This window comes from Fundulus heteroclitus, chromosome 21, assembly GCF_011125445.2.
Source record: "Fundulus heteroclitus isolate FHET01 chromosome 21, MU-UCD_Fhet_4.1, whole genome shotgun sequence".
In the NCBI taxonomy this organism is placed as follows: Eukaryota; Metazoa; Chordata; class Actinopteri; order Cyprinodontiformes; family Fundulidae; genus Fundulus; species Fundulus heteroclitus.
In genome coordinates, this window is record NC_046381.1 from 34,520,595 (window position 1) to 34,770,399 (window position 249,805).

The following is a 249,805-nucleotide window of genomic DNA, read 5'->3' on the forward strand; positions in this document are numbered from 1 at the left end:
TATATTATTAAAAATCCTCCCACTAACAGAGGTCTTGACATCTTCCTGGCCTCCTTGTGGCTCATGATGCTTTAGTCCCCGTCACAGTGTTGACATACGTTGGCTCTTCTGTTTCCTGTGGACATGAAACAAAAAACTGTATTTGTGTTTCTTAGCAGTGAATTTACTCAGGCTCAAACTGTTTTAGAGACAAACGAGAAACTCTCCCTTTAAAAATTTGGTCTTGGTCCCCAAACTACAACTACCAAATACCACGTTTATCCCTTTATGAGGTGGACAGCTGTAGCTCAGCAGGGAAAGGTAGCCATCTGACAATTAGGTTGTGAGTTAGATTTCAGCTTCTTTGCACCATGTGTCAAACTGTCCTTGGGCAAGACTGAACAATAAATGACACTGTGTATTGATGTATGGATGTTGGTGAGTGGATGTCAGGGTTCCTATCAGGATTATTTTTCAGCGTAAAGGTGGGCAGCTGTAGGGGGTGCGAACACGTGTGTTGGGAGGCTGGTGCATTGGTGCGTGCGTGCGTTGGTGATTTGGGAGGCTGGTGTTCCGTTCCCTGGATGCATTCCCAAAGCGGAGCGTTGCGTAGTGCAGCTTGAAGGGAGCTGTTCATCAAGCTAATAAAAGCTAGCATAGCTAATGTGGTTTGGAGGTTTATGGCTGCACTGATGCGCGTTCAAGTGCTTTACTGACTTTTCTTTGTTGCTCTATGTCATGATTTGTCTTCGTGAACCCGGATCGAGCACACACACACACACACACACACACACACACACACAGAGCTCGTCTTGACAGTTTATTGAAAGTAATGAATAAGTCATGAAAAGTAATGAATGGCCGGAGCGGAGGCATGAATTGGCTAGCTGGACCACCAGCACAGCAGAGTGAATACTTGCAGGTCAGAGTCACAGCAGGATCAGTAGCTTCACAAGAAGTACAGAGGTGAGACAGGTAACATCCAGCAGCAGGCAGAGACTAAACAAGGGTAAACCAAGGCAGGATACAAACAGCTAGCAGGAGCAAACCAGGTAGACAGGCGAGGAGTGAGTGGAGTCTGACGACAGACTGGCAAGGAAGTGAAGATAGAGGGAGGCTTAAGTAGGGAGGCTGGCAGGGGGAGTGAGTTTGACTAATTAATGACAAACAGGTGTGACTGACTGCGGAGGGGGTGAAGGGTAAGGTGAGTGAAAGAGGGAGGAGAAACTGAAAACTAACAGTAAATAAAACCAGATCACAACTAAACCCTGACACTCTCAAACATTCGTGTCGTACTGACCGTAGACGTTATATACGTAGACGCCCCATTGGGGGCAGGTTTGCACGTGTCGTACTGACCATCACACTCATAAAAGAAAATAGCGTACCGATCTAATTTCAGCGTAACTTTGACAAATTTCAGCATAATGGTACATTACGCTGAAAAAAGGAGAGAACCTTGGATGTAACTTTTTAATTGGATTTAATAAATGTTAAATGTTGTTAAATGTCTCTAAATGTTATATAAATGCAGACCATTTATTATTTATGGAAAACAACTGCATTACCATCTGGTATTTTTCCCCTGTGCTGTAAATGAAGACACTGGATTTTGAACTAATTTTTGTTTAGATCTTTTAACGTAAAATCCAACTGCAGCAGAAAATTGGACGTTTCAAATAAAAACTTGCAAACCTTGTTTTAAATGTTGCCTCAAAAGTTTTGCTTTTCTTCTAAGATAGTCCGACTGTGTTAGGTTGCAAACAATGGGCTCTGTCAGCTTACCTTCTTTGGTTTCTTGAAGAATCTGAACCAGCTGAAAGTAAAAAAAAAAAAATTAAACACAAGTATGTAACTGCAGCTACAAAGTATGAAAACATAGAAGAGCTTCTCACCACTCAAAGATCACGTTTGTAACGCACATCATTATGATTCCCAGGATCGTCAGTATAATAAGGACCCTGAATCTAAACACTTGATCATCTGCAACCAGACAGACTGTTAAGTAATTCTTTATAAAGAAATGAAAATCCAAACCTGAAACATGAATAAACAGATGTGACCCAACAAGTGCCAGTAAGTAATTTACCTTTAGTACTAACAGAGATCACAGGTGATGTTCCTTGACCCAGATCATTTGTAGCCTCACAGTAATACTCTCCTCCCTCAGTAGCATTGAAGCTGTAAACCTGCCCCACAGAGACATTAATGGCTCCATGTTTGCTGTTCCTGAACCAGGTGAAGCTGGCAGGAGGCTTGGCTCTGCTGGAGCAGCTCAGCTCCACCCAGCTACCTGCTGACACCAAACCTGATGGACTGATGGATGCTGAGGTGTTTCTAGGAGCATCTGAGGAAAATGGGACACACATTAAGTTTACTGATCAGAAACAGCTGAACCATGACGTGCTGACAGGATCACTTACATGAAACACTGAGAGTCACTTCTGTCTCTGCTGTCTTGTTTCCTCCATTCACAGGATATGTGGCAGAACAGCTGATGTTGTATCCATCATGTGTGTCTGACAGAGTGATGGTCTCCTGGATTTTAGTTGTAAAGGTTCCCTCTGTGTTTTTCTCTGTTTGTCTGTGAGAGTCTTGTTGGAGACTCCAGGTGAGTTCAGGAGGTGAGTGTGGACAGGGAGTCAAAGCTGAGCAGCTGATAGTGACAGACTGATGCTCCTTCAGATCAGCAGGGATGTTAATGCTGGGACTCCAAGGAGAATCTGGGAGTTTCACACAAGACATGATTTAGGTAGTATTTTTTCCCCCCCGTAATTATTTATCTGTAATAATTTTTAGAGGCAACCAAATGTTTGACACACAAACAAAATTACACAATAATATGCACAATAAATACTATTTGAAGTTATTTTACAATAAAAACTGCAAAACTTCATATTCTGAATGAAGTAATGAACATTTGATGAAATACTTTAGCTTTTACCACTTTAGTTTTTACCACTTTAATTTTTACCACTCTGAGCTTCCTTGTGGTTCATCAGTTCATGTTATTTTACTACTAACAGTTTTCTGAGGAATATTTAGTAGCAAGGACATTTAATGACTGAGTTTATGGCACAGGTGGCATCCTATCATGGTACAACTCTGGAGTTCACTGAGCTCCTGAGAGCGACCCATTCTTTAACAGCTGTTTTGTAGAAGCAGTCTGCATATTTAGCTGCTGGATTATATGCACCTGTGGCCAGGAATGAAACATCTAAAATCAATTATTTGATGGCTAAGTGAATATTTATGGTAATATGGTTAAAAAAAATAAAGTGCTCATAATGAAGTAAAATACCTTGTTGCCTGTAAAAACAGCTGCTAATAATCCTTTAATGTTGGTGTCAGGGAATGAAGTCTTACCTTGAACTGTTATATGAAGAGGAGTAGAACAAGCTGTTCCCTTATGGCCCCCGTTCTCAATTCTGAGGAAGTATTTGTCTTCTTGACTCTTGTTTATGTCAGAAAACACAGTGGTGCAATTTTTTTGTGTCAGGTTTCCAGTTATTTTTGCTAGATCTGTGTTAACCCCTTGATTGATGTCATAAATATTATTTTTACTTTGAATCCATGCTCCACGGGTTTCTTTTCCACTGTTAAATTCAGTATATCCTGTTTCAGCTCTAAAGCTACATGGAACTAGCAAACATGATCCACTCAGTGCTTCATTCTTATTTGGTATGGTGAGGAAGAGGAGTGGGGTACTGCTACCACAATCACCCATAACGCCTGTAAAAAAAAAAAAAAAAAGAAAAACATTGAACATAATATGAAGGAAAATCTGAGGAGAAACTTCATGATCCTCAAACTTCAGTTCAGCTACAGCTTGTTACATATGGAGCCTTTAAACAATATCAGAAATAATTATCTCAACTTAGAAATGATTCACATTTCGCCTCCAAATGAAAGGAGATCAACAACCAGCTCACCTGGAAGGAAGAAGACGCTCAGTAACATGTTGACTGCCAGCATGTTCTCAGACAGAGCTGCCACCACACTCTGATAGTTAAAAGATTTCAGTATATTTCAGTTTTTTAAAATCCGCGCTAGTTTTGGATAAAACCTCTATCGTCTTTGACAGGAAATTGAAACAGACATTTTAAGATAGGAAATTAATGGAAATTTAGAAACATTTCTCTGTTAGAACTAGGAATCAAAGTCAGTTTTGATCTTTTCAATGAGTGGTAAAGTAAAAAAAAATAAAAAGAACAAGTTTCAGTACAATTGCTGACACCTAAATTAACTACAAATAATAACTTTGCTTTTTTACCATGAAAGTTACAATAAATGTATAAATGATAAAACATTTTCTTACCCAAGAAATATGCAGCAAAAACAAAACAAAAAAAAAAAACGGTTTTAAATCCAGGAATGTGTAGATTTCTGTTGGTGAGCAAAAGATCAAAAGAGCAACTTCTCTGTTTTAAAGCTGATGTTGTGTGAAAGTCTGCAGCCGTATTTATTCTTCCTCTTCTGAAAAGGAGGATGTCGGGAACAGCATTTGCTTTCCAGAATGTGTTTGATTACATCCGTATATTATCTCACAGTTTGAATATTTAGACAAGGAACAGGTGATTTTATACAAAAGAGCAGATTTGTTTGTTTTCTCATTTTTAGTTATTTGTGGTTTTCTCAGGTTTAGTTAATCTAAGTGTTCATTATTTAAGAAGTATCTTTTTTGCAGTTACCCAAAACAATGGTATTTAATATATGGGGATATTCATATGGACTGTCAATATTTTAAAAGTCTGCTGAAGTGATGATGATTAATAACTAGAGGTTATGGGTGGTCTGTAGCTGTTTAAGATTAATATGGTTGTGGCACAAACCAGCTTTATTAACAGCTGTGCAATAACAATGATAGTCATTCCTATTGTTGCATTGGAGTTAAATATGTCATATTTGTCAAGGACAACCTTTACACAAATGAAACCAGTATGAAGTTGAGCAAATAAAAACAAAAAAAAAGCTATTCAGCATATCAGTAATATTCGGGAAAGGTTGCAGTGGGAAATTAGATTAACCAATAACAATAACATAAATTTAAAGTATTTAAACCATTTTTTCAAGCAAAACTATACTTGGAAGTTGAATCCAAGTAAAATGTTTTACTTGATATGACATTACACTTTCCAAATAATAAATACACTTTTGTAAAGGGTGTTTGTCTTTTATCTTTGTTAGACCTTAATTAGAAATTGTACACTCATGACATAACATGTAGAAAACCAGTGCACTTTTTTATCACATAATTAAAGAGAGATTAAACATATTTAGCATTATACATTGTCAAGAAGTGCCATTGCAGTGTCTTTAATACATACCTGTAAAATTTTCATCTATTAGATGATTTCTCTTATTTAGATATTTATTTGTGTAAAGCAACTATAGGTTTTATGTGTATTTTCTTGTTGTAATATGTCCTACAATCATATCTGGATAATGGCTGTGAACATATTCACATCAGCCTGCCTGAATTCAAGAAAAACTACATGACTTGTTGCTCTTTGTGCTACAAAACAAGTTTTTTGTTCGTTTTTGATGACAATAAGGATAAGCTTAGGTGAATCATGGAAGAATTTGGTTGTTATTTTATAGAGAAGAAGAAGCATGACCCAGATCTGATCTTTTCAAGTCCCATTTAAGCCACTTCCATATGTGGATGCATATCTGACATTTTTGAATGTGACTCCAGTGGGATCCACCAAGGCGGATTTGATAAGTCACTTTTAATTGATACTTGTCACAACTTTGCGCAGGTGGCGACTGAAAGTGATATCAGCATTAGCAAGACAGACAGCGGTGAAGCAGGCCAAAACTGTACCCTGGCAGTTAGACTTCATTAATATATGGAGCGAAACCTCTATTCGAGCCCACTTGGATGGCTTGTACAGGAACCGTTTGTAAGAGGGTCGTAAGACATGGCTGTGTAAAATTCATGCACAGTCCGGTAAATGGAGAACTTTACGATGCTGAGGAGGTTTTCACTAAAAGTTACCCTCAACTTCCTAAAGTTATAAATCAATTTTGTCTCTGTGAAGTTGCTGACATCCCTGCCCCACCATCCATGGCCGTGTCCCCTCATCCAAATAGACCTCTGTGCAGCCAACGCTTTCGAAAATGCAAGTTTTCCTAAGCATTAAGACCTGCAGTGAGATCGTAGCTAGATACGATAATTTACATCTTTTACACTTACAAGTAAGACATTAACGTGTTGTTTGTTACTGGTTCCATCTAGTGGTGCTGGAAGCAAACAACTTTGCATCCTTGGATTCTATTTTACCAAAAATTAAAGCTGTTCCATGTTTTGAGGTCTCATATTTATAAATTGTTGTGCAAATTATCAGTTAACATTTCAACACTTCTGTCCTGGAAACTCACTATGACTAATATATATAGTTGTATATCTTTTAAAAGTCACGAGATTTGTCTTAAGGCAAATTTTAAAAATGGACAATAAAGGGGCACTTCTAATATGGAACATCAACATGTTCCATAACTTGGGAGCAGCAACACTAAAAGCTCTGTCTCCTCTTTAATGTGTAATAAAATGCAATGCTGAACAAACTAGAAAATATGCCTCTGGCATCCAGTTCATCTTTTTACTCTTAATAAGTAAATAAGTGAAAATTTTTAGGTTCAACAGTTGGTGTATCAACTTTCATAAAGGTTGATTTTTTTTTTATTTTCATAGGTTTGGTTGAAGCTGTATGAAATACTATTGGGTAACTTCTCCTTTTTCAACTGTCAACTTAGAACATGGCACCAAAAGCAGAAGAAAGGCATTATGTGATAGCACATCTAAACAACAGCTGTTATTTTTTATTGTCCTTGCTAGCATTTCAGACATACCACAAACGGAAGCTGGTTAACCTTTACAAAAAAAATATCCCAAGACGGAATCTGGGTTGCATGACCAACATTATTGAATCAAAACTAGATCCAGCATCAAAGTAGGAAGGCCACAGTGATATAATAGTAACATCTGTCTATATGTCCGTCAATCATTTTGGTTTTGTGTGTAAGTGAGAGAGAGTGGGTGGCTGAGCGTTTGTGTAGAAACACACACACACACAAACACACCTGTTTCCATGTTTAGCAGTTGTGATGAATGCAGACGTGTATATCTAATATGCATTAACCTTGGGATTCTGGTGGGACCCAGCTGATTGCTGAAAGTAGAGTATCCCTAACCCCAATGCCATAACTGTCTTCTAATGCAGGGGTATTCAACCCTGGATCTCAGGATCAACAGTCCTGCATGTTTTAGATGTGCCTCTGCTTCAAGGCACCTGAATCAAATGATTGCGTGAGCTCTTTAGCAGCCATCAAGGGCTGCAGAGGCCTGCTGATCACCCATTTCTTTTGGTCAGGAGTGTGGAGGCAGGGAAGCTGCTGCTGAAGCACAGCTGGTGCAGCACCCTAGCCAACCAGCCAACCAGATCCCTGCTGCTAGGTCACCACAGCAGCCACCACAGATAACCACTGTGGCCACCATGACTGACCGCAACACATCAGGTTGGACACCAGAGGGCAGTGCAACCCCACAGCAGGATAAAGAGTCCGAGTCTGCTGAATCCCCCCTGCCCCTCCTTCATGCTCCTGTTCCTGTTACAGCCCCTGGGGAGCAGCACACAAGGCACCTCCATGGTCTGCAGCCTATCACAAATCAAAAAGAGGCCATCTTCAGCCTGGTCCAGGAGGAATTATTTGACCCAGATAATGATCATGACACACCAGACTCCTTTCCTCCCATCCCAGAGCTGTTAATGTCAGGTTGGTTGGAGCGCTTGCTTCAACTACTCCCCCACCTACCTCCATGCTGCGGAAGAAGGTCATCTCGCCCATCTTGGATATGACCACCAGCAGCTGCAGGAGATCTTTGAAGGTCCTGATTTAACTCCACCAGCTGATTCTGCATCCTGTGCCGTCAACACTCCTGACTTTCACAGCCCTGCAACAGGAGCTCCAGCCAGGGGCCTTCCACTTGGTTTCCCCACAGACCCCCACCGCCATCCACACTCAGGAGGCCCACCAAGTGTGATGACGCCGAATAACATGGCTGATTGGAGCCTAGTCATTAGGAAAAGGTGACTCATCCTAGGGGATTCCAATGTAAACAGGATCCCCCAGTTTGATGCAGAGGACCTGCAGATTGACAGCTTCCCTGGGGCCAAGTGGAAGCACACCGAGGCTCATCTGAGGAACACTGTTGTTGAACATCCGCTGCCAGCACCAGAAGAACATAGCCATCAAGAGGTTGCAGCATCTATGTTTCCTCAGGCTCAGGTCTTCGTGACTGAGATATATTTTTCTTTACTGCTTCCTCACCGGGAGCAGGGTATGTTACGGCATATCAATTGCTGCCATGTCCATCTGCAAGGGAGGCATTCCTGCCCTCCTGAGGGCTTTCACGCAGAGGGGTGCCATCTACTGGACCAGTTTCACAGCGTCTCCGATGCTGGCTCACTGATACAGCCAGGTAAAATAAATGTCCCCATCTGACTTTTATCCCAACCAGGGGTTGTTACAACAAAATTTAGTTCCAAAGCAGATATGATCCTCTACATTAGGGAGGGTGAAATTAGTTTTGTTTTATAATAAAGTCCCAAACAGGAAACCTCAGCACTTCAAAAACAAATCTGTCTGGTCCTATGAGGAGTTTCCCTTCCGAAATCAGAATTCTGAATAGCAAAGATCTAGAATTTTTCCAGACCAATTTTAAAATGAATAAATTGAAACCAGTTTTGACAGAGGCTAAACTTTCAGCATTAGAGGAACTAATTAACTAACCAAAATTATTATTATAAATTAGGTAATCCCTTCCACCTGGACACAGTTTCAATTATAACCAAAAATATTAATAGTAAATTAAAAATTTGCCCAAGAAAGAAATTAATTTCAGTCAAGCAAAATGAGTATTTAACAGCAGAACTCAGACCCAGATCATTTTATATCCTTTCCTAAACACATAAAGACCCAGTTAAATGGAGGAAACCTTTTAAAATCCCCCCGGGTAGATCCATTGTCTCAGACTGCAACAGCAAGACAACCATCAAAGTTATATTAAGGACATTTATCCTTTCATTGACATCATCAAAAATATTCAAATTCCAGAACATAATATGATGTTTACAATCGATATTGACAACTTATACATAAATATTGTTAACAAACAGGGTATAAATGCGGTCTGGAATGTTTTTAAGAAATATCTTGATAGTGGAAAATCAGATAAAGAAATATTGCAAATATTAATTTGACTAGAAATGATTTTGATTTCAATATGGATTTTTTCCTACAGATAATGGGAACTACCCCAAAAAATTTACTTTTTAGAAGCAGGTAAGGTGTTGTTCCGGGCCTTGGTTACTATGAGGTACCAAAGATCCTTCTTGAGAAGGTGCTTGAGGTCCCTTTCCAACTCAATCCGAATACCCTGGTAGAGTAAGGAACCTCCGAAGTTCCTTTCCTCCCCACTATAAAGTTCTTACTATTGAACAGATGAAAGATCAAGGTGCAGGAGCTAGGAGTTGGAGCCCCTGAATCCAAACCATCAGATGATACTGAGGCAGTTCGTTTTGTCATCACCTATTCACCAGCAAATCCAAATTTGGTTAAAGGCATAAGAAAGCATTTCAAAGAGTTTAAATTGGTTAGTGAACATCTAAAAGACAGGGAGATCATGTCATGTTCATGTCAGGCTGCATCTATTTGGTCTGCATGGCTGTCGTCCCAGGGGGAAGCCTCTTCTAAAGATGATGCACAAGAATGTCACAGTTTTCTGAAGGCATGCAGACTAAGGACATTAATTACTAAAACCAAGTCCTTCTTGTTCAGGTTAACCAAAACAATGTTACAAAACAACCACCATGGGGAGCTTTAGGACTGTTTCTAAACTGTTAATACAGTGTAATTTACATAATGCAGAACAATGAATATTTACCATTAATATAGATATAACAATCAGAATCAGAATTAGAAATACTTTAATAATACCAGAGGGAAATTAAAGTTCCAGTACAACCATCCATCACATACATCAGAAACATTTCGGGGGAATGATTGACTGAGGCCTTGCTGCCGAGGACCCCGCCTGACGCGGTTTCCATAGGGCGCTGCCTTTAACTCTTTGGAAAGATAGGAGCCACATTTGGGGAGGGAGAGGAAAAAAAGACATATTTCACACTTTATCCTATTCCAGGATACAGTTTGAAATATAAAAAAAAAAAAACTCTGCACGAGAAAAGCACATATGACGAGACAACATTTATGCATGGAGTTAACCTTGGAGACTAGTCGCATGAAGTTCGTATGTTGTTGTGGGCATCAGTTATGTGTGTGTGTGTTTGTGTGAAAGTTGTTATATTTCCATGAACACTCTCCAGAGGGCAATTGTCCTTGATGTTATCAACCGGCGCACAGTTCAGAAGCAGTTCTGAGCTCTCTCACCATAACATCCAGGAGAGTTTTATTGATAAGGGGAAGCCTAATCCAAATACACAATTTTGTTATGAGAAGAAGCTGCACAAATTTTTCGGTCAGCTTTAAAGTACTTTCATCGCTGGCTCCACGTGGCAAATCCAAAATTCCAAATTTGTTGGGCTTTTTCCGCGTTTCACATCCAGATTTTATCCCATCTCCCCTTTGAGTTAAGCCACCGTAGCCAGTCTGCGTTCCAGCGCGTCCAGCTTACGGCTCTGCTCCTCCAATTTACGGTTCTGCTTGTTCACACCCTTAGTGATCGCGTCATATGCAGCCGGTAGCCTGATCAAGGCCATAATTGCTACCGACATCACATCACGTGGTACGCAGTGGGGCAAACTCCGGAAACCCGCCGCTGTTTTGCTGTAAAAGAGACGTGCGTTACCCTTGGTTTTACTCGGTAAACGCTTTTTCCAAATCTAAGACCATGGTTTTTAAACATTGTTGCTATGGAACGTGCAACAGCGACTCGAGTTACGCTGATCGGCCGCATATGAAGGATGTTTTCTTCAAGACTGCCAAGGAGAAATGTGTGCGCTGGGACCGGGGCAGTCGGCCTACACAACAGTTCAACCCGGAAAAAGTTACCAAATTCACGTACATATGTAGCAAGCATTTTGTCGGAGGAAAGGGCCCAACCGAAGAACATCCTGACCCAATTCCAGCGACATCAAGTCAAGTTAAGAGTATTTTGGTGGCCGACATGTTAATAAAGTAGCGCCTGCTACCATGATAGCATATAGGATATCATGGTAGCAGGCGCTAACATGACAGCCTGCTACCAGGATAGCTTACTCAAAAACATTTCAAATGAGACAAACATTAAACATATACCCATTCCTGGACGGTGATTGCAAACAACAACAACAAAAAAAACGGCCGACGCTGCCATGATCGCCGCGCAGGAAAAAAAAACAAAGCTTACCGTTCATCAACTCGGCCAGTTTTCCAGTCTTTTTAAGCCCTCGAACCTCAAGCCATCGTTTGAGCTGAAGGTTGGTGTGTTCTTCGACAGTGCGACCAGTAATCCGTGTGCCTGGGACATCGTCTTGGGAAAGTTTAACGGCTGTAAAGTCGGTCATATCGCTGGTTCTGTTGCGCTTGTAATAGCTGGGTTATCCGTGCGTTCTCTCCTGTATGCCCTACCTAAGCGGCAAAAGGGGCGTTGCTCTTGAGACGGTGACGTCACGTGCGCGGTACCCCATTGAAGAAACTCTATTGCCTACCTTCATCCAATCAGAGGCTCATCACCTCCGACGCAAGCCAATCAGCTTTGAACTGCTCCTTCACAAAGCCATTCAGCATCCTGGGTTCATCTTAAAAGAACTTCAAATCCACGTCTCAGCCTTCTACCCGGCAAAGCGCAAGCAGTGGTCACGCAATGTCTGATTGGACTCAGATGACCCTTCCGGGTCCCTGTTCCTTCCTCAAGACGATACCAACTTATCCTCAAATCCTCCTGCTCGTAGGAATGCCCATCACACCAAACTCAGCTCTTTTCCCGTCAGCTCCGATTCCTGCTGCAAACGAACCAGCAAATCCTCCGCTTCCTCGCCAAGCGATGCTGACGCGTCCTAACTCCGCCAGCTCTAGTTCCTGCTTCGCTTCGTAGTGCCGGGGTCTTCTTCAGCTGATCCCTTGGGGCTGACTCTCGGCCCGTGGATCAGCCGTCCCTCAGGTAGCATGTATCCACTCATGTTTTCATTCATACATTTTCCATTGCATCTATTTCGCATATCATGCTTCTGTTCTGTCCGTCCCCTGTTCAGGCAGAACGTATATTCCTATCCATGCTAATGTTGTTGTTGTTCTTCTTCTGTTATTGACGGTTGGCAACAAGCTTGTAGTAGCATTACTACCACCTACCGGTCGGAGTATGGTTTGTGGTCTATTTATATGTCTTTGTATCCTACCCATCTATTTCATTCATTCATTCTTTAATTCATTAATTCATTAAACATTTTCTTAATTCTTTCAAACTCTCCTTATATATCTTCTCTTTCTTTCATACTTATATCATTCTAATTTAACTCATGCTATGGTTCATATTTTCTACAGTAATCACTTTTGCCAGTAGTATGCTTTGATTTTTGTTTAAATGTGTAAAATTATGTTCTGTAGGTTAAAATCTTAACTTTGTTATCACTTTCTTTTCTATTTTGCCTTCAATTTCTGTTTTCTCCTACTATCTTCTGATACGCTCACGTTTCTTCACGTCTTTCTTCATCGACTTGCAGGTTGTATTAGCAAATGACGTCACAGCATTTTCAAATCTCTGATCCTCGTTCATCCAAAGACCTAACTATTGGCAATTCCTTCCCGCATTCAGCCTCTACGACAGGGGTGTCAAACATACGGCCCGCGGGCCGGTTCAGGCCCGCCGAACAATTTAGTCTGGCCCGGTGGCTAAATGCATTATCATTATTCAACAATTTTATTTATTTTTTTCTTAATGCCAAAAAGAGCTCGACAGATTTGACTTTCACAAGTGGAGCAGTACTGCTTTTGCCATAGTGCTCCGCTTGATTTATGAATGTGAATAGTTTTATTATGATTCACGCGGGGAATATCTCAAATGATATGGACACTACAATGGGAAAGTAGGAGAGGAAACAAAGAACAAGAAGAAAAAAGAAGAGGTGAAAAAGAAGAGATAAAAGGAATCGAATGATAAAACAATTATGGAAAGAAACATGTACTTCGTTTAATTGGAAATCTGCAGTTCCTATATTGTCCACGAGGGGCGCTGTGATTTAATCAGCAGATGGTAGCACTGAGCTTCAGATGTGGAAAATTGATTTTAAATAATGTCTTAATTTTTATCTGTTTGATGTATTTTGTCATGCAGGACAGTGTTTTTAAGTTCCAAAAAATTTGAATAAATGTTTTTCAACATTGTACAATCAATGTGATCAGTTCTTATGCATAATGCACAAGTAAATGCTTAACTGAGTAAAAGTATTGTTGAAATTGCACATACTTTTCTTAAAAATGCTGAGGTTATTCATAATATATTGTGTAAAAGTGAAATTCATTTAATATAAAAACCAACAACAAGTCCACTTTTTTAGTTCTATTTAATCTTGCAATCAGTTTACTCGTGTGGCCCTCTTGAGATCAGATTAAGCTGTATGCGGCCCCTAAACCAAAATGAGTTTGACACCCCTGCTCTACGATGACATTTACGTTCAGTTTACCCAGACTGAAGGGTTGAATCGATACTTACCCCCTTTTATTTTAGAAGTTCATATAAATCTAGCAATAAATACCACAAATCGTTCGCTATTAAAGCTGCAACCATGGTGCAATACGGCATCCGCTTGGACTGGTCTGTATTGGATTCAGTCCTCTTAATCATGCTGACCAGGCTACTCTTTGTCACTTTTGTCATTCCATCGGTCATCTCAATGCTTTTGCCCAATCGATTACTTCAGGTGTTGTGCAATTATTTATGTTTAGTTACTTAATGTTTAATAGTTAACTCTTGCTTTTAGGTACTGTCGATGAATGTCAGCTGGGAGCTGATGTCGGGATGGTAGTTGAGGGGGATGATTCGAGTACTGGCAATCTTTAGCAGCAAACTCTGCACATGTAGTATCCAGGACTACAACTTCTCTTTGGGTTCAAGAATTCATTGACAGAAACAAGATGAACACCCGGAGAGCATCACTGTGGGTGCTGTTGTCTGGTTGATACTGTTTTCAATTAAGGATCCTCTCAGCAGGCTAGTGAGGCTAAACTAAAACTGCTAAGTAAATGAAGATAAAAGAAGCAAGCTAAGGACCTATGTACACACAGATAAAAGTGGCCGATCATCAACATCAGTTTTATTAGAATTCAGTGCAGATCTGAGTTAAAGAATTAAATTCATTTTGGAGAAAATGGAATGAACTACATAAGCTTAATCGATTCGGTATGTGTTCGGCCATTCTATGCAAATCACAAGTTAAGCAAACATAATTTGATAAATAATATCTTAAGAAGTGTTACCCGTCTTGCATTCGTTCTTCATCCTCTGGTCATTTCTTCTTATGAATCTTCCCTTCACTATTCCCAGTTTGTCCTTCACAAACTGAACAAGTGAGCCATGCAACTAAAATTGAGTTTTAGGTATTGATCTCACCCAGTTGCCATGATGGCTTTCCTGCCTGCATTCAAACTCCCAAATTCACGAGGTATCACAGTCTTATTTCCCGTATCAGTTATTTCCAAGCGTCAGCTGCTCTCCTCGCTTGGTCACCTTCATCTCACATGTGCATCATTGCCCAGAGTCATGCTTTTATTTTCCGTTCCCTCCCTCCTTGAACAGGATACTCTGGTTGAGGGCTGCCGTTCTGACCTTTCCTTTTGGTCTGGTCTGCTTCTCGACTGGATCGGAAAATATATTTTCTATAATGACGTCTTTCTGTCTGTAGATATGTTTAAATTTTACGGATGCTGCCATCTGTAGGTTTTGTGGGGTTCTTCAAAAAATAGTTGGTTCGCAGATTCGTGGCCTTCTCCCCTCATCGATTTATATTTTTTCCTCTCTGCGAGATCTATCCTATAGCGTAGCTTGCCGTCTATGGGGCCCGCTTTGAAGAAAGAAGCACATATCTGCTTACTGTGATTTAATTTCAGTGTTAAGCATAAAGATCGCTCCTCCTCTCAATTTCTCATGCTATTCATTTAGCAAGCAGTCACAATAATATTATACTCTCAGTTCGTCATGTTTCCGGCATTCTAATTCTGCTGCTCATGCTCTTTCTCATTCCAGTTCCAGACTTCTGCCCTTTCTCACTATGTTGAATTTGTTCTAAACGTACAAATGTCTTCGCTTTCCAAAGTGCTTTTCATTACATCGGAGGGTGCCATGCCAGCACACTATTTTCAAAACATCTAAGAGAACCGTTAGAATCATGTGGCCTTCCATCTAGCGTTATTCCAGCCATTTATTCAGGATGGGAGCTGAGCAACAGCAGACGTTCGTGGAGCCCCGATAGCTTCTCTCCAACAACTGGGCCGATGGTCTTCATCAGCATGCCTCACATATCTGTTCTGAGCATTCATTCATCTTAGCTGCTCAATGCTCTCTCAGCTTTTAAGGTAATCTAACTGTGAATACTGGTGGAGGATTTGAAACTCATTCACATGTCTCGCCAGACTTCGTCTGTTCACTCTTTCAAATTTGTGATTTATAATTCATCCTCACATCATTCAGCACACCCCAGTAACTCCTCTCTATATGGTTGATATCCCATGTTCCGCTCATCTCGTCATTTATCTCATCATTGATATTGTCATTCATCCCTGGTCATTCATCCTGCCATGCGTCCTGTCATGCGTCCTGTCATTTGTTCATCTATGTGCATCATCCCTCAGCATCATCCCTGACCACCTCACCTTTCATCTCACTGAACTTTTGGCAAGCCTTCGCGGCACTTCTCCTCTATTACTCATCCTGCTGTTCTCTGTTTTCTAGTTTTCGATTCAAGTCTCTCTGCCTTCTGAGTATGCAGACGCACTGGGCTCGGCCTCTGCAATTTTTCGGGGGAAACATCCCTATTCTCATACACCTGCTTATGCATATTAAATTGTAATTCAGCGTTAATGTTTCCTGCCGAGGTCTGAGCGCCAAAGTCTTAAAATATTGCATCAATAATATTCTTCTAATTGTCTTTTCTTTCCGTGTGAGTTTTTCAGATTGAAATGGCTTTTTTTTTTACCTGCTGTATATTAGCCAGTCCCTAACAATTTTTTCCCTTCCATTGGAGGAGGTAGAATATGGCAGATACTTTGGGAATTCTCTGCCCTCTGAATCTACTGGAGGTTCATTTACCATCTCTAAGGAAAGGCTTCCTTTTTGCCATTAAACGCACAACATTCATTCGATCAGAATCAGTCAGTTTTGTTGGCCATAACACAGGATCATTAAAATTAATGCTGTGTTCTGTCTCTGAGCGACTATGCTCAGACTATCTGATTGGGCAGTAAGCCCCTCCACCTGCACTGTCTCTGTTATCGCTAGAGATGGCTCTCTTACTCTGGCTCGCTCTCTCTCACTTTTTTTGTAACAAGTAACTGAACCAAACATTGAAAATGTATCGGAGTAAAAGTATGCAATTAAGTTCGGAAATATAATGAAGTAAAAGTTATCAAAAATTTTAGACTCGAGAAAAGTATGAAGTACTCCAAAATATACTTAAGTACAGTAGTGAAGTATTTTTACTTCATTACTATACAACACCGATCACAATATTATCATAATCAACATCTAAGATTACATCTAGTCTTAAATCACAATGTCAAGATGTAATGATCTCATTTGTATCATCATTCACATCAATATAAAAATGCCCATTTATTTCAGTTTCTTACAGTCGGTCCTCAAACTCGATTATTTCTTTTTGCATCCCATATGTTGCCTTCTTTTACCCAGCACTCTTCTCCTCTCCTACAGTTCCTTACCAACATTTACTGCCTTAAAGGAAACGTCCTCAGCTATCTCTTCACAGCAGGCACGGAGGTTAAAAGCTCTGATTGGTGAAGGCTGAAACTAATCCAGTTTTAACAGGGATAGTTGTATACAGATCTGTCTCTTTAAACCAAGTTATGTTGTGGCATTAATGTTAAAACAATGTCAGGACAGGCTTTCTGTGATATTCAAGCAGTGGCTCTATTCTTTTCAAGAGCCCTTTAGGAGTTTTAGACTATTTTACCACCAGTCTGTTGGAGGCTGGGTGATGATTTTGCCACATTTAGCCATAAAAGTGTCTCAAATCTACTTGATGTGAATGAAGCTCCACTGATTGACACAACCTCTTTAAATGAGCAAGTTACTCAACACCCCAGTTGTTCAGGCAACACAGGAAGGATTTCAAGCTTGGGTGTATTAATGAAACCGAAATACAACTGATTACAGTTTTCATGATATAACATTTGTTTATTTAAACATTTGGAAAATAAAATATGCAAGGCTGGTAACGTTTTATGCTTTAAATATTAAGCCTTTTGCTGTAAGCTAAAACATCCAGAGTAAAGGTGAAAAATAACACACATTTCTATTGGTAGCAATATTAAACAGCAAGAGAACTCCTAAAAAATCATGTACTACTGTTTAAACATTTTACACTTGGCTGCTTCAATTCAAAAACATTTTTATTTATGCATTTAGAACTAATTAATAATTCAGTGGTCCACCAAAGCATTTCTATTTAATTATTAAATAACACATGTAAATGCAGAAATGAGAATGTAAAATTTCTAAGGCACAATGTATGGCGAGGTGATGGAAGGGTGACCTGTCCAGGGGGGGTATCCAGCCTTTCGCTCGTTGGCCTTTGCAAAAAGAAACCAGACTTTTGAGACGCTGAACTTGAACAGTTTGAAAGAGAAAATAGATGACTAGATATATATTATAAAAAACCCTTCCTCTAACAGAGGTCTTGACATCTTCCTGGCCTCCTTGTGGCTCATGATGCTTTAGTCCCCGTCACAGTGTTGACATACGTTGGCTCTTCTGTTTCCTGTGGACATGAAACAAAAAACTGTATTTGTGTTTCTTAGCAGTGAATTTACTCAGGTTCAAACTGTTTTAGAGACAAATGAGAAACTCTCCCTTTAAAAAATTGGTCTTGGTCCCCAAACTACAACTACCAAATACCACGTTTATCCCTTTATGAGGTGGACGGCTGTAGCTCAGCAGGGAAAGGTAGCCATCTGACAGTTAGGTTGTGAGTTAGATTTCAGCTTCTTTGCACCATGTATCAAACTGTCCTTGGGCAAGACTGAACAATAAATGACACTGTGTATTGGTGTATGGATGTTGGTGAGTGGATGTCAGGGTTCCCATCAGGATTATTTTTCAGCGTGGGCAGCTGTAGGGCGTGTGAACACGTGTGTTGGGAGGCTGGTGCGCGTTAGTGTGTTGGTGATTTGGGAGGCTGGTGTTTTGTTCCGTTCCCTGGATGCATTCCTAAAGCGGAGCGTTGCGTAGTGCAGCTTGAAGGGGGCTGTTCGTCAAGCTGATAAAAGCTAGCATAGCTAATGTGCTTTGGAGGTTTATGGCTGCGCTGATGCGCGTTCAACAGCTTTACTGACTTTTCTTTTCTATGCGACTCTTTAATTGAATTTAATAGTCTGTCACTGTTATATAAATGCAGACCATTTATTATTTATGGAAAACAACTGCATTACCATCTGGTATTTTTCCCCTAAACTGTAAATGAAGACCTCATTTTTGTTTAGATTGTTTAACATAAAATCAAACTGCAGCAAAAAATTGGACGTTTCAAATAAAAACTTCCAAACGTTGTTTTAAATGTTGCCTGAACAGTTTTGCTTTTCCTCTTAGATAGTCTGACTGTTAGGTTGCAAACAATGGGCTCTGTCAGCTTACCTTCTTTGGTTTCTTGAAGAATCTGATCCAGCTGAAAAAAAAAAGGTTAAATACAAGTATGTAACTGCAGCTGCAAAGTATCAAAACATAGAAGAGATTCTCACCACTCAAAGATCACGATTGTAGCGCACATCATTATGATTCCCAGGATTGTGAGTGTAATAAGAACCCTGAATCTAAACACTTGATCATCTGCAACCAGACAGCCTGTTAAGTCATTATTTATAAAGAAATTAAAATCTAAACCTGAAACATGAAGAAACAAATGTGACCCAACAAGTGTCAGTAAGTAATTTACCTTTAGTACTAACAGAGATCACAGGTGATGTTTCTTGACCCAAATAATTTGTAGCCACACAGTAATACTCTCCTCCTTCAGTCACACTGAAGCTGTAAAAATCCCCTGAAGCAACTTTTCTGGCTCCATGTTTGCTGTTCCTGAACCAGGTGAAGTTGGCAGGAGGCTTGGCTCTGCTGGAGCAGCTCAGCTCCACCCAGCTACCTGCTGACACCAAACCTGATGGACTGATGGATGCTGAGGTGTTTCTAGGAGCATCTGAGGAAAATGGGACACACATTAACTTTACTGATCAGAAACAGCTGAACCATGACGTGCTGACAGGATCACTTACATGAAACACTGAGAGTCACTTCTGTCTCTGCTGTCTTGCTTCCTCCATTCACAGGATATGTGGCAGAACAGCTGATGTTGTATCCATCATGTGTGTCTGACAGAGTGATGGTCTCCTGGATTTTAGTTGTAAAGGTTCCCTCTGTGTTGTTCTCTGTTTGTCTGTGAGAGTCTTGTTGGAGATTCCAGGTGAGTTCAGGAGGTGAGTGTGGACAGGGAGTCAAAGCTGAGCAGCTGATAGTGACAGACTGATGCTCCTTCAGATCAGCAGGGATGTTAATGCTGGGACTCCAAGGAGAAGCTGGGAGTTCACATAAGACACAATTTAATAACAGAAATATTTTGTGCAGATTAATATATAAAGAATAGATTTCAGATAAAAATTAAGCTCTTTTACCTTTAACTGTTATGCTGACAGGATCAGCACAAGCTGTTGCTCTGCATTTCCCATTCTCAACTCTGAAGAAGTATATGTCTGTAAAACTTGAGTTTAAATCAGGAAACAGAGTGGTGCAGTTTTTCTCTCTCAGGTTTCCAATATTCATTGAAAAGGTGTTAACTGACCCACTGCTGTTGAAAATAACAACTTTTGGATTAGGGCCAAAATATGGTTCATTTTTCATCCAGATTCCATAGATAGTTTTGCTGCTGTCAAATGTTTTGTCGTTTGTATTAAAGCTACATGGGATTTGCAGACAAGATCCATTCAGAGCTTCAATCTTCTTTGGTGCAGTGATTCTGAGGCCTGGTGTTCTACCATGGCAATCAGCCAAAGCACCTGTTAAAACAAACAAATGATGAACATAATGTGGAGCAAATCTGCCTGCAGAGAAACTTCATGATCCACAAACTAGTTCAGCTGCAGCATGTTACACATGGAGCCTTTGAACAATATCAGGATCTAATTATTCAGACTAGAAATGATTCATGGGACGTCTCTGAATGAAAGGAAGTGAACAAACAGCTCACCTGGAAGAAAGAAGACACTCAGTAACATGTTGACTGCCAACACGCTCTCACACAGAGCTGCCATCAGATTCAGGCGGTCCTTCTTCATCTCAGACTGGAAACCAAACATTTAGGTAATTTATTAAAGTAGGTCTGAAATTAGAGGTATAGCTCATAGCAAAGCAGCTTTAAATGCACTCTACACATTTCACCCATAAGCTTAACATGCAGAGCAAGAATTGATGAGTTTAGGAAGGAGAAATGAGGAATAACTCCAAGGTTGCTCTTCAAAAGTTTTCCCAGCACTCAAATCATGAGAAACTTAAAAAAGTACTCATGAATATTTATTAATAATAGAAAGCAAAAACACTTAAATTATATTGAATCTTTTTGACAAATTGTACAGATGAATAAGCATGCTGAGATATTTGGTTAATTTATCAATAATGTAAACTTACCAGGATTTCTGCAGCTGAAACTAAAACACTTTAGTCTTAAAACCAGTTGATGTGTTAAGATGAGTTGATCAGCAGCAGAATAAACAGCCACCTTCTCTGTGAACAGACGTGTTAATTAGAGAAGTCTCCGTCATTCCTGCTCTGTGAAAGAGGAAGTCAGCTTTTTCTCTTAATTTTAACACGTTATCATATGAGGTATGGTAACACACAGCTCAGAGCCATTTACTGAATATAATTATCACAGATTTTTTCTCATTTCTCAGTTAAATTTAGCTTTGATAGTTATTCAGCTTCATCACAGAAGAGGAACATACCAAACAAAATATTGAAAATACACACAGCAGTCATTTATCGTATGTGGTCGTGTTTTATTTTAAAAACTTGTCGCGGTGAGCTTAATGCAGAACTGATAAACCCGCTTTTTATTTTACTGCAACTTCTCAATTTTCCTTCAGCACTTTGTTTAGCTATCAGTTCACAAAGACAGAATAACACATTGAAGACACCCCTTGATGCACTTTGAGTCGGTGACCTCCCAAATGTGCTCACATCGATTGGATTATTATTATTAGGACGATCCTACTCAACCGTGTTGTTTAACTGAATTATTCATGCAAGCTACCTTTCCATAGTTTTGGGTAGAACCATTTGAGCATCACCTGCAGTCATGGTCGTAGATTGAATAAAAATACTTTCTGTTCACAAAATCTTCCTGAAAGCCCCATTTGCATCTGAAAACTGACTATTGCTGCAAAAGGGACTTTAATGTTGGTCCGTTCAGCTGCATAGTTTGATTAATATTCAACCTGGCTGACAGTACTCAGACCTCCTTAGCTGGTTACTGGTAGGCTTGGTTCAGGGTTGCTGGTCTGGTCAGGATTTCTCTGTCAGCCCTCTCAGAAAAGTCTCCGCTGTCAGGGACCCCAGTGTGGCCCAGTGTGGTCCAGTGTGGTCCAGTGTGGTCCAGCAGCAGCATGGATACGTGAAGCGACCGGTTCCTCATGGTGGCGCTCTCCAAGGCAACAGAGACTCTGAGTGCAATTCTGGTAGGACTGTCCTTAAAGCAGCTGATGGGACTGACTTCATCTGAGTCAAGAAAGATATGTGCACTATTCCTCGCTAATAACAATAATAATAATGATAAAAGTATTATTAATAATATTATTGCTGTTCTTAATAACTGTTAGAGGTACATTTTACAGACAGAGCTGCCATCAGATTCAGGCGGTCCTTCTTCATCTCAGACTGGAAACCAAACTTTTGGTGATTTATTAAAGTAGGTCTGAAATTAGAGGTTTAGCTCATAGCAAAGCAGCTTTAAATGCACTCTACACATTTCACCCATAAGCTTAACTCACAGAGCAAGAATTGGTAAGTTTAACTCAAAGGTTTCTCTTCAAAGGTTTTCCCAGCACTCAAATCAGGACAGATTAAAAATGTCCTTATGAATATTTGTTGATAACAGAAAACCAAAACACTTGATTATATACTGTATCTTTGTGACAAAATGTATAAATGAACACAGATGATGAAATGTTTGATTAATTGATCAGAATTAACAATGTAAACTTACCAGGATTTCTGCAGCTGAAACTAAAACACTTTAGTCTTAAAACCAGTTGATGTGTTAAGATGAGTTGATCAGCAGCAGAATAAACAGCCACCTTCTCTGTGAACACCTTCTCTGTGAACCTTCCTGATCTGTGAAAGAGGAAGTCAGCTCTTTCTCTTAATTTTAACATCATGTTGTCATCATATGAGTTATGGTTTAACATACAGCTTAATATACAGGGGTTGGACAATGAAACTGAAACACCTCTCATTTTAGAGTGGGAGGTTTCATGGCAAAATTGGACCAGCCTGGTGGGCAATCTTCATTAATTGCACGTTGAACCAATAAGAGCAGAGTGTGAAGGTCCAATTGGCAGGGTAAGAGCACAGTTTTGCTTAAAATATTGCAATTCACACAACATTATGGGTGATATACCAGAGTTCAAAAGAGGACAAATTGTTGTTGCACATCTTGCTGGCGCATCTGTGACCAAGACAGTAAGTCTTTGTGATGATTCAAGAGCCACGGTACCCAGGGTAATGTCAGCATACCACCAAGAAGGACGAACCACATCCAACAGGATTAACTGTGGACGCAAGAGGAAGCTGTCTGTAAGGGATGTTCGGATGCTTACCCGGATTGTATCCAAAAAACATAAAACCACGGCTCCCCAAATCACGGCAGAATTAAATGTGCACCTCAACTCTCCTGTTTTCACCAAAACTGTCCGTCGGGAGCTCCACAGGGTCAATATCCACGGCCGGGCTGCTATAGCCAAACCTTTGGTCACTCGTGCCAATGCCAAACGTCGGTTTCAATGGTGCAAGGAGTGAAAATCTTGTATTGTTCTCTGATGAGTCCACCTTTACTGTTTTCCCCACATCCGGGAGAGTTACGGTGTGGAGAAGCCCCAAAGAAGCGTACCACCCAGACTGTTGCATGCCCAGAGTGAAGCATGGGGGTGGATCAGTGATGGTTTGGGCTGCCATATCATGGCATTCCCTTGGCCCCATACTTGTGCTAGATGTGCGCGTCACTGCCAAGGACTACCGAACCATTCTGGAGGACCATGTGCATCCAATGGTTCAAACATTGTATCCTGAAGGAGGTGCCGTGTATCAGGATGACAATGCACCAATACACACAGCAAGACTGGTGAAAGATTGGTTTGATGAACATGAAAGTGAAGCTGAACATCTCCTAAGGCCTGCACAGTCACCAGATCTAAATATTATTGAGCCACTTTGGGGTGTTTTGGAGGAGCGAGTCAGGAAACATTTTCCTCCACCAGCATCACGTTGTGACCTGGCCACTATCCTGGGAGAAGAATGGCTTAAAATCCCTCTGACCACTGTGCAGGACTTGTATATGTCATTCCCAAGACAAATTGACGCTGTATTGGCCGCAAAAGGAGGCCCTACACCATACTAATAAATTATTGTGGTCTAAAACCAGGTGTTTCAGTTTCATTGTCCAACCCCTGTAGTTATAACTAATTATTTTTCATTTCACAGTTATATTTATCCATGATAGTTAATAAGCTTCATCAATGAAGAGGAAAATACCAAACAAAATATTAAAAATAAAGACAGTTTTTATTCATATAATGAGGATATGTTTTATTTAAATTTATGAGGAAAAGAAATCTTGGCCAAAGCAACTTGTCAGGAGCGTTGCTGTTAGTTGCTGAGTCTCCTGCAGAACTGATAAACCTGCTTCCTTCCTTACTTCAACTTCTCAGTTTTTTTTCCAACATTTTGTGCAGCCATCAGTTCACAAAACCAAATTGGGTAAAAAGGTTTTTAAACTTCCTGTTTTCTGCTCCTGATATCTGGAATATAATTTAAAGTGACTTAAAACTGTCATATTTTGACAAGATTGATAAAATAACTATGCAGAATGAAAGCAATAATTTATTCTGTGTCAAATTTTGGCACTTCCAGCTCTAATTTTCCACTCCACATAGCCTATGGCTTAACTTCACCATACATGTTCATTGGTTTAACCATTTAACCTTGTGCATGCCGTAAAAACCAAGAGATTTTGGCTTAAAAATCCTTTTTCAATTACAATAATGTAATCATGCTAATTCCACTTATGTTCATCCATTAAAATAATTATCAATTCAAAAACCTTTAGATGAATAATTAGGGTAGTGTGAAAGAGTAAAGATGGCATTCTTTGGTCATTTAGCCTCACATTGTCTTGACATGACTCTTAGGTGTGCACCTCCTTTTGAAAAATCCTGGATCCGCCCCTGTAGATCACACCCTGATGAAGCCAATAGGACCACGTAATCCGCAAAAAGCAGAGACGCGATCTTAAGACCACCAAAACGGATCCCCTCAACACCTTGGCTGCGCCTAGAAATTCTGTCCATAAAAGTTATTAACAGAATCGGCAACAAAGGGCAACCTTGGCAGAGTCCAACTTTCACAGAAAACAACTCCAACTTACTGCCGGCAATGTTGACCAGACTCTGACATCGATCATACAGGGACTTAACAGCCCTTATTAAGAGGCCCGGTACTCCATACTCCTAGAGAACCCACCACAGGACCCTCGAGGGACACGGTCGAATGCCTTCTCCAGATCCACAAAGCACATGTAGACTGGTTGGGCAAACTCCCATGCCCCCTCCAGGATCCTGCTGAGGGCGTAGAGCTGATCCATTGTTCCACAGCCAGGACAAAAACCACACTGCTCTTCCTCAATCCGAGGTTCAACTATCCGACTGACCCTCCTTTCCAGAACCCCGCGTTAACCAACACAGCCCCACAACATCCAGAGCCTTTAGGTACCCAGGGTGAATCTCATCCACCCCTGGGGCCTTTCTACCTTGCTAGCTTTTTAACCACCTCGGTGACCTCAGCACCAGGCTCTGCTTCCTCAATGGAATACGTGTTGTGGGATTGAGGAGGTATTCAAAGTATTCTGCATACCGACACACGACGTCCCGAGTCGAAGTAAGCAGCACACCACCCCCACTCCCCCTCCTGAGACGCCGGATGGCGGACCAGAATCGAAGCTGTATGGAAGTCTTTCTTCGTGGTCTCTCCAAACTCTACCCACACCCGAGTTTTTACCTCAGCGACCAGCCGAGCCGCCTGCTGCTTGGACTGCCGGTACCTATCAGCTGCTTGGACTGCCGGTACCTATCAACTGCTTCTGCCTTGGCTTGTGTCCCACAGGCCAAGGCAGCCCGATAGGACTCCTTCTTCAGCTTCACAGCTTTCCGTGTTCGAGGGTTGCCACCGCGACATGCACAGACACCTTTCAGCCAGAGCTCTGACTAGCCGCCTTGACAATAGAGGGACGGAACATGGTCCACTCAGACTCGATATCCCCCACCTCCCTCGGAACGTGTTCAAAGTTCTCCCGGAGGTGGGAGTTAAAGCTCCATCTCAAGGGGGACTCTTCCAGACATTGCCACCACAATACGTTGCCTCACGATACGTTTGGGCCAACCAGGTCTGATTGGCGTCCTCCCCCACCATCGGAGCCAACTCACGACCAGGTAGTGGTTTGTGGAGAGCTCCGCCCCTCTCTTCACCTGAGTGTCCAAGACATACAGCCGCAGGTCAGATGAAAAATAAGCCAAAACACCTAAAGAAGGAGGAGTTTACCTGAGCTCTGACCGACCGTCTGTTAATGGATCATCTGCAACACATTCATTATGGGCTTTATTTTTCTGCGTGAGGAATGCAAGGGCTGTCCATGTGAAGTCAGGGAAATACTTGTGTCTCACGGTCATTGTGTGAGAGTTGAGAGCCCTTGGATGAGGCAGACATGCTCCCTTACAGCTTTTTAACTATGTATTAGTTTCTTCCTGTGTCATTTCCTACATTTTCTGATACTGAGAGGAAGTGCTTGGATAAAACAGGAGTAGCGCTGTTGAAATAGTAGGTGGGGCTTTTTCGTCCCTGTTCAGGAGGTAATGAAATAAGGCTAACATTTCTCATGAGCAGAATGCTTTTCACAGATTGGCCAAGGGACGAGGAAAAAGGAGAAGGATCTGATGAAAAGCAGGGTAAAGACGCCTGAAGGAAGAGAATGTTGAGCATTCTCATGCTACTGTGATCTCTTTGTTGACCGAGCTGCAGTGCAAAACAGAGAAGCTGCGAGGTCAGTCAGCTGCTGAAGCACAGCAGGAGCCGTACCCGGGCCTGGCAACCAGGTCCCTGCTGCTAGGTCACCACAGCAGCCACCACACATAGCCACTGTGGCCATCATGACTGACCGCAACACAACAGGCTGGACACCAGAGGGCAGTGCAACCCCACAAAAGGATAAAAAGTCTGAGTCTGTTGAATCCCCCCTGCTCCTCCTTCATGCCCCTGTTCGTGCTCCAGCCCCTGGGAAGCAGCACACAAGACACCACCATGGTCTGCTGCCTATCACAAGTCAAAAAGAGACCAGCTTTAGCCTGGTTCAGAAGGAATTGTTTGACCCAGATAATGATGATGGAACACAGACTCCCTTCCTCCCATCCCAGAGCTGCCAATATCAGGTTGGTTGGAGCGTCTGCTCCAACTGCTACCCCACCTATCTCCATGCTGCGGAAGAAGGTCATCTCACCCATCTTGGAAATGACCACAAGCAGCTGCAGGAGATCTTTGAAGGTCCTGATCTGACTCCACCAGCTGATTCAGTGCATCCAGCGCTGTCAACACTCCTGACCTTCAATCCCCTGGAGGGGGTCAGACTATTATTAACCTGTCTGAACATTTTAGATTTTCTGTCTTTTATCCCAACCAGGGGTTGTTACAATATTTTTAAGTTCCAATGTGGATATGATCCTCAACAGTAAGGAAGGTGAAATTAGTTTTGTTTTTTAATAAAGTGCCAAACAGGAAACCTCAGCACTTCCAAAACAACTCTATCTAGTGCTATGAGTAGTTTGCCTCCCAAAATCAAGATTCTGATTAGCAAAGATCTAGAATTTGTCCAGACTAATTATAAAAAGGAAACATTGAACCCATATTTGACAGAGGCTAAAACTTCAGCATTAGAGCAACTAACTGAGAATGACCAAAAAGTCAGACTTTTTAGAAGCAGTTAAGGTGTTTTTCCAGGCCTCGGGTACAATGGGGTACCAAAGATCCTTCTTGAGGTCCCTCTCAGGCTCAATCCGAATACCCTGATAGAGTAAGGACTCTTTAAGTGCACCAGCGGTCACCATGATAAAATTGGTTCAACCATTTAAAACTAACCTACTGCTAAAAAATTATTTGTCTCGTTTTCAGGGCATGTAGCTGATGTATTTTAAACCAGGGACTTAGAATTAACATTTAAAGACTGGTGTGGTTCAAAGGTAAATGCTAAAAATACGTGTCGCTTTACATTTTCAGAATCATTAACATCTAAAATTGGGTCAAGTAAAGTATTTTAACTATGTAGACATTTACTTACCAAATGATAATATTAAAAACAAGAAAATAAAACAGCTTTGCATCAGGTTGTCATGGTTTAAATAAACTGACTCAGGAATGAGCACAAATACGGAGGCAGAAAAAACTGTTTAAGGGGTTTTATTGAAAAAAAATAATAAAGAGCGGTGATGTCCGCTGGCTGGGTCTCTGGGTACGTGGGCTGAGGAAGGGAAGGAGAGAAGTGAGCAGCAGGCCGGAGATGGTTTGAGAAATGATTGTTGTTGTGATGATTGTCAGAGAAAAACTTACTGGAATGACGGTGAGGCTTGAGCTTCAGCGGGTGTTGTCCAGTGATGTAGATAGGAGGTGCAGAGCCGGTCGTTTCTCTCCAGAGGTGGTGGTGTGAGGGGGGACAGGCAGGCGAGCGCAGGAAGGAGGGCTCCTGTAGGGTGTGGGTCTGAGGTTTACTCTAGTGTCCAGAACAGGAACTCTGAGAGGTCTCAGAAGTGGTTTCCGGAGCTTGAACTGTGGAGACGTGGTTTTGAGCTGGGTATCCAAGTTTCTAGGAGGAAGGAGCAGAACAGGATTAGACTTGGGTACGCACAAGGTATCAAGGCTTGAAACTGGGAACAAGGCTTGCGGTCTGTACCAACGCATGAGTGTTGACGAACTGACGCCCCCCCTCCTGGCTCCAGCTCCTTAAGAAGGTTGGCAATTAACTCCGATGAGGAGCACCTTTCCGTCCAACCCTGCAGAGAAGGAGAGAGAGAGAGAGAGAAAACCCGGCTTGCACCTCGGCCTGGACTATGACAACGGTAACATGCGAACCTCGTCAGTTGAGCTGAAGATACATCAAGCCACTCCATCCATCCATCCATTTTCCAACCCGCTTACTCCCTCATGGGGTCGCGGGGGTTGCTGGTGCCTATCTCCAGCATCCACTGGGCGAGAGGCGGGGTACACCCTGGACAGGTCGCCAGTCTGTCGCAGTACATCAAGCCACTTTTTTCTTAAGAAACAGTGTTGTCAGCAGGTATATTTATCTTTTCTTCCTCTTTTGAAAAGTATCTCCGCCTTCTAATACCACATTTGTTTGTGGGGATGTACAGTAGCGGAGAATGGCCTTTAGTGAAATTATGAAATAGTTACATTTATGCAGAAAAGAACACACCCAAACCACTCCGTCCTCCTGCCACCCACCCCTCCTGCATTCCTCCTATTTCAATTGACCATTGAGATAGGATCTGAACTGGCAAAATAGTGTTTGCTAGTACTGATACAAAATACACACACCTAAGATATTTACTTAAACTGGATGCAACAGTAAACCATGCACTTAATATACCATTTGTCGTGATTTGTCGAGATGAGCCGAACACACACACCACACACGGAGCTTCGTTTTGCGAGTTTATTGAAGGACGGATGGTTTGTGGAGGGAGGAGGTGATACCAGAGTCTATACCAGGATGGAGCAGGTGAGTGATGAATGCAGGAGCCGGGGGACTGGAGAGAGCTCGGGTGCTGCGCTGCAGGAACCAGTAAAGCCTCCAGAGTGGGTGAGAGAACGCAGGGGTTGCCGGAGAATCAGCAGCACAGCAGGGAGAACCCATGTCGGTGCAGGAGAGTTGATGCTCAGACAGACGTGGGAGAATCTCTGACTAAGATGCATCAGATGATTGAAGACGGACCGACGGTCAGGAGCTGACTGGAGAGAGTTTATATAGGGAGGCTTGCAGGTGGAATGAGTCCAGGATGATTGAAGGTTGAACAGGTGTGGATGATTAGGCAAAGTGGAGATGGAGCTGGGAGGGAGAAGGAAGGTACTGAAAAGGCTCAGGGTGCAGCAGGCAGAATTGCAGAATCGTCATTCTGGATAAGCATCAGTATTTGTGGGAATGTTATAGACAATTATCATATCAAAATTATTGTTTAAAATTAGCTAATCCCTTCTACCCGGACAGTTTCAATTATAACCAAAAATATTAACAATTTACCCAAGAAAAAAATGTATTTCGGTCAAGCAAAAAGAGTATTTAACAGCAGAACTCAAGACCCAGATCATTTTATATCCTTTCCTAAACACATAAAGACCCAGTTAAATGGAGGAAAGCTTTTAAGCTTTTAAAATCACCCTGGGTAGACATCATCAAAAATATTTAAATTCCAGAACATAATATGATGTTTACAATCAATATTGACAACTTATACACAAATATTGGTAATGAACAGGGTATAAATGCAGTCTGGAATGTTTTTAAGAAATATCTTGATAGTGGGAGACCAGATAAAGAAATATTGCAATTATTTTACATTAATTTGACTAGAAATGATTTTGAATTCAATATGGATTTTTTTCTTGCAGATAATGGGAACTACCCCAAAAATCAGACTTTTTGGAAGAAGGTGTTGTTCCGGGCCTTGGTTACTATGAGGTACCAAAAATCCTTCTTGAGAAGGTGCTTGAGGTCCCTTTCCAACTCAATCCGAATACCCTGGTAGGGTAAAGACTCTTTAAGAAGGAGATAGGATCATTTCTTTGGGAAAAGCAGCCTGTATGCTTCCTCTCTGCAACGTCCCTTACCGGCACTAAGAACCCTTAAGGTATCCCACAATCCTTTGCGTGACATGAAGTATGAGCACAGCCCCCTCATGGAAATCAATGAAGATATCCAGAGAGAAGAGAGCGTGGACTTTGTAGTTCATTTTCGGAGGGCTGTAGGCCCGGATTTGGCTCGCATCACCCATGACCGTTTCCCTCACGTAATGACGTCGGAGATACAGGCTTTCGAATTCGGCACAGCTAGTCCGAAGTTCCTTTCCTCCCCACTATAGAGTTCTTACTGTTGACCCCATTTAAGGTTAAGGAGCAGGAGCTAGGAGCTTTAATTAAAGGTATTGAGATGGAGTCTCTGAATCCAAATCATCTGATGATACTGTGATAGTTCATTTTGTCATCACCTATTCACCTGCAAATCCAAATTTAAAGGCATACGAAAGCATTTCAAAGAGTTTTTAATTGGTTAGTGAACATCTGAAAGACAGGGAGATCTTGTCATTTTCATGTTATGCTGCATCAAATTGGTCTAAATGGCTGTCGTCCCAAAGGGGAAGCCTCTTCTAAAGATGATGCACAAGAAAGCCAAGCAGACTAAGGACATTAATTACCAAAACCAAGTCCTTCTAGTTCAGGTTAACCAAAACAATATTACAAAACAACCACCAGGGGGAGGTCTAGGACAGTTTCTAAACTATTAATCCAGTGTAATTTACGATGCAGAACAATGAATATTTACCAGTAATGTTGATATAATAGTGGATCTGGAGAGTTCACTAAATGACACCATGTCACTGTAGTCTAGTGGAGCTTTTAAAACCAGGAAAAGACCACACTTAGGCCTATGCCATATCACAATATTATCATTATCAACATTTAAGGCTACATCTAGTCTTAAATCACCATATCAAGACAATATGGTCTCATTTGTATAGTCATTCACATAATTTTAAAAATGCCCATTTGTTTCAGAGTCAGGTTCACAGTCAGTTCTCAAACTTGATTCAACCAGAGGCTCTATTCTTTACCAGAGCCCTTTAGCAGTTCCAGACGATATTTTCAGCCAGTCTGTTGGAGGCCGGGTGATGTGCCGTAGCTCATTTTACCACATTTAGCCATAAAAGTGTCTCAAATCCACTTGATGTGAATGAAGCTCCACTGATTGTCACAACCTCTTTAAATGAGCAAGTTACTCAACACCCCAGTTGTTCAGGCTACACAGGAAGGATTTCATGCTTGGATGTATTAATGAAACCGAAATACAACTGATTACAGTTTTCATGATATAAAATGTTTTCATTTAAACATTTGAAAAATAAAATATGCAAAGCTGGTAACGTTTTACGCTTTAAATATTAAATATCCAGTGTGAGGGTGAAAAATAACACACATTTCCATTTGTAGCAATAATAAACAGCAAGCGAACTCCTAAATAATCTCGTACTATTGTTTAGATAGAAACATTTTACAGGGGGGAAAAATTCTGCTTCAATTCAAAAACCTTTTTATTTTTGCATGTATAGACCTCATTAATAATTTAGTGGTCACTGAGGCACAATGTATGGCGAGGTGATGGAAGGGTGACCTGTCCAGGGTGTATCAAGCCTTTAGCTCGTTGGCCTTTGCAAATAGAAACCACACTTTTGAGATGCTGAACTTGCAGAGTTTGAAAGAGAAAATAGATGACTAGATATCTGTTATAAAAAATCCTCCCACTAACAGAGGTCTTGACATCTTCCTGGCCTCCTTGTGGCTCATGATGCTTTTGTCCCCGTTACAGTGTTGACATACGTTGGCTCTTCTGTTTCCTGTCGAAATGAAACAAAAACTGTATTTGTGTTTCTTAGCAGTGAATTTACTCGGGTTCAAACTGTTTTAGAGACAAACGAGAAACTCTCCCTTTAAAAAATTGGTTTTGGTCCTCAAACTACAACTACCAAATACCACGTTTATCCCTTTATGAGGTGGACAGCTGTAGCTCAGCAGTGAAAGGTAGCCATCTGACAATTAGGTTGTGAGTTAGATTTCAGCTTCTTTGCACCATGTATCAAATTTTCTTTGGGCAAGACTGAACAATAAGTTACCTAATGATGCTGTGTATTGGTGTATGGATGTTGGTAAGTGATGTGACTCTTTAATAGGTTTTAGAAGTCTGTAAGTCTTATAAAAATGCAGAACATTTATCATTTGTGAGAAAGAACTGCGTTTTCATCTGGTGTTTTTCTTTTAACATAAAATCAAATTGAAACACATAATTGAATATGTTTGCAATAAAAACTTGCAAACGTTGTTTTAAATGTTGCCTGAACAGTTTTGCTTTTCCTCTTAGACAGTCTGACTGTGTTAGGTTGCAAACAATGGGCTCTGTCAGCTTACCTTCTTTGGTTTCTTGACGAATCTGAACCGGCTGAATGAAAAATATATTACTTTAAACACAAGTATGTAACTGCAGCTGCAAAGTATCAAAACATAGAAGAGCTTCTCACCACTCAAAGATTGTAATCGTACCGCACATCATTATAATTCCCAGGATCGTCAGTATAATAAGGACCCGGAATACAAACACTTGATCATCTGCAATTAGACAGCCTGTTAAGCTTCTCAGGTATAACAGTGAATTACGAGAAATCTGTATTCACGCTCATTAGAGATGAGTCAAATCTAAAACAATGGTTCATTGCTTTTATTTTTCTTAGGAACCAAATTCTACTGAATTACTTTTTTAATTTTATTAAACAAAAATCTAAACCTTAAACATGAAGAAGCCAATATAAACAACTGAACAGAAGAACATGACCCTACGTGTCACTTAGCAATTTACCTTTACTAATAACAAGGATCACAGATGATGTTCCTTGACCCAGATCATTTGTAGCCACACAGTAATACTCTTCTCCCTCAGTAGCATAGAAGCTGTAAACCTGCCCCACAGATACATTCATGGCTCCATGTTTGCTGTTCCAGAACCAGGTGAAGCTGGCAGGAGGCTTGGCTCTGCTGGAGCAGCTCAGCTCCACCCAGCTACCTGCTGACACCAAACCTGATGGACTGATGGATGCTGAGGTGTCTTTAGGAGCATCTGAGGAAAATGGGACACACATTAACTTTACTGATCAGAAACAGCTGAACCATGACGTGCTGACAGGATCACTTACATGAAACACTGAGAGTCACTTCTGTCTCTGCTGTCTTGCTTCCTCCATTCACAGGATATGTGGCAGAACAGCTGATGTTGTATCCATCATGTGTGTCTGACAGAGTGATGGTCTCCTGGATTTTAGTTGTAAAGGTTCCCTCTGTGTTTTTCTCTGTTTGTCTGTGAGAGTCTTGTTGGAGACTCCAGGTGAGTTCAGGAGGTGAGTGTGGACAGGGAGTCAAAGCTGAGCAGCTGATAGTGACAGACTGATGCTCCTTCAGATCACCAACAGAGATGTTAATGCTGGGACTCCAAGGAGTATCTGGAAAATAATATTAGAGCTACAATTTTAAAGGCAAATCAGATATTCAGTGTATACACTAAAGACTAAACAGTTCTTTAAAATAGCTTAATTGATCCAAGCAAAACCAAAACATAAGCATTATTTCCATTAAATTTACATCAGAGAGGATAGGTGATCTGGTGAATATCAATGCATCACCGTAGATAATTATGCAATAGATGTGATATTTAATTTCCCGATTCAGTCAGATTTCTTTTTTTTTTTTCAATTATTATTTATCAAGCAGCCGGATATTAGATTTTTGGGGATTTTTATATGAAATGTGATCTTTGAAATAACATTAAGCTAATGTTTCAAACATAACATTCAAACATTGTATTTTGCATAGACTGAAAAATGATGTTTTAAAAACTTTTGATCCTTCTAATATCCAATAGAAAAACAACCATTTGTACGTATTCAGCTTATTAATATGTTAATGCAAATGTCCTTACCTTCAACTGTTATTTGAATAGGACCACAATAGGCTATCAATCTCCCATTTCGAATATAAAAGTAGTATCTGTCTGAATAACTTGTGTTTAAACCAGGAAAAAGAGTGGTGCAGTTTTGCTCTGTCATGTTTCCAATCATTTCTAATGGATAGCGGTTCTCTGACCTACTGGGGTCCAAAGAAACTCTGTCTCGATTAGACCCCAAACCCATTTTTACCCAATATCCATTGATAGTACTGTTGCTGTCTAATCTGGACTGATTTATATCATAGGTGCATGGGATTTGCAAACAAGATCCACTCAGAGCTTCAATCTTCATAGGTGTAGTGATGTTGAAGATTCGGTTCATACAACCCTCCAAAGCACCTGTAAAACAGATAAATTATGAACATAATTGGGAGTAAAATGTACCTAGAGAGAAATTTCATTATCCACAAACTCCAGTTCAGCTGCAGCATGTTACACATGGAGGCTTTAAACAATATCAGGATCTAATGTTTCAGACTAGAAATGATTCATGGGACATCTCTGAATGAAAGGAAGTGAACAAACAGCTCACCTGGAAGAAAGAAGACACTCAGTAACATGTTGACTGCCAACACGCTCCAGATTCTGTCCTCCTTCATCTCTCTGACTAGGAGACAGAATCTGGAAGAGAAAACATTGGTTCAACTATTTAAAACTAATCCACTGCTAAAAAATTATTTGTCTCATTTTCAGTGCATATAGCTAATATATTTTAAACCAGGGACTTAGAATTAACATTTAAAACTGGTGTGGTTCAAAGGTAAATGTTAAAAATATGTGTTGCTTTACATGTTCAGAATAATTAACGTTTTAAATTTAGAATTTAAGAGGGTCAAGTAAAGTATTTTAACTATATAAAGTGCAATAAATTAATCATTTGAAAACATTTACTTACCAAATGATTATAATATTAAAACAAGAAAATAAAACAGCTTTGCATCCGGTAACATGTGAACCTGATTAGTTGAGCTGAAGATCCATTGAGCCACATTTCTCTTTAAAAAACAATGCTGACAGCAGGTGTATTTATATTTTCTTCCTCTCTGGAAAAGTATCTCCGCCTTCTAATACCACATTTGTTTGTGGGGATGTACAGTAGCTGAGAATGAAAATGATGAAATAGTTACATCTATGCAGAAAAGAACACGCCCAAACAACTCCGTCCTCCTGCCACCCACCCCTTCTGCATTCCTCCTATTTTAATTGACTATTGAGATAGGATCTGAACTGGCAAAATAGTGTTTGCTAGTACTGATACAAAATACACACACCTAAGCTATTTATTTAAGCTGGATACAACAGTAAACCATGCACTTAATATACCATTGTGGTCAATATTTGTGTATAGCCACAGAAAGCTGTGGAAATTTTTTTAAACAATGATCATCCTGTGTGGTCAAATACAGAGCCTGTCTTTCCCAGATAAATATCTTTCTATATAAATTGTAAATGGCTTGTACTTGTACAACTCTTTATAAAGTCCTACATCCTGTAATGTTCTGGTTTTATTTTTGAGTCATATTCCTCTCCTGCTTTAGGTTCTCTGCTTGCTTTGAGTTTGTGTCCTGTCTGGGGTTTTATTTACTGTTTAGTTTATCTTGTTTTGTCATCTGTCTTAGTCTTAGCTTTATTTTCTGTTTTAGGTTTTTACTTTAGAGTGATTTTGTTTCTCAGTAAGTTTGGTGTGGTTTCTGTCCACTTGTCCTGTTAGCTTTGGTTTCTGGTTTATTTCTTGTTTTGATCTTCTGCACTGATGTCTGGTCTAATTACCCACTCTGCACACCTGCATTACTCCACCCCTGTTGCAATCATCTCTGACTGGTTCCACCTGCTTCCTCCTCCATATAAACAGTTGAGACCAGACATCAGTGCCAGGTCGTCTTGTTGAGTTTATGGGTGAGTCGTCTCCTGCAACATTCTTTGTATGTTTTGCTTTTGGATTTTTGACCCTGTTTTCTCCAGTAACCTGAGCCATCCTGTTCTGCCTGTCCGTCCATATTTTTACCTGTCCTGCTGGAAGGTTTGTTTTTCTGCCATCTTTTGGGTTTGACGGTGTTTGTTTGGCTTTTTCCCTGTTTTTGATTTTTGTTAATAAAAATACTCATCTGAACCTCTGCTGGTCTGGTGGAATTCTGGGTCCCCTAATTCTGATCATTACACATCCCCAAAGCACTTTACACCACAGTCAGTTATTCACACACACATTCACACTCTGACGGTGGTGAGCTACGTTAGCAGCCACAGCTGCCCTGAGACAGACTGATAGAAGTGAGGCCGCCATACATCGGCGTCATCGGGCGACTCTGACCACCACCAGCAGGCAATGCAGGTGAAGTGTCTTGCCCAAGGACACAACGACTGAGACGGTTGGAATGGGGAATCAAACCGGAAACCAGCCGGTTACTGACTTAGACTTAGACTTAGACTTAGACAACTTTAGTTGTCATATTGTATGCACAGAGTGCGTACAGAACGAAATTTCGTTGCATACAGCTTGTAAATTGCAGTAAAAATTAAATTGCAGTATAAGGTGCAGCAGTGATTTAAAAGTAAACAATTTGAATGTAGACAATGCAGGAGAAGTCACAGCGTACAGGTGAGTATTTTTAAAACCATTTGTATGTGCAGAATTGATTGTGCAAGGGCATTTGTGCAAGAATACAGCTTGTAATTTACAGTAGATTAAAAATACAGTATAAGGTGCAGCACTGAAAAACAAATGAAATGTAAACAATGCATTTGTTTATGGACGACCTCCCTCCGTCTTGCACCACCATCGGCCAATAGTAGCTTGTAAAAACAAATTAGTCTTGAAACTACACGTTCACACTTAGTTGGTAAAAAAGCACAACCTTTTTTTCATTGTCTGGCATTAAATCAGACTAAATGTTTCATCTTACATGTATCTATGTGCTAACTGTAAGATAAATGAGAGAGAGTTTTTTTTATTTCCAATGACTTTCAGTCTAATGAATAAAGACACAAACATTTATTTGAATTTCATTTCAAATGTATCAACTCTGCAATATGTCAGGACTTTTGATTGTCTTCACATCCATGCGTTGAGTTGTGTCTTGTATTTGACTCTTCTGTTGACATTACGGTGTTCATAAATATATATTTTGTTGCAAAATACTGTTTTTCTATGTTTTGTTCTGCCTAATTAGCTGTTTTGGATTTTATACTAATTGTTTAAATGATTTTTTTATTCATGTTTAAATACTAAACATAAATACAGTTCTGGTATAAACCACAACTAAATTTCCAGAGAAGAAAACGCAACAGCTGTAACCACTGTCAGGACCCAGCAGATTTCACAAAATACCTTTCTGTTTATTTATTTATTAATAATAATAATAATAATAATAATAATACATTTTATTTCAAGCGCCTTTCAAAACACTCAAGGTCACTGTACATGTAAAAACAATAAATGGTAAAAGCAGTCGTCATTAGTTAAACTGTACAATGGAAAGGCTTTGTCAAAGTAAATTTAAACATCCATCCATCCACTTTAAACATCCTTAGTTGCTTTATCATTAAAACAAAGTAATTGGCATTTCATTTTTCATTTTCATCTGTAATCTATCTGAGCTAAAGCCACGACCATAACAGGATTAGTTAAACCTTGCTTAAGCCAGGTGCTCTACTTAAACACGGCATTGTTATATCTGAGCTCAGCTGAATAACTGTGACAAACAAATGGAGACAAAATGAGGTGGCAGCATTTTCAGAAAGTGGTTTTCCTTTACTGAATAAAAATAGTAATATGTTTTATCAGTTTCCAGTAATGGTTTATTGCATAGGTGTGTGGAAACATATAGGGTGCAAAAACCCAGACAAAGGCAAAACCGAAAATCAGAGGTGGCCATCAAACATAGGAGCCAGCCAGAAGAGAAGACAGGGGACACCTTTGTAGAGCAGGAGAACACTGGCCCACGTCCATCTAGTGTCACTAACAGTACAATGAAAAAGAAAACTAAACAGATCCCCTTGTGGTGGGGTTGTTACAGTATTCTTAAAACCAATTAAAACTCTGATCATGCCTGGTCAAGCTCTGCATTCTTTTATCCATAATTAGTAATAATTGGGTTACAAAGCTGACTGGTCGTGGTTTCCTACTGTCACACAATAGTCATCTTTTGGCTCTTGTCTCTCATAGTAAACAGAATCCTTAATTTCAATTGTTCATTGTGTGACTCTTTTGTTCCTACTTTGTTGTATGGTTCCTGAGTTTCCGATTTTCGGGAAAGTACCTATACATGTACTTTTAGGTCAGTCTCCTTTATGTTTGCATTTAGGCTCTATTTCACGATTGACTAAGATCCTTTATTTTATTCATAAATGAATAAAAATGTTTGTACAAAAAATGTATTACAATTGTTGACGTCTCCCCAGAGCACCATTGAATCCATCACTTGTGCCAGATGATGTCCCAAATGCAACAAATCAGCCCAACAACATAACCAAGCCTCCTCCGTGTTTCACAGTAGTGACCAATATTCTTTTCTTGGTATGCTTCAGTTTTTTCATCTGTGAACATAGAGCTGATATCCCTTGCCAAAAAGCTCTGGTTTAGTCTTAATATCTTCAAAGGAATTTCTCCAAAGAGCTTTGTGGCTTTAAAATATCCATTGTGGCAAATGTTAATTATAGGACACACCATTTTCAATGTTTTGTTTTTTTTAGGTATACCACCCTTCTTGTCCAGGCCTGTGTTGTGAAATCAGCTAAGAGGGACCGTGGATGTCGGACTGGTGGCTGAGAAGCTGCGGGCTCGCTCTCTGGGGAACTGCCCCATCACAGCGGTGGGCCCACTGTGTAAAGTCTGCCCGGAATAATCGTTCTCTTTTTGCCCGCTGCTAGCAGCAGCACAGGCGAGACCAGCCAAATGGGCGCAGGCTAGAATTGACACTAAGTACAACCTGCCTTCTTCAACATCTTAACCTAAGCAGCCAAATGCCATGGAAGCGTTGGTAACCTTTCCTTCGGATCTCTATGTCGCCCATCTGCAAACTGCGCTGAGGCCCTCCCAGGAAACCTAAGAACACATCTCTGCCACGCAGACATCCACATGCTACGGCCTCCACAGCCCAAGTGCACCATCGGACCCTGTGTCGAACTCATCCCAGGCCAGGATTCACATGACTGAAACAAGCCACTTGCTCATCGCCCCGAACTAGCTTCCCCCTGGAGCAACTTCTTGGTCACCATATGGCTTTCTGATAGTTCTGCGGTCCTGGCGGTAGATGCCGCCACATCTGTTCATATCTCCTCATCACGCCCGGTGCTGGGGTTCTATTTAGGCTCAAAAAGGACTCCCAAAACACTCTCTGGATGGACGCTTGGAGAATATAGCCTTATTTTATCATGTTTAACTGGATTTTGGTCTTTTTGGTAGGCATATAACGTGGCTATATACCTTTAACTGAGAGCACAGTGTCAGCTCTCTCTCCACTTGTAAATAATAAGAAAAAAAACAGAAGAAGAACAGAAAGAAGAGGAAGAGTTTTCTTTGTCAATGTTTGTATTTAAAACAGGTTGATGTACATGTGGTCAAATCCTTACTGGCTTCGCTGAGAACAATGTACCCTATGTTTGACAGTGAAGAGCAGAAACGTGCATCACTTCCCTTCGCAGTTGAACAGAATGTTTCAACAACAGTAAACCAGGGCTTTCCTCACATTTGAGGCAAATGCGTCGCACCAAAGCAGACGCTTTCCACAGTGGGGACCTGGCCCTGTGTAAGCAGACTCAAAACTAGCTGACAATGGAAATCAAGCTAGCAAAAACACATTTTAGTGAGAGAATAAAAAAATAGTGTCTCCACAAATTACACTTCTTTAGCATGGTGGAGCCTGAAATCCATAAAAACTACAGAAGCCCTTCTCCACATACTGTGATGACATCCTGGCTAACTAAGGATCTTTTTTTGTAGGTTTTATCGTCAAACTTTCACACTTCACTCCCGTATAAAGGCCCCCCCAAACCCCCAACAACAACTATTCAATCCCTTCCTCTCCACCTCTGCCTGTACCTAAGATCAAAGTAGAGGATGTCAACAGGGCCTTCAATTCAACTCCAAATTCATATTCATTAATACTTTATTAATACCACAGGGAAATAAAGCGCGAGAGTGGGAAGAAAGCTGTGGGTCATGACAGAGTCTTCCCCCCTCTGTCAAAAACTTGCGCCGATCAACTGAGCCATATTTTCGTGAACATATTTAACAAGTCTCTAAAACTCGGCGAAGTTTCCACCAACTTAAAACGCTCTACTGTCAGAAAGAGCAATAAAAATCACAGGAAACAGACAATCACAGGAATAAATTACTATAGAACTATTGCTTTGATGTCTATAGTCATGAAATCCATTGAGTGCCTGGTGCTGAGATCATCTGAAAGACATAACAGGCCCCCTGCTGGACCCCCAGCAGTTTGCTTACAGGACAAACTGGTCAGCAAAGGATTCTCTCAACCTGGGTCTACATTTCATGGCGTATGACTGCTCTTCTCCTGCTCAAGAACAATAAACACCGGCGCACCCCAGGAATGTGTCCTCTCCACTATCCTCTTCTCTCTGTACACAAATTACTGCACATCTGCTGACCCATCTGTGAAACTCCTGACGTTTGCAGACAACACCACAGTCACTGGGCCAGTCCAGGGCGAAGATTAGTCTGGACTTCAGGAGAACCCGCCACGCTCTACCCTCCTCACTGTCCTCAACAACACCGGGACTACTGTGGATCCTTTCTGGTTCCTAGGAACCACCCTTTCTCGGGACCTGACATGGTCCTCACACACTGACACTATCCGAAAGAAGGCCCAGCAGAGTCTGTCTTCCTGCTGTGCCTTCTTTTTAAATATCTTTTCTATTAAGCATTTGCTTAATTTTTATTTATTTTTTTATTAAAACAATGACCTGTTATGTGTCTTCCTGTTGGAAATTCCCTCAAACGTCTGTTATTCATAGTCACAAAGATGTTCCTCACTGTTATCAATTACTTCCTTAGAATACATAATTTTGGTTGTCCGCTTTCCTGTGTCACATTTTTGCCTTGTCATCATTTCTCCTTTGTCTCTTTAAATTGCTTTTTAACCAAGTTCTTGCTTGGTTTAGTTAACGATGGGTCTGTTTGCACACAGAAATAAGGCTGTTGTTTAAAAAACTTTGTTGGAGAATAATATTTGTTGCTCTCAAGAGAAACAAGTAGGACAGACCGCAGCGTCCGTCAACCATTGTTGTCTGAGTTAAGGGGGACATAATCATGCACTAATAAAAACTTTCAAATACTTGTTAAATGTATTTTGTCGTACTACTGTGATTTACTGATTTTCAGGCATATACATAATCTCATCCCATTTGATTACACTTTATTTGAAGGGGTGTACATAAGACTGACATTACACTGTCATAAACTTGACATAACACCTGTTATGAACATAAATGACTCTTTATGAATGTTTAGGACTGTTGTCATTAATTGCCACTCGGTAAATTATGATACTATTAAAGCAAAGTTGATATTGTTTAAAATGTCTTTGTTATGACAACTTGACATTAACAGAGACAAGGTTAAGTTTAGGGCTTGACTTTTGATTAGGTTAAATTAAGGGCTTGATTTGGGATTAGGTTAAATTAAGGGCTTGGTTTGGGATTTGGTTAAATTAAGGGCTTGTCATAACAAAGACATTTTAAACAATGTGAACTTTGCTTTAATAGTGTCATAATTTACCGACTGACAATTAATGACAACAGTCCTAAACATTCATAAAGAGTTATTTATGTTCATAACAGGTGTTGTCATGTTTATGACGGTGTAATGTCAGTCTTATGTACACCCCTTCAAATAAAGTGTTACCTTTTATTGTAATTAGGTAGCAGGACACTTTTCAATGAATAGTTAAAATAGCATTAAAAAACAGCAGTAAAGCTGAATTTAAGGAGAATGCCATAAAGAATAGATGTTGAACACCTAGAGAAGCTGATTAAAGATAAAACTATATATTTTATTGTAGTATATGAAAAATATCAACATTTTTACAAATCTTTCTTAGAAATACAAACTCAAGTTTTAACATGAAAGTTTTAGTTTTAAATAGGGATGTGACAGACATTATATTTACTGGAATATGTGGTTCTGTGCGCACATGTATCAAACAAGTACAATGTTGTTTTAAAGCATAATACATGCAAAATAGTTGTGTGCAGAACTAAGTGTATAGAGCTACGGCCCATTGCTCATTATTAAACTGCAACACCAAAACAATTCTTATTCAGCTACAGTGATGATGGTGAAAGAAAACAGGACCGAACCAAAAATTTCTCTGCATTTTTCAACACTGAATGTAGGTTTCAAGATTCACCGTAAATAGAACAAGCAAGGCAATGTTATTTATGTAGTACTTTCAGTAACAACACGATTCAAAGTGCTGTACATGAACAGAAAAACATTACCGAGGGAAATATTATATGGGAAAGGAAAAACAAAGGAATAAGCTAAACAAACACGGAGAAAGCATAAAATCACAGTACTTGATAGTTTAGATTCAGAATAAAAAATAAGATCAACATATCCTTGGGGGTTTCTGATATAAAGTAATTGTGTCCAACTTTTCTAAAACTACAACTAGAATAACCTTTTTTGTTTCATTGTTTCACTGGAATGAGCTTCATCACTAACATTTTAAAGCTTAATTACTTCTAGTCATATATTACTAAAAGAAAAACATTACATTAGGCTAAGTAAATCCTTGACTAGACTTCTTTAGTATCACTGGAACCAGCTTCATCACAAAAAAATTCAAAGCATAATTGTTTCTATTCATACATTAACAAAATCCTTAGACACATAAAGCTACAACTTAATGTGTCTAATCTGACCTTTATAAAGTACATCTAAAATGGGAGAAAAGCAGAGTAAAGGAAAAAGTAGTATTAACAGAAATAAGGGCCAATCCACTAAGTTAACTATCTACGGATGAAAGTGAGGCATGAAACTGATGCTCCATCGTCCTGTCACTACTTAACGAGATTAAAGCAATTCCTTATGTGTACTGGGACTGAGCAGAGTGGAATGATCCGGAACTGTCCATGGTGAAGCCGGAGGAACTGATCCCTGACAATGTGTAGTAGATGCAAGTCTAAAACACAGACAGTGTCCATTTATTCTGCCAGCACGGGCACGGTCTGTGCCAAGGTAAATTAACATTAAGCAATCTGGGATTTATACATGTTTTTTACAAATACCAGGCAGCAACAACAGCTGACATTCATGAAACGATGTGTAAATAAATAATCTGTTAAAACTCTGAAATATTTGCTGCTAAACAAATAATCAAAGCTAAATCTGATAATAATTCAAGGTGAGGAACAACAATGGGAAGCACAATCTTGAAAATCTTACAGGAGGGAGTTTGCGTATGAAAAATACAGAGAATGATAAACATGAAGAGGAAGTTATCCATCATCCAAACGCAGAGAAACGTTCTCTCATGATATATACGATATCATAGGCAGAAAGCACATGTGCACCAGATGAAATGTAACTTTATCCGTTTCCTCTGCTTGTTGTCTGGTGTCTCTGGACCCACGTCGGCTTGTTTTCTGTCTCCTGTGTCTATCTGAAAGCAGCCCGCTCTTCCTGTTTTGCTGGCAGTGCAGCGCTCCCTGGCCAGAGAGCGCTCCCGTCAAGTGTGCCAATAAAAATGCTGAAGGAAACAGCGGCACCCAGCTGGAGCTCCGCAAGGCGAGGAATGCAGATAAAAGGGGCAATGGTTAATGTGGTCAGATACGGAGAGCTTTCCTGTCCCTGCAGACTGATGATGTGAAGAAAATATTTCCCTGTCACTGACATTCCCGACCGGTCATTTCTTTCTATACAGATACTCAGTAAAAAAGGAATGTGGGCATGTTACCACTTTGCTTAAGCAACACTAATGTCATTTAGTTGTTGTTGTTGTTGTTGTTGTCTTCAACTGATGATAATAGCAGGGTAAAGAACCTCTGCAGCTTTTAATGAGGCAGGCTAAATCTGAACTGGTCACAGTTTTCCAAGAGCATTTACATCAAATTAAGAACTAAAATCTGTTTGAGAACACTGAATAATTGCATCACGCCTTGTTTACATTTGACCCGTCCAGTCAATAAGAATACCTGAGAAAATTTTAGTGTTGGTCTGAAAGCAGGTAACTCTGGGCAAACCGATAGACAAGATGGCTCTTGGGTGTCCCCACCTGGGGATGCAGGGATGGCAAAAGTAGCACCAGAAAACAATTAATATTTCATGACAAATGAATACTCTGTAGTGCCAAAGGCAATATTATCATCATAAATATGCCTGAAGTTGACCTTGGAAGACTTAAAAAAGCATGATATAGAACCTTTAAGCTTGCACTCTCTGAAACCAACAGTGGAACTTCAGCTTCCACAAAAAAAGAAAAAGAAACATATTGCACATGAATTTAACAGAGACTGACAATAGTTAGTCACAAGCAACCGTTTTGTTCCACATTTAAGGATTCATTTCAATCTCATTCCAGAGCACAGAGAAAAGTTTTGAGCATTTTCAGTTGAAACAATAGAAAGAAAAGAGGCAGTTTATCTTCTTTCTTCTGATGGCCTGTGAGTATTTTCAGCCTCTGCATCGTCACTTTTTTTCTCTCGTGCATCATGAGAGGCCCCTGTTTCTAAATTACAAAGGGCTGCAAAATAAAATAAAAAAATGCCGGTAAAAAAGGGCTGTACTTCCAAGTTAATAACCCAACATAACAACACCTCAGGGAGGCGGTGATGGGTCCTGGGCGAGTAGTTATAGCTTGTGGTAATATGAATTCTTTGGCAATAGCTAAGAGTCACCCATAGAGAGAGCTCTCAAAGCTGTGGTATGAAATTGATATTTCTCTAGGGGAAGTTTGCAATCGATGTTGAAAAGTTTATAACCGTGACAGGTTTTAAAAAAATGAGCGCTGGGTGGCATATAAAAGCAACAGATGGAATGAAAAGCGGTGAATATTAAATATCCCACCTCTCACCATAAATGCCAGCCTCTTCTTATTAGCGAGCGCTGGTTTTCTCCCTGCTGAAGGCTGACAGTTTAATCTGTCAGGTTATACTTTTTACAACAAAACAAAGCCTAAGTCTCTTATCTCGTTGTTAAAGCTACCTCAAACGAGAATGGGCCCATTATGAGATTGCTCCTTCTTCACTTTGCCATCTTTAAGCCTAAAAGGGTTGGAAAAGCTGTACAGCGCATGACGTTTTGCGCCTGCTATGCTTCAACAGGCAGCTTTGCTAATATAATACACCAGCGCCGTGTCCCTGCACCGTCCAAGAAACACAGATAAGAGTCCAGCAACAACAAACACCTTCCTCAGTCAATCACAGACTAAACAATGGCCAGAGACGATGCAGAGCACAGGTTGTCATCAGCCGGTGGCTACCAGCAGCAGCAGAGCTTGTTGTCGTCTAGATTCCTGAAGCTCTGAGGAATGTCTGGCTCCACTGCCAGCCGCATACCTCCTCCGTGCCGTTGATTTTTCCTTGTTTTCATTATCAGGCAGGTATTTTTCTGATTGTATCTCTTCTTGCCCCCCAAAAAAAAAAAAAAACGTTGCATAGAAGGCAACTGTTGTCACAAGAGATTACACTTTAAATGTTGCACAGATGTCTTCTGCTGTGACAAGCAGTTACAACACAATATCATCCAGGATGGGTAAGTTCGTTCAACATTCGCTTCTTTACAGCCTCCTGAAACGTTTTCAGTCGGCAGCGAGCCTACTTGTCAGCTCGTGTTCTCTTTGTTGGCATATAAGCTAATTTAGACCAATCAAATTTAAAACTAACACATGACTGTTGAGAAAAGTACATTTGGTGGACAATTTGTCCACCAAAGGACAATATGATGACCAAATGAAAAGAAAAGTCAAGTGTGAACAAACCATGGGTTTATGTAACACTAGTTAATAGTGACCTTTCCTATTAACTAGACTCTGCTTTTCAACATACTTTAACTGATTTACCACGATTTCATGATTTAGGTTCTCCCTCAGATTAGTTGTTAGAGCAGTTTACTGGAATAATGAGATAATCTGAATGGTTCTTTGACTTTCTAAACAATTTGTGGACCTTCTTGCTAAGAAAAGAATTATCAGTTCACCCCAGTTTATTTATGTAGCATTATTTCACATCACGTCATCTCAAGACCCTTCATAAAATCAGTTCTATCAAATCATCCAGACAGATTGGTTAAAAGGTGTTGTTTCTAAGTAAATCCAGCAGATTGTATTGCGTCCTTGACTTGCAGCATTGCCTACTCCAGGATAAACATGTAGCCACAGTAGACAGGTGCCTTCATTGTGTCACTGACTTTGCAGCAATCCCTCATACCGAACATGCATGCAGCGGCAGTGGAAAGGAAAACTCCCCTTTAGCAGGAAGAAACATCCAGCAGAACCAGAACCAGCCATCTGCAAGGACCAGCTGGGGGGTTTGAGAAGACAGAACATGCAGGCAAAAGGAACAAAGAAGCACTGATCCAGGAGTACTTTCTATGAGCTCCTTCAGTGGCTTCATCTAAGAGAGAAACGGGTGATTGGCAGATAAGCTCTGAGCCGGTTTTCAAGTCAATAGGATGAAAATGAGCACAGTAATTTGCACTAAAAGCTCAGCCAATAGCTATGTGTGGAAGAGTGACAGGATTAAACAACTCAGGGCCAGACATATCATCTGTAGATGGAGAACATGAAGCTGTTGGCAGCAGTAACCCAGTCGGTGCACCTCCTCCAGGACCAAGTCACAGCTACACAGAATGCCAGGCCAGATGTAGCTACTATGAGGAGAAAAGACAGAGAGAAGATAGAGTTAAAAGCTGAAAGCACATCACTGACAAAAGTAAAGCTGTAAAGCTGCACGAGCATTGTCTTTTAGATGCTGTAAAACAAGTCCACGTCAGGTGATTTCCTTATTTATGTCTTAATTTTGCATGAAGCTTTGCACATTTTTTGCTTTTCACATCTCAGAAGTGTATTTGAACCTTGAGTAATTTTTCTCAAATGTGCCACCTGGTCTTAAATCCAAAGTGAGGGACATCCAGGACATATCAATCACCTTGCTGAAGAGAGCTGACCCTTCCTCAAGGTGACCAGCTAGCCAGTCTGCTCCAAAAGAGATTTTACTGTCATTTTGAGTTCAAACCATGTAGCTGGGGGAAAATGAACCTGGTTTGGGAAGAAGAGGTGAACAACATCACTTTTTTGATCAAAAGTACGCTTTGATCACTTTCAATATCCATTTAATACTGAAAGCTTACAAATCTGTCGTGGCCAAGCCTTGGGGTTTCCTTGTTTTTCCTTACCTCTTAAAATCTCCTCTCTTAGATTAAAATAGGTCATATAAGTTTGAAAAAGAGAATTAGAATAACTTTCCTCTTGGCATATTGGTGAAACAGGTTCTTGATTACTTTAGGTGTTCAATTTGCATAATTCTTATAAAAAGAGTTGTTTGATTGATGCTTAGTAATAGACTGTTTTTGTGGTAGATTAGTAGTTTATGTCCATATTTTAAGTTTGTCTATTTGTTTTTTGTCCATCAGTAGTTAGTAGTAATAATAAATGATTAGGATTCTGTGATATTTATACCCTTCTTAAACCTTTAGTGAACTGTTAAATTCCCCTATTGATTCTTTGATAAATTTTAACCATGAACAAATCTCCCTTTCCTTTTAGATGTAGTTGTTAACTTTCAGGTAAAGTAAAAACCCTGTCTTGGGTGATTTATCAAGTTGTGAGGTTGATTTAAATTTTGATTGTCAATGAAACTGGCTGAAGTATGAGCACTATTATCTTGTAAAGTAGCTAATATTTGCCACCAACGCATTTGTTTGTTTGACAACACTTTTTTTCTATGCAAACTTAGAAGTGGGAATTTATTTAATTTATTAAAATTATCATGTAGACAAAATCGATCAGAAATTACAGGTTTTACTAAATGACCGCCAACATTTGACTTGTGATGAATTTTGATTTGCAAATCTTACAAGGTTCTTGACGATCTGCATTTGATGGAACTGCTAACTAGCACTTTGTTTCAGCTGTCTGGAAACTAACCAAAACTCCAAGGATGAAGGCAATATCAGGAAAGTCCAGTTCACTCCACAAAAGCTTTGTTCTTTTCGATCCAAATTTTGTTTGTCATCAGTCCAAGCATCATGATATAAGCCTGCAGATGTTCTCTGTTTCATCAGTCTGTTACTTATTGTAATGTTCCTAATGGCAATTTGCCATTTTGATTCCGATTGATGTAAGATATAAATCTTTTGCTTTATTTAAGTTTAATGGGGGGGGGGGGTTGTTTTGATTTTTTGCTCATGTGTTTTGAATTTATGCAAGAGTAACCGAGTCAGTGGACTGATGTGAATGTCTCTAACAAATTTCCTGAATGACGATTTAGAGTGAACAAACTGAGAGGAAGCTCATCTGGGTGAATTTTATTGATAGATTCAAAGAAACTTCCTGCCCACCTTTCCAGTTCTAGGTTAACCTCTACTTGTCCTTAAAACGTCTGTACAGTCTGAAGAAAATTGTGTGATTTAGATCCAATCCGCTGTTTTTTTGTGAAGACCATGTTTTTTTAGATCAGATATTTATAACTCATTGTCTGGGGATTGCTTTAAGGGAAGAAGTCATGGAAGAGGAATGAGAAGGTTACAGTATAAAGGATGATTCAAAGCCTCAATGCTGTGGGTGTTGACCTACTCACTGATTGAACCAGCAGATATTTTACAGTACAAATTCTCAAAAAAAAAAAAAAACACAGAAACTCTCAAAGCATTCTTTGTATGCATTAATATTCAATGAGCTACACGTTAGAGTTTAGTTGCACAAACAGATGTTTTCAAATGCATATTTTTAGTTTTAGTACTGTAAAAGTTCTATAAAATAAAGCTGTAAAAGCTTGGATAGTCTATCCATTCTGTTTGTGCTACGGCACAACATGTGGCCTCCAGATTTGGATATGATGTTTGCGGCCAAACTTTTTTTTTTTTTTTTTACAAATTGGCCCCACAGCACTGTCACCTTAAATCCGTTTGGGTGACGAGAAAATCCATCTTCAGGCATGTGCTTTTGTGTATTGTTCTAACGCAAACCTCTCAGCAAGAGCCATGAGTTTGCAGGCAGCGATTGTCTACAGAAATCCAAGTAACGTGGTCAAATCGAAATAAACGCAAAGCAGCTCAAAAAAATACAACTAACTTCTCAACGAGCTCTAAATACCAGAGTAAAACCCTTGTTCTTTAAATGTTACTCAGAAGCTCAACTGAAATAGGATGGAAAAGTAGAGAACGTTTCACAAAGCGAGATATTGGTGCCCCTTTTTGTGCCTTTTTGAGGAGTTCTGGACCTGAAGTATTGGAATTTCACAATGAGATCTCCAAGGAGTACCTAATATCCCACCTACCTCTGCCCCTCAGACCTAATAAATCAATCAGCTATACTTTTACAAGCCTGCGACCATTCCTGAAACAGAAATTCCCTGCTGTGGAATGCATTGAAGAAAACTATCCTGACTGACAGAACAATGCGAGGCAAAGAGGTGGGTGAAAAAAGGTGTGGGCATCAGTGTGTATGTGACTGCACGCTTCAATTTTTATTATTAGTTTTTTTGGCCTCAGACTTTGTGTCTATGTGTGTCTTTGGAGCCTCTCCAGTCCATGAACCCCGCTCTGAGTGTCAGTTCAGCCTCTCATCCTGGCTTTCTCCAGGGAGGCCTGCTTCTTGGCAAAGGAATGCATGGGAGAGGGCTCCTTAAATAAAAGGCAACTCTCCTTGTGGGCTGGGGACGGTGCTTGGCTTTTCTTTTCATGGTTTACCTCCCCTGTGTCTCTGAACCCAAGCGGGATTCTGCCTTTGCTGCTCCATCGTTTCAGGCATAATGGCTTTACCTTGAGGCTGAGGGGGAAGGATGCAGAGGAAGGGGGGGGGCACACAGAACGCTCATCAGTAAGATGCCCGCGTTGAGCAGCGAAAGTGATGGCATTTAATTAAACATATTTATCTCGCTTGTTTTGAGCTGATTTAGAGGATTCTACTATATAAAAGAGTTGAAATGCTGCAAAACATTTAAATCCTTGAGGCTAATGTGAAAGTCGCCACGACCCCATAAAACCACAAATTAAGTGATTAACTTAATTTTCAACCCCAACTAGGCCTGATTACTGATTGACTTGTAGAATTTAAAAAAAAGTCACTCATGTAAAATACGCTGAAAGATTTTAAAAAGTAACATATGCCTTTGTCAACCGAAATCCACAGTGGAACTTTTTAAGCCAGTGCATTGCATATTTTACAATTTGCTAACTCAGGTTCCTAAAAAAAAAAAATTATACAAGTGTTATTGTGACTATTTATGGGTGGCTTTGATTCTTCTGGACTTGGATGACTTGTCATGATTAATGGAACCATTTATTTTGTTCTTTAGCATTAAATTAAGGCCAATGCCCTGTGTAACCAGTAACATCTCATTATTCCAATGATTTGGAATAACAAGCTGTACAAAAAAACTTTTGTGGTACCCAAATATATACAAGAAATACAAAGATACCAAATGAACTGGGCAATTTGATATACCAAAAAAAAAACAATAAACTTAGACCCAGGTATTTAAAAATCGCTGCCTTCTCCAATTGCATCTCAGTCTGTGAACAGCAGTTATGTGAAAAACCTTGGTTGTGCTTTTAAAATGCAGTGCAGCTTGCCCTACTGCCCCATGGGTAACCAGAATAGGTCCTGTTCAATTGGGCCATAGCTTACCGTTCATTATCGTTGGACAATCCTCTAAGGTCTTCATGCTTGTGGATCCAGACTCTCTTCTCAACTCTCTGGCAATACCAAACAGGAAAAAAACCTGACCATTGAATTACAGTCAGGATAGGATGGAAAATGTCTCCAATCCTCTGCTCAGGCTGTTACACCAAATAGCTTTTAGGTTTTATGGGTTCTTACCGGAGTTTTTTATTGCACATTATTATGAAAATAATAGTTTTAATAGATGTTAATCCATTTTATGATTAATTTTCTAATGAGGGTTACATCAGTCATCAGTCTGAGGCCTTAAACCCAAGCACACCTGTGTTCGACAGCAGAACACCATCACTCCATCTCTCAAAAACATTAAAGCTCTGGAGTGGCCAGGTCAAAGTCTAGTATTAAATCCCATTGAGATGTTTTAGCATGCCCTTAAAGATTCTGTTCATGCTTGAAAATCTTAGAGTGTGGCTGAACTAAAGCAAACGTGCAAAAAAAGGAGTGTGCAGTTATCACAAACAAGTGACAGCAGCTGTTCCCACCAAGCGTAGCACAAGCATTTATTAGGTTTAGGAGAAAATACTTTTCAAATAAGACTAAATTTGCCAGGAGGCATTTTTAGTTTAAACATAAAAACATTAGAAAACTGCATGGTTTGTTTGCTCAAGCTATCTGTCTGATATTAGAATTGATTTGAGATCAAAGTCAGTCGAAAACCTTATAGGGGCAAATACTGTTCCCCAGAAATGTGTTCTCTTATTTAGGAATCATTCCCCACTGAATTACTGTATTCGAGTGAAGGGTATAAATGTAGCAAAAATATTTAGTATGAGAATTTGCTTCTGCAAAAAAAGCTGATCTATATATACATAAGTAGGGTACTAAGCACAATCACATATGAACAAAGTTCAATACAGGTTTTCTGCTTTCAGTCTCAGATTGATTGGATGAACAGGAAATCCCATTTTCATTTCTCAGTCTGCTGATCACTGTTCAGAATCTTCACAGACTCATAGCACTTGTTGATTGATAGATGCGGTTCTAATTTTTTATATTTTGTTTTTCTATTAAAAGCAAATGTTATGAAATCTATTCTAGACGGCAAACAAGTCAGTGTCAATCGTGCCAAATCAGTCCATTCTTACCCCAACAGCAATATTCCTTACAGAGGCAATTTGTTTACTCTGCAAAATACATTTAAAGAAATAAAAACATGTATGTCGAGATCTTCTGGTTACTTTTCCTCCAGAGATCATTTTAATCCAATAATTCAAAGGTTGCTCTGCACACCGAAGGGCCCTGGATGTCTAGCAGCTGTGTGGCTGTGGTACAAGCAAGCTTTTTCCCCAGTATAGATGTAGAAAAGGAGCAGAAACATTGATTAGAGAGACATGTGGAACTTGGAAAAATCACGAAAGGGTGAAAGTCAACTGAAGGAACGTCGGGAAAAAAAAGCTAAGCCTTATGGCGGCATATAAAACGTAGCTAAGTGAGAGGGAGGAACAAAGTTATGGAAAAAGGATCACAAAGAAGAGATGGAAGTATAAGACAAAAAGAGGAAGACTGGTTCCTGGGCTGCAGATCAAAGCCGGCCAGGAGCGGCGGTTCCAAGCTGGTCCTCCCAGCACCTGCTGCTGCCCCGCAGCCAAGGAAAACACATCATTCTAACAGACGCTGGGCTTAATGGCTTCTGTGGAGCGACCTTTACCGGCTCCGTGACTGTCTCTCCAGACTCTGCAGGCTGCTGCCTACACACCGAAATACACACAAAAAAACCTCCTTCACAACCCATTCACTGCTCCCGCAGGGTGACACATTTAGGCCAGATCGCACACAGCCTCGGTTTTCCGACGTGTGATCCATCTGATCGCTTTATCACACCTGAATTATGGATGAACCCAAGCACCTGTCAGAGTCATAAACTCTCCCACGTCAGAAACATGCAGTCAGTCAGTCCCACGTTTACAGTAAAACATTATCACCTGGTTTGAGCATCGCGACCCCGTCTGTCCCCTCACACACACACACACACACAGCGCTCTCTTAAAAGCCGCTCGGGCCCCGAGTCAGTGGAGAGGAGAGGAGAGAGAAAATCCTGCTCGCAAAAAACAGTAAACATCTGTTTTGTGACTTGGCCACAACACAGCGGTAATGTCAGCCTGAGCTCAACAAGGCTGGGCCCCCTTTTACATTTTCCATGAGAGTCGGCAGGAACACAGTAAGTGGGTGACAGCATCTGTAATTACTTTTTTTTTTTTAAAAAGAGGGCAAAATAAAAACAAAACTTCGTGCGGCGACAGCAGGTACCCTGAAAGCGTTGTGCTCTGAATCCAAATTGAATAAAATGGCAGCTCTCACGCGGGACTTTGACTCTTGCGATTATGTAGCCTCGCTGGTTATTGATGACATTTATGGTCGGCCTCATGTGAAATACTGTCTTCTTAAATTTCACTTCAGAGCGCCGTAACTTCAGGCCTACAGGGCAGCTGTTTGATTTGTGGGCTGTCAGTGATATTTGGATGCATCGCAGTTGTAAGAGAAGTCCTTGAATTTTTTTTTTTTCCTAGAACAAAACAGTATGTTTCCCATTTATCCTCATAAGGAAGCTCTGTTCTCTGCTGTCGTATTTGCAAAAATCGCCTTGCACTAAGATATTACAGATGGTGTGCTACAAATTTTGCCACCAATAATTTTTTATTAGTCATTTTTATCTCAAAAAGCAATTTTCCGTCCTAAATACACGTGCTTAAATTACAAGTGGGACATTATTTTTTATTTTGTTTTCAGTTATGCTACTGTAATAATTAATTTACTTACATTAATGCACAGCTTTTTTTGCATAACTTTGCCAGTTTTGCAAATAAATATGAAGATTGGAGTTGTGACATCAGATAGTCTGGGTACATGAGGATTTCTTTTTTTTTTTACACATTTCCACACATTTGATTTCAATATACTCATAAAAGTACACCTATTTTTTTTCTCTTCTCATTCTCACTTCTCCACCCTTTTCCTTCTGTTTTTTCTGCCTCATCAAAACCTCCTCACATTTTGGTAAGTTCGCCCTGATGATTTTCCCAGCAGGAAGCGGGTCTCTGACAAAGAAAGCTCTAAACCGAGAAGCTTCTGTGAGCTGCAGTCTGCCGGCAGAGGCCGGTTCTGTCGCCGCCTGCGACGTCTCGCCTCCAGTGGCGTGTATGAATATGTATCAAAAGAGGATGCTGCGTCTGTTCTTTCATGGCATAGACAGGAAGGAGTGAGAGTCCAAATTACAGTCTGGACAACTACAATGAGCAAAGGCGTAAGCTGGGCTGCCATCAACCTGGAATTTCCGACGATTAAAAGGCAACTAACGCTTAAGGAATGTACCGTTTGGAAAAGTAACGGCATTCCACACTTTATTTTAAAAGCGGAGTGGGAGACGGTAACCCCCACCCTCACCCCGGGGAGAGGAGGGGAGTTCTTGTGGGAATTGTGAGCACCCTCGTTAGCATCTCAAGTCCTTTCCTGTGTTCTTTTTTTTTTCAGCTTAGCTGCTTCCCCACCTCATTTTTTAAATTGTTTTCATTAAGTTTGACTTTCTTTCACTTTACATTTTCTTTATTCTACTTTGTCCACTTGTCACTTTCCTACACCCACCGTCTGCTTCATAGCCACCCAGATGAGGACACAAGGTTTTCTCTGTTTTCCATGCTTTCATGTTTGATTTTTTTATTTTTTTTTATTGGAGTGATTCAGTCTTGTGGAAAAGCCCTTTCCCATTTTTTTGTGTAGCACAGGTGCTTGTTGCAGTGGTTTCTCCTGCCTGGAAAAGAGATTGATTCACCTCTGTTTGTCACATCCTGAGTCCTGGTTATGATACGGCTATGATTACTGTGTTGCTACTGGAAACACTGCTGCCTTGGGATTGTGTGATCTGGGTGGGATCGCATGTTACTCTTGAACTTCCTGCCGGTGGCTTCCATTGACACATGCAAGTTTTAAAAAGTGTTTGACATGGCCAGGAATAATCTAATTATTTGAAAATTGTAGGAAAATTGGTCTAGCAGTGAGGGAATCTGCAGAATTACTATCACCCCTAAAGGCTGTGAGCACCGTTAATGTCTCAAAAAACAACAGTCTTACATTTAGCCCCATTTACTCGCACACCCCTAAATGAAATCCGGTATAACCAGTTGCCTTTAGAGGTCAAGAATCAAGAAGCTTTTTTGTTATTGTGTGTTACCATAATGAAATTCTTTGGTGAGGCAGACACGGGGTCAGAATGGCCATAGTTGCATATAACACACATATAACAAGAGATAATATTGATTATTTTATTTTTTGTAACGTGTTAATTGCAGTGGCCAACCACATTACTCAGAGGCTTTAGCGTGCATATAGTCTTCACCAGCTACTGCACTCATTTTTGAGTCAAACAAATTGGGCAGCAGACTGCAGTTCTGTGCAATGAATTTAGTTGCAGGTTTAGTTGTCTAAACTGACAGTCCCTGAGAGATTGACTGTGCTAATATACATTTGCAAGTAAAGGCAGTACAAATGATTTGCTCTACAGCAGATCAGAAACCTGTGAAACAAGTAGTATGATTATAACATGTAATAGATTGTAAACTGGACGGATGGTTTGTTGATATTCAGCGGGGGCAATAGCCCTTACAGCTTTGGGAAATAATCTATTTTTAAGTCTGTTAGTTTTTGATTTAATGTTCAGAATTGTTTCCCTGATTGAAGTGAGACAAACGGTGGTGGATGGGATCTGTGGCAATACGTCTGTCCCTTTTATGGACTAGTGCACAATAGACCATGTCTAGGTACTGTAGATGGCATCCCACAATTCCCTGTGCTGTCCACACAACCCGTGTTAAATCCTTCCTCTTCTGCAGTGTGCAGCTCCCATACCACACTGTCATGCTGAGACAAAATGCTTTCTATGGTAGCTCTGTAAGGGTCTTTTAACACCTTAGTGGAAAGTCCAGTCCATTTCAGTTTCCTGAGAAAGAAGAGCTGCTGTTGGGCCTTCTTCACCAGGTGGGAGGTGTTCACAGTCCAGGAGAGGTCGGGAGAGATGTGAATGTCCAGGAACTTTATGCTGTCCACACGCTCCACGTGTGTTCAGTCTTCCTGGACCTCCTGTAGTCCACTATTACATCACTGGTTCTGCTGGTGTTTAGGATGAGGTTGTTCCTGTTGCACCACTGTGTCAGACTGCAGACCTCCTCTCTGCAATGGGTCTCATTAATATTGGAAATGAGGTCCACCACAGTGGTGTCATCTGTAAACTTCACCACAGTGTTCATGGGGTGGATGACAAAGGACTCATGGGTAAAGCAGGTGAAAAGATACTAACCTTCCTGAAGACACATCCCTGCGGCATGCCAATGTTGCGGATCAGTGGGACATATGTGCGTTTCCCTTTCCTCACCACCTGGGGCCTGTTGGTGAGGAAGTCGCTGATCCAGGAGCAGAGGGGTGGAGATAATCCCAGGTTGTGGAGCTTCAGAACCAGCATGTCTGGTCGCACGGTGTTGAATACTGAGCTGAACTCCATGAATAGCATCCATCATAGGTGTTTGGATGCTGCAGATGTTGCAGAGTCCTGTGAAGTGTCAGTGAGACAGCATCCTCTGTAGAGAGATTCTCTCTGTAGGGGAACTGCAGGCTGTCCAGGCCAGCGGGGATGGCGTCCTTTATGTAATTCAGGAGGATCCTCTCAAAGCCTGATGATGACTGGGATCAAAAGGCTATAGCTGGCAGGTAACTAGTAGTGCAGATCACACTGAATACCAACACCAACACCATGGTAGCACATGGTGGTAGCAGCACCATGCTGGGGGATGTTGTCTTTTCTTTAGTAACAGGGAAGTGGGTTGAAGTTGATGGGAAGATTGACTCTTAGCTAAATACAGAACAAGAAAACCTGTTAAGAAGACCTGAGATTGGGGTGGCTAATTGGTGGTAAAAGTATCTAATTTGTTGCACTTCTTCTAACAATACAATCTCAATCAAATTGAAGTTAATGTAACATGATGAAATGTAAAAAGAGAGCGGTCTAGGAGTCTAAAGGCATTTATATGGTGTACAGTATGATCAATACACGGATGGTTCTTCAGATGCTTTATTTTGCAGATCAAAATTTTCTGAGACTATAAAGCTTTTATGGGAATAATATTGTTTTAACCAAGTCAAGAAAAATATGGAATCACTCAGTGAGGGTGAAGAAAATGATGGTGGAATCACGATTTAATGAAATGACATGTTAGCACTTTGTTGGGCCCAGTCATGTTTTTAAATAAACATGGAGTCTTTAAGGCCTGGACTGCAACAATGAGAAACAGGAATTACCATATTTTTCTTACAAGATGAAGCCCGTCTCTGCATTTTGGCTTGATTTGCTGACATGTTGTAATCAGCTGCGCAGTTGTTGAACTGCAATCCAAGAACCAAATCATTGTTTTTGGGTCAAATTCTTACATCCTTAGAACTGTGGACATGGAACGAGGGATATTTGCCTTTTCCAAGACTATATGTAGCATCACTTATCTTTTTCGACTCACTTATACAGTCAGCAACTTGTGGAAAATCTACCTGGGTAAGAATAGTGGGGGGCTATACGTTGTCTGAAAGCTTTCCATTCAATAAATAAAAGAAAGTAAAGTTTATTATCCAATTCAGTATCTTGAACTGCATGAATAATGCTTCAAAGGTTGTTAAATTCATTGCCATGGATGTCTTTCATACTCAAGGCATTGCCCATCAGTCACGGGAATGTTCTTCATTTGGCTGCACCACACCAACCAGAAAATGCCATCAAAATACCTTTCAAAATGAAGCATTGAGAACATTTCCATAGTGAACACTCCATCGCCTCAGATACTTAAAACCAAATTATGCTGCTCCTCATGTCAGTTGCTCTCTTTCAGTTCTCACTTTCACCCCGTTGACCACCTGCCGGCTCCTGCACCTTCGGCTGCAAAAGTTCAGGCGATGAAGAAAACAAACATAAAGCCCTCGGTTCCCTGGGCTCCATCCGTCTTTCCCTTTCCCACTGCACCAAGCTATGGCAGGCCTGGCATGGTGCCTTGCTATCAACAATGGGTAACCAGTAGACACCCGCAACTATGTGACCTCCTCCGTTGCAGGTCAAATGTAAAATATGTCGGTGACACTTTGGCCATACTTACCACAGCCATAAGACATGCTTAGACTAAATAGTGGGGTGTGAATGTGGGCTTGCCATGGGAACAATAGAGGCACTTGGGTTGACTTTGGTTATTTATTATGTAAAAAAAGAAATACGAGGGTATAATCTCACATGTTTTCCTCCTCCAATTAAGAGTGAATGCGATATATTTATTTTTACTGTGCAGATTCTGATTGATATTTAAGGATTGGTCTGTCACAAACGGGAGACAAGGTGATATTATTTTATGTAACAGCACAAATAAACTTTAAGTGAGCAAGAGCTCCCATTGGGCCAGTGCGACTAAATCAGGGCAGGAATAAAATGACAGTCAAACAGTCAAAAACATTTTTCCCTCTCCATCTAAAAAAAAAAAATGTAAAAATCCAGGCAGCTCTCAGTTTATATTCTCACTTAATGACACAAGCAGGTGTTGAAACATTTCGAAGGAGTACGACACTTAATGAATTACAGCGTGCTCTTTTCCCAAAGCTAGATTGAGCGTCAGCGTTTACTGTATTAAAAAGCATTTGGTGCATTAAAACAAAGCTTCAGCCAGCATTCACTTAGTTAGGCATGGCTGTAATATGAAAATGTGTTTTCTCTTTATTATATGCTGTGCAAACTTGGTTTTTACCGTAGCCTGCAGCCCTGAGGATTCATCTTTCTAACATTAGGTAGAGAAAGTCTGCAAAGTGTGAAGAAGATGGTTGAGATCTTGGCTGAAATGTTTCCAGTAAAACAATTGTTCAAAATTTTTCAGTGTTTCCATGGTGTAACGAGGAACAGCAGTAGTAGAGGGCTGCACGGTGGTGCAGTTGCCTTGCAGCAAGAAGGTCTTGGGTTCAAATCTGCATGGATTTTGCACGTGCTCCCTGTGCCTACCTGGGTTCTCTCTGGGTACTCCAGCTTCCTCCCACAGTCCAACAACACCACTGTTGTGTTATTTGCTCTCCCTGCCTGAGGCATGAGTGTGTGGGTGTGCATGGTTGTTTGTCTTGAGGCTAGCAGAGACTGTACTTCCTGCGACAACTGAAGAAGAGCAACCTTCAACGGGAGCTGCTGGTCTTCTTTTACACTGCCGTTATTCAGTTTGTCCTGTATACATTTATCAATGTGTGGTTTGGCTCATCCACAAAACAAGACAGGTCCAAACTACAACAAACCATTAGGTCAGCAGAAAGGATCATCAGAGCTGATCATCCCTCCATCCAGGACATTTAAAGGTCTAGGATTCAGGAACAGGGCAGCTAATATCTCCGCAGACCTCACACATCCTGCACACAAACTGTTTAACCCTAACACAATCTTTTAGACAGAGCTGTTTGCTAAAACCAGACGCCGCACAGACTGTTTTTTTCCCCCAGACTGTCAATCTGATGAACATTTGCCAGAGTATCCAGACCATGCTTATTTGCCCCAGTCTGATTGTCCTTTGCATATATTCATATTCACAAGAAAAAAAATGGGATTACTATTTACATTTTTTTGTATATTGCATTTAAAATGTTTTCACTGAGAGCAAAAAGGAACCAAAGTCAAATTTCTTGAATTATGTTTCTTGGTGAACCGTCTGGTTTGCTGCCTATCTTGTCAAAACAATGTTGACGAAAAGTCTTTTTAAAGCTCCCCTGCACATGTAGATGCTCTCACATATACCAGCCAGGCCCGTATTATGACAATGTGGTGCCCCTGGGCACTATACCTCAAAGCCCCCCCCCCACCACCACCACCACCCCTGTTACCCGTGCTGTCCTCCGGTCAAAACATCAGACATAATCAAGGGGATTTCTGTAATGTAATCTACTATTTACTAACTTACACAATTACATGTAGGCGTATGAGCAGTGAGCAATATTCAAATATCTCATTTTAAAATGTTGAAATCAAAAAAATCTTGATTTATTTATCATTTATTATTATTGTGACATCAGTGTTCACAAAACGAATAATGCATGGTCTTTCAACAATTTCAAGTAAATAATATAACAATTTATGAAAAATATGTTTTTAAAGCAAGTGTCATGTGGTGCCCCCCTATGGTTGGTGCCCCTGGGCACTGGCCCACTGGCCCTTATGGATAATCCGGCCCTGATACCAGCTGCCAATGTTGAGCAGGTTCTGCAGTTGTGGTAACAATGATTCAGTAAAGAACTTCTCAAGAGGGGGCAGCCCCAGAGCCTGCTGGACACACTTGGACATTCACTCTGTTGCAGTACTGTAAAGCAATAGTTCACCTACTGTAAAAGCAGTTTGATCCTACGTAATGCACACTTTTCTATAGGGGCAAAAACTGCTAATAAAAGAAGGCAGTAACTTCAAGATTACCAGACTAATGAGACTGATAAAATAGTTTCAGCTGAACTCTTTCACCGCTCCACCTCCAGGTATGAAACGACTAGTGAAATGATGCTAGCTGAAGATTTTGGGACAGAGTAAAAATACAATACGTATTTTGTCTTTCTGTAGTTTTTTTAATCGAATAAAGCTGACTGCAGAATCATCTAAAACAGTGTGAACTGTGCATGCATAAACTGAAGCCACTAAATCTGTACCACACATCTGTGTCACTTCAAAAACTGTTGCCTTTATCTGTCGAACTCACATCACAGTTGGTATTTATATTATTTTCTGATCACCTGGATGTTTTTTTCCAAAATGCCAGCATCGTGAATACATACAAATGCATGTAGCACTGTTACCAACACAAGAGCCTTATTGATAGTGTTAAAATACAGATTAGACCTGTATTGCTCCCTACCTCCTGCACCATACTGTATGGTGGCGTTCTGAGGTATTTCAGACTTGTAAAGCTCCATCTTGAGTTCTCCTGCAGTCTGGAACATGTGCGAAAGAGGGGCTAACATGTGGATCTGATTTTTTATGTGTGGGGGAAAAAGCCAACATCAGCACCTCTGAGGTTGATTAGTATAAATATGCATGTTCTTGTGAATTTGTGCGTGTAATAAATGAAGGCTTGTGATTTTGTGCAGGTTTATGTGCCATTTGTTACTTATGATGGGATATAACCTCTTTAGAACGGCAACTGCTTTTTACAGCCTGATCGTATTTGTCTGTATTAGCCAACTGCAGATTAGTTTAAACAAAGGCTTCGTACCTGAACAGAGAACCAAAGCTTCCCAGATCTCTCTTGTTGGTCCAGGACCCCAAAAGTTAATGAACGACAGGCGGCCGTGCAAAAGAGAAGCGCTTTCAGTTTGAAGGCCCTCCCCCCCCCCCGTTTGTTTTTTAATGAAATCATGACTACATTAAAAGCGGTGTGGACTTTCCAAGGAGCTGTCGGTCCAACGGGCCAGCAGGTACTTTGCTCAGACACACACAAACACACTTCCCTGTGGGAAAAGGTGCATGATTTATAAGCACTGTCGCCACTCCGCGAGGCTCCAGCTGCCATGAGTCGCACCATAATTTTAAAGCATCATTTGTAGCGATGATGAGGAGGCAACTCTGACTCATACGTGACCGGCTGGTGTAGAAAACGAAAACGGCCCATCTGTCATTCTAACCAGCAGTGATGTTCCACCTGAGCTGGGGAGCCACATTTTCACAGGTACGACCAAATGTTAACATTGCTCCATTAAACCGTTGCTTATTTTCATAATATACCATCTGTTTATTGGTGCCCTAATAGAATTACCCCCAGTTACATCACTTGTTAGATGTGTTGACAATTTGCTTTTTGAAAGATGGGGTGAGAAGGAAAAACTCTAAGCCTGCCAAGGTGGCGCAGTCAACCAGAATTTATTGGACTATTTGCAAGTAACCACTTTTGACATTTCTACCCACTACCCTATAGGGGGGGGGAGCTTTTAAATGCATCTTAATAAGCTAATTTATTGGTTCTGATTATGTTCTCTGGGTGCAACCAAGTGAAAAATCAAATTATGTGTACAGAAGGATTTCGTAAGACTTTAGAAACCCCTGGATACATTTTTAAAGCTCAGTCTGGCCCTGGAAGCTGAATATACGAGAAAGACGAAGTGGCTAAACACATTTGCACCGCATTGTCCTTATATTTTTACAGACAATTTCTCTCACATACAATATTCTTTAGAACTGAGTTTGAATTCTGAACCTTTGTGCTTCAACTGCACCACCGTGGAGCTCAGGACTTTTGACGTTAGATTATTACTTCTGTCTTTAGCTTTTCGGCAAAAAATAATCTCCCAAAATCAAAATATCAGGAGGTTGGCACTAGCTGTGACGTTTCAGAGACTGAATCTTTCTGGCTTGTTGGGAACTGGTGACGGCCAAGTGTTACTGATGCACTTTGGGGTGGGGTGGGGGGTTAACCTAACAGTTTTCTTGCAAAAGGCGATCTGCTGCAGTTTAAATCGCTGATGAAGTTAATGCTAGTTCTAATCGAAAGGCTTCAAACTAAACATCTCATCACATTTTGCTGTGTATGGGGCCGCACAGCAACACATCAGGCAAGGTGAGCATGCTGAACGACAGCACCAACAATGGGCATGTGAGCCTCTGAACTGGTAGATTGCTTTCCCCTCCATTTCATCACGTTTGCTTAAGGACCATAAAGCACCAGGATGCACTAAATAACACCGACGCCCTGTACAAGAAGGGCCAGAGCCGCTTCCACCTCCGCTCTGTGCCACAGGCAGCGCAGAGCGGGACAGGAAGAGGCTGAATAAGCTGGTGAGGAAGGCCACTTCTGTCCTGGGCTGCTCCCTGGACTCTGTGGAGGAAGTAGCTGAGAGGAGGGTGTTGTCCAAGTTCACATCCATCATGGACAACACCTTCCACCCCCTGCACCAGACTATAGAGGAGCTGAGCAGCTCCTTTAGTGACAGACTTAGACAATTACTATTTAATACCCTGTGCAATAATACTGTTAAATAAGCGACTTCAGCTGTATAGTTATCTCACTACCTCACTGTTGTTCTTTACCTGGTACCACATAATGTACAACGTCGATCCATAAATCACCTTAAATGTACATAAGTCATCTTAAATCTCTGCTTTATTTCTTCTTCTTCTTTCCCGATGGACGCACTGCATATACCCCATGCACCTTTTCCTCCTTTTGGCACCTTCTTTTGAATATTGAGCTGATGTGACAATTGAATTTCTCCACTGTGAGACCAACAACATCTTATCTTATCTTATCTTATCTTATCTTAAAGAAAGTAGCAAAACCTGATGTCATACTATTCATCTGGGTGTTATTTTGACAGCAGCACCATCCCAGGCATTATTACACACATTGTTACACACCTTCACCCAGATCATGTTTGCCTCTTTCTGCGGGATTATGTGCCCTGCATTCAATTTTCCAGATCTCATTAACATCGGGTATCTTCTTTTTGTTGTTATTTTATTGATTGTTTTCTGTAAAAATGTTGGAACACCTTAAGAGAACTCCATTTTTGAGTCCAGCTGTTCGAAGTACCGTTTTTTTTTTCCTGCAGATATTTAATACGATCTGAAAACATATGCACAATTGTGTTTCCTGTCCTCAATAATCGAAATACCCTGTATCCTTTTTTCTGTCAAGCATTTATGGAATGTCCTGGAGAAAAAATGCTGAACCATGGAAAGCCAACCATGAAAAAAATAAATAAACCCTAATGATGTTGGTACCACTCAAAAAAACTAAAAAAACAAAGCTACCACCATCTTTCCAGGTGTCTAGTGGTGCCAGTGCCTCCATGGGTTCACGCTCTTTTGGCAACCAAAATGGGGCCCACCATGCTTTTGATGGATTTAATATTAAAATACTCCTGGCTGTTGTCTTGAGATGTTATTTCATTATTTCCACAAGATGTCCTTTCGTCATGATGCCATGTATTTTGTAAGTTGTATCTCCTCCTACATCATGATGGTGCCCCGGCTCTACTTCCCAGGTAACAGGATGTTTCTAGGCTTGCACATGATGGGCACGGTCAGGGGTCAGGGGTCAGGGAGTCAGGACAATTCCAAGGGCCCCAAAAAAGAAGCTTTTGGGATGATTTAAAATTTTTCTCCAAATCACAGAATGAGTCTCCTAAAAACGAAGGTCATTGTGCCTGGGTGCATTTGCAAACCAATCTTGCTTTTAATGTTGCTTTTGGAGTATTAGTTTCTTGCTTGCTGCCATGTTTCGCTGTAGACGAGTCTCCTACAAATCCTATTCTAATTTTGCCACGGCATCTAGGCAAATTTGGACTCCAAACTTCTGTTCCTTCAAGTGGGACTTGTTTGAACTTGCCACGTACTGTAAGAGATGCAAACAAGCGTTTGCATGCTGCCTGTCACAGACAAAGTGAGCTCAAGGCACGCACACGTAGACGGCTTCCCATCCAGGCTCCTGTCCCGGTGCCTTTAAAGTGAGCCTGTAAAGGGGGCGTGTTTGTCGAAAGTCGGTTCTTTCGTACCAGCAGGGACACACCGCTCCCTCCTGCCGAGATTCACCATGGCCTCTGCACTGACTTGCACACCTCTCACTTCGTGTTTACTGTTGTTTACGTTACTGTTCGCCGGCGCGTTTTGCGACGATGCTGAAGAAGATGAGCACGCCAAGCACACGTACACCGTGGAGATGTTTAACGAGGCGGTGCCCACTGCACCCCACTTTGTCATGTTTTACGCCCCGTGGTAAGTGGAGGGAAAAAAAACGACGTGTTTTTTCTTTTAGGTTGGTCGGTTATGACGTTTGTCTGTCTTCGGCAGCCGGCGTAAGGCCAGCAAATGTCCCCTGTTGCTGTGGTAACCGTTTACCGGTAAACCGGCTAGCAAGCTAGTTCGATGGTTAGCCGCAAGGCTAGCTAGCCCATCTGCTAAAGAGACCGTTGACTCGGTTAGCTTAGATGCTACGTTAGCATAGCCAAGTAGCAGCTTATCGGATTTAAACATTTGCTTTTTGGGGTCTTAAAGCGTATTGTTACGCAGATTTCTGGTTGTATGAGATATTGTTAAAAAAAAACATTTCGGGTAATAAAAAGCTGGAGCAGTTTGGCCGTCGCTGTTTTTGCACCACAAAGTTTTCAAAGTTACACGGGAGTAGCTGCGCTTACGTGGCACGCAGTGATTCCCTGTTATTGTCAGTGGCTGCAGAACCGGGGGTCCGCGGACCCACCGAGGTCCCGGAGACGGGGAGCGGAAGTTTTTACAAGCTAAAGATGTTTTAGCTTTTTCGTGTCTGAGGCTGATGACTGAAATCAAATGCCACGGTGTCTTGAACTTAGTGTTTTCTGGCATAGAAACATGTTTTTATAAGTCATCTGATCAGGACCCAGGGCTCTGCATTTAAATACAGAGCACTGATCACGTCCTCGGCTTGTCATCTGGTTCAGTACATTTCTGTTGATCAACCATCAGTTGTATTGTGTATGAACAGGAACAAGTGTTAAAACATGCAAGGCTGTATGTTCAATTGCCAGAATTAAAAGTTGGTCCATTTCAGCGACTAGTAAACCTCTCACAGTGCCTTTCTGTTTTTTGTAGTTATGGACGATGGCATGAGTTGGCATTGCTTAGCTGGTCTTAGGTTGGATGTTAACCTTTCAGAGTATAATTCTGTAATAAACCCTCGTGAAAGCTGTCCAAATGCATTCAGTGCTTCAAGTCCAAGTTTACGGCTGATGGGCTCCTTCCTCAACTTATCTGGGTCAGATTGTGCCGGTAGACTTATTTCTCACATTAGAAAACTAGAACAGCTCCAGTTTTTATAAGAGCTACCATCCGACAACCTCGATAACGATAAGTGGACGTTAACATTAGCAAAACATGCCAGGCTCCAGATTCTGATTTCGCATGCTCTCAACCAGTAGCCGGTTTTGTCAGGTCTCCATCTTTACAACAAAACTAGAAGGCATGATTACCCTGCAAGTTGGATCGACTTTTGGGTCCTCCCTCCGCATTGACATGAGCTGTAAACATGCCGTTAGCGTTTAAAAGCTTGTGCAATAACCCGGTTTATCACTTTCGCCTGCAGGTGTGGCCACTGCCAGAGACTGCAGCCCGCATGGAACGAACTGGCGGACAAGTACAACGGCATGGACGAGCCGCCGGTCTACGTGGTGAAAGTAGACTGCGTCCAGAACACCAAGTTCTGCTCCAGCGAGCACGGCGTTAGAGGATACCCAACGTAAGCGAGAGCTGCACCACCACTGAGTAAAACACACGTGCATGGAGACAGCCGTGTTGGTCTGAATCATGTATACGCTGTTTTTTTTTTTTTGTTTTTTGTTAGTTAAACAGGAGTGAAAGCTTTAAAGATTACCGGCACAGTATTTAAAATCAGAATGTATTTTTGTTTGCTTTATTGTCAACATTTTAAAAGATTATATCCAAAATATTAAACCTTTAGACATACACACTCACTGGCCACTTTATTAGGTACCCCATGCTAGTACTGAGTTGGACCCCCTTTTGCCTTCAGAACTGCCTTAATCCTTCATGGCATACATTCAACTAGGTACTGGAAACATTCCTCAGAGAGTTTGGTCCGGATTGACATGAAGGCGTCACATAGATGCTCCAGATTTGTCGTCTTCACATCCATGATGCGAATTCTCCCATTGCGCGATCTGGTGACTGTGGAGGCCGTTTGAGTACAGTGGACTCATCGTCATGTTCAAGAAACCAGTCTGACACGATATGTGCTTTATGACATGGTGCGTTATCCTGCTGGAAGTAGCCATCAGGAAATGGGTACACTGTGCCGACGTGTTGTGCGTTCAGAGATGCTCTTCTGCGTACCTTGGTTGTAATGAGAGGTTATTTGAGTTACTGTTCCCTTTCTATCAGCTCCAACCACCAAAGTCACCTGAATCACCTTTCTTCCCTATGGACCTTACCAAGCTCCGCCCACAACTGACCTAAAAAATCTGAAGTCTCATAAACAAAGCCTTGCGGCGCTTTAATTCTATGGAAGTTTCTATGTAAACATGGCGTCTTCCACTTGGACTGATTCTTTGCGGAGTATTCCCGACTCGATTAGTGCGTCATTCTGCCTGATTTTGAACAAATATCATCTACAACAATGGACAGAGGAACTAACAAGTTCATGTCATCATTTTTGGATGAGTTAAAGGTATTTGAGCCATGCGATGCCTCCAAAGTTGTGCACGTCACAGCAAAATGCTTTCGGTCGATGAGGAAAACGGCAGACCCTCACACCCTCAGCATTAATATAGACGTGGACAAGATAACTGATGCCTATTGTTCTTGCAAGGCTGGGTAAGTTGCTCCGATGCTCTTTTTCATGCGCGCCTAGCTGTATGCACTCGCGCTCCGTCTGCTGGTGTCGGATAAGGATGGGACGCTGTTGGCCCATCCCCGCCAACAAAATGCTAATAAATAAAAAAATAAAAAGCAATAAGTATTATTGCTTTGCTTTAAGTATTAAAGCAAATTTATAATACTTACACCAGCACACACTCCCTTGTTCTTGTTGATCCTACGAAGGTTGAACTGCTCATGTGGTCGTGCACAAGCTTTGATCCAAGCCCGGCATTCTGCTCCTGATTTTGGAAATCTGTGAATTTTCCTACCACAAATACGATCAGGATATCTGACATCACCAGTACAGATACCCCACTGGCAATGGAGAACCATTATTTTTCGATTGTTGATTCGAAAACTTTATGCCGGTATGCTAGTACAGTAGTAGTCTAGCACTACATTAGCTTGTGTTTGTGAGACTTCTTCGCACGTTGTAGCCACTCTATGACGTAGAATGGGCATCAGCCAATGAAAAGCGTCCCCTCTGGTAAGGTCCATTCTGATGCCCGGTTTGAGCTGCAGCAGGTCGTCTTGGCCATGCCTTCATCCCTAAAATGCATTGAGTTGCTGCCATGTGATTGGCTGATTTAGAAATGTGCGTTAACGAGCAGTTGGACAGGTGTACCTAATAAAGTGGCCTGTGATTGTGTGTCTCCTCAAAGTGAATGTTGATCTGCCAGGTTTTAGACCTTTTTTCATTTCATAAGTGAACCGTGGGCATGTTTTTCTTCATGGCTAAAAATGTGAAACAGACTGGATCTGACGATAAAACAGTAAAGCCACTGCAGCGCACGACTCCATGAATCATTATGAGAGGTGACACATTGACCCACGTTTAGTGAAATATTCTGCGTTCCTCGTCACGAGTAAACCCTAATCTGACGTCCCTCTACGCCTGCAAACCCAGCAGAAACACAACGTGCAATAGATGATTGACGAGAGCTTCGGGGCTGTTTTAGTTATATTATTGTCCTGGAATGTTTGCAGGTTTTTAATTTGAATTGCTTGCTGTTTAAAACATTTCTTTTTCCAGACTGAAGTTGTTTAAGCCGGACCAAGAAGCAGTAAAGTACCAGGGGCCCAGAGATCTGCAGTCTTTGGAGACGTGGATGCTGAAGACACTCCAGGAAGAGCCTTCAGTGAGTCTCATTCGCTCAGTAATCAACATAAAGCCTGCTTCTTGAGAAAAGGGCAAAAAAAAAAACTTTCTATCCATTTGTGTGATCCAGGAACCAGAGAGCGAACAGGAACCTCCTAAAGCCCCGGAGCCTAAACAGGGCATGTATGAGCTCACTGCAGCAAACTTCAAGGAACACATATCCAAAGGTAAACGTGACGCTTCAGGCCCACGTTGCTCACAGTGAAGATATTTTAGGTACAATACACAGAGGCTAAATAGAAATATCTGGACCGGTCCTGTTTTGTGGGCGAGCCGAACCACACGGTGATGGGAGAACTCAGGACGGACTGAATGACGGCAGCATAGAAGATGACCAGCAGCTCCTGTGGAAGGTTTTACCATTTCTCTGCTTCTGCTGCGCTCAGTCAGGAAGCCGGTGATCCACTGACAGGTGGAGGCCTTTCTTCAGGACGGGGATGACGGTGGAGCGCCTGAACCTCAAATGAACCTCCCGCAGCTCCAGGGACTAGTTGGAAGATCCGAGAGAGGATGGGAGCCATTTGCCCAGCGCAGGTTCTCAGGAATAAGGGGGAGATGTCATTGGGTTCTGGAGCTTTCCTGGTTTTCAGACACTGAAAGAAGTTATTAACATCTTCCTCAGTGGTTTTAGATCCAGAAAGGGGGTCTGTGGGGGGGTTGCTTGGTGTACGCAGCAGCAAAGGTTGTCACACTAGTTAATAGTCAAGGCAGTTTTTGTAAAGCTGCAGCTGTATCCGGCCGTAATGAGTAGCGGTTTCACTTTAGCGCCACACTTGGCTGCTTTTTCAGTTTTCATCCCCACCATGCGGTGCCTCTGCCCCATCACCATGGAAACGGCTCATCGCTCTGATTTGAATATCTGGAAGAACACGACCTATAACAGATTGGGGCCAGTAAACATAAACCGTTAAACCTGTTCTGTGGCTTTTTACACTCCACTGAAGCTCAATGTTTAAGCTGTAAAAATGAAACGATTGGTTGTTTAGTGTTGGAAAAGGCAGGATGTGACACGGGAGACACCTGGTTCTATGAAACCCGTTACATGTTTCTGTTTATTATAACACATAATGCTGGGTTCATAAATAAGTGGTTCACAGTATTAAAAGAACAAATCTTGAATACATTGCAACTTTATTTGATTTTTGAATGAAATGTTGATTGCGTTAATTTTTTTTAATGGGTTCTCTGTTCCCTATCCAGGTGTCCATTTCATAAAGTTCTTTGCACCGTGGTGCGGCCACTGTAAAGCCATGGCGCCGACCTGGGAGCAGCTGGCCTCCACCTTTGAGTACGCTGACGATGTGAAGATAGGAAAGGTGAGTTTCTCCCTCCCATCAATGTTGAGGACAACAGTCTCACAACGCATCCATACTCCATATTTTCCTTTACATTTTGAACGTAAACGTCCAGGACTGTTTCGCTGCATGCAGATAATCTGACACACTGATGTTGCAGGGATGGAGTTGTGCTTTATCAGCTCTCTTTAGTGCCAGCTAACTTTGTACTGTCAGGTTACTTGTGTGCCAGAACAGCTTGGTGTGAAGGTGATAAACAATGCTCGGTCTGTTTTTGGTCTGACGTCATCCCTGTGTGACCCAGGTGGACTGTACGCAGCACTACGAGGTGTGCTCTGAGAACGGAGTCAGAGGATACCCAACACTGCTGTTCTTCCACAACGGACAAAAGGTTGGGAAGGAGGCTCCTGTTGTCGCTTTTGTGCGCGCGGGATCAGCTCGAGTGGTAATAATGCCTCTGCTTTTTAATTTTTCTTTTTCCAAGACAGAGCAGTACAAAGGGAAGAGAGACCTGGACTCTTTCAAAGAGTTCGTGGACAACCAGCTGAAAGCTGCGCTCAACGCCGAGGTCAAGGAGGAGCCAGCTGATGAGCAAGATTCAAACGAGATTCCCACCGACGAGGCAGCGAACGAGGAAGTGAAGGTGGGTGTGGACAGCACAAGTGTAGAAGGAGACACGAAAGTGTTTGGTTAGGAAAACCTTTGGGTGTAACCAAACCTTGTCAGAAAACTCTGATATTATTAAAACTCTGTAAAATTCTTAGGAAATAAACTCTCTCAGAAAGCAGGATCCTGTTGTTGGACCTGATCCTGTTGGTTAAAGTAAGTGTGAGCTGTTAGTATAGTATAGCGCTTTAAGCTTATTTATTATCAGAGACGCTACATAAAGGAGGTGGTGCTGGAGTCGCCCTGTTGCGTTGACAGTAGCCTGATAAAGACCGCTCATCAGGCTGCCTGCCAACACTTAAAGGGCCAGTTTGCTCTAATTTATGACATCGATAAGTAAATGAGGAAGCAATGAAGCGATAGTTTTTCTGCTCACAATGATGGTGCACCATTAACGTCGGAAACCCGGTGAAAGCCTAAGAGGTTCTCTTGTGTAGAAGTCGTCGTCTTGATATTGCAGTAGAACATTTCCCTGTTTCTGCAGGAAGCTTCAGACGGTCAGGAGCAGCGTCTTAAGGACTGAATGAAGGCTGCAGTCTGTTTTTATGAAATGCACCAAACACCCCCTTGTTTTATCGCCTTTTTAGTGAGGTTAGTTATCTCTAGCTGATGTTACCAGAAGTTCTCTTGTTTGTGTAGGAGCTGTCAGCCGGTGCCTAGCTTCTTGTTCCTGGCTGGTTTCCAGTCGCTTCTCCAGATGAAGCCAAATAAGGTTCATGTTTCCCTCAATTTTGTCCCTAAGACTACAAAGATTTTTTATTTTATTTTTTTTTAACTCTACCAGTTGCCAGGGCCGACTTTATCATGTGATTGTGATTCTTTAGTTTTCTTTAGATCCGTAAGGTTTATCTAAGCCGTTGCTGTCATGTGTTTTCTGCAGTCCGACGTTTTGGTCCTGACTGAGAGCAACTTTGACGAGACGGTAGAAAAGGGCTTCACCTTCGTCAAGTTCTACGCCCCATGGTAAGATCGGCACTGCTGGGACACATGAGGAAGTAAACGGAACAAGGCAATATTTCAATAGTTGAGCTCCAACAGTTGTGTTCGGTCCAGAAATAAGTAAGAGACACTGACGTACCTGAAGTATTTATGCTTAAGAAAAGGCTTTATCTCAGTTTAGTCTTACAGTTTGATAAACCCGACCACTGGTGTTAACATTGGCACAACATGTTCCTGTGTAGTGCTGCAACAAAGCCTTCTTGCCCTTCAAACATTTATATATTCAGTTACGTAACAAACAATCGCTTTTCTGGTGGGGAGTGGGGTGTTGTACTATGATACGTCTGTCAATTTCTAATTACATCAGGATCAAATCGTAAAGCATCTAAATATTCCCACTGCTACTTTGTAGGTCAGAAAGTTCAGTTTTGGTCCTGTCTGACAACCTATTGCTTCAGCACCTGCACTGCGTGTCGCCTGGTGGCACAACCTGAGCTCTGCAGCTCCTCCAAAGAGATCACGGGCCTTTCAGCGGCTTCTTGGACGCTCTCTTTGCCCAGCCCGTCGGGTTAGATCTGCCTCGTCTAGGTCGGTCTCCTGGTCTAAACTCTTTCCACAACTTTGTCCCTGACCTGCTGTAGAAAGTTCTAATTAAGTTAACAGGTCAACTCTTATTTACCGCTCTGGTGACGTCTCCAGGCCATTAGTTGTAATGGCTTCAATGCAGGGCTATTGGGAGTGCAGTGCAGTGATTACATATGTGGTGGCCAAGTAGTGTTATGGTTATTTTAAGTAACAGAAGACTAATGCGTCCAGCAACAGCACCTAGTTAAACTAGGAATAAGAAACAGGTTGAATATAGCAGGGGTGAGCAGTGTATTTAAAACCAACAAGATTAGAAGTTTAACAACTTTACTACCATAAAAAATAATCCCTAAGAAGTATACAGTGCATGATGCCTAAAATCTTTACTAAAAGCTCAACCGCACGTTAAAATGGCTAAAAGGTCCAACACCAGAACTAAAACCTCCAGCAGCCTCAGCAGTCAGAGGGTAGTGAGGATCCGCCGCTCCAGCCTGCCGTCCTCCTGCAGTCCACCGCCGAGCTCTGGGTCCAGCGGCGCTGCCCTGATGACACCTCGGCTGGTTGCTCCCAGTCGCATCTCGCCAGCTGGGAGCCGGCGACTCCTTCATGGCGCTCTCCGTCTCGCTCTCTTCTTTTTGTCACTGGGTGTGGCCGCGCCTTTTCTTCCTGTCTCCCATCACTCATGATGGAAGACACCTGTGTAATTAGTCACTGGCCAGAGGGAGGGAGTGGCAACCGGTGGCTCCTTCAGTAAGCATGCACAAAAATATATACCCACCATGCAACAAACCCAAAACATGCACACAAAACAGCCACCTTCCTACAAAAACGCACAAAACACTTATTCTATGTATACCTATATTTTCTACAATTATGTGCTATTTGGTGTTGCTCTATTTAAAAAAAAAAAAAAAAAACAATAAAATACTCTGAAGTTTGCTATAACTTAAAATGTGGAAATGATTAAGGGGTGTGAATACTTTTGAAAGGCACTGTACTTTCTCTTTTAACATTCACGGATTCCCTTCTGCTGCCACGACTTTAGCAGAAATTTAATTTCTCTCACCGGTTTGTAAAAATTCAGCAGACTGACTCTTACCTTTATTTCCTGTTGGTAAATATTTAAAATATAAAGAAGTTGATTTATTTATTTTTAACAAAGGATTTTAAGTTGCCCAGTTTCTTTTTTCCACACCCTGATGAGCCCTCTGTGCTACTGGTCAGTAAAACTTGTTTTCCTGCGCCGCAGGTGTGGCCACTGCAAGAACCTCGCTCCAACCTGGGACGACCTTTCCAAGAAGGATTTCCCCGGCCTCACTGACGTCAAGATTGCCAAAGTGGACTGCACCGTCGAGCGCACCGTCTGCAACAAGTACTCTGTAGGTGCCCCCGGAAAGAGCCACGCAGCCCAAACCTGTACATGTACTGTGAATTTACTTAAGCTAAATAAAGGTGATGATGATGATGTGTGGATTTGTCTCTCAGGTGCGAGGTTACCCCACGCTGATAATCTTCAGAGCTGGGGTGCAGGGTGACGAGCACCACGGGGGCCGGGACCTGGAGAGTCTGCACAGCTTCGTGATGAGGCAGGCCAGAGACGAGCTGTAGGAACGGACCCGACGCCTCGCTACCTGGAACCTCCTTTCATTTTGGCCAGCAGGGCAACAATCTGCCCTGCAGCTGCCAAGCTTGATTCCCTTCAGCTAGGAGTTAAGCCACTGACGGACCGACGTCCTCATCTGGGTCTCTTGTTTTTCCAGACAGAATAATTGTGTTTGAATGTATTTTGTTTTTTTACCAATCTCCCAAGCTCAAATCTTAATCTGGTGAAGATTAAGATGCTGGTTGGACCCGTAAATGAAAGCCTGATGATCTCTGCTCCACTGAAAACCAAAAAAGCCCAACCACAGTTGTACCAACATGTTCATTAAAAACATGTTTTTTTTGCCCACTAAGTTTTAACTGTAAGACGTCATTGTTGTGAAACCGACTCAAGGTTGTAAAAGTTGTCCCACGATGGTGTTGAGGGTTATTTTAAAGATGCTTCTCATACATCTGCTGACGGCCTATCTGACTCATCGCTCAGGGAAACAACCAACTAGGCCGTAATAACAGTCCCCAATCCAAGATTGTAGTTGATGTAGTGATCCGACACATGGATGAAGACCAGAATCTTTTCACTTCATTTATCTGGTGATACGTTGTTTCACGTTGTAGGAAATATATCCTCTTTAAATCATGGACCATGCAGCTCTATTTGTAGTTTTTCCTTTTTTTTTTTTTTAAATAAAAAGCAAATCCAAATGCAGTTTTTAGAAGTGGCCCATGATTTAAAGCAATGCACATGTTTTTTTATCAAGAGGGATCACTGACAGCTACTCAGGGCCAGGATGACCGTCTACATTCACATCCTTATGTCTAGTTGTTTTTGATAGAAGCACCTACATCTGTCTTTGAATTTCCCTGGTACCAATATGAATTACTGTCCAGCAGCTGAATCTGTTTTCCACAGTAACTTCTAGAAGCACTTGACTCGTGGTCCGGTTGAACAGTACAGCTAAACTTGCATCGTCAATCTTTTTCCAATAAATAAAACGGTCCTGTCTGGAGAAATTAGCTTCACCGACATTGTTTTTTCTTTTTTAATGGATCAGAGACGAACCACAGTGTAGAAAACAAACCCGCCTGTGTCGGCGTTTCTGCTCCTAACCCTGGTTATGTGAGAAATGTGACGCAGGACACATTTTATTGTCCATCCCAGGTTCACAAACGGACAAACACAGCAGTTTTTTTTTTTTGTTGTTTTATGTCAGTAATCTTTTTATGAATAGCACATGGGTCTAAAAAAAAAAAAAGTCCGGTGACAGAAGTATATATTTTGTCTTTTCATGGGCCATGGGTTGTGCTCTACCCACAAGGTTTTGTAAAAAAAAAAAAAAAAAAAAGCAAATTGTAACAAGATTTCATAATAAAATTTGCAAAAATAATTTTGTATATATATTTTTGTTCAATTTCTGGCTTTAATGTGGAGTTTTCTCAATAAAAGGTGCAATAAATAAGCTGAAAATGTACACGTATTTACAGAAAACAGTCTTAACATGATCACAAATGTAAACAGCAGCTTTCCAGAGGTATATAAGATTTAAGATCGGTTAGGCACAAAGGGTACTTTTAACTGGTTTGGATACAAGGTTTGCTTTTCTTTGTTCAAATATGTTCTCTTAAATATTCCACGTTAATTAAGGCTCAGATGGGAAGGCACTGCAGCTAAATCTGAGCATAGTGTCGCTCTCAGGGTCACAGAAGCAAAGCCCTCGTGTACGGTCTGTTTTAGTCTCTGTAAATGTTTTCCCCCACAATCCCTTGTCGGGGTTAGACGTGTTTGTGAGCTTTGCAGGTGTAGCAAAACAGAAACGACGGTTTGTGGCGTGTAGGCGGCTAAAAGGGCTGAATTTCTCTCCTCTTTTTTTTATAATTTTTTTTATTTTTTTTGCAGAAAAACAGAGGAGTTTGGCAACAACACGGACCGTGTTTGAACCAGCCTGGAGAATCGCATCTCGGCCCGCGCCTGGCAAATATTGACACAGAGAGCATTATTTGGAGGAGTCCGCTGCTAAAACAGAACGCGGTCGTTTTGGTTGAGTCCAAATTATATTTTTGGGGAAAGTAAATATGGCTTGCGAGGAAAATACAGTAGGAAGGAGGATAAATATGAGTGTACTGACTGACGCGTCAGCTAACATTTGCTGCAAAGTTACCACTGGCCTAGTTGACTCTCTGAAACGTAGATTTTCTATGGGCAGAGCGGGCGATCGGGCTGGCCTCACAGCGAAACTGATCTTCTGCGTCTCCTCGGGGACTTGATCCGCCGCGTTTTCCATCAGAGAGGAGATGAGGAAAGAAAGCAGCACTCCGGTCCCGCAACAGATCCGCCTGTCAGGCTTCCACTCTTACAGTTCAATAAACACACGATACACAAGCTAAACACTCTTCTCAGACACACAAAGTCCACGAGGTGAAGTCTGAAGTGTGCGGCTAACAAAGAGGCCGGCTCAACGCTGGAATGGAGAGAAGTCGCCTGTTAGATGCAGTCACTTCTCGGGCTGGTATTGATCTCCTCCTCGTCCCCATGTTACTGGGTGGATTGATTATTGAAATCGACCCCGCTAACCTCCAGGCTGGGGTGGGAGTGGGGTTGGGGGGGGGGGGGCAGAAATGAAAAGGGAGTCCGACTGTGGTGAGTCTTGCCCAACAGGGAGCGACCGGTCCCGGCTGGTGTCAGTGGCAGCCACAGGCGCGTACCACCATGTTCTTGTACTTCTTCAGGATGACGTTGGAGTTGTCGTCAAAGAAGAGCACCGAGATGGCGTGGAGTTTGGTGGGGGCGCAACACGGCTTGGGTACATTCTCAGGGTTCATCAGGTGCACCTGGAAAATATGGGGAATGCTTTATTTACAGCTCTGTATGCAGCATACAGAGGCTTCTTTGTCATAAGGCACATCATAAATAGCAAGCTCCCCTACGTTTGTTTTTTCAGTTTTTTTGGTTTTCTGTCACACTAATCTGTCAAACTAATTTTAATATCAGACAAAAAAACTCATTAAATCCAAAAATAGTTTTTTTAAATAATGATTTACTTTATTAAGAGAACCAATCCAAACCAACCTGAGCTGCAGTACACATGGGCGGTGCAGCAGGACAACAATTCAAAGCATACAAGCAAATCCACCTCAGAGTGATGAAGGTTTTGGAGGGGCCTAGTCAAAGGCTGGACTTACATCTGATTCAATTTCTGTTGCATGATCTTAAACTGCTCTTTTATACTTGAAAAAACACTCCAATCAGGCTGCATGAAAACACTTCTGCAAAGTGGAGTGGGCCAAAACCCAGACGTATAGCCAGACATTAAAACAACCTGATGGTGGTCGGTGACCCCAGTGTGGAATGACCGGTAATTAGGTTCATGAGGCAATTGCTTTCTCACACGGGGTAGGGCTCTACTCACTGAATAAATGAAATCATAATTTGATCATTTGTCTGATATAAAAATTTGTTTGAAGATCTAAAAGCTTTCCGTGTGATAAAAAAGCCAAAACAGAAGAAATCTGTAAGTGGTGAATACTTCTTTCACAGCCCAGTAAACCTTGCCAAATTTCAAACTTCATGCTTCGAGTAAATAAAGGATTTTCTCTTTGCCCATCGTATATGTTTTCACATACTTTTTCACCCACTGAAAAGTTTTCAATTCCGTCACCTTTCAGCAGAAAGGACTAACCTGACTCTTGCCAGATGGATTTCGTTCCGAAGAGCTCAGCCGCGTGGAGCTCAGCAGAACGACATCCATCTGGCGAGAGTCAGGTTAGCGCAGGACTGAAGGGAATACATGGTTTGCAAAATGTCCTGAGAGATAAACTCCTAGAAAGTCAGTATGTTCAGTTTGTTAATTAATTCCAGTTTGGACACAGCTGCTCTGTGAGGCTGAAACGTGGTGGTGGCAGCATCATGCTGCGGGGACGCTTTTCTTCAGCTAAATCTTTTTCTTGAGCTAAATGCCGGCCAATCCTGCAAGAAAACCAGCTAAAGACTAAACATGCAGCCACCGCTACAGTGGGATGCTTTACAGCAAAGAACGGTTGTGTGTAAGAACGGCCTAGTCAAAGTCCAGGTCTAAATCCAATGGCTAATCTGTGGCAGGAGTTAAAAGTCCCAGATCACAGACTCTCTCCGTCCAGTCTGACTGAGACTGAGCTGTTGTGCAAAGTGGAATGGGCAGAAATCATTTAATGTGCAACGTTGTTAAGAGTCGAACCACAACATACTCGCAGATCCAGTGAGAGACGGTTGACCCATGGATACTAAACACAAATGCACAACTCAACTATTAAGTAAAAACTTCATAGATGAAATAGGTGATACATTTGGAAACCATGTTCACTACTTTGTGTTGGTCTACGCACATGAAATCTAGGTAAAATACGTGGAAGTTAGTTCTGAATAGTATTGTGTACTGTATATCCGGAGTTATATGAGCACAACAACAAAGTGTGTATTTCAGACGAAACACACACATGTGCACATGTGGATTTAGCGGATCGAGGTAGTCCTACCAGGGTTTGCACGATGGCGTGGTTGGTGGCGTTCATGTGGCCATTCAGGGGGAAGGAGCACTCTCCATCACAGTAGTTGGCAGCGTAGCCTTCTGGGGCAATGATCCAGTCCTGCAGAGACACGTACCAACTTAGTTTGCATGTGGCACCGCCGTCTCGCTTTGCAGTTGTGGTTATTTCTATTTCTGAGCAGCAACTGGAATACCTAGAGTTTGTTTTATAGCTATTTGGTCAGTGAGAATGCTCTGGCTTTACAAAAGTAAAGTTTCGGCGTTAATGTTCTACGCCTTAGTTTACGACGTTTCGGAGGACGAAGTCCTGGACGTGTTCTACCGCGTCGCTCAAGGGAGCAACATTTCTCTTCCTTCCTGTCTGAGTTTGAGTTATCAGCACGTTTTAGCTACTGATTCTGACTTGCTTTGATTGTTTGTTTTAGCTACTGACCCTTGTGTCACCACATCGTTTCTCACATCCCTCTTTGCGTGCCTATCCTGTGGGGACATGAATCTGTTTCTGAAGCTGGATTGAGTGATTAGGTATAATTCAAGGTTTGGTTCGTTTTGAAATGGCAGTTCATTGTTGAAGCAGTGTGTGTGTGTGTGTGTGTGTGTGTGTGTGTGTGTGTGTGTGTGTGTGTGTGTGTGTGTGTGTGTGTGTGTGTGTGTAGACCCAGGTAAGTAATTGCTTGCATTATTCCTCTAGATGTCAGTGGTGTGTCAACGGCGATCGGCAGGTTAGACAAGATGAATGGATCTCTGCCCTTTTCCTCAACCGTTCCCCTGCAAACACACACTCACACACCTGCAGGCTGACATTTGGGTCTGCGCCCACTCGCCGCTGTATATCTGACTCTCGCGCTATTTTAATCTGGCTTGTTAGGAGCAGTTTCGTATAACCTTGTGTGAGCGCTCTGCGGCGCTTAATGAGAGCTGATATAAGGCCCTCCTACACCAGCTGCACCATGTTTCCCAGCTGGTTTTGGTCTGACTGTCTTGAGGGACCTTGTCTGTCTTAATTATATGGATTCCTATTTAGTGCAGTGATTAATAAATAAAGACTTTTCCAGAGCTTAGTTTTTTATTTGTATACATTTTTGTCCCATGTCAGTGGTATTTCTTCATCACGCTGCACATAATTCTCCAATAAATACAGAGACGAACCTCGTTTATTGTCTTAGAAGGCAAGAAGAGACCAAAACATGCTTATTAGCACCAGTATTATGACTAATTGGTTTTAGCTTGTTTGAAATACATTTTAATGATTTAACTGGACTGTTTATTGAGTATTGTGAAAATACAGCCTCAGACAAAAGGATGATTCCCAAAGTTTTGGCTTAAGTTACAGCGTTACGTTTGTATTAGGAATTTCTTCTTCTTTCTTTCTACTACAAAATTCAACGTGCTGACCTAAGGAAAGGAAAATAGCTATCCAAACACACCTGGCCCAATGTGGAAGAAGTTACCCCTAAGCCCAACAACTGGTTGTGCCCCCTTTGGGAGCAACGACTGACATCAATCCTTTGTAATACCTGCCAATAAACCTTGAATTGTGGTCCACAGTTTTTGTTTTGCTTTTTATTGTTTTATTTCAGCCACATCGGAGGGTCCAGATTTTGACCAGACCACTCCAAAACCTCGATTTACTTTTTCTGAAACACTCAACTGTGGCTGGAGTCATTGTTCTCTCCATAATCCATGTGAGCTTGAGTTTACAGTTGGAACGAGGAAGTAAAACTGTTAATCATCCATTTACATCAATTATGGCGAGCTAACCAGTTCATGCAAACAGCCATGACCATCACATTAACACCACGGTGTTTATGTATGATGGTCTTCTTCTGAAATTCTGGGCTAATTTTACGGCAGATGTGCAGACAGCTGCAGGTTTTGCTTTTTGGAGTTGAAGAGGTCATCACAAGCAGTGATCACCACACCGTAATTAGCATAAGTCCCAAAACCTTAGAAATTGCTTTGTAACCATATCCAGACTGATATATCTGGATCTGGTTACAATATACGTAGATAAGGTCGATTTCTAAACTAAATCTTTTAGCAACTACAGTTGAATTAATTTCTTGATAAGGGCCAGGTTAGTTTGGATGGCTTTTTTTTTTCTTGATAGACCACTCAAATAAGCATATTTACATTTATATTATAAGTGCTTCAAATAACAGGTATATAAAAACCTCAGATATCCTCATTGTGATTGCTTGATACCCATGAAGCTAAACAAGTGAGCAAGTGTAGTTTGACTGAGTTGCAGTTTTAGATAATCGTATAAAACAATGTCTTTTTGACAAAAAACTTACGTGTTGCTTCGCATTCAACACCATAATTCAACAGTAGTTTACAAAACTCTAATTCTGGAAATTGCTAGCCTGGCCAGCCAGACTGATTTACGGTGTAAGCACGGCATACCAGTGTGGAAAGCAACAAGTAGAGCCCCATTTTAAAGGCGGGACCAGGGCGGGGCTAACAGGGTCAGCGGAAACAGGTTAGAACCAATCAGATAACGACGGATCTGAGGCAAAACTACAAGCGACACGTTCTGTTTTAGTCGTCCTTTTGCAGTCAGCGAAACATTAGGCATCATGAAATACTGTAAATATCCAGCTAATTCAGGACATAATAAAGGCCATCATTAAGACATCGCTCTGTTGCGGCTGCCATCTTTAGGGTTACAGAAAAGCGCTGCTGCATTATGGCGCTAAGAGCAACACATTGCAAACTCCCGCCTCCCGCGCTGTGATTGGTCCGGTAAGTTTAAGCCAGGAAGTCTAAGCCTGCCCAGTAGTTTTAGTCAGTTTGGCTGTGCCAGAAATTCTGAAATAAAAATAAATTACTATTTATTTGATGCTTCTAACAAAAAAAGTCATACTCTACCAAATTATCTAATTTTTAGGTATCATAACCAAAAATAATCATTTTCCATGCCTTTTTCATTTTATACAAAAATGTGCATGAAGCAACAAGATTTTCGATACAGATAATTTTTCTATGATTAGGGTCCACCTAAAAATGCACTCATTGAGTTTTTTTAAAAAAAAAAAAAAAAGGTTTAAGGTAATTCATTTTCTCTGCTAAACCACATTTTAGTGTACTTAACTAGCCGGTAAAAATTAAAGAATACCACAGCAACATTGTCAGCAAACGGCAGAACTTCATTAAAGTGTTTAAAAGATGAGAATACCTGCCAGCCCAGCTCTCTGAAGCTCACGTACAGCTCATGTCTTTTGCACGCCGTCTTCTGATTGCTGCTGTTGTAATCTGCAAAACGAAAAGAACAGAAATCCTCAGGAAACTTCACAAAGATCAAACCTAATGCGATTGAAGCACGCGTGGATTTTGCATGACAGGATTTTGACATCTTTGGCTCAGCAATCTCAGCGCAACAACAACAAAAAAAAAAACTCCTCCCTCCATGAATGATGACGTAAAACACAATTAAACAGAGTGAAAACAAACATTACGCTCTGGGTCTGAGCGCAGAAGAAAAACACAAGTGGACTCGTGTCATGCTCTGGGTGGAGGAGCCGGCGAGGGCGTGAACCAGAGCGCAGGCACCAGGACTCATTACATGCGTTTGTGCGCGCTACGTGCTTCACATCCGTCCGCTGGATGAGGCATTTTGAACGCGGGCCTAATTGGATTTTCCACTGTCAGCTAATATTTGGCCTAAGCGCAAGTGGTGAGACAGTGACAACTGTGTTTATGGACTCTCCTGCCATGCAGCTCGTTGCTAATTATCTCTGTTCCATCCTGCAGGCGCCGGGGCAGACAGGTACAGGTTTTTTGGTTTTTGGGAGTTGAAGAGGTCATTGCTGGCAGTGATCACCACGCTGAAGTCAAGATGGTGACACAGACTTTCCAAAGGAGGATTCAGCGGCTGCCTCTCCAGCCTTCTCTGTCCTGTTTTTCTTATTGATTTGATTGTTGGGTTTAGGATTTCATCATGCAACTCCAAAGGGAGGACACGGAGTAGAAAAAGATGCCTTCTGTGATGAAGGTCAGGGTCCTGGTTCTCATCCCGGATGCAGATGTTGCATCTTCTTGGTTCTTTATGCCATTTTTGTTTTCACCGATAATTTGGGCTTTTTTGCTTTGCTTAATTGCTTAGTTATATTACATTAATTACAATCAAATATTTAGTTACCATGTTATTTAATTATGCTAATATTGCTGAAATTGCTGAACCTTCTAACCTGCTATACCTGCGTGACCTTGCAGGGTCTCCGGTGCGAGGCTGGGTTATGGACGGGTCCCATCACAGGGAAACACAGAAACATACAGACTCACACCTAAAGGAAATTTGAAGACACTGGCTAACCCTGGCGGCCACGTTTCAGGACTGTGGGAGGATGTCAGAGCGCCCTGAGAGAACACAAACATCCACGGGGAGAGCATGCAGAAAGACCCCAGGCCAGGATTCAAACGCAGGTCCTTCTTGCTGCCTGGCAACAGCGTTAGCAACCATGCAACCTTACTGAAACTGTTTCTATTCGATAAAAAATAAAAAAAAACGTGTGTGTGCATAATCCAACAGGTGAATGTAACTTGTTTTTTTATATATATATATAAAATAAGAACAAATTAGCTGTCCATGTTTGGAAGTGGATGTTTTATATCTTTATCCTCCAAAGTTTCCCCCTGAGTGTGTCTGTCAGAGGAGGCATGAGTCAGAGCCCAGTCTGAGATTTGTCACTCAGTCACAGCCACCCACTCACTTCACCAACTCGCCTGCCTTGTTTGGTCAGCTGGAGTGGCAAGGAGACACACACACACACACACACACACACACACACACACACACACACACACACACACACACACACACACGGACAGACAGTGTAAACAAACACGCTTCAGTTATGGACGGGTCATTGATTCTGGTGCCTTATGTCTCAGTGTCCATCATTCATGAGCAGTGACATGTGGATAACAAACAGTGACACACACACATGCACACAAACGGCCCCGTGTTTATGTGTCTGAGGGCCAAGGCCACACCAGCTACTCATTAAAGATTTGTAATTTAAATTCCCCCAGAGCCGGCTGCCTTCAGATTTCATCAGCCGCGTTAATTTCGCTCCTGACGGCGTTGTGTGTTTGCTGGACTTGTGTCACGTGAAGTTGGATTCATCACTCTTCATCTGAGACTGAAGAGCCTGAAACAGGCGGTGAGGAGGACCCTGCGGGGTGCTTGGATGGTAAAACAAGGGTGATCCAGATGACTTTTTTCCTTCCTCCTTTCAAACAGCAGCTGAATCTGGGTGTGCTCTGTGTGGTTGAGTTAACGCTACAGGAGGCAGGAAGCTAAAGGTGAGACAAAGTACAGCAGGGAGCGCTGCGGTGGGGTCAAAGGGCCGGCTGTAAGCGTCGGCCACAGTCAGGTGTTTCCCCGGTTTATGGCTCCTTCCTTTCCGATAGGAAGGGCCGTTCACTGGCTGTCGGCTGATGTGGAAACACGCAGCTTGCCGTATAGGAGTGCGTCCGTGTCGTCGCTCATGTTTCTGCATGCGTGGCTCCATGTTCACCGGCAATAAACGCGGGGTCAAGTGTTGGTTCCTGCCTCCCTGCGGACCGAGTGACCTTCCAGCATCCTCCGCGGCAGACAGCACATGGCTTTAACAGCTTTACTGCAGGAAAAGCTCCCCACTGCAGGCCACAGCCTGGTCCTGGACCAGCAGCTGCACAATATGACCGTTTTTCCCTATAAATATTCAAACCAACAGTCCACTTGGCTTTGCATTGTTAGGAGCAGCTATGCCGCGTACAGTGTTTATATACAGGAAACATCCAAGGACAGAGGAAAAGGCTCCGCCGAAGGGACAGAACCGACCGGCTGAGAAACTTGGCTGACCTGATTAGAAGTTGAGGTGGCATTTATAGAGACCGGAATAATACACGGCTGGACTGAAATACCCACGATCAGGACTAAGGTACTACGGAAAAAGTTGATCTATTGAGGCAGTGCATTGAAAAGGTTTCTTTTAAACTTTCCCCTTCCTTTCACATTACAGCCACTAAGTAGTGCATAATTGCGAAAAAGGAAAATTTTGTTTTCTTGTGTCTTGTCCGTACAAAGCTGAAAGATTGTGTTGAGCATTTATATACAGCCTCCTTTACTCTAATACCCCTAAACAGAAACAAGAGAAACTGCCTTCAGATGTCCGTTAATGCGTACATAGAGTCCAGCTGTTTGCTTTTTGTTCTCAGCAGCTGCTCTGTGAAGGCCTCAGAGGTTTGTTAGAGAACGTTAGAGAACAAACAGTATCATGAAGGCTGAGGAACACAGCAGACAAGTCCAGAATAAAGTATTAATGAGAAGAAGCAGTCAAGAAAACCATGCTGACTCTGGGGGAACTGCAGAGATCCATAGCTCAGGTAGGAAAATCTCTAGACGGGAAAATTATGACCAACATGCGGGATCAAGAAATCTGACCTTCATCTGACGGTGGCAGCATGGGTGGACTATTGAAAGACCTCCACTCTCCGGTTCACCCACAAGCGAACGTGGGAAAAAAAGCTCATCCGGTTAGGCGAGACTGAAAGTGAACGAGCATCGCTGCGTGGTGTAAAAACAAAGCCTCAACGCACATTGGTCTGAAAACACACCATCCCTACTAGGAAACACAGTGGTGGCAGCATCATGCTGTGGAGAGTTGATGTGAAGATGGATGAAGCTGAATAAAGGGGGATCCCCGACGCAAACCTGTAAGAGGCCCTGAAAGCCTTCAGACTGTGAAGGATTTTCACTTTCCAGCAGGACGACCCTAAGCAAACAGCCAGAACGCAACCACAAAAATGACTTCTTTGGTTTGACTTTGTAACAGGTCTGCTCAAAACAAATCAATCACACAGATCCAGAATGCTGCTGCTCACCAAAACCAGGGAGATGGAGCACATCAGCCCAGTTCTGAAGTCCTTAAACTGGCTCCCTGTAGCCCAGAGAATAGACTTTAAAATACTTCTGTTAGCTTATAAATCGCTGCACTGCTTAGCACCATAATACATTGAAGACCTGTTGTTGCTGTATCAACCCTCCAGACCACTCAGGTCTTCTGGTTCTAGTCTACTCTGCATATCCAGAACCAGAACCAAACATGGAGAAGCAGCATTTAGTTCCTACGCTCCACAAATCTGGAACAAACTTCCAGAAAACCGCAAAACAGACGAAACACTGAGTTCCTTTAAATCAAGCCCATAATAACAGGAACAATGATTGATGTTTTCACTTGATAAAATGTAAGGTTTGTTACTGCTCTCACAACCGGTGATTGTTTTAATGTGTTTAGGATGTGTTCATGATGTAAAGCACTTTGAACCGCCTTGCTGCTGAAATGTGCTATACAAACCAGCTTGACTTAACAGAGTTATAAGGATGGTACATTTGCAGGACATTGTACGGTCCAACGTAGCATCATCCATGCGGACTTTGGCAATGAAACGTCTGCGCAGGTCCCTCGGCTTCTGCAGGTAATGTGCAATACGTGGTGCTTTAAAATCTTGTAAAATATTCACTACCTTAAAGCGCTCACAGCCATGTTATACACACACTTTCACACCGACCCCCTGCTCCTTCATCCAGGTCTGCTTTATGACGCGTGACTTTCAGCTCCGGGTCAAATCACAGCCAAGGGTGGAGGGTGGAGGAAGCCGCGGTGCTGCCTGCACGCCCATCAGACTTCAGCAGCAGAGGCTCCCTAATAAGATCAATCACAAGGCTGATACGGAAGCCAGTGATGTGGCAAGGTCAGGAAATATGTTGTGGCCTCCAGTTTGTGCTAAGAGACCTAAATTGATGTCTCATTGTGTCTTGATTATGAATATAAGCATGTACTCTCAAACAAATTAAAGCAATTTGTTTTTGTTGTTGCTAAAATCCTTAATTACTTAAATGAAGAAAGATCAGCTAATCAGGGTCCAAACCCCAAAGAATAACATTTGTTTTCATGCAAAAAGCAGTATACATTTAAATGACAAGCTCAGATTACCCCTTACCCCCCGACCCATAAATAATCTTAATCCTAAATTCCTTTAGTCCCAAATAAACACGCTTTAGCATCCGAAAACGCCTGCAGAGGTGATCAGGCTTCGCAGCAAGCAGCCCGCTCATTTTTTTCTTACACATCCACACGTTTTCCTTGCACCTCCTGGCCTTCAAAGCAATCAGCATTTACAGTCTGTGGGGCTCTTTAAGAGGAATAAAGCTGATATTTACTGTGGGCTTTTCATTGAGTGTAAAAGCCCAGATTTGTGGTGCCCATAAACCACATCTCCCCTTCCTGCTTGTAAAAATTTAATGCCACACAGCTACTGCCGAGCTCTGGCTCCCATGAGGCCGCCATTCATTTCTTTTCCCTTTCCTTGACAGAGGAGAGGTGGCGAGGAACAGGAAAAAGGGGCTACACGTATGATGCTATATCACATCAGCGTTGGCCATGCACAAACTCGGTATTTGTGCTTAACAAAAATGACTGGTTATCTTTAAATAATCACTTGAAAATCAAGACTTAATCATCTGATATTTGCCGTTTGAATGTTTTGCCTGAGTCATTATTTAGCACAGTAGCTGTTGCGTCTGGTTTGAAATTTCTGACATTTGCATAATTAATGGAATTTTTTTCCCCCAGCGCTTCAAATCATTCACGCTTTTTGAGACGTTGTTGCTTTTTTAGCACCAATTACGACTCTCACACCAAAAGCCTCACGTCCTACAGCTGCTTCATTTAACATCAGTCCATCGACACGCAAACAGCATTTAGTGCGCTGGTTAAAAAAAAAAAAACACAGCTTACTGGGTGTTTGGCTGCCACGCTGGATGTTTTTATATCATCAAATGCACTTTCAAATCAGACAGAGTGAATGTGAATAAATAGAAAAGGTGCCGCCCAGCTAACCTGGCACTTAGTGAAATAGTAACTGCGCCTAACCAACATAAACGCCCGGGTCCCTCCTGGCATCAACAGCTGCCATCAAGTGTTTGTGATAACCGGCAATCAGTGTTTCACATCGTGGTGGAGGACGTCAGGCCCACTCTTCTTTGCAGAATTATTTTAATTAGGGCCAACGTGGGGTGTTTCTGAGCACGATTTAAGTCAGGAATATAACATCATATATAATATTTGGCATTTCCCAACCTTGATTTTGTTTTTATTTTGTTTTCCTCTCAGCCATTTGCTGCTGGACTTGCTGGTGTGCTGGAGCTTTAAGGTCACCGACTGATGGCTGAACGTTTTCCTTCAGGATTCTCGCAGCAGAAGTCATTGACTGTAGGTACGATGCTGCTTTTTCTGATATACCGTTACTTTGAAACGAGACGAAACAGCCTGCAAACCTTCCAAACCGTCTCCCTGTCATCTAATGAGTCCACACCACACAATATTCTCCCAATTGATCTTGGGCATCATAAAGATGTTTTTTGTGCAAATGTGAGACGTTGAATCATGAGAAATGATCTTGACTGAGAAGAACAAGGCCTGCTGCGCTTTAGAAGTTGTTCCAGATTGTTTCGTGACTTCCTGGGTGGAGGTTCTCAACGGCGACATGTTTTTTTTTTTCCCTTTCATTTGTGAATCATTGTGTTTCATTTCCTTTACAAGAATATACTTTGTAGTAGTCACTCTGGTTCTCTTTGTCTGACAATAAAATTTGTTTGATGATCGGAAACATTTCGGTGTGAGAAAAGAGCAAAAACGGATGACGTCAATAAGGGGACGATTACTTTTTCACAGAGCTGTATCTCATCAGAGTAAGGCTGGTAGTGAAGATTTGTCAATGGAGCAGGTAGCAGAAAAAAAATTCAATATGTAAATTGAAACCTTATTTAAACGTTATTATTTTTTTCTTTCTCCGCCTTCAGTTAAGGACAAACTATACACCAGACACTGGTTCTTATTGAATATAGGGAAATAGAAAGGAGCCAATCAGCAGCCTTGACATACTGGTTTCCATGTCTGGAATCTGATTGGTTTTCCATTCAGAGAGAAATAGATGTTTTAATGCCAATAAATGGGTTTGCAAATTAGCCAAAGCATAAAATATCTGGGAGGCTGATCAAACAGAAACTGTATTTTCTACAGAGGTATCTAGGCATTCGCAGGTTTCTGCTTCAGCAGGTGATTTAAATCCAGCTTCCTCTGGGAACAAGATAGATCTCGGTAAGTAACAGAAAGGCTGATTAGATTTCAGAAAGGTTTCCTCGTTTTGAACTCTCAGCCTTAATCTGTCATAAAACATGAAGGCTTAGGAAATGTTTGCAGCCTCTTGGGAAATTTCAGTTTTCTTTAAAAAAAAAAAAAAACTGAAAAAGGTATTCTTTATTTACCGCCAAAAATATCCAGAGACTGCAGCAGCAATCTGTGACACTAACCTCATCAATGGCAACAAACTCAAATAAATGAAATTAAAGGACGTAAAAAATAAAATGTCACCTGTAATAATAATGATGATAAAATAGTCAAACATTTCTTATCATACTGTTGTGTCACCAAGACCTCTTTTTATTAAACATGTACCCAAAAATGTGTAGCACAGCCACTGATATTATGAGGAAAAACAGGGTTTTCATGACATAAATGTGCATTAAATGACTCTAAATTTACAATACCTACAGCCAACATATCCAAAAATGTGTTTCTGAAAGGGGAAGATACAGTCATTTCTTTTGTTTATATTTTATTTTTGTTAAAGATGTTGAAAAAAATGTACACGCAATCTTTCTTTTAATCATTGACTAACATTTTGCCAACCTAAAATCAGGAATTGTATTTGGCCAATCAAATTGAACTTAAAAAAAACTCCAAACAGCTTTTTGTCAAAAAGACATAGAAAAGGTGATGTTGCTTTCCATCTAAATTATGTGAAAACATAGCTTAAGAGTGATGGAAAGATGAAAGTCTCCATGGAGACACCTAATGACATCTAAATGGGGTTGAAAAATTGTCACTTTGTATGTACTAACCAAGCCTGAGGTTTCATATTTTGGCTAAGCAAAAATTGGATATAAGGTTTAGGGTAAGAAAGTCCACTTTTCTACGTCTTTTCCCAGGCTAGATGAAGCTGGCCGACTTATATTACTAACACATGAGCTTAACAAACAAACCATAAACAATAGTTTCTTGTTCTTCCTGATTTATAGCCAGGCTAAATATTTGAACTTCCTGTTAAAAAAAAAGGATTTCCTTTAATAAAAATGGTAACGTGAATACAAACCGTGGCGCATTAGAGCCGTTTGCCTACCTGTGTTTAACCTGGAAATGTGTCTCTGTGCATACAAACATCCTGCTAGACCACATGACTCCAGAAACCCTGCACTAAAAAAAACCCCAATTCCCATTGAATTCACTGAGGAGAGGCAGGGGCTGCTGGTTCCCACCCCTGCGTGCTGAATAGCTGAGGAAACACAGAACGCTTCCTCAAAGCGAGACTCTTGATAAAAACTGCAAACCGATATTAACCTGCCTCCACAAAGCCCGCCATTCATGAGACGCCACCATCCCGTCTTTTGGTGCTGGAAAAAAAAAAAGCGGTAAAATTATATTTATCGCGAGCTGCTTCCGAAAATAGAAGAATCGCGGGGTGCCGTTTCAGATGGCGCGACCGCAGCGTTAGCTTTCGGTGACATAAAAGGTTGTTTCAGCCCCGAGAAGGCCGCTGCGTCTCCAACCATTATGCTGCAAAAAAAAACGCCAAGAAAGCCCTACGGCAGCCGTGAAGACATGAAAGGAGGAATCGTCACCGCTGTCTCTGACGTTCCTCCTCTGTTTTTTTTTCTTCTTCTTCTTTCTCTCCCTCCCCGTCCCTTCAACCTTTTCGACTGAAGTTTATCTTTCTTCCTGTCTTTCATCACGGAGGTTATTAAACCCTGCGATGGAGCTCCGCCATGTCTAATTACTCCGACGGTAAACAAAACGAGCTCGGAGCGGAGGAGAAGGCGGAGGGAGGGAGGAAAGGAGTGACAGATGAAAAAACACAGCTGGCTGAGCGCCGTGTTATTATAATTCTTTAAGCGATACTGTTAGCTTGGTCAGTCTTTTAGCTGCGCAGCTAATGACTGCCTACACCTAATTACAGGCCGCCAGGGCTGCGCCGGGGACGCGGTATTCCTTCCCCGGATGGTTGTTAACCTCCCCCGCAGCCAGGAGCCGAGGGCCCAGCCCGACTCCCGTTACCTCCCCGTTACCTCCGCACCCACTGCATGTCAAATTAGCCTTAGAGGTGTCGCATTGTTCTTTCGGGGAGGTACGCAGGAGCTCTCAGTCAAAAGTATGCGGGCGTCAAGCCGACAGCCGCGCATTCAAGAAGACAGCACAGGCAAACAGAACCGTCTATTAATCAGCCGCCGTGTTAACCGTGTGCCTTTTTCTGGCAAAAAAAGCCAGAAGCAAAAAAAAAAATGATTTATTACACTTTCAATCAGGGCAATATTTCAAAACCAGTGTTGCGGAAATTTATCTGGCGTCTTCGGTCCTCTTCGGTCATCTGGAAGATATTTAATCTCACGTGTTGTTTTAAATCCAACACATTAAGACTTTGAACAAGGCAAAGGAAAGGTCAAAAACCTCTCGAGCGTTTCAGTTTGGGCAATCAAGTCTTCTGGTGAACGGCGTGTTCGATAGTAAGGTTTTTTTTTTTTTCCTTTTTTTTTTTTTTCAAGGCCAGGATTTTCAAATAAAACAAAAGTCTTTTTTGTAATCAAACCAAGAGGTAGCCAAAACATGCATGAAAAAAAGCATACATAGCTTTACAAATAGTATTCCACCTCACGGAGTCGACGCTTCGTGGAAACCCCCGTTTCTGCAAACAGAGATTGGGGGTCACGTTTCTATCAGCTTTGCTCGTCTGGAGATGAGATTTCTATTTTTTGCCCATTCGGTAAAACAGCTAAAGCTCAGTCAGACTGGATGTAGAACATCTGTGAACATCAGGCTTTAAGTCTTGACACATACTCGTGATTGGATTGGATTTGGGCGGGTCATTCTAACGCACAAATGAGCTTTGATCTAGACCAGTTCTCTGTGGACTCTATGTTTAGGGCCCATGAGGAAGTGCTTCACTGTCTCTATAGAGGACTGCAGCACAATCACATCTGAAGAGAACCCACAGACACGTCGGTCAGGCCCTCTTAAGTTTGTTTTTTTTTAACAACTTTCTCCTTGCTACTCTGCATAAAGGTCAGATTGGTGGAGTGCGTGACTAATAGTGGTCCAATTGTCAGGTTCTGCCATAGTTACTATGATGGCCACACTACAGGAAAGTTAGATACTCTCGGGCACCTTCATTTCTTGTTTGTACATTTACAATGACAATAATGGGTTTACTGATTGCTTTAAGTGTATTTGTCCTACAAATTTAGTTTCCTTATGTATTTTTACCAACTCAGTTTTCATCCTTGTTTCTTACCCTCCATGATCTCTGGCAGTTTCCCCAAATAAAAGATGGTGGCCGAGGCTCAGAGCACCTAAATACATGGAGGGGATGATTGGACCACCAGCTCCTGCTGGAGGGGGATTTGTATTTTCTTATGTACCTTTTTGCTAAAGATTTGCATTTAAAGTTTGATATTTTTGATTTTCTTCCTGTGAGTTCACTCAATCAACAAACTTAACTGTACTGTGTAGTTTTTGTAGTTAGTTGTATTCTGTTTTAATGGTCATATCAGCCATTATATATAAACCCTTGTGTGTCATTTCTTTGTTAGGTCAGTTATGCTTTGTCTGTGCAGGCAGCTGGTTTGTTAGGTTTAGTTCTGTTGCTGTAGTTTTGTTTCTTTGACCTCTCCTATGAGCTCAGCATTCTATTTTTCTTTTGTAAATATAGGTTTTTAGGTTAAAATGAAAACCTTATTTTTCTAATATTTCCTGTGAGTCGTCCTGCTTTTCAATGCGGTCCATCACAGTTACCGCGGGCCTCCTGACCGCCTCTCTGGTTAATGCTCTCCGTGGCCGGCCTGTCAGTTTGGGTGGATGGCCACGTCCCGGTTGGTTTGTAGCTCTTCTACTTTTTCCATTTACAGATGATGATTTACTCAGTGAGACGTTTAAAGCTTGGGATACGGTTTTATAACCTAACCCTGCTTTAAACCTCACCACGACTTTATCCCTGGTGTGTTCCCTGGTCTTCCTGATGCCGATTTCTTTTACGCTCAGGTTCCTCAACAAACTTAAGATTTAATTGCTCACAAATGTAGTCCGTTTAATAATTAGGCAACTGGGTTACAGTGGATTTTGTTTAGTGGTCAAGTGAAGACTCCAGCAGAGCATAAAGCACAAGGAACCAACCTTATTTGCTGACCAACAAGTTTGTGGCCTGGAGTCTTCACCTACAAGACTCTGTGAGGTAATTACGTGAAATGAAATGGGGAAAAAAAGTAAAGCTAGGCCAGGCTTTTTGATCAAGCAGGTCAAAAGTCTGCAGTTTGGGTAGAAGAGGATGTTATTTTTTAGAAAACACAGCATGAATCCACTCATGCTGAAGTTTTGGAGCGCACCTGAATGGACGCTTGAGGGGATGCTGGTAATGAAAAACAAACACGTTGCTTCCTCCAGGCCTTAGACCCAATGCTATTCAGAAAAAAGGTGTGAGGGAGAATTTCATGCGACGTGTTTCTTTTAGTTTGATCTGTGGTGCTCTGAACTGATGTACTGGAGCTCCGTACCAAACAGAGAGAGGTGGCTGGACCTTCCCCATCCATCGCGGACGTCTCCTCATCCCAGCAGTGAGTGATGCGGTATTGAAACCATATGCCAGCCAGAACTCCTCTCGGCTCCTCCCCTCCCGTCCAATCCCAGCAGTCCCCTGCCGGCCACTGACGCATGGCTATCGCGAGGAGTGGGGGGGGCGGGGGGGACCCAACTTCCTGTGTAAGATCTAAATATTTACACTCCCAGTCGTGCCGAGTGGCGAGGCAGAGAGGTCTCGATCTTTTGGGTTATGTAAAGTGCATTTTTAACCAATCGTCGTCCTTGGCGAATATCTTTAAAGAGATTTGCTTTACTCGAATAGTCCTCATCCCCCTGAAACAAACAGGGAAACAAAAGCAAACTACAGGTTTCTGTTTGCTTATGAACACCAAGATGAGTTTCCCTCGAAGCCATTCTGACTTGAAAGCAGGGGTGGCAGCCTGGCAGAGGAGTACTCGGAGCTGCACGAGTTCAATACCGTGCCATCGTACGCTCCAACTTCACTGCTCCGCAAGAAAACCTGCAAAGTTAAACTTCCACCTTGTTGTTTTTCGCATTAGCTCAGCCTCCGGAGAAAGCCACTGAAGATGCGCTAAACAAACAGAGCCAACAAACTATTTGCAGAGAGCAGCAGTGAAGTACAACGCCAACCTGTCCCACAAATACATCTGTTTACCGTGCAGATGTTGGAGCCATTAAACAGAGCAGGCGAAGCGAAGCGGAGGTAAATTGCTTCCCAGGTAGCCGGCCAGCAGGTTCTATTTGCAGTGCTGACCCAGACAGATTTTGGATACGGATGTTTAAATGTTTACGGTCTAATCGTTAGCTTCGATTTGCAGCTCTGTGACACGGGCTACGTGACACAGCTCTGCTGCAAGAAGCACGCGTGTACTTTGCTGATCCATTATTACAAGATCTGCAAACATGTGCACTTATTTTGGACAGCCGTAGGAAGAGACAGGTAGCTCTATAATCAGAGAGTTCAAGGAGACAAAACTCTATGGCTATGTTCACACTGCAGGTCTTGATGTTAAAATAAAAAAATTTTTTGAGGTGGGAGTTCATATCACTTTTAAATGCGACCGCCGTCATACTGCTGTCTGAACGTGTGCGCAGATAACAGAAGGAGACGTCACAGAGCTGCACGCTATTTATGGAAGTAATGGTGAACATAATGGTTTCCAGAGGTGTTCAACAAAGTTATGTTTAAAAAAATTTTTTTGAAAAAATAAAAAAACGAGGATACCGGCCAGCTTCTCTGCTTGTTATTATTAAAAAGCTGTCGAGCAATGGGAGCCGACAACATTAAGACTATATCATAGCAAAATGAAGTAAGATAAGAAGAAAGCAGCTTAGCTATTAACCTTTGGTCTTCTTTGGAGCGCTAACTGCTGCTAGTGTGTGTTGATGTAGTCAGAGACAGGAAAGTGACGTGAAAGACGGGTGAAATGTGACATGACCGTTCAGACAGCGGATGCTTTGAAAAATATTCAATACGTATCCGAATTAGTACCACATATGGAAGAGGCACAAATCAGTTTCTTTTTAGGGTGAAAAGATTGGAATTGGGCCGTTCACACTGCTGTGAAAAAGACGGATATGAGTTGCATATGGGCAAAAAGATTGGATTTGGGTCTCATTTCCCTGCAGTGTGAACGCAGTCTGAGTGTGATATTTAAATACAGCCACATAATGAGCCATAGGAAGGGTTTTGTGCACATTTTTCTGAATAAGTGACAGGAAGATGTGCTTGATGATTAATTGCAGGTTAACTTCGATACGTGCATGCTCAGTATGAGGGATTGCTGCAAACCCATCAACAATCCAGACAACTGTCCCTGTGGCTCTATGCTTCTCCAGGAGGAGTGAATGCTGCTGGTTAAGACTTGATGCAACCTGCTGGGTTTCCTTAGATAGGAAACTTTTTGACCAACCTCTCTGGATGATTTCATTGAATTTGACTTTGTAGAGTACCTTGAGATGACATGTGTTGAGAATTGGCACTAAATCAATAACATTTAATTGAATTAACTTAAAATTTAAATGTTTAATTGTAATTCGTTAGAGAGAAGTTGTGCTTTTTCCATACCAATTCTATTCACTTTATTTTGATGTGAGATTTCTTGTGGCTTTATTTCAATAAAGGCTCTCTCTTCCAGCATAAAGGCCAGATCTGTATATTGATATTTGTCCTTGCCAAACGATACTTCTACCTGAGCTGTGGATCGCTGCTGCTCCTCCATGGGCCTTTTGGCTTATTCTCTGATTAGGCTCTTAATTAATGCCGTGTCTTGGAAGGTTGTATAGAATTATCAATTTAACGCCGTTAGGGGTGTAAAAATGTGTCGATCAACATTGATATATCGACTCAAAGATTAACGATCCAATTAACATCAATGCAAAATGAAAATCTCAATCTGAAATCGTAACATCCATCCATCCATCCATTTTTCGTCACACTTATCCCTGCTGGGGTTGTGAGGGGTGGTGGTGCCTATCTCCAGCTGTCAATGGGCGAGTCTATCGCAGCAAATCGTAACAGACTTTGTTATATCTGCAAATGGTCTTCCAAACAAATCGATATAACATGATATTGTGACAAAGCTGTTGATTTACACCCCTATGTACCGTAGGCTGGTTAAAGTACAAGGCGGGTCTAAGGTCTGAGAGAGAAGATAACAGGTATTTATACATTGATGCCAACATATTTGTTTTTAATGACTGTTTTAGTTTTCTTTAAAGGTATTTGATCTCACTAAAGTTAAAATAAAACCTCAGTATTATTTTCCCGTCCACAATTTGTCTCTGAAGACGATGCTCAGTATCATCGTTCTCGGTTTTCCTTTAACTGCTCCACTATCAGCAGTTTCAGCTAAGTCACATACAGACAATGAGTTTGACCTTTCATGAACAGAGTAGCATCTTCTTTTCAGCCATACGATGCATTTTTCTGACTTTATTGTGTATTTATTGCATCAAATCAGGGCAAAATAACTCGTTTCCAGCTGAATCACGTGAATTACTCATGCACTTTTCCAATCAGACGATTGCTTAGTTGAGTTGGAGGGATTTCTCTGCCGGAGAGACACAGCTCCCTCCTTAATTCCTGCCTGCAGGCGCTGCTCGGATCCGACACTTTGCGCTGCCGAGGTTTATGCGTCGCATGACGGTTCATCAGTCAAATTAGGCGGGGATCAGACCAGTATTAACAGCAGGCCCACTGAGCGCCGGCTTCAGTCGCACAATGAGCCCTCACAGCAGCGGCTTAGCTTTAAGCGCCGCACTGTTGGCCCACAATTTCTCAGCAGGTGAAAGGTGGGCGTGTTACGGTTTGATTTAATTTGAAACGTTTGCAGAGCTAATAAGATGAGGATTATCCTTCCTCATTACATCACCCTGTGAGTAGTCAGAGGAGCGAACGGGAGTGCAGTTTAACGATGAGGTCACCTGTCAAGACAAGCCACTGAATGTTTAGGAGCCCCGTTCACAATGATCACCCACTTTAAAGCCGACCCAACCTGCCCTGCAAGAGGATTTGTGCTTCACACAAACTTTTATAGGGATTTTAGAAGTCTGACCAGAGCACCTTCTTCCTGCCTTGTGTTTTCAGGTAGACTGAAACCAGACTTAAAGGCATCAGCATGAAGGGGACTGAATACAAACACACGTCACAGTTTTCTGATTTTTCTCTTTAAGTTTAAAAAGCATGCATCTTTTCCCTCCTCAGCGCAATAATGTCCCGTTTTATGTCATTCTATAACATAAAATCTTATCTCACAAGGCTCTGTAAACTATGATAACCAAACACTCACGTAATGTTCTCCTCCCTCTATAGCGCATAAACCCAATTTGTTGCAATAAACATTCAGCTTCTCTGAGTTCAAATTTACATCCAAACCCTCCCAGCAAAAGAAATCCCCTTCATAAATCTCGAAGGAGGTTTAATATTCAACCTCCTTTCGATCCTTATGGGGACGCTGCAGTGGGGGGGGGGGGGGGGAATCCAGCCCGTCATCCCTGAGCTACAGTTTCAGTCTAATAGAGTCTGATTACAAAGAGATCCTGCAGAGGTCAGGTCTAATTTATCAAGTCCTTCAAAAGGAAATACTTTAACCAGACCGAGCATGAGCTGCCGGCTGGACATAACTCATGCGTCCGCGGAGGTTTCCTTTGAGCTCGGTTTGTGTCTTTCTGCCTCCTCTGCATAAAAGCGAAGGTTTTAGCGCACTGACCTGTTTGGCCCGAGCCTCTGGATCCCTCTGCGGTCTGTGTGGAGCGGTTGCGATTCTGGTGCCGGCGTTTTCCGCCGGCGGAGCGGGCGGAGCGGATGTGCACCTCGCTGACCTTGAAGAAGGCCACCATGAACGGCTGCTTCTCCAGCGCGCCGTCGCGTCCCACGAGTCCCGCGTCTTTACAGCTGACCGTCTGCCCTGCTCGGGAGAAAGGGGCGACACTTAGATCCGCTTCACAGCCCAGTTCCATTCGAACAGGCGGACGCTTTCGTATTCTGTTTGCGGTTCACGTTGTCAAAAGGACGTGTGTCCGCCAAACTGACGATGGGTTAAAGATTTGAAGATCCGCTCGTCTATAGGTCTAGAAAAACAACGTGTTGCGCATTCATCTGAGCCGCTCACCACTGCTGGTCTCCACGCTGACCTGCAGGCCCAGGTTATGCGTCGGACTCATCACCCACAGGTTGCTGGTCGCCGTGATGTCAAACTCCAGCCATCCCTCTTCAGCGGCCCACAGCCTCCGAGACTCCAGGAGGAACAGATCTGCCTCCCTACCGTAAAAAAAAAAAAAAAACAACAACAACCTCATCAACAAAACATTCAGAACTTTTAAAATAACAGATATGCTAGTAAATTTAAGTCTGGCTGAATGTCTAACTTATGATTTGACATTCAGTCTGCGACGCCTGCCTCTAAATTTCCTTTTGTTTTTACGGCCAGATCTCCCCTCCAAAGGGCTTTTCATCACAACATGACGTGAAACAAACAATGGAAGAAAGGCAAGCTGACTCCACACATTTAGACGTTAATTGTTTATAACGTTAGCTTCATCAATAAGGGCTTTTCTTTGCATTTCAAATGTCTAGACTTCTTCTGCAATTACACAAGACTCGTCAATCACACATTCACATAAAAATAAGTTTACCAATACCATGTTGTCTAGTTATTTAATGTCTGAACGCGCGGCTGCACAGTTGCAGAGTTGCCCTGTTGCTTTGCGGCAACGAGGATCGAATCTTGGCTAGCATGATCTCCCCATGCATGCGTGGGATCTCTGCAGGCTCTCCAGCTTCCTCTCACAGTCCTAAACACTAAAAAAGCTGTTTCTCCTGACTGCTTTGGTTCACAGTCGGCTTTATGCTCGTCCTGACAACAACAAACAAGCCCGCTCTGGTCTGCGTTGAGGAGCTGCTTGCTATAAAAACACATACTAAGCTCATTTGTCTCTTGATAGGTTATTTGCAGATATTTAAGGTGGTTTGTCGTAAACACACATTATCCGAAGCAGTCTTTTTAAATACCGTTTTTCGATGGGAATTCAATTTGAGATTTCGCTAAAAAAAGCTGCTCTGGGTTGAGTAGTTTGCTTTGTTTGTTTCAATGAGATTAAACAGCATCCCGTAAAGATCTATGAATGATACGCCTGCATTCTTAGCTCTCGCTGTGAATCAGCATGAGCTGAAAAATTCCCAGATAATCTTCTAGCAGAGGCTGGATTCTGAGTTGTATGGTAATTTCATTTACAATATTTCTGTGCGAAGGAGTCAGAGGGAATGTGTCGGACGCGGGGAAAGAAGTGTGACTTTTTAATGAGAGGCGAGAACAGAGGGGAGGTAAGGAAAAGGCAGCGTGTGTGTGATAAGAGGGCCCGTCCTCCCGCTGTCCCATTAGAAGCAGTAATAACACAGCAGCCAGTCAGCGGGACCGTCCTCCCAGAGACCACATCAAAGCGCCGCGATCGTCCAGGTGTTCGCAGAATGCCCCTGCAGTCATGTCTCTGCGGCCCCTCTTTATTGGCGTTTAATGAGAGCGTTTCTGACAGCTTCCGCATGAAGCGCGCGGCTTTCCTGCCGGGGGAACCGGCTCCGGCTGGGCCTGGATGCCCATGCTTCTGTTTACCCGTCACACAACCGTCACGTGACAAAGGAAGCTCCTCACCTGAGATCCAGTGAAACTTTTCATCACACAAACTGGACAATATAATCAATTTAGCTCTTTTTTTCATTTTTTTTTCTGTTCAAAACCGCTTCTTTAAACATAGGTTATTAGATTCTTTTGGTTCTTATGTAAAGTAGAAGGGGTTCTGGTTCTTTGCAAGAAGGCATGTTTGTAAGACTGACTAAAAACCAAAATGTAAGTCAGGTTTGTTCTTTTTTTTATTTGGTTTCATTATTTCCAAAGGAATGACCGGTCAAGGTGGGGGAAAAAAAATGCTGATTAATGGTCAGAGATATTTTTGGTAGCCTGCCTTTTCTCACGCCAGCTCTGCCGCCATTGTTGGCCCGGCATTCCTCGCCTGCTGTTACAGAAGCCAATCGAATGAAAAGAACAAAGGGGTGTCAGGCTAATTAAACGCTCTATCATTGCAGCTCACGGCTCAGACGGGAGTCAGGGCCGCGGGAAAACTTAACAGGCTTCCTGCACATTCGCCGATTCGCCGCAGAGTTACTGTTTAACCAAAAGCGTCAAATTACGGGGTGGAAAAAAAACAAGAAAGGAGCTAAAGGCTAAGGATCTTTTAGCTGTGTTTTCGCCCTCATCTAAGCCCCAACCTGGTTAGCCCGCCATCGCTTTTGGACGTGAATGAATTCAAGAATGTAAAATATAATTAGCTGCCTGTTCAATTACCGGGTTTTTAAGACATTGTGCGGTCGGCTGTAATTGTCCTTAAGGTGCGGATATACGGGCCCTTTAATCTCCAAATATCCCCCACATATAAAAAGGTCGAACCTCCAGGGTGGAGAGCACCACCCATTGCAGGGACAAAGGAATGCAGCAAATCAGCAGCTCTTGACGCCATATGAACATTTTACCACAAGAAAATATACTGAGCACGCCTAGAGCTGAGAGGTTTTTTTTTTTTCTGCTTCACCTGAAACACCAGTTAAAAGACATTTAGCGCTAAAGATGCCCAGATAAAGGTTTCTATAAATTAAATCTCCATTAGTTAAGAGACGCTGAAAGAGGAACCACTGAGAATAGGCCTAAGTTTCTCAGAGGGTCTCTTTATGTTGTTCGTCGGTGAGCAAACTTCCTGAAACACAAGTCCCGCTCAGAATGGCTGTTTATCCGCCCTGCGGAGGCAAGGTAAATGTTTGACATGTATCAGCTGTGGTCGGTCAGAAGATGGGACGCTTCTGAAGCCGAAGGCTATTTCTGTGAGACGGGGCTTTGCGTAATGAGATGGAGCGTTGCGCTGCGTTGCTGACGGGAGCCAATAACGCTGGTTTGTGTGCAGCCGGGGTTCTTCTGTTAAAGTAACCGCTTCACGCTGCCATGTTGTCATTTTGGTACGAAACAAACTGCAAAACTATGTGCTTTACCCGTAATTACAAGAATTTACATTCCTTCCATTTATTTTTCTCATTTTGTTGAGCCACAATCTTCAATGTATTGTATGCATGGGTTTAATATGGCAGACCAGGGGTCAGCAACCTTTACAACCCAAGGAGCCATTTTTGCCTTTTGTCCAGCTAATAAGAATTTGTTTAGAGCCACAAAGGCTAAGTGAGCCTCCAAAACATAACTACCAGATTTTACAATATTTACTACAAGAAACATGCTTAGATTTTTAAATAAAAGAGAAAAAACTATTTTATAAGCTTATTAAATAAAGGAAAGCACTGAATTATTACATACACACTGCAAAAAGGGAACTAAAATTAAGTAAAATCTTTCTTGAAATGATTGTATTTGTTCTTTATTTGAGGAGGCAAGTTTAAATGATCTCCCAGTGGAAATAGATTTTTACACTTAAAATAAAAACAGCCCATCTCCATCATCTAATGTCAAGTGCAGATATCTAATTATCTTATTTTGGGGGTCAAAATACGCATTGCATTGGCAGATAATCTTATTTACCTGCAAAGTTTGAAGACAAATGCACAAATTTGAAGAAAATATTATCTACTTTTAGTTCCCTTTTTGGAGTGTAAGAGAATGAATAATTTTTTTTACTGCAATATTAAAACATTTTTTCATAGAAACAACACCAAAAACGTATCTACCAGAAGACCAAAGAATTTTACCCTACAAAAATATTCCTTACATTATTGGTGTAAAAACAGCATTCATTTATTACCTATAGATTTTAAAACATTAAACTCTAACTCAGTCCTTATCATATTTGCCGATAGTTATTAAGAGCCACAGTGGGGGGACTGAAGAGCCACTTGCGGCTCCTGAGCCACAGGTTGCAGACCCCCGTGATAGACCAACAAAAAAACGACTGCACTAAAACGTTTGGAAAAGATTACATGGGCTCCATGATATCTGGCGTTCGTGTTAGGCCCCGTTTACTCTGATAACCTTTAACACAGGCATGAGTAAATTGCCTTCACAGGTCATCCTGCCTGGTAACAGAGTCCCCCCATGGGATTACAATCTCAGTACGAGAAGAGCTGCTGTTCTGTGATTGTTAGAGAACATCGGTGAACAAACAGCATCGGGAAAACCAAGGAACACAGCAGGGAGAAGTTTACATCAGCATTTGATCATAAAACGATATTCCAGGCTGTCAGCATCTGTTCAAATCCATCATCCGAACATGAAAAGAGTGTGGCGCTGCTGCAAACCTACGGAGATATGGCCATCCAGCTGCACAACAAGAGTGTGTATGATAACCCAAAGTGTCATCTAATGGCCCTAAAGCTAAACCTGTGTGGCGGCAGCATCATGCTGTGGGAATACTTCTCCCTCAGTAGGGATGGTTGGGCTGGGCGGATTTGACAGGAATAAGGATGGCTTTGAAAACAGAAAGAATATCGAAAATAAAGTGGTCCTCCTTCTTGAAGAGGACCACCTTCAAGAAGGAGGACGTCACACAACAAACAACCAGAGCTACAATCGAATGGGTAGATCTATACACACAGTATGTGCTGTTAGCTGAAGACTGAGCCGATAACATTTAAAAGGGTTTAGGATGCAATGATTTCTACACGGCACCAAATTTTTAAAAGTTTGCAAAACCATGACATTGTTTCAAGGCAGAAACTAGTTCAAGCGTGAGCACTAGTTCAATATTTAATCGTTTAGTAAAGCAAGCAGAGAAATGCTTCAATAGCCTGAAGAGGGGGAAAGGAGCTTTAAGGAGAAATCAGATCTTATTCATCACTTTTTAAAAAAAAAAAAACAAAGTGCCCCCTTGTGTTTGAGCTACCTGTCAGGGTGCTCCTTGACCACCTGGTAGACTTTGAGCAGAAAGGTGTCGTTGCGAAACGCCTGGCTCACGCACTCCTTGTAAAGGCGAAACTCTGCCGCCGTGATGGCCTCGCCCTCCGGGATCTGCGACAGGTTGAACTTGAACTCCTTGTGGTGGCGCCGGTGTGGGGAGAGCTCCCGGTCGTACTCCACTGCAGCAAGGCAAACACAGAAATTCAGAACGAAAAAAAAAAAAAGAGTTTAAAAAAGAAACTGTAGAATAAAACCCACGCTCATCATCTCACTTTTTTTTTTTTTTTTTTTTTTTTTTTAGAGGCTCTACTCTGTCCAGACATAATGACTCTAGGAATAAGACCAAAGTACATATTTACAAACAGGGATTTCCGTTTAAATACACAGCAGAGAATGATGAGCGGATATCCCTTCTGCAGACGCTGCTCTGAGGTCGACCGCGGAAGTCTTTCATGCATGTAAAACATGTGATTTACACATGAACTCTAATAGGTTTTGAGGCTTCCACTGCTCCGAAATAAATCCTCGTTATCGTCCGTTTGAGCGAGTGCCTGCAGCTTTTCTCAGCGCCAGCGACCCTAGAGGCGTCCTGCAACCGCTCCTGACAACGTGAGAGGACCCGACGCTCCCTCCCGTGTTCCTGGGAGCAACATACACCGTGACGATAACGTGCCGCTGGTTCCTTTCACAGGTGGGCGCCTTAATCCCGCTGTAAGGTTTACACAGCGAGGAGGAGGTCTGAGGGAAAACGGCCATGTTGGTGCACATTTCTCGTTTACAGGGAGACCTGAAACGCTCACGCCTGCATAAAGTTGTTCCCTGAGAACCCGGAGCGCTTTCACCGAGGCTGCTGACGGGAGCCAATAACGCTGGTTTGCGTGCAGCCGGGGTTCTTCTGTTAAAGCAGTGGTTCTCAACCGGTGGGGCGCGCCCCCCCGGGGGGGCGCCGACACTCTCCCGGGGGGGCGCGAGTAGGCTACAGGATGGGAGTGGAAAAAAACTGGAAAAAAAAAATTTGCACTTTTTTTTTTATCACTAAACTACTTTCATAAAAAGTTAAAGTTTTGTATATACATAACTCCTGAATAAAAATTAAAATGTGTTTGGACTGATTTAAAAAAAAAAAGTTTTGAACAAATTTGATTGTTTTGTCGATAGTGAGCACAAATGCAGGTGATAAGCGGTTTTCATCCGGGTTTTTCGCGCATGCGCGCCGGACTGGAAGGAAGCTGACGAGTTCTCGGCATATTTTTCTTCTTTAGATAACGTATCACAAGATCGTTTTAAGAGTAAGTTGATGGTTGATGGTATCATATTGCCAGATTTATACAGCAAATGCCTGAAGGGACGGAGGGAGTCTGTGAAATGCTGGCCAAGGCTTGTACGACGACATAGCTAGTAGCTTAGCTGCCTTATAAACACGGCAGCCAATACACATGAGAGAGCATGGAACCATGAACCCACTGGACGGCTAAGAATTATTTTATATCGGGACATAGACACCAGCAACCCCCGCGACCCCATGAGGGATTAAGCGGGTCAGAAAATGGATGGATGGACGTTCAGACATGTTTGTTTAACATCAGAAAGCGGACACACAGCAGATACACAGCGCTTCAGCAAAGAGGACGAGCCGCCCGGTAGGTAAACAAATATTGTTCACTAAGGATTATTTCGGTGTTTTTGTCCTATTAATCCTTTTCACAGACTCATGCCAGAGGGTTTGCATACATTGTACATGTATGTATATTAAAAAAAATCGCCGTAGTTAGCAGCTGTAGTGCAGACCGCGGTGAAGTTAGCTTGACATTGGACATTCAAGCTCCGTGGAGTCAGCGGGATCTAGCTCACGGTTGATCCGGTTGAAGGACTCCGATTTCGGCCAGCGTCTCTCAGCTGCTCCCTTCTCCCATACGCGGTGGGACCGTCAATAAATCTGATTTGATTTTTGTTTCTCAAGAGTTCTCCGCTGACTCCGCGGAGCTTGAATGTCCATGTCAAGCCAACTTCACCGCGGTCTAGTGCAGGCCAGAAAGTAGCGCTACATACTTGGCCGAATGATTAAAAGGTCCGAAAGAAATGGGATACATTCGTAAAAGAAACGCAAAAGGACTGGATTGCCAGCAGTGACAAAAGTGTTTTATGCAATTGACACTTCACAAGCGAGGATTGTGAGGGGTACTTACAATGGAGCATGGCTCTATGTCTTAGCAACGTTAGATATAGTCTCCTCAGGTTCACCTTGTTCAAACTCCGTTTCTTCGTATATATATTCGGTATCTGAGTCGCCGATGCTTGAGGGGGAGTTTGAAGATGTATCAGACATTTTTTTAATTTATTTTTTTGTACGTAGAGTAAGAGTTAATAAAATTGAACAAATCGGTAGCAAAAGACGTAGTATTTGCAGGCTGATGCACGGTAGTTCTGTTTGTGACGTCGCATTCCGGAACAACCCGAATGCAGAACGTTCGTGCTCTTTCGCTTATACAGCAAGTTTTATCAAAATTACTTCCAAACGGCGCACATAATTCACATATAATATACATTTCTTTACTCTGGTGACTATTTGAATGCATCTGGCAAAAAATACGTTCAGTCCAAGAGTTAGACTAGTAATGATAATAGGCCAACTGATGATAATAATAATGATAATATTAATAACAACAACAATAAAGCATGTAACCTCATAATTATATAGCAATAGCCTTGTAATAATGATAGGCATATACTACTCATAATAATAATAATAATAATAATAATAATAATAGTAGTAGTAGTAGTAATAATAATAATAATAATGCCTGCAAGCTCACATTAGAAGTCTGGTGCTACTGCCAATTATAGCAATAGCCTAGTAATGATGATAGGCCTACTGATGATGATGATGATAATAATAATAATAATAATAATAATAATAATAATAATAATAATAATAATAACAAAAAAAAGCATGTAACCTCACAATTATATAGCAATAGCCTAATAATGGTGATAGGCGTACTGATGATAATAATAATAATAATTATAACAAAAAAAGCATGTAACCTCACAATTATATAGCAATAGCCTAATAATGGTGATAGGCCTACTGATGATGATGATGATGATGATAATAATAATAATAGTAATAATAATAACAAAAAAAAAGCATGTAACCTCACAATTATATAGCAATAGCCTAATAATGGTGATAGGCCTACTGATGATGATAATAATAATAATAATAATAATAATAATAATAATAATAATAATAATAATAATAATAATAATAATAATAATAACAAAAAAAAGCATGTAACCTCACAATTATATAGCAATAGCCTAGTAATGGTGATAGGCCTATACTACTCATAATAATAATAATAATAATAATAATAATAATGCCTGCAAGCTCACATTAGAAGTCTGGTGCTACTGCCAATTATAACAATAGCCTAGAAATGATAATAGGCCTACCTACCGCTACTGATGATGGTAATAATAATAATGTGGGCCTAAAAATAATAGCCTAGGGCTATCTATCTATCTATCTATCTATCTATCTATCTATCTATCTATCTATGCAAGGTAGAGCGGGGCGGGGCGGGGGGATGGGGGATCTGGGCGGGGGGCACTGGGGCCCCAACTGCAACGAACCAGCTTTGGGGGGGCCCAGCTTGCAAAAGGTTGAGAACCCCTGTGTTAAAGTAACCGCTTCACGCTGCCATGTCGTCATTTTGGTACGAAACAAACTGCAAAACTATGTGCTTTACCCGTAATTACAAGAATTTACATTCCTTCCATTTATTTTTCTCATTTTGTTGAGCCACAATCTTCAATGTATTGTATGCATGGGTTTAATATGGCAGACCAGGGGTCAGCAACCTTTACAACCCAAGGAGCCATTTTTACAATATTTACTACAAGAAATATGCTTAGATTTTTAAATAAAAGAGAAAAAAACTATTTTATAAGATTGGTAAATAAAGGAAAGCATTGGATTCTTACATATACTGCAAATAAAGAACTAAAAGTAAGTAAAATTTTCTGGAAATGATTGAATTTGCTCTTGATTTGAGCAGGCAAGTTTAAATGATCTCCCTGCGGAAATAGATTTTCACACTTAAAATAAGAACAACTCATCTCCATCATCTAATTTCAAGTGCAGATATCCAATTATCTTATTTTAGGGGTCAAAATACACATTCCATTGGCAGACAATCTTATTCGCCTGCTAAGTTTGAAGACAAATGCACAAATTTGAAGAAAATAGTATCTACTTTTAGTTCCCTTTTTGGAGTGTAAGAGAATGAATAACTTTTCAGAGGGCTTTCACCGAGGCGTCCCTCATACGCTGCATCCCGGCCAGAGACACAAACACGCTATCATCATCTGCAACCCGGCTTCCAATCAGCGCGGGGACGCTCAGTAACCCGCGGTTTCACCACAGCCGTCTCTAACTGCAGACTCACTGAGAGCCTTTCCACCAGCTCAGCTTTTCACCCAATAAAACCGCTTTTAGGCTCTCACCCCGGGGCCACTGCTTTTTTTATTTATGTTTTTTTGGGTGGGATGTGGGGGGGGCACTTATGTCACCTTCCTTGGTGAGACTGCGTGAAGAAATGATACAACTCTGAATTTGGTGGGCTTGGTTTTGTGAAACCGAGTGACTAAAAACAGTGGGAAAGGACTGGCCTGGTCCCGCGTCAAGCCAACATCATCAGTTTACCAGCAGCCGTAAAGCATCCTAATTAGATACGCCGAAGTTTGTTGCTTCAGTGGAGGTTTATGCGGTAGATTCTGTTGGCCAGACTCGGCAAACTCCCCCAGCCGAAAGCAATACTTAGAAAACATTAAAGTGCCTTGCAAAAGTATTCACACTGACGGAGCTCTTTCACATTCTCACAAGCTGCATTGGGATTATAAGTGTAAACAAACCCAAGGCAGCACTAATCAGGAAGTAGGAGGTACGGGATGCATGGTTTGCAATAGGGCTGAACAATTAATCGCATTTTCAATGTAATCGAGATTTAAAAAAACGCAATTTCCAAATCGCGGAGTCTGCAATTTTTGGCTATGCAACAATTAGGGAATCAGACACGTCCTTTAGCTGTCGGTAAAATGTTTAAAGTGGGTTTGCCTCCACATGGAAGGGAAGACAGTTGCAGCAGTGAGATAATCTAATTTTATTACTTGTTTTAAAATTTGTATAATCATACAAAGCATTAAGTACAGGTCAATCAGTTTAATTCATAGATTTGCTTGTTTGTTGCACTTATTGTTCAACAAGGATTGATGTCCAATTAAATTAAAAGCTGTCCTCTTGAACAATATTCTGATTAATTGAAAAATTAAAAGTTCTTGTTTTAAATAGTCCTTGTTTACAAACATCTTTATTTAGAGGCCATTTTTGTTGCTTGTGGTTAATGCAGAGAAAAGTAAAAATTGCAATTTTGGTTGAAATATATTGTAGGCAGAACGCAATCATTTCTGCTCTGAGTTTAGATGCTGTGGGTCTTTTAGCAACTAATCTGCACAGCGAGGAAACAAATTGATTTGTTGTTTGTATATGTTTGAAAAGACATGATAAATTAAACTGGGGGACAAAATCGCATTAAATCGCAATATTAAGAAAAGAAATCGCAATTAGATTATTTTCCAAAATCATTCAGCCCTAGTTTGCAACACATTTTACAAACAAAAACCTGAAAAGTATCACATGCATTTGTGTTCAACCCCTTTTACTCTGATCTGCCTAAATAAACCCAAACAGGCAAACGGCCAACATGCGTGCGGTTTTATCTCAGTGCACACACAGCTGCTTCGTAAAAGGCCTCCAAACATCAGCTAGGGAACATTAGTGATCTAACAGTAAAGGTGAAACATGGTGGTGGCTGAATCGTGCTGTGGGAGTGCTTTCATCCAGCAGCAACAGGGACCTGGTCAGAGTTAAAGAAAACCTGCTAGAGGTTGCAGAAGACTTTAGGACTGTGGTGGAGGTTCACCTTCCAGCCCCAGAAATACAGCCAACGCCCTTAAACAAATGGTTTACATCAATGCGCGTAATGTTTTAGAATGACCCATTTGGAGCCAAGATCTAAATCTAACCGAGACTCTCTGGAAAGTCTTGAAAATGAATGTTCAGAGATACTTTGAAAGGATGAGTGGGCAGGGCTGGTAAAGACATACCCTGAATGACGTGTGCCTCCATAACGTATAACGCTTGGAGAGGTGAGCACGTTTTTCAGGTTTTTATTAGTAAAATATTTCTAAAATTCATTTTCCTTCCATTTAACAGACACTGCGTTGGTCGACCGCTTAAATTGCTAATAAAAACTTTAGGTCTGCGGTTCTAACACCATAACATGTGAGAAAGGTTCTCATCTAGAAGCAGCCTACAGTCGGGAACCACCGTGGACACACATCTGCCTTGATAACATGATCAGTTTTACAGCGTATGCAGCTGAAACCTCAGGGAGAACTTTTTAATTTGTGCTTCAGCCAGAAACGTTGAAACGTTTCTGGTAATTTTATGATGTGGAGACCCGCCCTATGTGACACGTTCTGTTCCCAGAGCGTGTCACACAAGATAAAACTGTGCTAATGTGAGAACACTGGAACCAGTCAGGCTCTCACAGAAGTGCCAGCCACGCCTTGGACCCACACCCAGGAAGGTCAAAGCACCCCCCCCCCCCCACTCCCCAGGCGCTTCCAGCTCTCGTGAACTTGAGCAAAGAACCGAAGACATGTCACTCAAGGCTTTCATGCATAATGCATCTCTGCGTTGCTAAAAAAAAAAAACCCGGGTCAAAACAAATTTTCATCAGCGAAACATCTCGGTTTACGCCTCTCTCTGCGCTGCGAAGGTTTTCCGCTGGAGCGCAGGAAAGCACCGGTTGAGAAAGGAGATGTTATTCCCATCAGCGTCGCTGAGACTTCTATCAGATGTGACAGTGATCGTTTCATCGTCTTACTCCAAAAGCTGCCCACACACAAACACACACACGCACACATCGTAGGGACTGTGTGCGATAACAGCTCAGTTTCTGCGTTGACGGGTAGATCGATCCGCAAAGTCTGCGTGTGGAGACCTCAATCAGAGGTCATGCTACGCTAAATGACTTTACAAGACTCACTGAGCACCCCTGGGCTTGAATACAAACAGATTGAAATTTTATACTCCCCCATTTAACATTCTTGCTACTTTCTGGCTAGAACGCTTTGATAAGCCATGGACTTGTATGAAAAGTTTTTTTATGTTTTTATCTGTATGAAATTAGGTTTGACAATTGCTAATTGGACAGAAGTATAACTTAAATGTCAAATAATTATTAGACCAGACGGGCATCATCTTGGTGAACAGAGAAAAAGCGCTTTTTGCTAAGCATCATTGCACTGATGCTCAGTAAAAGGTATGCAAGAGCTGGGTTGATGAGTTCCCACAGGAAGCCTTGCATTGACTGCAGTATTTGCTGCTGTGTGGTGCGTACAGTAATGCAACAGTCTAAAATCCCTGTTTGTCAGTGCACACTGCTGGTCAGCTGGCTGAAAGAAAGGTCCTGCCTCATTTCATCTTTTAAAATAATGGCAAATTCTGCTCTCTTTGCAGGTGAAGAAGCAGACAGAGGATGGTGTATCATTGTCTCCATCTTCACTCCTCTTTCTCTTTCACCTTTTCTCCTTTTTTTCTCTTCTACCTTCTTGATTTAGTGTCCATATAACATGAAATATTCCCTGCATAAATTATAATAAAGCTACTTGCATGTATAAATCAAGCGGAACACTGTGGCGAAAGCGGTACGGCTCCGCTTATTTAAGTAAAATCTGTTGGGCTCTTTTTTGGCATTAAGACAACAATTTTTATTGCCACATTGCCAGACAGGACACTATTAAAACAAAAATAAATAAAAAAAATAATGGAAAATTTGGCTGATTGGAAATAGCTCTGATTGCAAAAACCATAGACGGTTAGAAGCTGGAAAGTAAAAGAGGACCACCACTCTTAATAAGTTGGAACAGCTTTAAAACTATATCTATTATCTATGAAGCAGCCAACTGCAGGGTGGCTTATCGAGCGGAAAGTCAGAATAATTAATAAGGGGGAACAAGATATCATGTTGTGAAATATTATAACATAAATAAATGTGTCGTCAATGTAAGGCCTGTCCATAATCCTCCCCCTCATGTTTTGGGAGATTTCCTGAGATTTTCTTTCATGATATTACACAATGAAACGTCTTTGAGGTGTTGCTTTAAAGGGGACATATCATGCTACACAATTCTTCAGTTTCACATTGAAATCGTTCAGTTTTGGTCGATATAAAGTGGAACTGCAATGCTTTGGTCTAAATTCCTCGTTATTGTTCCCCCACGTTACCTCTTTTTACCCTGTCCTGAGGAGCGTCTGAGAGCAACTCTCCTTGGGCCTGTCTCTTTAAATCTGAAGGAGGAACTTCCCGCCCTGCCACCTGGAGGGGCAGGGCGTTCCACTTCATACCAATCAGCCATTTTTGTAGTCTGCTGGGGGACGGTGTAAGGAATTGTGTGGGTTAATACACCCAACAACCAAACATTTTGAGTTATCCACTTGTAGCTTCGGCTTCCTTCAGCTTGGACTAAAATATCAGTCCAAGAAATAAAAATGTCAGATTGGAGAAATAGCTTAGCCGGAAGTCCATGACCTTGTTCAGCATTTGCTGAAAGTGATACAAAATTCCTAAATATTTTTTCTCATCATTCTGGCATTCAGCAAATAGGAATAATTTAATTATCTCAAAGGACCAGAAACAGAAAAGGCGTAACTTGATTTACTGTCAGTTTGGAAAACAGGTCACATCTCTTTTTATACAGTGGATGTTAATATCTGGTTTCAACTGTAATTGGGAAAGTCTTCGGTAAACTGTGTAAGAAAAGGGCAGGCATGAAGGAGACTGGATAACAGACCACGGCGCATTGCACAACTCAACCTCATATCAATGACACAAAGGAAAAGTTACGAGAGCCAGTCAGTGAAAAGCAAATATTTGGACTTTGGTACCAAATACAGAGTGAGACGGATTTCTTTCCTGACTGACAAATCCTGGGAATTCATTTACCTCACAAAGGCGACTCGAAGTCAAACAAAATGAAACGCAGGGTTTATGATCCTCCAATGAAGATGTCATGACGGTTACTCTAAATTTCCCGAAAGCCTCAACAAATTTTCTGGTAATTGCCGAGAAACGGCTTTAAAACCCCAATCCAAGAGGGGGAAAACTGTTTTCCCTCGGATGAAAAATGTGTACGCAGATTTCATTAGGCTTTAATGAAATTCACAGGACACGTTGCTTTAACGATTATTTTCCACCAAATCTGAACGAAGCCTCCAGGCACTCTGAGATCACTAAACAACTCACCGGCCCGCTCATCAATCAATCATTTTTGTTAATTTCAGAAAAGGGAGTCGTTCTAAGCAGACAAACAATTAAATCTATGAAACGCAGACACAGGCCGGGTCTCCCGTCTCACATTATGGCGGGTTTTTTTATCACTGCAGCCCTGTGCGAAGCAGCCTGGGAGCCGCGGCCTTCCTGGATAAGTAGCATTCCAGCTGCTTCTCCGCCTTCTCAGCTTGAATTTCGATTAAAATCCACCGAGGATTCGCGTTTAAAATCAAAAGGAAGTCTTCACACGGTGAGTGCAGGGAGCGTAACCTCTGCGCTTAATCCACCATGACTTGAGTTCTGAGACAGGAACGCACAAAAGGGAGAAGGGATCTAGGTTTCAGGATGATCCGGTGGGAGAGTTCACCGAAATAAACCAAACACGTCACAGAGAAAATACAAGAGTTAAAGAGTTCAATAAAAGGAAAAACGTCAATGTTTAGCCTTTCATTTCCATCGCCGCAGAGATACAAAGTGGCAGCCTGACAGCATCGGAGGAATTTTTATGAATCACCTCAACGGGGTGAAATCATCTGCTACGAGAAACAGCGCGGCGTACGGGAAGAGAAGCAAAGCAAAAGCAACAGCGAGCGAGGAAAGGGACGTGGACAAAGATGAAAGCACAAAGTTTTGGGCTTCGGACTGAGTCGTGACAGAAGGGAAAAGTGAAAGGGACGAACCAGGAGGCAGGAGAGGAAACGGTCGGCCTGGGCAGCTGTAGAAAAGAGGAGCACAAGAGATAGTTGCTGACAGGAAGAGAGTGAGTTGGAGGATTTGCAGATTCCCTTAAACATTTTGACAGTAGCTGTTCTCTCGTTTCCACCTGCGCAACATCTGGCTCCGCCGTCTGCTCTGCTGCTGCTGCTGTAGGTATCAGGGCTACCCACACACACACACACACACACACACACACACACACACACACACACACACACACACGCACGCACACACACACACACGGAAAGGGAGAGTCTGAGTAACTTTGCTTCCTTACGTTTCCATTTGGCTCATATTGACAACCTGAGTGCAACCATTTATTATTTTATTATGTCAATAGTGTAAAAGTTCATTGGATGACATTACGAACTGATTCAATTTTGATTACAAAAATAAAATCATATGAAATGTTTGGGAGAAATATTGTTCATTATTAAATGTCATTTTAATGCAAATGGGCAGTAGATGATTTATCTATCGAACTTTTATTCAACTAGAAAGCCCTCACAGAAACCTTTGACTAGACTTTAAAGATATATACGCAAAATAACTCGAGTCAGTCAACATGGGTGCACGGTCCCGAGCAGCAGTGGCGATCTTCACGAGGCTCCAGAATGAAATTTAAACTCTTCCAGAGACTGAAGCATTAAGATGTAGTGAACTCTGAAGATTACTCCATCATGACAAAAACCAGAGAACACAGATCTACCTAATCTATCTAAGTTTGATCAAAAAAACATCTCTGTACTCTTCAAACACTTATCACGTTATCATTTAGTTGTTGTTGTTTTTTTTTTTTTAAAAAAGTGTTAATTTGATAGGACAAAAGTTAGGTCCAGTAAACCAGTTGCATTATTTAAATTTTATTTTCATTAATTTATTAACATGTCAGCTTAATCCTAAACTTTGAGATATCTGGTGTCTGTAATTGGCCTAAACCCAAAAATCCGATCTTCTACCAGTTACTGAATGAACCAACTTAACCATTAGAGTAAGCGCTACCTGGTCACAATAACAACAGTTTTCAGTGTGTGTACTATTCTATCTCAGTTTAAAAAGGCTCCCGGTTCATTGTTTTCAGCATGAGGGAGGTTTAAGGAGCTATTTCAAAGGAAACTGCTTTTTGCGAGCCGTGCTGAGTTATGTCCACAGACCAGCGAGGCTCTAAGAGAGCGCAGAACAGAAGGAGGTAACAGAAAGGTTTCATCAACAGCAAATTTGCTCTGGCTTGTACTTTTGGGCTTATGGGGAGGACTTTGTAATGCTCAGATAATATAAATATAAATATATAAATATACATTCCCTGGCAAATAGAGGCAGGTCGATGACGTTTCACACCGCAATCAATGTATTTTGCATTCTGTTTTAGTTGGCTGCTCTAACTGCGCTAATCACTAGAATAAGATGCAAAATGTTAACTCCGAGGTCGTTTCGTGTTTGCTCTAAAATATTAGATCAGCAACTGGTCGCTCACACGCAACGTGACGTCCTCATGTAAATAGTCCATGGCTGATTAAAACAGGATGGCAAAAACAATTATTTTAAATCCTGTTCTTTTTCCTCCGTATGCTACGCTGTTCGTATTTGTGTCTGTATGTATATATGGATGTATGTTGATGTGTGTGTAGGTATGTACATATCAATATAGAAATTAGTCCTTTGTTTTCTTTGGTTTGCTGCTCTGATTAAAATAAGTCGTATTGTTTGGGTAGACATAATTTAAGAATTCTTTGCTTGATAAAAAAAAATTGTGTTTTTGATATCTTGTGTTTCTTCTTGTAAAAGAAACAGTGTGTGCCGTTTCTTTTGTTTGCTTTTTTGTTGGTGCTTATTGTTTTCTAAAGAACAAAGTGTAAAGTAAGATGTTTAAATGGAAGGAATGGGGGTAGGGTCATTAAGTATTTACATCTGCTTGTCTCCTTTTCAAACAAATTAAGAGAAACTGTTTCATGGTGTATTAATGTGAAAGTTAATATGTTTGAAATAAATAAATAAGCAAACAATAAAGCAGAAAAGCCGAACGCCAAGCATGTCAAAGCTTTAAAAGAGAGAGAGAGAGAGATCCGAAATCGGCCCAAAATTCTGATCGGTCCATTTCTAGAAAAGAGTTATTAAGAGGAAAATAAGTGGCTGAAACCTTTGCCTAAGAGGCCACATGTAAAGTGAGAGGCAATTTGGACGGACAAGACGGAAGGAAATAAAATTCCCTCTGAGTCAATGAAAGCCACAGCTTTATAAAAATACAGTATAATAAAAGTTATCCGATGAAAATCTGCCGCAGTGATGGAAAGCAGAACAAGACGTCCGCCGTCGGAAATCTATAGGTTGAAAATAGAAAGTAGCAAATGGGCCCAATTAAAAATAACAATGTGGAAAATAAGATAGAAATAGAAAAAAAAAACAATCCGGAGAAAAAAGACCGGGCAGACCTCACTGTGGTTAGTGGTCATTTCATTTCTAATGCTGCTCAGCCAATTCCTCTGAAGGATAACTGAATAAAACCCGGCCACTGTGTTTTGATGGAGTGTAATGCAATCTGACTCTATAGGATATAACTTACACAGTTAGTTGTGCCAACCCAGGCCAACTATGGCAAAACTACAGAGGTTAAAAACCCTACATTGTGGGATCTCCCTGATCACACAATGTATGTCAGACAACAGTTTTTCCATCACAGACAGGCTGACATAAACCTACAAAACATGAAAAAAGCCTACAGACGCACTATATTTTGCTTGGACACACAGAGCCTGGTTAAACAGCCTATATGCTGGTACCCCATGTAAAGATGTAATTACATTTTCCAGGGTTAGGGTTAAATAATAAATAAAATACTGTTGGCACAATTAGTGTAACCCCTCAAAAAAATCCATTCAAAATGAATGTACATGAAACATTTTGGTTCTATTTTATTTTTTTGTTTAACTTGATCAAGGTTTCCAGGAGCTCCTAACTAGGAATCCATGAACTTGTATTTACCAGCAGTATAGATGTGAAATAACGGGTAGCCAGTAGCCCTTAAGGAGGAACCATCTTCATCGTGCGGCCACCGCTACGCCCCGTGTCAGCATGGTAGGGGAGGAAATAAAAACATCTTTGAAGCTCACGGTTAGAAAACCGTAGCAAAGAGCGGCATCTTGGGGTCACAAAGTCTCCACTGTGACAATCCCACCCCATCTACATGCCAACCAGTTTTTTTGAAGTGAACCCACAAAAACACGTTCCTATCCTATTATTCCAAACGTAAACTCGGGGAGTTTGCTAACCTTAAATGGGATTTATCTTCAACCCTGTGATTGGATCAAATATTAGATGTCTAAATCATTTCTAAGTCATTTAGACATTCCTCTAGGGTGGTCTAATGAGCTCAAAACTACCGACCATATTGCAGTAACTAAGGTTTTCTCTGTTATGATAGATTTAAGTAGTTACATGTTATAATCCACAGAAAGGGCCAGTTTGAGTTAACCGTATTTACATTCTCCCACAGTGGCAGACGTGTGAAAACGGTCCACTCCTGTCATTTCAGATTCTGTGCCACGCTAAATCCAAACAAGAAGCGACAGATTTTTTGCCACCAGTCATCTTTACGGACTAGTGGTAGAACGGTCAAATATCCTTTCCTACCTCGAGTTACTTAATGCTAGACAGTGGTCACAGCAGGTCATTGGGTTTCACTGGCCCTGAAGTATAGGCTTTCAATTTAAAGGAAAGCCTACCCCATAATGCATATATGGAAAACCAAAGGTGGACTGTGTCTCTCAGTCGTCATTCAACATACGAAAAGATCCTAACATCTGGTTTAGTGGAACATATGAAGCAAAAGTATGGTTTTACACTGAAACCGCTCCCGTCTTCTTCTGATCCGACATTCAAAAGCATAAACTGGCTGATTAGAATCGCTGATTCTCTAGAATGAACATGGCAACAAAAGTTATGATATCCTCTCAATGGCCAACCTTTACAGGCCGATTTACAGTGTTGTGCAAAAGTGTTCAAACCCCTTAAACTTTTTTTTTCCACATTACAAACACAAACCTTAATGCAATATGACGGGATTTTAATGCAATAGCCCAACACAAAGTAGAGCATAATAGTGAAGTGAAAGAACACCTGGCCTGCTTTGGTTTCCACCCCTAAAATCAACACTATGTACATATTAGAGCCTTCTATTAGCTTTGATACGCAGAAAATATTTGCACAGAGTCCAGACATCAAGAAATTCTTGACTGAATTAAAGTCCTGGGCTTTGACTAGGCCACTTGTATCCAAGTGTTTTGATTTAAACCATCTAACTCTAGTTTGTTTTTCTGCACCGCAGCCACTAACACGACTGACCAGCACGCTGCTGCCACCGCTATGTTTCAGCAGGGGGTTGGTGTTCAAAATGACAGGCGGTGGTTGTTTTCTGCCACACATAGCGAATCAGACATTGGTCTTCAACGTCTCTCTTCTCGTCTGACCAGAGCAGCCTCTTCCACATGTTTCTTGAATCGCATAAACGGTTCGTGGCAGCAACAACAAAAAAAGATCAGAGTTTCTTTGCTTCAAATACTAGATTTGCAGAGTTAATAATAATAATTGTCCTGCTCATACTCCGCATGTCGGCTATAGTTTGCATGGACTTCCTGGCTACTTTTGTGAACTCAGCTTCGGAGGCCGTCACAGAGCGGCTGCATTTATACTGAGGTTATATTTTACTGACAAATTAGGTAACTTCTGAATATAAATAGTTGCCTTGGATTATATTGAAGAGTATCAAACAATGGACAAATGCAAGTCACACTACAACATAGCCAACGTGATACCACTTTACTATAGGGCTACTCTTGTAGATGGCTAATAAATATTTTACAGATATGTGATTAATTAATCTGTAAACACTTTATAACTCATAAGCGTTTATTATACACTCATCAAGCGCGAGCAAGAGACAAAACTGACCAGTGTGTGCTTACAAGGTAACTTAGTCTGAAATGTTTTATATAAGCAACTCTAGATGAAATATATTGTTAAACAGATTAGGGTCACAATTTGGCAAGAAACCAATCAGTTTGGTTTCTTGTTCGCCCTTAGTTGGTGCATCATAAACACTTATGAATGAGCTAGAAAGTGTTGGCAGATTAATTAATACCATATCTGTAAACTATTTATTCGCCATCTATAGGGGAGCCTTATTGTAAAGTGAGACCCAAAAATTTGAAAAGTAAAAAAAAAAAAAACCATGTATGACTTTCTATCCGCCTGACAATGATTTGCTGCATTGTGTTGGTGTATAACAAGAGGTACAATGCCTTCAAACTACATTAAATTAAACACATTTGCTCTTAAGATTACAATAGAATGTTTGAAATATTGTGTAAACTCTAATGCTCTTTAAAGTAAATAATCTTTTATCTGCTGAGGTTAAAGCCCAGTTACTAGAATACAAACATTTTCCTGCTCCTATTGAGAACATTTCAATACATATGAGACTTTGAAGCTATACACTGACTCCAGTTGGTGATGAAAATGATGCATTCATTATTCATATAGATTATAGCTATTATATAAACTCTGCTTTCTGATTTTTTTGTGTGCAGGTGAGAGCTGAGTCAGCAGTGGTGAGGAGAAGAGGGACGGATGAGAATGATCGACTGACCAGACACACGCAGAACCATGACGTTGTTCCTAACTGGATGTTAGTTTGGATCTGCTGTGTTGGTTTTATTTACCGTAACAAATTTTAATCTTTCAGCAAGACAAATGTTGTGTCTTATCTGATCACTCTCAGGCTGGTTTCACACATCAGAACTTGTTGGAACTATAAAAAGCCCTACCTGGGGGAAATATTTAATTATTTTTTTAAATTATCAACCATTTAGAAGTCTAAATTATAGTCTAAGTCTAAGTCTAAATAAGAGTAAACTGAATCTACTGCTCAAGAGGAAAACAGACCCTGTGATTCCAGTGACCTAAAGAAAATCTGCACATTTATTTCCAAACCCTGTGAGTAGTTGTTTATTCAATTCAATTCAATTCAATTTTATTTATATAGCGCCAAATCATGTAACATATCATCTCAGGGCACTTTACAAAATCAAGTTCAATCATATTATACAGATTGGGTCAGATTATACAGATTGGTCAAAAATATCCTATATAAGGAAACCAGTGGATTGCTTCAAAGTCCCGACAAGCAGCATTCACTCCTGGAGAACCGTAGAGCCACAGGCAGAGTCGTCTGCATTGTACATGGCTTTGCTGCAATCCCTCATACTGAGCAAGCATGAAGCGACAGTGGGAAGAAAAACTCCCCATTAACGGGAAGGAAAACCTCCAGCAGAACCGGGCTCAGTATGAACGGTCATCTGCCTCGACCGACTGGGGTTACAGAAGACAGAACAGAGACACAACAAGAGAAACAAAAAAGCACAGAAGCAAATGTTTAGTGCGACATGTCTAGTAATTTCAAAGTTTATGTTTAGTTAGTCAAATAATCATTATATTACTGTGAATATTAATAGTTTATTTAGAAATGCTTGTAGCGGCTGGATGCCAAATGATCATTAAATTTCATCTTTAAGCATTAATGTGTTGATTCTTTCATAATCTATTTCTGTGATTCCTTTCAGGGTGTTTGCTGTTTCCCTGAAAAAGACAATTTAACCAGATGGATGGATTTTGATAGATTTCAGACACATAAAAATGTATTCATGCGGATGCTACCGCTGCATCACGCGTGAGCTTTAGAAAGACATCCATCATCCATCCCTCCTCTACACGTACATGAAGGTTTGTTGTTGGAGCAAGACGCATAGAGGAAAGATCAGGGGGTCTGGAAACCTTAGAAAGGCAGAGAAGGCATAAAGGCTCCAGCAAAAACCGATGCCTTCTCCTCAAAATCAGCATTTTACTGTTTCCTCTCAAGCACAAAGCAACAGTAAAAGAAAGACTGAACTGAAACCAGATGAAGGAATCAAATGAGAATTCTCAAAAAGATGAAGTTTTGAAAAACACCCTCTAATTACATTTTTTGCACACCAAGAACCTGTCAGCACCGCTAAAGGCTTTGCAGATGGCTAACCCAATAAAAAAATGCGATGGATGTCCAAGGCATGAGAAGAATCCATCTGTGTTTATGTAATTACAGCCCATAATCTGTCTGGTTTTTCTCTCCGGCTTCATGGTTTGCCGAGGAGAGGTCAGATATGTTCATGTCCTCTCTTCCTTCGGTTATTTCTCCAAAGTCTCATCTAATTAATGGTTTGGCCCATCAGCCCGACTCCCTCTGGAAGCGTTTGAAAGCTGACACGTTCACAACTCTTCGGGCGATCCCCGCGATTTTCAATAAAAAAAGGGAAAACATCTCATTAACTGGGGATCGTTGCGGTGTAAACATCAGTTTCTGAAGAGGCCAAAAACCACATTTTATGCCTTAAACTCTTTGACCTTTGGCACGGATGCACTGCGAGGCATCTCCGGGATCTTTTCTCAATCTCCTCGCTCCGCTTGCAGAGTTGCGACTATGGTCGGCCGCCTCTACATCATGACCAGGAGCTCTTTGTACTCAGTCGGCCGGCTGGGCGGCTCCTGGGGGTGACGGGGTCGGGGGTCTGCTGGGAATCGTCATAAGCTGTGAGCAGCTTTGCGTACGTGTGTGTGCACCTCTGGAGACCCATCCTGTGCTCTGATCTTCCCGCTTCTGGATCAAAGACGACACGCTGCACGCCACAGGACCCTGTAAGGGCCACTAGCGGGGCTCGCACATGCAGGAGCGATGCTGAGACACACATGGGCGCAGTCAGACAGATGAAAAGGCCAGCGTTGCGTCGGAGCGCGGGGCGAACAAACAACATACCGAGCGGGGTTTTACACTTCCAGTCTCCCCGCACATGCTGAAGCGGTCCGAGGACTGAGGGGCCAGACAGCAGCAGCAGCCGTCCATGGCGAGGATATGAGGCAGCGAGTCAAGCCCATTACAGCCTGTCAAGCCCCATTAGCGATCTTGGGAAAGGCGGCCAACAACTCCACGCCGTGTGTCCAGCAGAAATCTGTGAAGGGCTTTTAGCATGTTGCCGTTTAGTTTAAGGCGATCTGATCAGACAACCAGGTGGGTTTGATGCTCAGTGGAGCAGACATAACTTAGAGTAACTATGTGAAAAGCTTTAGTAGTTTTCAGGATTTAAAAAAGAAAAAGCTGTTTCTGGGGATGTCCTCAGTATAGGCTAAAGGTTAAAGATAAAAACTGTTGTTAAACACACAAAAGATGTGAAGAAATGCAGAATTAGCCGAGAAAAGACTTCCAGGCTTCGGATTACAGTAAAACTTCAGGGTCTAGGAGCTTTTGGCGCGCTGCTCACAGAGACAGAACCTTTCAGGGTGTTCCCACACTGGTCGTGATATTTGACAGAGCAAGAACTGGAGCTGGACTCTTAGCTGTTATAATTTCGCTGTGTCCTACTTGTTTTGTGGGTTTAGGTAGGGGGAAAAAAAGCCCGGTTTGCTATTTGAAAAATACTGCGCGTTACCAGCTTTACCAAACAGCCACTGCGATCTACTTCAGGACTTTAAAAGTGACGAGGCTGATGCGCAGTAGAATTATACGATCCGTGGAAAAGCAATGTGTTCATCTGCATCACTTCTATAAATTAATCTGCCCATGCACATCTGTCGAGGACCAAACAAGCTGCACAGCAGCTGATTCAGGCTGCGAACCATTCGCGAATCCTGGCACAAATTAATATAAAGCTTGCTGGGATCTGACAAATTCAGGCTGCACACAGTCACAGATACAGGGGCTGTTCTAGACAAGGGCCAGCAGGGGCCAAAAACGGTGTAGAACTGGTCCTGGTCCCTCTTATGGCCCATGTACTGAAGACATAACATTAAATGTATTTCTTACGATTATATGCACTGGCGAATTGGTCAATTTGACCAATTTTATTTTTTACCTAAACAGTTTAACTCTAACAAGGATTTAAAAATGAAGGTGTTTCACGTTTAGTTTCAGCCGTATCGATCTGGGATCACAGTTTTCATCTGCTTGATCGGGGGTCTGAAACCTGCAGTTAATATTATTGAACCACTGAATATTGCCCTGTTTTATTGTTTCATTCTGTTCTTCTGTGCCCCTATGAAAAAAACACTGGCCCCACCTTGCACCCCCCGGTAAATGAGGTCTAGAACCCCCCACTGGCCCTGGATATCCAGCCTGCTGCTCATCCATTACCTCCCACAGGTTATATAATGCACTCACTGGACAGGCATCCCCACCAACAATGGCCCCATTTGAACCATATAATCACATTTGTCTGCAGTCATCAACTTCCACATAATCCCAGAAAAACCAGTCGGATTTCTTTTTTCTTTTTTTTTCTTTTTTTTTACAGTCTACCCAGAACCACAGCCGATATTGCCAGGCCAATAACACAGACAAACACACATATATCTGCAGGCTCAGAGTGTTTGAGTTGTGTTCCCACCCTCTCAATCCATCGCCACTGCGCTGCATTCCATGCTGCATGATAAAATGAAGTTTGGATGCACATCCATCTTTTGGCGTTTTGAGATTTTCGGCTACGGCCTAATGCGTGTGGGTTTGTGTGTGTGCGCGCCTGAGCTCGAGGGGAGGAGGATAATTCGCTGTAATTGCTCCTCTGCCGGGACTTTGCTAACAGATAGATATCCGAGGTATGGCTGCTGGACTGCGTAGTATCAGTATTTTCCATCGGCGCACTGACAGCTGAATGGTAGCAGCCCCAGAGCCGGCTCTCTGTTGCGTTTCCAGATGGCCCCCAGTTAGCTGGATGTGTCATACCTGTGTGTCAATAGGAGATTTGATTCCATCTGTTCAGCCGCCATTACTCAGGATTAAGACGTGGACCCCCGAACTCAGACGCTGCGGGCATTTAAGGAGTATTAGAAAGTCTGTTTTTCGGAGTAATCCGCTGTTCACAAGAGCGATGATCAAATTTCAGCAGAAACCCTGCGCAGACAAAAGGCGCTCAGAGCATTTATCTGTAAATGTTTGCAGCCCTTGACTGGACCATCATTTGGCCAGTGTGGTCCAGAAATTACTAGACATGTCGCAAGGAGCAGAGATTTTTAAATTCTTATCATGGAGTCAGAACAAATGGGTCGACAAATGTTATTTGTGACATTGCAATATGAAAAAAAGATTTGGGTTTTCTCTGTCAATTAATTTTTAAGTATAAAATTAGTTCACATAAACTATTGACTGAGCTATACAATGAAACCAAAGCGTTAACTAAAGAATAGAACCAAAAGTCGCTGACAAGTATAAAATATATCAGTTTAAACGTCTACAATCTGGAAGGTTAAAAGAAAATTTTTAAAAATCCACTCCGCCACACCAAAGAAGGAAAAAGGAAAAAGTCTCGTTCCATTCAGAGAATTTAGTTTGTCCACTCTGAGCTACCGTAGCAACACAATTCAACACTGATAAAAGCAAAGCGGTGATTATTTTATCACTTGTTTCTTTGAACAGTTCCAAGCTGCGGCTGCAGAAATGTTCCTCCACTTTTAGGACGACTCTGGTCACGTCCCACAACCAGGATCCACCCAGAGACGATAAAAACAGTGGCTTTATGAGAACTACTGTAGATGAACAACAGCAACATTCTTTAGGAAAGCTCAGAATACCAATTTGTGTTTTAAGCAAAAGAGCGAGGTTTTTACAAATCACAAAATGTCTTTAAAATCTGTACTCAGTCATGGGTTGACTGGATGAGACTGTCTAATTTTTGGAGCAAGTGGAGCAACTAACTGCTCCTCCGATTTTAAAAATGGGCGAGCAAACTAATGTTTTTGCTCTCCCATTTTCTGATCACTCCCTGCTGTCTGACAAATGTGGACATGTGCTTTAATTACCAATATCCTTTTTAAAACTCATAAACTACAAAGTTATATGAGAAATATTAACAAAAATGTAGTCCCACCCTCACCAACCTTCAGCAGGCAACTCTCTTGTTTCAAAATAAAAATAACAATCTCAGTGTGACCTCCAGTCAGGCAGCCATGGGTAGGAAAAGTTCATGAAATATATTTTCCCTTTTTGCAACCCCATTTTATAACATGCCCACACTCATGTATCCATGTATTGCCGTCTGTGTGCTTGTCTAATTCTGTGGTGGCACCAATGCCAAGGAAACTTGGAAAATTACCTATATTTAACAAATAGACTAAAGATTTCATGAATCCTGAACTGTGTTGATTTATACAATCTAAGTATTTAGGACTTTGAACTAGAGATGATCTAATGCAACCCAAACCAATTGTGAAAAGCTACAAATATGACGCCATCTTTAGCTTCGTTAGCAGCAAACTGCTCGCCTGCTGCTGTATTATCATGGTGCTTACTAATAATTCATATCTTGTCTGTCACTGTCTCTTTTTTTTATACTGAGTGCTCAAAAGGCTGCCAGGCAGACAATCTCAAAATGAGGAGGATTTCTTTACAGCTTTAATAGGCGAGTACTGTGGGCCACCTCGATGAAGCGTTCTCTAAACACAGCAAGAAAAAACATTACTTGCTTTTCTATTTTAAAACAAGCGTTTCAAACATTGATACAACAGGGTGTCAGGTTTGAAGCATAACCCGCATTAGGAGCTAAAGGAGGATTCACATGGCAGCAGGTGTTCTGAACAGAGCAGGTTCAAAACAGAAAGCTTGGCAAAGCGCCTTGACTTTTAGTCCCACTTCTTCAAAAGACCAAGTGGCGCACTAACAGCAACTAGATAATATTTCAGGAGACAAATGTTACGTTTTGGTGCCTTAATATTACACTTCTACCCACAAACATGGGAGTTAAAAAAATATGGCATCATAAATCCAAAGAAGGCTGAGTGTGGCATTGATCTGCAGCACCGCGCACAGGCTCGTCCAAGCACAGCCGGCCCCAGGCATAATAAAACGAAGGGGCTGCTTAGCCCCAAAAGCAAGGGCCAGACAGAGACTGCTTACATTTTTGTGTTCCAAAAAAAGTAAAAAACAAAGCAACTGGACTTGTTTTTCGTAGTTGAAGACGTTTCACTTCCTCTCCGGGAAGCTTTCTCAATTCAAAAAGTCTGGAGTAATGTGCAGTAACAAGCTTTATACTACTGCCTGACAAAGGCCTTGTAATGGCTTAGATAACATGCAAATTCAACAGAAACAGGTCCACCCCTTAGTAATGGGCGGTCGTTAAAGACATTAAGCCAGCAGATTGGACCGACCACCAGCATACATTTTTGTACAGAAATTAGAATTTAAAGCTTAATTGTTAAGTTTCCAAAGATTGAGTTTAAATATTAATCATCGTGTCGAAGGACATTTTTATGTTAGTTATGTTATTTACATGCCAAGCAAGTTCTGCTAAGGGCCCCATACGATCTTTGACTGTTTCTGCTTTTCAGAATACCAGAAGATTCACTCAGTGCATTGATGCTCTTGCTTGATATGATTCTCAGAATTTATTCTTATGAATGTAGTTTTTACAGTTTTGTCCAATAAACGGATGGTCTCATGAAGCCATCTTACCATTTCATATATTATCAGTCAAGACACTGGCACTACATCCCATTGTGGGCTCACCAGCACCACAGGGATGGGTTGACTTTAACCCCCTCTCATGCCATCTTGGTCCTTACACATCTCAGCCACGGAGTGAAACATCTTGTGAAAGAGACTCAAACCTGGAATTGGATCTGCCTCTTTCCAAACAATGTAGAACCACCAAATCCTCTATAGCTAAGAATCTAGACAACATTATGCAAGAATAACATCTAAGCTAGCGTCACTTTAAAATATTTGCTCTTATGCACATATGGGTAGAAAGGTAAAGCTAGATTCTCTGAATTCCTGTTCAGTTCAGAGCTGCCAAGGCGTCTGTTGACCTTATTAGTCAAGTGAAATTATCACATCGTCACCTTTGAGACAACTAGAGAGGAAGAAAGTGAGGAAGACCGAACAATAGCTGTTGACATGTGGATTTTTGAGTCAGAAGCGAAATTAAACCTTATAAACCCACTGGATGAGAAATACGGGTTTGGAAACCACATATTGAAACTGCACCTCTGAAACGATGCTGAAGTTATGGTTGAGCAATTTCAGAGGACTGACGAGAGAAATGTGTGTGTGAACGGCAGGAGGAACCGCGGGAGTTCATGCAGCCACACGAGAAATTTACAAGCATGTCCACAATCTCAGCGAACCATCTGCGTCCGTTTGAACATTAGGTCTAAACGGTCAGAGACAAACACTCATCAATATTAATGGGCAGTTGCGATTTTTTTCTCTCCCCGAAGTCGCTGTGAAAACAATAGCTTGTTTTACTGGACACCAGTCTGAGCCAGCGAGCTGTCGACAAAGGGCGACGCAACATCTTTCTCACATTTATGAGGAAATTCCATGAAATCAGGACAGAAAATGAGCTGGAAAACAAACGGCGTCGATTTCCCATCTAAACGTTGTGGGACGTTAATAAAAATGTAATTGTATGAGACTGCAGAGCAGCTGTTGTAACAACTTCTGGTCAGGATGATGGTGGTCCTGCAGTTCAGTGCAGCTCAGATCATTAGTCTCCTCACAAGATCTGGTCCTATTAATAGAGTCAAACGCTCGGTGGCAGCAGGGAGGACTCAATAGGCAGGAAGGTCAGCTCAAATACACTTGTCTAGTTTTTGTTTATTTGGGGGGTTTTTTTTGGACAAATCGATTTGTACTTTTTACAGATATCTGTAATCGTAGACTTAATACCTCAGCAGATATGTGTACCCATCATATTTTTAGCTGCAGCAGTAGATCTGCAGGATAAGTACCAACCTTTCTTATGTTTGTGTGACCAAGACAATAAACTAAACCAACCACTGGACCAATAGCAGCATCCACATAAACCCAAAACCAAGTAATATGCTGCACTCAGGGGTTCTGCAGATTGTTCATGTCAAAAAAAATCCACAGTTTTCCAGAATCGAATGTTGATGGATGGACAAACCGATGAAAGATGCATGAAAAAACTGATGGACGGACGGAAGGAGAGAGAGGACCGGTTGGATCCACTGCAAATATTAAATGATGGGATTAAGGTCTCAGAAAAACAACAAGTTTTTTTTCATCATTTTCTTTTCCACGCTCATCAGACCAGGGAAACGTTAAATCATGTCCCCGTGCTATTTTTAGGTCAGCGCAGGAGACCTGTGAACATCTAAAAGATGCGCCGCCTAAAGTCAGTCAGACAAGCCGCACAGTAAAAGGCTTTGAGCCGTCTGGTGCCGGTGTTCGTGCGCTTCCCGCAACTGTCTCCGAAAAAATACGATGACACTACAAATCTGTCTCCGACTCGAGCGGATAAAGAGACCTTTAAATGCTGTTTGTGCACAAAATGAAGTCTCCGAATGAACAGTTGAACATATTTTCTTGGGGATTCACCGACTACGCCAACAGGAAGTCCGATCGCTGGAGGGGGGGAAAAAAAAAAAAAAAAGCACAGATTTTGTTCCATTGCAACAAGAGTATCTCCAACTTTGCTATTTGATTATGACTACCGAAAGCCTTTCAATGGGATTATGATCCCAGGCCTCCCTCAAGCCTTTGAAAAAAAAAAGCAGCCGTCATTCTCAGGGAACAGAGAGGCACTGTTGTGGGTTTTCCAGGTACCAACCCTAGCTTTGGATTTTTCCAGACTCCAGATATTTATGCAAACAGAGACGATGCCTTAAAAAAATTCCCCCCCCGTTTTATTGACTTGACTCGTGGAAGACTCACACAGGGATGTGTTTGCGTGACAGCCGTCTCGTAAACTCCGCATATTTCCTATTTTAATGCTGATTGATGGGGGAGCTGTTTGTACCCCGGTCGGCCATGCGTGCCGACGGTGCGCGTCTGAGGGAGCAGCGGGACAGGATCCACAGAGGCCTGCTTTAGTGGTTACCGTCTGGTCATCGGCAGCAGGTGTGTGTGTGTGTGTGTGTCTGTGTGTGTGTGTGTGTGTGTGTGTGTGTGTGTGTGTGTGTGTGTGTGTGTGTGTGTGTGTGTGTGTGTGTGTGTGTTTGCGCGTCGGAGATAGGCTGGTTTGGTCCTAGATTTAAAGGAGGAAGCCGGTGTCAGGGCTGCGAGATGAATCTCTCCTGAGGGATCGGATAAATAAGGAAAAAATATCTTTGAAAAAGGGAAACACAGCTGTTTCCAAAGGAGAAGTCAAAATAAAAGTGCCGTTGCATTCCAGAGCCGCAAGGTAGACGGCCGGCTCGCTCCGTAGGGCTGTTTTTTTGCTCTCTCCGTGAACACCTCTTCCTCTCCACACACTATTTCTATACCCCTCTGAATGTACATCCCCCCCCCCCCCAATCTTCACCTCTGCATTTCTTTCACCTCCACCCTCTCCGTCTTCGAGACAGTTGGACCTCAGTGTGATTCCCTCTGGAAAGTCTGCGTTGACCACAACGCATTTCGCCGGCTTTAGAGGCTGAGCATGTGATCCGCTGATAAATCACCGCGGGCCGGCCCCCCGCCCGCGGTGACTAACATCGGGCCGACTTACATGTAAGGCCGACTGCTTGTTTTACACGTGGGCTCAGCTCCAAAAACAGCGACGGTAACCAGATACCTGGATATCCAAAACGCAGGTGGGCCTTGAGGAAATTCAGGAGGAAAATAATCAAAGTTTCTAATAATACTTCTGTCTGCAGCGTCTGAACAATGCCGGTGAGATGAAAGTGTAGAGGCCAGAGGAATTCGGGGCCGTTGCCATACGGGGTTTCCAGAAAGCAAACAATGTACATCTGGACCGCCTCTTTAAACGGACGTACATGGCTGCAGGATAACGGGGGAGACTTTGTGGGAGACCATCAGTTACAGCGCCTTGAAAAGCATTCCTGCGCCTCCATCCTTTTAGCACCTTTTCGGGGATTTTGTGCAAGACAAACACAAGGCAATGCATAGCCAGCCATCCCTCTTTACTCTGACCGCCCTAAATAAAATCCACTGCAACCATTTACCTTCAAAATTCACCTACCTGCATAATAAATAGTGAAATGTAATCCTGGTAACTATTCGGCTATTCTGTGAATGCTTCAGAGGGTTTTTTAGAGATCATTACAGAACAGAGTCATGAACGCCATGGAGCAATCCAGACAGGCCAGGGATAAAGTTGTAATGAAGTTCAAAGTAACGACAAAGCAATTATTAATCACGCACTCGACAAATCTGAAGCTGACCAGAGCTGGTGGGAAACCGATGGAGCCTAAATACCTGGAAGAAAACCTTGTGGAGGATGCATAACACTTGAGACATGGGTGGAGGTTCGCCTTCCAGGACAGAGACCCTCAACGTAAAGCCTGAACTACAATGAGGTGCTTCGATCAAAGCATTTTCATTTATTAGACCGGTTCAGACTTCAGTCTGGAGAATAAGCTGTTCTGCAAAGACCAAGTTCAGCGAAGCTGGCCGAGACTTTGTCCAAAACATTTTTAGCTCAAATTCAAGCAAAACGTGGCTCTACAAAGTATTGACTGGGTGTGTTAACTACACACTTGTTCCACGGTTATCGCTTAGTGTTGCTCTATTATATAAAATTCAAAAGACATGCATTGATGTCTGTGGTTTTAACTTTAAGTGTGAAAAAAGGCTCCTGGGGTATGAATACTTTTGCAAGGCATTCTACATTTTAAATATAAATCTACCAAAAAGAGGGTAAATTTGAACGGGAGTCAGTCTTTTGCACCATCTTCTAAGTGCCGCCCTTAGAAAATGGGAAAACATTGTAATACCTACTTTATAGGATAGCAGCTAATTATAGGTTTAGTTACTTGGTTATGTTTTTGTTTGTTTTTAGAGAAACAAATTAATAAATCCTGTCTTGTTACTTTGTTTTAAAAAAAAATAACAATTAAGGATTTAGTGAGTGGTGGCCTAGTGGTTAGAGCACAGAGCTTCGGTCCCAGAGGTTCTGAGTTCAACTCCCACAAGCTGCCACTCTGGGTCCCTGAGCAAGAACCTTAACCCCCAATTCCTCCCCAGGCGTGCACAGTGGCAGCCCACTGGGGGATGGGTTAAGATGCAGAAGTGAATTTCTCCATTGTGAGATCAATAAAGTTCAATTATTAAATTATCATTATTAGGCAACAGTGCAGGTTGATCCTGGTCCTTCATTAATTACAACAACGGAACCAGCAGGTGGAAAAGGTAAAACATCTCCTTGTTACCTTCAGTAATCCAGTCAGACTTTTGAATGTCGCCGGGAGGCAGAGGTCGGTTATAGAAATTCACAGCAGCTTTCTGTGTTTATGAAGGGCCCAGGTCTCACTGCGGTGCAGCGGCGTGACTGGAAGCAAGTTTTCCTCAGACTGCTGTCAGAAACTGGTGGATGGTGACTGATAAACAGACTGAACTCAGTTTCTATTGTCACTCCAGCGCTTTTACACTAGAGCCACGGTCACTGAAACGGCTGCATGGAGGCAAGAGGAGTCTCACCAAAGCTTCCACCACAGGAAGCAGTATTTTCTCAGAATACATACTTTTCTTGCATCTTGTTAAATGAGTAAAACAAGGTTCATTTTCCAGAGATAAATAAATAAATAATGATTAGATACTGATACGCGAGCATTTCTTTTTAAGCAGAGAGTTGCACCGCGTGTGCGACTCTCTGCATGTTCCACTCGCTACGCCGCGCAGAACAGCGGGCGAGAGACTTCCTCCTGAGGCAAGATTCATATTGGACCTTTGAACGCTGCCTGATAACGTCTCTAGGAGACCGGCCGCGCAGAGGTGTGGAGAGCGTCCGTACGGGAGGAAGGACTGGGCAGAGTTTCCCCTGCACATCCTCAGCGATAAGATCCTTTTATCCAAACAGGCTCGTGGCGCTGGGAGTGGACGCAGATAAGTCGGTGACGTGCCTCGGCTGAAGAGTTGCACCCTTAGACGTCTAATGCCCAGCAAACCAGGAGGAAAACAAGCCGGCTGCTCATTTCTGCAGCTTCTTCGGTTTACAGTTTGAATCCATCCATTTCCCTTAGCTATCATCATAATTTTTCACAATAATCGTTAAAGGTCTTGCATCAGGGCTGTCCACCTCTAGTCCTGAAGGGCTGCTTGCCTGTTTTTTTTATAAGTCTCACACAGCCGATTTAAATGGCTGAATCCATCCTCAGCTTGTAACCACGTTCTGCAGAATCCTGCTAACGACCGGCTCTTTTTTGTTAAGGTGTGATGACTGACTCTGGGCACCGCTGGCTTAAACTGCAGCTGACACAGGATGTGATCCTTTCTCCTGACCCGCTGATGCAGGTCTATGCCAAACTATTTATGCTCCATTGATTGGACCGTTTCCCTGCGAGGATCAGGGCTGCAAAGTTTGTGTGTGGCAGGCGAACACAAAGCTGTGCACGATCGTAAACCAAAAGGAAAATGCCGTGCGGTTTTCAAAACATTTGTATTCAGCCCCAATGAGTCAGAATTATGCAGATCCACCTTTTTACAGCTGCAAATGTTTTTGGGGGGGGGGGTATTTTCCAGCTCTGCACATCCAGAGAGGGAAATTCTCTCCTTTGCTCAAGCTCAGGCAGATTGCATGGAGAGCATCTTCAAACGTCTATTTTCAGGTCATCGCTCAGATTCTGAGTTAGATTTGGGTCTGGGCTTTGACTAGGCCATTCTAACGCAAGAATATCCTTTGATCTAAACCGCTCCCTAGTGGCTGTGGTTTAAGGTTTAGGGAAGAGCCTCTGCTCCGGCCTCAGGTTTTCTTCCCAGACTGCCCTGCGTCTGGCTCCCTTCATCTCCCCATCGACTCCGACCAGCGTGAAATAAGCATCTCCAGGTGATGCCAACGTGTTTCTTTTAATCCTTCACATAAAACGCATTCAAGGAAGCAGTTGTGGTGGGGCAAAATGTGAAAACATTGGAGGAAAGTGAATCTTTTTGCAAGGTATTTCAGACGCCTCCCTCCATCTGACCGTTTTCCTGTCAGGATCCGGCCGGCAAAGTCCGCCCGCGGGTCAGCCGAGGGCTCATAAATTTGTCAGGGGCGGCATTGCAGTGAAGGGCGGCTACTTGCTCCGGAGGGTCAGGAGCGTTTGCACTCGCGTCGGGCCCTTTTTTTTTTTTTCTCACTGCGGACCCCCCGCTTGTTGTTTCAGGCAATTCCTCTTCAGAGAGCCGGCCAGCTTGGGAACATCACCAAGGGCCGAAGGGTTCGCCTGTCTGCCTGCGCTGTGAGGAAGACTCCTCCAAAGGACGGTGTTGTCCAACAAACCTCTGTAGCGTACTCAGCGCAGACATAAGCACTGCGACCCACTCTTGTATCTGTCTTCAAGTAAGGACTTGAATGAGTAATTGGCCGCATTCATTCCCTAACCCTTGATCCCATTCGTGTGGGAAAACTCCACCCTGGCGTGCTGCAAAATAACTGTTTTGTTTTTCTACTTTGTGTCTCCATCCCTGCTGTGTTTTAACGGGCAAACTCACGTCGCCATGTCAGGTAAACCAGCAAACTCAAATGTTGCACCCTCATTTTATTTTATTTTTTTGTCTTACATGAGCTTTCAGTTTCTACATTTAACAAAAAGAGGCACATCTTTTTAGCCATGTCTTTTTTTTTTGTTTACATAAGATAACCCGCAAATTGAGTTTAATGCTAGTTATTTACAACCATCTTTCAAGCTGTCTTCAGTGCTGCCATCTGTATTTATTTTCTGGTAAATGATAATTATCCAGAGAGACAGAGAAATAACTGAAATTCAGCTCGACTCCAGCAGCGCATCAAAAAAAAAACGCCTTGCAGACGTTCCCTCGTCTGACACCATCCACCGCGTCCAACATCATCTTCTGCTATCGCGTACAAGTTGAGCCGTTTGTCTTGATGCAATAAAGCTTTTAGTATTTGACAACATTTTGATAAGCATCTAGAGAGGCTTCAGCACATAATCCTCCAGCTGGGAGCTCTTTGGTCTCTAGGGATCTGCACTTCTGGCAACCTTGAGTAACGTCAACAAATCAGAAACAAAAACAAACTCCTCCATATCCCCACAGTCAAAATTTGGTGTTAAGACTGAGTGATTTAAAGGAAAAGAAAAATTATGATTTGTTGAATTTACGGACAAAATGTGTCAGGCCTTGAATAGGAAAGCAGTAATATTGACCGTATCGCTCACTGGTTAAAAGACTTTATAGGTTCAGTTTTTATACCAGATAGTAAAGGGAGCAAACAATCAAAATAAAAAGTAGAACTATATTTACTGGTTGCCACAGTGCCTAGCAAATGCATTTATACCACTTCAGTGGTTTTAATGATATGTTAGGTGGCATTGAATCGCTACCTTAACACGGTGGAGGTTTTGTGGACTCCTGTGATCCTGAGGACTATACTGTCTGGAGTTTTAACTCCAGTTAGGGTCCTGCCACGATCCCTGGCCTGCAGGAGTCAGACTAAGAGCGATTAAAGGATTTCAACGATTCAGATGATATGAGGCAAACTTCACGGGAATTAGAGAAACTGGTGCTCCCTCCTGAAGCCCGGTGAGCGCCTCGCTCTTGAGCTTTGTTCCCCTGGGGCTCGGCCTTATTAGTGGGCAAGGAGCTACAGCTGTGGATGGATGGATGGATGGATGGATGGATGGATGGATGGTAGTAGTGCATATTTTTTTCTGAAGGATAAAAAAATGGTTTTCCATAATTTTTTTAATATTTTTTTTACAAATAAAAACCTGAAAGTGCGGCCACGATTTTGCATTAAGCCGCCTTAAATCAGATGCCTAAAAAATAAAATGCAGTGATAGCCATCGCCTTTGGGAGTCGCCTAATTAGCAAATTAGAGTCAATCTTGCACGAGATGCGATTTCAGTATTACTCCGTCTATTCTGAGGTTCAAAGCAGGGTTAGATGATCAAACAATAGTCTGTTTCCTTGAACGTGCGGTGAAACACTGTTCAATCCATTAGCTGAAAGAGAGCAACTACAAACCTTAAAGACATGGCCGTCCACTTAAAGTGTCAGGCTGGGCAGGGAGGGCGTCAACCAGAGAGACAGGCTGCATGCAAAGCTGCAGATTACCTTACACGGTAGTGGCAGCATCATGCTATGGTTAACCAGCTGGTCAGCACTGATGGGATGGATGCAGCTAAATGGAAGACAATTCTGGAAGAAATCCTGTTAGAAGCTGCAAAAGATTTAAAACTGGGGCAAAGGTTCATCTTCCAGCAAGAAAATGACCCTAAATATGCAGCCCGTCCGGATCTAAAATGAATTAAGCATCTGTGTAAATAGTGGAAATTACTGTTCACAAACACTCTCCATTCAGTCTGATTGTACTTTCTATGAGAAAAACAGGAAACAACGTCCCCCAAAAGACTTGCAGCTGTAACTGAAAGTCTGCAAAGTATTGATCCATGAGAGCTGCGAACATGCGTGTCACCATTTTAGATCGTTATTCTACCAGTTTACAGTTATGCACCACGTTGTCCTGGTCTATCTCATAAAATCTGTTTAAAGTACATATAAGTTTGTGGTTGTGACACGACAGGATGGTGAAAAAGTGCCGGCCGGGTATGAATACTTTTGCATAATAGAAATGAAGGACTCAGTCTTTGAAGAAATCTCCCCCTGACCCGTTCAGGTCTTACGTCTCTGCACATCTGCAAACACAAAAACATGCGTGTTCTCATAAATGTGTTTATGTAACCCTTAGAACAAACACACAAACACCCTCAAAATAAAGCTTGTGCCCATTCAAGGTCACCAGAGACTTTCAATCATATCTGCTGTCAACTTTCTCACCCTCGGAGCATTCTTTGACTCCATCTGTTTTCCTTTCACTTCTTCTTATTCTTCTTTCGCCGTCTCCCTTTTCCCTCTTTCATTGATCTGAGTTAAATCCTTGCGGTGCGTCCCGCCGGCTTCACAGAAGAACGCGACGGCAGGAATAGCCGACGTGACGTTTACGCCGTTCCTGTCGGGCCGCGGGACGCGCAGGGTTATTATGATAATGGATGGCTTTACCGGGCACCCAAGGACACACTTGATGGAGTTCAGCGGGTCAGCGGTTCACAACCTTTGTCGGCTCTGACATTCCAGAGGCATACCAGCAGCGCTGAGTAGAAAACAACACCTAATGTCTCACATAATCACAGCTGAGGAGTGCGTTAGGGAGAAAAAAAAGAAAAAAAAACGAAACAATGAAATAAGAGAATCACAGCGAGTACTTTGCTTTTTATGGCTTTTTTTGGTTTTCCAACTTAGCAACATTGAAACGAGCTTAATGTGTTTTTCATTGCAACATGATTTACTCCTTCAAATCTCCAAAAGATGACACAAAACACGGAGTCAAGGCCGGAGGCAAAATACTCTGAAACCAAGAGAAACAGTGGCAAAGAACAGGAAGTGTGCGACGAAACGTCCTGGCGTGAGGCGTTAAGGTGCATCACGTAAAAGAGCAGCATCAGCAGCTTAGGCATGCACCGGCCTGTCTTTGGCTGTTTGTGTCTCCACCGCCAAGAACCCAAAACACATCAGCTCTGCAAACACAAACTTCGCTCAGTTTCCTTGCAGCAGAAACAGAGTTTAGCTTCTCTTATCCTAACCTGTTTGTTTGCTCGGTATACGACAGATACGCTTTACAGATTTTAACAGGTTGGGCCCCAAGACCCAAGAACGAATCATAAGGGCAAAAATACAATCTGTAAGATAAACTTGCTGAGAAGCGAATAAAAGGACATTTACACACAAAACACTGAGTGTGTTTTTTTTTTTTCTTTTCTTCTTTTGCCTCTTGGGATTCTTGCCTCTTTTTCTGTCTCCTGAATGCAAACAAAGACAACTCAAGTACAAACACCAATCCCTGCCTAATGATCTCTTCTGTGTGGGCTCCTTGAAGACGGTAAACACGACACAAAGGCTGACAGTTTAAAAACCCTTTTAGGAGGAGATAGCCGGGGCCGGAGCGGAGGCGCGCGCATTCTTCCTCGCTGCTTCTGCCTCGCTGCTTCTGCCTGTTTTTGAGGAGCTGCGGAGCCTCGCACAACTTTGTCACATTGTGTCAAGTTACAACTTACAAGCGCCGGTGTGTTTTATGTGGATTTCATGTGAAAAAAAACCCATTTTGTGTTGAAGTTGTTTTGCAAAGATGATTATTAAAGCATTTGTATATAAGCCCCCTTTTGATCTAAAGTTGAACACAACCAATTGCTACTCAGGAGTGCCTGTAAATGCAAGCCACACCTTTCAGATTGGCATTTAATGCATAACTTCCCTCCGCGCCACAGTTACGCGGCATTTTGTGTTGATCTCTGACATAAAGTCATATTTAAACACATTTAAGTCTGCGAGTGAAACAAAACAAGCAGTCAACACGCACTGAAGCAAGCCCAATCCCAGCTGCAGGAGTAGTTCAAGGAGAAGCAGTAAAACATGTTAAAGAGATGCAGAGGAACCAACTAAAGCAGCAGCAAGTGAAGCTAGAAGCTTAAAGCTGAAGGAAAAAGAGCAAATTCCTGAGCGCCTGCAGCCCGAGGTGATAAATGGGAGCAGCAGCTCCTAATCTGATGTTCCTCCGGGGTTATCAGCCCTGCTCAGTGGATCGTTACCAGCCAGGAGTGAGCTGCACTTCACCTCCTTATCTGGTCACACTCCTCCATCCCACGCCGCTATCGCTCTGGCCTGGAACCGTACCCAGCGAAGACGTGGGAACTGATGGGTGGAGAAGAGCCGGGCGGCGGGAGGAATAGGGCCGAGAGGCGCGTAATCTCTGCACTTAGTCCCAATCTCAGCCGCCATCTCGTCAAGTTGGAGAGTTATGGCGTAAGAGGGAGCGATAGGATCGGGATCAAGGGGGCAGGAGGGACGTGTGTACGTGGTGGGGCGTTAGTGCGGTGGGGGGGACTTTAAAGTCATATACGATCTTTTTTTTTAATTATTTTTACAGCTCGGAGACAGCGTAGTGAAAAAATAAGAGTCATAGTGAGCGGCTGGACAACAGAGTCATTTTTCAACACTCCATCCCTTCTGAGAAACACGCAGGCCGACTGGAAAAGACATAATCTGGTTAACCAGAGAACTTTCCTACATCGGCCCTGTTTGTTTCTGGGGGCAGCTTGTGTGTGTTTTTTTTTCGCCAGAGAGTCTGACAAACCGGCACAATCCAAACACGAGAAATGGGAAGAGCTTTAAAACCCTGAAACTCAATAAGCCGAATTATTTGTATATCTTGGGCCGTTCCTCAATATCTCAGCGGGTTCGAGTGGATTCTGAAGCTGCGGTGAAATATCTGACAGTGTAAACAGTTAAAAAACAAACAGCGGTTTTGCAGTTTGTTAATTTGACTTTTTCCCCCTCGCAGAGACGCTGGAGGAGCCAAGTTTACGCGTCCGTAAAGATCCCCTCGGCCCGCTGTAAAATATCCTGAATTCCTTTCAGCCTGGAGCCTTTCTCAGCGCGGAGGTGAAACGATGGGTGGTCCTCTGTTCTGCTCTCTGAGGCCTTGCAGGAAGAGATTTTTGAAAACGATTTAGAGAAAACTTTCCAAAGCTTCGTTCTGTTTCAAACAATCGACTCTTTGGTCAAAGGCAGCTAATTATTTGATCATGCCGGGGCTTTGGGACACGTTTCGCTGCAAAGGAAGTGGCTTACCTGGGCTTAGACGCTGAGAAACGCAGCCAGGCATCACAAGACAAGCAAGAAAAGAAAGAAAAAAAAAACAGCCATCTAATAAGGGTACTTGGTTTCTGAATGAGGCCGGCGCTGCTGGGACGTGGCTAATCTCTCCTAAGCCTTCGGAGTTGTTTGCCTTTAAAGTTTGGGAGGTAGGTAGGAAGAAAGCTGTTGTTGACTTAGGCCAGAGGGCCAGTGACAGCTCGGCTATAGCCACGCAATGAGGTGTGCAGGGACTGAAACGAGACAGAGAAAGGAGAAAATGGAGCTCCACGCGATGACAGACGAGAGCACAAAAGTATAAAATCACTCCTGAACATTTGCCGCAGACAAAAGACATGAAAGTCGTCTCTCTAGACACTGAGTGGAGGGAACTTTAAAGCCCCTAAACAGGGAAGTAAAAACCATCTTCATGCCAGGTTTGGGTTTATCATAAGCAGCCAGAAGACGGTGTGTGCGACAGTATCTCTGTTACTTCTTTTCAAATCCCAACTGTACTTGGAATCTAGAAATCATTTGGTTCAAATTTTAATTTTCAAATCCATCAGAGAGGCTCCCCTAAATGCTTTAAAACTCATTTATGACAAATGTCACCTCAGCTTCCTTTACGAGACACTCAGATCCATTCAATGCGACCCTTTCAGAAACAACACAAAAAACAATTCAGGACTAAAGCATGAAGTCCAAAGTCTTTTATGCGTGTCTAGATTTGACCTTCGCCCTCGACAAATCAAACGGGAATACAATCAGGTCTGAAAAGATAAAAGAGGAAAGATTTAGAAAAGAGCCAACATTTCTACGGGTTTGAAGGACATTTAGATAACAGAGCGTCACAAAGTAGCCATGTTGAAGTATACGTGGCTTTCGCCAAATTCCTTTACAAAAACAGACGTTTTTGTAAATGCTCTAGATACGTGAAACCAAGGGAACCTGGTGTCTTGAGAAGTCCCCCTAACCAGCAGGTTGAGTCCATCTCAGCAGAAATCCGGCCGTTCCCTGAAGGCCTCAGAGAGTTCGCTAGAGAACAAGCGGCACGAAGACCGAGGAGCACAGCGGACCGCTCAGGAAGGAAGGAAGTTGTGGAGAAGTTCAAAGCAGGGTTGGATTATAAACCGCGTGGCGCTCAATGACCGCTGGAGATAGGCACCAGCCCCCCCACTGCGTGAATAAGGCTGTATAGACGATGGATGGATGGATAACCAACATACCTAAACTCTTCATGCATTGGTAGTACAGGATTATAAGGACTTGGTTTGAAGAAAATGTTCTGTTTTATGAAAAGGATATCTAAATCAGTCTTCTCGTGAAAATACATGATTGATGTTGACAGATTTATTTATTTATTTTTCCCCCTCAACTTAAAATCGAGCAACAGCGAACATTACAACACGTCTCCCGCTTCCTATTTTCAGAACAGGAGCAGAACTACACCGGGCCAAAAAAAAAAAAAATCCACAGCTCACGAGTGAAAGCTATTTCAAACAATAGCCAGGAGAGACCGGTCCTTTTCTTTCCTTAAGGACGCGTTTACAGCTGCGTGACTCATGTAGTCCAGTGTCACTCGGACCTCAGTGGAAAGCGGGACGTCCGCAAGGCAAACAGTGATGTATGTGCTATTCTAGGAATGAGGATGAAGATGGAGCTGGAAAATGTGTTTCTGCTGACCCAATTCGAAGTTTTCCATAACTTGTTCGACTTTTTTTTTTTTTCCTCCTTCCCTGTCTTTTTTTTCATGGGTGATTCTTAAAAAGCGATGACGGCAAAGGAGAATGGATGACTGAACAGCAGGCCTACGTGAAACAAGCAGAGAGGACATAAAGAGGTGTGCAGACAGTTCATTTAAGACTGAAAATCTGCTGGTGCCCCAGGAGGGTATCTTCAGAAAATTAGCTGTCTGTCTTTGTGACAACCTCAGCTGGCTGTGATAAACATCAGCTCAGGCTAAACTTAAACCATGGCTACCGTCTTATTTGATGTAAGACACTTAAAAGTCACATTTGTACCGCTGAACAAGCACAAGATGCTAATGTTGGCAGGTGAACTGAGGGTTTAAAGGGGTAGCTCAGGTCTTTTTGGTGAAATTCTGTTAAAAAGTTACCCACTTTATTCCTATTACCCATAACGAATTCCACAGATTAAATGTGCAACATTCATGTCAGCATTCTTCTCAAGTTGTCTGCAAGAGCAGATACGGATAAACCAATGTCTCTACTTTTGCACCTTAAATGGCGAAACGTAATCACAACCGCACCTTCATCCTACAAAGTAGAAACGAGTGCGTCTAGCTGTTCCTGTATTGTTTAGGCGATCCTGCAGCAATGCAGCTGCAATAATATGATCATCTAAATTCATTTGACATTGATTGGTAATCGTCTATGCTTTTAGATCCTCTTTCACTTTTTGTTTGACCGTTTATTTTGAAAAGGCAATTTTCCGTTGCAGTCTGAGAAAGCAGTCAGCGATGGAAAGAACAGAAAGGCATTCAGTTCTGAGTTATCATTACCACCTGACAAAGTGACAAAGAGAGAGGAGCACTTTCGGTCTTCCTGTCTGCTGGTAACCAAAAAAAAAAAAATTAACCCCTGATGGCAGGAACACAAGAAATCGTCCCCATAATCAATCTTACAGAAAATCCAACAGGAACAACATTAATATCTTATCTGCAGGAGCTAACTCTCTTGGCGTCTATATTTATCCAGCAGGCTAAAAACCAACGTTAAGTCTAAGCGGGACCGAGACCAAGGAATATTTCTGCTGTCTTAAAACGACTACAACGGTAAATGTTATATCAGCTGATGATCACCTGTCTTATACTAACACTGTTACACGAACACTTAAGCCATTTTCATGTTGGCGCTAGGTGGTTATGTTCAAATAGCCGACGACTATTTGGACGGGACAAGAAGGTCGGAGGTGTTTCGCCACAAATGATATTCCTCGGGGAAACACAAACTAAACATGTCTGGACTTTAGTCAGAGTAACTGTGATCAAAAAGTAAGGTAGGATAGAAATGTACAGAATTTAAACCACTGTAACCTTTTCTGCTTTGTTTACAGCTCCTCCCAGCTTCATGCGGGACGATTACTGGTGCCACAGTCACTCCCTGTTTAAAATAAATCATTGACTTCTCTTTAAATAACCTGCCCAATTAAAACGTGATGACGGCTTAAAGGTTCATAGAATAGCATTTGCATCAGCCAAGAGAACGGAGTATCTTAAGGATGGCAGAAGTCCCCCCCCCCCTTCAGACTAGCCAACCAACTAACCAGGATTTACACTACATGGCGACACCAATAAACTTATCCAGTGAAGTTTAGATATTAACTCCTTAAAATCAGCGTAAGCACACCCACTCCCATGTTTTCTGCTTGGCCAGGACTGGCCCGCTTGTTACAGTATCTTTCGCCCAGCAGCACTCGCCAGACAAGCAGCTCCTCTTGCGTGTGTCTCTTAATCTTGCTCCCCATTTCTCAAACCAGTTCAGACGGATTGTTTGGCCCCTTCACTTTTCTTCCTTTCATTTATCTTAATTCTAATTTGTAGTTTCGCTCTGGCCACACATGATATCCAGATTTTTGGACAATAACAAGGACCACCCAGAAGTGTTTCGGGCCTCCTCCTTCAGCGGCTACGTACGGCGCCCCACAGCGAGCGCGCCGTTCGACCGAACGAGAAAGACACATTAAAATCTAATCGGGACGGCAATGACACACAGTAGTCGTGCACAGCTTTATTTGCAAAGCAGATGGAAGGCCTTGGCCTGTTCGACATTAATTACAATCACATTCGGAGAGGAAGCCGTCCCTCCTCCAGGGCGGTCAGGACTCTGTGTACGGCTGGAGGAGATGGCAACCTAATCCCCCAGGTCACCGCAGAAATCTGAGGGAATTGTCAAAAGATGCACAGGACGTGATTAATCAAAGCGGGGAGCCAGATGTGCAACGGCACAGGAGTATAAACCAAAACCTGCACAACAGAGGAAGAACAAAACCACAGACACACAAACACCACACTGCCACCACCACCACCCCCCCCCCAACACCACCACCACCACCCCTACAGAAGCCCAAAGAGGGGGGATTCGATACGCGAGACCAGAAAAAAAAAAACGACGGCCTCCATCTTTTCTGGATATCTGGTTTTCATCACAGCCTGTTGCAACACCAACACTCAGAGGACCAATAAGTAGAGAAGGGTTTTGGACGTCGGCCCCGGGACTTCATCCTAATTCTCCTCATCACGGGGAGAATAGAGAGGGGCTATTTATGGTCCACGCAGGTTAGGAGGAAAACATTTTTAGAACTCCCGGTCCCGCGAGGAGCCAAAGCCAGCAGAGAAACTAAAACATAATTCGGGGGTGGTGATGGATTCCCGCTGCTCTGATGGCCAAAACCATGACAATGCGTTCTGTTCCCAAAAAGAATGATAATCAATCTGGTCTCAGGCCTCCTCTTCCACTAGCCTGTGACTCTGGCAGGACCTCTGTTTATCTTCCAGAGCTCTGTTTAGAGTCTCCCAGTAAACACTGGAGCTGCTAATGGAAGGAAGGGCTTTGAGCTTTCATGTTCCAAACTCGTTATGATTAAAGTGTCCCTGTTTATCATGCTGAGGGCTAATTAAAGACCAATCTGCTTGGAAGGGGGAAACACAAACAATGCGACGCAATTTACGCACAGAAAAACCCACAGCGTTTTAGCGCTGGAGGTCAAGATCAGGAATAAGCCTTCATATACAAATACCAGTGGTGGCGGTTTGATGGTTTTGCTGAGGATCCTGGGTTTTATTCTCCCGCTTACAACGCACATCACGGAGCGGATTGCACTGCAAGACTGACCACAGAATTTCAGTCCCATAAGTGAACCGAGGAGGGCAAACTTACCCGGAGAGAGGACGCAACAATAAATTACCCAGAAACAATACAAAGCTCATTTGTCCCGCCGCATAGGAAATGAGTGAGTTATTTGCTCCCTTTTACGGTGCGCGCACAGTGGGACAGCTCGCTATACAACGAGGCCCAGTAGAGTAAATTCAGGTAACATCGGGGACATTAGGTAGCAAGGATGGATGATGTGATAGCAGGGATATCATACCCATGAAGCCACCAAAGGTCATTGGGGGAAAAGCTGATTATTCAGACTGCTGTATCCCAGCATATTGATGTAAAGTTTAGTGGAAGGAAAAAGTGTGGTGGAAAGGGGTGCATAGGCACCATGGCCAACCATGACCTAGAGATGATTGCAAAGAGCGTGCCAACGATTCGGGGAAGTTTTTGATTCCAAATCCAACACAGAAACATCCAGGAGAATCTCCACAATCACCGAAATCCTTGGCATCTGCCCACACGGCTAAAAGTATCATTACGTGGTTTAATAACAACGGTACCGCTTTATTTGACTGCCCAGCAAACTGTTCTGACCTCTACCGGACAGAGAAGCTATGGAGCACTGTCCAGAGGAAGACAAGCAACACAGGACCCCAGAATGCTCAGAACCGTAAAGCAACCTGGGCCAACGTAACACCTCAGCAGAGTCGCAGGCCGGCCACGTCCAGGCCAGACCACAATTAGGCAGTAATTCCTCCAATACAGCCCCAAATATCGAAAGCACTATAGATGCACATACTTCAATTTCTGTATTGAAAAAAATCATTTTCTTAAACTGGTCTAGTGTGTGTTTTCTAGAAACTGAAATGTGGGTTTTCCTTTGCTGGAAGGAACCCATAATCTACCAAATTAGCAGAGATAAAGAGCTATGTAAAATTATTTAAGAGATCCGCTTTACCTGATAAATTAAAATAAGTGAATATAAACAACTGATATTGAGGCAATGAGCTGTAAACTCTGCTTTGAACACACTGATGTTTTATTCTTTAAATGGATCTTAGTGTAGCTTGACAATCATCCTGGACACCGCGGACAGCCACATAAAGAACAAGAGAGTACAAGAGGCAGCGAAAAATCACGGAAAAAGTGTGGAGAAGTAGAACAAGTGGGGGGAGGCGAGGGTGAAGAGAAACTGTGTCTTCATGTAGAAAGAAGGAGAAGGCGGACTTCAGCTGGGACAAATCTTACCATGAAAGAAGGTTAAAGGATCTCATAAGAGGACACAATCCCATTGCAGAATGGATGAGCATCAACAATAAGAACTACAGCTTTCAGTGCTGATTAAAGTATGGACTACTCAGATAAAGCGGTTTCCCAAATGAGCAATCGTGTCTCTTTAAATTTTATATCGACCAAAGTAAATGATGGAGGCTTGCGTTCATGAAATACCATAGGCTACATAAAGTGAGCCGACACCTAGCAAAGTAATAAAAACATGTATGACACGACTGGTTATTTATTTTTACGCGTAACTGAGCTCAGAAGACGTCGTAACGCCCCGTTAGTAACCATTTCACCCAACGTGCGTAATGGCGCGTCAGCTGTGCGCCCTGATGGAGAGCCAAACTTTCGGTCTACAGGTGGACAAGAAGACAGCAGTGTTTCATAGAGTAACATAGTCGGCCTGAATCGCACTTCTGGAGTCATGTCCGAACATTGTACACCTTAATTTACAGTTTATGCCTCTTACGTTTTAACCACAAATACGCGCCCGAGGCAGAAATAAAGCCATCTCCATCCGACTCACCTAAATTAACGAAGCTCATCACCATATCCGCGTCGTTCAGAAAGGCCGTTTCTTGATATGTGGCCAGAGGTGGGCTCTGGGTCGCCGGCGCGGTCCGATGCGTCTCCAGCGCGCCTTCCACTTGGCTCTTCTCCTCGCTCGACAGAGTTTTGTACAAGTCCAGCATGAAGAGCGGAGCGGAGTTGTACTTTCCGTGGGACAGATGCGGCCGCGGTCTGTGCGGCAGCCCCAGGACGGACAGGATCTCCTTCTGCATCTCCCTCTTTTCGTGCGTCCGCAGCCGCCGGTGGACGAAGCCCGGCTGCCCCTCGCCGTTGCCCTCCAGTGAGTAGTGACTCCCGGCCGCCGCGTACGTGCAGCAGTGAGCGCTCCACCACACTCCGACCAAGGCAAGCAGGCAGCTGGTCATGGTGCCGTCCCCGCGGTGCTCTCCGCAGTCCCGTTTATGGTGCCCGGCTTGGGGGTTTCAGTCGCCTATCCGAACGCGACGTGCGCGCAACGCTAACCAAAGTCCAGCCGAGGACGCTGCTTATCGGTCGAAGCTGTTGATCAAAAGCAGGGCAGAAGTCCCGTGTCAAGCCATTTGAAATACCCACTAAAGGAAAAGACGCATAAAAGTGCCGCTCCTGCTCTCATTTCTGCTCCCCGCAGCGCCGCTTGCCGCTCCTGGATAAAGCGCACCATGTGAGGGGTTTATTCTGAGCGCCCCGCTACTCCTCGGCCAGCGGGAACCGTTCAGCGAAGAGCGCTGCGCCGCTGCCAGAAGCCATCCTACTGAAACCAGCGCCTCCGCCTCCCACGGTTAATGACAGCAACGTGTCGGCGGCGCTCTGACTCCTGCAGGTAAGAAGCGTCTAGAGTGCGGAGGGACGCAGCAGGTTGCAGTCCATAATATCTCCGTGCGTGTGTGCGAGTCCCGCGAGCTTGTGTGCTCAGAAAACCACCCACTCCGTGCGCCCTCAGAGGTGGAGCTCTCCGAACTACGAAGCCTAACATCAGATTTCCAGATTTTGCTCATTGCTGCCCGTCTGTTCGAGTAACTCCCAACTGGTCAAGTCTAATTATAGAAATGAGTCCGTGAGATGTTTTCTTATTATTATTTATTATACGCATGTCCCCGCTCTGCTTTTTATATATAAGCTGGAAGTTCAGATTTATATCCCCAACATCTCTCGCTGTTTTAGTTTAAACTTAGTGTTTGTTTGTTTTTTTGTTCGTTTTTTGCGTTAAACATGCCGAGGTTTTCGTGTTTTGCTTACAGAGGCAACTCCTGCCATTGAGCCGGAATGTCCAGTGGAGGCACGACCCCTGACGATGGGCTCGGAAACAGCAAGCGGCGCACGCACTCCAACCGGAGCATTACTATATTATTACTGCCTTATCACTGCAATGGCTAATACAGTTCACATTAAGAAGTGGTGTGAGATCAACTTATTAGAAAACAAGAAGTAGAGAATGCAGGGGAGGATTTGCATGGTTTGTTTACCAGGCTCTGTGTTTCAGGGCTTTTGATTTGAAATAAAACAATTCCTGTGATTTTTTTTTTAAAAAACATATTTATGTACATATAGAAAAAAATTCAAAAAACCTATGCAAAATGATTACATGACTTTATACAGGATTATTACATTCATTCGAGTTCAGAACTGATGCCGTGATGGTCAACACATATTTCATGTCTAAGTTGCAAACATTTACTAATTTCCTCTGGTCCTAAGATGTTTGAAGGAGAATGTGTCTTGATAGTTTTTATTATTATTATTTTAGGGTGACATATTTCTAAACTGAACAGTCTTATTACCTTTCCCACATCAATGCTCAGCAATATCTGTTACATCAAGGCTGACATTTTTAAAAAGACATTTTTTTAGCAGAAGACGTACAGCGTATAACTGCGGGTTGCTGCCATTGCCTTGCAGAGACATAAAGTGTAAAACAAATTTGTCCCTGTTAGCGTCGGCCTTGCTTTGTCTCTGTAGCCCCACATAGACTGTAGTAGGTCATGTTTGAACTCTGACTGTGATATAAACTTTTTTTTTTGTCTTGTTTTTTTTTTGTTTTTTCATGCTGGAAGCTAAACAAATTGCCCTCTTGGGGACAATGAAGTTTATCTTGACTTGACATTTGACTCTTCAAAGGTTATAATGACATATAAATTTAGTTTTTTTTAATTTTCCATCTGAACAGCTATTGTTCTGACTGGAGAAGTCAAGTCCTAGGCCAGGTCTCAAGCATGGTGACGGTGGTATAATGAAGAGGGTCTGTATCACTGCCAGAGGGACTGGATCGACAAAGGGATGATGAACATCTCCACAATGTTCAGCGTTCCATCAAGACAATTGTACAAAACACATCAAAACTTGAAAAGGATATATATATATATATATATATATATATATATATATATATATATATATATATATATATATATATATATATATATATATATATATATATATACATACAAAGGCTAATAACTTATAGGCTACTCCGAAACAAAAAGTTTAAAAGGGACTCCATTTAGGCAATGCAACGAAAGAAATCATCATCACTATTTGACTTGAACAAGGACATCAGAGCACATCTTCAGCTGCTCACAGAACCTCTTAAGTTTGGGTAACAGCAACTGGCAGACGGATCAATCAGAACCGCATCAGATGACTGAACGGGTCAAAGATATCTGACTCATATTGTAGTGATCAGCTGTGTAACTTTGTACTGCTACAGCACGTGTGTGATGAAAGTGCAGATCACTGTAGCAGAATCTGAGCACAACTAATGTTTTTTATAGTTTAACCCTGACTCTCACTTACCAGTCCAACTATCTAAAAAATAATTTACTACAGTTGTGGAACTTTCAGTTAGTTCTTAAGTTTTTATTATTCAAATGTGAATTTTTACTGGATGATTTTTGTTTTTCCAGAATCAATAACTATTGATTATTGTCCTTTCTTTACACATATTGTCATCCATGTGCACCTCATACCGACTAAAACATTAAAAAACTAACAGTTCAATTACTTTACCTGGGATGAAAATACAAATGTACTAGATTTAACCTGGGACCAGGATTTACTGGTTATTTTTAAATAGAAATCAGGTGAGTGTAGTTTGATATGTCCTGCAGTTTGGAGACACAGGTGAGATGCTATTTAAAAGGAAACTGTATTTTGTTTTGAGTAATGTCCCCTTTTCATTCAGCCTGCAGGTAATCAAGAGAGAGAGGGCGAGATTTTCAGCAGATAACAGGAAGGCTAGATGGAGTGAGTAAAGTTGCTGTTTTAGACTTTTGAGCTTTCAACCTCTTTCTGCCGTGGAACATGTAGAGCCATTGTTCAGGGCGGAGGTCCCTCTCTGGATCCATACTCAGACGGAGTCTTGTTTTTCATACAGCAATTCTGCTTTAACCTGTGCACTTTTATAAAACTTTCAGCGTGTCATTTTGGGCATGATTTAGAGCCATTTGTTATGGCTTTCATTTGGCTTCATGTTTTTCAGTATTCTTCTTGTTTATTTCTGTATTCTTTGAGCTTTTTTCTGTAAGATCTCCCCCAACATCGCTGCTTAGTTGTAATCAGCTTCATTCATTCCACCTGCTCATGCCAATCAGTCTCTTTGTTTTTACCTGCATCACACATTTTATATACCCATCGGTTTAGTTCACACCGTTTATCTTGCCAAGTCTATCCTGTGTCCGTTTTCTGCGTCATGCCCAGCTGTAAGATTTCATTTCATTCATTAAACTTCTCTGCTCACCGTCCTGCCTCAGAAACCTTCCTGACAGAAAAATAACTCAAAGAACACAGAAATAAGCTAATAGAAAAATATTGAAAATGCATGTGAGTTATGTGATTTTCATTTGGGTTCATCACCTCTAAATCATGACAGTTCAGCAATTTCTGTTAACAACAATTGCGCTTTTATTTGAAGGCTGGGCTGGCTTCACTAGCTACACGTCTGATCTAGTGAGCAGAGGGCTGAAGACATTTTTTTTTTTCACAAAAACAATATCACAGTTCAGCTCATAAAGTCATCAGGACCTGCTACAAAACTAGATACTCTGACATGGAAAATTGGACTTTCAGTCCATTTTAGATTGGAAGTCTTAATAATTCAGTCTCTGTAGATTATTGGCAATGTAAAGCACCACCATGACACAGAATACAAAACATTTGACAGTTCAGACCCAATCTGAAGCAAATGCACAAAAATAAACGTTGGACAGATCATAGGATATAGTAAAATTCTGCTCAGCAATGTGGTAATTAAATGGATGATTTGGTTGGATAGTGTCCAAAAATAAACTTCTTACTGATTGAGCCATTGTTTAAGGGTGCATGAATACCGTGGCTGAAACATTAATGGGTGAAAAACAGAAACAAGAGCAATATGAAGAAGATAAAGCAATAAAGCAATTCCCTGTGTCAGCATCATGATCCACAGGAAAAAATTCAACCTTTGTTTAGGGAACTTTTGAAGACATCCGCTCTGGGGAATACACACAGATTCTGTGGTTTAGTAGTAACTTTGCTAATCGTGCTAATTGCTAACAAAAGATACTAAAAACGATTTAAAGTATCAACTTTGTAATCTGGTTTTAATATAAACCTGTTTTGCAGCAATTGCTCTCCTCCCATTGGAAATAGTTAACAAGAGGGCTAAAGGAAATATTTTGAATAAGGATCTATTTTCTTACATTATATCTAAAATCAGAATGTAATAACTTCAATGTTTGGAAAACCTTACAAAAAAAAAACAGTGAAGCGGATTTTAGCCAAAATGCTCTGATGAGTGAATCTCTACGCGTACTGCTGTATTTAAAACTCAAAAGTAAAATATCAAAGTCAGCATAATGGTTTCAACACAAAGCAGAGAGAACCAGAGCATATTTGTAAAGATGAAAAAGAATTCCTTATATCCCTGGTTTCCCCCTTCCTGTCTTTCTCTCCCATCGTTCCCGTCACCCTACCCTGTGTTATGTCTTCATGGTGCCTTCAGACCCTGATGGTCCTGATGATAAGGCCCAAAGGTGTCCGTATCTCCCCGCGTCTCTGCTACTGCTGCTGCCGGAGCCTATCTTATCCGCATGTGAAGAGTGAGAAGCAGCATCAAAGCCACGCATACCACCACCAGCAGCAGCAGGCCAGCTCAAACACCTTCTGCTGGATGGTTCCGGGTTAGACAAAAATACCTAAAGCATAAAGCTATAAAGACATCAATACGGGACTGAAAGGTTTGTATGATGCAAGTGACTAAAATATCAAAAGCAGAGCAGAAACGTCCAGCAGCCAAAGAACCTGCTGTCCTCGAACTAATTTCTCTGTCTCTTTAATTCCTCTCAGAAGCCATTTTTCCACTTGTTTGAAAGGAAGCGAAGTTCTGATTCACAGCATGGATTTTGTGTTGAAGCTGAAAAAAAAAAAAAAAAAAAAAAAAAATCAATCCTTTCACTGGAAATTATTATATATTTTTTTTTACAAGAAGCTTTTTTGGCTGCAGCGCTGAACAGAAAAACAAAGCGGTGATTATTTTCTGGATAAAACGCTGGAAGGAAACGGGTCATTTTTACCGCCTCTCACCGCGTTGAGTCAGCTCGCGGTAACAAAAAAGCATCGGATCCGTGTTTAAAAAAGCTTCACGCGCCATTACTCTTGGTCGTGCCGTATAAAACAACGTAAAGAACGGAAAAGAAAAAAAGCGTTTCCCAGCTGATTCTGCCCCTGCGCTCTCAAACGCTTGTCGCAGCGACCCAGATAAACGAGCGGGGCAGACTGACAGGAACTTAAAAAGCACTTAAGTTCTGCTATATTTATTTGACACTGATCAGTTGTGCATGTTTGCAAGCTCGTGTTTATAGGCCGAGGTGGAGCAGGTGACGTGTGTGTGTGTGTGTGTGTGTGTGTGTGTGTGTGTGTGTGTGTGTGTGTGTGTGTGTGTGTGTGAGTGTGTGTGTGTGTGTGTGTAGGGTGAACTGTGAACTGGAAGCAGAGGGAGGAGGAAACGTTAAGCAGGAGCTCTGTGTCCTGTCATCACACCGTCTAGACAGGACACCTCCTAAACCCAAAGAGGGTTTTTTTTTTGTGTGTGTGTGTGTCTGGTTCACCCACACACACAAACGCGCACACACACACATTCACTTCTAGCCTTCTTGTGAAATGTGTTTTTTCTAAAAGGAATACCCGAGTATGATATGTGCTACGTACCTCCGCTTCTTAGTCGCGTGGATGTTTACACTCGGCACCGATCTGATGAGAAGAGTTCGGATCTGCGCAGAAAGGGGCCCCGCCGTTTGCTTTTGGTCACGCAAGCTTGCGCACGTATGCAAGCAAACTGTTATCGAGCGGTTCTCACACCAGTTCAAGGAATCAGAGACACGATCCTACAGGTCCGCTGCTTTTACAGCCACAGGGGCCCTTTGTGTTAGATTGGTGACATTCACTAAAGCTATGGTCTGTGCATACGCAAAGAATTCTGGGACTTTACGACTTTACAAATAAATTGAAAAGCTGAAGAATGTGGCAAGTTTTTTTTTAATTGAATACAGAAAATAATCTAATCGGAATTTCATTTCCCCTAAAAACAAAACTCTCACTGTGTTGATACAAAACAACTTTCCTCAGTATTTGTATGTCATTAAGAAATAACTACTCACATGAGCAACCAACAGCAGCAACACCAGTTAGAGGCAACAACAGATTCAAGATCGTAAGGCTCCTTGAAGCTAAATGCTAAGAGAGTTTTCCTCCCCTTCCAGCTCCTGAAGTGAACCGGATGGCCCCGGGGATCGCTTCGGCCTGGATGACTTGAACTCCGTGGTCAAACTCATGCTGCATGGCCTGAACAGAAGGAGAAAGATTAAACCCATAAAGGTTAATCAGACCAGTCTTACTAAGCCAAACAAACAGGCAGGAGAAAACTAATCGAAATTAAAGCTGAATCACAGTCATCACAAACATCAGTGTGTGCAACATTATATTCACAAACAACTACTACAGTGCTGTATTTTGTAGGATGTGAGATTTTAAGTGCCGTGCACGCTAATTCTGCAAAAGTATTTGGCCTGTTGGGTTGATTTTCACTGTCCTTGATTATTTGTGTTTTTGCTGGCAGAGATGCTGAAGCTTGCAGAGTGCTGGGGACATTGTGATAAAGGAAAAGTACGTAAATGACCAGAAAAAAAGTGGTATAATTGTAAATCAAGATCGCTATCGCAATATTCAGCAGTAATATCGCCATGACGTGTTTTGTGGGATTTGTGCAGCCCTGATCAGAACTGATCCTGCATACTGAATCAACATTCAGTTCAGTTCAATCCAATTTTACTTATATAGCACCAGTTCACAACACGTCATCTTAAGGCCCTTAAAAAAGTCAGTTTGACCGAATCACACAGACAGATCGGTCAAAACGTTTTCTATCTAAGGAAACCCAGCAGACTGCATCAAGTCTTGCATCATTCACTCCTCCTGGACGAGCACATAGCCACGGTGCACAGTTGCCTGCAATGTGCCGCTGGCTTTGCAGCAATCCCTCATACCGAGCATGCATGTAGTGACAGTGGAGAGGAAAACCTCCAGCAGAACCAGGCTCAGCGTGAACAGCCATCTGCCAGGACTAACTGGTAGTAAATGAATGAACATCTCTTTATAACCTTATTGAACGTTCCTAAAAATCTAATAAACTCATTATATGTGCTTCCAAACAATTGTTTGGCTAAACATTTTTACTGTATATTGTGTTCACAGCAATACCCCCATTACAGCCACAAACATCCATGTATTTTATGTGAAATTTCTTGTAATGCATGGTTTCCAAATTCCAGTTCAAATAATGAGGCCTGCCTTTGTAATCAGGTCCCTTTACACTTATAACCATACATAAGATCCAAAAACGACCATTCGCTTGTATAATTCGCCTAATTAGAGACCATTGTGTCTGATTTACTGTCAGTATAAGCAAATCTTAGAGAACAACCAGCATGGTGAAGATAAAGGAACCCAGCAGGTCAGGGAGAAAGTTAGGAGAAGTTTAACACAGGGTTAGGTTATAAAACAATATCTAAGCCTTGCACATCACACAGAGCTCTGTTCAAACCATCTTCTGAAAACGCAGAGATCATGGCACAACAGCAAACCTATCAAACTGTGGCTGGCTGGAAGACATGAACACTATTTAGAGAAGCTGTCCATGGGACACCTGGAGAAGCTGCAAAGATCCACAGCTAAGGTGGGAAAATCTGTAGGCAAATCTGACCGTAGTGGAAGAGTAGAAAGTCATAAGAAGTCCTGTTTCCTTTGCAACAGGTCATACAGGGGAAGGCTAACTACTGTTGCTAAGAAATGCACATGCAGAGCATAGAAAATCAGTTTACTTCATTACTAGGCACTACTTTGTCTCCACATTAAAATAGAGTGAAGTTTGCGGTCGTACCGTAACAAAGCGGGAAAAGATCAAGAGGTATGAATACTTTTTCAAAGCCCTGTACCATCTATTGATTGGTACTGTGATGGCATGATAAAGAAAATCTCTGAAACCAAATGTTAAATATAAAGTACCTTCCTATGTTGCAGGTGAGTTGATATTAGGAAACTTGTTTATTTGGGGCACATTTCTAAAAACTTAATAGAGCTGCTGCAATGAGAACACAACAAAATAAGCATATTTTGACCACTCAGATTGACCTACATTTGACCTCCCAAAATTAGTTAGACCAAAATATTTCAGCTGCTTGAGCTAATTAAGGAAATGTTTTTATAAAATGTTGTTAAGGGGGCAGAAATGTAATGAACACATTGCTACATCATAATGCACAGATATGGTAAGAGGGGCCGTAATGAAGCAGATGTTACAAATCTGAAGCAGTTTTTTTTTCGTATTGTTAATGGTGAACACATCGGAACACAGGAGTCAATGAAGCAAAACAGGGGGCGATAAAGCTGTGTGCTATTGAATCATTTCACGTTATCTTACCTATGTTCCATTACAGAGCTATTCAAGTGACTAAAACAACAGCTAACGTGACTTATTCGGCTGCTTTTCAAACTTTCTCAGATGAAAACAGAGCTGTGCAAATCGAGCTGTACCTGAGTGAAGGACTGGGCATCGTAGCAGCTGTACAAGGCTGAGGAGCGGTCCGTCCGCAGGCACTGCTGAGGGAAGGAGCTGATCTGCTCCGCTAGCTGCACGGCTGCCTGCAAAGCTACGATTGCAACACAAAGCCAGCCGGTTTAGCAGGGGCGGTTCTTGCATGAGTGGTGCAGAAAATTATCTAAATTATGGGCAGGATAAAAAATTCAGAGCAGCATGGCACATAGCATGTGAAACAGTCTCTGTTCTCTCAACACCAAGCAGGACACAGCAAATCCCCATTAAATGCACATACATGACAGCGATAGAAAACTAGCTCAAGGCACTGGCAGACACGTTTTATTTTTATTTTTTTTATGTGGCCCGTATCTAAAAAACCACCACTGCAGCTCAGAAGCAAACACACAAAGTATTGCTGTATACAACAGCAAATGTGGCGGCCTATGATGGAGAATATGGATGGAGAACAAAAAAAAAACGTAGCTTTACGTCACTGTGCCTCCTGACCTGACCCACATCAAAGCCCTGGACCGCATCCAGATCACTCCTGTGGAAAACACTAAGCCTGCTGATGGCACACTTTGATGTTTCCTCCGTGCGTTTAGAAGCCGCTACTTCTTCCTCTCCCTCTGATGTTAAATGTGTGCTAAGTGATTATCCTTCACAGGGCCAATTAGGCTGCGGATAAACTGTGGACAGAAGAACTTCCTGAAAGAATTGAGCTAATCATCCTGAAACATCCAAGCGGGGAGATGAGGGAGTGAGTGATTGAGCAGTAAGGAGCACAAGGAACCATAAACTGAATGGGATCTTTCAGGCACTAATGTGGCGCATTAATCCTCAGACGGCAGCCTGAGTTAGAGAGACATGAAGTTTGCCAATGATGGCGGGGAGGGATCCTCGCTGTGTTGCTCTTTACGCAATTAAAAATATGTTTTAAAAACAACTTCCGAAGATTATGATCTAGGATTTCCTAAAATATTGGCTTCATTTTTTTTGGAGCTGAAATGATCGGTTCTGGCAGCAAAACAATTCTTCGATCGACATTTGAAAATGCATTTAAATGTGCTGTAATAAACATATTTTTCAACAAAAAACTTAACTAACTTGCTTAAAATGTTTCCTGGTCAAGATCTGAACATGCATATATTCATAGAACGAAGAACAACTAAGCTGACATATTCCAGCTGCTGTAGATACCTTGGCCGTCAGGAACAACTCTATTGGCCAGACCGAAGGCTAGAGCCTCTTGAGCTCCGATTGGCCGCCCGGTCAGGATCAGGTCCAGCGCTCTGGATAGACCAATGAGGCGAGGAAGACGCACCGTCCCGCCATCAATCAGGGGAACTCCTAGAAGAAAAGAAAAACTTTCAGTCCCTATAGTAGTGCGGAGTCTCCAAAACGCCTTGTTTAACAAACAACGATCCTGTTTGAAATCTGGAGTTAAGCCAGAAATTAGTCAGATTTAGATTGAAATTAATATTTTAAATTTACCAAATTGTTTCCCCTGACTGAATAATATTAAGGTTTGGGGTGGTCGTTGTGACTTTAATTTAATAAAGACGCTAAAGATCAGGGTGATGGCATGGAGGCCTTCCAGCCTCAAAGACTTGGAGCTCATCACCAAAGATAAATTGCAGAAGTACCAGCAGAAACATCCAAAAACCTGCTCAGATTATAAGAAGGGCTTGTTTGCTCTCATGCCAATAAAGATTTTTGTTCTGATGATCAAGAATGGGATAAATAATTATTTGGAAATGCCTCTTTTTTTAGTAAAATGTAAATTAGAATAGCTTTTTGTTTCACAGTTGATGGCTCTTTAGGCATAGTCTCATTTCCTATCAGAAACAAACAAATAATTTCAAATCAAAATCTGCAAAAGGTCATGTATAATTTTGGGGTTAACCACAGATGTAATATCTGACCAAGCCTGTGAACGATCGTTTTTTAAACCAAATAATCCACAAACTGGATGACAACCCAAGATGTGATGTGGTGACAGCCATTTGAAAGATGTCTGGTAAACCAATGTATATCAGCCTGTAGTTTTCAGAAGGTTGGATTTTAATTTTTTTAAGTAACAGAAGAGAGAATACAGTCTGGAAAAACAAACTTTTCTCATACGCCTTCTTTTTTCCATACAAATCCAGACTTTGAAGACTTCACATGTTTACATTTTGCTTCCAAGAAGCCAATATTTTCTTTGAGTCTCTTCTTTGGGATTTATCTGCTTTTTCATTCCCTATTTTTATAATACATGACACATTTCAGAAGAAAGTTGCGCTTGCCTTTTAGAGCCCAGATACATTAAAATACTGAAAGGGTCCCATCCAATTGAACAATTAAAATTGCAATGACTGAGTATTAGGATTTATCATTAGCAGCTTGTCCCAAAGACACAGTTTTCTTCAATTTCTTTAGCTGAGGTTGACTCACAAAGTAACATTTTATCCCCAGTCTTAAATGTCAAAGAGATGAAGCAAGTTTTTTCTTATATTTTTTTCTGTTAAAGAAATACTTTCAAATATTGTTTCCTGTGTAGTTTTAGACCTGCAACCTCCATCTGCCCACTTCAATATATTTAGAAATTGTGTGAAGAAGCAGCCAAACTCCAAATATGTACAAAATTAAATAAATCCAAAGAAAGCTTGAATAACTGTTGATCAAAAACACTTTAAAGAGTTAAAAGGAGTGGCATCTGGGATGTAAAGTGTAATTAGGGAGGATTAAATTCAAATCGTTGTGTATGAAAATAGTATTATAAAAAGCTGTTTGCATTAAGTAGTGGATTAGGAGGGTTTAATGATGTGGCACATTTCAAAGTGCACGTTTCTATAAAAATAGAGGCAGAATATACTCAAATAAATCAGCAAAACAATGTAGAGTCAGAGTAATGTAAGCCACTGTGTTAGTGTAAAGAGTACGTCCAGGACTCCTGCCAGCGCCGTAATACATGCTGCTTATGTCAGGCCAGCAAAGCTCTGAAACAGCTACAATCCCATTTTCCTTCCATCTGGGACATATGAGCTCAAACTCCTCACTGGTATTCTCACAGGAAATGTTTTTAATTATATATTATTTCCCTGTCCCACAGAAACTCAGGGATATGAGAGAGAGAGAGAGAGAGAGTGCGAGTCCTCTGCAAGGAACTGTCAGCTTCTGGCATTTGTCCTAATTTCTAAGGAGCACCAGCTGGCTGGCACACTTTCTCCCAAACGGTTCCACACCACAAGCCCGACTCCGTAATTCCTCCAAGTCACTGATTCCATCTGACCGCCCCTTATTGGGAGCACATGTGACGGACATATTGGTATAACCCCACATCATCGGGCTTCCTTTCATTTTATATTCCTCTTTCTCCTTTCCTGCATGGGAAACTGTGTTCCAGTAGTGCCTACGATATATATACACATACCGTCGTTTTTAAATCTTTGACATCCGAATGCTGCAAATGCCAGCTTTAAAATTAGGCTGGTAGTTCCAGGGCACGAGTTATGTTGACAAAAGATTGCGATCACACTGCAAAAAGGGAACTAAAAGTAAGTAAAATCTTCTTAAAATTTGTAACTTTTTCCTTGATTTGAGCAGCTAAATAAGATTATTTGCCAATGAAATGAGAATTTCTAACCCTAAAATAAGATAATTAGCTAAACTGCACTTGAAATAAGATGATAGAGATGAATTGCTTTTATTTTTAGTACAAAAATCTTATTCCATTGGCAAATAGTCTGATTTACCAGCTGAAATCAAAGAACAATACACTAATTTCAAGAGGATTTTACCTACGTTTAGTTCCCTTTTTGCAGTGCAAGCTCAAGCTACACGGGCTTCCTACCCTGTTGGTAGCAGCAGACTTCATTCAGGTTTACAGCTCGTTGAATACAGAGAAGGGATTTACACCGTCTGCGGATAAACACCTAGAGCGGGTGGAGCGTAGCAGAAATATCACCTAAATTCCTTTTATCCTTATAGTTAAACGTGATAACAATAAAACATAGTCCTTTAAAAAAAAGATAGCTGGATTTGCACCAGGACGTTTTTCAACCCCTTACTGGTTTCTTCTCTTCCTCTAGCCATTGATAACCCTTTGATAATCCACTGATCATACAGTTCCCCCCTTAAGGTGTGATTTTAGGTCAGAAACCATCTCATTTTTGGCAGTTTTTCACTTCGTTGTCCCATATTACATAATTCTACTGTTGCTAAACTTCGGATTATTAGATCTTTGCATGACAGACGTTTTTTGGTCATTCACCCTTGTTGGCAAATTTCATTTAATTTCAAGGATCAGGCAAAGGTCTAGTCTCTCTTTTATCTAAACCTATCAGCCCTTTATTAGATGAAGCCTGGTTTACCTTCAGAGCTTGAACCAGAGCTTCAACGTGTGTTAGAAACATTCCAACATCTATTCACCACCCCCTCCAGTTAGAGGATGACGGTCTGGTGACTGTGGGGGGGGGGGGGGGGGGGGGTGCTTCAGACGGCAGTAAGCTCTTTGTCATGTTCAAGAAACCAGTTAGAGATGGAGAACTGCTTCCTGGTTTTCACTCAAAACTCTGACCCAACCGTCTGGATGTCTCGGCCCGAATTCACGTTTTCTGAGCCGACGTTCCACACGTCTTGTTTCCAACAAGTGGGTGTGTAAGTTACTGTTGCCCTTCTATTAAGAAAAAGGCTAGATGAGTAAAAAGAAAAAGAGGAAAAAGTTAAAGCGACAAAGAGATACGGCTGAATAGAAAGCAGCGTGACGCACACAGGCACACAGATAAAGAGGCAAGTCGACCTCCGGCACGTCTGACTGTGCCTCTGCTGTTGGCACCGCCGCTATCAGCGACCGGAAGGATCTCCCTTCTTATCCCCGGCAGCCGTCTCCTGCACCTCCTCGCCCGCGGCCTCTCTGATAGCGCGGCCTCTGAAGTGCTCCCTTTGACAGGCCTCTGCTTTGTCACGCGTAATAAGAGCTGAGATGTTGGCTCCTTGAAGTAGCTTTCAGCTAAAAAACGAAAGGTGTGTTTGGTTGGAGGCGGCCGTTGTTTTTGATTGTTTCGGGGGGGTTTTGGTAAAGGAATGGCAACAGTGATCAAAGGGAGAGATAATGAGCGGGTGTGTGTACAGTAAAACATCTCCTCAAAACGTCTCCTCATTTACACCCCGGTGATGGGCAAACCGTTTGGAACGCAGTCGGCAGACGTCTCCTCTTGCAAGCAGATAAGTCGGCTTGTTGTTGCCAGGTCTCAACGTGAGTCTGCGCAGCCTATTGTTATGTAACCGCATGTAAGGGGCAGCTCGTTTCCTGCAACACAGGGTCATCACTGCTTATCTGACGGGATCGGAGGCTTGGAGAAAGAAGAATAGTTGGCCTTTATCTGCTCTCCTGCACACTTTGATTGGTGTTGGCCCGAGGAAGCGGGAGGATACCCGAGTCACTAGAATCTGACTGCTAATCCGCCTCTCTCCCTGAAAACAAGCGAGCATCCTGGTTCGTTTACAGAAAGGTTATCTGGATATTAGCCGGGGACCAAACATCCGCCGGTCCACAGACGCCCGTGAACCCCAGAGCGCTGTGAAACGTGACACACTCAGGGACTCTGGGCTGCTCCTGGTCCTGCTGGTACCCGGACCACATCAAAGCTAAACCCACCACAATGGGCTCCCCATGAGGGCAATGCGATTAAGTTTGATGTGGATTAACGGTTTCCGGATAACGCCAGACTAAATGGACAGAGGCAAAGGAGCGATCTCTCAGGCGGAAGCTGGGAGCTTTGAAATGGGAATCAATGAAAATACTTCAGCTGGGTGGGGCCAGAGATGGGTGCCACGCTTTTGATTTGTTTTCACAACTTTGGACCACCGGGGATGAAGACGATGCCATCAAACGTCCCATACTGCAAACGTACGCACTCTCCTTCAAGTCCTTCACAGAGCTCAGTGTGTTTCATGCGACAGATAAAAAAACAGTGAGAAATTTTAACTCCAACGGAGAATTGTATAGTTTTCTAATACTTTGTACAAACACCCTAAAGAGCGGCACGCATTTGTGTTCAGCGCTCCAAAGTTAATACTTTTCCTGAAACTGCAGCGGCAAGTCGTGTGAGGCGTGTCTCTGCCGCTTTTACACATCTAGAATAAATTGATTTCCCCATTCTTCCTTGCAGAAACAGGACAGAGAGCATCTCTAAGCATCACTGGGCCCTTCTACTCTCTCGGCTCTGGCCGTTTGTTCAGGCTGGATTTGCAGCTGAAAGGTGAACCTCCACCAGGTCTAGAGTCTTTTACAGGCCCCAGCAGGTTTTGGTACAGGATTCCTCTGTATTGAGCACCATCGTTACACACATAGTTCTGATTGGCCAAAAAGTCTGATTTTGCACTGCAAAAACGGAACTTGAAATAAGTAAAAATGTTCTTAAAATGAGTGTATTTGTCCTTGATTTGAGCAGGTAAATAAGATGTTTTGCCAATAGAATAAGATTTTTGCACTTAAAATAGGAACAATTCATCTCCATGATCTTATTTCAAGTGCAGGATGTCTAATTATCTTATTTTAGGGGTAAAGATACTCATTCCATTGGCAGATAGTCTTATTTACCTGCTCAAATCAAGGACAAATACACTAACTTTAAGAACAGTTTACTTATTTTTTGAACAGTTTTTGCAGTGTGGTCCTTTCTTTCTTTTAGTAATGGGCTTCTTCTTTCCACGCTTTCACAAAAGGACATGATCTGTCTGATCGCTGTGCTCTCAACGGTTTCTCTCACCTGATCTGTGGGAGTCTGCAGTCAGTCCAGAGTCACCGTGGGGCCCTTGGAGGCATCTGTGGTTAGAGGTGAGGTGGACGGCCGTGTCTCATCTGGTGTGCTGTGGGGCCATACGCTTCTCATTCTTTGACGATGGACCTAACGGTACGTCCAGAAGATGTTTGGAGCTCGGGAGATTGAGACAATGAGGAAGCCGTGTATCCTTTTTCTCCTGCTACGTAATTATGCAGCGCTTGGTGGAGGTCTGTCGCATTAAAATCCCAGCAAAATACATTGAAATGTGTGGTTTGAAGGTGACAAGTTGCATGAATCTTCAACAGCGCTCACTGCAAAAACAGAACTAAAAATAAGTAAACTATTCTTTAAAATGAGTGTATTTGTCCTTGATTTGAGCAGGTAAATAAGATGATTTGCCAATGGAATAAGATTTTTGCACTTAGAATAGGAACAACTCATCTCAATCATCGTATTTCAAGTGCAGGATGTCTAGATATCTTATTTTAGGGGTCAAAATACTCATTCCATTGGCAGATAATATTATTTACCTGCTCAAATGAAGGATACATACACTAACTTTAAGAACATTTTACTTATTTTTAAATCTGTTTTTGCAGTGCTGTACTATGAAGCCCTAATTCACTGGAAGAAATTAAATAAGATAAAAGCCACACTGTAGGTTAAGGTTCATGCGGATTTCTCCTTTACTGCCATCTTTAGCTTTTAGACACATATAAATCCAGCGACTATGATCTGCAATTGTTTTTGCTCACGCATGTTTGCTCGGTCGTAATCCTGTCTCTTTTCGCCAACTCCGCAGCGCGACAGCTCTGTCCGTTCGTTCCTCGGTGAAGGAACAGCGGGCAGATTAAACGGAGCTGGTTGGAAGTAGGGTGACGTAATCGGTGCACTATGTCGGTCAGGTTCAGACGCTCTGAGCAGGTGTTTGGATTGGCTGATTTCAAGTCAGCTTCTCGGATTGCGGTTTGACTTCAGTTCAAGCGCTGGCTCCTTCTCTTCCTCTCCATCAGTCTTGCACAGCTACAGAGACGGGACCTAGAGCCGAGGAAGGGAAACGGAGACGAAACGGGCCTCGGAGGATGAAGAGGATTGGGTGATGTGTGTTTTGGAAGGGTTTCATTTTAAGTGGAAAAAAAAACAAAACAAAAAGAAATCAAAGGAGTGACACTGAATCAACCTTGAACATCCCCCATGATTTAGGGTATTAAATGAAATACTAGCGGTATTTTAAGTTGCAGTTCATGCGCCGGCTGTTATTTTCCCTCCTCTTTTACTTGTTCCTCTGGTTTGAGGAGCCAAAATAACATTGGAGATTTGAGTAAGCACTGTGGCTTTTCATTTAGGTCTCGCAGAATTCAAAGCGCTGCAGACGCTAATACCAGATTCCTGTGACGCAACCTTCTCCTCCTTCTCATTTCCTCTCTGGCACGGCCGAGGGGCCCCAGACAGGAAGCCGCAGGTTTCGGCAGCCAATCCCTCGCCAGAAAACTGTCAGATCCTTGTGGTAGCCGTTGGCCCACATCAGAGGAGCGCAGCGAGGCTCCGAGGGGTTTTCAACTCCAGAGCCACCAGGGATTCCCTCATGCGACCGCCATCTGTGCCCTACCCAAAACCGGTTACAGGATCTGTCCATTAAAAGGAAATAATCGCTAAGATGCACTGGACCTTTAGATTACCGGAACAACTGTACAGCCTTTTGGGTTTTTTTTGGTTCGTTTTTGCAGTTGTTTAAAATGATAAAAACAAAATAAAGTTGTCTTTTTGTCAATTTTTTTGTCTTTTTGTCCGTTTATTTTGATCAGTTCTTCTGTTGTGCCTTCATTTATATTTCTATGTACAGAAAACCAACTTCTAGGTTCAAAAGTCACTAAACGTTGTGTTGTGTTAAACCTTTTTTAGAAAATGTTTATGAATATGTAATAAGGACTCGTAACTGTGGGGACCAAATACAAACTACAACAGCAGTTTTAACTTAGCCGGAGGAAACGGCTCTGATGTGTTGACAAATACGCCTTTAAAATGTGAGGCAATGACATCGTCAGAAAATTCATTACTGGGGGACAAATGTGCGACTTAATATGTGAGAACCGCAGCCACATTTCTCCCTGCCTGACAGAGCTTTGAGCCGACGGGCGGGTTCTGGATTCACTGGATGTTCTGTGCGAGAAGCAGAGACTCGCCGGAGAGGTCACACCTCTCACCTCCAGTTCGCCCTGCAATCTGAAGTCGAAACCAACAAACTCCTCTTTGTTCTTTGTTCTCAGGAGGAACCCCGGATGTAGGGAGAACATTAACGGCAAGAAACAAGCGGATTAAATTACAAGTGCAATGACTCTAATTAACATTTAAGAGGATTATTTTATGGCTGTCTCCCCTCATACTTTATGATGGATGAATGAATGAATGAGAACTATTTCAAGTTAAGACCTTGAATTTAGTTCATAGTGTTTAATGGTGAATTATGAGCAGTAATTAATTAACCTTTAGCCCCTGTGACCTGAACTTTAGGCTGAACTTGCACAGTGTAGTAACAGCAGCTGTATGATAGGGCTTTGATACATAAATGAAACCGGTGTTCAAAACGTCAGCACGCGTTAAATCAACCAGCCAGATGTACTTTAGTGTCGCTTTTGTTTCCATTTATCTCCACTAATTTTGCTAACTTGAAGGACCAAAGGCTACAATTATTAAAACTGACATTCCCAATAAAGTGTGCAACAGAGCTGCTGAGCTGGAAAGTGAAAACATGCGGAGCAACAAAGACTCTGCGCTCCCGCCAGGATGCGCTCCCGTTAAATTACAGGCCTCAGATGATAAGTTTTCATGTTTATACTCCAAGTCTACTACGGCCTGTAATTTATAATGCAAAGCTGCATTTATAAACACCCTGGTTGTATTTTAAGCCCTCCAGAAGCATGGCTAAAAGGGTGACATCGATAAGAGAGTCTCTGGCCCGGGCAAGGCGCTCTTCACACGATGAGTCGGGGCGTGGTTTTCGGTAAACAGAAGCATCTGAAACGCTGCTTAATCTCTAAGAAGTGCAGCTGAGTCAGCCAGCGAGCCTTACCAGGAAAAAATGACCCGAAAAAGAAAGTGTTTAAAAGGAAACTGTGACATTAATAACATGTAAGCCCTGCTTGGCAGTGTTGTGGAAACCTGGCAGCCGGTTGTTTCCTCCTCCACTTATCAAGGCTGCCCAGCAGCCTGTGGCCATGAAGCCAAAAGGTCACGGTCACCGCCGTTATCGCTCTGCGGCCCCGTCCTCGCACACAAACAAGACGAGGCTGCGGTGATAACACGGGACACAGTAACAACGCTGGAAAACAGAAACAAAGTCGACTTCCTGGTATTAGGGGACGGATGAGGAATGCTCGGATGCAAAGACAACAGAAGGTTGTTTTCCGGGCGGCAGGTATCGTAAGCAGAGTAAAAATACACTCGCACGGAGCTGTGAAACAAGCAAAAAAGACGTAACCTGCCAAACATAAATCCTGCAGCTCTTCTATGGTGATGGTGGAAGCAGCTCCTCAGTGAAACTTAGACAAAAAAGGAGCAGCAGGTGATACAGTGGTGGCTACTGCCACAGTTATTTTAAACAGAGCTAGTAGTGGCCGATTTGAAGAGGAATCCATTATTAAATCAACTAGATGATGGCTCAAAGAAAAGGCATGGTTGATTAAACCACCTTTAAAACCACAAGCATCACCTTCCCCCTAAACTGGCTCTCCTCTGGGGAATCAACAAATCCACTGGATTATTGATTCATTTCACTATCAATCAAGTTTTTTTCTGGAGGTTAAAATAAGAAGAGAAGATAATGAAGGAACATTAACCTTTTAACCTTTCTAGAACTGAATAAAATGAATACAGCTTATATCAAAACTGGAAAAATAGCATACATAAGCACATCAGTGTTTATTGAACGTTGTAAATTGAGTTGAGGAGACTTTTCCAGCTCATCAAGTGAGAAATACATTTCCAGATATTAAATTAAATTTCAATTTACTTCAGTTTTATTTATATAGCGCCAATTCGCAACACATCATCTCAAGCCACTTTACAAATTAAACTGAATCAAATTATCCAAACAGATTGGTCAAAAAGTTTCCAATCTAAGAATTCCCAGTAGATTGCATCAAGTCTTGACAAGCAGCATTAACTCCTGCAGTAAGAGCGTAGAGCCACAGGGAGAGTCTTCTGCATTGTTGATGGCTTTGCAGCAATCCCTCATACTGAGCAAGCATGAAGCGACAGTGGAGAGGAAAACCCCCCTTTAACGGGAAGGAAAACCTCCATCAGGACCAGAACCAGGCTCGGTTTGAGCGGCCATATAGCAAACTGTGGCTAATAGGCCTCCCACGAGAAGGAAGAAACCAGAGTCTTGAGCAGGTTGAAAGATGAGTTTCCCTTTCAGAGGAATGCTTACCAACACAGTGGTCATCACTGCGCCGAGATTAGTTTACAAGAGTCATATTACACCACTTACCCAGGCTGTCCCAGTCCTGTCAGACTAGACAGCAGTCTGGGAGACTTTTTTTATTATTTTGTTCTGTGAACCGTTCTCACACAGTTAGAGACACTTAATAATGCTGAATAATGTCAGACGCTGAAAGCTGAAGTTGTCTTGGAAAAAATGGGCAGAAGCACCTCCTCTTTGCTCATTGTCTGACAATTCTAGAGCCATAAAACATCAACGCACATCCCACTGTCCCATACTTATACAGTATATACATAATTCTGGTCATAAATGGGCAAAAGTTTGATCTCATTGGCACTTGCCAGAACAAAAAAGCTTTATAATTTATGACAGAGAGAGTTATTGTGTAGCAGCAGCAGCAAAGAAAAGTTCATCTGGAGCTTCTTGGCCGTTTGTAGAGAGAAATATTTCCAGAAGAAATCGACCCTGTGGTGACTTTGGCCTTATCCCCTTTTAAGAACATAAAAAAAAGCTTTGTAGCTGGTGAACAATGTTGTTTTCGAAACAGGAAACTCTGGAAGTTTGTTCGCTCTTAAATATACAGGACAGATTCCTCCGGACCTAAGACTGATGGCCGAGCTGGCAGCTGTAAAACGACACAGGGCAGCGCAGATCGGGACAAACCTGAAGGGACATTTACTCCGTCTCTGCTTCATCTCTGCCTACGTGGATGCCGTCTTATTTTTCCCCACAGGAAAGTGTTTGCTCTGAGGTAAACCTTTAAAATCTTTAACAGCAAATATTTAAGGAGAAAAATGCAACTAAGTTCCAAGGAAAGCAGGAAAAGGAAACAAAGTCATGAATTACTAGAGGCTCCAAGTATCTAAAAAAATTTAAAAAAAAAGGTCTCAGTTACATTTGTTTCCAGTAGATCGTCAGACTTAAACATTGATTGAGCCAAAGGTGATTTAGAAACTTGTCATTTCCCTACAGAATGAATCCACTCATATAAAAAGGCTGAGCCCTCTGAAATTGTCCCTTCACAGCAACAGCGTTCCAGCAACCCTGATGGATTCATTATTCTTGGAGATTTCCCAAACGCTGAGGACGTTATTATTCCTACCAGGCCAGCGCAATATGACTGATCAGTCAACAAGCCCGGCGTTAATTCTTATCATTGCTGCGTTAAATTCGACATTAATTATCAAATCTCTCTTAGGCCAGTCAGGCATCCCAACTTACCAAATCTGCGGCAGAAGACTCCCATGACGGCGCTCTCCTCCACCACCCTCAGGTCCGCCAGCAGAGCCAGCTCCATCCCTCCGGCCACAGCAAAGCCGCTCACCGCCGCTATCAGCGGCTTCGACAGCTGCAGACGGGACGGACCCTGCAGGCAGCGACGGGATCAGTCCACCCATGCAAACACAGAGCCGCGCGCCGCATGGCGATCCAAATGGCTGACGCCATGGTGCAGGATGTAAACGGTAAACAAGGTGGCCGCGTTCCCGGACCCAAGCGTCTTATCACCGCGGTTTAGGCTCCTGACTCCTGGCTTGCTAAGACTTTCCAGGCTTTTCTTTTCTGATTCATTTCTCAGACTGTCAAACAAACGAGGAACAAGACGATTCAGGTTTTGACCACAGCTGAACAAATGAAGCAGTTTGTTTTTCCTGCATTAGGGCACAATGCTGTCATCTTCTGCATAGGAGGTCCGCTCAATCCCCACAAACCTACAGAAACGTGCAGTCCCAGAGTACTTTAGGGGGATTTACCGTCCCCATAAAATGTTACTCTACATCATTTATTTACTGTTAATCCATACCAACTGTTACAAGAGTATAAGCTACAGCCCCTCGCAAAGGCAGCCATCTTTTCCATCTTTTCTAAGTTAGAACCACAAACTTTCATGAGACAAACCTGGGTCTCATGAATGGGTCCCTGGCAGCCTCCGGCCCAACGTGCTGATGAACGATTCAAGCCGTCTGAATCAGCTGTCTTCATGGAGGGACACATCTCAAACATGAAGGGTTCCTTTGGAGGACTTTTTTGTTGTTGCTCTGAGTACATAGTTGAAAACTGCTCTTCACACACTATCCGTCCCCTGTATGTTAGCTTGCAATAAAGTTCTTGCTCTTGTTCTTACATTTTGTTTCTTAATTCTTTAGCGTTTTAAACACTGTGACGCTGTATTTTAGTACGTCTTGTGTTGCTGTTCTGTAAGAGTTGTGACAGCTGTGCTAACAGGTCTCTCTTGTAAATGAGAACGAGACCACATGAATAGAAGTTTACTAATAAAAATGGGCAGAAACTTCTAGGGATGCACAATATATCGGCATTAACATCAGCATCAGCCGATGTTAGTCATTTTTAATAATATCGGTATCAGTCCGATAAGTAAGATTGGGCCGATGTTAAGAACCGATGTTTATTTCCATCTATTTGCCCTTTGTGTCTGCGTTTCAAGAGGTGGAGGTGGAGGTGGAGGGGATTGATCATGCGGTTTTTGTTTGGCCATGCGACAGTGATGCATTGCTGCCCGGATTGTGGGGTTTTTAAATTAAGCAGTGAGATGTGATGTCAGCATTGTGGTGGATTTTCACAGTGTCAAAAGAAAACGTCCGAAAAGCAGTCAAAAGTCTAAACCAGGGATCTTCACTTCCGGTCCTTGAGGTCAGGTGTCCTGCAGCTATTAAATGTGTGTCTCTGGTCCAACACCTGAGTTAAAGGATCATGTCATTAGCAGGACTGTGGAGAACTTGGCTGCATGCCGAGGACCTAATTCAGCCATTTGATACAGGCGTGCTGGATCAGGGACACATGTAAAAGCTGCAGGACACCAGACCTCGAGTGAAGGTCCCTGGTCTAGACTATGACCCACATTCACAAATTCAGTTAGCTTAGTTTTCAGTCAGTTCAAAACGGTACTAAATTATACCATCACAAAAACGTAAATGTTCATACACACAAACACATATACACACACATATACACACACATATATATATATATATATATATATATATATATATATATATATATATATATATACATATATATATATATATATATATATATATATATATATATATATATATATATATATATATATATATATATATATATATATATGCATTTTTATTTTATTTATTTTTTATTTATTTATTTAGACACACACATTGGTAAATATCGTTTATCGGACCTAACTGCAGTATTAATATTGGTTATCGAAATTGGCCCAAGTTTTCACATCGGTGCATCTCTAGAAATTTCTCCTCTAGACGTGCAAATCTGGTAGAGACAACCCCCCACAAGCCTCGCAGCTGTAATTGCAGAGAGGCTGCTCTATAAAATAATACGTCTTGGGGGCTGTAATGTCCCGTTTGTGGCTGTGATGTGATGTGTTTACCGGTACTGTGAGACGTTCCCACAGCGGCAGCAGAAGCATTTCTCAGGCTCAGCTTCATTCGTTAAAACTACACCTTCCTAACTACCTGCTCTCTCAGGCGTTTAAAATCAAAAACAACTACAGGCAACCAGGACTTCTGGTTTTAGATCCCCTGATTTACGTGGTGAGAGATTTACATCGCATTGAAATGCAGATGCAAACCTCACCAGCACACACATGCACTCACAAACCAAGCACTGCTCACCATTGGGCCAGGACCCTTCGTGACATCTTGCTCCAATTTAAGGGGGGCCTTTTGATTGGCCAGCGTTTTCAGATCATAACCGGCGCAGAAATTCCCTCCTGCAAGAGACCACAAAATTACAAAGTATGGCAGAGAGGAAGGGAAAATGATGAGGATGTAAAAAAAAAAAAAAAAAAAAAAAAGGCTGCAATTTGGACTGCAGCTTGCTTTCTTTTGGCTCGCTGGCACGCAAATCCTTCTCTTGCCTAAAGGATGTAAATTCGGTGCTTTCAGGACCGGACTGCGCTCGCATGCATCATACTCTCATTAACGGACAAAGCAACGCAGCGCAACCGCACGTCTCTTCCGCTGGATTCATGTGGTAATTACAACATCGCCCAAGAGGCAAACGCGCTCTATGTCACCGTCTAAGGCAGGGACTCGTAAAAATCCTCTGCTCTCCTCTCAGTAATGTGACAGTAATGAGAGTGATCGTAATGAGCACGTGTGCCAGCAACACCCATCGACTGGGAGCGCTGATTACAGCTGTGGGTCAGCACGGGGCCGCTGCAGGAGAAACCGTCATCCTGTGCATGGGAGCGGCGGTAAAAGAGCGCCTTTTAAACCAACGGAGCAAAAGCTGCATGTTTCTTTATTCGCGTAACGCGAGGCTTCGCAGACGACTGACAGAAACGTGCAGGAGGAGAAGCGGTGGGAGGGCAGCCTAATGCCTGAGGGGAAATGGCTCTTTGGGACCGTTTTTGCCCACATTACAACAAAAATACAATCAAATTGACAGGACAAGCTCGATTTCTGATTGAAAGGCTTCATTTACAGTGCTTTGCAATAGCATTAACACCCCTTGCACCTTTTCCCATCCTGTCGTGTCGCAACAGCGGAAATGTTGCACCGGGAGGTCATGTGATCGACCATGAAGTGGAAGGAGTAATCTGTTTAGTTTGTTTACATATAAAAACTCCGGTTTGGGTTTTAGCCCATTCAGCCAGTAGGTCATGGAAACGCCTTTGCTGCCATTTCAGATGCAAGCAGCGCCGGCTTAACCTGACAACAGCCAGATGCATGTCTCGCTCCGCCTAGCTTCACTCACATACATCTGGGACATCGCCCGTTGAAAGTGATTTCTCCAACCAATTTTATTGTCTGGCCAATCAGGACGCAGGGCTGGCATTTCATAGATGTGACGTAGTGGAGACGCGACCATGACATCAGACTGTTTTGATAGCAATGGCGGCTCGCATCGAGGAAGCAAGCGTTAGCATTGATGCTGCTATTTCTTCTGTGTTGTCCAATCTACCTAATATTGTTTCATTAAAAGAACATCAGAGAACGCCTCTGAAGGCTTTTGTTGGTGGAAACCATGTTTTCGCCCTTCTCCCGACCGGATTTGGCAAATTTAGTTTTCCGGGGCGCGTCCGCGGCTGCAGCGGACGCGCCCCGGAGCGGTTAGCGGTTAGCGCGAACCATGTTAGGAGGCCTTTAGTCCTCGACGCGGTCGGCCCGGGATCGACTCCGACCCGCGGGGCTTTGCCGCCTGTCTTCCCCCCTCTTCCTGTCAGCTCACAGTCAATAAAACGCGTGCCTCTAGAGCCGCAAACACATTTAAAAAAAAAGAGTTGTTTTTTTTTTTCCGGCGTCGGTCTCATCAGCGTCACGGGTTAGCTTCGGTGTGAGTGGCTGAAATAGCACGTCGATAAAGATGACAGACAAGTGGCTTATCCAATCATATGCAAGGATTTTTGATAGTAAAGGCAATTCCTATGGCGGTGTCCCAGATGTATGTGAGTGGAGCTAGGCGGAGCGAGACATGCAGCTGGCTGTTGTCAGGTTAGCGCCGGCTATGTCTCCACCAGCTTTGCACATCTGGGAGTTTGTTTCCTCTAACATCTTTGCAAAAAGCTCCTCCAGCATCATCCAGGACCTCTTGGCTGCTTCTCTAACCGATGCTCTCCTTACCAGTCCTGTCCCTTCAGGTGGACGGCCATATCTCAGTCTGTCTGCAGTCTTTCCATTTTCAGACGATTTATTGGACATTGCTCCGGGAGAAAGTCCTAACCTTGGGTTACTGTTTTATCTAACCCTCTCCACTTTTCCCCTGACCAATCCGCTTCGATCTGCGGTCTTGATGGTACCATTTGTTCACTAATGTTCCTTCACAGAACAGCCGGATTATACTGAGATTAAATTACACAAAGATGGAGCCTGTTTACCCATTAGGCAACTTCCACAGGCGACAGGTTGCATTTGATTTTATTTAGGAGGTGTCAGAGTAATGGGGGCTAAACAAAAAAAATCTAAACCATACTTTTCAGATTTGTGAAAGCCGAAGCATTTCGCTTTGCAGTTATACTCTAATTTATGTCGATCTATGGTATAAAGCCCCAATAAAAACTCCTTTAGGTCTTTGGATGCATTGTGACTAAATGTGAAAACGTTGGTAAGCCTGTGTGAGTAGAGTTTAGTTATTTATACTGTAGTTGTAGCTGGTGAGGGGGGGGGGGGGTTACCTATATTAATCATGAATCCTACGTCATAAAGCTGCTCTTTTATAGAGCGTTCTGTCAAAAGTCAGACTCCTGTCGTTATCTCGATGCCGACTTCCCCGGCAAAGCGGCTGAAGGCGAGCTGGACAAAGACACGGGGCCTCACATCGGCCCCAACGTGTTTCCAACGCTGGAAGCTTCTTTAGATAAAACATCTGCTACTTATCAAAACAATGGAGCCTATATTTAGTTGCCAAAAATTTTGACAGATCAGATAAAAAAAAAAAAGTCTTAGATTCGAAAAGACAATAGAGCTCTTTAATTCAGTCTGACTCCTCGGCGCAGGAAACGAAACAAAGACTCCCCTTTAGCTGCTAAAGGCTGAAGGTCCTGATGCTGCGGCTCAGGGGGACACTTGGCTCAGAGGCATCGCTATCGTCCCCCAGGAGGCAATTCACTTTCTCTAAGACCCTTAATCTTAGATTTAAAGGAAGATTTATGTGATGATCTAAAAAGTTTGCAGCTCCTGCCTCCATACGATTTTTTACCAATGATGAAAGAATAAACTGATATCTGAAACAAGTCATTATTTTCTGACTCCTGTGCTGGACACTCTGCAGGACAGCACAGAGTTTTAATCCTGGCTCACTCATTTGTGTAAAATAACATCCAAAGCTTACCTGACTTAAAAAAAAAAAAAAAGAACACTGTTTTTCAAATCGCCACATATGTCTCAGCAAATTCATCCCCTGCTGAAAGCAATTACTCTTCATTTCATGAGTTGGGGAAAAAAAGGAGAGAGCCCAGAGAGTGACTGTGTCAGTGATAATTTGACCTAAATGGAATCCGTATGTTCGCAGAAACATTACATCCACCCTGGAACCCTCCCTGCTCGTCATTTTCCTGCACCGAGGCGCTGCTAATCACCACCGAGGGGTCGGCCGACTCCTCGCAACGGAGCGGCGGCGGAGGAGAGCCTGCCGACAGAAATGTGGGGCGTGATCGGCGAGACGTGAGCGGGGACTTTGGCCCCGTTAAAAGCAAGCGGGCAGCTAGAAGCGTCCGCTCCCAGGACGCAGACTGGAGCCGTCTGCAGCCACCGTGTGGACGGGCAGCAGATGATAGTGCGAGGCCACGGCAGAACCTCAGCCGGCACGAAGGACAATGTTTCCACTGGGGGAGGCTGTGATCAGGGCTGGGACGTGCTCCTGGTCACGGGTGGAGGACACTGGGCCGGTCCCCTCCCAGGCTGGCGTTCTGGCCTTTCACATCCAAGTGGTTTTAGGAGGAAAAGATGGAAACACGACATTTAGAAACAGAGGTTACTTCACAACACTTTGGTTTGGAGACCCGAGACTTTTTAGTTTTGGCTTTCGGCTAATAATGTTTACTCATTCCTGATTCAACCATATTTGAATAAGTTGTATCCATAGTTAATTTGACTTTACACTGATTTTAATTTTAATTTACTAATTCTTATTGTGTTGCCATAAAAGGGATTCCACTTGAAACCTTGTGGTTAGAGGTGCAAACGTCCTGTTTGCTCTCTTGTGAAGCAAAAGGAGAGAAGGGCGACTAGAGATCCAGTCTACAGCGATACCTCACAACTATTATTATTTTATAGAGGTAACGCTTACGACGCTGAGCGATATTAACCATGTAAAACCTGACAGACTTGTCCCAAACGGTTTTTAGTCTAGAACCAGCGCCATGCTTCCTAACTTCACCTTCATGGGTCCCTCGACCTCCTGGTTTTTTTACATGTATTTTTGTTAAATTTTGACTGTGTTGATGCAGATTGCCTAAACTTGGTCCAGATTGTATATTTTGGGCTGACGGTTTATTATTATTATTATTATTATTATTATTATTATTGACACTGGCCCCCAGCACCTGCAAAAGGAGCTAAAGCGTCAGAAAATTCAGAAATATGAAATCCTCATGCTCAGTTTGTTTAGTTTTGTTATTTGCTTTCACTGCCTCTTTGTCTAAATGGATGGATATGAATGTTCTGGCTTATTAGTCTTATGAATATGAGCATGCATGGTGAGGACTGCAGTTGAGTTCAGTTGGCATTTATTAAAATATGTATTTTGCTTCAGAACCGAAAGTCTCAAACCACTATGTGTGAGAAGGTGTGAATGATTTGAAATCTACTACAGTTAAACCTAGGAGAAAACATGAGCTGCTGACGAGCCTAAACTCAGATAAATTATGATTCTGGAAAGAAATTCAACCAATTTGAAAGGCTTACCAGTCTTGTTTAGCTCTTTGACGTTAATTTGTTTTTACTGACACCTGTTTTTATCTTAGGTAAAGCAAATTGTGCCATCTTTAGTAAAAGTGCTCTAAACTCAAACGGGGAAAATGAACAGAGGACGTGACTGGACCTCTACGGGTCTAACCGTGCGTGACGTGTTAGAATCGGCTACCTTCCCCGTGCAGAACGGCCACGTTCAGGTCCGGGTCGCCGTCAAAGGCCTGCAGCTCCTCCAGCAGACGCCTCGCCGTCTCTACGTTCACCGCGTTGCGCACCTCCGGCCGCCTTATTGCCACGGTGAGCACGGACCCCCTTCGCTCCGAGACCACCGTCTGACCTGCAGCCGACGACAGACGGCGTGTGAGGTGGGCAGAGGGAAAACCGTGCGGGGGGGCAACACTTAGAAAGAGGCTGCCCCGGCGAGCGGAGGCCTGAAGCTGACAGCGGCGGAGGCTGAGCATAAACAGGTTCATGTGGTTTGGAAGATGAAGTCTGTGCTGAGTGTGTGTGTGTGTGTGTGTGTGTGTGTGTGTGTGTGTGTGTGTGTGTGTGTGTGTGTGTGTGTGTGTGTGTGTTTATGTGGCTGCAGCAGGCGGCTTTGACCTGAGACTGTTTAGGTTCCTCCCAGGGAATCCGGCCGTTCGCCACACCCACAGTACCCCGCCCGCATCCAGAGGAACAAAGCTACCGGAGAGCCACTGACTCTCACAGACCGCTCCAAGGGAGGCAGACGGCTAAACCAAAGCCAATCACGGGGTGGATGGAAAACAAAAGTAATTTGTCTGAGGCCAGCTTCCTACTCTCCTACACCTTAAACAAACAGTAATTACACAGACTGGGCCAGCTCCGGGGGGAGCGGACCACATCTTAGCCGCCTCTGGGGAGCATTGTTTGCAGTTTTATTTCAGGAACATCCTGTGGCGGAGACACCGTGAAGCGCTTCCACGGACGGTACCTTCGCTCACGTCATGCTTTTCAGACCGATTCTGAAGAAAAACACAATCTAAAGCAGGGATCACCAACTTTTTTTTAAACTAAGAGCTACTTCATCTGTACCGTGTCATTCGAAGGGCTACCTGTACTGACCTAACTACAAGAGTCCACGCACACCTTAACTTTACGTTATTTAAATATGCTTTTAATGCTTTTGTCATTCTTAAATCTATGTAAATGGAAAGAGTTTACCAGGTTTTCATTAGTAGCCCAATGTTTCGTTTTAATAAACATAGGACTCCATTTCAAGGACGTATGCTACGTCCATCCTGACGGCTCAGAATAATTCTGACAACAACATACTGATCAACATCATTTTTTTATTAGGGCGGCACAGTTGTTAGCACAGATTGGAAACAAATTAATAACAGGAAGTATAAATGATTACAAGTACTAGGGGATTTTACAGACATCGGTCAGTGATTCTGACCAATCAATAACGTTTTTATTCTCATTTTGGTCTCTAAGGAATATATCCGTGTTTTCTTCCTTCTCTAAACCAGCTGTGTACAGTTGTTACATATGTTGACACACTTCTTTCATCCTCAATAAGAATGTCATTAATTTTAAGTTTTCCTACTAATGATTGCTCAAAGTTTCTTTTTTCAAGGTTGAAGAAATATTTTGAACACTATCCTTCTTTTTCCAAGCCATTTCCTTCGAGATCTAATTAAACCACCCCAGCTTTGTCTTCATAAAATTTGTCTCATTCTAACTGAATCTTTGAGCACTCTTTATATATTCTTCCTTAGATAATTTTGTGTCATTTGATAATTCCATTATTTCTTTTTTCTTATGTTATAATTTTCCCTAGCTTATAGCTAGTTTCCTGATTTCAAATTTCATTAGTTCCCAATATTTGCTATAATATTTGAGAGACTTAGCTTGGGTCCAGTATATATTAATGAGTTCTGGGGCGGCTTTTTGTAATTCTTGGGTTTTCTAGCATGGTTTGATTAAATTTCCAATAATCTCTACTATTGTTATGGTGGGTTAATTGTGCGTCTACTTTGATAGTAATGGCCATGTGGTCTGTAAGAATCAATGGTTCTATCTCTGAGCTAATCGCTTTATTTTCAATGTCTGACGAAATCAACCAAAAGTCAATGCGAGGTTGTAGAGATCGGTCCTCATTACTCCGCGTGTTAGAGGATGTCTTCTAAATATTTACTTCTTCATATATCACCATGGCCCATTCTGTTACAGATGGTTTATACATTGGATGTTCGGTTCCTCGGTGGCTACCTATCCATGCTCTCATCCATTACCTTATTAAAATCCCCTCCCCATACTACTTTAGCTGAAGGAAATAAGGATTTCTCCTGGACGTCGATGAGAAGTGAGCTCCAGGTGTGTCAGAGCCATCATGGCGGCCTCTGCTGCCACCTACAGGTCTCATTAAGCCATTGCGCTCGCCCTTACCTGTCCCCGCCTCTTCGCCTCCCGCTGAAGAGCTGCGGAGTTTTGTTGTTGTCCAAGTCGTGCTCCGACACTGACTTAATATTGTGCCTTGATAATTAGCTGAGAATACCGATCCCAGAGCCCGAACGTGTTTCAGCGCCATTGCCAAACGCCGTTAAAGGAGCACTTTATAAACTTAGAAACTCAGAAGAAAGGCAAAGTTGTCACGAAGCGATCTTCAGCTGCTTTTAGAGTCAGCTCCACTTGCTGAGCTCTGGTGCCATGGCGCAGCACTGTTATGGGTCCTGATAGAAACTGCAGTCAAAACGCGCAAGGTTCTGGGGACAAACAGGCTTGGTGCATTGCAGCAGTCGATCCTGCTTAAACTCAGCAGGGGGCGCTCCTGTTCTTCCTAAATCTATTTTGGGGGTTTAAAGCTTCTTTAGTTGTCTGTTCAGTCCAGAAATAAAGCACAATCTCCTCTTTTAAACCGGCTATATTTTTACGCAGCTGATTGTTCCTGGGATAAAATTCCCCATCGGGTATGATAAACTCTTAAAAGACAATAAAGTAACCAGGCATGTGGATGTCGTTCATTGAGGGACAAACGGAGAATTATTCTATGTGCTTCCATTAGTGTTTAAAACATCTTACAAAAAGCACTCCAAGGTGGGAGACACATTTTAAAAGTCTCCTGTTAGTAGATTTGCCACATTTTGATTGTAGCCCCTTTTACTGGGTTATATCAGGAAATGCTCCAATGATCATTTGTCTTTTATGTTCATAGCGATTGAACATGTTCGCATTTTTTGCCATGTTAATTCAATACAATGCATTTGTTTGCTTACATTAAAGCCACAAACCTTATTTTAAACAACAGTATGTGACACAAAGTAGCACATAACTGGAGCATGCTTTCACTGGCGGCAGTATCATGGTGTGGGGGAGCAAGCGACCGCAACTCAACTATATAATCTAATTTAGAGTCCCATAAACATGACCTTTTGAAAAAAAAAAAATGGGATTCTGTAAAATCTAATAGAGAAAACTTGCTGGCATTTTCAAAGAAATTTTTTCTAATCTAATAACAAGAAAAATAGATCAGAAAATATATTGCAGGTACTCTGTTATCTTGTTGTGGAGATTCAATGCAATTATTCCATTAAAAAAAATTAAAAATTGCTAAAAGCATCATTTATATCTGAATTCAAATTCATTAGTTTATTTTCAACCAAGGTTATTAAGAGCCATTGTGCAAGAGCCAAAGCACGGCGTGAGGCCCCTGGTCAGATCAGATAAAATCCCAAATAAATATTTTAGGTTGGAATTTGAGAAAATGTGAGGAAAAAAAAGCAGTGTGTACACTTTCTCATGGTACTGTAACTTCAGGATCAATGCAGAACTTTTTCAGTTTCAGCTATTTTAATCTGCTGCCTCTAAAGTTGTTTAAACCATCTCCACTTCCTCCAGCTGTAGGCCTACCACCACCTACAGGCAACAGACATCCCAACATTCACAGTATTTAAGTAAAAGGGACAGAAACTGTCATCTGACATATTTTACTACATTTTATGTGGATTGTTTACTTCTTAATATGTATTCCATTTACATTGCAGTTTCATTTATGCCCTATAAATAAGGAGTGCAAATCCCAACATTGGATGACCTTTAATAAAAGATTTTTCGTCATTTAGCTTTTTGCACATTTTAAGGCATCATGCACAGAAAGAAAAAAAAAAGCGAAATTAAAGATATTATGCTTACCCTCTACCAAAAAAATATGCTCTAGCAATTAAATATTTGCTGTTAAAAATATGTTCATACAAATATGGCATGTAAGCTGGCATGTCAGTGAACCTCGAAGCAGAGCATCACCTGCTTTCACAGTTTTTGTAAACATGGCTTTGAGCAAAGAGGGCAGAGGACAAGTCAAAAGAAAGGAACGGCATGCTTCGATACGGGCCTTAATTTCCCTGAAAAGCATGCAAATTATATTTACAGTGCATCGTTTTATTTAACAGAAATATTTTTTTTTTCTTCCAACCTCTTGAGTTTAAAACATTAAAAATGTGTCGACATGAACAGACAGACTAACAGATAAGACAGATGTGTCCATAATTGTCCCTAACCCACAGGCCCCAGCATGGACTTCTTCAAAACGTGTCAACAAAACACTACAACATTTTTTTTTTCTAACCACACATAAAGCACTTTGTTTTTCTTGCTTTAAGATTATTCCTTTCAGATTCAACTGCCCAGCCCGGGCTGAGACTAGATTAAAAATAAAAAAAAAACATTGTAGTGTCTTCTATGGCAGACGTCCAGAGGGTGCCGGGAGCTTTGGCACAGTTGTGTCCAGTTGTGCTCTTCTGTGGCCTTCATGTGCGTTATACCACGTTAAAGACCATGGAAAGATACTGTTCATAAGAAACTTGGATCCAGCCGTCCTGGTCTGTGTCGTACCGCCGGAAGACGTCGGTCAACCTCTGTGGGAAATGACACAACAGCGACGTTAAGAGAGCTGAAATGATCGGCTGCAGTAAGTAAATCACATTAGTCACTTACACATTTATCCCAAAAACAGCACCATCTAAAAGGGGCACATTATTCAATACGTGCTGCACCCATACTGCAGGGGCCAGCCCAAGAACCAGTGGCTCCACCAGGGGGTGGCCAGGGGTGGCCATGGCCCCCACAGGCCATGTCCTGGCCACCCCACAAGCCAGTGTAAATTGTAGTAGCATAAGTTTAGCATTTAATCTGATTATGCACACCCAGCAAGGCAGCCACTCTTCTTGACCTTCTATCACACTTTGATTTGTATCTGCCAGTATCTACTTTCCCATAGTAGCTGTTTTGTTTTGCGATAAATTAATAAATGTACACCTAATTCCAAAAATAATTACACAATAACAAGGAATTGTTGTTCAACTCAAACTGTTAACTGTACTGTTATTGGTCTATGCATATTAGATCAATAGTAACATAAAAAAAATCAAAACAATAAACCAAAAGATGTTAGTAGGCATTTAATTAAGTCTCTTTAAAATAGTTTTCTACAGGCAGTGTTACTACAACAGTAAAATAAAATCCTGAAATTATGGCTTTTAGTTTAAGTGTGCCACCCCAAGCTTTTAAATGGCCCCATCTGGCCACCCCTATGAAAGGTTGGTTCCTGGGTCTGCATTTGTGATTGGTTGGAAGGATGTAATGAAGTAATATTAACTTACATGATAGGCTAGAATGCATAAGGAAGGATGACTGTTCTTTTATTGAACTTCTTATTGACCTTTTTTTTTCTATCATTGATATACGTCTATCGATCAATATATATTATTAAATTATCATCCAGCCCTACTAGCAGCTGTGATAAAGATGTGTCCAAAGCCTTCAGATAAATTCACATTTTATTGTAGCAACATAATCAAACCCTGTTTAAGCCCAGCCTTTGATTTCAGTGCATTTATGCAGCTGAGAGAAAATCCTATTTTAGCTGCACCTGAACGTTTGCATACCAGGTTCCGCCTCATGTTCTGCCCTCTACACGCTCAGATTCAACCATAAACAATCAATGCAAAGCACCCCATGAATGTTAACGTGTATTTAGATGAGTCAGCTGATCATGGTCATCTATGGCAACCACAGAGAAAAGACTGAAAGACTTCCACAGAAAGGTGTTTATTAAATGAGTAAATTAGAGGTAAAACTGATGTTTTTATTGATCAATATGGGGAGCAGCTTCTCACGCTGCATTACAAATCTGTCCAAAGCGCTGCCATGAATGAAAAGTGGAGCCAGAATATCCTGAGAACATTTGGTGACGATCTGCATGATGGAGCGCCATGTTTGAAGTTGCTGACAGATCATAAAGTTGACATTTTGGCAGAGCTGCCATGAAATGAAGAAAAAATACAGCAAGAATCAGTCATTGTCAGTCAGGGTTTTGGACCAGAACACCATATTCCTCATGTCAGTTGCAGAGGATGTTGCTCCTTCCTTTATGGAGACTGAAGCTAAGCAACTAAAGTGAACATCCTTACCAGCTATTAAAGTCATATAAGAACGTCTGATGAAATGAGACATTCACACCTCTGGGGGAAAAACAATAGAAATGTAAAAGTGATGGTGACACGTCACCATGGTGATCATCGGGGAGAGGAATGTGATGGTTAAAAGCACCAATAAAATGTTGACTTTTATCTAAGATTGAAGATGACTTATGGGCCACTTTTTTATTTATTTGACAGGTCCTTATAAATAGTTTTGTGTCACAAACATGAATAACACTGGGGATTTGAATGCTAATCATAAACACGACTGATGATTAAAGTCTGATATGGAGTGAAGCTGAACGTATGAAGGGAATCGTCATGCATCGCGACTCTAATTGACCGCTTCACCATCTTCACCTCCAGTCTCCAAAACAAACGTACGCATGGATCAGAGTTGCTGTGAGGACCGTTTTCCCGCTTTTTACTTAGCGTGGAAAGTGACGCTGGTTTCAGGCCCCGGTTTGTGCGATAGCTTATTAAACGAGACCGCTGGTGTCTCACAGAGGTCTGAGAGTCTTTGGAGGAGAGCCATTCTTACAGGCTCTCCATCATGCTTTAAGGAGCACATTTCTAGAAGTTCATCCATTATTTTAAACATGTTCTCTTGTCCTTTCAAAACTCAATAATGAGGTAGACAGTTAACTTCAACAAGCTATATATAAAAACTGCTTTAATCATATCAATAAAACCTGTAAGGGTAGCCGGTGGCACCAGTAGTTCGCTGTAACAAGAGAAACAACTTGTTAATCTATCTTTTACACGTCTTTACCCGGGGAGACAATAAAAGTGGAGAGCACCGCTATGTTTACAGGAAGACTTAAAGGTCACATCACTGAAAGGCTGTTTCTGCTTTTTCACTGACGAAACACAATAAAGCCAACTGGGAAAATGAAGCAAAGCCATTTTAGTACCTAGACGGTTGAAGAGGGACTGAAAACTTTTTTGCCAGCGGATCATTTGTTAGGAGGCATCGTCACAACGGTAAGGCAGTGGTTTTGTTTTGATTCTCCTTCTGTTACCTGTAGCACAATACAGCACTGGATGAAGTCGTCAAAGGCCACCTGTCCCTTCCTCTGCCGGTCAAACTTCTCGATCAGAGTGCCGTAGAACTGGTCCGACAGACGATAGCCTGCACACAACAAACAATGATACACTAGCGATGTTTCATAGGCAACAGTTTAATGTCTAATTTAAAAAAAAAAAAAAACATGACAGATTTACAGGTTATACAGGCCAGGTAATCAACCTGGACGTCAGTCGTGCCCCAGCGACACGTGGGACTGACGACTAAGCAGGAAATCTCTCCCAGTGGGTTCACTGTAATGTTTTAACTAAACTGTGGCAAATCAGACCGGCTGAAGCAGACTGAATGTTTTTATAGAGAAATCTTAACCATCACTCCCATTTAAACCGACAGTTTAGAGAAACAGGTAAAAGGTTTTAGGTTTGTTTAAACTTGCCACTAATGCTTAAGCTGAATATAAATGTTTGATCTAAATGCAGAGATGAATGATTAACAGGAAATGCAGCAAGTAAAGAATTACCCAGACAAGTGGCAAGGTTAAACTGCGGTTAAGTCCTGCACCCCCCCGCCCCCCCTCCTGGTACGCCGCTCCTCGTACACCGGGACAGGGAGTCCGCCGCTTGTAGCCCTCCACCACGGCCAACATGTGAGAACTATAAAAGCATACTTTTCTGCTCACCGAATCCGGTCAGTGCTTGTTTGAGCTCGTTCCTGTCGATGAAGCCCGAGTTGTCCCTGTCGTAGGTCCTGAAGATGTTCTGCCAGTCCGTGATGTACTTCCACACCCCGGCGAACTCGTTGAAGTTTACGCCACCTTTGTTTTCCCTGTCAAACATGGCTGAGGGAGGGAAGCAGGTACATTTTAGTGACTTCTCTTTTTTCCCCATTGTCTTCCACACACTTGCCCAGTCCCCTGCATCGCTCCTCAGGGCCCACTGTCCTTTATGGTTCTGATGTATCCCTGTTGCAGTAGGTCTGATCCAAATGATTGCATCGCCTCGTCAACAAGCCATCGACTTCTACAGAAGCCTGTTAATGATTGATTTTAAAATCGAGTGTGTGGCAACAGGAAAAATACCTAAACCATGCAGGACGGTGGGGCCTGAGGACCAGGGATGGGGAAAATACAGTAAAAATGCATGGTGACTTTTTCTTAATTTTTTTTTTTTTTTTGCATTTCTTTAACAAATATCAAATTACTAGAATGCACAAATAATAGTCAGTTGATTCTTCCACCTGAGCTGTGGAGCTCTGCAGCTCATCCAGAGCTATTACTGCTCTCTTGGCTAATGCCAGGCCTTTTAGTTTAGGCGGACGGACACCACTTGCTATTTATTGATACGGTGGCTTCTGGAGGCAACTGACTGTATTGGATTACCATTAGAGCTATGAAGGAACAGGGTCAGAATAGAAACATCTGCCACGAGCTGTCAGATTTCAGTAGTAAACCATCTTCAAAAGGATATTTGCCTCTTTGTTTTGATCGGTCAGATAAAATCCTGAAAATTACGTTGATGGTTGTGGGTTTAATGTGACAAAATAAAAATGAAAAGGCTCAAATGGTGTGACTCCTTTGAAATGAGAGACCAGGCCATTTTAGACACTCGCACCTCCTGCCACATAAGTTACAAAGAAATAAAACAGCTCAGAGCACCAATATTCGGTTTCTTCGCGCTCATGCGGATCAATCCAATTACCCCCCCAACAAAGGGAGTGTTATCGCATGATGTGCCTCTCGCTGCAAGGCTATAAAACAATGGATTTACTGCGCTTGGTACAGACGGGAGGAAAGAGACTTACAGGGATTTACTCTTAAAGCTACAACACATCAGGAGACGAGGAGTCTGCAGAATGATTTTAAAAAGCAAAACAAACAAAAAAAAAAAAGCTTCCTGTGTGCCATAGTACAGTCGAGTGTGTTAAAAAGACACTGCAGAGCTAAAAGTTTGTAACCTGAGCTCCACATTCTGACAAATCAATATCTGGAGTCTGAGCCAGCATTCCTGTTCTGGCTGCAGACGCTGCTCTTGGCTCCTCTCATTGGGAGCGATAGGTTCCCACACAAAAGATAAGTCTGTTTGCGCGCTGGCGACTTAATGACTTAATCTGGTCGCCATGGCGCGGGGACAGATAAACAAAATCAAACAGTCTCGGCAGAAAAAGGGCAGCAGTGTAAGAGATGGGCACTTACAGATGATGGAGCGGACGGTCACCGGGTTGAAGGGGGTCCACGTGCCTGGCGATCAAAAAGGCAAAGCGTTCACAATCTGAACAAAATATGTCCAACGACAATAGAGACGCAGATAAAGAAACTGCGATGAAAGAAAAGGGGAACAACATGTGTGCTAAGACGACAAACACATGAAGGAAATGACGCAGCTAATGTGGAGATTACAGGTTAACTTTGAGATCATCTTCAAAACTATTTATTTCCTCTCTCTGCTCTCAAAGGACAAGCTTCAGTAGCTTTCTTCTGACTTCGAGGTTCTCACCAAACTCCAGCAATGCAGTCTAACTGGTTTTTGGTCATGTCATTGTCTTATGAAAAGATATGATGAGGATAATGTTTAATATACTGTACATCGGTCTAATTTATGCTCTGGCTGCCCTTACTGCCGGTCTCCACTTGTTCTTTCTGCATAAACCAACTATTTGCACATATGTGAATCATAAAACAGCACGTTAATGACGGACACAGGCTGAGGGAATGAAAATGGAAGCAGTACACAAGTACCTTAAAGGTGCATTTTTTATTCTGGCCAGCAGGGGGAGATGGTGAGAAAATTTAATGTTAAAACAATGTAAAACAAGAAAACAAACAGAAGTAAAATAAAACTAAACTAAATAAAATTAAAATTAAATAAAATCTTGGTTAGTATTATGTGGGAAGATTATTCTCTGGTGGGTTTTATCTGGGTGTTAACCTTTAAAGTTTATATCTACTATAAGATGCCAGAAGAAAAAAACAGTCGTGCTTGGTTTTGCAAATGATTTCAGAATTTAATAAATGAAGTTGGCTTTATGCATTTTAGACCTGAGCCAGGAGAAATGGGTCAATCTTGGACACAAAAAGGCTTGCCTGAAACATAAGGACCAATGAAAAAAAAAAAAAATCAACGCCAACCAAACCTTGAAACAAAAAGAAATATGCACACAAATTTTTATTTTTAATATATATATATATATATATATATATATATATATATATATATATATATATATATATATAAAAATTAGAGACAATCAGCTGATTTCCCTTGATTGGTTCTGATCGAAAAGGCAAACGCATTTAAAAATATGTTCTTTGATGCACTTTTTAGTTTAATAAAAATCAGATCAAGGGGAAAAAATAAATCAACTTCCTCTCCTCTTCAAAGAACAAGCCAACAAAAGTCACATCAGCCAGGAAACCCCTGATCAGAGCGTCTGATTGCTTCAGATTCCTCTGCTACCTTTATCCTGCTGTACCGCCTCATGTTTTGTTAAGAAAGCAGTAAAGAGACTAAAATCAACCAATAATCTAACCACTGCCCCTGAAACTGTCCAGGCAGAAGAAGAAAAGAGGAGAGAGCGTTCATCGATTGACCGCCACAAACCGTGGAGTACAGCAAGGAGGAAACAAATCAACAGAGAAAACTCCGAGATGAAAAGCACCATTAAGCCCTTTCACACCTCTCCACCAAATCTGTTATTTTTTACTCTAGGGGTCCATCTTCAATCACAGAAAACAAAACTGCCAGGTCTCAAGTCCCTGCAACTTGAAAGGGGCTGTAAAAGCCTGCTGAGTCACCTCATGTCTCTGTGGCAGGGCAGCGGCAGGAACAAGGAGAGGAGAGGAGAGTTTGGGAAGAAGCAGCAGAAAAGAAGAAAGCAGAAAGGATAACAAAAAGATAAACGCAAAAAAGGAACAACGAGTTATTAGCAATTCTTATAGTGGATGGAAGCTGCTCGTTTTATTTTGCTGACCTTAGCGTGCTGCTAAAGATTTTACCCGCAAACCCTGAAATGCTTTTAGAGAAATCTAACGCTGCTCCTGCGTCAGCACTAAGCTGGTCTGCAGTGAGTGGTAGCAGAGGATGAATGAAAAGAAGAAAGCTAAATCAAACATCCACCTTCATTTGATCTGAAATAGGAATAAAATAAAAAGTCAGATGGGATTTAGGGAGTAGGGTGAGATTTGGGGATGCTGAAAGGCTTCATGTACTCCAGGAAAGACGCGTCATTTCTTCCCTGTCTCTGTGTTTTGTTTTATTGATGAGAACGGCTGTGAAGGTCTGAGGAGAGCGCTGCTCTGGGACCGGCCCTGAGGCGCCCACTGACACCGGCTTCTGGGCCAGAATCTCAATGTTTCTGTTCATCTGTTAGACTGCTGAGAAAAAGCTACACCCAAATTGTTGTCTTTCCAATTTTAATTCACAAAATCTCTCGCAGGATCATAAAAAAAGAAATCTATTTTTCTCTGTATGTTTGGAAAACATCATACTCAGCAGTATTGATTAACAGTTAAGTCTGTAATTTTGGATTGAAATAGAAAATAAGCCGTTTTATGGGCCGTGCCAGCTGTTTCCCACCGACGACATCACTTAAAAGGTCAGAAATGAAGTTAAAGCACCTTGTTCCACATGTTCAGATACATGAAACAAGAGAAGAAACTCAAGGTAAAACAGCCTCTTTGCTAACTTTTGGTTTTTAATATAAGATTTACATTAATAGGATTGCTTGTTAACTTTTCTCTATAGGAATATTTAGAAGGACGAGTAAGCGGAGCATCTAAGATTATTAGTATACCAAGATAAGATTTTTCAGCCTTAATTTTTTGTTGTCAAATTAAGATCACATTATAAGAATTTATTTATTTTAAGGCATTTTACTCCTCTTTATCAGAGGTGCCAACAATTATGGAGGAAGCTATAGGCATACTGGTACAAAACAAGGCTAAAGACCGACAAAACACAATAGAGCTTTAGAAATGCACTGTAATCGAACTGAAACTATTTTGAGACAATATTGAGCAGTAACGTTGGATTAATTTACTGAGCACAAACTAGAAGCAGAACTGAATATGCTGCAGATACCACACACCAGCTCAGCAGGTAGTTTTATGCATGATATCATGGCTGCTCTTGGACTGGGTGTGCACATACAGCCCTAACTATACAACAACTTAGTGATTTCGCAAAGAGCCTAAAACATGAAACGTGGATGTAAAAATGCCATTTGAGGTTTTTAGAGAAGTCAGTGGAACAAAAAAAGAAGAAGAAGAAGAAAAAAAAAAATTCTCTCTAGTTGCTTTTCCCTCCACATAATATCAAACGTGGTATCGATTAAGCTGTTTTTCTAGGTATTCAAACGGTGGCATAAATAGAGCTGAGCGTGAGAAAGAGGAAGAAATCTTGTGCCAAACCACTACCAGTCATCATGAGATCCGCTTAGCATGACTTAATTATCTGGGTAGGAAAAGTCGCCGTCCAGTTTCTGGCCTGAAAATTAAATACCAAGGTTTCAAAACTGCAAAAACCTTTCCACTTTTTCATGAGACAGAAGAAAAAGTGCTGGAGAGAGCAGCATTTTCTCTGGCGCAGCGTAAAGTGACGCAGCGCAGCCCCTCCCCCACCTGCTGCTTAGCGCTGCTGGTCGGCTAACTGAAAGAAGGCTACCAACGTTACGCTTGTGTTAAAGAAAGCCAAATTTAGTCCTGCTATAAGCAGCATGTCATGATGACATTAGGCAGCCCACACAGGCTGCCTACCAGAGCAGATAACCAGCTGTTATCAGCTTGCTTTAATTGTGTTATTCAACTAACAACAGAGCAACAAATGGGTGTAATCATACTACAAAAAGTTCAAAGTACTAATCAATTTAGCGAGCCTTTATTTTGTATTTTCGATTAAGTCCCCACAGAATATCAAGCCCTAAACAGCAATAACATATATATTTATGCATAGTAATCACTATATTATTGCAGAATGTGTAAAAACAATTGTTGCCGTTATGTTTTAAATACAAGTAATTAATCATATTATAAATTATGTGTAAATTTCTTGCTGCCATGAAAAAAAAAAAAAAAAGAGAATTTTATCAGCTCATAGCAGCTCATTCCTATGCAGGACTTAATCTGAGATTTGGTTCTTTTTGGTTGTCGCTAGTTTAAAAGTTAAAAGACGGACGTCAACCTTGTTCCAGTGATACGGCCGTCAAAAAATGTCCAAAAGGCGACGCACGAAACAAGCTGTGACCTTTCCGGCCCACAGAGTCGAGTACACCAACGTCTCACAGCAGGAGCTAGCTGTGAGGTCACCGATGTTTGCCAGATAGACTGCAGCCCGGCCCGGCTTCAGCGCGCAGCAGTGTGTCCCTCTCTAACGGGAAGCCGGGACAATCCTCCCTCTGTCCCGTCCACACACTGTCCTCTCTGACCGGCCAACCACACCGCCGGCAGTGAGGTGGCGAGAGGCCGGGAGAAGGAACGTAGGAGGTGAAGAAAGAGGCAGCCTGGTGGAAAAACAGAGTGCTCTGCCCGCAAGTGTGTACACAAACACATAACGGCCCTGATGGCGCTCAGTGAGACGCTTGTTCTTACACATTTTGCATAAGCAACCACACATTGATGCACACTTTTCCAAACAGAGCTTATATGTTGAGCTTTAGACCTCATAAAGTTATTATAGAACACACGTATGGCTGCGAGAGGGGAAAAGATACAAATCAGGTGTCAAATAAAGGCAAGTGAACAAACATCATTAACAAATCAGTCTCTGCAGCATAAGATCGCGGGTAAATAACTGTTAAAGAACGTCCCTTACAGGATTTTATTAAGCTCTAAGAAGCGATCAGATTAACCGCACAACGTCAAAACTGCACAATGTCGGTGAGCTTCATTGACAAAAACTGCTCTAAAAGACAAATCTCAACAGGTAATTTTCCTTTTCCATTAGAGATGGGTCCCAATTTTTTTACATTTAAAGTATTTAAATATCTGGTGAAACAGAAATTTCCATTGTTTATATGACGACTGTTTTTACCTTTTTGTTTACCCTCAACATGTAGTTGCATGTCGCAAACAACACTACCACAAGGTGGCAGTAATGTGCAAAGTAATTTTTGGACAGCTGCAATTTTAGCCACAATTCATGTCGCAAATCAATTAATTAATTCTCTATATCGCTTAACTTTTTTTCTATAAATTAGTAAATAAGAAATAGGAAACAGTCTGTCCATTAGCAACATCATTTCTAAATATTAAATCAGTTATTAGTTAGTGCTTGAGTACTCTTCTTACCAAATACTTTTTTACTCTTAGTTCAGTAATTTTTTTGGTATTTACTTTTACTTAAGTAAAAATATACTGAAGTAGTGCTAATCTTGAGCACAATCTTTGGCTACTCTAGCCAAACCGTGATGGAGAGACTGTATTGGCTGCTGCAGCTCCCTGCCTGCCAATGGGATGTCACTTCGCTGCTTTGTCCCGTCTGTTTCGGCTGAATAAATTCCTTTGCATGATGTTGAAGTTTGTGAAGCAGAAATAGTTTCCTGTATGTTTAGCGCTCACACCAAGTTAAAACTACACTGAAAAACATTAATGAAAGTCATCAATGAGAAAACATGCTAGCAATAGCTTAGCACTTCAGCTAACTGCTCCACAGGAGCGTTTAAGGCTTGTAGCTGTAAAACAGATACCACTCTGTCTGGTCAGTGAGTTAAGTGGCACACAATACCAATGCTAGCCCATGATACTGACGACATGCTGGGTGCTGTACAAGCCATTGGTTTTATTTCCTTTAATGAAGCATCTGACTCTGTCAGCTAATGCTAACTTTTAATGACTCATTGGGTTTTCATTGGGACATAGAAGTTCTGAAAATTTACAGAGAGGAGCTGGTCCAGCATTTACTATGCAACAATAATTGCAACTAGTTTATTCAATAATAAGTCATGGGTTTTTCCTAAGCTTCTATCTGATGGAGAAATATTGGAAAATTCCCACACTGACATCCCAAGATGCCATCCATGGCTTCATTCTAGCATGGCGAAACATCGTGAGGAACACCTATTATTCAACAGATTACTGTACATTTACTTGTTAGATAGCAAAGACAACTTTTATGGCCTTCTGTATAATCTCTCAACAGGAAGTTACTGAAGTCCAGGTTAAGACACAAAAATGCTTCAAAACAGCCCTAAACTGCACAGCTGAACTTCTCCTTTTACCAAAGTTTGTGGGTTCACACCGTGTTTTAATACCCGTCTACCAACCTGTTACACGGGCCTGATTCTAAAATCCAGAAACAGGCAAGCAGCACTGGATGATGCCTGCATGCTGATCAACAAATTGATTCTTCCTAAATCTGAGTCACCCAACAACAGTAACGATCAGCAGCGGTCAGCTGACCAACAGCTCAGTGTGTTTTTGTGCTTTATCTTAGTCATGATTGCAGGACATATATTACAACACTCTCAAAGAATCCACCCGTCCATAACAAACCTGGTGCCTCACATCATTAGCTAGAATAATGACAGAGCCAAACTGTCTGCCTGAGGCTTCCTATTTCTCCGTCAACATGACTCAAAAGAGTGTAAAGGTCTGTGCACATGACAGTGATCCATTAAAAACAGGAATGTTTTTCTTTTCAGTAAACACATCGACATGAAAACGTTTCATCTGAGATCGTTGTGCACAACACACTGGTAGAAAAACAGATACCTGTAGTTATAGCTCCTAGCTCCTTGACCTTTCATGAGGTCAACAGTAAGAACTAAACATCACAAGGTTCTTATGGTAAATTGCCTTATATTTCAGACTATAAGTCACTTTTTTTTCATAGTTTGGCCAGTCCTGTGTCTCATAGTCAGGTGCGACTTATATATTATACAAATTTAAATGGTAATTCATACTGAACAGCATGAACCAAGGAGTAAACATTACCGTCTATAGCCACAAGAGGGCTCGCTATAGGCTTGTGAAAACTATATCCTGCTCCTGTACCACTTAAAAATTTATTAGAACATTAATTCATAGACAACAAATATTGAATACATGTCTATATGTTGTTTCACTGTTTCAGTATGCATTCACGCAGGGGAATTTTGTGTGGTGCAGTTCGAATGGCCCACACCGCAACAGAACCCTGTTATAGGGCTGTCCATGAAGCTAATAACAGTTAGCGCTAGCTTAAGGGTCTGTTGTCTGGTCGGGTTACAATTTTGCTTTATAATCCGTGTTGTACAGTTATCTTAGCACATATCAAAGTTATGCTCATCGTCTAATTTCAGCGGGATTTTGACAACTTTCAGCGCCATTCATTCTCCCAGGTATGTTCAATTTTATTCAGCTGGTTGTGGTTGAAGCTGTGTAATTTAATAAGTTGTCTTACCACAATAAATGTCAGCTTCCTTCCACAGCTACCGTATTTTAAAAAGTTACAGGCTCCTGTTGCTCTCTCCTTCCTTACTGACTGCACTATTCAGACAGCACTTATCGTGGCGACCGCTGACGCACTTCCACTTTGGCTAAAGAGTCCTTACACGAAATTGGCAGTCGAAAGGAGCCCGTGTTTAAAAAGGCATCCCTAATTCAATTCAATTCAGTGTGTTTATAAAGCCCCAATTAACAACACGTTATCTCAAGGTCATTTGCAAAGTCAATTCAATCGAATCACACAGAGCTTCTAAGTACATACATTACAACTGATCCTAGTTATTAAACAATGTAGTCAAAAACCACCACTAGATTAAAAAAAAATAAAAACCACAATGGCATGGACTCAAATGTTTATATAAACAAATGACCAAGTTCTACTTTTGTTACAGGTCACTTGAAATTATAAAACCCAAGGTGGTTTTATAGAACAAGGAAACACCTTGGTGGTTTCCATCTGTTCATCTGATCATTTGCTCTGTCAAAACCTCCAGAAGACTTAGAAGATTAAAGCCCAAACAAGCGTCTGGATCAGACAGAAAGATCAAACAGACCAACAAACTGTCAGACAGTGTGTGTCTAACCAGGTAGTCAGCAGCACAGGAGCACCACAGGGGTGTGTACTCACACTTCCTTTTCACTCTTTACACCTCAGACGTCCAATAGGAGACAGCCTCCTGTCATCTGCAGAAACACTCAGATGACTCTGCAGTCACTGGGTGTTTCTGCAGATGAACAAAAAGCCGAATACAGATGGGTGGTGGACCGTTTTGTGGCACGGTGTGGAACTAAAGCACTCGTCTCATCCTGGGAGAAGAAGTGGAGGTGGTGGAGGAGAACAAATACCTCCATGTTCACCTAACCAACAGAACGGACGGGAGATGTAACTGTGATGCTGTCTACAAGAAGAGACAGAGCAGACTGTACTTCCTGAGGAGGCTTAGGTCCTTCAGGGTTTGCAGATAAAACATGAGATACACCAGCATTTTTTTTGCCTTTGGGATTAATAAAATATTTGGAACTGAATTGAATTTCTACTATTGAATGTGCGAGGGACTGTCCGGCAGATTGCATTTTTCTGTGTACACCACAATGGCGACAGGAAGTGTTTCTGAAACCGTCCACCCTGGAAACCGTTTTCAGAGAAAACGTGCATCGTCTGGGTGTGGACAAACAGTAGAAACGCTAACTAAAAAAAAAAAAAAAAAAACACTGTCGTGTGCATAGATGTAAGGATTGCTGATCAAGCCCTTCATGGAGCGCCGTTCAGCCAGCTCTGCCTGTCAGCCGCTTTCTCACAAGGCTGTTCCTACGCAGTTAAATTAAAGAAGACAGTAAATCTGAGGGCATGATGGGAAGTTGGTCTGATATCTGCTCTCTGCTGTGCAAACGGAGGCCAACACAGAGAGGGGAAAAAACAAACTGGCACAACACATACATTTTAGTGGGACAGGGCCAATCGCAGTCTCAATAGGGAGGACATTCTGTCACAACCTGGACTGAGAGGGAAGAGAGGAGAAAGGACACAGAGAGACAGAGGGACGATAAAAAAGCAGAAAAATATGAATTGTTAAGAAATAGAGATGCACCAACCAGACACTTTCAGGCTGACTTTGTAAATCTCTGACCTGATCTGGGTTAAAAAAGACCTTTACCATAACTGATATTTAGAAAACAAATTAGCAATATTTCCGAATCCTACGTTTCCCATAAAAGGCAGAATTGGACTCTTCAGAAAAATTAAAAAAGGAGCAACTTTGCTTAAAAAAAATACTTTTTAAGCTTCCTGTTATCTACTAAAGTCAAACTAACCAATCTTGTGCTTTCTCTCTAACTCGATTTTTAAACACCTTAGACTGAAAATAGCTACAGTAACTGAGTAGCAAAAGGGTCGGGGCGCCATAAAAAGCTGCCAATACCGCTCAGCATCCGGTTACCTGGTGCATCCTTAGAAAGAAAAAGGGGGAAATTTGAGGTGGGGACAGTTTGACAGATCGTCCTGAGGGACAGGAAAGGATGTTTAAAACGCATTCATCAGTTTATAAAGGCGTTACATAAGGTCTGCTACTTATTAGTTGGTTGGATTTGACTAAATACCATTAGAACGCATTCCTTCAACCTCAAATGCTTCAAAAACAGACAAAAAAAACAGAATCCCTACCAACGGGAAGAGGAAGGACCGGGTCTGATTTCGGATCAAACAATTTCAGATAAAAAGACAAACGCTACAGAGTTTAATTGGTACATAAAACTGTTTGATCAGCATTTACAGAGCCACAACTCACGACCCCGGCCTGGCGGCTTCAGAGAGCTCGCTGCAGGACGGGACGCGGTGCTGCGTGTGTTCAGCTTCGTTGGCTCCGTTTCCATATCACAAAGAAAGTAATGAACTGGCAGAGTCTGGAGCGGGAAGCCTGCCGCTCACTCTGCGGACACACAGCAAGGTGCACGCTCAGCACCCACGGCGCTGAGGCTCGCATGCACACACACACACGCACACACACACCATGTCTTCAAAAAGAAAAAACACTGAACCTCTGCAAAAGAAAAACATAAGGATATCTTTTTGATAAATAACACCAGCCGGTGCATTCATGCACAAACACTAATCAGTATGCCGAGCGAGAGCCTCTGCACAGTCTGATAAAACCTCCTTTCACTGCTCCTGCTGCTACTGGATTCAACACCCCCCCCCCCACACCAACACTAAGCTTTTCTTCCAATAGGGGACAAACTGAACTTTAAGGAGGCCTAATCTGTTCAAAAGTCTTACAAAATTCAGATATAAGCCCCTTAAAAAGACCTCTATTGATGAAACAAAGCAAACCTTTGGCCGGGTTTCCACATGAATCAGACTCCAAAGTTTAGGTGAGGAGGAGGTGGGGAGCAGCGACGTGTGGCATAAATAAAACACGCACTTTACCAGCCTGCAGTGGTGAAGCCTCTGCTCTCAGAGGCAAGCTAACTCGGTTTGTTTGCCAACAGCGTTCATCATTCCTCCAGCACTGGTCTGAGGAGCGATGAAACGCCCAGCGTGGCTCTCTGGTCCTGAGGAGCGCTCACGCCGGCCTCCTGCAGCCGCTGCAGGCTGAATCTAACGCCATGTCTGCTGGCTTTAAACACAACAAGTGCTGCACCTCAGCCTTTTAAGCACCACAAACTGAAAGGTTACATTTAAATTCACAACGCACTTTGAGTAGTTGTTTTCCATTTAAAAGAGAACCGTGTTTTGATAATGATAGTTTAGTTCACAACTTTAGAAACATCGCCTACTTAAACTCAGTTGGACGGACAAGAAGTGCTCTGCTTTTGGGCGAGAGGACGCAGCGTTTTTACCCAGGTTCCCCTGCAGGGGGACAAGCGGCATCTGGTAAAATGCAGAACCTCACAGGTGTCCTGCCTCAGGACGGGAGACACAGACTTCAAACTTTATCACCATATTTTGTGCTATTTAATGGAAGAAATGTGACGATAAAACCATATTTACAACATCTTTAGGATATTTCTTTAGGTAAGCGATCAAAGCACAAAAAAAAAAACTTTATCAGGTCAAGTTAAATACAGAAGTGGGATTTTTACCTCTAATCTGCACACACTGACTGCATTTTATAATATATAAATATATGGGTATTTATTGATGCTGTCATGGATTCAATAGCGTAAAAAAGGAAAATAATCCCAACAATACTGTCAGTTTTGGGGGTTTTCAGGAACCATTAATTGAAATGTATTGTTCCCCCTATAGAACCAAAATGCCTTCGTCCTGCTCGTAGTAATTCTTTGTCAAATACACAGCGATAAACAACGAGGGCTAAGGATCAGGACAATGAGCCAAACTACACCAGCAAGTCCACCTCTGCATGGCTCCAAAATAAAACTTAAATAAGACGACTTAATCAAAGTCTGAATTTAAATCCGACTGAGATGCTGTGAGACGAACTGAAGCGTTCATGCTTGAAAGCCCTCTGACGTGGCCGAATTAAACGGTCTGTGGAGCCAAACTCCTCCACAGCAATCTAAGAGTTGCAGCTTGAAGCGCAATTACAGACATTTAATGAAATCATCATTGGGAAAAAAGATTAAAAAAAAGCTTCCTTCCCCCCACCTGCATTTGCTCAGACGTTTGCTAACAACGGAGTAAGAAATCATTTGTGTGAACTGGGAAGGGTACGAAATGGAGGAGGCTCGGGACGAAACGGCAACACGATGCTCCAGAACAGGTTTGCAACACGGCGAAGGGGTAATGATGGAGATACCGGAGGTCTGGTTCAATGGAGCGGCTACAAGGGAGGGAAAAAAGGGGACAGGAGAGGAAAGCAGCTCTAGAGGTGAGAACACGGGTAGACTGGCACAGCTAACTCCTCACAGCCAGAAACAACCAGACACTGGGAAGTCATTGGCTTGAAATAAATGCAGGCCATCAAATAGTTACACACATTGCACCATTTCTCCTGCTCCTGACTTCATTTTCATTGCAAAAGGTTTTTTTGAAGCCTCTACCAACTCTGTTTTAATCTCCAGCTTTGTCCCCCCCCTGAGCTCCTGTCATTTCTACCAGAACGTATCGAGGCGTTTCCTTTCAAGCGACACTTGTAAACTCTCATCTGCTTGTCTTTTGTCCTAAAAATAAAGTAGCTGATTTTATTCAATCCACCTCCAACCCAGGGATAAAAATACCGCCCCCCCGCTCCCTTGTCCGTCCCTACAGCTCGACGGCAGCTTCGTTCTGGGAGCGGCAGAGATTTGAAGCGGGAGGGTCGATACGTACCGTTGGACAGGGCCTGCTGAAGCTCCGAATCTGAAATGACCCCACTCCGGTCTTTGTCCACCCTTTGGAGAAAAAGAGAGGAAAAACACAAATTACTTTAGAACCTCTTCACACCCACAGACGAGATAAGGCGACGGCAGCGGGCGCCGGGCCCTCGCCTGTTCCCAGCAGCCTACAGGAATGGACGGAGCTCTCCGATGGGGATAAACAGAACTAAAAATAAGTTAAATGTTCTTAAAATTAGTGTATTTGTCCTTGATTTGAGCAGGTAAATAAACTGATCTGCCAATGGAATGAGTATTTTTGCACTTAAAATTCGGGCTGGGCGATATGGATTAAAAAATAAATCTCCGATTTTATCATACAAAATCCGATTAATCGATTTTTTCCTCCTTTTTGTTTCTTAAAAAGAAATTATTTTAAAACCTTGCTTTTTATGTCAAGCATTTTGTCAGGGAGTTGACCTGAATTCAAAGTGCAACTAAAAACAAGCTGTGAAACATGCTTGTAAAACAAGATGGCAGCCGTGCCCTTATAAAGAATGAAAATATAACAAAACATTTGCTGCTGGTGGTATTACACATTGAGCTAAGAACAGGCTTCACTGCACTTGTGAACATCAAACTAAGTTTAAAAAAAAGTAAATAAGTAAATGAAGTACCTCGTATTATGGTAAAAAAAAGTTTCCACTTAACAATATTTTGACAATATATTTGCCTAAACATATATTCAGCATCACGTGCTGTTCTCTTCATGGAAACCCAATGAGTGTATTGGCAAAATAAAATCCAGATTTTCCAAAAATGAAATCTTAAAGAATTGTAAATTCGAATTGATCGATTAAATCGATTTATCGCCCAGCCCTACTTAAAATAGGAACAACTCATCTCCATCATTTTATTTCAAGTCCAGGATGTCTAATTATCTTATTTTAGGGGTCAAAATACTCATTCCATTGGCAGATAATCTTATTTACCTGCTCAAATCTATATATACACTAACTTTAAGAACATTTTACTTATTTTTAGATCCGTTTTTGCAGTACTTGTGTGTTCATAGCTGAGGGAGACAGGGCAGACAGGCTCGGAGCGTCTGAGCTGATCCTTGGAAAGCACAGCCAGACTGACTGCTGACGGGCCACTACTGGAGCTACGGACGCGGCGGCAGCCTTCAGGAATCCCAGACAGTAAGAGTTTTCCAGGTAAAGACAGAAAGCAAAAGTGAAAGTGTGCGCAGAGGAACTCGCTGCTTTAAACAACTTGTTGGGTCTCAACAACTCAAGTGGTATTCTCTGGGTTTGTGACCCGTTTTTCTCAAGTTTCAAGGTTTCAGTCCCTTTTCCACCCATTATTTAAACAAAGGAGGGAAAAACTGCAGAGTGAACTCACGCCAGATGCTCCTAAAGTGGTAAACCAGCAGTAAATGGACTGAACCAGCCGCACCGCCCACCTGACCACCCGGCTGCACTCACGGGCATCCGTACGCCGCTACGCAGCTCCACGGGCAACAAGTAGCCAGAATCTAACCCACATCCTTTTCATTGAACAGGACGGCTCCTCTTCCAGTCCACGGTGCACACAGTAAAAACAAATCTTACACAACAGGTTTCCCAGCATGCTTTGGAGCAGGTACCGCCACGCCGGGTGAGTCTTTCCTGCGTGACGCGGAGTCACGAGGGCGGATAATGACACGCACCACGGCTTCACACTTGTAATGGAGTTTAGTCAGACATCCAGTGACTCAGTGGTTCCTTAGCAACCCTGCAGGCCCGACCTGTTGACGCAGCGCTCCCTCAGTAAACATACCAGCAGAGGCGAGGGGGAGAGGACGGGAAACCCCTCTCTACACACACACACACACACACACACACACACACACACACACACACACAGTCCAGGGCCCAGCCCAGCGCTGACTGGAGCGCTGAGGTTTCTGCTCCCCAGCTGTGGCTGTAGAGAAGCTTCCTGAAGCCTACGTGGCCCGTCTTCACAGCCATCAGCTATAGGTTCATGTGCAGCTTGGCTTAGGAAAACAAACACCAAGCTGCTCGGTCAGCTCGGTGGAATCAGAGAAGGAAAAAAAAACACACACACGTCTCTGCAGGTCGGAGTAAAAGAAAGTTTTGTCACGGTGGAGGCAAAGAGCGGTTTGGTCGGTGCATGCAGAGGAGGCCCCCGTCCTTTCCCAAACACCCGGCTGATTTAGTCAAAGAGTGCGATTGTGTGTGTGTGTGTGTGTGTGTGTGTGTGTGTTAGGTACGTTGTGTTTTCTGCACACCTCCCATCTCGGCAGCTCACTCTGCCTGAGGCAAAGTGACCTCGTAATTCAGGGAAGGGTGAAGAAAAAAAAGGAATTGAAAAAGCGTCATTAAATCTCCCTCCTTCCTTCCCCGCAGAACAGGCACCATCTGGACTCTCCGTCGGCCGCCGCTGTCAAACGCACAGCCTGAACCCAACGAGCCGGAGTCAGAGCGGGGCGATAAGCAAACGGACAAAACCTAGAGTCAGCCGGTTCTGCTCGCAATTTTCCCCCCCGCCGTTTCACTTTTTCCTATGAGGCAACGTGGATGGAATATGGTGTGAGGGACAACGCCCTCCCTGCTTTCCACATAAAAGCTCCGGAAAAAAAAGAAAAAAAAAAAACAGAGGAGTGACGGCAGCAGGGGGAGAAACAGCTAAACCTCTCAAATCTCAAATCGTGCTGCGTTTACAGGAGCCGATCGGTTTAAGGGAACCGACGAGAGGACTGAAAGGCCGTGTGGAAATATTTTAGCCATACCATCATCAAAAGCAGGCAAAAAAACGGAGAGATGACTCACGCTGCATTACTTCATCCGTTAGAAGTAGAACTGTAGGGTCGCTTTTCAAATGCAAAACCCTAAACCATGAATGAAGCCTGTAGATCTTATCGTAACACGAACAACCAACAGAGCTGTTAACGTGGCATGCTGTGAATTACTACCTTAATGGGAGCGACAGGTCTGCACTTAACGGCTGACCAAAAACGTCCTCGTGCAACGAGCGAGAAGTCTGACGGCCTCCTTTCAGCCAGCTGTCCAGCAGTGCGCAGCAACAGGTGGGGGAGGGGCGACGGTGCCAAACTACTGATCACAACCAGGAATCTTTGCGGACGACTTCATCTTTCCTATGATGAAGGTTCAGACGGCTGCAGCCTTATTCTGCCAGGAGCCTGGCGGTATGCAGCAACAGGTGGGGGAGGGGCAGGACTACTTTGCTCTGGAGAAGCATTTCCTCATTTTGCCCTTCCTTGTCAGCCAAGGAAACGTCCTTACTCCGGGGCACCCTCTGTGGCGTCTCATTTCGATTCAGCCAAACAGAAGAAGAAGAAGTGAAAGACAAGAGACAACGCCACACAGCGGCTCTTGGACAGGTAGGCGTGTCTGCGGGACACACAGACCGGGAGGCGACGTGTGGCTCAACTACGCTCTGATGACCCGGGGCCACACGACAGGAAGGGAAGTCCAACGCCGCTCTGCCAGACGGTGACCTCCGACCTGCGGACGAGGCATGTGGGAGAGAGGCCTGACCTGTACGCACCCATGCCGTTGTGTGACATTTACTCTCCTTATGACTTCTGCTATTAAAACTGTAATGGGGGGGGGGGGGGGGGGGCGCTTCTATGACAAGCCTAAAAACAGGCTCATAACAACTTTCCTGTCAAAACTCGCCACAGGGTCACGTTTCCAAGGTACCAAGTCATTTCTTTAGAGTCGACACAAAGGTTCACTCTGAATTCTTGGCCGATGCGTCTACAGCGGTCAGGATTTTAATTATAAAACAAGAAAAAAAACACAAACTGTAACTTAGACAATAGGTTAGGCAACAAAAGTACAAATGTTTCACTCTCTGCTTCCTTCGTGAGGCGTTTCGCCAGCCTGGAAAACACCGAATCCAAGCGGCAGGCTTCCCCAGAGCAGAGAAGGAATCCTGTGAAGCTGACAGGAGTCCGTAAAATGAGACAGAGACAGCAGGGAAGAGACACCCAGAAGCAGGAGCACACCTCCCACCACCGCACTATTACTCTGAAGTTCTGCTCCACGCATGAATAATTTGCCAGGGCTGGTTCAAACACCCCCCCCTAAAACGCCTGCGGCATTCCAGTCGTGTTGGAAGCAAATCCTCTGCAGTCTTACGTAACTCCAATTATCACCAGGGGCCAAGGCCACATCAACACGGCCCTGATTGCCTGCCACTACGGCTGCCTCAGCTGCTGACACACATTCCTGCCTGACTGGAGAGAAAGCCAGGGCCACAGGGGCCCCCATCACAGAGCCTCTCTCTCTAATCTTTACACACACGCATCCTCCATGAATCACGTGATTTACAACTGGCACTGATTTATTACTCAGGTATGTTTAGTCAGAATAAAGTTGCAGGTGGAGGTGGAGGGGTGGGGGGGGCTTCAAGGACTCCTGGAGGTCCTTCAAAGCCCTGCCTGGAGAGGTCCTGCTGCAGATGATTGCAGGTGAAGTTAACAGGGGGCGCTTGGAGTGTGATCAGGCACAGCCGCAGGCGCGCGCTGCTGCAGCGGCGGCGGCGCTTCCTCCGTCATGTCACGGATTTCCCCTGCGGACCTCAACCAGCGACCGCACGGCTGCAGACGTGACGGCAGAGCAGAGAGGGTGAACGAAGCGCAGTGAGAGAGGAAACATTCAGCGGGACCAGTCCGCCTTCTCTTCCTCCTCTGACAGCAGCGAACCGGGGGGAGAGAGAGAAAGAGAGAGAGAGAGAGACGGGGCGAGACAGGCAGCGGAACCAGCCGCACTCACCTCTGGAAGATATTCCACAGGAAGCTCTGGTCCGGCGGAGCGTTGCTTTGCGGGGCGGTTCTGTACGGGCTGTGGTACGCCATCTTAACGAGGAGGGTGGGGGGAAAGAAAGCTAGGTCACAATAGCAACTAAAAAATAATAATAATAATTTAGCAGAAACCACAGCAAGCCGAGCTCAGACACGCTTTCCGCTGCAGTAGTTTCTCTTCTCGCCAGCCGCTTCTGTCAGACTTCAGCGCTGCTGCCCGCGCGCCGCTCCCCGCGCAGAGGCGTGGCCAAAGCAGCCGGCGCTGCCCATAGGCGGAGTGACGTCACACCGCCCTTCCCTTTCAGCCGAGCAAAAATAGAAAACCATCAATTGGCTGTCTGTCTGCAGACGGTTCTGCTTGGCAAAAAAAAGTTAAAGAGCGAGATGAAACATGGTTGGAATCATCACCTTCATGTTGTAGAGATATTTGATGCTGTAGTAGTATAGTAGTAGTAGTGGCAGTAGTAGTAGTAGTAGTAGTAGTGGCAGTAGTAGTAGTAGTAGTAGTGGTGGTAGTAGGCCTACTTGGTAGTAAAATGATAATTCAGTTTGTTATTAGAAACACGAGGTACTAAACAATGACTGACAGGTAGATCTCACACTGGCCTACATCTATTTGAGACTGTGGAAGTGACGGATTATCAAGGAGATGTTAGTATCGGACATATATGCTGTTGTGTAAAAATAATAAAAGGCAGATTTCAAATGATGGTTTGTTTCTTAAGGGGGGGAAAAAGCATTCTAAAGATGGTTATCCAGCAACAGCAGCCTGTACAATTCCACATCTCAATTAAATATAAGTCCAAACTTCTCTCCAAAACCTTAATTTTGTGTTTATATTCAACCTTCTCAGAGGTGGGCTTGCTGATGTGTTTTGTCGTCATCCTGAAGCGTCTGTCAATGTATACTTGGGTTTAGGTTTACCAACTTGTGGCCGGATATTCTCCTTCAGGCTTTTCTGGAAGAGGGCAGAATTCATGGATTCACCAGACGCAAAAAAAAAAAAGAATCTGATTCTGTCACAGCAAAGCAGCTCAAGACCATCACACCACCTCCATGTTTTTACTGTAAGCATGCTGTTGGTTTCCTGAAATGTTACGCTGGTATATGCCAAACATGGGATAAAAAAATATTCACTTTTTTCTGATCAGTCAACAAAACATTTTCCCAAAAGTGTTACAGAAATCTTCTTTTACATCCATTCCCTTTTTTTTTTCATGCGCCTTTTTCTAAGTGCTAAAATGTGACTGCTGACCTTAACTATGGCAAGTGAAGCCTGCCTCAGAAGTAGCTTTTGGTTCTCTCACAGCCTCCTGGGTGAGTCGTCACTGGACTTTTTGGGTAAGGTTTCTCCTGGGAAGGTTCACCGCTGTTTCATGTTTTCTTCATCTGTGGAAAGCAGCTCTCACTTTTGTTCGCTGCAATCCCAAAGGTTTTGTAGACCTTTTCAGACTGATTCTTGCCATGTATGCTGTTTCTTGTTTCTCATCTGCTAATGATCAGGGCAAGAGGTGACGCTCTTGGCTCATGCCAACTTGATCCTATTTTACAAAGGGCCGGCCGCCTTGATTCGGATTGCTTTTTTTCCCCTTGATAAACAAAAGCATCATTTGAGAACTTTTTTTGTATTTGTAAAGTTTGTTACATGCTCTAAAACAGTTAAGTATGAGGAAATGCAAAACAGTAAGTGAGGAAATAATTTATCACACCACTGTACATTGTATTTGATTGACTAAAAATCTATTTCTGGAAAATATTTCCAAATATGTCACCTTGTAAATGGAGTTAATTAATTTGAAAACTACAGAGTAGGGGTTGTACTAACTAACTATAGTTACTAACTATAAGAAGATTTTCATGTTCATTATTTGTAATCTATTAATTTTACTGACAAATTGGCATCATCAAATCAGTTTAACGTCATTATTTGTTTATTGATGTGTCTTACCACAAGTAAAAATAAAAGAAGATAAATAACTACATTTCTTTTTCTCGCTTTTACTTTATTGTTTTTAAAGATACAAATTCTAACAAATAAAACATCGTTCAGAGAACATGTGGTCAGTTATCATAAATATACATTGTCCATTTTTTTTCCAAAAACCTTCATATTTCGCTTGTTGCAGCGTTATTGTAAAAGTAAGTCTTTCCATGCTGTGAGTTTCTTCGACAATGTCCGTCCAGTTTTTAACTGTGGGGGGTTCTTGTTTGTTCCATTTGTGCGTGATGGCTTTTTTTTTTTTTTTTTTTTTTGCTGCTGCCAACAAAATTTTAAATAGGTATTTTTTCTGAGTCCCTGCTCCCATTACATAACAAAAATATAATGTCAGTATTGTTCTGGGGTAAAATATCTGACAACATTTTTCCAACAGTAAATTTTCCAATTCCTGGAGTGCGTAGTAGTTACCTGTGATTTACAAATACTGTACCACATGTCATTGCCACATGTTTTCCTATTAACTATCAATCCTTTATACAATGTTGATACCACTTTACTACTTTTCTTTATATATCATAGTATTTGTGTAACTGCAGTAATTTCACCTGGTAGGTCTGGCCTTATCTCTTCTAAATAGTGTTCCTGTACCTGAAGGTGCATGTAAAAAATCTTGATATTTTAAATCAAACTCCCACTACAGAGTTTGGAAACTTGGAATTTGGCCTTTCATGAGAAATATATTTAGAATGTTTAATCCTTTGATTGCCTGCTACTTAAATTAAAAATTAATACTACTTGGTTTAAAATTTGTGTCATAGGCCAACCAGCTAATTAGTTTAATTTCTTTCTCTATTTTATATTTCCTTACAATTTTAAACCAGATCTCCAAAGTGAATCTAATAGCAACTACATTTCTTTTAAACCTGCTCCCTGGTCCTAACTCTCAAATCTGAAGGGTAATGGGCCTTTCAGACAGGCTGCGACGACCGCACTGCTGCGCTGTGAAACCCATTCTTTTCAATGGCTTGCGCCGCGCCAGGGCGGTTTATCGCTGCGTCGAGCAAAGCGCAAGCACAGCGCAGCGCACCGCTTCGCGCGCCGCTTCGCGCGCCGCGCTCAAAGTTCAAGTGACGAATGTACGCGTTGCCATAGAAACCGCAAATGCGCTGCGCTGAACCCCGCGGCCAGCGCAGCGCAAATCGCTTCCTGTCTGAAAGGCCCTTAAGGAGTATGATTTTACTTCCAAATATATCAGCCGGCTAGCTAGCTAGCATGTACTTCACTCAGATGTTTAGAAATTAGATTACAATATACGAATTTGGTTTTACTTTCATCACCGCTTCCAAACACTTCTCCCTAAATACACGGTTGTTTGTTTCCCGAGTCCTGAACGCACCACGGCTGTTTACTTTCAAACGGGGTTCCTTCCTGTGAGCTGATTGGTCGGGAGGAATTGTGACGCGGGAAAGCTTGAGCGCGCGAATCAGCCACAGTAGCCTCTGAAAGTAGTAAAGTAAAGTTGACAAACTTTTGGTGGTTGTTTCTAGTTGGCAAGAAAGTGTCATACAAAAATGTTTTACTACCCAAATGTTCTCCAACGCCACACTGGATGTTTTTCCACAATTTGGTAAGTTCAACAACAACACACTTGTTAGCTTGTAATGGCAGAAAATAAGAAAACTAGTAGCTAACTTAAGAGTTAGCAGGCTTAGCATTTCCTCAAAGAGATGCATAGCCTCTGATCTAGCGAGGGATTATTCTGAGATGGTAAATGTGTTTTGGGTGTTTAGGCTGGCAGCCACTGGAGGGGTCCGGGTGTCTCGCAGGGAGTTCCTCAGGGTCAACGTGAAGCGGACCTGGTAAGAGACAACAGAGATTACCCCCCATTGCTCCTTATATTTGCTGATGTGCTGAACCTTAGCTTTACATCAAGTTCAGAACTATGTATCAGCTTTATGTTCCTATCTCTGTTAATCAGTCACGTTTAACATCTCTCTAAAAACAATCATAATGAGAAGTATTACACATTTTTTATTAAAAAAGTATTGATACCACTTACATTTTTCACACTTTGTCACATTACAAGTAAAAGCTTTGGTTCATTTTATCGGAAAGTACGGGATACACCAGCACAACGTACTGCATTATTTTGTTGATATTGTAAAGAAAAGGGGTACGTGGTTATAAACGTCTGCGTAACTAAAAATCTGAAAAGTGTGGCATGCATTTGGATTTATCCCCCCTGAGGACGTTTGACTGTAGTTACAGCCATGTGTCTTTTTGGGATCATTTTACCCACGTTTCTTTGCAAAACATCTTAGGCTCATTTAGGATGAGTTGATTGTGTCTGTTGAACAATTTTCAAGTCTGAACACAATTTCTTAGTCGGATTAAAGCTATAGTTGGTAATCCTGTTCAGAAACGCTTTTTGTTATATTGGGAGAAATGGTCCTTCCATCCTGACAGTAGTAAATACATTATGTATTCACAATAAGGAGGTTAAAAAGATTAGATCTGAAAGCTGCAGGCCTGTAAAAACTCTGATCAATCCAGTCATCCGGTGAAAATCATCACCGCAGCATGATGCTGCCACCACCATGTACAGTATGGGACGGTGCCTTCAGGCTGACGTGTTAGTGTTGTGTCACAGATAGCATATTTTTTTAAATGATTTTTACAAAGTCCAGATTCATGGAGGACTTCTTGTCGACATATTCTCCTGCCTGAGCCGAGTTATCCTCTGTTCATCCAGATTATACACTGGTGGACTCTGTTTGCTGATTAGATGGCCTCTGAACACACTGGGTTTTGTTTAGGGGTATCTAAGTAAAAGGGGCTGAAAACAAATGAACACCTCAGATTTATTTTGCCAAACAAATTAAGACCAAGTATCGCTCACTAATACTTTGTGTTGGTTTATCACATAAAATCCCAATAAAATCTATTGATGTTTGTGTTTGTATTATGACAAATTGCAACAACAAAAAAAGCTGAAAGGATGGGAATACAAATGTAAAGGGGTTAGCACTAATGTTTAGTCACAACCCTTTATTGTTGGGGGTTGACTTACTTTTTATATTTAGCGTGCAAAAACACGTCTGAGTGCTTTTGTTTGTCCTTTACAGCAACGACATCTTGGACTATGTGATGGGGCAGGTTCCTCCACCCCAGCCCGACCAGCCCAGGCCTCGCTTCTCCCTCTACCTGTCGTCCCAGCTGCAGTATGGCGTGGTCGTCATCTACCACAAGCAGTGCGCCTTTTTGCTGGGTGAGATAAAAAAAGGAGCAGAGGCAGCTGCTTCTCATGTTTTCAGCCTTATCTTGAGTTGAATTGTGCCGTCTTTGGCATTAGTCTGAGCATTAGTCTTCTGGTGTGATACACAAACAGCGCTGCCGTTACGCATCTCGCCTCCTGACTCACCCTGATATGGTGCGATGTACAAGCCAATATGGTGCTGATGAAGGCAGCAGCGCTTATGATTTACTCAGACTACATTTACACACCAACGCCAACGCTGCATCCCACAGATCTGCAGTCACGCCGCTCACGTTTGATCAAAACAGTGAAAGGGAAGAAAGAGAGACCAGCAGTAGGAGAAACTGCGAACTCAGCCGGGGTTTATTGTTTGAAGTGTCGTCTCATCCGTCCGATAGACGAGAGAGCGTCGCCGTCTGCGATCTGCTTGTTTGGTTCATTTCTAAGTTTGTAGGGTTTGCAGCGACGCACCTTGTGATCTGTTTGCATCATGGCCGTCGACAGACGTGTCAGCCCTGAGCTGAGAAAACGTGTAACCTCTTCTTGTCTTTTTCAGAGGAGATTCAGCAAACTATCGACCGTTGGCTCCGCTCTAAAAGATGCATGCAAATCAACCTGGCTGAAAGCGACAGGTAAACGGCCCCTGTATGGGAAGAGACTGTTCAGGGGACATAAAGAACAGACTGTAAAAGGGGAAATGGATGTGCAGGGACGGAGACAGTTTCTACCCCCAGGCCGTGTCTCTAATGAACACAACGAACAGTTTATAGCAGGAAACAGATTAGCATATTTTCAGCACATGTTACAGTAGGCCTCACCTCTTGTGTGTATGTGCATATATATATATATATATATATATATATATATATATATATATATATATATATGGTTTATGATGCGAAAACCAAGGTGTTTCTGCCCAGAAACCTGACGAATGAAAGCTAATTATGATTTCACTGAAGCAGTGATGGATGAACTCAGCTCTCTCTCCATGCAACAGAGCTCATAAATATTTCATAGGCCACAATATGGAACAGAGGCAGCGTGCCATCCTTCATGTCCGCCGTGTGTAGCTCATCGTTTTCGTTTCTAAATGTTCTGCAGGTACAGCTTGCTCCACTGGCGTCTCTTCATCTCGTGCATCTATTAAGCCAAGAGTTACTTACACATTTGGTTATGCTGTCCTGAACATACGTCGCTACACATTAGGGGGATAAAAGGGGCTCATCTCTCCGCTCTCGTTCTCCGGCAGGCTGGCCCTGGATGCTCCTGATGGCCTGAACATGATGGAGGAAGCCGAGGGAGCTCAGGACCCTTTCTTTGGTCTGATGGCGTCCCACCAGCTGCCCAGCCCCTATAAAATAGTCCTGGTACGTTGGGTGAATACAGCATCACTGTTTTCAGGGTTCGTACGGGGGCTTGACATCCTTGAAAATGCTGGACTTTAACATGGCATTTTCAAGGTGTAATCAATGAATATTATTTGGCATGTTAAATAAAGGTTTTTGTTAATGACTTTTTGTTTTTGGACCAGGTGTAGAGGGTGTTTATGAGAAAGACTTTTAAAAACCTAAAATATGTTATATTTAGTGTACTTTGTCCCTGCTGTGCAGAATAAGCAGGTTGCAGATCTCACAGAGCATGGTGCATTGTGGGTAAGGGCTTTTTTTTTTTGGCTACCAAACAACATTCACAGAGAGCTACACTGAGGTGAGAGAGAGACAGGTGTTTTCTTTAGTGAGGGGTGAAGCAGGTTGTAGGTTCACCGCCGTGTTATCGTTGACGGCCTGGAGATGCCCCAGGGCACGGAGATATGTGCTGAGAGCACGTCACATCAGACCATGATAAAATGGTTGTGTACAGCACACCTTACTGCCATGATAGAGGAATCTGTTATCGTAGTTTTTAAAGCAATATGACACTTATTATATTTCTGTAATTTGCTAAAACCCAATTACCCTGAATAAAGTGTTGTTTTGGCCACACTAAGGTGACCGATGCGATATGAAGGCAATATGGTGCAGTTAATCTAGACACGTAGAGTTCATCTGCTATATTTATCAACTTTTCTCTGCTAGTCCTGGACGAATTAATTAAAAAGCGACAGTGAGCAAAATAAAATTTCTGTCGGGCTGAATCCATGTTCTGTCTCTCTACTCTCTTCCTCTGTCGGCTATTACAGGGCAGCCGCCCTGAGCCTGACAGGCTCCTCAGTTTCAACGTTAGATAGCATACGTAAAGATGGAGATTAGAATCAAATGTGTGCAAAAATTGTGCAATTTTAGTCCATCTTTTACATCTGTTAGGATCCTTCTTACTGTTGGGAAATCGTGAAGAGTGAACGGATGTTGACAGCCGCATTTCTTCTTTCTGTCTCTGGTTGAACTCTGTGAAGCCTTGCAGTCGTGTTTTTTCCTCCACCGCCTACAACATCCATTTTAGAGCCACTGAACATGAACCTAAGTGCACCGTTCGATGTACGGAACGTATATTAAGGCTTTTAAAGCCTTAAAACCAACCACTGTGGGCCTTATATTCACACTGCACACAGATTACAGTGACGGCGGGGTTTGTTTCGTAGCCAAATGTCTTTAAAACCCACGCATGTGCAAATGAAATGCGCAATTTGCTTATACTATCACGAGACATAATAATATCAATAATAAAAAAAAATCATATGATAGTGAATTTAAACTGTTTCTTTAGTGTTAATTTATTGTTTTATCTCCAAAGTACGTTGCTGGAAAAGTTTGAAAATCTAAAACCCTGTGTTTTATACCGAATTATGGTAAACGGGACAAAGTCTGTTGACTTTGGCTCTAGTGTTGCACCTAAAACAAACGGGCATCTAACTCAGTAAGCTGCTCCTCATGTCAAATATTTAGTATGTAAATATTGGAGGCTGGAGGGAGGTAAACACTTTGTGTCAGGAGCAACAGTGGTCGGGTTTACAGTCTCTTCTAAAAGTATTAATGCCCTTCAACTTAATCACATTTTTATCACCTTATATCGCAAACTTTGATGTACTTCAGTGAGATTTAATGCTCTGGACCAACACAAGGAAGGAAATGGTTGGGATCTGAGAGGAAAAGGAAACACATTTTAAACATTTAAGTAAGTGACAGCAAAGTCAAAAGTGGCGTCAAATGTATTTAGCCTGCCTTACTTTTATAGAGCTGCCTTTAGACGTAACTTTAGTACTAAATAGAGTCCACCTGAGCGTATTTTAATCTCAGTATGAATTCAGTCGTTCTGTTAAAGGGCTTCCAGGTTTTTAAATGAACATTATTGAACAAAACAGCCTCCTGAACACCAGGGAACACGTCAGAAACGTCAGCGATGTTTTTTAAGGAAGCTTAAAGCTCCGTTAAGGTTATCAAACTGCATCCATCAACCAAAAGTGGAACATGGCAGCAGCAGCAAACCTACCCAGACATGGCCGTCCGCATAAACCGATGGGAGAACAGAGCCATGCAGACGCCACTGAAACAGGTGGTGGCAGCATTATGGTGAGGGGAGGCTTTTCTTCAGACGGGAAAGGATGATGGAAAGTTGTAGATAAATACGGGGTAGCCCTGGTCTGGGGACCTTCCAGCGAGAGAACCACCTGAACATGAAGGCAGGTCTACTGCAGAGTGGTTAAGATCGACGTGATAGAGTGGCCTAGTTAAAGTCAAGACCTAAATGTGATTGAGAATCTTTAACAAGACCTGGAAATTGACGTTTGCGGACACTCTCCATGCTGTCTGACTGGGCTGCAGCTGATCTGCAAAGAGGAATGAGTTTAGCATTTTCTACTTCCTCTTTGAGCGCTATAGTTAACGTTTGTGTCTGAAAACGAAAGCAACCTGATACCATCTGCATGCTGCTAAAATCCAGTTATCCAGTTATCCAGTTTATTGCCCCCTAAACCACACTCTTAAAATCAGGAACCAGTTCAAGGGGGATGTTTTCCACCCAAATGGCCAGAATGTTTAAAAAAAAAAAGAAAGAAATTTGACTCTGGTAGAGATACAAAGTACTGAAATTGAACAACAACCCTGCTCATAGTACCTCCAAAGTACGTTCCTCCTGACACTTTTAGTCACTGTTTTTACCCCGAGTCCAAATATAGACCTGAAATGTACACAGCCAGATAAATATCTCTGTAACGTTAATACTCTTAGTGTTTCTCTCGCTGTGGCTGTGTTGCACAGTGGGTTCATGTCCCTGAGTCACTGTTTTCTTGCACCATGCACCGCGCCCATGAGGCGCATTGTAAAGTAAATCACTGCCCTTATGCAGTCTGAGGATTAAAGGTGACAAACACGGTTAAACTTTGTCCTCTTATTCACGTAGAGAAGCATGACTTCAGTCATTACAAACACTCCAACACATCCATTACACCCGGTAATAATCAGAGACATCAGCTGTCCTCCGCTGTAGGCAGAACCTTCTTTAGACGTATAACATAACATCTGAGGCTAAAGTTCTGCTTTTCCAGGTTTTTATTTGACCCAAACTGTTGCGATTAGATCAAATGACGGCGAATAAGAGGATAATTGATATAGCCATGATTTCAGTATCCAGTATTAAAACCCACTGTTGTCAGGCACCAAGAGTTTCTACATAACACCTTGTGAAATGTTTCTTTTCCTTCTGCTTTAACACCAACTTCATGTCTAACACGGTTGTTAACGGGCAGCTTCTCAACACGGGTCCAAAACAAACTGCTTCTGGAGTTTATTTGTCACCCAGTATGTTTTTTTTTCCTTGTAGACAGAGCTGGAGGTCAAAGACTCGGGTCTCCGAGCCTCTGTGGTGCTCAGCCCCGACATCAAACCAAACGATAAAAGTAAGTTTGAACTTCACTTCTTTTTTTTTTTAATCTCAGAAAATGTTTCACGACTCAGCTGCCAGTGAGAGAGAAGAAGCAGAAAGTCACACAAAGACGTCAGGAACCTTCAGCTGAGGCCAGTGTCTGAGTGTCAGTCCCCTGCCTTTGCCGTCACTGACAGCCCTGATAGAACAGGCTTTTGTTGTGGTAGCATAACTTTTACTTCTAATGCATTTTATTTGTGAGGGGGGGGGTGGTTGTTGTGAACAAAGTCACAGGTGCAACACCTGCTGCTTCCCCTAACAGCCCTTCAAACCTTCAAATAATGATAACGGACGGGATTGTTTTGTTATTTCCATTTTAAAATTTTATACTGGCTAGTAGGGCTGCACAATGTTAGCAAAAGTTTTGAAATGTGTTGATGGTAGTAAATGTTGTAATATAGCTTGCAATATGTACAGAAAGAAGTGTAAATGTCCTAATTTAGGATCACAGCAAACATTGACTACACATAATGAAAAAAAAAATCATAATTTCTATCTCGAAACACAAGGTTTTAATGAATGGGTTGTCTTTGTCTGATTTGTGACAGCAACTTAGCTGTAGTTTCTTATCAACGTTAGCACCTCTTTACCTTCTCAACCCTTTTATGTAGCATTAAACAACAAATGTCACCAAACGCGTGAGCCTGAATGCAGGATACTTAAACAATTAGCTCTTATTGCCCTCCAGGCAATTCTTTGCAATATGCATATTGCGGTCCCTGATACTGACATAACGATAAATTTGTAATATGTTGTGCAGCCCTGCTGTCTGATGTCATGGGAGTTTTAATTAGTAATCAATGACTTCATGTTTCTTTTGGGTATAAATATAAGATGACACAGAGACCCATTTCTTTTTGCCAGCCTCCACCAGGCTTTACAGGGACCTTTATTTGATTGTTAGGTGTTGTCATCATTTCCTTGTTGCTTATTTATGTCCATTATTTCTTGCCCATATTTAGTGTTCATTATTATTTGTTAGATGTTGTCCTATTAGTTGATTCCTTTGTGTTTCAGGTTAATTTCCTTGTATTCTGCTCCTTGTTTATTTATGTAGCACTCTTCATTAACAACATGTTTCAAAGAGCTGTACATGAACAGAAAAACATAACAGAGGGAAATATTACATAGGAAAAGAAAAAAAACTACATTAACAAAGAAATAAGCGGAGGAAATCCTCGACTAGACTTCTTTAGTTTCACTTTATTAGTCTCCTCCCCTCAGCTTCTTTCTCTTCCTCAGCTGTAACTCCTTTCCTATTATCGGCTCGTCTGGTTTCTTTCTCATCTTCCTTCCTCTACCTCAGTTTTTCCTGTTCACTGCTGGATTCGTACGTTTCCTCGCCTGTTGTTCCCTTGTCGTATTCCCGTTTTCCCGTTCTGCCTCCATGTCCTGTTCTTCTCGTGCCAAGTTGCCTTTTGTTGTTTTTTAAATATTCTTCCGCTCTGGTTGCAAACCAAGCGTGACAGACAAGTTTATCTTGGCACGATGAGCAAAAAGGAGGACGGTTAGTAACCCACTGTTGGAGAAAGAGCTCTGTTAGAGTGCCTGTCATCATGAAAACTTTTTTAATACCAGAACATTTCACATAGAAACCTGGTGGCTGCTGCTAATAGCCTGAATGGCTCTTCACTGAGACTCTCAGCGATGTACTGATCCAAAACACGTGACCAAATCAACAATTAAATGGTTAATTAGAGACAAAAGCTATATTTTTCCATCTCAACCCTTAGACCTGAATCTTAAATGAAACGCGTGGGTTGACTGAAGAGAAGAGAGCAGATCTAGAGGAACGGTGCAGAGATGAACCGTCTCTCTGTGCTTTGACCATAACAGGCGTCTTAAGGGCAGAAGGGGTTTTGCATAAAGTAAAAGCAGAAGAGGTCATATCCTGTTGTGAGATTTTTGCTATCTGATGTCATCCTACTGCAATAAAATAATAATGTATCTTCGTTTGTGGCGGACAGTATATGCTTTAGATGAGGTACAACCTGAAGTATTTTTAAGCGGCGGCTGTGTTATTTTTAGCTTTTGGTCTATAAATGGGACCTACTGTGTCATATAATCTTAAACACACTAGTATCCTGTTTCTCTCCCTGAGCTACTGTATGCACCAGCCTCTTCCTGTCTGACAGCCTGCTCTTGTTTCCTGCCTGGCTCCTCATTGGTCTGTTTGTTCTGGACCAGGTTTCGTCTCGCCTCCGGCCGCCATCACCCTGAGGGAGCAGGAGCGTTTTGTCATCAACCCTGCTGAGGTAAACACTCTGCCAGGGTCCAGGAACAACCTCGGTCGTCATTTCTAAAGACAGCAGACGTCCCGATGAGTTAGGGAGCCCCGGGTATCCACCGCGTCTCCCTTTAGCATCTTTGACATCGCACGTATAGATGTTGGCATGATTACGGCCTGGTTATGTTCAGCTCAGGGCATGATAATAGGCTTTATGTGCCTTTATTATGCAGTCACGTGAAAGGCAAACCTTAAATACATGTTATTGTATATTAGCTTGATCTCTCTGCAGTGCTTAGTAGCAGGCAGCTCTGTAAGCTTTGATTAACAGACTGCAGTGGTGCCTTCACACAGCCTCCTCATTCTGTCACTCAGACACAGATAATGTTCCTCCTGAAGTGTCCTCAGCTGATGAAGTCCATTTTGCCCTGATGAGATCTGACTTAATTAAATCAGGCAGCACTCAGGCAGACATGTTGTTCACGTTCCGGCTCTTCCCGGCTCCTGCCAGCCTGTCTTAAAGCTTTATCTTTGCCCTACAGGCAACACAGGGATGATATATGTGCTTTGCTTTTCTTTAGTTGCATGTTCCTCAGATTTGCTATGTGCACATCTTAGGGCTGGACGACAATTCAGTAACAATATATATTGATCAATAGACATATATCCATCATAGAACCAAAAAGGGTCAATAAAAAATTCAATAGAGCAGTTTTCCTTCCTTTTGTATTCCAGTTTATCATGTAGATTAATACTACAGTCACTACATCCTCCCAACCAATCACAAACACTGACCCAGGAACGCTTCGTCGACAAGCTCCGCCCCCTTCAAAGAGTTCAGAGAGCACATAATAATCTTTTGTTTAAAAAAAATAAAAAACTTGCAGTTTTGGTAAAAACTTGGTTGAATGAAGGCTTGAGTGTGAATTCAGTGTTTGTGTGTTCTGTATCTAAATATAGGTCGCTAAGCAACAGCATAAAATTGCCAGAGCTGCACTTAAAATTTGTTTTGAATTTGTTGATAATTACCTATATCGATCAATATGATTTATATTTTCTAGATATGCTTTGTTTCTATCCTGACCAGCTCTAGCACACCTTGCATTTTGCCTTGTAATCATTTCTTGCCTTGTTACCCATGTTGGTTTCTCTGTGGCAGGATTTTCAGGGAGCTGACCTTCCTGAAGCCACAGCCAGAGAAATCCAGCTGCTGATGGATCAACCTGATCACTTCAGACGAGGTTTGCATTTAATCGTGTTCATCGGGAGCTGCTGGAAAACATTAGTTCTTTAAAGGTGTTCCAGGGTTATGTGTTTCTGGTCCTTTGGTCCAGTTGTGTTGTGACGCTGCTGTAGCTGCAAAAAACAAAGTTAGACGGAGACGCCACACGCTGCAGTGAAAAATGTATTATTTTCACAGCAATGCTTTGTGTGATCATGGTTCAGCAGCGCTGCCGTTACAGATGTTTGGCCTCGCTCACAGCGGGTTCGCTTTCTTACACATTTGTGTTGCAGACTTGCTCTTCTTCCCCACATTTTATTACTCCGCTGTGAAACTTCCCAAAGAGAAACAGAATCTGCTGTAAATAGTTACAGATGAATTTATTGGACAGTTTTGTAACGTACATTTTTCCCTCCACTGTTCCTTAATGTTCTTGCTGAAAGAAAAAGGTTCCCGTCCGAGATTTGGCGGCACTTTGCTGTCATTGTATTAAAAAGTGCTAAAATGTTCCCTTCATATGTTGTTTTTCCTGCAGCTTAAGTTCCTTTTAATGAGATGCCTCCTCCGTGCTTCCCTCAGTAGACGGGTTGTACTCAGCAATTTACTCATCCTCCAAACCCGGGGAGCTGCTGCCAATGAGCTCACTCTTGGTCTCACCTCCTAAAACGAGGTTTTCTGAGTCTGCTCTGAATCATTAATTAACATAAACGTGCCTTCTATAGCAGCAGGAGGCAGCAGGATAGGAGGCCACTACAGGGTAGCAGCACCTACAAAGGTTGGGTCCTTTTAACGTCTGAGGACATCAGGGTTTTAGACCACAGTCCTCTTTATGGAGTAGGACTGTGTAAAAAAACAAAAACAAAGTTGGGACAGTAACACTAACTGTACAATCTTGAACTTTTTCATGTTTTTTGTCTTCTAATTGTTGTAAACTTGTGTTAAACAGAAGCGGAGGAGGAGCAGGAGGCTAACGAGAGGACCGGGGATGACGTGGTCTCTACCAGTGGCATCCAGTGAGCCTTGAAGATTTTAAAACTGAGGGATGCTGGGCTATCTGTCTGTACCACCCCCCGGTGATCATGTTTGCCTTTCTGCGTCCAGGCTGAAGGAGACGATGCTGGGGACAGAGCAGGGCAGCATGTGGCTGCTGGACGAGGAGACGGGGCAGCCTGTGGAGGTCCCTCTAGCAGCCGTGGCTCCTGAGATGACACCTGAGCATGTGGCCATGCCGTCAGAGAGCGCAGGAGACGGAGCCACGGAGAGCCTCTGTGAGGAGGTCAGACTAAATGCAGGGCTCCTCGACGTTCGCTCCACCTCGTCACACAGCCACGCCTTTAACCGGCTGAACGGACGACACTAAACACGTCCACATTTACTCCGTCCAATGTCTAAAAATAAAAGCACGAAATTCCATGATGACGACACTTGAACGAAACCTTTTGTTTTCCTAGGAGGCGGCTGAAAGCGCGTGAGGGTGTGTCCCCCGTGTGTGACGTGGTTATTCCTCAGAGCGTGTTGTTGTTTCTGCCGTCAGGTGGTCCATCCTCCTGCCAGGAAGCACCGCCGGGGACGCAGGCGCCAGCTGGTCTTTGTGGACCCCGAGGTCCAGATCACAGACAGAGCGATGCAGGAGCAGATTGAAAATCCCCTGACTGAAACTCTGAGTGTGGTAAATAACGGAGATACACATCCACGGGTCACTGCATTAGTTTAATTAAATAGTAGCTCTGGTTTAAGAAATGGCTTTGGGAGCTTTTATCCGTTCAGGAACGTATGAAATGTGATTTTATCTTTAATGACAGACAAACACACTTCCATCATGTTGAAAAGGACCAGTTTGATTGATTTTAGGCTTCTCAGTGCTCTTAGATCAGGGTTACACTGCATATGTCACAGATCCTACTTTATTTGGTGTAAAATGATTCTGCCTAGATATGAAAAGTCTGAGCGTGAGTATAAGTTTATCTAGATGGCAGAAAAATGCATGGCTGGGATAATGAAACCCAACCAGGGGGAATGTTTTGCACTCAAACAACCAGCATGTTATAGAAAATGTGAGGAAATGAAGGAGTCTGTAAAGGTCTTGGTAGGAATCCATCCCAGCAGCTGATACGGTTCACTGACTGATTGAATTTCCAGTCGCTGCTCCACTGTAATCAGGGTCCGGCTATCCAAGTGTCGATTCACAAGGGTTTCAGATAATTAAACTGCAGCTCTTGGTTTCTTTTCTTTGCCTTTAAACCCTTTGGAGTAGAGCTCATTGATTTTCTTGCATCTTTCTTCTCCTGCTCTTTAAACCCCTTTGATTTACCTCCAGCTCTACACCCTTTCCTGTGGCATCCGTGTCAGTCCCACGCAGATAACGTCTCGTTCTTTCTGGCAGATGGAGGTGCTGCTGGACGCCCCTGCGCTGACCGGGAGGGCCTCCCCTGCTCAGCTCTTCAGCGCCCCCTGTGGATGTCAGTGGCAAGAGTCGCCCATCTCCCCGTTCAAAACACATCAATAAATAAACCTTGTCGGATGAGCTTTCATCCGGAAAACAGGATGCAAAATGTAATCCAGCAGAATTAAAGTGAAATGCAATAATTTATTACCAGGAGTGAGAAGCACAAGAGGAAACACTGCTGCTGGGAAGGTCTTGGAGTGGCCTAGTCAAAGTTCAGACTTAAATCGAATTCAGATGCTGTGGCTTGACCTCAGCATACTAGTAGAAGCTCAAAACCCTCCAGTGTGACTGAATTTCAAACAATATTCACTAAATTAGTGGCTTAGCGTTGCTCCACAGCACCAAAAAGCCTCATCAGCAAAACCAGCATTCATGTTTAGGAGACGACCCCCTTTTCACACCAGGCCAGGTGTATTTGGATGGGTTTATTTTAGGTTAATGGATGAAATGGTTATTTAAAAAGTGGATATTTACTATTTCCTCAGATTGTCTTTAATATTAACGTTTGTTTGATCTGAAACATCCAAGTGGGACAAAAAAGCAAAAACAGGAAATCTGCAAAAAGCCAAATGCTTTTTTATGATGCTGTTTTATTTTATTATTTTTACAAGTAAATCAGATTAATTCAAGCATATTTATTTAATTGTATATTTAATGAATTATATAAATATTAAGTCTTAAATGTTTATTTATTGAACATGCAAATAATAGTTTCATTGTACTTTTTTATTTGAACTGTGGCACCTGTGGTCCTTTATATGACGCTGGAATAAAATATGCCTTAGCCCATTTTCATGTCTCAATATCTGCTGTTAAAAAAGTTGCCTGTGGCAGGAGCAGCTGGAATAATTGATTTGCATATAAAGAGCTTCCGAAGATTTGTCCTAGATTCATTTGAACAACTGGGTTAGGGTAGAAATAGCTCAATCGTGGAGGTGGTATTAAAACAAAAAAAACAGGAAATGAATAGAAAGATTTACAAAGATGCATGTGCCACAAAACACTTGAGTCGCTTTTTTTTTAAAAGAAAACTGCGTGCCCCATGATGCAATCTGTCAGTCCCTAAGCGTGCTAGAGAAAAGTGATTATCCACCATAACCGGCCGTCTGACCTCCTCTGCAGCTCTCCTCCACCCCAGCCTCCTGTCGCTATGGAAACAGCGGGCCTCCATCACCGTCCTGAGTGAGAGCGGGGCGATGCAGGGAGCGGAGGGGGAGTCTGAGCAGGACATGGAGACACTGCGGCTGGAGAGGAAGAGGAGGCACTCGCGCATGAAGGAGGTTGGTTGGATATTTTTAGAGGAGCGGAGGAGAGCTCAGCTGGTCGTAGCGCATGATGGAGAGATGTGGGAAGCGTCAAACAGTCCTATTAAAACCTGCTTGGTTATTAAAAGTGGAAATTTGTAGAACTGTGTTACTTAGAGTTGTTAATTTCTGCAGCCTCCTAGCAGCTTCTTTGTCTCTGATGGACCTGTGCCCCTCTCTCCTCACAGATGAGCAGCGAATCAGGACTTCAGACCACAGAGGGTTCATGTGAGTCCTCCTGTCTGGCTGCAGGACAAACATTTGCTCCCGCTCCGCACTTGGCAGCACGATAAAGACACCATGCACCTCAAGCAATGTGCGCTTTTTGTGTGTCAACAGCTGGACTGGACGTGGTGCTGGACATGTCCAAGGAGGACAGGTCTGGAAGCAGCGCCATGACTCCTGCCAGCAGATGGTGGGTTTGGGATGAAGCCATCAGAGCGTCAGATGAACCAGAAACGCGTCATGGGGTTTGTTGTGTGCGCGTGTCTCTAGGTCTCCACATGAGGACGCCCAGCCGCCAATGGAGCCCATAGCTGAGGAGAACATGGAGATGCCCGAGGCCCAGAGCGACACAGAGAACATGTTGAGGTGCGTTTTCAGACAAGGCTAGTAGAGCACAGAGGCGCACGCTTGGAAGATCAACCAGTCTTCTCCACACACTGCAAAAAGGGAACTAAAAGCATGAGATGAGTGTATTTGTCCTTGTGTCCTTGTCTGCCAGTGGAGTAAGATTTTTGCAGGTTAACAACTCATCTCCATCATCTTATTTTAGAGGTCAACATACTCATTCCTTTGGCAGATAATCTTATTTACCTGCTCACATCAAGGACAAATACACTCATTTCAAGAAAATCTTACTTATTTTTAGTTCCCTTTCTGCGGCGCATCAGCATGAGAACACAGTTATGATGCCTTGCAAAAGTATTCACATCCATCGAGTTTCATGTTATCGCACGTTACAACCAGATGTTAGATATATTTTATTAAGACTTTAGCTGATAGATTAACGCAACAAAATGCATATTTTTGCTGCAGTTATAGTTCCAAGTCTTTTATATATTATATATTATATTTTGCACATCTAGAGAAATGATTTTTCGCACATTCTTCTTTGCAAAAATACCTTAAAGGAGACATATCGTGCAAAATCTACTTTTTTAAATACATTTTGTTGTGCACTTGGAGTTTCTAGTAGTGCAGAAAAGTTGAAGGTAGTCTCTCCAGAAGCTGCGTTGATATCTTTATATTCGGTCTGGATCATTTCACTGTCCCCCAGCAGACAGCAAACATGGCAGAATGGGGTGGAGAGGAATGCTCTTTAACCTGGAGGTGGGGGGGGGTGGGGCGTGTGAAGTGGCCATTTGCATTTAAAGAGACGGCACCAAAACGAGTTACAGGGGTAAAAAGGGGGAATGTTGGGGTGAAGTAACGAGGAATTCAGACCAAAGCATTGCAGTTCCACTTTATATACACCACTACTGACTGATTTCAGTGTAAAAAGAGAGTTTTATAAAAAAGAGATTTTATAGCATGTCACTTTTACCTGAAAATCAAAAGAAGGACTGCAAAACTTACAATTCAACCCCTTATCGCTACAGAGGCACAACCTAGAGCTGCTGACACGTCTGTTTCGTATCCAGGATTTCAACAAATATGCAGTAAATTGTGAAAATAATCCCCAGAATATATAGACGGCACTATCAGACAACCATGTTAACAGTTTATTATAAAAAAAAAAAAAAAGCTAATTTGGGGGTGAGTTACCTTTTAAGCTCAGATAGACTGAAAGGAGGCCACCTGTGAACATTATTTAGTCTTCCCACAGTTTCTATCAGACTTGGGTCTGGACCTGTGCTCTAGCCTCGGGTCTGTTGCTGCCTCCTGCAGGTTTTCTTCCTGCATTACTCTATATGAACTCCAGACAAGCTTCATCTCAGCATGATGCCGCCACCACCAAGTTTCACCAATCGGGGTCATAGGTAATGTTAGTTTCCTGTCGCACACGCTGCTTTACATGTAGGCCAAAAGGTCCAGATTTAGTCTCATGTGATCAGAGCCCCCTTTTCCCACATGTTCACATGTATACATGGCTTTCTTCTGCCACTCTCCTGAGAAGGTTAGATTTATTTTCTTGAGGACACATTCTCTCACCTGAGTTGCAGATCTCTGCAGCTCCTCCAGTTACCATGGGCCTCTTGGCTGCTTCTCTGATTAGTGCGTAATGCCTCTAATGTCATCGCAGGTTTAGCAGTTGTTCCATACTCTGTCTATTTTCCGAAAGTAAGCTGAGCAGTGCTCTGGGGGCCATTAAAAGCTTGGGATATTGTTTTATACCAGAAACCCTGCCTAAAATACTAAAAAAAACACGATTTCTCCCCTGACCTGTCTCCTGTGTTCCTTCATTTTCATGATGCTAATGTTCGCTAATGTTCTAACAAACCTCTCTGGCCTTCACTGAACAGCTGCATTTATAGGGAGATGAAATTGATAATCTTTGTGCTAGTTTGCGTTGATCAAGCAAGTTCTTACCCAAGAAAGTAAATTACATTGAGGTCTGGGGTTACGATGCGTCTGTGGAAAGGTTCAAAGGGTGTGAATACTTTTACAAATACCTTACCTGCTTTCAGGGTTTAAATATGAAAAAATAATTATCCAGAGATGAGCGCATCTTTAACTACATGTAATATTGGTTGTTTAAAGAAGCTGAGACGGTCCATGTGAGTCTCAGCCTGTGTCCATATGTGACATTTTGATGGGGTTTCCTTCTGAAGCTACGTAGTGTTTAGAGTTAGTTTCAGTGATTTAGCTTCATCAGTTTTCTAATAGGAAGCTGAGAGAGTTTTTAGCTGTCAGATCTGTCAGGAAGTTCATTATTCGTTGTGTGCATCTTTATTTCCAGCTGGATCACCTCCAGCCAGCAGAGATTTGGCAAGGTCACGTTTGACTCTTTGCTGCCCCCAGAGGTCGACCGCTTTACTGCAGCTTGCACTCTTCTTAAGCTGCTGGGTGAGGACGACAGGAATCTGCCGCTTTCCCTGAACATATTAATGCAAACTGTGATGAGTGACGCTAACCTGTGGTTGTTTCCTTCTGCAGAGCTGCTGTCACACAGACTGGTGACCGCCTGTCAGGCTGAGCCCTACACCAGCATCAGCATACAGCCAGCAGCGCTCAGGACCTCAGTCTGAGCACAGATCAGGCCCAGCCTGACGTTTTACTGCAGAATACCTTCATTCCACTAGAAAATATTTATTCGTCTTTTCACTGGGTTAGCAATAACAGGTCATCTGTTGCAGCGGTTTCTGATTTTTAAGCATTTTTTTAAAGTATGACACTAAATTAATGGCACTTTTTAAAGAAAGTTTTAATATTTTACATTTTTAATGTATTCATATGGTTGATTAATTTAACTATTAAAACACGTATTGTTGGGGTTACATGTTATGTTAGTTTTATCAATGCTTTTGTGAAGATTGTAGCCCATTAAATGTTATAAAGCAGAACTTTGATTGTGTTGTTTGTTATTTAATCAGAACCAGTTTTAATAAGTTCAGTGCAAAGAGGTGAGGAACTTGGCTTTGGTTGCACTTTACCTAATATCTATTTCTGAACTGTATTGGGTAGCATAATAATCTGGAGTTTAACATGTGACCTCATGCTTGAATGAAGGTGAAGTGTTTGTATGTCAAATAAACTGGGCAACAACAGCGTATTTTTGTGGCACCTCGGTGCCACAGAGGCCTCAGCTGAGGTCAGAAAGCAGAAATCCTCATTTACATCAGCTTGCTGGAATGATGATGAATATCTTTGGTAACAGCAGGCTACAGGTCCTCTGCCAGGAAATACTCCCTTCCAGCCGTGACAATGTATTCTGATGCAAAAACCCAGCTTCCTATCATCTAAATGAGCACCAAGATGTCGATGACTGCCCTGTGGAAAAGCTACAGATACCAACAGCTGTGCGTTTTGAAGATGTCGGCGTGACTTTGTGTGTACAGGACACAGAACAGTGCTGGGAAGGCAGGGTCACACGCCGGTTAGGGATGCAGGTGGGAAAACTAATGTTTGTGTGTCAGGATTATTTGTTGTTGCCAGTGGAAATCCAACATGCAGAGCTCTGATTTAACACAGCCAGGGTTCCTACGCATTCTGGAACGGTATGGAATTTCACAGCAGGGGTGTGTTTTCTCTCCACTCCTCTTCTCTCGGTACAAAATTGACAGCACCTCAGCGGATGCTAAAGTTTGCAGATGTCACTGCTGTCATTGGTCTGGTCCCCTTATCAAGGCCTGAGCTGGTCCTCACACGTTGACACTGTTCAGAAGGTGGCCTGACAGAGACTGCACTTCCTGCTTAGACGTTTGCCGTCGAGTCGGTGTTACAGAACGTTATTTGCTAAAACCAGTCGACACAGACAGTTTCTGCCTCCCAGGCCGTCAATCTGATGAATACTTAGAGTGCTTAGATCGACACCATGCTCATTTGCTCTAATCCAATCACGTCTCTCTCTTTTTATTCTTTCGAAAATACTGCATATATAAATGTTTACAAGGAAACTTTTTGTTTTTTTAATTTCCCTTCATATATACACATTCAAAATGTGTTTATTAAAAGCAAATGCAGATTCCTCGTTTGTGTCACAAACTGGTTCTGATTTCATTGAAGTATTTTCTAGACAAGTACTGAATAGAACAATGTTTGTATTTCCAGACCATCCATCCATCCAATGTCGACATGATTTTCCACCTATCATTTCTTTATCCACCCTTTAAATCCACACATCCGTTTGTGTCCTTCCACCATAGAAACAATCGACTATACAAGTGTCCATCAATCAATAGATCCATTACTGTCTTATTTTTGTCCATCCATAACGTTGTCTATCATCTATTTTATTTATATCGTCCAATTATTACTCATTCCAAATGTCTTTTTAATTATCTATCCATCTGTTTGTCTCTTTGATTGTCCATCCATCCAACTGTCCTATTCTCTATTCTTCCATCAGTCCATCCATCATTTTATTTTCCCATCCATTCGATTGTCCATATCCATCTGTCAGATTCATTATCTGATTGTCCATCCATCATGATTGCTGCATCAGTCCTCTTGTCTCTCTGATTGTCCATGCATCCATCCATGGACGTTTGTATTTAGATTTTAGAAAAGAACCTTACAATTTTTCATATCACGCTCATGGTGAGCATCGTATGACCGCGGCCTTGGCCAAAGAAGCTGGAATGTTTGAGAGGCTCATAGACCAAAACCCGCACACACAAGGGCACAAGACGAGGAGCAGAGGACGGTCAGGATCTTTTCATTACACGCCGTCGTAAATCTGTCGTCCGTACCGAACCGCAGGTCAGACGTTGGCCTTTTAATGCTTCGCGTCAGCTTACATGTTCATCCAAAAACACATGAATCACGCGGCTCAGAGCACTTCCCTGGATCTGGCGCTGAGAATAAACCGTTGTGACTTCTCGCCCCCCCCGCCCCCCCGCCTGTATCAGTGGGAGTTATGAACACAAACTCCGACCATCCGTCAGGGAGCTCTCCGACAGTCTAATAAAGCTGACACCTGGGTGACACATAACACACATTCACACTGGCAGCTTATATCAGGCCTGGAGGAGCCGAGCTGGGTCTGCATGCAGTCACACTTTCCAGAGGCCTTTATCCACCGGAGGAGGCAGAGCTCAGAATCGTCGCCCCCCCCCAGGGATAACATCCAGCCGGAGACAGGAGGCGCAGCTAGGGAGCATCGGTCGTATCGATAGGAGTCCCTGAAGAGTGTACGGTTTTAGGAACAGAGCAGCGATTCAAGCTGGCGGCAGACAAAAAGCAGGCCTCGTCGGAGGAGGGCGAGGCCGACGGAAGACGAGGCGAGCCGGCAGGCAGGAACCCCCACGAGCCGCAGAGTGTGTTGGTGCGCGTCGAGGTGGAGCAGGACATCCCCATGTCAGTGGCGCTGCCCATCGAGCTGGGGCCCGACGCCGCCCACCAAGCCTTTCCCTTCCTGGACACCACCCTGGCCGACCTGGGCATCCAAGAGTGAGTCCGCGGTTGTCAGGTGGAGGTTCCTCTCTCTCCGGCGTTTGCCTTCGAGGTAGGGCTTCCCTCATCCAGCGTGTGCTTGCGTGCGTGCAGGTCGGACGTGAAGGAGAGGGTGGTGTGGGTCGACACCAAGAAGACGCAGGTGAAGAACAAAACGGGGAAGCTGAAGGAGAAGGAGACCACCATCCTAGAGGCACGGGCTCGTTCGCCGTGAAAAAAAGTGTTTTTCCGCTGGAACGGGGCGGCGGCGGCCCGGGGGGAAGTGACGGCTGTGTTTCTGTGTCGCTTCAGGTGCGAGTGAAAGCCAAGAAGCCCGGAGACAAGCAGCTCCAGGAGGTCCTGTACAGCACGGAGGCCCACACTGACCGCTCCTTCTGCCGGACGGGGATGGACATTCAGCCCTGGAAGCAGAGATCCCCAGGTCGGCACGCACTTCCTTCAGCTGCTTTCAGCAGGCAGCGCAGTCACGTTGGTGACCTTGGTCTCTCAAGCATGAGGCTAATTTTTGTCACATTATAACCAAACGTCCATGGAGTTTAATGCAGTTTCTTTTTCCAAAAATAGACCGACCGACACAAAGCAGTGCATAAATGTGAAGTGGAAGAAAAACTTTGGATGCTTTCCCAAAATGTTCACAAGTATAAACAAACAGCGTGTTGTGCAGTTGCACTTTGACCTAAATTAAAATCAGTGCAACCAATTTCCTTCAGAGGTCACCCGGGTCTAATTTAATGTCGGTATGAAGCCGGCTGCTCTGTGAAGGCCTCTGGTGTTTGTTAGAGAATATCAGCGTTAAGCAGATCTGAGACGACATGGCTGGGAAGCATCACCCAGAGCACCATGGTAACTCTGGAGGAGCTGCCGTGATCCAATGCTCAGGTTGAAGGCAGCACAGATTTTAGTCTAGTACTCCACCTATCTGGCCTTTACGGGGAGACACAAAATAAAAAAAAATACAAAACAACAAGTCATGTTTAAGCTGCGTAGGGTGGAGGTCCCCAACTCTGGTCCTCAGGATCCACCATCTAGCAGGTTTTGGGTGTTTTCCTGCTGCCGCACACCCGGTTTATGTGGACGGGGGATTAAAAGGCTTCTGTAGCTCTTGGTGGCAATGATGAGGAAAAAATAATCTAAACCAGTTGTGCAGGAGCAGAGAGGTTTAAAACATGCACCAGAGTGCATGTAGGGGGGGGGGGGGGGGGGGGGGGGGCACAGCAAAGGAGCAAGGTGCTGTGGTCAAATGAGACCAAATGGTCTTTATTTTGGCCTAGATCCTAAGGCTGGGCAGAGAAATACAAACACTCCATCACCACGAACACCTCGCTCCCACAGTGAACTGGGAACATTCAATAAATTAGGATATGCGGTCCACTGAGGCTTGTTTGTCAGATTAAAAGCTCCTTTTGAAGTTACCTTGAAGCAGTTTTCAAATATTTTTCATTAAGCCCACATTTCTGAAAAATCGGTTTTTAAATTGGTCTGATGTAATAATATTTTAACCTTAAAAGTAGATTTTTCATTAGATGTAAGCGGAAGATGATCACAATGGAAAAAAAAGGCTTAACATCAGTTTGTGATTAATCTATAGGATTCACTTAGTGAACCAAGTTACTGGAATAAACATTTTAGCAATATTCTGATACTAATACTGATAACCGCATAGTGTTGGCAGCATCATGCTGTAGGGAAGCTTTTTTGGTTGTTAGCAGGAACTTGGAAATTTGAGATTAAACCAGAGCAAAAATAGAATAGTTTCCATCAAGACCTGAATCCATTTTCTTCCATTGAGAGAAAACAAAACTGTTGATCGTTACTCATTAAATTTGAACTAGAGCACATTTACAAAAAAATTTAATAAAAAAGGGCGGATAAAATTTCAGTTTTTATCTTTTCTGGATGTGCAAAGCCAGCACCCTAAGATTTGCTGTAACAGCACCAAACGCTGGTGCCACTATGTACCGTTTCCCTTCCACTTAAGTCAAAAATATTCGCTCACCTGCCTTTACCCAGGACTCAAATGACCTCCCATTCCTAATCCATAGGGTTGAATATGGCGTTGGTCCATCCTTTGCTGCTATAACAGCTTCAGCTCCTCTGGGAAGGCTGTCCACAAGGTTTCAGAGGGCGTTCACAGGCATTTTTGACCATTCTACCAGAAGTGCATTTGTGAGGTCAGACAAGAGGGTCTGGGGCTCGGTCATGTTGGAAGAGGAGAGGGGCCACCTCCAAACTGGGTTGGAGCATGGAGTCGTCCAAACTGGAACCAAGGGGCCAAGCCCAGCTCCCGAAAAGCAACCCCTCCACCAGACTTGGTACAATACAGTCAGACATGAACCGTTCTTCTGGCAAACAGCAGAAGATGTTGCTGATGTTTGGCTCAGATGCAGCTGGTCATAGAAACCCATTCTATGAGCTGGGGAGCTAATCTGAAGTTTGGACCCATCCCTACTTTGCAGCTCATTATCCGCTGCCCCGCTCCATCAGTTTAAGTGGCTGAAGTTCCCCGTCACTTCCAGTTTGTTGTACCACCGACAGCTGACTGGAATATTTAGGAGCAGGGAGGAGATGGACTTGTTACAGAGGCGGCATCCAATCACAGAACCACGCTGCCGTTCACCGAGCTCCTGAGAGCGACCCATTCTTTCACAAACAGCTGCCTGGTGCTTGATTTTATGCCCCCATGTGGCTGTATCAGTGATTAACGCTGGTGGTTTCCATTATTTAGTTAGGTGAGCGAATAATTTAGGCAACATGGTGTAATTATGCCTAATTATAAGGTTTGTGGCTGTAGCACAAACTAGTAGAAGCGACTGTGGAGCGGTTTGTGTGGCTTTAAAATATTATTTGTTTGCATTACAGGGAAGAAGAGCCTGAACCCCGTGGAGATGACTATGGAGTTAGACCTGAAGAAGCGGCAGCCCACCAACACCGAGGTTCAGGATCAATGAGACATCTGATGCACCACAGGACAACATCCATTCAAAGAAAACGGCAGTAGAAGAGAAACAGATTTATTAATAAACAGGGCTGGCATGTAGTAGATGTCCAGTTTTTAAACGTACTTCAGAGTTTAAACGCTACTTAACTTTCCAAAGGGGAGGGGTTGAAACAGCTGAACGTAAGCAGATATGAAAGCTCGTAAAAATCTTTGTTACATGTGTGCAAATGTTTGCTTTTCCTTTTTTCACTTCCTGCACCACATACGACCAAAAGACGGGTTTACAGCACGTATTCACAGGAAGACTTAGTGAGAGATAACTTTATTTACATCAGGTGTGTTTAAGTTACCTCTGCTGTGTCAGGTGGATTTATTCCTTTAGTCATGGAAAAATAGAGTTTGGACTTTGCATGACAAGATAAAGGAAACAGGCACTTAGATGAGCTCAGAGCAGAAAGAATGTGAACTGATCTGGAAATGAATCGCTAATCTAAACTTCGCACAGATGAGTGGATCCTGTAAACTTTAATGTCTGAGTGAAAATAACTTTATATTCTTAGAGGAATAACAAAACCCAGAACAGAAAAACAGAGTTAAACAGAACAGTGGTGAAATTTGAACAATAAATTAGAGGCAGATCTTGTGAAATTGCTAGTGGGGCCTAAGTGCCAGATGCATCATTGAGGGGAAACAGACGTCCCCTGTCCCACCTCTGTGTTAGAGGCAGAGCGCGCTGGGGCTATGAGGAGCTGACGGCCACGGCGACTTTGGCTCGCTGCTCTGCAGGAAGGGAGGCGGCTGCTGCTTGGAACTCTGCGCCGTGCTTCTGGGCCAATTCTTTCATCAGAGCTACCGCACAGCTCTGGGTTTCTGAGGGAGAGCAGCCGAGAGTCAGCGTCGACAGCTAATCACTGAAGACCCATTAGTGGAACTCAACAGAATACTGAGGAGCTCTGCGCGGATGCAGGCTCTGAGCGCTCAGTGGGAGGAGGCTTTTACTCCCTTTTCCACGACTAACTGCAGAAACTCAACATTTTTAAACATCGCTGGAGAGCCGACGTCCCAGATGAGCGAGCTTTACCTTGATTGACGTCCTTGTGGCCGACGACATGGCAGGAAGCAGCGACGACGGGCTTCATCACCTTCACCACCTAAACACGAGCGCAGCGACGGCTGTTAGAGCTTATGGACAAACGCACCGACCTCCTGAAACACCAAGCTCCTGGTTTTCAGACGGATTTATTCAGATTCTGCTCTTATAAAATGGGCTTTAATGTTTGACATATTTAATTAAAAAAAGCATAACTGACTGAAAGACTGTTTCATCATGGTTTTGTATAAATACTGATGTTCCCAGCTCATAAAACAGCTTCATTAAAGAGAAACCAACTATTACTATAGGGGAGGTTGAGAAGCAGCCAGATTCAGATCACAAGCAGAAATTATCACAACTGAAGCCGGGACGCCCGTTTTGACCTCAGCATGATGAATGTTAACACTCAGCAAAACTCGGTTATAATGACGTGGTGTGACAACTTAGGCTACGTTCACACTGCAGGTCTTGATGCTCAATTCGGATTTTTTTGTGAAATCGGATTTTTTTGCGTGTCCGTTCACATTTCCAAATATATGCGACTTGTATGTGATCTCCTGTGTGAACTGAATGCGTTCAACTTAAGTGTCCCGCATGCGCAGTAGAGGACGCGATGACATCACACGTAGCAAGCGTCCTCAGTGTTTGCAGAAGTAAACATGGATTATAATGCTGGCGCGCATTTTGCTATAATTATTTTCTAACCGGAGCTTTCCCTCCATTGACTGCTCTCCTCATTGTAGTCCGCTATGGGTGTCGTCTTTCTTCCCGCTTCTGCATAGCAGGACGCAGAATAGTGACGTTTGTCGAGTATCAGTGATGTACAGGTCGGATAAATGCAACCCGGCCGTACAGACACAGGTCGCATTTGAAAAGATCAGATACGTATCGGATTCAGGACCACATATCCAAGTGGCCTGGGTCGCATTTGAAAAAATCCGATCTGTGTTGTTCAGACTGTCATAAAAAGATCAGATACAGGTTGCATAGGGGCAAAAAAAATCAGAATTGGGTCACTTCAGGCTGCAGTGTCAACATAGCCTCTGATTATACTAATGCTTGAGCATTAGTATAATCCTTTTTAAAAGTCTTAAAAGGAGAAGTCTTAACAGTTTGAAGAAGTCGGACTTTTTATCAGGACGACGACAGAGAAAAGAAGCGAGCGGCAGCTGAAAGCGTACCAGGGCAGGACTGTGCTTGTAGAGCAACGTCAGGCAGCTCAACACCGTCTGGTTCTCCTCCTGATCCTCTTTAAGGGGAAGATGGGACACCAGAGCAGGCACGACCTGTGAGGAAAAGCAGAACACCCGCTGGTTTCCTTTGGGACGTTTTCTGCATTAATGTGAAGCCAAAGGTATCAAAGTGGGACAGACCTGCTCCAGGGGGACGGCGTCCACGTTGCTCATGATCATCCGGCAGAGGGCAGCGCACAGGTTGTCGATGACCCTGAGGTCGGACTCCTTGCCCAGCATGTTTGAAAACACCGACAGCATCATGGGGTAGTCTCTGCGTGGCGTTCAGGACCAACTTGGACGCGGTGCGGCCCGCAGAACCCGTTAGGCGGCGTAAAAGGATACGACACGATGAGCGGCCCGGCTGCCTGAGCCAGGCATCCCAGCCCAAACACGCTGTTGTTGCGGACCTCGGCGTCGCCGTCCTTCACTCCGGCCACGAGCACGGGGAGGAGGCGGTTGGAGAGTCGCGCTGCCACACTCCGGCCTGCTGGCGCCGTCACCAGAGCGTGGAGGATTTCCCCGATGGTCCCCACAGAGAAGGAGCGATCAGCCACCGTGCAGGACGATTTCTTTTAAGATGGAAAACATCAAAGCATGAAGAATCGTGCATTCTTCACCATAATACCAAATGTTTGTTGCAATATCAGCAGTTCTGGAGTTTTCCACAAACAAAAGGCTCTATGCAGTGTTGAGTCTGTTTATCTTCTGTTTATTAAGCCATCCTGGCTGCGCCATCAGCATCACACACCATCCATCCATCAACATATCATCCCTCCATGGATATGTACACACGTCAATGATATAAATTCACAGGGAACTTTTGTGATGGCCTTTAAAAACTGGAGAAAAAGGACTGAACTCCTTAACTCAACTTCAATTCAATTTTATTTATATAGCGCCAATTCAAAACACGCCATATCAAGGCATTTCAACAAAGTAAAATTCAATGAAATTATACAGATCGGTCAAAAGGTTTGACATCAAATGGAACCCAGTCGATTGCATCAAGTCTTGACAAGCACCATTCACTCCTCCTGATGTCCTTCAGTAGCCTAAGCCTATAGCAGCATAACTATAGAGATAGCTCAGAGTAACTTAAGCCACTCTAACTATAAGCCTAGTCTTAAAAGTAGACGGGGTGTCTGCCTCACGGACCAAAAAACTGGGAGTTGGTTCCACAGGAGAGGAGCCTGATAGCTAAAGGATCTGCCTCCCATTCTACTTTTAGAGACTCTAGGAACCACCAGCAGACCTGCAGTCTGAGAGCGAAGTGCTCTGTTAGGAACATACGGGGTAATCAGAGCTCTGATATATGATGGAGTTTGATTATTAAGGGCTTTATACGTTAGAAGAAGAATTTTAAATTCTATTCTTGATTTAACAGGAAGCCAATGAAGGGAAGCTAAAATTGGAGACATATGATCCCTCTTGTTGATTTTCATCAGAACTCTTGCTGCAGCATTTTGGATCAGCTGAAGGCTTTGAACTGCATTTTGTGGACTTCCTGATAGTAAAGAATTACAATAGTCCAGCCTTGAAGTAACAAATGCATGGACTAGTTTTTCAGCATCACCCCTGGACAGAATGTTTCTAATTTTGGCGATATTCCGGAGTTGAAAAAAGGAAACTCTGGAAACCTGTTTAATATGGGATTTAAATGACATGTCTTGGTCGAAAACAACACCAAGATTTTTAACTTTATTACCAGAGGCGAAGTTAATGCCACCCAGATTAAGTGATTGATTAAGAACTTTATTTTTTGAGGACTCTGGCCCAAAGATTACAACTTCTGTCTTGTCAGAATTTAAATGCAGGAAATTTAAAGTCATCCAGCTTTTGATGTCATCAAGACATGACTGCAGTCGAAGTAACTGATTGGAATTATCAGGATTTATGGATAAATCATCAGCATAACAGTGGAAATTAATCCCATGCTGTCTGATAATTTTGCCAATCGGAAGTGTATGTATATGGAAATTAACTTGTCTTTAAAGAAGGGTTTTTCTCCTTCTACTGCTACGACCTTCACTTTATCCAACCAAAGACTCAGAAACAAATGCCTACAAGCTGGACTTTTTAACGTCTTCCTAATCATCAAGTCCAACATTATTGTACAAACTCATCAACACTCCTATCAGAATCCGCCGTAAACCTCTAGGCTTCCATGCTTGCAATCAACCCAGAACCCACTTTAAATCTTTGAAGCCAGTAATTCAGGACGGAGGCGTCTGGTTTTGGCTGGACCGGGACCGGCAGGATTTGAGTTTGAGTCTGCCTAACAAACCATGTGTGGACCGGTGCTTTTTGGACTTACAGCTTTGCTCATGATGAGAGGCAGCAGGTCATTAAGGTACGGAGCAAACTTGTCTGCAGGAACACTGGAGGTCACCAGAGGAATCCCTTCTCCTGCAAACTCCTGGAGCATGGCGTCGTACTCGGCCTGAAGCAGAAAGCTCAATGAAAAGCCGCGCCTTCAGTAAACAATCACCTTCTGGGTCAGCATGGTGAGCAAAAGACACGCGGCTCTTCATTAAGTTACTTAAACCTAGCATGTATTCACAGACTAGAGCCCTGATGGTTGAGGTACCTGCTGGTCTTCATCATCAGCTTCATCGTTGCCACTGCCTTGGCAAGCGGTCTAATCAGGCAGAAGGGAGCAAACACAGAAAAGCATTCCGGTCAGTTTTATTATCCAAACTTTGGCCTCGCTTCCTGTTCGGTTTAAAGGCCGGATGAGTCACAGCCCTGTTGTCCGTCCTCCCACCTTTTTTTTCAGCACGTCACGGATCAGGTGGCTGATCTCCTTGAGGTGGGAGGGGTTTTTGAAAACCTCCCCCTTGCAGGACTTGATCACGCCGTTCATGGCTTCCAGGACGCCCATCACCACCAGACGCTCGCGGTCCGTCCGCACCGTCTCAAAGAAGCATGGGAGAACCACGTCCAGCAGCTTCAACAGGGCTGGGGCCAGAGATTGGAGAAATAAGAAGAGCATCTTGTGGGGGGGGGATAATTGTGAGCAGACAGCATGTTATTCATTCAGTAGTATCCGGTGTTACCCTGGTGGTTGGTCTCTGAGTGATTCTCAGCCCACACTTTGTGCTGAGCTTGACAGAACTGACCCAGAGCGCCCAGCGCTGCCCGGCGGACGTCCTCATGAGGAAACTGTGGAGGGATACAGACTATTAGTGCTGCTCAGAGCAAATCCCCGCATGGAGAAACAGTTTTAGATGTTAGTGGGAGCAGGAGCAGTGCTGCTCCAGGTTCCAATAACAGCAAATGTCAGCTTTTCTGACGCGCTCCATTCTCTGCCACTGCACCAAAACAGTCCGGCTGCTCTGACTGTAGAATCAATAATGCTGAGAGGACGGTCGATAACGCACTGATGGCAGATCATCTCTCTGCCAGCAAGCTTCTCAGCTACGCCAAACGATAAGCATCAAATAGGCTTAGAGCAGGACTGTAATAAGATCCTGGTCACATTTATAACTGGATGAAAAAAAACAAAACAGATTAAGATAACTGATTTTAACAAGAATCACTGGAATTGACAGAAACAGTCAGGGTGGGACTGGGGTACCTCATGCCTCTTGTTAAGTACAGTGGAGAATCCGTGATGCTGTTGGCCTGATTATTTATCACAGGACATGGAAACATTTGATGCTGATTTACTAAAAAAAAAAAAATGTGTTTATTTGTGAAACCGGTGCCAAAGTACAACTTTACAACGTTCCTCGTTTTAATGCACAACGGAAGGCTGCACTTTTCTTGTTAAGGTTCTTATAAAAAAAAAAAAAAAAAATCTACTTCATTGATAATTTGTGTATTTTCAAAATATTATGGCTTCATTCTTTTAATGAATCCACCCAAAAAAATAAATAAAAATAAAATCCCACCCACGAAAAGGGGGTCACCAGTCTGTGTTATTTTGGTGGTTGTGTGCTGAAAAGCTTGGGAGCCCCCGTTTTAAGCAACGATTTCCAGGCTGCACAGCAACACTAAAGCAGTGAGCTCAAGGGAACCTGACGCTCACCTCCAGAACACGCTGGTTCTGACAGAACTTTTCAAAAGAAGCGGGTTCCTTCTCTGGTGTGTATCGAGTTTTCATTTTGATAGTGTGACGTAAAAAACTGTATTTACAACTCAAAGGGGAGGCTTCTTCAGGTTCTGTCATGGGTGGCATTTCCTGAACATGACCTGAGGTAAAGCAGGACATGCTAACGTGTCAGAAGATGTTTGCCTCGCTGCTCGTTCCTCTGTGTGCTGAATGTGGACAGCTTCCTGTCTCTGTTGGCTTGTAGCGAACCCGTCTTTTGTTAGCAGGGAAAAGCTCCAGCCGCACCCCCACGTGTCAACAGGATGAAACAAGTACACAGCAGACAATGGATGATAGCACAGATGACATTAACCCCCCCACAGGACCACCACATCACTTACGTCTCTCATCTCGAAGACCTGCTGGAAGCTGGACTCCAGGAAAGGCTGGAAGGCGGCGCTGTGAGGAGAACCCGGAGCAACATGAGGCAGATATTCCACAAACACAAACCCAGAGCAACAGCTTCCAAATTCAAAAAGGTACAGAAGAGGACGGAAACGTTGTCACCCTGTGTTTAAGGCGATCTCTCCCAAGGCGTCACAGGCGTCCTCCTTCTCATCGATGTAGGCGTTTTCCACGCTGAACCTGTAAACACGTGAAAGACAGGCTGATGGCAGCGACCTGAACGGCAGCCAGAGGTGGACACACGTTCCCCTGGACCCACCCTGCCACGTCGTGGATGTCCGTCTCCGGCTCGTCCTCCAAACAGTCCTCTTCGGTTTTTCCTGCTTTGTTTTTGTTGTTGTCCTTCTCGTCATCGTCGTCGTCGTCATCATCGAGCAGGAGGAAGGTCTTGTCCTCTTCGAGGTGCGCCTGGAAACCGTTTTTCATATAGCAGCTTAATTCAATTCAGAGAAGACGTGCAGAGGGCTGGGTGGGAAGTGTGTGAGCTTTGTACCGTGACTCCTTCGCTGGACTTCAGGGCGAGCTGCATCACGGTTGTGATGGCAACGAGGTGGGGGGTCAGGCTCTCGGGGCTGACTGTGGACACGGCCGAATACAGACCATACCTGATGGTGAGAGCAACAGCGCCTTCAGCACACGTTCAGATTTCAGGGTTCAGACAAAACCCTCGACGACCAACATCTCCCCATCAGAGAATCTGGGAGCGCTGGGTGATGCTCGACCTACGTGCAGCGTCTCAGGTCAGGGTCGTCGATGGCGTCGGTGAGGTTGAGGCCGAGCTGAATGCATTCTGCAGCGAGGGGACTGAAGACATCTTTGCCGATGGTGCGGGCCAGGACAGCCAGAGTGTCTGGAAACAGAAACAGGGAGGGATCATCCTCCGCAACAGACTCGCAAAGCGGTTCGCCGTCATCCATCTCGGCCAGAGGGCAACACGAGAGGAAACGGGGTTGATTTACCGAGGGACTGATTTTGCAGAGGCCTCATCTCCTCCGTGGTGGCGGTGAGGAAACCTTTCAGGCTTTCGATCACTGGAGGGAAATAGGGAACCAGCATCTCCTTGGCTGCATTAGCTGAGAAAAGACGAAGACATAATGAGAGGCTCTGTGTGCTGGAGGACAGAGACGGACCAGAACAGATGCAAGGATTTCAGTTTAGGAAATCAGCAAATCTTTGCTCGTTTCCTTGTACTTTATAAATATTGGGCCAAAGCGGATTCAGGTCCGTGTCCGACGGTCGGGATCTGAGTGAATCCTCACCTATAGCGCCAATGGCAGACATGGCCAGCTCTTTTATTTTCAGGCTCTCTGCGTTGATGAGGGCAGACAGCATGGTCTCCATCAAGGTGGGAAGGTAGGGTTCAATATCTGAACCTGTTTAAAGAAAGAAAACAAAAACCTAATTAAAGCTTTCAGTTACTAATGTTTTTTTTTTTTTTAGAAAAACGAAAAAAAAATGTAAATGCATAAATAAAAAAACAGCTGCCTGTCATGGTCCTGACTGAGGCCTGGGTCAGATGTTAAGCTTCATAGTTGTGGACCTTCTGAAAGTCTTACCCAGGTTCTCCATGAAGTTCTCCAGAGCATAAAAGGCTTTGGTGACGTGGCCAATTTTGGCCTCGTTCAGAGACGACAGGTACCCCAGCAGCAAAGGCATCAACTCGGCGCAGTACTTGCTGACTTCAGGCTAGAGGGCATGTGATGAAGAACAAAAGGCAATTTTATCAAGCTGAGGTGATTTTGTTTTTGCATATTTGAGCATAAATTGGCGCAATCTCAATATTACCATTTTACAATTAAATATGCCACCATTGTATAGCTTCATCTGGAATCAAGACCAGATGCTCAAGCCACCTTAGCTGGCTTGAGCATCTGGTTAGGACGCCTCCTTGGTGAGGTGTTCACGATAAGAGACAAAAAAGAAGACATTTGTCTCATTTGCTTTTATCCTACGAACAATCCAAAGCCCTCCTGACTTCCTCCAATGGTCTGATCAGTCTTCCTGAAGACCTGACAGCATCTGAGGGACCATCCTTTTAAAAATTAAGATCTTGACTTTTGAGCCTGACTGCTACATGAACTTCAGCACTTAAGTGTGATTAGTTCACCAGCATTCCACATCTTTCTCAAATCTAAAGTTTTTTTTTAAGCTTTAGTTTTGTTCTTTTTTGGTTCTGTAGCATTTTCATTTCAATAGTTTGATTTTTACAGTCTTACTCCTGTTTCTGATCAGGAATGACATGTTCATTATCTTTACACGTTTTAAGGTTGAACGAGTGCAGTACGTTAGATATTTAAGGGTTTTATATTGTTTTTATTAGAAATATGGCTGTGATTGCATTTTTTTCAGCCATTCTGTCGAGTTTCTCTGGTAATAACTATTTTACTAAATTAGGCAACCTTAATTCTACCCTCTGAGGTCCTTTGTCTCACATTGTTACAGTACGAAAAGGGACTCATCAACACAGAATGATGACCTGGTTGGTGTAAGTGGGTTAAAAGAACAACTGCGCGACGTCTTGCACGCATTTGAGAGTGAAAAGACTGACCTGTAGATGTTCTGAGAATTGGCCCAGAGCAAAGAGGGCGGCGCTGCGCACCACCCTGTCGCTGTCCGTCAGACTCTGGCAGACGGTCTGCAGCACCGACGACAGCATCCTACCAAACAGAGTCTTCGTTAGGCTCAGAGCGCCGTTAGCGGTGCAACTTGCTTATTTGCTGACATACTTGGAGCGAATGTAGTCTGCACATCCCTCAGCCAGCACAGCAAGACACATGAGGCCGCCCTTCTTTTGGTACGGGTTCTCACTGGTGAGGCAGGCCTGGGTGAGGGGGAGCTGACAGAGGAGAGGATAAAGTTAACACAACCTCGGAAAGTTCTGACACGGCGGTAATAATCAACATTAAATGACCTACAAGGTGATGGAACAGTTTCTCTGGAGGCATGTGGAGCGCCATGGTGTCGATCATCTGAAAAAAAAACAAACAAACGTCTCATCAAATCAAAGCTTTTCCTGATCCGTGGACGTCCTGCTGATTTAACCGCTTCACACATAAACGCGATGGAATAACTCGTCTCCACCTGAGCGGCGCCGTGTTTGGGGTTATCGCTGTCGGTGGGGTCCCCGCCATCATCCTCTTCATCCTCGGGGTCCTGCTCGCCAGGTGAGGGCACCGCCGTCAGAATGGGGAAGATGCTCTGCAGGATGGGACCCAGCAGCTTCTGCTTCAGCACCGTCTGCAAGAAGCAACGCATTTATGGAGAGTTTGAGTCTTTATGTAGTCAAAGACTGTCGTTTTTACTATCTAAACTATTTCCCTCCACTTTAGAATTATACAGTAACTCCTGCCGCTCTATGAAACTACATCTGGTTGTGGTAGTAGCGGACCAGATGTGAAGGGTTAATGAAACGAACGGCCGCTCAGATATTGACAGCTACCGGTGGCGGTTCAGGGGTTCTACCTACGTTACTTTTCAGCTTGATGAGGAAGGTGATGCAGGAGAGCGCTTTAACTCGTAGAGAGTCACTCAGTGCTGTGTCACTGCCCACCTGAAAACAAAAACACAGATAAAAGTCTTGTGCGTCTCAGAAAAGTGCTTCAGGAATAATAATAATTAAAACAAAAGGTCAAATTCACGTCTTACTTCCAGGCAGAAGCGGACGATGTCTGTAATGTGGGGCACAATGATGGACACTTCGATCTCCATGAGCTCAATTAACACCTCCAAGGCTTCACTGGCTTGGACCTGAGCGGACCGACACCCCCAAACCCAACAGCTCATGATACCGTGACCGGACCGGAAACGGATGGGTAATACAGTCGGCGTATTGAACAGGGTGAAATTACCTGATCTGCCTTGATGAGGTGTTTTAGAGCAGCGATCAGGCTCGGAATGATGGCGCGCATTTGCTTCTGCGGAGCGGCGAGAACACGTTGAAGAACACTGAACACAGAGAAAGGACCACGCTGCGTCTAAAAGGTGCTCACCATCTCTTCGGTGCCGGTGTAGGCCGTTATGGCGGTCAGCGTGAGGATGCAGTAGTACAGCGCGGTGGGGTTGTTGTAGTCCTGCAGCACGGCGCTGAACAGCTGCAGCAGCTGGCAGTAGTAAGGCTTGAAGGGCTCAGGATTGGACTCTATGACCTTGTTCAGCAGCAGGAGGCCAATCTGTCGGGACAAGAGAGCTGAGATCTCTCCACCAAAACTGAGGCCAGACCCTGAACGACACAGATTTGCTCACTGATTGAGAAACAAAACCCAACAACAACAACTATATTAGTCAATACAGATAAACCAAAACACGGTGAGCCATCCTCTTGTATCTGATTTGAGGAATTATCCGAAGGAAGAAATTAACCTGTCCTCAGGCAGCAGCTGCTAAATGTTTAGGGCAGCGGCCCTCATACTGGGTTACCCGGACCCCCGGGGTCCACGAACCACGGGTTGGGGGTCCGTGAAACGCATGTTGTCGGGCTTGAGGAGGCGCTGCTGAAGATGTGTCAGGGTTAAGTTAAGTAACACAATGGACCAATATTTAACTCCGTCCACTTTGTCAAGTAAGGTAAAACCGAAATCAGCTAAAATTAGGAAGGATGACAACAGTTCCATCGAGAATGAGGATCTAATCTCCACCAAATCTCTAATATTATATTCATACATATTTTTAAAAAGATACATAATTCCTAATGCATTTAACAATACAAAAGGCCATTTAAAGATATCATCATCATGAGGAATCTAAAGGTTCCTTGGAAAAATGTTACCGCCGCTGAGGGGTCCCTGGCCAGGAACAGTTTGAGAAGCCCTGCTTCAGGGGACCCACCTGTCGGTCGTGAGGATTTGTGCTCTTGGTGGACTGGTTGAGGAGCTGCAGCAGAGCGGGCCAGCGGTCCGGTGTTTCGTGTTTGACCATCACCGCGCACAGCTGGGAGAGAGAGTGCTGCACCTTGTGCCTGCAACGTGCCAGGAGAGCCATCAGTGTTGCTCAACATTAACGCGTCACTTCTGGGTAACGTTCGCTTCCAATCCTCAATGCTTACTCTGTTTCCATGGTGAAGGCTTGCAGCACCACTGCTTTGAGGCTGCGAGGAAACAACGAATAAAAGGTAAACGTCAAGGTCAGAGCCAGGCCTGTGCGGTCCTGGCTTCAGGACGATTTGCTGTGTAGGAAAAGCAGAAGGACCTCTCTCTGTCGTTGGGGTTGATCTTGTTCCAGTGCTTCTTCACCCTTAACCTCAGCATCACTGTAGCCGACTGGCGAATCTGCACACACGACGTAAACCACAGAGACACAAGGCCCGCTCAATTCACAGAAAATCCAGGAAGTTTTAAAAACAACGCCTGCTGAGGCGTTTCCCTCATGCAGGTATAGAGCCTCTGATTTTGCCGCTCACTTTCAGAAGGATGAGCATTAATGTCATTATGACCCCGGCTAAAGTAAAGAATTACCTTGACATAATTTTCTAGTAAAAAGCAGCAGATGGCCAAGAGCAACGCTTTAATACACAGGAGCACCTCAGATGAGACTGTAGTCAAAATGTTTCAGATATTCAGTTGAGGAGCTGAAACTGACTTATTAATCACAGAGTGACAAAGTTCAAGTCATTTTGTTCACTTTCATCATTCTGGCTTGCAGCTTATGACGCCCCAAAAATTCAACTACTTAAATCTGGATCTTAAATGAGGCCAATATAAGAACTCTGTGTGCTCAAGACATTCTGGATCACACATTTGTATGAAATGTAACTTTTTACATATAAGTGATGGGAATATGTCGCCTGAAACCAAGTGGGTTATAATGCTGTAGGTCGGTCCTCATGCCAGCTCCTCTGAGCATGTGAATATTGTAGATTATTATATAATAATAATAATAATAATAATATATTGTTACAATCAGCTGTTGCTTTCAACAGAATTTGGAAAAAAATAAATACTTTTGGTCTAAACTCTGCATCAATTACTGCGTCAGTGTGGCGTGGCATGGAGGCGCCCCACCTGCTGTTCTGAGGTGTGATGGAAGCCCAGGAGGCTTTAAGAGAGGCGCTCAGATCATCTCTGCACTGGTGGATTCAAAATGTTTTGATTCTGGTTTAAGAGTAGCTTAAAAACAAACAACATGAAAAAAGTCCAGGTCCTGGGTCCATCTGCTTCTGGTGGATTCCAGCTGCTGTCCTTGAAATGATGAATCTCCCCACAAATTATTGAACACGCTGTTCTTCACAATCCACCCAAAGCTGCGGCCGTTCATGTCGCCTGTGCACTTGGGTTTCCTGTAACTCAACTTTCCATGAACAAGCTCAGCTTTCCACTCTGAACAGCCAGCTTTGTTAACAATGGCCTCTGGTGGCTTACCCTCCTCATGGGGAGCTCAGTGAGTGCCTGCTGGACATCTGTCATGTCAGCAGTCCTGGCAACTACATTTCTCTACTAAAAAGCTTTTGTATTGTTCTTATGAAACATCAAAATTTTCCATGAAACTGAATTGGGAGTTTTCAGGAGCTTTAAGCCATAATCAAAATTAGGAGTAATAACAGCTTCAAGCATTCAGTGGGTAATTCATATTTATTTTAAACTTTGTTTCATCCCTACATTGACTGATCTGTTATCTTTTTGATTCCACATCTGCCCGTGTCAGAAAGAGACTTCCTGCATTACACTTTTACATAAACTGATTTTTTTTTTTTATTCAGCTTCACAGTGTCTCTCTTGTCTTCCTTGCGTCTTTAACCTTTTACTCAACTGACAGGGTAGAAAACAGGATTTACATCTAGAATAATCCAAGTGAGAGCAGTCCTGTAACATAACAGGAATAATCTGCTTTTAGAAAAATGTGATGTGCCACACTGGTCCTTCACATGATTCAACATTTGTGCTTTCGTCCATAAACGTTCTGCTTTACAGATATTTTTTTTACCTACCTACTCATAACTTTTTAAACGTGCAAATTTCTATCTTGCATTTTGTGTTACATGAAAACAGGTTGGATGTAGAGGAATGGTGAGGAAAAAAGACAGCAGACGTGAAGCTTTAGGGTCAAGCTGTCAGATGGGATATAAAGGGAGTGTCATCAAGTTGTCACGGGCCTTTTCCTCCAGACACCCACTCATCGTGGGTGTCTGTTGGAAGCATCCTTGTGCTTCTGTGGGTAAACACGGTTTACTAACAGCCTGGCCATACCTCGGGGTTTTGGGAGCCACTCATCACAGCACAGAGGGCTGGTATGATAGCCGGGTCCTTGAACGCCTGTTGCAGCTGGGCTGTGGCCTAAAAAAAAAAAAAGAAAAAAAAGAAAAAGAGTTGACAGCAAACCACATCAGCTCATTATTCTAACTTATTTTAAATCAGCTACTTCACCGACCGCAGACATCGACACACACTTCGACCAAAACTAGCCAAACCGCTCGACAGTTAAACTGCCGTTCCGTTTCTAACGGTAACTTAGCTAACCTGCCTCCCCAGCTGTTGCTTCTGTCGTTAGCGGGTTTATAAGTCCCCTCCAGCACTGGCTTAAAGGGGAGCTAGCTTGGCTTGCCGTTACCTGCTGGATAACAGCGTTGTCAGGCTGGGTCAGCCGCAGCAGGATTTGCTCGAGCTCCTCGGTCATCCTGCTGGTTGCGATCAACCTCCGCGCGGAGCTCTAAGCGGCGGCCGTTAACGAGTGGACGTCGGTGCAAAAAAAAATAATAAGACACGGAGGGAGCGGCCAGCCGTCCTTCAGCGGACATGTAAACAAGTCTGTCTGTGTTGGTCGGGGGGCTCTCTAGCTAGTCTGCTAAGCGGGGACGCTTCAAAGAGCCGCGGCTGTCTGGAGGCGCGGAGCCGTTGGGCAGAAGTGACAGCAGCTGAAGCTCCGGCTCGCTCGGGTCCGCTCTGGAACGTTAGGACCGCCAGCAGCACGCGGCACGGAACGCCGGCCAGGAGTTCCATGTGAGCGGAATTAAAGGGACATGCACACTTTTCGGCGGTACAGGAGGAAACAGCGCCGACTACTGGAGAGGAGGAAAAACGCGACACGCTGAAGACTAACGCACGTTTTCTTCAAACGCATTTATGTGAGAACTGTAAGAAACAGAGATCAACCTTTGGTGCCGATGTAACACTTCCCCCAAAAATGTGAGAAAAAAATGTTTTTCAGGACATACTTGTATTCAGAGTGACTGATTGTTAAAAAAATGCATTGGAAATTCCCCTAACTGCAAAAAAAAGTATTCAAAACTGGGATTTCAGGGGTTCTGCTCCCTTTCATGGCCACAGGTGTAGAACATCCGGCACAATGGCCTCCAGGCGCCGCTTCTGCAAATGTTTCTGAAAGAATGGGTCGCTTTCAAGGGAAGTCCAGCGTGACACTATATACTGTATTTCAGGGTCACCTCCTAGTGGTATTGTAACAAATAGGAACTGATTCGGGAACAAGAGCAAGTAGGCCACTTAAAAAAAAATAAATAAAAAAATAAATCACACAGCGGGGAATCCTGGACAATGAGGTGCATAATTATCGAAGGTAGCAAACTTCCCGCAGACAGCTACCGACCTCCAAACGTCACGTGACCTTCAGATTAGCTGTAGGACAGAGCTTCATGCAGTGGGTTTCCATGACCCAGCAGCTGCATTCAGTGCAGTGCAAAACATCCCATGCAAAGGTATAAAACGTGTCACCTTTGGTACTTTAGAGCAGTGATGTATCATGTACCATCTGAAAATCCAACGGATAAATCGGGGGTTCAGCGGCGGCCAGGAGAACAGCGTTTTCCTGACTGAATGTGCTGTGTCAAGCATAAAGTTTGCTGAAGAGGAGTTGGGCTCGGTTCCTTGGTTCTAGTGAAAGGAACTCTTATATCTTCAGTATACCAGGACGTTTTGGACAATTTTATGGTCCCACTTTCCAAGAAATACTTTGGGGATGGCCCCTTTGTTTTCCAACATGACTGCATTAGGACGTGGAAATGCGAGCACAGTGAGTCCTGACCTCAGACACCTTCAGGGTGATGTTGGTGAATGCCGTGGTTACATGACTTGAAATAAATTATACATTATAAATTAACTATAACAAAAAGTGTTACAGTCTCCCTGCTTTGAGTTCATAGCAAACAGGTGGGTAGAGTAGCCAAAAAAATATTTAAATAAAAGCATTCCTTCCAAAAAGTAAAAACTCAAATAAGAGTTATAAAGGATTTGGTAAAAGGCTACAGACTAACTGCTTCATTATAATGTCTGATTTAATTTGTGAAAAGCATTTAATCACACAGATAAAAATATAAAGTTATGTTTACACTTCTGTGGTTTTAAGAGTAAAATATTAGATTTAGATTAGATTATGATATTTATTTCAGACACATAAGTATATAATAAATGAGTATATGTCCATGTAACATAAATTAAAACAGTCTAAAAAGGGTGTATTGGCAGAAACAATAAGCTTATAATGCCCAAAATAAAAATAAAAAACAGGAACAAATAAATACCTAAATAACTTATTTAAGGCAAAAGCAACAAATCTCCAAATTGCTCTTATAAAGCTTTTTGACACTTTTACTTATACTGGGTAAATATAGAATAGGTAGAATAGTGAAAATCTGTGCCGTTCATTTAGCAGGGCTGCAGCAAATATATTCACTTGACCTTGAAATGGTCCAGCAGCCTCAGCAGTTTGTTTAAAAGAGCAGATCTCACTTCAAGTCAAGCTGAAAATGTGCCTGGTGCACGTTTGGTCCTTCATTCAGTGAAATAAATAGAGACGAAGAGGAGTTAGAAACGGTACTCAGGTAAGAGTTATTAGTCAAGAAAAAGTAAGAACGGTGCAGTAAAACTACTCCTTAGAAGTACTTTTTGTTAAGTTAAACAAGTAAATGGTTCTAGTTGCTACAAACCTCTGATAGCAACAGAGACGTCAGATAGTGACTACTGACAAATAAAAGTATTTCCACTTAAAGTACACATACAGTTAGGCCCAGAAATATTTGGACAGTGACACAAGTTTTGTTATATTAGCTGTTTATGAAAACATATTCAGGATACAATTATATAATCAATGTTCGCTTAAATGCAGACTCTCAGTAGTATTTTGAGAGTATTCACATCCAAATTGGACCAAGAGTTTAGGAATTACAGCTTTTTGGTCCCTTTTTGGTCAAGGGACCAAAAGTAATTGGACAATTGACTCAGAAGACTGCAAAATAAATAAAAATGTTGCATGGGCTCTTCCCTCGTTAACCTTAAAGCAGTTTAAAGGTCTGGAGCGGATTCCAGGTGTATCTTTTGCATTTGGAAGCTGTTGCTGTGAACACACAACATGCGGTCAAAGGAGTTCTCAGTGGAGGTGAAACAGTGCATCCTGAGGCTGAAAATAAGAAGAAATTCATCAGAGAGATAGCAGAAATGTTAGGAGTGGCCAAATCAACAGAAAAAAAGAGTGCACTGGTGAGCTTGTGAACTCAAAGAGGCCTGGATGTCCATGGAAAACAACAATGGTGGATGATAGCAGAGTCCTTTCCATGGAGAAGAAAAACCCTTCATAACATCCACTCAAGTGAAGAACACTCCAGGAAGTAGGTGTATCAGTATCTAAGTCGACCATAAAAAGAAGACTTCATGAGAGTAAATACAAAACATTCACCACACGGTGCAAACCATAAATCAGCCTCAAAAATAGAAAGGTTAGGATTGACTTTGCCAAAAAAACAGCGGAAGAAGCTGGCCCAGTTCTGGAAGAGCATTCTTTGGACAGATGAGACTAAGACCAACCTGTACCAGAATGATGGGAAGAAGAAAGTTTGGTGAAAAATTGGAACAGCTCATGATCCAAAGCACACCACGTCTTCTGTAAAACATGGAGGAGGCAGTGTGATGGCATGGGCATGCATGGCTTCCAACGGCTCTGGGTCACTTGTGTTTATTGATGATGTGACAAAAGACAGAAGCAGCCGGATGAATTCTGAAGTGTATAGGGAAATACTTTCTGCTCAGATTCAGCCAAATGCAGCAAAGTACAGATGGACAATGATCCAAAACTTACTGCAAAATCAACCCAAGAGTTTTTTATAGCAAATAAATGGAATATTCTGCAATGGCCGAATCAATCACCAGACCTCAGCCCAATGGAGCATGCATTTAATTTGCTCAGGACAAAACTTAAGGCAGAAAGACCCACAAACAAGCAGCAACTGAAGACAGCTGCAGTAAAGGCCTGGCAAAGCATCACCAAGGAGGAAACTAGCGTTTGGTGACGTCCATGGGTTCCAGACCTCAGGCAGTCATTGCCTGCAAGGGATTCTCAATATAATATTGAAAAGTAACATTAACTTAATATGTCCAATTGCTTGAGCCCCTGAAATGAGGAGCGCTTGTATAAAAATAGCTACAATTCTTACATGTTTCATCATACAATTTTGTTCAATTAAACCTTACAGTCTGCACTTCAGTTATATTGTAGTTGTTTCATTTAAAATCCAACGTGGTGGCATGCAGAGCCCAAATCATGAAGATTGTGTCACTGTGCAAATATTTCTGGCCCTAACTGTATATCACAGGCAGACACAGAAAGCTTCAGCGGCCTGAGCTCCGTTACAGCAGGCCTTCACTATATTCATACAGTAACATTGTGATAATGCTAAAGCTGCGCTATGTGGAGCAGCCCCTGCCTTTAAGCACAGTCCACGCATCTTTAATTGTGCTGAGGTCGGCTTTTTTCAGGAAACTTAAATGTTCAACTCCTTTATCTGTTCCAAAACCATTGTTTTATTTTTCTGTGTTTGGGATGGTTGTCCTGTTGGACCTAGCTGCGCCAGCACCACTGGCTGCAAAACAGACCCTCAGCGTCATGCTGTCGCCACCTCGCTCAGGTCTTTAGGAGTAAAAAACAGTTTCATCCTCAGTCCTCTAAAGTTTATTCTTGTCACTGAGGCCAAACAGTCCCATCTTTGTCTCCTTTACCGATAAAACCTCTCCCTAAACGGCTTCAAACTTCCAGATTATGGCAGGATTTAAACCGAGGGCCTTGAAATTGCATTTATAGCTACTGAGCTGTGGCGTCTGCATTTGGGGCCAGGCTCCACCAGAGTAATAAGGTAAAAAAAGACCAATTGCTTTACCAATAAAATTCTGTTAGAAACATTTGTGTCTATTTATCTAAGTCAGTCAGAAAACTGATAAGCTCAACAGGCTAAATCCTCTTGAAGCGCCTTGATACCAACGTTGTCTGCCCCAAGCTCAGGTCGTCCAATCAAAATGCTGGAATTGCAAACGTGACGTTTACATTTTGCCGGATAGTGTGCGACAATAGTGTTGGTTGTCCTTGCTGGCTCATTGAAGGATTGATGTGAATCTTTTCTGTTCAATAAATTAACATTATGAGTGAGCCTTCATTTGTAATTGTGTGTTTAAAAATTAAATTACATTTAGCTTATATAAAATTGATTTTCTAGTGTTGGTTTATGCTAATGTTATGTATCTGTTTCATTTAAAATTAATCAAAGTCAGGTTATATGCATCATAAAACAAATTAGTCGCTGCTAATGTGGATTGAGTTGTTCTGCCCCACTGAACTTCTCATGCCAGAGACTGTCTACTGACATTGTTTTATTTAAGGGACCAATAACCACTCTAGTTTTAAACTAACCCACAGCAGTTCACAAATCTGATTTCAGTCCAGCTTAATATTAGAAACGCTTTGATTTCACACCAAACTCTATTAATAAAATATGAGCTAAAAAACCTCTTACTGATCAGTAACTACCACCCAGTTATGTTCTGTGGATAAAAAGAAAATAATCTGTACTCAGTGATGAGCATTTATTATTATTATTATTCTTTCCACATTAATGAGTTTCTAACACCATAAACCATCTCGGTCCAGTCAGATGTGTCCCTGAAAAGCCTTTACAGCCTTCATTTAAAGCTCCTTCTTCTCAGGTTGAAAAAAGAAAACTCTGGATCAGAGTGTAACAGCTGGGCCACTTTAAGGATAAACAACCAATGAAGTCACTACATTAAATAATCTGCAGCAGTTCTGACTTTCCTGAGTCTTTAAATAACTTTGACTTTGCTCTTTGCTCTCTAACTTGGGAGCTCTCTGCTCTGGACAGCTGATGCAAATGTGTGACCCAGTTCAACGCCACGTTTCCTGGAACTGCTCCCCCGCCGACTCACAAGCCAGCCATCAAAGACCAGTTTGTAATCCACTCACTACATACCAATGCTATTGTTCCGCACACCTGTACACCACCCCACCCCACCCAGACACACACACACACACACACTCACCTCCACCGTGGGCCCTCTGCTGCAGGGGGCTCACATCAGACACACACCCACCCTGGCGGAGATCAGTCAGAGATGCTAATGCCCCCATTAGGCTCACCCTTAGCAGGTCATTTGGCCGCTAACTGAATCGTTACCATGTCAATGCAGCCGGGGAGGCTGAGGACAAACAACACTCAGAAGGGTGATGTCCAAGCTAAACTCAATCATCACGTGAAAGGGCCTGCAGGAATCTGCATAAACGGGTCCAGGGCTGCGTACCGGACCGGAGCGGTTTGTGTGATTTGAAGCTACCGCCTTGCTGTCTGCCTCCCTTCACTGGTTGAGTCTCAGCCTTGGATTTCTGTTTCAGGGGGGGAAGGAAGCACTTTTTCATATTTTGCCACGTCAGAGCGGCAAACCTCAGTGTGCTTTACTGGGATGCTTTACGTCACGACCTGAACCTGCGTGCCTTCACAGAGCCACAGCAGCAAAGTCTCCGCTGTCCTTCCACATTTAGAGGCTGCAGGTTTTGGCCTCTTCTCGTTAAAACGGCTTCATCTCAGAGCGGACGGTGCCTGCCTGGGCCATTCTGACACATGAACACAGTTTGATCTAAACTAAGCGCCCCGCCCTTTGCCGCCTCTAACAGGTTTCCTGCTGAAGAACAGCATCACCACGCCATGATGCTGCCGCCGCCGTGTTTGATGGTGGGGGTGTCTCGTCATCCTCATGCTGGCGGGTCTGGGCCGCCACATGGCTCTTCCTCAGCAGGCCTTCTCCTCCTGCTTCTTTGACAATTAATCGCATTTTCAATATAATCGCGATTTAAAAATACGCAATGTATGTAACAATTAGGGAATCAGCCGCGTCCTTTAGCTGTCGGTAATATGTTTAAAGTGGCTTTGCCTCCACATGGAAAGGAAGACAGTTGCAGCAGTGAGATAATCTAATTTTATTACTTGTTTTAGAGTTTATATAATCATACATAGCATTAAGTACAGGTCAATCAGTTTAATACATAGACTTGCTTGTTGGTTGCACTTTATGTTCAACAAGGATTGATGTCCAAATCACTTAAAAGCTGTTCTCTTGAATAATATTCTGATTAATATAAACATTAAAAGTTTGTTTTTGTTTTAAATAGTCTGTGTTTACAAACATCTTTATTTAGAGGCCATTTTTGTTGCTTGTGGTTAATGCAGAGAAAAGTCAAAATTACAATTTTGGTTGAAATATATCGTAGGCAGAACGCAATCATTTCTGCTCTGAGTTTAGATGCTGTGGGTCTTTTAGCAACTAATCCACACGGCGAGGAAACAAATTGATTTGTTATTTGTATATGTTTAAAAAGACATGATAAATTAAACTGGGAAAAAATTGCATTAAATCGCAATATTAGGATAAAAAAAATCGCAATTAGATTATTTTCCAAAATCATTCGGCCCTATTTTTAACAATGATTTTCTTCTTGCGACGCTTCCACAAAGGCTAAATGTGTGGAGTTTTCCTACCGATTAAGATTAAACCACACATGCTGACTATATTCACTAACTAGGCTAACATCTGAGAGGGATCGGTGGCACTGGATTTTACTTATAATATCAGAGTAAAAGGGTCTGAACACAATTCCTCGGCACACTTGAATATCACTTGTTTAAAAATAAAAAAATAGGTAAAACTGTGTATCTTTTTATTCTACTTCTACTTTCTGCAGGTTGCTCACATTGAATCTGGACCAAGCACATTAATGTTTGTGTAACATTGCGTGCTGTGAAAAGGGTTCATGGGGTCTGAACATTTTTAGAAGGTACTCACTGTATGTTTAAATTTCTCCGTCAGAAAGACAGATGGCTGAATCCTAACTATTAATACTAATAATGATGCACCAAATCAGCAGCCAAACTGTTCAGGTGGACATGTTTGTTTCTCACGTGTCCCTCTGGTGCAGAAAGAAGCTATTCAGATCCAGGAAGGTTATGTTTAGAAAGCCGGACATCTCACCTCCCTCAGCCGAGTAGCTTATCACGAGACAAATGCGAACAGCGGGGCAGCCACGGTTTCAAGGGAAACTTAATATGGAGGTATTAGCCGTGAATGCTGCGATCACAATATCGATTATAACCAGCCCACATTTGCCTCGCAACTCTTTCCTTTTGCTTACTGTCCCACCCGCTCTCTCTGCTCTTTAGGACCTGGGTTAAGACCGGGAAAATCCATCCAAGTGGTGCAAACACATCACTGGAAAGTAGATTTTTAACACCTGAAATAGTTTTAGCCTGCCAAATATCGCATCAAAGCTGTCTTTTGTAATTGCAGTTCTGCGTGGCCTACTTTGACCTGATGTGTGAAGAACTGCAATTCTGCAGAGTGAGAACACAAGTAGAGGATTCCCAAGTTTAACCATTTAATTTAAAGCAACACAGACACGGGCTGCACAAACAGATTTTTAATCATGAATTTTAGCAGGGCTGCAGCAAATAGAGCAGATCATTTTACGGTAGTTGGTCCAAAGAGCACATTTTATGGGATGTTGATTTTTTTTTTGTGTTGTTATGAGGCCAAAGCCTCATGTTAGCACAGGACCAGCTGAATTAATGAGGCTCTGGACAACAAGCTGCACACAGCAGCACCGAACTGACGCACAGGATGCAAAGGTGGAAAACTACTAGCCTCGGAGATCCAGACACCATGGACTCTAAGCAAAACTCCAACACTACATTAAAACAAATCTAAAAATCAGGCGCGCACACAGACAGATCAGACATAATTTGCAAATCGCTGCCGCTGGATGACGTTTTTCTGGGGTTGCTCATAGGTGAAATTTCAAAGCAGATACGCTCAGTGACAAATGACGAGGCCGTACCTGCCTGAGGAGCGACAGCGAGCTGTGATTGGTCGAAAGCAGAGCACCGCTTACACCGGTGGCCACACCCACACACGTCCCTATAAGCGGACACTGAGCAGCAGCGCGCGCAGTCTAAATCCGCGGCGGGCTTGTTTTTTTTTTTTTTAACCTAAAATCGTTTTTTAACGTATTCCCGATGTTTTACGGCGCCACTCTTTTAAATCATTTTATAGCGACAGTTTAGCCATTTTACTACATTTTGTTTTCACGGCGACGCACAATTTTTCCCTCCAACCAGACGAACATGGCAGAATGGAAGACGCAGGTAACTTACAATTACAACCCGTCTTTCCAGGCCTACGCCTACAGTCTGGTGTACCAGCCGACGCCGGGGATCAACCACGGAGCCCTGGCTGGCTGGGGGGACAACGGAGACACGGGCCTGGACAGCTGCAATAATGTCGCGGTGACGCAGACCCTTCACGCCGCCGTGGACACCACCACCGTGACCGGGGACGAGTTCCCGGCAGGCAGCCCCGACACCGAGCCTGTGGCCGGCGATTGTTATCCGGGAACCGAACTCGTGTTTCTCGATGACGACCAGGAAGGCCATATGCTGCTGGCCGGACCGCCGCGGGAGTCCTACGGAGGCGAGGGGAGTGAGGCGAAGCGGGCTAGGAGCGGTTCCTTCAGCGACTCAGAGGCGCACACCTCTCCCGGTAAGTGGTACACGCTCCACGGCTCGGCATATTTAAAACAAAAAAACACATAATATGTCTTTAAGTCCACACAGAGTCCGAATACTTACATTTCCCCCGATAAACATGGCAATTTCTTCCTGGATCTTTAAGAGCGAAGTCAGGGTTGTTTCCATCTTGGTTTGAAGAAGTTTTCCAAAATATGGCGCCACTCAGCGCAGGACACACAGCGGTGGCGCCATCTAGCGGCGGAGTCCCAAACTGACACAACTCAATAAACGAATGACTGGGAAATGTACACGTCTCTCAGTGCATATTTTTATATATCAGTAAAATTCTGAAACGGGTATTTAAATCTAAAAAAATTTAAATCATTAAATGTCAAATGTGTAGGCCTAATTTAAGGATTTAATCAAATGTATCTAATCATTATTTTGTAAAAAACAAACAAAACAAAAAAACATTATTCAGCTAAATATCATGCATATTTGACAAAGTATCCCTGTTCCTCTTCCTCTAGATTCTGGAGCTCTGTCATTAGCCGTGAGGGAAGCCTCCCTCAGGTGGACCCCACCACCTGGGCAGAGAAGGGGGTTGGGGAACGAGCCGGTGATCAGAAGTCCGCGGGCGGCCAGCGAGGGATGTTTCCAGCGCTTTAATGGAGGAGGCACCAGAACCTGGCAATAACAAGGGAGCCAGGCCATCAGTACTCCATGCCTGCACGTGCATCCCTTCCTGCCCCAGCAGGCTTGCATCGCTACAGCGACGAACCCCAAAGCAAAGGTCCGGGTGGCCTTCACAGAGAGCCGATGAACGCCTCGTCCAGCGCTTCAGCATTCAAAGATACCTCACCCCAGCTGAGATGAAGAACCTGGCAGGTGACCGGACTGACGAATTATGAACTTTAACAGGTAAGGTTAGGTCATCGGATGAGTGAGAGAGTGATGGGTTTGTTTTTTGTGTACATTCCTAAGTTATGAAATGGTTGTGATCCTCTTTGTAGGTGAAAGACCTGGTTTCAGAACCGGAACGGATGAAGCTCAGGAGGCATCAGA

The 249,805-nt window shown here is 42.7% G+C and overlaps 8 protein-coding genes and 1 pseudogene across 9 annotated transcripts; 4 read left to right on the forward strand and 5 right to left on the reverse strand.

Moving 5' to 3' along the window:
* Nucleotides 1-1,870: 1,870 nt before the first annotated feature.
* Nucleotides 1,871-35,376, reverse strand: LOC118556789 (B-cell receptor CD22-like). The gene is made up of 7 exons (XM_036125119.1): nucleotides 35,218-35,376; nucleotides 34,855-34,943; nucleotides 34,296-34,661; nucleotides 19,477-19,776; nucleotides 2,403-2,702; nucleotides 2,069-2,326; nucleotides 1,871-1,962 (listed from the first exon to the last, which is right to left on the reverse strand). The coding sequence occupies exons 2-7, from the start codon at nucleotides 34,919-34,921 to the stop codon at nucleotides 1,871-1,873; spliced, it is 1,383 nt and encodes a 460-aa protein (XP_035981012.1). The 5' UTR covers nucleotides 34,922-34,943; nucleotides 35,218-35,376.
* A 29,296-nt stretch (nucleotides 35,377-64,672) lies between these two features.
* Nucleotides 64,673-74,211, forward strand: txndc5 (thioredoxin domain containing 5). The gene is made up of 10 exons (XM_036124874.1): nucleotides 64,673-64,919; nucleotides 66,259-66,411; nucleotides 68,584-68,689; nucleotides 68,780-68,876; nucleotides 69,910-70,025; nucleotides 70,309-70,395; nucleotides 70,489-70,647; nucleotides 71,551-71,633; nucleotides 73,444-73,573; nucleotides 73,680-74,211. The coding sequence occupies exons 1-10, from the start codon at nucleotides 64,738-64,740 to the stop codon at nucleotides 73,800-73,802; spliced, it is 1,236 nt and encodes a 411-aa protein (XP_035980767.1). The 5' UTR covers nucleotides 64,673-64,737; the 3' UTR covers nucleotides 73,803-74,211.
* Nucleotides 74,212-74,996: 785 nt separating this feature from the next.
* Nucleotides 74,997-144,754, reverse strand: bmp6 (bone morphogenetic protein 6). The gene is made up of 7 exons (XM_036124873.1): nucleotides 143,757-144,754; nucleotides 102,376-102,568; nucleotides 97,620-97,768; nucleotides 97,218-97,415; nucleotides 81,492-81,568; nucleotides 78,303-78,413; nucleotides 74,997-76,622 (listed from the first exon to the last, which is right to left on the reverse strand). Exons 1-7 carry the CDS (start codon nucleotides 144,163-144,165, stop codon nucleotides 76,473-76,475), a joined length of 1,287 nt encoding a protein of 428 aa, XP_035980766.1. The 5' UTR covers nucleotides 144,166-144,754; the 3' UTR covers nucleotides 74,997-76,472.
* A 3,798-nt stretch (nucleotides 144,755-148,552) lies between these two features.
* On the reverse strand, nucleotides 148,553-175,132 carry zgc:101569 (enoyl-CoA hydratase). Of its 2 annotated transcripts, XR_002427381.2 has the most exons (8): nucleotides 174,839-175,132; nucleotides 172,596-172,760; nucleotides 167,684-167,781; nucleotides 165,276-165,420; nucleotides 154,044-154,193; nucleotides 152,840-152,955; nucleotides 150,409-150,592; nucleotides 148,553-149,165 (listed from the first exon to the last, which is right to left on the reverse strand). XR_002427381.2 is itself a non-coding variant. In XM_012856279.3 (7 exons), exons 1-7 carry the CDS (start codon nucleotides 174,978-174,980, stop codon nucleotides 150,485-150,487), a joined length of 924 nt encoding a protein of 307 aa, XP_012711733.2. In that variant the 5' UTR covers nucleotides 174,981-175,132; the 3' UTR covers nucleotides 150,271-150,484. The 2 variants fall into 2 exon arrangements, 1 of the variants encoding a protein (XP_012711733.2); XM_012856279.3 differs by lacking the exon at nucleotides 148,553-149,165 and having other exon boundaries at nucleotides 150,271-150,592.
* A 1,337-nt stretch (nucleotides 175,133-176,469) lies between these two features.
* pdcd6 (programmed cell death 6) lies at nucleotides 176,470-199,151 on the reverse strand. The gene is made up of 6 exons (XM_012856282.3): nucleotides 198,866-199,151; nucleotides 194,077-194,138; nucleotides 182,085-182,129; nucleotides 180,573-180,731; nucleotides 179,889-179,998; nucleotides 176,470-177,303 (listed from the first exon to the last, which is right to left on the reverse strand). Exons 1-6 carry the CDS (start codon nucleotides 198,946-198,948, stop codon nucleotides 177,205-177,207), a joined length of 558 nt encoding a protein of 185 aa, XP_012711736.1. The 5' UTR covers nucleotides 198,949-199,151; the 3' UTR covers nucleotides 176,470-177,204.
* A 2,963-nt stretch (nucleotides 199,152-202,114) lies between these two features.
* On the forward strand, nucleotides 202,115-219,654 carry rec8b (REC8 meiotic recombination protein b). Its single transcript, XM_036125721.1, has 18 exons — nucleotides 202,115-202,460; nucleotides 202,624-202,692; nucleotides 203,959-204,101; nucleotides 204,646-204,721; nucleotides 205,342-205,459; nucleotides 208,848-208,923; nucleotides 211,137-211,204; nucleotides 212,336-212,417; nucleotides 213,345-213,411; nucleotides 213,500-213,674; nucleotides 213,933-214,067; nucleotides 214,782-214,857; nucleotides 215,967-216,124; nucleotides 216,337-216,376; nucleotides 216,488-216,563; nucleotides 216,644-216,739; nucleotides 219,051-219,157; nucleotides 219,248-219,654. Exons 1-18 carry the CDS (start codon nucleotides 202,405-202,407, stop codon nucleotides 219,337-219,339), a joined length of 1,710 nt encoding a protein of 569 aa, XP_035981614.1. The 5' UTR covers nucleotides 202,115-202,404; the 3' UTR covers nucleotides 219,340-219,654.
* A 2,129-nt stretch (nucleotides 219,655-221,783) lies between these two features.
* Nucleotides 221,784-226,458, forward strand: si:ch211-196f5.2 (uncharacterized protein LOC556372 homolog). Its single transcript, XM_036125115.1, has 4 exons — nucleotides 221,784-222,202; nucleotides 222,299-222,398; nucleotides 222,497-222,626; nucleotides 225,065-226,458. The coding sequence occupies exons 1-4, from the start codon at nucleotides 222,108-222,110 to the stop codon at nucleotides 225,151-225,153; spliced, it is 414 nt and encodes a 137-aa protein (XP_035981008.1). The 5' UTR covers nucleotides 221,784-222,107; the 3' UTR covers nucleotides 225,154-226,458.
* Nucleotides 225,201-239,896, reverse strand: LOC105920655 (importin-4). Its single transcript, XM_036125114.1, has 30 exons — nucleotides 239,509-239,896; nucleotides 239,148-239,234; nucleotides 237,154-237,233; nucleotides 237,011-237,052; nucleotides 236,794-236,923; nucleotides 235,959-236,138; nucleotides 235,818-235,883; nucleotides 235,615-235,716; nucleotides 235,436-235,519; nucleotides 235,051-235,206; nucleotides 234,885-234,938; nucleotides 234,696-234,805; nucleotides 234,518-234,626; nucleotides 233,526-233,655; nucleotides 233,229-233,342; nucleotides 232,929-233,042; nucleotides 232,696-232,819; nucleotides 232,463-232,574; nucleotides 232,229-232,377; nucleotides 232,072-232,149; nucleotides 231,906-231,963; nucleotides 230,528-230,633; nucleotides 230,236-230,429; nucleotides 230,059-230,109; nucleotides 229,786-229,911; nucleotides 227,814-228,040; nucleotides 227,610-227,742; nucleotides 227,418-227,522; nucleotides 226,225-226,294; nucleotides 225,201-226,013 (listed from the first exon to the last, which is right to left on the reverse strand). The coding sequence occupies exons 1-30, from the start codon at nucleotides 239,572-239,574 to the stop codon at nucleotides 225,883-225,885; spliced, it is 3,288 nt and encodes a 1,095-aa protein (XP_035981007.1). The 5' UTR covers nucleotides 239,575-239,896; the 3' UTR covers nucleotides 225,201-225,882.
* An 8,263-nt stretch (nucleotides 239,897-248,159) lies between these two features.
* The window catches only part of LOC118556790, a 4,951-nt pseudogene continuing 3,305 nt past the window's right edge, over nucleotides 248,160-249,805 (forward strand).

What these genes read in the sequence shown, in the direction of transcription:
- pdcd6 (XM_012856282.3), bottom strand. Translation starts at nt 198,948, where the DNA reads ATGGCGTACCACAGCCCGTACAGAACCGCCCCGCAAAGCAACGCTCCG. An exon ending in GACCGTCCGCTCCATCATCT is followed by an intron (nt 180,732 to 182,084) that starts GTAAGTGCCCAT and finishes TCCCTCCCTCAG; the next exon opens with CCATGTTTGACAGGGAAAAC. An exon ending in ACAAGCACTGACCGGATTCG is followed by an intron (nt 179,999 to 180,572) that starts GTGAGCAGAAAA and finishes TGTTGTGTGCAG; the next exon opens with GCTATCGTCTGTCGGACCAG.
- rec8b (XM_036125721.1), top strand. Translation starts at nt 202,405, where the DNA reads ATGTTTTACTACCCAAATGTTCTCCAACGCCACACTGGATGTTTTTCC. An exon ending in GCAGTGCGCCTTTTTGCTGG is followed by an intron (nt 204,102 to 204,645) that starts GTGAGATAAAAA and finishes TGTCTTTTTCAG; the next exon opens with AGGAGATTCAGCAAACTATC. An exon ending in GACACAGAGAACATGTTGAG is followed by an intron (nt 216,740 to 219,050) that starts GTGCGTTTTCAG and finishes CTTTATTTCCAG; the next exon opens with CTGGATCACCTCCAGCCAGC.
- bmp6 (XM_036124873.1), bottom strand. Translation starts at nt 144,165, where the DNA reads ATGACCAGCTGCCTGCTTGCCTTGGTCGGAGTGTGGTGGAGCGCTCAC. An exon ending in CAGCGTGGAGACCAGCAGTG is followed by an intron (nt 97,416 to 97,619) that starts GTGAGCGGCTCA and finishes TCTCCCGAGCAG; the next exon opens with GGCAGACGGTCAGCTGTAAA. An exon ending in ACGCCATCGTGCAAACCCTG is followed by an intron (nt 76,623 to 78,302) that starts GTAGGACTACCT and finishes CATATTTTCCAG; the next exon opens with GTGCACCTGATGAACCCTGA.
- txndc5 (XM_036124874.1), top strand. Translation starts at nt 64,738, where the DNA reads ATGGCCTCTGCACTGACTTGCACACCTCTCACTTCGTGTTTACTGTTG. An exon ending in CAAGGAACACATATCCAAAG is followed by an intron (nt 68,877 to 69,909) that starts GTAAACGTGACG and finishes TTCCCTATCCAG; the next exon opens with GTGTCCATTTCATAAAGTTC. An exon ending in CCGTCTGCAACAAGTACTCT is followed by an intron (nt 73,574 to 73,679) that starts GTAGGTGCCCCC and finishes TTTGTCTCTCAG; the next exon opens with GTGCGAGGTTACCCCACGCT.
- LOC105920655 (XM_036125114.1), bottom strand. Translation starts at nt 239,574, where the DNA reads ATGACCGAGGAGCTCGAGCAAATCCTGCTGCGGCTGACCCAGCCTGAC. An exon ending in AACCCCAACGACAGAGAGAG is followed by an intron (nt 237,053 to 237,153) that starts GTCCTTCTGCTT and finishes GTTTCCTCGCAG; the next exon opens with CCTCAAAGCAGTGGTGCTGC. An exon ending in TCTGCAAAATCAGTCCCTCG is followed by an intron (nt 232,820 to 232,928) that starts GTAAATCAACCC and finishes TTCTGTTTCCAG; the next exon opens with ACACTCTGGCTGTCCTGGCC.
- LOC118556789 (XM_036125119.1), bottom strand. Translation starts at nt 34,921, where the DNA reads ATGAAGGAGGACAGAATCTGGAGCGTGTTGGCAGTCAACATGTTACTG. An exon ending in AGTGACTCTCAGTGTTTCAT is followed by an intron (nt 2,327 to 2,402) that starts GTAAGTGATCCT and finishes CATTTTCCTCAG; the next exon opens with ATGCTCCTAGAAACACCTCA. An exon ending in GATCTCTGTTAGTACTAAAG is followed by an intron (nt 1,963 to 2,068) that starts GTAAATTACTTA and finishes GTCTGGTTGCAG; the next exon opens with ATGATCAAGTGTTTAGATTC.
- si:ch211-196f5.2 (XM_036125115.1), top strand. Translation starts at nt 222,108, where the DNA reads ATGTCAGTGGCGCTGCCCATCGAGCTGGGGCCCGACGCCGCCCACCAA. An exon ending in AGGAGACCACCATCCTAGAG is followed by an intron (nt 222,399 to 222,496) that starts GCACGGGCTCGT and finishes GTGTCGCTTCAG; the next exon opens with GTGCGAGTGAAAGCCAAGAA. An exon ending in CTGGAAGCAGAGATCCCCAG is followed by an intron (nt 222,627 to 225,064) that starts GTCGGCACGCAC and finishes TTTGCATTACAG; the next exon opens with GGAAGAAGAGCCTGAACCCC.
- zgc:101569 (XM_012856279.3), bottom strand. Translation starts at nt 174,980, where the DNA reads ATGGCGCTGAAACACGTTCGGGCTCTGGGATCGGTATTCTCAGCTAAT. An exon ending in AGGCGAAGAGGCGGGGACAG is followed by an intron (nt 172,761 to 174,838) that starts GTAAGGGCGAGC and finishes CGTCGGCTGCAG; the next exon opens with GTCAGACGGTGGTCTCGGAG. An exon ending in ATGCCCAGTCCTTCACTCAG is followed by an intron (nt 150,593 to 152,839) that starts GTACAGCTCGAT and finishes CCTTCTGTTCAG; the next exon opens with GCCATGCAGCATGAGTTTGA.